Below are 218,252 nucleotides of genomic sequence, written 5' to 3' on the forward strand. Positions count from 1 at the left end.
CTACGAAGACAAAGGGAGCTTGAAGGGAGCAGCCTGTCTATCACACACAAACATGGAAGCGCTGGATACGTCAGCCAATGAGATAAGAGCGTAGGCGGTGCCCCGATAATCAGCCAATGAGAGTGTGAAGCGTCAGAAGGCGTCACCAAGTGGTACTCCGTCTCTCTGTCGCTTGCATGGCCTTTGTTATATGAAATTCCTTTTATAATATGATGCAGACACTTTACATAAATTATTTACGTTCGGTGGAATTTACGTAAAAGAATGTTTACGTTATGCGAGGTACTACTGTACACAGTTTGCCGGAACTTCCTTTCTCGGCGCATTGATTTCACATAGCAGTAATGAGCTCTCTTTGATCTGTTTTTATATCTTTCGAACGAACAGAAAAGAGAGACATAACACTTCAGCTTTGTTTTTTAAAATGTTCCTTTTTGCTGTACTTTTCTTATTTTTGCTTGGGGCTTTTGCGTTTAATTTTATTTCTGCAACGTGCAGCGGGCCAGTAATGAAGGAGTCACGTTGTCAAGTTGTTTTATGGATCGCCGTTTGAAAGCTATTGAGAACCTCCGCGGTACACCTCAGCAAACGTGCGGAGCGGCGGCACCTGTGCTGGCGGAAGCACCAGCCACGCCGGCTCCTGAGCCAGAGAAGGAGAACGTGTTGGCCCCAGTCTCCGGCATAGAGCACAGTCTTGAAAAAAGGTTCGGAGGCCCCCGAGAACCCCAAAAGCAACAGCGCAGCGCAAAGGTGGAATAATGGACACTCGTTCGAAAAGAGATCAGCGGAGAAATATTGGAATAATTGGCACCGCAGCTGAGAACAACATCCCAGTCATTAGAACTAAACTGGTGAGTGTTTTTGCCACTCGGTTCTCTCCGGAGCTTGATGCTGACACCCTGTCTTCCTATCTGGCTGAGAAACTGGGGAAGCAGGTGACCTGTCAGAAAATTTATTCCACACTCAACAGATTCAGTTCATTCCAGGTCACGGTCGTGAAACGAAGTGTCAGAAATATACGATCCACAACTTTGGCCAGCGGGGACGTATGTCCGCCGCTATTTTGAGGCTCGCAGACCCAAAGCTAACACTGGCGACAACTCAGAAGAATAAAAAAGGGACCAAGCAAGAGTTTCATCTTTACAGTAGCCAGTCTGATATTTTACTGAGTAAAATTTAATTGCCAAAAAGTACAGTAACGTGTCGTGATATGATTTGTAAGAATGTGCAACATGGCCTAGAGTTGTGCTCCCTGTATGAGAAAACTAGAATCCCTGATTATCTCAAGCAAGTCTCTCAATGGAACAAAAAAGTATAAAGCCAAGCCAGGCTGGAATGAATATGCAGAAGAGCTTCATGCTGAGGCCAGAGGAGCTTTTAAACTGTGGGTCTGTGTAGGCTCTCAGTCGTACAGGAGTTGTCCATCGAGGGAAAGGCTTCTTGAGACGTCATCTGTACTTCTGTGAAGAAGGTGTCGGACGTTTCGCTCCTCGAAGAGCTTCGTCAGCGAACTAACAAGTGCTGGTAGCCTAGGCCTTAAATACAGTAAGAGTGGGCGGAATTGGTGTGCCAACACCCTCCTCCTATTGGTTCCTTACACTAAGCCTGGGCGGAGTAGTGGTATAATCCTCTCCTGCCATTAGCACCTCCGAACAAAGGGAAGAGTAGCTCCCTGAATTGGGTATGAACGACTCTGATACTGGCTCGTTAGCATCTATTGTTCTGGCTCGGCCCTGGCTTCACCTCATTTGCAAGACTAAGAGCTGTCGGTTTTGGTCTCAGTAACCTGCTGAACACAGGGTCCAAATTAAACCTCAAACCACCATTCCGATTCAATGATGGGTTCTGTTGTTTGACAAAAATAGCTTCCTTTACTCCTCTTTCAAACCATCTGTTTTCTTTGGCCAAAATCTTTACCTCGCTGTCCTGAAAAGAGTGATTGGTTGCTTTCAGGTGTAGATGTACTGCTGATTGAGGTCCACTAGAATTGTCCCTGCGATGTTGATAAAGCCTTTTTTGGAGCATTTGCTTAGTTTCCCCAATGTAGTGCTCTTTGCATTCCTCATCTTTACAGTGGATGGAATAGACCACATTGCTCTGTTTTAGGTTTGGAGCCTTGTCTTTAGGATGCACTCGTTTTTTACTGGTTTAAAATAGGTAGGAATTTTGTGTTGCCATAAGATCCTCTGGAGTTTTTCGGAGACCCCCGCTACATAAGGGACTACCACTCCTCTCCTTTTTGCTTCTGTGGGCTTTTGGGTTTCTTTCCCTACTCTCTTCTTTTGACATTTGTTAAAAGCCCACCGTGGGTACCCACAGGTTGAGAGCGCTCTCTGGACATGTTGTATCTCCTTTTTCCTTCCCTCAGCACTAGTTGGTATTTGTTCCGCTCTATGTTGGAGGGTCCTAATAACCCCTAGTTTATGTTGTAGTGGATGGTTTGATTCAAAAAGCAGGTATTGGTCAGTGTGTGTGGCCTTTCTAAAGACCTCTGGAAATAGCTGTCTGTCCTCTCCTATAATTACCTTGCAGTCTAAGAAGGCTAGTTGGTTCTCTTTAGCGTCCTCGCGAGTAAATTTGATATTGGTGTCCACCGCATTGATATGATCTGTGAAAGACTGAATTTCCTGTTTTTTGATTATGACAAAGGTGTCATCCACGTATCTAAACCAGTGCCTTGGTTTTGTCCGCTGGTTAGTTCGCTGACGAAGCTCTTCGGATGAGGAGCGAAACGTCCGACACCTTCTTCACAGAAGTACAGATGACGTCTCAAGAAGCCTTTCCCTCGTTTTAAACTGTGGGTTGAGGCAAGAAAACCTAAACATGGTCCCTTATTTGACTATAAGAAACAGGCAAATGCAAATTTCAAATATATCCTACGACTTATTAACAGGAATGAAAATACATTGAGGTCAGACTCACATGCAAAAAATACAAAAAAAATTGGTTTATTGAATTTTGGAAAGAAAGCAAAAGATTGAACACTTTTAAAACGTCTTTGCCAACAAATACAGATGGGGCAAACGGATCAGATGAAATGACTCAGTTATGGCAGAAACATTACTATGTGCTGTTTAATTGTGTCAAAAGTAGTTCCTTTGTGGTGGACAATGTAGACAAAGATGAAGATGTGACTATTTCTGTACGAGAAGTCAATGAGATTGTGATGAAGCAATAATAAGGCCTGTGGTGCAGACAAGATATCCACTGAGCATTTAAAATTCGCCAGCAGAAAACTTTATCCTCTGTTAGCAATATGTTTTATTGGGTTTTTAATTCATGGTACCTTACCAAAGTCTATACTGTCTGCTATCTTAGTGCCCTTTGTGAAAAATAAAGCTGGAAAAATAAATAGTACAGACAATTATCGTCCTATAGCTCTGGCAAGTAGCTGATCAAAGGTCCTGGAAAGGGCCATGTTGAATAGGATGGGGAAGTTTATCATCAGCTTGGCTTCAAATCCAAGCTTGGCACAGACATGTGCATTTTTGCCTTAAAGGAGATGATGGATCTGTACAACAGGCACAATACTACCATGTTTGTTTGCTTTATTGACGCCTCAAAGGCTTTTGACCATATAGATCATGAAAGGTTATTTCACAAATTGTATAATAGAGGTGTCCCAAAATATTGAATAAGAATGTTCGTGTTTTGGTCTGCTCAGTGGGGAAACTTTGTATCATGTCCCTTTCATGTTGGTAACGGCGTGCGGCAAGGCAGCGTTTTGTCTCCCTGTCTTTTTAACACGTGTATGGATGATGTATCTAAGCTGCTGAATGAATGCAGGACTGGCTGCCGGGTTGGTGATACTACCATAACCCACCTGATGTATGCTGACCATCTGGTGATCTTCTGTCCATACAGTGCTGGTCTACAGCAGCGGTTAAGGGTTTGTTCACAGTACGGCCTAGACTTTGATATGAAATCTAATTCAGAAAAGAGCAACATCATGACTGTCAGGAGTAAAGAGGACATGAAACTAACTTTCCCTGACTTCTCACTGGCAGACAACATCCTCAAAGTCTAAGATGAGGTGAAATATTTGGGCCATTACATATCCGCTGACCTGACAGATGATAGAGACGTTTACAGACAATGTTGTATGCAATATGCACAAGCTAATGTGCTGGTTCGTACCTTTTCTATGTGCTCAGTATCCGTTAAAACTGCACTTTTAAAAGCATATTGTACTCCTGTGTATACTGCCCACTTGTGGCAGCATTATAAAAAGTATACGGTATACATAAACTTCAGCTGGCATACAACGATGGCATGAGGATGCTGCTTAAGGTGCCCCCCTGGACTAGTGCCAGTCACATGTTTGTTCAGGCTGCTGTGTTTCGGATGTACGTGTAGGCTAACATGCTATGGAAACAGCATCTTATGTGTGCTGACCAACCTGTACAAACAGATAGCCATCTTTTATTGTGGGTTTTTTTGTTTGTTTGCTTTTTATAATGTTCTATGGACCATGTATGTGTCTGAAATAAAGTTGATGATGATGATGATGATTCTTCACTACTTGTTTTGGTCAGTAGAGGGCACTTGTTTACACTGTTTACGCGGCTTGATTGTTTGGGGGCGTTACCGGAAGAAAGCAACAGCGGGTCATGTCAGTTTGCTGGATTCTATGGATTTTCACAAGTTTGAGCACTAAAATTGTAATCTATGACATTTTAATAGATTGTCAATAAAGCTGTAAGTGTGATTTTAACTCAAGTATGCGTCTGGAGGTCTGTGATTGGCGTTACCGCTTACCAATAAGCAGTGACGTGCGGTGATGTTCATCATGGCTGGTGAGTCACTGACTACTTCAGAGACCACCTCAAAAAACAACCCAATTTGACAGGTTTTTACTGAATAAGGCACTTAGAATGTACATGAATAAAGGAGGTGGCATTTACAGTATAAACGATGAACTATAAAACATTTAATGAGGATGTGAACGTCCCTCGTTTACTTCCACAACAACCTTCTGGATATGTTTTGCAATCAAGCAAAAATGTGACACGGCAATACATGAACGCAAAGAGCAGAAAACACCCAAATGTCGGATTCTGCAGAGCTTCCTTAGTAAGCTTGCTTCCGTGTTTCCTCCAAATACGCTCCCTGCCTCCTCTGTAAACAGACCCCACCCACTCTGCTTCGTATTATTGCCCCGTCTTCCTGGAGCTGCCGTGACATGGTCTCTATGATTACCGTAATGACAGGTATATCACTAAAAAGCACACACTCTTCCTTCAGAAACTGCTGGAATAATTTTGATAGTTCAAGATTTACAGTAATTTGAAACTAGCATTGCATATCCCATCGCCGGCTGCAGCTTCCATGTTAAAGGTTTCCAAAAATATATTTGGAAAGGCTTACAGGGCCGTAGTTTGCCCAGATCTGCTGTGGGCTACGTGGTGGAAACACATTCCTTTGACAGACTTAAGACTTTTTGGTCTTTTTTTTGTTTGTTTTCCTCAATTTTGACTAGCTAGTTACTCCATATGGAATGATTTACTGAGAATGTGTTATTTCCTACAAAGAATCTTAAAGTTATTTTATATATATACATATGTATATATATATATATATATATTATGTAACATTTATAATATGCAAAATAACTAATTTTATGTGGGTTTAAAAAAATAAAAACAGCAATATCGTCGAACAAAATGGCCATTTAAATGGTTAAAAAATTAATTATGTATTTGTTATTTTTGATTCGGACTAAAATTTACTGAGATTTGAGGAAAAAAAGTTGAAAAACATGGACGTGTTTGAGGGTGATGTTGCAGGAGGCATGGTGGTAGAGAGATCTGGTGTGGGGACTTTAATGCACATCATAGTTGATGGGGAAGTAAGCAAACGGATCACAATGGAGCAGTAGTAGAAGAACTCATGGATATCAGACAGTTAGTCTGCTTCAACAAGGGAAATGGAACAAGAATAGATATACGCTCAAATAGAATGTCATGCATTGACTTAACTCTGCTCTCACATAGCTTGGCAAGTTCCTGTGAATGGTACGGAAATGAAAGCACAAGTTTAGGAAGTCATCATTTCCCCAGAAGTTGTACAATAAACGCAGAAGTAGATATCCAAGAAAGACCCAGACATAAAAAGTGGTGCTTTTCAAAAGCGCATTGGGGAAAATTCAGGGAGGAATGTAGCAAAGCATTGGTGATATGGAGGAATGCACAGTTAAGATGACAAATAAGATCTTAGATGCAGCAATGAAAAGTATACCGTGGAAGTCAGTTGGAGGGAAAGGAAAATGGTTCCATGGTGGAATGAAAAGTGCACAACAGCGGGAAAAGAAAGAAATAGCGCACTAAGAAGGTTAAGGAAGAACCTCAGCCAGGTGAGAGGAAAAAAGCTATAGCCCCAAGAGGAATTAAAAACAGTAAACAAACGCATGGAGGGATTATTGCTCTGCCATTGGAAGGGAAATCAAGATAGGAGATGTATGGTCAATGCTGAAGATGAGTGGGAAAAGGTGTTTGTTCAAATACCTGCATTAGAAGATAATGGAACAATGGCTGGGACTGATAAAGAAAAAGCAAATGTGCGGGGGGAAAAGTTTGCGGGGGTGCGTAGTGGAGACCATCTGGATGCTAATCATAGACGAGGGAAGGAGAGGATGTTAAAACCAAATAGGGATGTGTTTCTACAACAGGATGGTGAGGAGAGTGTGATGGATGTTGAAATGAATATCAATGAATTGCTAATAGGATGAAATAAAAGTAAAGATACTGCAACAGGAGAAGACCAGTTGAGTTATATTATGTTCCACTGTGTACAGACTGTGTGCATACATCTACTGATGCCTAGTCTGGACACATCTTCAGTGATGTTCCTGGGATCTTAAGACGTTTCAGGTCTTTCAACATCATACGCCCTCCTCCAGGTGACCCAGCCGGGGCTGATCAGACCCCAGCTTGTGTCCAGACGGCTAGCTAGCTTCCATGACTCCATGGCTCCCCTCTTTTGAGCCAAAGCCATCTTGAGGCTCTCTCTGCCGCATCGGTGGAACTGCGGATGGCTCTCCTCTTTCTCTCTCCCTCGATGCCTAAACTACTGAAGGCTCTGGCCAAGGATCAGGCTGCTAAACCCCTACATCCAACCTCCACAGGGAGACACCTTGTTCTCCAGCCGGCCTGCTGGCAGTCGCTGACCAGTCCTGCGTACTTGGAGAGCTTCCTCTCAAAGGCTTCATCCAGTCGATCTTCCCACGGGACTGTCAGCTCCAGCAGCACTATTTGCCTGGTGAACGCTGACACGAGGACAATATCTGGTCACAGGGTGGTGACGGCAATGTGGCTGGGGAACTTCAGCTGATGTTCAAGATCCACCAACAACTGCCAGTCTTTTGCAGACATCAGTATGCCTGCAGATGTTGTTCTTCTGACAGGAGTTGGCTTGTCCCCAGCTCTGGTTTTGTTAAAGGGTTTTTCTTGGAGGGATGGAACTGCTTTGCCCACTCCAGTCCTGAGCTGATGGCCTCAGCGATGGTTTTAAGGACTTGGTCGTGCCTCCACCTTTACCGTCCATCTCCAGGGTTCCTCGCTTTGAACACAGCGGGCATGCTGGTGACTCTACTATGCCCCATGTGTGCAGGTTTGACGGGCTTGGAAGCACATCATACACTGCCTGGATGAGGAATTTGATGCGGTGAAGCTCAGATTTCCAAAGCTCTGCCCAAGTGACTTTCCTCTCGACCGCATTCTCCCATCTCATCTAAGCTCCCTGATGTTTCATTCCCACTGCCTTGCAGGTTCTGGTCTCCTCCACTGCTGCTCGCACCTCCTCCTGAAAAAGGCGTCGCCTTTCCTTCCCCCTGGTGTTCATTTGGGGACACAGAAAGGAACCTAGCCCTGCTCGGCTTTGTGTGACCACTCCCACCAGGCTCCTGTGGTGCAGCCTAGCATCTGCCTCTTGAAGTGCTTCCTCTGCCCTCCATTTCCTGCCCGTCCTTACATGGATCCCTGCTTTAGTCACCTTTGGATCACATGAGTCCCTGTACTGAACCACTTCCCTGGCTCTGGTTACCTTGTATCCCTCCTCCAGGGATTTGAGAGGCAGTTGCAATTTGTTGGTGTTTCCATAAAGTGCAATGCTACTCATGCTCCTTGGCAATCCAAGCCATCTCCGGAGGTGGTTGCTGACCCTCCTCTCCATGGTTTCAACTGTCGAGATGGGGACTGCGTAAACAAGGAGGGGCCACAGGATCCTGGGAAGAATGCCATGTTGGTAGACCCAGGCTTTAAACTTCCCAGGCAGGCGTGACTTGTCCACAGATTTCATCCAGCCATCCAACTCAGTGCAGGTCGACTGTATAGATGTTGTGTCTCTCAGAGAGCAGTCAAAAACCTTTCCCAGGCTCTTGACTGGTTTCTCTGAGATAGTTGGGATGGCTGTGCCTGTGATGTTAAACCGGAACTTGTCTTCTACCTTTCCTTTCCTCAGCACCATTGATCTGGATTTGTCAGGTTTGAAACGCATCCAGGCCCACCCCACCAGCTTCTCAAGCCCCTTCAGAATCCACCGACAGCCTGGGACTGACTCTGTCATGACTGTGAGGTCATCCATGAATGCCCGGATGGGTGGTTGCCGTTGTCCAGATTTCGTGCGGGGCCCTCTGCACTCTGGTTCAGCAGACTTGGTGAGCATGTTCATGGCTAGGGAGAACAACGTCACAGAGATAGTGCACCCTGTGATGATACCGATGTCCACCTTGTGCCAGCTGGATGTTATTGCTCCTGAAGAGACCCTCATCCTGAAATTGTTGTAATAATCAGCGATTAGGTCTCTGCACCTGCTGGGTACGTGATGTTTTGTCAGAGTGAGCCTCCTTTCTGGACTGATGTATCGATGTAGGTGTTCTTTGCCAGGTAGATACACAGCCGTTTGGAAACAGTGCTGAAGAAAACCTTTGCCTCAATGCACAACAGGGAGATGATGCGGAACTGGTCAAGCTGGGTGGAATTTTCCTCCTTTGGGATCCAAACCCCTTCAGCAACTCTCCATTGGTCAGAGATCCTCCCTCTTCTCCAGAAAACTCGCAGGATTTTGCACAGACGCAGGAGTTTGGGACAGTTCTTATACACTTTGTATGAAGTGCCACTTGGTCCTGGAGCAGAGCTTGCCCTTGCTTTGCGGACAACCTCCCTGATTTCCGTTAGCTGCAGCTCTGACATGTCGAACTGCACTTCTGGTTCAGGGGTTCTATAAGGTTGTTACACTCGCCCAACTCCTGCTCTCTTGCGGGGTCGCCGTACGTCTCCCTCAGATGTAGGTCTATATCTTCCTGCGAGGAGACCAGTTTTCCAGAACTTACCGGAAAATATGTTGGGAAAAATATTTTATTTATTTAACAAGATATGGGAAGAAGGGAAAATACAGAAGCAATGGAAAAGTGCTTTAATTTGACCATTTAATAAACCCGGTAAGGATCCAAAACACCCTGTGAATTATCGACCTATTGCTCTAACATCACATCTGTGCAAATGGATGGAGAAAGTTCTAGTCAGAAGACTTGATTATTTCCTTGAAAGTCGAGAGTTACTTGCAAACTATAAGTGTGGTTTAGAAAAGGACGATCAACAATGGACGCTGTAGTGAGAGTAAGTCATGAAATAGAGAAAACCTTTCAAATGAAAGACTTGATGAATATTGTATTCTTTGATATTGAAAAGGCTTATGATTCCATGTGGCGGGAAGGATTACTGGTTAAGATGAATAGGATGGGAATTAGAGGTAGGTTCTATAACTGGGTCCTTGATTTCATCCATCCATCCATCCATCCATCCATCCATCCATTTTCTATACCGCTTCTTCCTCATTAGGGTCGCGGGGGCATGCTGGAGCCTATCCCAGCTGACTTTGGGCGACAGGCGGGGTACACCGGGGTCCGATTTCATATCGGACAGAAAATTCAAAGTTAAAATAGGATCAGAAGAATACAGTATAGCAAATGGTATTCCACAGGGGAGTGTAATTAGCCCAGTTTTGTTTAACGTAATGATAAATGATATATTCATGAATCTGGATAGAAGGATTGGGTCGGCCCTACATGCAGATGATGGAGTGATTTGGACAAGGGGACGAGATTCTATAAATGTGACAAGTAAAATGGAGGAAGCAATAAAGAAGATAGAACAATGGTCATATGACTGGGGATTTAAGCTATCACCCAATAAAACATGTTACATGATGATTACCAGGAAAAAAGGCATGAAAAATCAGAACCTGATGCTGTATGGACAAAACATTGCAAAAGTAGACAATTTGAAATACCTTGGTATGTGGCTCGATCAGAAAGGCACATGGAAGACCCATGTGGAAAAGGTAGAAGAGAAATGTAAGAGGATAATAAACTTAATGAGAGCTGTCACAGGTAAGGAGTGGGGGGCAGATAAACAATCACTGATGTGTAAATATAGAGCTTTGATGAGAGCAACTATAGAATATGGAAGTTTTGTTTATGGAGCTGCAGCTAAAACACATTTAATGAAAATAGAAAGAAATCTTCCCAAAGCATTTAGGATAAGTACAGGTGCAATCACATCAACACCAATGAAAGCAATGCAGGTGGAGTTAGGAGAAGTAGCGTATGACCTGAGAAGAGATCAACTTATGTTGACATACTGGAGTAGACTTAAAGGATGTAGGCATGGACATCTGGCCAAGGATGTGATGGAGGAACGTTGGGAGGATAATACAACTAAAAGTAACAGCTTTGGGTGGGTAATTAAAGATAGAACATAAAAAATATACATATTAATAATTCTACACCCATAAGCAATATTCCTATCTGGCCATTTCCTAAACCTGAAGTAGATATATACATAACATTGTAAAAAAATAAATGGAAAGATAGTGAAAAAGGGCATAAGGCAAGTCAATATATTAAAAACAAATATTATGGTTACTTAGATATGTATACAGATGGATGAAAAAGCGAAGAAGGGAAGGTGGGGATTGGAATCTATGTACCAACAATGAATTATAGCATCATTAAAAGATTACCTGACCAGCTCTCGGTTTATACAGCAGAAATGATGGTAATTATTATAGGCTTGCAATGGATAGAGGAAATAAAAGCAGATAGAGGGGTATGATGTGTGGACTCTCTGGCAGCATTATATAGTATTAAAAATATGGAATCAGGTGGAGAGGATTTACTATTAGAAATACATCAAAGCCTGTTCCAACTACACATGTTAAAAATAGAAATAAGATTCTGCTGGGTGCCTGCACGTGTAGGGGTGGAGGGGAATGAGGTGGCAGATAAAATGGCTAAAATGGGAATTAGAAGGAATGAAATTATAGATATACCTGCTGGTAAAGGCGAAGTAAAGGCAATAATCAAAAAACAAATGATGGAGAAATGGCAAAATAGGTGGGACGAGGGTAGTAGCAGGAGAAAGTATTATAAAGTACAAAAATCTATCAGTGCACAAGGGGTGAAGAGAAAAAACAGAAAAGAGGAAATAGTGTTAACTAGGATGAGGTTCAATCCCACCGGGTTCAATGACAAGATGTTTTTGATAGGGAAATGTAAATCCAAAGTATGTATGGAATGCAAAAGTATAGAGAACGTAGAACACATATTACTACACTGCAAGAGATATAGGGAAGAACGTGTAACGTTAAGGAAAAGAATTAAGAAGATAGGAAGGGAATGGAGCATTGAGGGTATCTTAGGAACAGGTGGGGAGGGGGTTAGAAATATATACAGAGGGCAGTGATAGAATATTTGAAGGACACAGGATTATGTAATAGAATATAGATAATTATTAGAATATTTTATTATAGTATTATAAAGATCATTATTAGTAGTAGTATAAGTAGTTTCCTCATTATCTAAGTTAGCATAAAGTAAGATACTGTATATGGCCCATGTTACATACTCTGGTACAGTAGGTGGCGGTATGCACCTTTTCAAGTCATGGTTGCAACCCGCCATTAAACTAAAAGAAGACGAAGAAGAAGGGTGACGTTGCGGAGGTGGTGTTACCGCAGTGCATTGTGGGCTTGGAGGGAAAACAAAACGTTTGTCGACGCCGACTACATGTTCGCCTTTGCCCTTGTGTTTTTGTTGTAACAAGTGGAAAACATGGTGCAAACGTGTTGTGTTATCAACTGCCACAATCTTTCACGCGATCGCTTCGGGAATAAAAAGGATGGGGGGAGATTTTTCTCATTTCCGACGTGGAAGCAAAGCCAAGGAGCTGTGATCTGTGAGCTAACAAAGAGACGCCGAATGGCCTGGATAGCAGCCGTGAGACGACCAAACATCACTTTCAACGCCATCACCCGACACATGTTGGTGTGTTCACGGCATTTTCACACTGGTAAGTTTGAATCAAAGCATGTGTTTTGCTCTTTCACACCTAGCATTTAGTAGGCCGCTAGCGTTAGCCAAGCTAGCTGAGGGCACCGAACAAAGTACCGTGTTTTGGGAATAAAACACGTTGTCTGTTGACTTTGAGTGATTTGTAAGCTCAAGAATGAACGAAAGAACCGTGATCAATGTACACAGTTTTAAAAGTAATAAGGGGAGTGTGTGTTTTTCAGGGAGACCTGCTAATGAAATGGATGAAAGCCATCCAGACTGGGCACCCTCATTACATCTCGGACACACGGAGGTGAAAGCTGCAGATAACGAGAGACTACAGATAACATTGCACGAGGAGGAACTTTCTCCAACAAGAGAGGAGAACGAGCGACTACGACAACAACTGGAAGATGTTTGCAAGACTCAAGTTGTGCTGCACGTTGAAGGTATGTTTCATGTTCACTAACCGTCTTGGGCTTCAATCACACAATGTGCACTGGCGCCCTCTGCTGTACAAGAAGGGGTTCTGACTAATTAAACCTGGTTTTATAAACGCACAGATTGAGAGATTGTAGTGCAGTTGTTGGATCTACTAGCTTTTTCAGTACATCTTAAAAGAAGTTATAAGATGTGGCATATTTTTATTTAGTCTCAAGGAAATCTACACACAAAATATATTTCATAATAAAATAAGACTTTAAAGACCCAGGACACGTTGTAGAGACTGTTTCCCAACTGGCCTGGGAACGCCTCGGGATCCGCCGGGAGGAGCTGGACGAAGTGGCCGGGGAGAGGAAAATCTGGGCCTCCCTGCTTAGGCTATTGCCCCCGCGACCCGATCTCGGATAAGCGGTAGAAGATGGATGAATGGATGGAATAAGACTTTAATACAATGTAAACCCCTGTGTAATTTAATTAGAAAACTTAAAGCATTTTCATATTTTAAAAAACTGGTTACAATTTTTTTTCCCTATGTAACAAAAAAGAAACAACCTTTACAGTAAAATATTAAAACAACCGTCAATCTTTATTCCATGTATTTTTAAGGTAGAATTCTGGTGACTTAGCTTTTATTATTGAGAAAATTATGGTGTTTTTTACAGTGCACAATAACTGCTGTTTGTGTCCTGCAGACATCCAGCAGTTGGAGCAGGGGGAGCCACAGCCCCCTGACATTAAAGAGGAAGAAGAGGAGCCAGAGGCCGGCTACATTAAAGCGGAAGAGGAGGAGCAACAGCCCCCCTATGTTAAAGAGGAAGAACTCTTGATCACTCAGAAGGGAGAGGATCCTTTGGCCAGGTTGCTACTGACTGGTGTCTCTGTGAAGACCGAAGCCCATGAAGACAAACCACTGGAGTCGTCACAGCTTCATCATAGTCCAAGTGAGGAGAAGAGAGAGGCGGAGCCTTCAAGCAGCAGCTCAACACAACACATGACAACAGAAGCTGATGGAGACCACTGTGGAGGATCACAAGCAGACAACCTCTTAGCTCCACTGTCAGATAGTGACGACATAACGTCACACTCTGCTGAAGAAGACAGCGACGACAGCCGAGAACCTTTGAGCAACAAGCAGTCAGAATGTTCTAAAAAGAAGACGGCTCAACGTTTTAACTGCTCAGTATGTGATAAAAGGTTTTCTTTTAAGAGTAATTTGACTCGGCACATGAGAACACACACAGGAGAAAGACCTTTTCATTGCTCCGACTGTGGGAAAAGCTTCAATGAAAAGGTAGCTCTGGTTATACACATGAGAACGCACACCGGAGAAAAACCGTTTACTTGCTCAGACTGCGGTAAAAGCTTCACTCGAAAGAAGGTCATGGAAAGACACATGACAGTACACACAGGAGAAAGACCTTTTAGTTGCTCAGACTGTGGTAAAAGCTTCGGTGAAAGGATAGCTATGGTTATACATATGAGAACGCACACAGGAGAAAGACCTTTCAGTTGCTCATACTGTGGTAAACGCTTTACTCAAAAGTCTGACATGCAATCCCACGTGAGAATACACACAGGAGAAAAACCCTTTACATGCTCGGCCTGTTTTAAAAGGTTCAGTCGAAAGGTAAACTTGGTATCGCACACGAGAACACACACAGGAGAAAAGCCTTTTAGTTGCTCAAACTGTGGTGACACATTTTGTTGGAAGTCCTCTTTGAAAAGACACATGCAGAAACACTGATGGTCTTGTGTTTGACTCGCCTGACGTCCATGCAGTCACTGTGTTGCCCGAAAAGTATTCTCTGTTCAATAAATACAGTGCACTTTGTTTTTATTTATGTGCAAAAGAAAGACATGGTGACTGATGTGCTTTCCTCTTTTATCAAATATCGGATATTGGATATCAAAGATGGCGCCCTCCGTGGCAGACGTCTCTGTGTCACTCCCGTTTTTTTTCTATTTTTTGCTATTTTTTTCATTTTGGACATTCAACACACTCACGCAGTACATTACAACAGGGAGACACTTTTGAACATCGGCAGGGTTCACCATGAACTTTCATTTAGCCTCTCAGACTTTGCCTTTCTTCTGCGCCGGGAGAACGCAGCAGCTTGCGGGCCTGGTGAGCTGAATACCAGGCAAGCAAAGCATCCGAGGCGTAAACGAGGCAAGCGAGCCGGCCTGCATGCTAGGCTAAAAGCTAGAGCGACTAGGCCACCGCTACCAAGCCTGCTGCTAGCCAACGTCCGCTCCCTCGAAAACAAGATGGACGAACTACGAGCAAGGATTACAGCTCAACGTGAGATCAGGGAATGCTGTGTGCTCACCTTCACAGAAACCTGGCTGACGGAGGATATACCGGACTCGGCGATCCAGTTGGAATCATTTGCTGCTTAACGGGGAGATCGGACTTTAGCGTCTGGTAAACACAGAGGTGGCGGCGTCTGTGTTTACGTAAACAAACGGTGGTGCACAGACGTACAGACGATGGAAAAGCACTGCTCGCAGGACATTGAGCTGCTGATGGTGAAATGCAGACCTTTTTATTTGCCTCGTGAGTTTAGCGCTGTGTATTTAACTGCTGTTTACATCCCACCACGAGCTAACACTGCTAATGCACAAGGCCTCCTGCATGACATCATTGATAAACACGAGACCAAACACCCAGACGCTGTATTCATTATATCTGGCGATTTCAACCACTGTAACCTCAGGACTGTCCTCCCCAAATATTACCAGCATGTGAGCTTTCCCACAAGGGAAAATAACATCCTGGACCAAGTCTACTGCAACATGAAAGGTGCTTTGAAGGCTGTTCCAAGACCCCACTTTGGTAAGGCTGACCACATCTCTATATTCCTTTATCCAACATACAGACAACTTCTTAAAAAAGCTCCCCCTGTAAGTACAGCAGTTAAAGTGTGGAATGAAGAAACTGATCAAGTACTTCAGGACTGCTTTGGCTGCACAAACTGGGATGTGTTTAAAACTGCAGCGGGGAGGGAAGATTGTACTGTTGATTTGGATGAATATGCTTCTGCTGTTACTGGCTACATTAGCACATGCATAGAGACTGTTACCACCACCAAGTATTACAGAAAATACCCTAACCAAAAACCATGGATGAACTGTGATGTAAGGGCATAGCTACGTGCTCGTTTGACTGCATTTGTCATGGGCACCGCTGAGGACTACAAAAAGGCCAGATATGACCTGAGGAGGTCCATACGGGAGGCCAAAAGACAGTACAGACAGAAGCTGGAGGGCTACTATTCCACCTCAGACCCTCGGCGCATGTGGGCGGGGCTCCAGCACATCACAGACTATCGACAGCGGAGTAGCGTAGCCACGTCCAGCCAAACCACACTTCCAGACGAGCTGAACGAGTTCTATGCCCGCTTTGACACCCAAACTCCTGATGAGCAGAGAGGGTGGCTGAACCTGGGGAGCACACAGGACTCACCTCTCATGGTGACATCAGCTGATGTGCGCAGGGTTCTGAACAAAACAAACCCACGAAAAGCAGCAGGCCCAGACAACATCTCAGGACGTGCACTTCGGGTTTGCTCATCAGAGCTAGCTGATGTGCTTGCTGACATATTTAACCTGTCGCTTGCACAAGCATCTGTACCGACCTGCTTTAAGTCCACCACCATAGTGCCCGTACCCAAGAAGAGCAACGTGACCTGCTTGAATGACTATCGCCCTACAGCACTCACTCCTATTGTTATGAAGTGCTTTGAAAGAATAGTCATGACCCACATCAAAAAGAGCATCCCGGCAACTGTGGACCCTCTACAGTTTGCATATCGCCAGAATCGGTCCACGGATGATGCAGTCAACACTGCCATCCACACAGCCCTTTCTCACCTACAGGGCCAGGACACCTACGTCAGAATGCTATTTATAGACTATAGCTCTGCTTTTAATACAGTCTGCCCCCACAAACTCACAGATAAGCTCCTCACACTTGGCCTGTCACCCTCCCTCTGTAACTGGGTGTTTAACTTTCTAACAGGCAGGCCCCAGTCAGTCAGAGTCCACAATCGCACATCCAGCTCAAGAATTGTGAGCACTGGGACCCCACAGGGGTGTGTGCTGAGTCCACTCCTCTACACGCTCTTCACCTACGATTGCGTGGCCTCCCAGAACAACACCAGCATCATTAAATTTGCGGATGACACTACAGTCATCGGCCTGATCACTGGTGGTGTTGAAACATCATACAGAAGAGAGGTGGAGGACCTCATAGCTTGGTGTCGTGATAACAATCTCCTTCTCAATACAGATAAGACTGAAGAGATGATCATCGACCCAAGAACAAGGGAAAAGGAGCCGCATAGACCCCTGTTTATTGATGAGACTGAGGTGGAGAGGGTGAAAACCTTCAAGTTCCTTGGCACACACATCAGCGAGGACCTCACCTGGTCTCACAACACCCAACAAATGATGAAGAAGTCCCAAAGGACACTGTACTTCCTGAGAAGACTGAGGAAATTTGGCATGTCCACCACAATCCTCAGTTGCTTCTACAGATGCACTATGGAAAGTGTCCTTACTGCCTCCATCACTGTTTGGTACGGTAACTGTACAACACGTGATAGGAAGGCACTCCAGCGGGTGATCAAGACCTCACAGAACATTGTTGGGGCAGCCCTCCCCTCACTGCAAGACATTTATAAAACTAGAGTCCTACGAAGAACACACAACCTCATCAAGGACAGCACACATCCACAACACTCATTATTCACACTCCTACCGTCAGGCAGACGCTACAGGAGTTTGAAGTCCAGGACCACAAGGCTGGCAAACAGCTTTTACCCACAGGCCATCAGGCTTCTCAACGAAGCACTCACACACGCCGCACGCAACACACGCACACACTCATAGCACTTTATTTATTTACTTATTTATTTATTTGTATTATTTATCTGTATTAATATCTCTTCTGTTGTTGTTGCTTAATTTATTGGTATATATGTTTCTTATGTTCTTATTCTTTTTGTTGTGTTTTCTTTCTTTTCTTGGGAGAATGAACAGAATAAGACTTTCATTGCATAGTAGAACTGCTGTTTTACTGTGCACATGACAATAAAACTCTTGAATTTTGAATCTTTTAGTCAAAGGTATTTTATTTGACTGTAAAAAATATGCATGCTAGGTTCATTGGAGACTTTAAATTGACCATAAGAATGTGAATGTGAGTGCGAATGGTTGTTTGATTGGCTGGCAACCCGTCCTGGATGTACCCCGCCTCTCGCCTGAAGACAGCTGGGGTAGGCCCCAGCATACCCGTGACCCTCATGAGGACAAACAGTACAGAAAATGGATGGTTGGATGCTGTAATCACTAAATGCTGTAACTGATGAAGTTGCTTCCTGTTGGATTACTTCCAGATTTGGTCTGGAAGGTAGTGATTTCATTCCTTCTGCTGACTTGAGTTGTTATGCTTCACTCGTTGAAGTGAGTTGGGTACGGAGCACATGCGCAGAAACTCGCGCGTGTGAATTTCAGGAGGGCTTTGAAGGATTCAAGAACAAAAGTTTTTGCTGGGTTTTTTTTTTCTTACTTTCCACTGCTGATTGGATTTTGCTCAAATTGCATGTGATAAAAGGGAACAATTATATTATTCTCTTGATATTCTATTACATATTGACAAAATGTTCACAAATAAGTGTGTTGATGCGCATAATTTTGGTTTGCCTGAACTTTTTGTCAGGTGTTTTATTCATATTATATTATCATGATCAACAAATTAATGAGAAAATGATTCGATTTTATTGAAAAAATCTTTTAAAAAGTATCGGTATCTATATCAGAAATACTGCCTCTGTATTAACTTGGAATCGAATGGATACCGATAGTATCGCCTGGCCCAAGCTATCTCTCTGGCTGTCGGCTCCAAATTAAAGATAAAGCCCCCTAATATATTTTGTCCGATGCTGTATTTTGTTGTGGACATTGAACGCAACATCTAATAGTTCTTGATGTGTCTGTCAAGATCTGTTAGAGAAATTTAGAGAAACTAAATGACAAAATGTGATGACGTCATATAAATTTAATCATTAAAAATAATCGTCAGAAACTAACTGTCAAAATATGATTGATGACTTGACACATCAGATGACATCATTTTTTTAAACTGTGAGTAGAGAGGTCTTAGAGGGCTGCGGAAGGGGAGGGGGTGTGGGTGAGATTCTTGGGGGCTGATGTGTGTGTGTGTGTGTGTGTGTGTGTGTGACTCTTGAGTGTGTGGGTGTGTGCGGTATATATTATGAATAAGGTGGGCCTTGACTTCCCACGGGAGAAGACAATGTGCTTGTGGTTTTAAAAAACATATCTGATGGGGGTGTTTTTTTATGAAACTATAATCAATAGCGGGGGCCTCATGGTTCACATGAGATCGTTTTAATAGTCGCGCCATTTTTGTAGTAGATGGGGATTGGGGCCCGTGGTTCACATGAGATCGTTTTAATAGTCGCGCCATTTTTGTAGTAGATGGGGATTTCCTGGGCGTGATCTGTGGGGGTCTCTCAAGCAAAAAGAAAGAATGGTGGGGTGCTGTCTCGGGTGTGTGAAATATATAATATCAATAGGGTGTCTCGTTTTCCCACGGGAGAAGACAATGTGGTTGTAGTTTTAAAAAACATATCTGATGGGGGTGTTTTTTATGAAACTATAATCAATAGCGGGGGCCTCATGGTTCCCGTGTCAATAGCAGGGGCCCATGGTTCACATGAGATCGTTTTAATAGTCGCGCCATTTTTGTGGGAGACACCTCTCACTGGCTGTGGAGGGAGGAGGATGGGGTATGTGGGGGCATTCTGGGTTTAGTGTATGGAGTCTCTCAAGCAGAAAGAATGGTGGGGGTCTCATGTTTCCTGGGGAACAGGATCTGCTTGGGGCGATGAAGAAACATATCTGAAGGGGGGGTGTTTTTTAGCTAACTATGATCATTAGGTTGGGCCCCGTGGTTCACATGAGATCATTTTAATACTCGCGCCATTTTTGTAGTAGATGGGGATTTCCTGGGCGTGATCTGTGGGGGTCTCTCAAGCAAAAAGAAAGAATGGTGGGGTGCTGTCTCGGGTGTGTGAAATATATAATATCAATAGGGTGTCTCGTTTTCCCACGGGAGAAGACAATGTGCTTGTAGTTTTAAAAAACATATCTGATGGGGGTGTTTTTTAGGTAACTATAATCAATAGCGGGGGCCTCATGGCTCCCGTTTCAATAGCGGGGGCCCATGGTTCACATGAGATCATTTTAATACCATTTTTATAGTAGATGGGGGTTTCTTTGGACTGATCCGTGACGGGGTCTTTTTTAGCTAGCTCTAATCAATACTAGGGGCCTCATGGTTTGTATAAAAAAGACAATGTGATTGAGGCTTTAAAAAACCATATCTGGCACTTAAACATTCCTCCCCTATTGTATAAAATGGTATAAAAGGCAAGTGTCGACGGTAGGTTTCCAGATCACTCGCAAAAATCAGCGAACAACGTCAAGACAGAGAGTTTGAACACAGAGCTTGGAGACGACTACAAGACATCGGACATTGACATGGGCTGTTGCATGTACGTAAGTTTCATATTGTATATAATTTATCTAGGGTGTTTAGCCTGAAAGGTAATTTTTTTTTTCTACTTACAGGAGAGCTGCATCTTCACCAATTGAAGGTACGTTTTCAAATCATGTAGCTGAAAGAAATTTCTTTTAGAGGTTTATGTTTCTCAGGGTGCGTGTGTGTGCGTGCCTGTGTGCGTGCGTGCCTGTGTGCGTGCGTGCCTGTCTGCGTGTGTGTGTGTGTGTGTGTGTGTGTGTGTGTGTGTGTGCGCATGTCTCTCTACCTCTGAGAGAGAGAGAGAGAGAGAGAGAGAGCAAGGATGTTGATTATATAATATATATTGGGGAAAATAAAATAAATTGAGTATGTTTGATTTCCAGTGATCGATCTGACTTCACCGCCACCAGTGGCCCTAGTGTCACCGGTCCAAAACCCAATGCAGGGATTTAATGTGGACTTTATAACGCCTCAAAACCAGGCACAAGGTAAACAATCGTGTGTAGGTTTAGTTTAATACAGGATGATGTCGGGAATTAGCTCTTTATGTTTTGTGTAAATGCTGATGACTAACAAGATCCTCTCTGACACAGGATTTGCAGAGGGCGATCGCTCTACGATAGACGGGGGAGTTTGGGGACAGACTTCGGGATTCGTGGAAAACACTTTAACACCGCCGGTCCAAAACCCACTGCATTTTATTGTGGGGTTTACAAGTCCAAACTCAAGTCACGGTAAGTTAAACAAATGTGTGTCGGTTTTAATGAATTCATATTTATGTCAACAATTATCTCTGTATGTACTGTGTAAATGTTGATGAATAACAGAGTCTGCTCTGTTATAGGGATTGCGCCACTGACCCCCTCAACGCTGGATGTGACAGAGGGAGAAAACGACACAGAATTCGAGGAAAACACAGCAGAGTCCGATGTGGGACAAGAAACGGGACAGGAGGAGACATCTGACGCTGGAGTCTACAACCAGGAAAGATTTCATTATTTTCCAGATAGTGAAAGTGAATATGTTGACATGCAAGCTCTAAATCAGAGGGATATAGCCTCAGACAGTGATGGAATTGGAACAGTGGATTTCAACACCTCTGTGCTAATTGTCGAACAAGTGTTCAGAAGATACATGTATGATATAGCATGTTTAAATCGCCGCATGATTGAGAATATATATAATCAACTTAGACAGAACGTTAGACGCAGGCATTCTGTCAATTCATATTCAGCTAACGCTAGACGTGCCACTCGTGAACAAAGAACACTGCCACAAAGAGTCCATCGCAGGTTGCAATTTGAAGACTAATTTTTGATCGGGTGATAAAGACAAATGGCTGAACCAGATCACAACAATTCCCCTGAAATTAGAGAGCATCTCCTCCACTTGATCTCTGAGATAAACCGAGAAAGATCCGAAGGCGGGGCTAATCAGGGTTCTCCCCGAAACAGTCCAATTCTGCCTCAGCATGATTCACCTGAAAGAGGGGGAGAAGTTTTTCTTCCATCCCCTGATGAGCTAATTTCCTTACTCCAAATGTACAGATACCCCTCCCCCGTTCCGCATAGCAGTGCGGAATCAGATCACAACAATTCGCCTGAAATTAGAGAGCATCTTCTCCAGTTGATCTCAGAGATCAACTGGAGAAGATCTGAAGGCCGGGCTAATCAGCCTTCTCCCCAAAATAGCCCAATTCAGGATCGGCATGATTCACCTGAAAGAGGGGGAGAAGTTTTTCTTCCATCCCCTGATGAGCTAATTTCCTTACTCCAAATGTACAGATACCCCTCCCCCGTTCCTTCGCCCGTATCGCAAAGCAATGTTGACTCAGGACCTTGGTCTCCATCAGACAGTCAGTGTTGTGATGCACTCAACAGTCAAATAGATGACCCGTGGTCTCCATCAGACAGTCAGTGTTGTGATGCACTCAACATTCTGGAAAGAGGTCATCAGGTGGGGGGTGGGGGCGAGGGTGAACAGACAGAGAGCGTCATCAATCAGAGTAATGAGGGTCAATCCACATCTATGGGGATAAACAACACAAATAGTGCGGCTGTTAATGTTCCAGCACCTTGCACTAGTGATGACATGCATGTCACAAACCGTGAAAGATTTAATAATGTTGAGATTCGCTCTTTCCTTCGCTTTCCACCACCATCTGCAATTCCCAATTTTCGTGAATTTTATTTGAATGTCACAAATGGTTTTCGCGATAGGATTTCAAGCATGATTCACAGAGCTGATGTCCAACCAAATGACGTTATCCAAGTTAATCTGCGTGCTGATCGTTTGCAAGACGATGTCTCAATGAGCGTGCGTTATGGAGAGGGGACAGTGTCACAATTACAGGAACTTTTAGACAGATTAGTCCAGAGTAATATGTCTGTTTTCACCGATGGATCGCTTGAGCTAATTGTCAATTTTGTGAAGGCTCCGCGGAGAGGGGGTAAGAGACGAATTGAATCATGTCTTGCGAGCGAAATTGTGAAAAAAAAAGCACGACATTTATTTGTACTCCCCAATCCCCATCAAACATGTTTTGCTGTAAATCTGGCATTACTGACAAATCCCAAGTTGACGATGATGGAAGCCATAAAGGCAGGCTGGGACATCCATACCAGAGCAGGTCTGACTGCTGATACAATGGTCACATTCAATGATGTTGTCAAATTTGAGGAGCTGTTAGCGTGTAAAATTGTTATCTTTTACCAAACGTCTGACAGAGAAAAAAACAACAACCTGGTTACATTTCAAACAGGAACACCCGAACGAGACACAATACGCTATCTGCTTTTACACAATAATCATTTTTATGGGATAAATAATATTAAGGGATTTCTAGGTGTGAAGTTTTTCTGTAAACATTGTCACACAGGGTATCAGTGTCAATATAAGCATTTCTGTGAAAAAAGCTGCAACATCTGTTGCACAGATTGTAAACAGGGTCCAATTCAAAAAACCTACTGTGCTGATTGCAATCGATTCTGTACAAATAGACAATGCTACGAACGACATCGCGAGAAAAAATGGCATCCGAAAATCAAAAAGATGGCCAGCATGTGTCAGACCAATAAAACATGTCCTAGATGTAAATCATTGTACTACACATCTATCAGAGATCCTAAAGAGCATACTTGTGCTATCAAGATGTGCACAATTTGTAAACAACCTAAAACAACATTGTCGTCTCGTAACAATGAGTTAGAGCAGACATCAGCTAATAACTCTATGATTGAAAGCGGCGAAGATAAACATGTCTGTTACATGCGTACAAAACCAATCAAATCTGAAAAAGAAATACATGAAAAAAAGATTGTATTTTTTGATTTTGAGACTTCTCAAACCACTGGAACCCATCTTCCGGTGCTTGTGGTGGCTCAGTCACTTAATGGTGAGCGCCGTGTCTGGAAGGGGCATTCATGCGCTTTAAAATTTCTTCTCCATTTCCGACAGAAAAAACATAAACAGACAACTTTCATTTCCCATTTTGGCAAAGGTTTTGATCATCATATCATCTTGAATGCTTATGTAACTCAAGGTTTGTCACCGTCTGTGATAGCACAAGGGAGTAAAATAATCCTGATCCTGGATAATGACTTTCAACTTAAATTTATTGACTCGTTCTCATTTATTCCTATCCCACTCAGAGACTTTTCCAAGGCGTTGGGATGTAAGACACAGCTTAAAAAAGGCTACTTCCCACACAGATTTACCGATCTTTCAAAAAATGGCTATAGAGGAAGCTATCCACCGGCCGAGATGTACTCACCTGACGAAATGAGTCCAAAACAAAGAGAGGATTTCCTTAACTGGTATCAGACTGTCAAAGATCAAGAGTTTGACTATGATGCAGAGTTAGTATCTTACTGTGAAAACGATGTTGAAATCTTAGCCGAGGGTGCAAGCAATTTCCGTAATGAATTCATAAAAACAACCGACTGTGATCCTTTTGACAGTGTGACCATTGCTTCAGCAGCTTTGAATGTCTTTCAAACAAAATTTTTAAAACCCAATACAATCGCGATTCCCTGTCCTAACAATTACAAAACAAACAGCAAGGCTTTCTCACATGCGTCTATACAGTGGCTTGAGTATGAGGCCTTCTCACGGGGGATTTCAATAAGACATGCTTTGAACGGAGGTGAAGTTAAATTTGGGCGTTATTCAGTTGATGGATATGGAGAGTTAAATGGAGGGAAAGTTGTCTTTGAATTTCTAGGCTGTTATTTTCATGGCTGTCCAAAGTGTTATATGGGAAGTGATGTTTCTCCATTGTCAAAGACTTGTTTTAGTGAGGTGTACTCTGAGACTTTGAAAAGGCTGGATCGATTACAAAACGATTACAAGGTGCAAACTGTGGTGATCAAGTGGGAACACGAATGGAGTGTACAGAAAAAAACAGACCCGAATGTTAAATCTTTCTTAGAGAGGTTTCAAGAACCAATTCCGTTAGATCCCAGAGCAGCCTTATATGGAGGCCGTACGGCTGCTATCCGTCTCCGCCATGTTGTCAGCCCAGGTGAGCGTGTAAATTACGTTGATTTCACATCGTTGTATCCGTTTGTAAATGCACATTTTCACTACCCATTAGGGCATCCGAAAATAATTCGAAAGGATTTTGACAGCATTGAAAATTACTTTGGATTAATACATGCTAAAGTTTACCCTCCACGTCAACTGTTTTTCCCTGTACTGCCTATAAGAAACGACAAAGGGAAATTAATTTTCACACTGTGTCGATTATGTGCACTCGTGAACAATCAAACTACTCACTGTACACACAATGATGAAGAACGGGCCCTCCAAGGGGTGTGGGTAACGATAGAAGTAATCGAGGCAGTGCGAAAGGGGTATTTTCTGGCTGAAATTTACGAAATATGGAACTTCGAAGAGAAATCAGATGTGCTGTTTAAAGACTATATCTACACTTTCCTTAAACAGAAGCAAGAGGCGTCGGGCTACCCTAGCGGAGTTGAAACTCTTCAGACTAAACAGGGTTACATCCGTGACTATAAAGAGAAGCAAGGTATCGATCTCGATCCGGAGAAAATTGTCTACAACCCCGCAAAAAGACAGATTGCCAAACTACTGCTAAATTCTCTCTGGGGAAAACTAGCACAAAGATCAAACCAGCTCTCAACCAGTCTGGTGAGCACACCGCAACGCTTTTTTGAATTTCTCTTTTCTAGCAAGTACGACATTTCACAGTTTCACTTCATAAATGACGATATTGCACTTGTTCAATGGCGCCATAATTCTAGGTGTGTCTTACCCCCAGGCGACGCAAATATTTTTCTAGCGGCGTTCACAACTTCTTATGCACGACTTGAACTTTACAAGCAATTAGATTTGCTCCAAGATCGTGTTCTGTACTGTGACACTGATTCTATCGTTTACACAAGCAGCCCCTCTGATCAATATAACCCTCCACTCGGTAATTATCTCGGAGATTTGACATCAGAATTAGATCATGGAGACTACATATGCAATTGGAGCGCTGCGGGTCCCAAATCGTATGCCTATCTCACACAACAGGGTAAGGTGACTTTACGTGCTAAAGGGATTACACAAAATTATGAAAACTGTAAAAAAATTAACTTTGACAGCCTCACAGATCTGGTAGAGGGATATCTCAGAGAGCCGGACAATCGGCGTGAAATCTCTACACATTACAATAAAATTACTCGCAATATGAAAGCCTTTGAACTCACTAATAAACAACGCATAATCAACTTCGCAGTTGTCTATGATAAAAGACGACTCCTTGCAGATGGAAAAACATTACCATTTGGTTATTAGTTCCAGGATGAAACGGCAGCAATTTCTGAAAAGGACTGTGTAGATTTATGACGGTTTGACCTGATGACTTTTCTACCCAGACCTTTTTAGAATTATATCATTGTTTTGTAATTCTATTCTGTTTTTTATATTTTTTATCATGTATTCTGTGTTTTTCTTGAAGATATATTCTGTATTTTTAGTCATGATGTAATCTGTAGTAAATCATATATGCACATATGCTATATCAATAAACCCTTCTTCATTTGTTTGTGTTTACATCTTGATGTCTGTGAATAAAATCAGTGTTCTGGTTATTTAGGTTGCCAGTTTACAGAAACAGTAGATGCGTAACATGGAAGAAGTATATTTTGATCCTCGTTTCAAACTTCCATTCACCGCTCTCCTTGTAGGGGCAAGTGGAAGTGGGAAGTCGTTCTTTGTGAAACATGTACTCCAAAATATGAAGGATACTTTTTCCAGAGTTCCCGATCGAATCATCTGGAGCTATTCATCCTACCAACCCATGTATGATGAATTGGCTAGAGATGTAAAGATTAAATTTATTGAAGGAATCCCTGACTCTTTGACGGATGAAAATATTTTTCCATCAAATCAGCACAGTCTTTTAGTTGTCGATGATTGCATGGACGTTGGGGCGAATCATGATGAATTAATGAAGGCATTTACAATGTATAGACATCATCGAAAATTATCTGTAATCTTTCTAGTTCAAAACTTGTTTCATCAAGGAAAACATAGCAGAACTATTAGTCTAAACACTAATTATATGGTCCTTTTCAAATCGCCTCGTGATAAACTGCAGATTAGAATTCTGGCTCAGCAAATGTTCCCCGGACGAAGAGAATATTTTCTTCAGAGTTTTAATGACGCGACTAAAGACCCCTACTCATATTTAATCGTGGACTTAAGACCCGACTGTCCAGAACATTTCCGACTGAGAAGCGGCATACTTCCACACGAGTGGCCTGTAGTGTATCAGTATAAAAAGTGATTTAAACCATGTCAAAGCGGATTAAAAGAAACCTCCCCATTTTAAAAGCCCTGCTCAGTCTAAAACCAAAAGAGAGACAGGGTCTTCTAATCCATGCATCGAAAGATCTCGTCCTGGCAGTCTGTGAGATAGCTTTGAATGTTTTGAAGGGGAACATCCCACTATCCTCCGAGCAGTACAGTAGGTTAAAAAAGCAGAAAAAAATCATCAAACTCTTTGCTAACCGTAAAACTGCCATAAAACATAAGCGTAAGGTGTTGACACAGTCCGGTGGTTTCCTTGGGGCGTTATTAGGAGCAGCAATCCCACTCCTAACCAGTTTGTTTACCGGTGGGAGATAGACACAGACCATCGTCATGGCGTCATTTAGTAAAATGTACATGATTTCCCCCCATCAACTAGAGACTTTAACCCAGAAGAAGACGCATGCAGAAAACATCAGCGAGAAAGCTCAGTATGTTTTGGAAGAGAAAATGGAACGTCTGTTAAAACAACCTGGACCGGCATACAGCAAGTCACTACATTATAACGATCTACTTGAAAAATATCTGGCCTTACTCAGAAAGGAGGAGAGTCGCAGTCGTGAAATACTTTTGAAACTACCTACTACACCCACAGAGAAAGGAGGTGAAGATGTAGGTGACTATGTCAAGGTTGAAGAGGAAGAACGTCCTGACAACATTGAAAAAGAGATTTTAGACAACATAGGATCACGCAATCGGAAAAATGCGGCATATATTCTACAGAAGCTTCGTAATTCAGACCTTCTAAGATGGAACCGTTCAGGCGAGATAATTGTGCAGGACAACCTCATTAAGGGGTCTCATATTTTCGATTTAATGAAAACTCTGACAAACCGTCGATTCCACGGACGGACCGTACCTCGCGGATGGGATACATTTTTAAAAACAATTTCTGAATTAAACATTCCAATCACAACTGTTATGAACACTCACGCACGCGAGCAATTACGACTTAAACCCTCCAATACCACGAGTGAACCTCGCCCTCAGATACGACGGAGTAAGAGAAAACGCGGGGGGAAAAAATCTGGGGCGGCATCACCGTTAGACAGAGATTATGACAGCCCGAATCTCGTTCATCAACTGTATACACCTACAGCGTCTGAATGGCGATTGTCTACACCGATCCCCTCCAACTGGTTAGATTTCACTCGATACAAATGAATTCATGCAGACTGTATGTTTTTTTTTACCAATAAAAATTTATTGGGAATTATACATCGGAGTAAGAGCATTTATTCAGAACAGATATAACACTCATTAAATAGTTTTAAAGAGCATGCTTTCTGATTACAGGTTTTAGCGGTCTTCACATGTGAAATACATTTAACATTTTTCTTGACAAACTTGGTGACAAGAGCATCATTCTTTTTTAAATTATCAGAATACAGCCTCATTACTTCTTGAAAAGAGAGTCCTTTAAAGCGTTGACAGAGGAAAAAAATAACATGGGCGCCACAAGTCGAAGAGTTGTCATCTTGTACTTGGAGTTTGTTGTAGCGTATTTCATGAGAATTTCTAGTGAGGAAAGTTATAAAACTTTCAGGATAAAATATAAAATCCGGTTCGTGGCCATAGCTGTCGAAGAAGCATGATTTGTCTTGTTCAGCTTCAATAATCATCCCCACCCAGTGTTCACCCTCACGGGTTTGGTCATGGGTGTTAACGACGAGATAGCACGGTCGTTTATCAATCTTAGTTGGCAGTAAATCACTAGGCCAAACCCCTCCAAACGTCTCGCCCAAGATCGGTCTCAGGATAGAATCTATTTGATGGTTGTTCATTTCTCCAGTTTTAGTAGTCGATCAGAACCTGACGCTTCGAGTTTATCTCTATGACACTGTCGTAACAAGCGTACACAATCAATGTCATAGTTCTCGGTAACGCCATTCTGAATCTTAAATCCAAACGGCATGTTCCATGTAGCGCAGGAGAGAGAGCTTCAGCGTCCATTTCATCGTCTCTTGACAGATTGAACAGAAACAGTGAGTAACCATTTTCAAAGTTTTCGCGGTCAATACTCAGGGGAGCGTCTCTGAGGTGTCTGTTTGTTCCCAGATAGAGATTGTAAAATTCGCGAACACTCTGATGTGTATTAAAGTTGGGTTGGTAAGGTTTCGCCGGGATAAAGCGTGAATTTACACTGAGAGAGAGGTATTCAAGATTTGCATGTTGGAACTTAAATGGGTTCAGCTCCCTTGCTCCGACAAATGCTCTGTGGTCGACAATTCCGACGACTATATATTTTGGAAGTCTACCCAGATACAAGTTGTCCTGTGAACATACACGTGACTGTGCTGGAATGCTAAAATTTTTAACAACAACACGACTTATCGGGTAAATTGCGTTGGATTTCATTAAAGCGTCTGAATGTCCTAGCATGACATCCGGCGAGACTTGCACCTTTTTCACAAAAATGCTAGCACTCAGAATGTTTAAATTGAACTCGTCAGCTGCAGCGGACATCAGTGTAAAAGCACTTTTAGCCTTTACAAGTTTCAATCGCACATCCACATTGTTTAGCAGGAGTCTTTCGGAAAAAAAAATGTCACTGTGCAGGGGACCAATTAACTCGAATGGTCGCGAACCACGAGTGAAGCTTGTACGCTTGATAAGGCCTTTGTTGGGGCCCCCAGGTGTCGTGTCAATTGAATCTAAATCATCGCCATCGTCTTTGTACCACAGACCTGCTGAAAACTGACTCTCCAATGTTTGTCGTGAAAAGTTGAGGAGGGTTTCAATAATAGATCTGTAAGGATGAGTTGCGGATGAAGAGCTAATGAGAACATCGTTCAGACTGACATCTACCTGTGAAAATATAGTATTTAGAGGGTACTGTATTATTCCACAGTTATCAGCATTTCCGAGATTAGTCCCATCGGCGTTTGTAATCTTGAGGCGTAAATAGAGTAGTGTTGAGTTTAGATCTAGATAGAAACTCCCGTTTCCAGGTATCAGGAAATCTAACACTTCTTGATCAGCAATAGAGTTCAAAGGATGGATCTCTACATAATTGGTCTGATCTATAGATAGCTGTGTCATCGGAGGAGCAAAGAGGTCGAGCTCTGATTTGGTGCACTCTGACGAGAGGTGATGTGTAAGAGACATGGTTAAAATATATCCCCTCCGCCTCGTTGACTTTTAACTTTCCGGTGTATTTTCGATGAGGTTTTACGTTTCTTTTTTGGTATAGCGTGTGATAATGCTGCTAGAGCTCTTTTTCCTCTTCCACGTGCTATTCGTAGTAGTCCCGATCCGTCCTGAGTTTCGTCACGTCGACGATTGGCAATATGGCTGGTTACAGCTCCAACAACATCAGATGCTATCCCTCTCACAGCAGATTTCAAATGTGGCCTGGCAATATTAGCTCCACGTTTAAGAAGAGGCAAGACGAATCTGAATGCCCTACTCAGCATAGAACCAAATCCCCTGCCGTAAAGAACCGGGGCACCAACAAATCCGTTGAGTGATCCGCCTCCAGCCTGATTCACATAATAATCCACAAATCTTTGCGAATTCATTCTGCGTTATTCTGTTGAATTCAGATCAAGATCTTTGATACCGGTCTAAAGTGTAGTTTGCAGATGGTCTTCCCGTATGTGAATCGAATCGGGGTATTTAAATCAGTTTTTAATTCAATCTGGATATCCTGTATGCGCTGTTTATTGACAGGAACGTAGTGTAAGCGGTTGTAGGAGAAAGTGATCAGATCACCGTAAGATCCTTCCTTTTTAACAATTCTTAGAAGGGGAACAACATAGTCTCCGATATGTTGTGCTTCCACAATATTGGTATAGACGAAAAAATTATATTGACCGCCGTTAATATCGCAGGGATATTTACTCACGGGATTTCCTTCTGTTTTAATCCATTGACCGGGTTCAAAACCCAGCATGTAGGACAGCGGCGCTTCGAACTTGATAGAATATTTAGCACTCCCTAATATATAAATTCTTCTGTTTATAGAATTGTAATGAAAAATTAGATCAATGTTTACTGACTTAAATAAAGCATTTATCTCCCTCAGTATTAGATCAATACTGTCATAATGTCCCCTAGGAATTTTCATATACATTGGAGGGTTCGCTGGCTTCGAATGATCCAATAATTCATAACCATTCTCACCCCCACGTATATTATTCCATGTATGACAATACATAATTTCAGCTAAAGCGACCTCGTAAGCTCCATCCAGCTCTATAGGTTGTGACAATGTTGTCATATAGTTCGAGCTGGTATTGCTCGGGAAAATGTCATTACAGGCATTCGACGGTAGTGTCACGTAGAAAGACTCTCGTCCTGTCATTGTGCTGTTTCCTGGTTTTTCTTGTTTCTCTTCTTCCTGAGCTCAACGACCTCGTTAGCAGCTAGCCAAGAGTCGAACTGACGAGGCCATCCTTGCCACCGGACTAAAACCATCTTCTGACCATTTTTAATTTTCCGGTCTAAAATTTCTTCTATACGGAAAAGAGTGTCAGAACCAATTATCACTTTCTGCAGTTCTGGTTCATAGAATGTTCCATTCAGAATTTCACCTCTTATATCCCTTAATTTATAAACAGGGGGGACTCTGGGGATACGTTCGTTCACTATAAAATATTCATCGCTGAATGACTGTTCATACATTTTATCAAATACTCCACGGTATTTTGAAATCCGTACAATGTCTCCTTCTTTGAATTTAAATACGGATGGTTTTGCGCTCAGAGATAGTGTCCCATATAAATTTTCAAACACTTGCGAGGTCTTGCTAGGGGTTACCTCCGCAGGTTTCATTTTTATTCCACTATGATAACTGTTGTTATAGCTATCGAGTAAATCTTGAATTACGTCTATATACCTACGAGTGTTTTTTGCAGTGAAGTACCGCCACATTTTTCCCTTCAACGTACGGTGAAATCTTTCCACCACTGATGCTTTCAGTTCACTTCCTGTTGCAAAGTGTTGAATGTTGTACTTCTTCATTAGTTTTTCAAAGAGTCGATTAAAAAATTCTTTCCCTGAATCCGTTTGAATTTTAGCCGGAATACCAGCCTTTGCAACTTCAAAGGCTGTCTTGTTTTTCAGTGGTCGTGCATAAGCTTTCTTGGAAAATACATCTATTACTGTAAGCAGGAATTTAAACCGATCATTGTCTTTAGACAGAGCACTCATATCACAAAGATCGGCTTGAAATTGATACAAAGGACGAGGAACAAAAACACGATTTCTAGCATAAGTTTTTCGTGCCGTTTTGTGTAAGGTATATGCATCCTGAGCTGACAACCAGTCTCGCACTTCATCCCCGCTAACTTTTTTTCCCGTCTGCTCTTCGACAGCCTTTTGAAGTCTTTCAACCCCACCATAAGATCCAGCTCTTGCAGGATCATAATATATACTCTTCAGCATGCGTTCTGTCTTCTTTGAAGCCATGTCTACTAGTGAACAGAAAAGATCATACGACAATGTTTTGACTTCGACTTTATTGATGACCACACATGATTAGTGATTACACAGTTAGTGATTACAATACATGTTTTATATTAAATTTTTTTTTTTTTCAAAATTGAAGCGTGTAAAGCATGTAATACATTTAGCAACTGATCAACATCAACTTTATCTCCATTCTTCAGTTTACACACCGCTACATCGACTACATAGGTATACAAGACGTGCATGAGACTAGAGTTGAGACTACACACAGAAATATTCCCGATAATGCCCCGTAATGTTGCTTCAAAACCATCGCTGTTTAAGTCTGACCCGAGATACACCAGATTCTCCCAGTGGTCTAAAGGACCCTTATCCCTTACAATGGCCATCACTCTTTCAAAACGCTCCAAGTCTTTTGTATCGACATCCCCGCTTGCCAGATATAACGATGCATCATTGATCCGATTAGCAATTGCATGTTTTAAAAGAAAACTGTCAACTGGTTTAGGGGGTGGTTTAAAATAATAATTTCCCATTTTGATGAATCAAGGATTCCAGAAACCGAGGAAACGCTGCAGCAGATCTTCCCTATCCGTGTCGTCTTCTATGTAGGCGCGCCTGATCTCTGCAACTTTCTCCAGAATGTTTTCTTCAGGCTTCAGATCGTAAAGAAAAGCCTCCGCTGCTCCTTCCACTCTAGCATCCAGTATGTCTAACCCAAGTAATTCCAGTGTATACTTGAGAGCTGGAAGAAATTCCCATGTCATCAGATTCTCTGTTAACAATTTAAAGTTAGTGTTGAAATATCCAGGTTCTGGAGGATAGAGACAGGGATGCTGACGTTGAGAAGGGTGATCGACTTCACAGCCGTAACAGTCTTTTTTTATCTGCTCCTGCACCACCACTTGCACGGCGCTAGCCACGCACGCCTTTACAGTGTCTAGAAATCCGCCACTCGCCGCTATCGGAGACTGAGGCGCGGGCGAGTCTGGAGGCGTCAGGACCGCTTTGTGTGCTCCTACGGTGTAGACTGGAGCAGGCGCTGCCTCTTCCCCGCTGTCATTATCCCCCCAGTATGGACAGTAGGATGGAGGTCCGCATGGTAGCTCGCCATGGCTCTGTCCATTGTCGAGGGATTGGGAAAAACAACCGACTGTATACATCGGTGAGCCTTCTGGCACCTCTCGCTCAGTCACCTTGGGTGGAGAACCGGAGCTGGCTATGGATCCTCCAGTGATCCGACCAGGGGTGAGCGCTATGTCCCCCTTCACCATGCACGCGTAGGGATCGGTCTGGTACTCTTGCGCTTCACACGTCGTGACAAGGGTCGAATCATTCTCATGATAGCGGTGGAAAAGTGGCCTATACATCTCAGCGTGTCCTGAAGATGTCTGAGAAATGTTTGACAGCCAGTTGAGAAGCTCTTCATCCCGGATTTCATAGCTGCTGCAGCTGGTGCTGCTGCTGCCGACGTTGTTTCCAGCAAGAGAGGTCAGAGGGTTCTGGTGGGAGGGGTCAGAGAAGCAGGACTGGGAGGTCTGTGTAGAAGGCGGAGACCCGCATGCCTGATTACGCGGAATCAGTCTCCAATTCAGAAACATAGCCTCTCCCGGCCAATCCATCAGCCTCCAGTTCTCTGTCAAAAACGGGGTTCAGATTTATCCGCCTTTTAACACTAGCCAGCCTCTGTCTTCCAACACTGCCTTCAGCTCGAGTGGTTAACCTCTTCTCCAGCAGGTCATGCCTCCGCTTCACACTATCTTGAGTGAAAAACAAACTCATTTCTTTCAAGAGATCACCCAGCTTTGGGAAGTCTTCCACCTTGAACGCCAGGTGAATTGGGAAATGCCGCTCTTTCTCCATAACAGTTCTTGGTCTGACACTATTAGCATCAGAGGAGCCATATCTCACCAGCAGCCAGATGTGTGATCTCGAACAATCGACGAAAAAAGATCCCTCCCCTTCACGCTGTAGCGAATCCGTTCTCACCGCTACACTTGGCGGCATTCTCGTAAGTCCTACTTCCCCTTCATCATGCACATGCTGCATGTAATCGATGAAATCTTGAATGGAGCTCTTCAGTTTTTCAAATTCAGTAGAATAAATTCTCAGCTGCGTAACCTCTGGTTCCATATATTCATAACTGTATAGATCCACAAAGGGAACTACTCCCATACCTCTAAACTCACTAACCACCAGACGTCCCCCGTCAAGATGCAGACTCTTTTTCCTGAACACCGCCATTTTTTTTTTTTTCTCCAGCAGTCACTCATAGTCTGACTGAAACACTCGTTATATAAGACATCTCATATATTTCCACACCCCCTCACCACCTTAACCACGCCCATCAACCCTCCTCTAGAATAATAGCCACATTCTAATGTAAATAACAAAGTCACGCCTCTTCCTTTTCCCCACACCCCCTCACCACGCCCCTCCCAAATGATGTCATCTGATGTGTCAAGTCATCAATCATATTTTGACAGTTAGTTTCTGACGATTATTTTTAATGATTAAATTTATATGACGTCATCACATTTTGTCATTTAGTTTCTCTAAATTTCTCTTCTGTTCAAGCCTAGATTTAGATGTATTCTACAGTATGAACGCATGTACAGGCCGAGCCTGGCCCTTTAAGAGGAATTGCATTGTGGGAAGTTGAGTGTCTCTCTCTTCCCTCTCTCATCTGTTTGCACCACCCATTGTTTTCTGCATCCTGATTGGTTTGTGAGGCACTGACTCCTTTGGAGACCGCCTCAAAAAACGAAATTGAATGTTACGGATTTTTACCAAATAAAACACCCACAAAGTATGAATTAATAATATACATGAAAAAGGGATGTGGAACTTAGAATATAAACGACCTATAAAACATTTAATGAGTATGTGAACGTCCCTCTTTTACTTCCCTGACAATCTCGTCGACGTGTTTTGCAATCAAGCAAAAATGGCTGGGATAGGAACATGAACGCAAAGGGCAGAAAACCCCCAAATGTTGGATTCTGCAGAACGTGGTAGAAAGCTTGCTTCCGTGTTTTCGTCAAATACGCTCACTGCTCTGTAAAGCTGCTGTGACGTGGTCTCTATGATTACCGTAATGACCGGTATATCACTAGAAAGCGCAGACTCTGCCAAAACTTTTGGAATTGAAATTACTCGGCTTAACGGCCCGGGTATGGTCCGTGGGCCGTAGTTTGCCGAGGTCTGCTGTAGGCTCTGTGGCGCAAACACATTCCTTTGTAACAGACAGTCCCCTAAGGGCACAATGGGGACTTTTTTGTCCTTTCATGTAAACATTTTAGCAAAATTCTTACCAAAATTTTGGTTGTGTTAGTCCATATGGATTTTTCCCAATAAGTTTTTTTTTTTGATGGAAAATCTTAAAATTCTAATTTGTTCACTGGTCGACAAAACCCTGGGGGAAAACGTACAACTCTTTCAGGGTGTTGGAGCAGTGGTTCCCAAACTTTTTACTGTGGCGTACCTCTTCAGACATTTGACCTGAAGCAATGTACCTCCTGCTCCTGCATACGAAATAACATAAACCTTTTTTTTTTATCTGAATTAACTTGAAAAAGTGAACCGAATTAATTTTAAAATTATTTTTGTAGTAATTCCGGCTCAAAAACGCGTATTTTGCATGGTCACATTTTGATCAAGTTTCACATGAGCACAGATAAATAGATAAGTAATCATCCTGCTCATCTTTTATTCCAGTCTTGGCATTCTTCCAGTTGAATGGGTTGAATTTGAGCTTCACCTTTTTTGTCCACTCATGATGGCTATGGTTTAAGTCTGCATATTCATTTGATACCAAGTTGAAGGGGAAAGTCTAACAGTCACGATAAAGCATTATCCAAAGTACAACAATACAAAAGCCTTATTTTCGGCGGAATCCCCACAAACAATGACAGGGATCGGAACACCGATATAAATGAAATCGCCAAGATTAAACGCTCTTAGAGCACAAAATAATCATCAAACTGACTTATTTGTTCATATAATGCACACAGAGCAATGAACAGCTTCATACATGTTCCTCTCGCACCATGTGGCGTTCAGGTACACTCGTACTTGTGAGAGTTCGGCGCTAATTGTTTTTCATTTTTACTCACCTAGCCCCATCACAATTGGGGTGCCCCTGGGCTACGCGTACCCCACTTTGAGAACGAAGGTATTAGAGGACACCAAAGTCAGATTTTATGACCCCAATGTACGTACAAAAGACTGTTTTAGCAGTGCCCCTACTCTTTGTTCCTTTAAGTTCCTTTCTCACTTGTTCAATGTTAGACGCAATTTGAGCCATGTTGTAATGTTGTGTGCCTTTTACATCCAGCCGCCGAGCTGGGCGCTAACTGCTGAGCTAAATTAGCCTCGTTAGCATTGCCACTGAACGTCTTGTCAGCTTTGTTTGTACCAAATATGCCACCTTATATTGTTAGCGTGCTCGTGCTGCTGATAGCTGAGATGTACTTGTGTTCATGTTGCTAACTCGTAGCTTTATAAGTATCGCAGTGGCCCACGCGCTTATGCTTTCGTTTCATTGTAGTCACTTTATTGGCTTTATAAGTGTTGTTTTTTCAATGTCTGTTCTTTTATAGCAAACACCTGCCGTGTGTCACGTGTTGCTACAAATAAATACAAGAAGTAAAGTGTAATCCGGATGTGGACATTTCCTCCTTTGGACTGCACTCGCCTGTACAGAATTGGTGTTTTGACCCGAGACCCTGGAGTTATTGTTGATCAGTATCAAGCCCAGTAACACCCAAAATTAGCAAAAGCAATTAAAAAGTGCAGTTGTAATGGGACTTTATTGTCCTCCTCTAAGGGTGATGAGTTGAGAATCGGACACTGCAAAAAAAATCCTCTGCCTTTTAACATTTATTATATACGGAGCCATTTAATGTGGGTTTTTGTAAAAGAAAAGTGACATAATTGAATCAAATGAGTATTTGAAAGTTTCCATTCTGGACGGCAAATATCGAGCTCACATTGTTTAAAAAAGTAATCCGTCGATTATCGATACTAGGAAATAAAGCATTAGATTTAAGCACAGCAGGCTTTTTTATGGATGTGTGTTTTTTTAAGCACTTTTAGTGATAAAGACGAAAAAGAAATTCAGTCTGTCTGTGACGTCATCGTCTTCCGGGTATGTGGTGGTCATGGGAGTTGTAGTGGTGGACCTGTGAAATACAGTTGATTGTCATTTTCTTCTTTCGGTCAGTTAATTCACTTCATTCCGCATTCCTATTTTAACTCATCTGCCTTTATTTGAAACTCCTTTTAAGTGACATTTATGGGGACAAACGAATCGTCACACCCTATTTAAAAGGTTAAATAATAAAATATTTGGGGGGGGAAAGGCTTCTTGAGACGTCATCTGTACTTCTGTGAAGAAGGTGTCGGACGTTTCGCTCCTCATCCGAAGAGCTTTGTCAGTGAACTATCAAGTGCTGGTAGCCTAGGCCTTAAATACAGTAAGAGTGGGAGGAATTGGTGTGCCAACACCCTCCTCCTATTGGTTCCTTACACTAAACCTGGGCGGAGTAGTCGTATAATCCTATCCTGCCATTAGCACCTCCGATCAAAGGGAAGTGTAGCTCCCTCTAGTTGGGTATGAACGACTCTGATACTGGCTCGTTAGCATCTATTGTTCTGGCTCGGCCCTGGCTCCACCTCATTTGCAAGACTAAGAGCTGTGGGTTTTGGTCTCAGTAACCTGCTGAACACAGGGTCCAAATTAAACCTCAAACCACCATTCCGATTCAATGATGGGTTCTGTTGTTTGACAAAAATAGCTTCCTTTACTCCTCTTTCAAACCATCTGTTTTCTTTGGCCAAAATCTTTACCTCGCTGTCCTCAAAAGAGTGATTGGTAGCTTTTAGGTGTAGATGTACTGCTGATTGAGGACCACTAGAATTGTCCCTGTGATGTTGATAAAGCCTTTTTTGGAGCATTTGGGGGGGGTTATTAGGAGTGAATTTGAAATACACCTTCTGGTGCTACTTGGACATGTCATAGGGTGTTTCGGGTCTTTAATCTTCATACACCCTCGCCCGGCCAGAGGCATAATAATCAGTCTCCGGCTTGTGTCCAAGTGGCGTGCATCTCTACGAATCCTCCCTACGGATCCACAGCCACCTTGAGGCCCTCTCTGCTGCCACTCGTGTGGTATTGAGGGCTCTCTTCAGTTGGCAGTCCCTTACTCTGAAGAGTTTGAGGGTTTCGATCTTCTTTGAACACGTGAAAGGGTCACGTGTCAAATTGAGACTTCCTCCTCCCAATAAGCCTGTCTCTCCCTCCCTTGCAACGCCCCTTTCAGTGATAGAGATTAAAAAAATGAGTTTTTAAAATGTATAGCCATCCATTTTCTATGCCGCTTCACCTCTTTAGGGTCACGGGGGTATGCTGGAGCCTATCCCAGCTGACTTCGGGCGACAGGCGGGGTACACCGTGGACTGGTGGCCAGCCAATGGCAGGGCACATATAGACAAACAACCATTCACACTCACATTCATACCTATGGACAATTTAGAGTCACCAATTAACCTAACATGCATGTTTTTGGAATGTGGGAGGAAGCCGGAGTACCCGGAGAAAACCCACACACACGGGGAGAACATGCAAACTCCACACAGAAATGCCCAAGGGAGAATCGAACCCAGGTCTTCCCCATCTCCAGACTGTTACTGTGTTGGCCAACATGCTAACCACTAGACCACCGTGCGGCCTAAAATGTATATATTTTATTCATTTAATTATCGTATTTATTCGTATTACTATACTTTATGTTGTGTTCTGTGTGCAGGGTGGGTGACATAGATGTTCATTTAGGTATGATTTAGGCGTTCATTTCTATTTGTTACGCAAGAATGCTGCCCTCTTGTGGTCTGGAGTCTAGCATACACAGCTAACTACAGTAGACGCCCCTACGACGTAAATAATCCGTTCCAAGAACCTTTATGTTATGACTGTATAAGTCAGCCAATGAGATGAGAGTGTAGGCGGTGCCCCGATAATTAGCCAATGAGATGAGAGCGGAGGCGGTGCCCCGAAAATCAGCCAATGAGAGCGTGTTGCGTCAGAAGGCGTCACCAAGTGTTAGTCTGAATTTGCACAGACTTGAGGCATTAATAAAGTTGATTGAAAAAAAAAGACTTGCACTGACTTGAAGCTTTGTTATATGGAATTTCTTCTGTAATATGAAGCAAAAACCTCACATAAATTCTTTATGTTCAGTGGACTTTATGTAAAAGGAGGTTCATGTTATGCGAGGTACTACTGTGCTGGTAAGCAATTTTGCAATTGTGACAGAAGAGAAAAGAGCTTATTCTCTGCAGCGTATTTTATTTAAGAAGACATTTCCAGTGTTAATTTCCCCACTTTTTTTGGCTCACAGCACTGTAGATTGTTTTCTACTGCCTTGGGGTGAAGTGTGAAAGTGTTAAGGTGCATACAGGAGAGCACGTTGGTTAAAATAAGAAACAGTTGGCTAGAAAAAGACACTTTGGTTCAAAATGAAATTGAAATGTGAAGGCATCACATTGGTTAGTTAAAAGTGTTGCAGTGCGCTTGCAGTTGTAACAATACTATGATTGGAGGTCTAGTACTGTGTAGTCAGTGTTTTTTGGGGAGTCCAAAGTAGACGTGGGTTAGCGGTGGCTTTGCTGCAGTGTGAGCAGCCCCGCCCTCTGCTGGTACTGCTTCTCCTTGGCCTCTGCGATGCGGGCCGTCAGATCGGCCGGCCTCTCCAGGAAGTTCACTAGTGTCTGCTCGGTCAGCAGCGAGGCCAGGATCTGAGCGAAACTGACGGTCCACTCGCCCTCCTCGGACTTTGCTCCGTGCCCCGTGGCTCGGCCGCGGTGGCTGGCCTCGCCAATCTGCAGCACCAGACTGGTGACGGTGGCGATGGCCTGGAAGAGCTCGTTCTCCTCCGGGTCACCGTGGAACATGCTGTAGAGCGTCTTGCAGAACTGGATGAACTCTCTCTGCGGAGGCAGGAGGAGGGACTTCAAACATACAAGGCAAAGGAGGTAAGGGCATGTGACGCACGACAACGATGGTGACACCCATCGTCAATTAAAAGCCCATAAAAACCAAGAGAATCTCTACTGACTGGTTTCATACCAGATATACCTTTATCATCTACACTTGAGGAGGTGGGAAAATGTGAATGAAGCTGCACAAAAAAAGAAGATTACATGTGGGTCTATAACAGGGGTGGCCAGTGCGGCCCGCGGCACAATCTGAAAAAACCCTTTAACAAGAAAACAAAAAAACAAAAAAGCGAAAATGGAAGAATCAGCTGTGATTTTATAAGAATAAAGTGAAAATTATAAGAGAAAAAGTTGTAATCTAACAAAAAAAGTTGTAATTTGACAAAAATAATACAAGATTATGAGGAAAAATAACATCATTTTAGTAGCATAATGTTGAAATGAAAGAAAAATGAGTTTTTTAAAAAGTCATAATATGAGAAACAGACAAAACATTTTTGGAAAACTAGGTTGCCAAAACTGTGTGACAAGAACAACGTCAAATATCATGGGAATAAAGTCATAATTACGAGAAGAAACTTCACAAGAACGATGTTGTAATAGCAGCAGAAATGGGAAAGTACAACAGCTGTAATTTGACCAGAATAAAGTCAAAGTCTTAACAGCAAAAGTCGCATTCTAATGAGAAAAAAAGTCACAATTTCACAACAATAAACTCGCAAAATTACTGTATGACGAAACATAATATCATTTCAGCGGCGTAGAGCTGAAATATTAAAGAAAAATATGTTAAGTGCTAATATTATGAGGAAAAAACCCCAAATAAAGTCAAAATATTATGGGAATAAAGTCATAATATTATGAAAAGAAAATTTGCAAGAGAAGAATTTACAGGAAGGAGCCACACAGTCAAGAGATCGGGAAGATCTGGGTTCGAATCTGTGATGGACATCTGTGTGGAGTTTGCGTGTCGTCCCCGTGTGTGTGTGGGTTTCCTCGCACATTCCGAAAACATGTACACCCCTGTACACCCCTGGTCTATAATGCACCTTTAATGCAAGACAATGCAGTAAAGGGGACCTATTATACTAATTTTCGGGCCTTTGTATTGAGTTCTTGGCTCCTATAGAACAGCTACACACGATAACCCGCACAGAAAGCCTTCTAGATCTTCCAGACTCTGCACCTCTTCCTGCAGTGTTTCCTGCCTCCCACCCAAACCGTTTAATTTACTCCACCCCCGGCCCTCCTCCAGAGCAGAGTGGGGGGAGGGCAGGCCTACAGCGTTTGCCTGGGCATGCCCATATAAAGAAGTCCGTGTTGCATTGACGTCAATGGAACTCTGTTTAAAAACAAAACAAAAAAACTCAGTGTAAAACACAGCATGCGGAGCCGTCTAAAACTGCTTTCATGTCTCACTTCGTTGTCGTTTCACGCAAGAATACAACATTTATAGGGGTCTGTGTAGGCTCTCAGTCGTACAGGAGTTGTCCATCGAGGGAAAGGCTTCTTGAGACGTCATCTGTACTTCTGTGAAGAAGGTGTCGGACGTTTCGCTCCTCATCCGAAGAGCTTCGTCAGCGAACTAATAAGTGCTGGTAGCCTAGAGCACTACATTGGGGAAACTAAGCAAATGCTCAGCAGTACATCTACACCTTAAAGCTACCAATCACTCTTTTCAGGACAGCGAGGTAAAGATTTTGGCCAAAGAAAACAGATGGTTTGAAAGGGGAGTAAAGGAAGCTATTTTTGTCAAACAACAGAACCCATCATTGAATCGGAATGGTGGTTTGAGGTTTAATTTGGACCCTGTGTTCAGCAGGTTACTGAGACCAAAACCCACAGCTCTTAGTCTTGCAAATGAGGTGGAGCCAGGGCCGAGCCAGAACAATAGATGCTAACGAGCCAGTATCAGAGTCGTTCATACCCAATTCAGGGAGCGACACTTCCCTTTTATCGGAGGTGCTAATGGCAGGAGAGGATTAGACCACTACTCCGCCCAGGCTTAGTGTAAGGAACCAATAGGAGGAGGGTGTTGGCACACCAATTACGCCCACTCTTACTGTATTTAAGGCCTAGGCTACCAGCACTTGTTAGTTCGCTGACGAAGCTCTTCGGATGAGGAGCGAAACGTCCGACACCTTCTTCACAGAAGTACAGATGACGTCTCAAGAAGCCTTTCCCTCGAACAACATTTATAGGTCAGAAAAGAGGAAAAGCATAATAGGTCCCCTTTAAACTCATCGGTCAGGTTTTTTGTTTAATTCTATTTGGAAAGCTTTTGTTTTCACATCATATAAACTCCCAAGTTCCATATTTCTGACTTCCCAGCCGCCTTAATTGCACCATTATTAATGTAAACACCCAGGATTTAATGTTCTCCGCCATGGGGAGAGCCAAGATTGAGGTAAGTAGATCATATACTGTATGCGGTTTTTGGCATTTCTTTTTCTCGGCTTTAAATTGTTGTTGACGTTGTACAGTATGCAGGTCTACCTGGTTCATGAGCGGCAGTGGCTTCTCTACGTCTTTCTCCTTGGCCACCACCAAATCCTGCAGCATCTGCTTCAGCTGCTCCTGGTAATCCTTCACCTCATCTCCAACAGTGCTTTCTTCAACAAAAACAACTCCATAAGCCCAAGAAAGATACTTTAAGAGTACCTGACACCCACCTGAAGCCATGGTGACGTATAGAGGTCTGCCGGTGGACACAGGAGGCATCTTTATCAGAGACGGATCGCCCTCGCTTTCAGTCAGGACTTGGAGACACAAACATACGTTAATAAAAGAGCCTAAGTTGGACTTCTCCGGATCTTCATCATGCACTCAGCGAGGCTGACCAACCAGGACGTAAGTGAAGGCGATAGAGCAGCTTTATCCTCTCGTTCAGCTCGCCACAGTACAACGTGTCTGAGTGCAAAAGAAAAAGAAATCATGCTGAAAGTTTTATGCAGAAGTGCTGAGAGACGTTCATAGTCATGCTAAATGCTTTTATTCTGCTTGCATGACTTCTGAGAGACAAAAAGTATCTTTCCTGCCGAGATACATATTTGACATAAGCTCATTGTGCGTTATTGAGTGCCAGAAACACCTCGTATGAAGATGGCAGTCATCAATATCGATAATTCACTGAAATAAATTAACTACAAATTGAGTGTGAATTGTCCCAAGAACATTTGGTCAAATGTCCATTCATAATTAGTATCATAAAAATTATGTTTGGACATTATCTGGGGATTGCGATGATGTGAAGATTTTAAATATTTTGATGCCATAATTGCATTTGATGGCGGCATCTCTCTGCATGCACACACTATCTTTTGAGGGTTCTGGAATTGTCAGATCGTAAATAAATTAGCATGTGACTTTAAAATAATGTGAAATAATAAATAATATAAATACATATATTTACATTTATAACATAAATACATATAAATCTAATTTAATAAATAGAAACCTTTGGAGATGCATGCGTTTGTCTATTCTACGTGTATTTTCAAGCGATCCATATTTGATATCGACGGGTTTTGCATTTACTGAACACCCCAAACAACCTGCATGAACATTATCATCAATAATACATTTAAATTATTATTTAAAAAAAATATATTCGAAGACAACTTGTGAATTTCCCCAATTAATCAAGGACAATTTGTCCGTGCAGAATTATAATATTTGAATGACATGTGAAGATTGCTATGATATGCTGTGATGATTCAGTTATATTGTTATCGTCAGCATACTGAGATATGCTGACATATGTTGTGATTATTTTAGGTTTGCTTTTTTAATGCCACTTCCCGGTTTGAATGTCACGGCTGCACTTTATCACATTTTGGTTTTTTTTACTATATGAATGAATAAATCATGCAGTTTTGTGGATGAATATGTCAAAAATATGCATATTTATGCAAATGTTACATATTTTTCTGCATTAATTAATTATTTTGGAGCATACAAAAGGTTATATGATACATATATACTGTATACCATTTAAAACAGGGGTGTCCAAGTGAGGGCCGCATCTGGTAAAACCAAAGAATACAGGGGCCACTTTGATATTTTGTAAACCAACTCATGTAGATATGTTTTGTTTAATATTTTAACTTTAATAACAATTTGGTTTTGTTCTCATAGTATTACGACTTTATGCTTGTCGAATTTTTTTTCTGTTAGTATTAGGACTTTATTGTAATATTTCGTAAAATTACTGCTCTTTCTTACACTTTTGTTATTGTTTTTGTAAGTTTTATGGTTTAATAGTATTTTTAAAATGTGTCGAGGGCCAATAAAAACACAAATGGGTCAAATGGCCCCCGGGCTGCACTTTGGACACCCCTGATTTAAAACATTCAGAAGACACTGTGATGATATGAGAGTAGTATTCTACACTGGTCACTACGTGTCAGCAATGTTACTGTAATGTTCCGTGAGACACACACGCATCAGACGTGATCGCCGCAACAACAGGCTTTGATTGCAAGTTTGAATGATCTCATAACAGGCACAATCATCCCTAATGGAAACACTGGCTACTGTTGGGGCCGCAACCCACAGCAAACTAAAACAAAAACTCAACCCTGAACTCCCAACGTCACTTCCTGGCCAACACCGGAACATATTTATAGCAACACGCACGAGTGAGTCTTTTTTTATGTCTTTTATGTCCCCTTTTCTGTTATGTTCCATATAATACAGATGTGAAGTTGGCTATAAAAGGTGTCATTTCATGTCTAGAGGGCTCTAATAATGTTAAAAAACGTATTTACAAGGCCATAGACAGGTTTTCTATGCTCTAACACAGAAATATTCAATTTACAAATCAGGAATCCTACTTTGCAGAATTTCACTTCCCACGGTTGGGTCTGGAACCAATTAACCGCAATCAACGAGGGATTAGTGCAACTGCGTTCGGTGGCAGCATTGACATGCAATGTCTTGAGAGTTCTGTCATTTTTTGCCGCGTAATGTCTACCTTCCTTCAGCATGTCCAGAAGTTCAACTTTTTGTGCAATTGTTAGCATTTTCCTCTGACTTTGGGTGCAGATCGTTTCGTCGACATTGTGGGGTTTGCCGGGGAGAAACCGTACAAACTACAGGAGTTCAGAGTCTCTGCAAGCTGTTTGCTCGTGATCAGACAACAGGAAACACGGCAGTTTGGCACGACTCAGATTGATTGACATTGGTCTACAGCCAATCAGGACGCAGAAGACAACAAGCGGGTTCCCCCTTAGCCACTAAGGATGCAGAACACAATGTGCGGGTTGTCCCTTAGCCACTAAGGATGTAGAACACAATGTGGGGGTTCTCACTTAGCTAATTAGGACGCAGAACACAGTGTGTGGATTCTCCCTTCGTCAATCAGGACACAGAACACGATGCATGTTCACTAAAATTGCACGAAAACCCTCCCCCGGCGAAGCAGCGAGTACACCGAGGGTGAACCACGGTGGAGCGAGGCAACGCTGTATAAACAAGTGGAAGGTCGCAGATTCATTGTGCGAATGAAGTGACATCATAAAGGCTAACAGAGACTAAGTCCACTTGACGCACCCAGCCAAGCAGCAAACTCCCTAAAGGTGACCAGGCTGTCACGGTTCTGGTCCAGCAGCGTGAAGGTGCGGTTGGCCAGCGTGTCGGCGTGCTGGTTCGATTCCCCGGCCCACGGCGCCAGCATCCCATACAGGCTCTTGAACTGGGGGCGGTCCAGTCGGTACTGGCGCTCCAAGTAGGAGACACCGTGACTCCACGAGGCCGCCTCTGCCGCCGCTGCCGCACTTATGTCACCCCAGTACAGACTGATGAAATGTTCCGTCTGGGTGTGGATGAGACAGTTGGTGACAAGCTCATAAAAAAAGAAGAAACGTGAAGAAGAGGTTACCTTAAAGAGGTCATAAATGTCAGCCAGGTTCTCTGCAGGGATGGAAACCTCCGGCATCACCACTCTTAACTAAAGAAACACACACCACACCAAAAGCTCTTTAAGCTTCCCTCTCGTAGCTTTTCCAATATTATTTCCTCACCGCATTCTCCTTGGTGGTGTCCTCATGGGCCTGCAGAACTTGAATTCTGTGTCGACAGCGAAGCCTCTCGATCTTCCTGACAGTCAAGTCTCCAAACCTCTGACAGGACACCACAAAAACATTCTATGACTTTGTTGGCACAAACAGCATCTTTAATACCAATCGCTAGTCAATTAACCAGAGTCGCCTATAGTTGCCAGGTGTGTGTCTACAAAAGCAAATAAACCCCGGGGTTAAAAAAACAAAACAAAAAAAAAAACACTGTCAGTAACAGCAGTGGCTTTAGTTTTTATGATGAACTACACAAGATGGCAGTAGCTGCATTTAAAGTAACATGAGTGCAGATATATCTAGCTCTGCATGCGCTTTAAAATGTTCATACTCAGCTCACAAGCGGTCAGCTCCCGCGACACACTGTCTGCCTCTCGTGGAGTCACCACCTCAGTGATCAGTGTGTGACGGGCTGTGAGCACGGGCTCTGAGCACTATTGCAGAGCTCTCGTGAATTACACGGTTTTATTTTACTGCACAGTACCTCGCTTCAGACTCAAACTCAAAACTCCCTCACCTTTTTTCTCTCCAGTGAGACATTGCATACACTGGCCTACCTCCCCTTCCTGTGCTCATCCAATCAGCAGTCAGAACACAGTCTAGATGCATTCACAAATTTGCGGCAAGTCAAGTATTACACATTCTTCTCGAAAATGCACATTTCCCCTACTTTGGTGTTAAAAAACAAGTAAGCTGCAGAGCCGTGGGTTGCCAACGCCTGATTTAGCCATTTTAAATGCATGAAAATGCTTAATTTACGCCAAAAATATGTAACATTTGGATAAATATGCGTATTTTTGGACTAAAAATAGGTTGTATTCAAACACAAAACAGTATGATTTATGAATGAATGTATTTTTGAAAAACAGTGAGTGGCGAAGGACAACTCTAGTCAACGAGCTGCTGAATTTGTTTTTTTGGGTTTGTTTGTTTTTTTTAGCGGTAAACTATAAAATGATGAACACATTCTTGAAGACATCCAAATTTATAGAGATGCGCCTGCACGTGTTCATAAATGACCGCACGCTCAAAGAGAAATCATTATTAAAAGTAAAAAATAAGTGGAGGAAAAGGCTTCTTGAGACGTCATCTGTACTTCTGTGAAGAAGGTGTCGGACGTTTTATCGGAGGTGTTAATAACAGGATAGGATTATACCACTACTCCGCCCAGGCTTAGTGTAAGGAACCAATAGGAGGAGGGTGTTGGCACACCAATTCCGCCCACTCTTACTGTATTTAAGGCCTAGGCTACCAGCACTTGTTAGTTCGCTGACGAAGCTCTTCGGATGAGGAGCAAAACGTCCGACACCTTCTTCACAGAAGTACAGATGAGGTCTCAAGAAGCCTTTTCCTCGATGGACAACTCCTGTATGACTGAGAGCCTACACAGACGTAAAAAATAAGTGTTTTCACATTTAGGAAGTAACAACCTCTCTCCAATTAACACCCTGTCGTCTTTGTGTTTTAGCTAAATAAATGCCCTTGCTTGAACTACAGCATTTACGCGAGGTACAACACCGCTTTCTTTCTATTTGGCTGACCATTAGCATTGTTAGCACAGCAGCTAGCGAGCATGTGGACCGACAGTGGACTCACTTCATAAGCATCATTGATGAGGTCAGTTACGTTAGCTTGGTCCACAGCAGCAACATCTGGCACGCTGCCGTTGCCGTCTGCATGAGGCGGCAGAGAGGACTGACAGCAGGATGAATCTTCACTTCCAACATGCTCCAGAAAACTGCAACACAAAGACGTAAAAGGTTTGGACCACCACTATCAATCATAGTGGTTGTTGTGTAAAGAGCTTGGAAAACAGAACCGTGTTTTTAACGACAACATACGCAGTGAGGACCATCAGAGCTTGTCCATCATCGATGCTGGTGCAGAGCCGCGCGGCGTTGGCCTCCAGCACGGCGAGGCCCAGCTGGAAGATGGCCTTGATGCCATGGAAAAAGAACCAGTCCACCACGCAGACGGCACTGCGGAAGGGCATCACGCTGACAAAGATGGTTAGGAACCACGACAGGGACACTGAGGAGAGTGTAGACAGGTCCGGGAAGTGCTCGGCCAGCTCTGGAAGACGTTCCCGGATCAGCTGTTCAAACACTGACTGATCCACTTGGGCTCCTGCATTAGAAGAAATCAGGATGGGAACTCTGAGGTTCATCGTTTTTTTTAATGCTATTCTCTCACCTATGACCCTGCGGTTGAAATAGTCCGGCAACATGCGCTCACAAACGGCCACCAGCAGCCAGAAGGCGTCTTCTTCTTTAGCGTAGAGCAGCAGCACCGACGCCAGAATGTTCATGGACTACCACGACCATCACACAAGGCAAATACAAGCATATTATGTTTGAAACGCTAATATACCGTGCAGTGGAACCTCCAAAGTGATCACAAGGTAAAGTGAATTCATCTGTTCTAGGGTCAAACTGTGGCCATTATTAACTGCCTAGGCAAATGATTTACAGTAAGTCCCATCTCAACACTGTTAACTGTCTTACATGTGTAAAATGAAGTACGGATGTCCCTCGTTTATCGTGGTTAAGTTGTTCCAGACCCGACCGTGATATCAAGTGTTTGTAAATGTTTTGGATAACAGTTCTCCTGTCAAGGTTGGAATGGTTAAAAGTAAAAATGCACCAGGGAGAAAAGAAGAGTCTGTCAGTAAAAGGGAGTCCATTTCCGAACGGAAATGGCGCGAGTCGACGCTCCAGGTTCGTTATGAGATTTACAAAGAAAAGTTTTGTGTTTTCAACCAGACCTTGCGTACAAGAATGGAGAGTTAGTTTTCTGAAATCATCACCAACTGTAGTAACAACTCTCATGTGCTGTTTGTTACAGTGAACAGTGGGGTGTCACAAGATCTCGCGAGATTAAAACGTGAGCCCTTTTGTCAGTCAAACAGTCGCTTTGTCTCGGTGGGTGGAGGCGGGGCCGCAAGCATACACACAGAGTGCAGAAGAGGATAGCCTCGTGAGGAGCAATGCAAGGTAACGCAGTAGAAATTTAAATAGTAGATTGCAATAATCATATATTTTTTAATGTACTTTACTTAACAGTAATATTAAAGTATTGTCTCCTCTCGTCCTTGTAGACCCAATCTCGTGCATCGTCTCGTCTCGTGACACCCCTAGTAAACAGATAACCAAACCCTCCCATTTCACTGCCCTCACAACATATTTCTACATCTAAGTGGCTTTTCAATACTGTCGTCCCTCGCCACGTCGCGCTTTGAATATCGCGGCTTCACTCTATCAGGGTTTTTCAAAATATATTAAGCAGTAAATCATCACTGTTTCGTTGACCACAGCCTATTAAAATATGCATATTTAAGCAAATTTGAGATATTTTTTGCCAAAATTAAGAATCTTCGAACATAAAAATGGCTAAATGAACTAAAATACAAATACAAGTTACTAAGTGAAAAACAGCTTTCATGCAAAATATAGATTACTGTACCAGCAGCTCTCATACAAGAATAATGCTTGCAGACGTCCGTATTTTATGAATAACCCAAAAAACTGGGCTGTCCTTACTCACAAATAATACAAATGAATAGACCACAAGAAATCAACATGCCTCTGCAACATTATTGAACAGCTCAGTAATGAAGTATGCTGTTGCGGTGACATAACAGCGCCTTTTCCGAGTTGGGTGGAAAATTAGTTATCACCTGCTCGATGGTTCGCTGGTCGGCAGCAACTTCAGCTGTCTGTCTTTCCTCCTCGCTCGTGTGGAAACATGCTACGTGGTTTCTCATATTTGTCGTTTCCCCCAAATATTTTAAGCTTGTATGACAACGCCTGCATATTGTCTGGCTCATGTCCAGCTAATTTTTACCTTCAACTATGTGAAAGCCAAAGTGCTTCCAGACGTTCACTTTAAATCCAGCGGTCGTGGGTCAGCATTTATGCTCAGCCATTCTGGTAGCGTCTTAGGTGCACCATCATAAACTGACCTCTTTTTGTTCCATCAGCATCTATTTTTTATGTTTATGAATCGATTAATAATCGTCAACGTCCGCATCGCGATGCATCCAAGAATCGACTATTTCCTCCATCCCTAGTAATAAGAGCGTGACTATGTCTAGACGGCTCTAATAATGTTAAAAATCATATTTAGAAAGTCGTAAAAGGTTTTCTATGCTCTCACTACAAAATTATTTGATTTTTAAATAAGGGATCCTACTTTGTGGAAATTCACTTATCACGGTGGTGTCTGGAACCAGTTAAACACAATAAACGAGAAATGATTATATATTTCTTCTGAACCACTGTACTTTGAAGGTTCCACTGCAATGAATCTTCCTAGTGATACCTGACAGTATCCGATCTTGGGGTTGCGGTGAGCGTAGGCGGTCAGAACGCGTCTAAGTGCCGCAATGCCGGTGGGGTTCTGGAAGGCGGGATGGTCTGGCAGGGAGCGGTGGAGGTCTCGCTCAATCTCCTCAGTGGCCAAGCTGCTCTGACCCATGGACGTGTGCACCAGGCTGGCGTAGTAACCCTGATGGGACTCCAGATCGGAGAATGCATCTGTCCGAGTGTCAAAGACTCAATTTTGATGGCGCCATGATATATTGAGTCATGATTTTTTATTTTTTTTAATTGTTGTTACCTGAGAGTGTCATCCACACCTCGCCCCGCAGTGACTCGGGTATCCCCATGGCAACCAGCCTCTGAACCTTCTCAGTGCGGAACATGTGGACCCCACGGCCAAACTCTGTGAAATGATCTTCCCACAGCCTCTCTTTCACCACCTCCATATTCTGAACAAATACATCAGACGTGTCTTCAGTGCCTTCTACACTGCCTGTAAAAGCTGCCGTTTTTCAACGCAATGCTGCTCTGTATAAAATGCACAAGCGCGGAAGTTGTCCCGGCAATTTTCTGGCTTCCGAGGTAGTATGAGAAGCCCCTTTCACACCCCCGTTTCCTGGGTCACTATTCTGTGTGAACAGCATCGACACGGAATGAAGGATCAAAGTCAGCTAGTGGATTCGCCGGCTTTGGCAATAGTATCAGACGCGGGACAGTGGCTGTGGAAACGGGAATAGCGAGAAGTTGGAACAGGGCACTCACTTCTCCATTCCTGTTGTGTTTAAAGCAATTGTCGCTTCAAGAAAGGTATTTTATATGTCACATAAATCACACTTTATGTGTCACTTTGTGTGTCTTTGTGTGATAGTGCCTGATTGTAGACAAGGCAAAGTTCTGCACCGGTTTTGCAGCATGTCTGTGTAAAAGAGTCTAGAGACAAAAAAAAGGAAGAGCAACACTTATGCATAAAGAACACTTCTCTTTCATTTCTTCTTTAACTTCTCTAACCCTGTTGTGTTGAAAACAATTGTCGCTGCCAGACTCGTATTTTATACGTCATACCTCACGTTGTCACACAGTGTAATGATTGCGGCATTGCTGTGTGAAGGCACACAGACATGAGTGTATGCTGCTTCCCGGCGTTCCACATGAGAACGAGTCTGATGCGGCAATTTTGCGGCGTCACTTTGTGAAGCAGTCTTGTTCTGTAACACCTGTGTGTGATGCCGGGACAGTGGTACATTCACTTCTCTTGCATTGTTGTGTTGAAAGTAGGGCTGTCAATCGATTTAAGTATTTAATTGCGTTTAATCACATTTTGTCCATAGTTAACTCATAATTAATCGCAACTAGAAAGAGGTTTTTCTCTATAGTAAGTAGGGATGTGAATCTTTTTGTGTTAAACGATTTGATACACGTCTAGATAAATGGGTTAAGATAAGATTCAAAAACGATATACAGTCAAACCTGTCTTAGCGGCCGCCTGTATAGAACGGCCACCTGCCTATAGCAGCCACTGAAAAATCCCCCCGCAAAAAATATACGTGTTATAGACCCTGTGTATAGCAGTCACCTGTCTAACGCGGCCAGCGGTCACCCATTTTGTACCCCCTGGTCAATATCTGACCGCATATAGCGGCCAAAATGTCGACTCAAGCAGAAGCTTCATGCACAAAAAAGTTTCGTTTTTTAAGCAATGAAGCCGTCGTGTGTAGACTTTAATTACTGAGTCGTAGCTCAGTCACAATCATTCACAAGATCCACACAAACTGTCAGTTGTTCTTTGGAGCTTGTTGCAGACAGTGACACCGTTTATTTCCTGGTGTGAGACTGGTCAATACCGTGATGCCGCTTGTTGTGGGGAAGGAGAGACTCACGTCGCCGATGCACTTTAATGGCTTTATTAACAGCGATTTATTAACCTAGTAGTTCTTTACAACTTTTATCAGCAGTCCCACAGTGCCCTCTACTGGTCAACATGTAACAGTATAATTATATGTATCTGCAAACACAACAAGCTTCTAATCACAGACACGTTAATATGTGTGCGCACAAATTCAAAATGGCCGCCAACCTGTTTATAACGGCCACCTGCCTATAGCGGCCACTTTTGCCGTTTACCTTTAGTGGCCGCTATAGACAGGTTTGACTGTATTTTAAAAACACGATTTGATACGATTCAACGGTTACATCTGTTGATAAAGACAATCTTATATATTATAAAATAAAGAAGCCAGTACTATAAAAGTGGCATTTTTACAGTATTTTCAAATGTGTAAAAGAGCACATCATATCCCCAAGCATGCTGTACGGCATGGGTTCCACACGTTCAGGCGCAATGATACAAAAAAAAAAAATGTTATTTGTAAATAACCGTCAAATTTTAGGTAAATTGATATCAATTTTGAGGTAACACTTTTACAATAAGGTACACAAAATTACATTAGTTAATGAAGAACAAACCTACCTAACCCTAACCACTACTCATTCGTTAATCATTAGTTCTTCATTAGTTCCTCAGTAACTACTGTAAATTTATGTGCCTTAGTTCCTCAGCAACTACTCTAGTCATTAGTTCCTCATTCGTTCTTCAATAGTTCTTCAGTAACTACTGTAAATGTATGTGCCTTAGTTCCTCAGCAACTACTCTAGTCATTAGTTCCTCATTCGTTCATTAGTTCGTCAGTAACTACTGTAAATGTATGTGCCTTACTGTAGTTCCTCAGCAACTACTCTAGTCATTAGTTCCTCATTCGTTCTTCATTAGTTCGTCAGTAACTACTGAAAATGTATGTGCCTTAGTTCCTCAGCAACTACTCTAGTCATTAGTTCCTCATTCGTTCTTCAGTAACTACAGTAAATGTATGTGCCTTAGTTCCTCAGCAACTACTCTAGTCATTTGTTCCTCATTTGTTCTTCAGTATCTAGTCTAAATGTATGTGCCTTAGTCATTAGTTCATTAGTTCCTCAGTAACTACTGTAAATTTATGTGCCTTAGGTCCTCAGCAACTGTCAAACTTGTCTATAGTGGCCACTAGAGGGAGTCTGCAAAAGTGGCCGCTATAGACAGGTGGCCTCTATAGACAGGTTGGTGTCCAGTTTGAATGTTGACCAGTAGAGGGAAAAAAAAGAAAAAAAGGGGGGGGGGGGGATAATAATAATAATGTTGACCAGTAGAGGGCACTGCGGACTACAGATAAAAGTTGTACAGCACTACTAGCCTTGTTATTATCATGGTTCATGGTTCATGGTTTTAATCCTGAACATCCATGAGTCAAACAGTAGCACATCACACAATACAATTCACAATTTTGCATGTCCAAAAAGGAGTAGGAAGAAGCAAAGCTTATTTAATCCTACCCCTCATCAGTTTCACATCAGTTGCAATACATTTATTCACCTCTTGTTCTTCCAAGTGTACTTTGTAGGTCTACATGACAATGTAGTGCAATCATAGCCAAGGTTTTTACTTACTAAAAGGAAGCTAGAGGCTTAATAATAACTGATAGAATATATCCACCACCCACAGAACAAAGCTGTGCTAGTAATGTCTTACGCTTGTTTTTAATATTTTACTTTTTATACGGCAGAGTGTCATTACAGCTTTAGTTCATCAGGAAGTGACGGGAAGTGACGGTGGGCGTCCCGAGCAGGAGAGCTAGGCTCAGTGCTAGCTGTGAGTTTGGAGAGAGTTGGGAAGTGTGTTTATGTTGGCGTGGATGTAAAGTCCTGCAGTGTTCTCCGCTGTTAATAAAGCCATTAAAGTGCATCGGCGACGTGAGTCTCTCCTTCCCCACAACAAGCGGCATTACAGTATTGACCAGTGCACACCAGGAAATAAACGGTGTCATTTCTTACAGGCATTGGCTGGACAGCTATGTAGTGGGGCTTGTTTAACCTTTGCCTTGTGGGCAAGCAGGAAGGAGAGACGATGCTGAGAGATGTGTGTGTGTTCTGAGCTGCTGTCTGGTGGCCGCGTTCAATAAATAAAGTTGGCAGAAGCAACAGGAGAAGTTTCCTTCTTTGCTTCGGAGCTGAATAACACTGACAAGTTAACAGACTAGTAGCCAACGGAAAAGAAGACGGCTTTTTTGTGTCGAATACAGAAGATGAGGACTTTGATGGATTTGTGGATGAGGATTGATGAAAAATAACGTGAGTACATTCTAAAATACTTCAATTAAGTACAACCAAACTCAGTTTTGCTCCCGCTGCCGCATGCATGCTAGCGTATGTTTTTTTTTATTGTAGCGTCGCTGGGAGCACGTCCTGTTCCCAGCCTACTTTGCGGTAATGTTTTGGTGCAAATGCTCTTAAAGTTACATGTTTGACCAGGAAATAGCAAGCTCAAAAGAAGACGGCTTTTTATGTGGAACAACTGACAGTTTGTGTGGATCTTGTGAATGATTGTGACTGAGCTCGGACTCAGTAATTAAAGTCTACACACGACGGCTTCATTGATTGAAAAACTAAACTTTTCCGTGCATAAAGCTTCTACTTGAGTTGGTAATTTGGCCGCTATATGCAGTCAGATATTGACCAAGGGAGACAAAATGGGTGGCCGCTGGCCGCGTTGGACAGGTGACTGCTATACACAGGGTCTATAACATGTAAATTTGCTGCGGGGGATTTTTCAGTGGCTGCTATAGGCAGGTGGCCGTTGTATAAAGGTGGCCGCTAAGACAGGTTTGACTGTACTCTACTCATTAGTTCCTCATTTGTTCTTCATGAGGATTAGGATTGTACTTTATTAATCCCACAGCGGGGAAATTCACTTGTTACAGCAGCAAGCAAGATACGCAAGTAAAGAGTGCAAAATAAGGTAAGATTAGTTCTTCAGTAACTAGTCTAAATGTATGTGCCTTAGTCATTAGTTCTTCATTAGTTCCTCAGTACCTATGACTGTTTTTTTGTGTACTTTATTGTAAAGTGTGACCAATTTTGGAAATATGGACTATTATTTTATTTTTAAAAAATGACAGTTTGAAATCCCACAGTTTTTGCATGTTTGATGAGAGCTGAGATTTGTCCCACTTTGTTCGACCGTACCATCCAACTTTCTCCCACGCTGCACAGATGGACTACTGTACTATATTTTCCCGCTTTTTCTTTCACCTCATATTTGGTCCCAAATGCTGGGAACGTATAAAGGTAAGATTTGATGACCTTATTGAGTGCTATGTGCACATTTGTTTGGTACACCTCTCTGAAAAAAAAACTCCTAGCTCATACTTGTGGATGGCAGCTCTGTATTCATTTCATGTAGTGATTTTAATTTGATGTTGTTCCCGTCATAGTTTTACACAATACATGAGATGAGTAATAAGATCATTTAGATAATAATGTATGTATACTATGCTGATGTGTTAAATCTTTCTCTGTGACTAGCTAGTGCATTGCTAATGTCAGCGCTACTAATGCCGTTTAGATCCATTCTCGTCTTCAGCCACGGTCATGTTGACACAAGCCCCCAAATAGCTGTCCTCATCTATGCCTGCCGGTAACTAGCAGCTCGTAACCCAAATTTTAGCTCGCAGTCGTATGCCAAAGTGCTGCTGTATAAATGACAATAAAAACACCAGCACTGGCATCTCTCTGGCAGTCAAAGTACTCAGTGACTACCCAACTTATAGCGACAGTAGCTACAAATAACTTCAGTCTTGTCGCGAGAGACATCTGTCAGGGCTTTGAAGCTAAACTTACCATTCAAAATACCCTTTTCTTTGTCCATTTCTGCTCAATATTTGTTCCCCTTGTGGCTCCGCATCCACCGCTGCGTTTCCTCAAAGTACGGTGTGGGCACGTTAATTGCGTGTCAAAAATAAAAAATTGCGCCGTTAAAGGAAATTTCTGTTTTGACAGCCTTAGTTGAAAGAAATTGTCCCTGCCTGACGAGTTACAGCAGGCATGCAGTTAATTATCTGGTGGCGTCGATGTGTTAAGGAATATCCTGCTTCGCTGGGTTCTGTCTAAAAGGCAGAGGTAGCTAAATTCTGAATCTCCTGTTCGGGCTCTGATGTGGCTATTTGGCAGCGAACCCCTACTAAGACGACCTTGGTGTTGTTGTTGGTTCCAGGTCGGTTGTGGTGGAAGGCCGTCATCAGAGCCTCGCTGTTGACTGTGTTGCGGAGAACCTGCTCCTCTATCTCCTCTTCATCCGAGCACCCGGTGTCATAGTAGAAGGTGTAGTAGGGAGATGGGCAGCTCTGCAGCAGATAACAAAACCAATAAGCAATCTAACAATCGTGGTCTGCCAGGTCCAGGATCACTTGATGGCACGTACCGAGGTTCTTCGGCTGTGTGTGCTCCTGCGAAAGGCCGACTGCTTCAGCTGCAGAGATCTGAGTCGACAGTTGAGGCTCTCCACCAGGTCATCTCTCTCCTGCAGCTCGATAAACTGGAAGGCTTTCTTGGAGCGAACGCTCACGATGACAGGATTGGGGAGGACCCCGGTGCTCTCTGCCTTTTCCACAGACAACACCTGAGAAGAGAGATCTTCCGTGAATCAGCAGTCTCAGTCTGTGGTGACAGATCATTTGAATCACCTCCGAGAGCGGAACGAGCAGGAGGCACTGCCCCTCCTCGCGGCTGCAGAAGCACAGGTAGCTGTCGGTGGTGTACAGGGTGCCCGCTGTGTGGCAACGGGCGTGGGGCGTCCACACTGCGCACGACGACACCTCGTGGAGCCTTTCGCCGCGAGGGAGGCGGAACAGGGCCAGCACGTATTCCCTCAGGGCCTGCTCCTCCAGGATCCTGCAGAGAGGATGGCAGTGGGCATGTGACCACTCTGGGGAAGACTGCAAGTGAGCAGTCAAAACTGTCGGGTACGAAAAAAACTAGCTAACTCTGGTCTGTAAAAAGAACTGTTTAGGATGTACACCTTGTATGAAAGTTAGACCAAATGAACCTCACTGGAATATGTTAGGAGATGCTCTATATACTGTAAATATTGATAATTAGATGATGTTGCAATTGAGACCATGAACTCATCCGGGAAATACATATTCCAAGGAAATTAAGAAGTTAGTTGCACCTGCTGGTCACTCCAAACACGACAGGTGTACAATCTTGTTAGCCCTAATAGCATATAAAATAAACAGCTACTACTACAAAGTGTTATTAAAGGATCAGCTCGTTACTGACCGCTTGCTAATGCGAGCCGGCTGCTGCAGGACTCGGTCTAGCTCCAGACCTTCGCTGTCCAGCAGCCGTCTGAGCGCGATGTCCGCCAGCTGGCCCACCACTCCGTAAGCCTCGTCCAAGTTCAGGAACATGGAAAAGTCCCTCTGCCTCCGTCGCGTGCTCACCCGGATCGCCTCCGTCATGAGGCCGCCTGAGACCCGCTCCAGACGCGTTACCTCCGCCCAGGGAATGACAAACTTGACTGTGACAGAGGTGAGAAGCAGCAGCAGAATCAGTACCGTTCAGTTCTTTGGTACTGTTATTCGACCGGGCATTATCTGGGATTATTTTTTATCATACGCACAAGTAGATGAAAGCACAATTAGAAGGCAACTGCACTACCTCATGGCAAAGTTGGTGACTTTAAATTTCATCTATGCTTTGATTAGTTATCAAAAAAACAAATGTGACACACAAAAGTACTATTCAGACTACAAATTCACTGTATCACGATGAGATAATAACTGAGCTAATAATAAAGAGCAGCAGTAGGGTACCTACAGAGGATGGCGTTAGGACCCCTTGACACTTGCATAATTTTTTTCCCCGTATTGGTACACAATTTTGAGTAAATTTGTCGTAAGCTGGTGTGAAGTATGTGCGAGGCTGCGTGCCAATGCGCCTGGAAAATTTTGAAACCTTCAAAATTTCTGGCACCCATAATCTAGCGTGAGCTAGTCGTGGACCTTGTGCAACCTATTTGCAAACAATGCTGGTGGTGCATGTCCAAGCATGACGTAGGCAGCAAACAGTAGGCGTAAATAAGTTGTGCGTCCGCGTGGCATTTCATGCCATCGTGCACCATTTTCAGTCGCAAATTGTGTGCCAAGTGCGTCAGTTATCCGTTAACAGAATGCAAACAGCGCGCAAACTAGCCTTCACAGGCGTACCATCTATATGACGCGCATTGCTACACCAAATTGTGGGACAATGCAAACAAACTTCGTGCAAGTGTCAATGTGGTAGGGGGCAGCATTAAATAAGCCGTGCTTCTTCCTACTCCTTTTTAGACATGCAAAACTGTGAATTGTAATATGTGATTTATTCCAATGTAACACATATGCATGTTCAAAACAAATTAAATTACTCCCATTACCAAGGTGGCGTTAGACACAGTGCAGCGTATTGATTGGTGGACAGAGAATGGCCACTTCCTGAAGGAAAAAGGACGTCCTCCATTGGCCATGGCCATGTGGTTGATGATGTGTGGCCTTCCACTCCATACCATCAGTGAATAGCTTTCCCATACTGTAGGAACTAGTGGTAGTGGTAGTAGTAGTAGTAGTAGTACTAGTATGTGTACAGACCCTCCTTCCCCAGCAGGAATGAGTAGAAGGCCATGTGGTTGATGCTGAGGTAGAGGAAGCCCTGTCGGGGCACTCGGCCCTTCCAGCAGCAGCATGAGTAGAAGGTCACAAGCTTCTCAGATGACGGGAGGCCAAAGTGAAGCTCGAATTTGAGCAGTGCCTCCCGGAACTTCTCCGGGTCGTCCTCCTGGGCTGCCTGGCGACCCCGGAACTCCTCAGCGATCAGACCCTGCAGCGGGAGGGAACAAGCCCTTGTGAGTGTGTCATTTAAAAGAGAATCGATGCTTTACTTTGAGTCCACTTGCTATTGTTCTCATCCCACCTTGACTTTTCCTTTGACGAAGCTGGCCACGTCCTCCTTGTTCTCAAACACAGAGAGCGAGTGAAGCAGGTGGTGGGCCAGCCAGTCCCAGTGCTTGTTCACTTCCTCTATGGCGGCTCCTGAACGGACACAGAGACAAAAGACAGCAGGGGAACTTCACACTGCTTCTGATAAATGCTGTACATTGAAAGCAAAAAAGGCACTTTGTATTGTTATCCCTCAATCAATCACGCTTCCTCTCACCGCTTGCTATGATCCAGCTTATTGCGGAGCCAGGAACCTGGAGGAGGATCCGGAAGGGCGTGACCCTGGCGTTGGAGTCCAGCACTGTGTCAAGCGCCCCCACCAGGAGGCCTGCAGAGAAGAAGGACAACACCTTGATCAAGAACTTAGCAAGCAGGTGCGGACATACAGTAAATATTGGAAACACTCCAATTAAATGTCTCCAACAGTTGCCGGGTGCGTGGTCTACACGGCACATAACCATCGGGGTGTCTAAATAGCGTCTTGTCAACTAAACATTGGCATTACCTGCTGGGGCTGTAGGCAACATCATGATGGCAGTCGGTGCACTTAAAGTATCATGAGTGGTCAGCACCCTTCAGCTTTATCTAGCTCTGTGTGCGCTTTAAAATGTGGGCTGTTAGTGTGACAGTCATGCATTTGACCATACTGTTTATAATCAACTAATCAGCGCTGTTAATGCTGACTGAGCTTTTTACGCCATGCCACCATTAAAACATTGTTTCTGTTGCTGCCATGTGGGCAAAGAGAGCTACGTGTTTCCTTCCCACTTTCTCATGCACTCCAAATCATTAATAAAGTTGAAAAAAGTAATAGTTACGTGTGTGCAGCAAAAGAATACATACACGCAGTCATACGTAGGCGGCGTAATACGTAGTCATGCGTCTGCACGCTGATGAAGGAAGTCACTTTACTTCTTTTTAGTTACCTTTTACCCCCTCATGATATCTCCCGAGTGTGAGGCAGACTCTTCTGATGGATGTGTGTCAAACAAAGGAAATTGAAAGCGAAAAGTGAAGTGAAATTAGACATCGTAAAATGCTCAGAAAGTAGAGAAAATCAACATTGGCTGCAAGACCCGGTCCAAACCTCGAGACCAACATGAAGGATAAAGATGCATCTTTCAACATATGAAAGAATATGCTCCTATGAAATGGTCAGTGATAACAAAGCAGTGTAGTGGTCTCCTACTCCCAAAAAGCTCTCTCCCTCCTTTGCAACACCCCTTCCAGCATGAAGCACAACCACATGGATAAAAGCAAGGAGTTGTTCTATTTTCTTGATACCATTTCATTTCATTCTTGTATTTCATCTTTTTTTCACCGTATTTTATTTGTCCTACTTGTGTTCCATGTACAGTGCAGCTGACTCGTGTGTTCATTTCCGTACAAGATCCGACTTACACTGAAACTCAATTTACATGGCAGTTAGTACGAATGGAACTCATTCATAGACTGAGGACCGCCTCTATACAGTAGATGCCTGCTGTTCGCGGGGGTTACGTTACGAGACCCCCAAAGAACATGCGAAAAACCTCAAGTAATGAAAAATGCTATTTTTTGACAGAGTTATTAAATTTGGAAAATGTATGTAACTCACCACTAACGAATGATAAAAGATAATCAATAGAACAGATGGACCAGGAGTCATGGTCTAGCTAGCTAGCTAGATAGCGCTACAACATACATTTTTGTAAACTTCCCTTGCCATCCATCTCTAAATGTTCTAAACTCTGAACACAGGATGGTCCAAAAGAGTGCGGTTATTCCTTTGGAAGAAGTCCTTTGTCAGGCGGGCATTGTGAACTACAGCGCTGTCCTGTTGAAGAAGCCAGTCATTACCACACAGACAAGGGCCTTCAGTCATGAGGGATGCCCCTGCAACATCTCCACATAGCCATCTACCGTTTGACACCCCTGCACGAACTGAAGCTCTATTGTTCCAGTGAAGGAAAAAGCACCCCAGATCATGACGGCGCCCCCTCAATTGTGCCGTGCGGACAACATCTCGGGTGGGATCTCCTGGTCATGACAGTACCGTTGGAAGCCGTTAGGACCATCAAGGTTACATTTTTTTTAATAAAAATTCCTTCCACCTTTTAATTCCCCATGTTTGGTGCTCTTGTGCAAATTTCAAATGGGCAATTATGTGATGCTGAAGAAGACGAGGCCTTTAAAGACCTTTTTTCTTTTTAAACCCCTTCCCTCGCAGATGGCGTCTGATGGGTTGGATTGGACTGCACTCGGCACCAGTTCATTTGGGTGGAGGATCGTCCCGTGTCTTGACGGACAACCAATGGGATCCTCCGGCTCAGGTCCAGGGGATTTTTTGGGGGTCTACCACTTGACATTTTTGTTCCATGACCCTCAGGATCTTTGAAGAAGTCTTACTGCATCCAGCCTCAGCAGCAATGGCACGCTGCGGGAGGCCTGGCTTCTTCAGCTCAACAATCCCACCACGTTCAGACAAAGCTTCTTTTTTTTACCTTTGCCATCAAGAGATCATGACAGTATAAGGAACTGACAGACTTTAGATCAGCTGATGAACAGCCTACTTCACTTTAATGCTTGTTTGCAATAAATTGCTTACTCGATTTTTTTCTACTTAGAACCTCCTTAAGATCCAACAGTGCAAGATGTAAATTCGTGAAACTATTTCAACTTGTCTTAAAATGTTGATGAGGAGTGTATTTAGTTGTATATGACTATCCACTTAAGAGTACACAAAAACGTCATGGCGTGGTCTTGGCTGTTGACGTTTTATTGTCTCTCTTCAGTGAAAATGTTGTCAAGCAGGTTTTTCTTCTCACATCTTGATAACTATGTTATTTTGTTATTTATTTCGGTTGGGGAGTGTCAGGTTCAGCTTCCAGATCTCTCAGCTCAGAATGAGACACATTTTAGCATCCAAGTCCACCAGCTTGAAGCCGTGAAGCCGCAGCCTAGCAACAAGGCCTCCTAGCTGGAGAACATTCCAGAGAGTCCAGAAGGTTGCCGAAACTTTCAAGTCTTTGTATGAACCTTTTTTTTATTCAGTGCTTGTGACAAACTCCCTGTTCTGCAGGATTTGAAGGAGTTGACGTCAAACCAAACATTGTCAGGGCTCGGCCCTTCACCTCTATTGCTATGTGGACAGCAGCAAGACAAAGTGAAGGCGAGCAGGAAGTTTCTACTATTCTGTTTTATGAGCGCTCAGATAGAAAATAGGAAGTGAGACGCTGGTGAATGAACACAGCTGTGAGAAGATCAATAAACGCGACCTTTAAACTGTACAGTGAAATGCCGGCGTTCCCTTATTACTGCACAAAGCCAAACACATCCACTCTGTGAGTGGACTTCATTTGGGGACAAAACTGGTCAAGGAGTCTGTGAAATCTCGTGACGCATTATGACATTACTGCTTGCAGAACAACAAAACTTTTGTTAAGGCTGGGGGGGGGGAAAAAAGAAGCACATTGCCGCCTCAGGACTTCTACACAACCTCAACTTAGCAGTGAAATCGACCCTAAACTGATAAGGAGCTTTTTGGCTGTGCAAAAAAAATAAATAAAAATACCAAGGAATCTCTAAAGTCAAAATAAATAAACATTGACTCTTGTTGTTACTGTTAACAGTGCTTAACTTCTTTTTACACTTGTGCAACAGTCAAGAACGCTAAAATGTGACCTTAAACATTGCCTGTACACTTAGTATGACAGATACAGTTTGACCCTATAACACATTAATTCTATCTACATCATTATCAACCGTGGTGAACTTCTTTTTACACTTGTGTGACAGTTCAGAGCGAGGAAAATGTGATTTAAAACATTGCCCGTACATGTAATAATGTTCTATGATAACAGTTTGACGCTGGAACAGATTAATTTCATTTACAGTATTTTCTGTGGAGAAAAACTTTCACAAGAAGAAAGGTGCAAAGCATCAAATATCAAAAGGTTCAAAGGATCAAAGGTGAACAAATGGTATCAAAACAGAGCAGCGAGTGTCACCGTGGCAACACCAAAACTAGCTTGCACCTGCAGCGCTTCTGGAAAGTTCCCCAAACTTCTTAATGAACCTCTTTAGTGCGGGAGTGTCCAAACATTTTACAGCAAGGGCCCCCCATACTGAAAAATCAAAGGACTCAGAGGTCCTTTTGATGTTTGTGTATACATAAGTTTGTAAAATGGTTAAAACAAAGCTTTGCATAATTTCTAGTTACTAGTGTCAATATTTCAGCCATTTCTCTTTACATTGTGCCTTTTTGCTCCATTTTTGACATTTTTGGATTAAGAAGGTTTGAGCCACTCCGTTATTTCACAGCATTTTGACCGACAGGTTTCATATGGAAGGAATCACATACTGTGTCTTTAGTAGTCAACACTGTGATTGCTCAGTTATATTATTATTTAGAGATGATTGTTCCGTGTTATTGGTGACATGTGAGCTGATGGTAAACCAAGAAAGTGTCATATATCTCAACAGTTTTACAACGAATTGTAAATTGTTGGCTTAAAATGAAAATAAATCCCCAGTGAGGCAATAATTAACAAAGTCAAGTGAAGTGTGACTAATGTTTCACTCACTTTCAATCAAGTTTAAATGTAGATATTTGGATCAAGTGTTATAATTAAGTTATTTTCTCTTGTTTTTCGAAATGAAAAGTCAAGCTCCATGAGAGCATACCTGTGTTTGTTTTTATTCAACACTTCAGGTGTGTGCCCACCGAGGGTACTTACCGCTGATCCTCCCGGTGGGCTCCCCGCGGCCTCTCCTCCTCTGCAGCAGGAAGAAGTCGTTGCTCCTCTCGGTAATCCACAGCTTCAGCGCGTTTTTCAGCAGCACTTCCTCTGGGTTCAGCCACATTTCTCTGCAGGGAGGGGGCCGCCGTGGCCGGGGCTGCCTGGGAAGTCCACCCGCCCAACCCAGTCGGTCCCCCCGGTCTGACTCTTCCGTGCTAAAGTGGCGAATGGACGGGTAATTCCATAGTTTGCATGTGGGTTTCGAACCTTAACGTCTGCTCTCTCAGGCCAGACAGCTGGACACACCGACCGAAGATTGTCTACTATTCACTCGGCAAGATGTTTCACTCTGTCATGCGATACATTTCCCGAGGCATTTGAACATACAGTAGTGTCAATGATATAATGAAACTTTTGACTACAATTAGTTTATTCATTCCCACCTTTATCTGACACGTTTCCCCTCAATGTCTATTTATTTCAATTTATTTTCCTCAAGCGTGCATTACATAATCATCACAGGGAAAGCTAATAATATTAAGTATTCAATACTAAGCTATTGATTGACTCAGGGTAGCGTCATTTTATTAAGAAAACCTCAAAAATCCTAGTCCTAGTTTTAAAATAGTTTCCACGACATTATTAACCACAGTGCGGGATATGATTACAGATTATAATGTCTTTTGTGAAAAAAAGATTCGGGTGAGCGGTCTTGCTTTAACTTTCTCTTCTTCCGCATTCTGTCCGCTCTCACTTCCGCAAAGAGCCACTAGCCATCCTCTGATTGGTTGTTCAGGTGACATCACGTGTTCAGGTGCTCGCTGTGATTATTAACGACACAAAAGTTGACGATAGTGATAGTGCAGTACAGAGTTAACACGTTTCCACTATTTATATACAAAACTAGTGTTTTTTGTGTTATATTTTTTGTAGTAAAGTTTTTACCTTTTCTAGCAAAGCCCAACTTCAGTGTTGTTACAGTTGTTAAAGTGCGTAAATGACATATATAGGATAGTGCGTGTGCGTGCGTGCGAGTGTGGGGGTGTGGGGGACACCTGTTGACTGCAGCTCTCAGTGGCCACAAATGGAATCCTGTGCTGCCATTCCTTATATGGATATTTTTGAGCTTCAAGCGGAAGTCTGTGTCACTTTTATTGTTGTCCCCTGTTAATTTCCATTGTGTCTTTAAAGCACTGTGGCGCATGTTGGACATAATTCACCCATCGGAACTTTATGTGAGTTGCAGTTTCACCTGGGCCCTTATGGTTGAGGGACCCTTGTTTTCCAGTCGAGAGACATGTGCATTTTGCTCTGTCAGGTTGTAAGCTCGAGAAGAGCAGGGAAATAAATGTTCCCCGTTGCTGTTCCAAAAACTCCGCCTGCGACTCATTCTTCCTGGCACCACAGCACTTTATTTTACGTTTATGTTAAGTGAAGTGTATCGTTTTATATATTAAAGGAAAGATTCACATGACTTTAAAATACAACCTAGCGAGAACGTTGTGTGAATAGGACATATCTGAGGCGTTCTTTGTTTCTAGTCGGACTTTTTGTATATGGGCTCTTTTTGCTTCCTGTGTCGTTGAGCGGAGTGGTGTGATTCTCTGTGGATACTTCTCTGTGACAAAATGCAGGTTAGAAAAGACTAAATTTACTTTGTTAGTCACTTGAAATTAATCATGCCCAAAGAGCTGTTGAGGTTTTCTTTCTTAGCTTAGCGTGTAGCATCAGCAGTGTTAGCTATAAACGTTTTCCTCTCACACAAGTCGAAGACGGGAAAACAAAATAATCAAAATGAAACATTTGACAGCTGACTGTCGTGTTAAAAGTTGTGTTTCTCCTCCAGGATCCCAACGAGGACACGGAGTGGAACGACATCCTGAGGAAGAAAGGGATTCTTCCACCAAAAGAGGTTCCTAAAGAAGATGAAGAGGAGGAACAGTTGGCTCTCCAGCAGACGTCTGTCGGTACGACTTTAATTCATTCATCAGCGCCCAGATGACAAAAAACTATAAATTCACACAGAGAATAAGTTCACTGAGGCAATGCCTTAGAGCTGTATTATTTCTAGTGGCCGGCAGGGGGCGATATACTTACTAGCAGCTTGTTCAAGCCTTAAAAAAAAACAACTTCAATTTTGTTTATAAATTTTGCTGTTTTTATTGAACTTTGCGCTGAGGAAGATGCTTTTAATACTTTTTACCTTTTCAACTTATTTTCCCTACAATTTTTGTAATATTGTGAGCTTTTTAGAGTATTTTCCCAAAACATGGGCCTTGTTGGAGGGCTGCACTCTCCTCATTGTTGTACTAGTGATCTCTGTCAATGTTATGTGCACCGTAGTTTAGTCCAGTGGATCTTCAAGACAGCAAGAATATTCTTCAAAAGTACAAATACCTGGGCATAGATGACCACCATGTATCCCACCAGACATCCTCCATTTGTTTTGCCATCTTCTTCTGCTTATCCGAGGTCGGGTGGCGGGGGCAGCAGCCTAAGCAGGGATGCCCAGACTTCCTTCTCCCCAGCTACTTCATCCAGCTCCTCCCGGTGGATCCCGAGGCATTCCCAGGCCAGTTGAGAAACATAGTCCCTCCAACGTGTCCTGTGTCTTCCCCGAGGCCTCCTACCGGTCGGTTGTGCCCTGAACACCTCCCTAGGGAGGCGTCTGGGAGGCACCCTGACCAGATGACCGAGCCACCTCATCTGGCTCATCTCAATGTAGAGGAGCAGCTGTTCTACTCCGAATTCCTCCCAGATGACAGTGCTTCTCACCTTATCTTAAAGGGAGATCCCCTGTGAACAAGACACCAAGGTACTTGAACTCCCCCGCCTGGGGCAGGATCTGTTGTTTGAGCAGTTGAGAATACCCGCCCTATTTTAAGTCCTTAGAGGAAGTACTGGAGAGTGCTCCCTGGAGGGATTCCCTTGTTCTGCTGGGGGACTTCAATGCTCATGCTGGCAGCGACAGTGAGGCCTGGAGTCGGATAAGTTGGACTCCGCCAGGGCTGCCCTTTGTCACAACATATCTCCATCCGTCCATAGAAATTCCAATATTGTTCTGTGTCGGCGTCTCAAGCACTGTTACTAGCACGCAAAATATGAACGTGATGTGTTTTAAGGATTTTATTTAACCTTTGAACGATTTTGATGAATCCAAGATTCAAGACAACAGGCTACAGAGGGCAACGAGACTGTGGAGTGTTTTATGACCCCCGTGATTTATGTGAACAGTGAAAACGTACGAGAACATGACGCTAGAAGAGCTGGAGGAGAACGAGGATGAGTTTGAAGAAGATGACGAGGCCGCCATTGAGATGTACAGGTGAGCGCAGAGGTCATTGTCACTCCGGCCTGCTTATTTCTCACCAAAAATGTAAGATATATTCATATATAGTGTGTGTGTGTGTGTGTGTGTGTGTGTGTGTGTGTGTGTGTGTGTATGTGTGCGTGCAGACAGAAGCGTCTGGCCGAGTGGAAGGCCAATCAGGTGAAGAACGTCTTCGGAGAGGTGACGGAGATCTCAGGTCAGGATTACGTCAACGAGGTCAACAAGGCCGGCGAGGGCATCTGGGTGGTGCTGCATCTCTACAAGCAGGGGTAGGAAGGACACTCCTCCAAAAACCAGTCAACACTTTGCCATCTTGTCTCCATCGATGCTGTCATCTCTCATTAGCATCCCACTGTGCGCCCTCATCAACCAGCACCTCAGCGCGCTGGCCCGCAAGTTCCCTCAGGCCAAGTTCCTCAAGTCCATCTCCACCACCTGCATCGCCAACTACCCTGACCGCAACCTGCCCACCATCTTCGTCTACTTCGAGGGCGAGATAAAGGCGCAGTTCATCGGGCCGCTCGTCTTCGGCGGCATGAACCTCACATTGGAAGGTGAGCGCGAGGCAGTTTGGAGGTATTTTTCAAAAAGTATATTTAAAATATTACTTTAGAGTATATTTTAAACATATTTTGTAAAATGTTTTCCTTCAAGAAACTAACTAATTTATTTAATTAATTACATTACATTTTCCCGTGTAATTAACACATGTGCGGGCCGCACGGTGGTCTAGTGGTTAACATCTTGGCCACACAGTCACAGTCTGGAGATCGGGAAAACCTGGGTCGATTCTCCCTTGGGCATTTCTGTGTAGAGTTTGCATGTTCTCTGCGTGCGTGGGTTTTTTCCGGGTAGTCCGGTTTCCTCCCACATCCAAAAACATGCATGTTAGCTTCATTGGAGACTCTAAATTGTCCACGTGCATGGCTCAGATCAAGGGTACCCAAGTGTTACATTTTGGGTAAAATTTCAAACTCGTGAATAGACCTTGGTAATGTTAACAACACAAACTTGAAACATTTTGAAACACACACCCAACATACCACAGCTCGAGACATCTTCCATTTCCCATATCAACCCTCCGAAGTTCACTCTTTCTTAAATGTAAAGTACATAACTCGGTGTACACTTTATGCTGTTATCTCTGCATAGATTTGACTTTTGTTAGAAAAGTAACTTATATTTGAGAGAGTATCATAAAGTAAATAAAAACAAGTGACAAATCAATATCTTGAGTTAAAGCTCTGAAAATATGGCAAAAATCAAATGCGGACACCGAGTTATGTACATTACATCTTCCATAGTGGCACACAAACATTCTTGCCATTCTGTAATCTGTGAACACATTACCCCACTCCTGTTTTATGTTACAGAGAACAATACAACACAAATGCAGAAAGTAGTTTTTTCAACTTCAACAACCCAACTTCTATATATTTGCATGAAATGCCACTCATCACAAACTGTAATGTACATAACTCGGTGTCCACTTTATGCCTTACATCACTCTAGAGATTCATCTTTTGTAGGTAAATTGTATAGCAAAATTAAGGTAAATGTAACAAATATGCAACCACAAACTTATATATAGTGCAAATACTATAAACATATTGTGAAAAAACAAATGCAGACACCGGATTATGTACATTACATGGAAAGATTTACCATTCTCAACCACCATACTTTTCTCCACACATCTTTTCTCTGGGACTTTGGTAACTTTGAACAGATAACACTTACAATTTTCATGCATATTTCTACAGGTTTGAAAAAATATAAAGCAAAGAAAATAAACTTAAACCTATATATCCACATCTAACCCTGCTGTTATTGTAATTAGTCATTTGTGTTTACGCCGACCTAAGAGATCTCAAAACAACGGCTGTCAAAACGAGTTACACTGCTCGATAAACACAAAATTTGTAACTCACCCGACAAAAAAAATCATTTCAAAGTGCATAAAGATCTCCAATATATATAAAAATAAAAAAAATCTTACCTTAGACTTGACAATGGTTGTTAAACCGCTGATTGCTCGTCGAATTCAATGATACTGCTTCTCCGAGGTCATGACTGAACGTACATAACGCTGACACAAAATGGCGGACACGACAACACATTCCCCTGCTGAATGCGTATTTGGCGACTAACCGGCGGAAGGATACAAGTTTTGTTTTGCCCAAGAAGGCACTTTTTATTTTCTAATTCAATATTTACTAGCAATACGCAATTTACGCTGTGAGCTCGAAGTGTACGTACATTACTGGCTGGACACGAAATTTGGTTGTGTTAGACGTTTGTTCAAATGATCTTATTTTACTCTTTTATACACAAAAAATCATTTTAGTTGCAGAGTTGAGTAATTATTCCATGAATATATACCATTGTAATCATCTTGGGGTTTGTTTTTCCATGGAATTATGTTCTTCAAAATTTCCATCGGCAGGCGGACACGGAGGTTATGTACTTTTCACTAATGATTACACGACAGTTTTTTTTTTTTTTACACTGAGAATATTTGAATAAAACACATTAGAAACCAATTTCAGATGTCATTCTTTAATTCTAAGTAGAAATCATGACAAAATGATCAGAGAAAATATTTTTAATTTCACAACAAAAGTAGACATGCTTTACATGAAACATTTCAATATCCAAATATAGACACTTTTTTACAACATAGCCGTGCTAGCGCAAAATAAAAACATGAGCAGGCTTCATTTATGGTTTGGTAAGCTTCCTCCCTCTATAAACGTCAGAGTGATAGGGATAGTACACATTGTTAGAACAACAATTTCACATACTACTCAAGTGAAGTTGAAGACAGCAAAGGGTACCCTTCATCTGAGCCATGCACCCATAGGTATGAATGTGAGTGTGTTTGTCTATATGTGCACTGCCATTGGCTGGCGACAAGTCCAGGGTGTACCCCGCCTCTCGCCCTAAGTCAGCTGGGATAGGCTCCAGCATGCCCCCGCGACCCTAAAGAGAAGCGATATAGAAAATGGATGGATGGATAACGCATGCGCACCAGAGCAAGCCGCCACTCTGTTATGACGGCAGAGGAAGTTCTGCATGTGCTTCCCCACACAGTCACACGGAGGCTGACGCTGTTTTCTAACTTCATTCTGACCTGAACACATCAACAGCAGTACAATTCCACCACCACATACTGTATGACAGTTCCTCATTGTCATTACAAGACCGCAAGCATTCAGGGAAGCTCCGAACATCCCAAAAACGGCTTTATTATGTGTGTGTGTGTGTGTGTAAGTAAACAAACAGGACGATAGAGAAAAGCGTGAAGTGGATATTCTTACCACTCACTTTGAAACTCTTACTTTGGATGTACAATTTGCTACATTTAAATATGCTGGACACACTGAAAACATGTCAATGTACCTTTTAATTACGTGATGTCTTTGAACTCAACCGCTCATTGCCCATAATAACACGTTTAAAGTGCGATTCAAATGTTGTGCTACTACTTGTATTAAAGAGACTAGTGTTAGACAGATAGATTTTTAGGCTGGTGTGGTATCTTTTGGCTTGGCTGACATATTCAGTTTATTCGGAGCTGTTAATACATACAAATATATATCATCCTGTCCTGTCTTTTAACTTTCTGTTCATTAAATACAGTAAAAATGGGCATATTTCAGACAGTTGCTAATGATGATTAATCATGATTAATTCATTTAAAAACTGTAAATTGACTGCCTTAACTTTTTTCAATTTTTTTTTCATATTTTTTCAAATATTATTTTCAAGTATTCCATCCATCCATCCATTTTCTATACCGCTTCATCCTCACTAGGGTCGCGGGGGCATGCTGGAGCCTATCCCAGCCGACTTCGGGCGACAGGCGGGGTACACCCTGGACCGGTCGCCAGCCAATCGCAGGGCACATACAGACAAACAACCATTCACACTCACATTCATACCTATGGACAATTTAGAGTCGCCAATTAACCTCACCTGCATGTTTTTTTTTGGGAATGTGGGAGGAAGCCGGAGTGCCCGGAGAAAACCCACGCGCACACGGGGAGAACATGCAAACTCCACACAGAAATGCCCAGGGGAGAATCGAACCCAGGTCTTCCCGATCTCCAGGCTGTTCCTGTATTGGCCAAGGTGCTAACCACTAGACCACCGTGCGGCCATTTTCAAGTATTTTTAAAATAATTTTTCGCATAATGTTGATATATTAAGTATATTTTAAATATCTTTCAAATATATTTAAAATAGTTTGCAGGTATATTTTAAGTATTTTTCTTTATGATTTAAAGAAAAAAGAAAAGAATTGAAGAGAAGAATTGGGGGAAAAATCCAATCTGCACTCAATCTACTCCCTGTTCTTTCTGAAAACACGTTTGCTGGCTGTCCAGGGCATGCCGAAGCAACAAGCGTCGCTGTAAAGCCCTGTCACACCTTGACGATTTAGCCAGCTTGCGCCAACGTATGAAAAATTTGGCCAATACGCTGGCGTACGTCGAATAAGTAACGGGTAAGTTTTGTATAAGTTAAGAGCACGCTGAAGCACGCCAGCATACGTCGTAGTCGTAGTACCAAAGACGCTTGTTCAACCTATGATTAACGTGCTTTGAACCTATATGTAACTTATATCAAACGTACCTCTAAGGCACTTGACATATTTAGACGTATTTGACGCGTCCCGAACAACCCCAGAACTTAATTGAACGTGCTGCTAACGTTGACCTACCGTATGATGGCATGTTGGCAGCGTTTAGGGGAATTGGAGTACAAAAATGGGGTTCGCAGGAGGAACCCATCAGAACTCCTCAAGAATCCATGGTGAGCAGATGTGCATGTTGTTGTGTTGTTTATAGTCCATGTTTATACTGCTACATGTTGACCAGTCTCGGGCACTGTGACACTGGGAATGGAACTAACTTTTTTTTTTTTTTTTTGCTCTTTGGCAGAGAGAAACAATGCACGTTTTAATCAAGCATTATTGATCACGTCAACATAGTAAAGCGCATAGGAGTATTTACATTCAAAAAGAATGGAGAGATACAGCATGTTACTGTCCAAGTTAGCGTTTGCTGGAAAAAATAGAACTACAGTCAAACCTGTCTATAGCGGCCACTAAAGGGAAATGGAAAAAGTGGCCGCTACAGGCAGGTGGCCGTTATAGACAGGTTGGTGGCCATTTTGAATTTGTGCGCGCACATATTAACATGTCTGTGATTAGAAGCTTGTTGTGTTTGCAGATACATATAATTATACTGTTACATGTTGACCAGTAGAGGGCACTGTGGGACTGCGGATAAAAGTTGTAAAGAGCTACTAGGTTAATAAACCGCTGTTAATAAAGCCATTAAAGTGCATCGGCGACGTGAGTCTCTCCTTCCCCACAACAAGCGGCATTACAGTATTGACCAGTGCACATTGTCTCACACCAGGAAATAAATGGTGTCACTGTCTGCAACAATCTCCAAAGAAGTAAGTGGCCGCTATAGGCAGGTGGCCGTTCTATAAAGGTGGCCGCTAAGACAGGTTTGACTGTACTGTATATACAAATGAGTATAGAAGACAGCCGTGAAAAACATGATCCATCATAATGACACCACACCCCAGCAATGAACAATGATAAACGTTTTCCTTCAAGTGTTATTGCACAGTGCAACACTTTAATAATACTCAAACAACTTTGGGGAATGGAACTAACAGGAGGGGAAGATGGGTTACAACCTGCATCATCTCCATCAGAGTGGGAGTGGGAGGGGGAGGCTGTGGGTGGTGATGGATCCCTCTGCCCTGATACTTCTTGGCAGCGGTCTTGGAAATTGTCTTCGGCATGATGGTGATGTTGACACTGCGATGTCTAGTGAGGTGAGTCATCAGATGGCAGCCACTGATCTAAAAAAAAGACTGGATCGAGCAACCTATTGTTTTCACGTGCCAAAATTTGAAGCCAGATTTTTTCGATCGCCGCCATCTTGGTGAGACCACCTTACGCGCCACAGCTTTGTGATTGTGCTGGTATACGAACGCAGAATTAGTGAAAAATCATCAAAAACATCAGGAGTGCCAGTGAAGGAAGCGAGGATGAGGAAACACAACTTAAAAAGCACTTCCCAAGAACCTTCCACTCGTAAGTACTTTTACTTGGCACCTTTTTTTGACCTGATATATGTGCCACTACTTGAACGGCTTTGCTTTGAAAAGTTCTCGAAATGTAACCAAAAGTTAAAGTATGAACTTTGATGGGTGTACGTTCCGTACGTAATTCCGTACGTAAACAATGTTTGCAGGCTGCCACACAGCCAATTTTTCGTCCGTCTCGAAGCTAAAATACATCTTACTAGCTTGATAAATGACACAAAAGCGTATAAATCTGAGTAGTTATAACCTTTAGCAGTTGATTTTGGTGGCTATACGATCAATCGAAGTTTTACCAGTGCGTTGCCATACTGTTGTCTCACAGCAAAGTGGTCTCACCAAGATGGCCGCCGCAAATTTCCATTGGCTTCAAAAATAAAACAATAGAAACTCGATCCAGTCTTTTTTTAGATCAGTGGTGGCAGCCTTTTTATAGGCTACAGCACGTGATCGTTGGCCATACGCTGCCGTGCGGTTTGTGTATGTTAGATTGGTGTTGTGCATCAGTTGTGAACGCCGGCAACACGCTACGCATTCGTTGGTATAAGTTGTCTATAAGTTATAGAAACGTTCTATATGTTACTAATACGTCATGTATACGTCAAACTCGTTATGAATATGCTATGTATACGACCACAATTGAAAAAACATCCACAGTTCAACATATGCCATCAAAATGATCATGTTGGGCATGCGCTGGTTAAATCGTCAAGGTGTGACAGGGCCCTAACCCCTAACTGTAAGACCATTTTAGCCAATCAGAAGCCTGAAGAAAGCCATTTAGTGGAAAAAGACCAATACTGAAGTGGACGTAGATGTCATTATTACATTCAAACTGAAAATTAACTAAACAAAAAAAGTCACTTCTTTTGATCTGATCTTAATCTAATTAAACTTTCCAAAAATGTGTTTATTTAATTTTTATTTTAGTGACCTGACATCGCTTTGTAATTTTGGCAGTCGCTATTTATTTATAGTTGCGTTTAAAATTGTAGAGCATTGACTAATTAATTTTAACTCTTCATTGATTCATAAGAGCCATTCTTCCAAATGGTCAGCAGGGGGCGTTGTTACCAGCCGTCCAGTCATTCATGCCTAATTATTTATTCAACATATAGAGCCAGCACCAAGTGTTTGGATCTTGTAAAACCAATTATCCCCTCCAACCCCAAATATGACGTGACCTCCGCTTCCAGTCCGTCATCCCACCCCACCCGTCACGTCACGTCACGTCCTGTCCTGTCCTGTCGCCACCAGAACTGGAATGGAGGTTATCAGAGACTGGAGCCGTGAAGACCGACCTGGAGGAGAACCCCAGGAAGCAAATTGAGGACAAGCTTATGTCATCCATCAGGTCCTCGCTCCCCACTTGCAAGGACAGTGACTCTGAGGACGAGGACTGATGGGGGAGCGCCGGACGAGCTTCGCCGCCACCTTCTGAAATCACACGCATTTCATACGTTCTTGTCGCCACGGGAGACCTCCTTATTGGACTGCCAAGCCTCCGCCCGGGAAACAAGTAAAAATACATTAAACTTCTTATTTGTATCATAGCTTCACCGACTGATCGTATTATTCCTATCTAACAAAGTAACCCACAAAACTGTTCAATTCATTCTAAAAGTCAGCCTCATCACGCTTGTACAGGCAGAATTTGTGATATCACTATTGATTTTGTGGCAGGAAGTGTGCGTTTGAATACCCTTTCAGTGTGACCGCTGTTGGTGGTGAGCCGTAAAAAAGCCAACAAAAGGGTGATTGTGCGAGTTTTTAATGTGTGTTGAAGGTCCAGCAGCGCCACACTAACAACACTTTGAGTCACGTTCACAAGCATCGAGTGCGGCGCAGATCTGCCCGGAACGTGACGTCAATTTTTAATGTCTCGGGAGACTAGCGGTAAGGCAGCTGACCTTTTGCTGCCGTTCACCCAGGACTTCTTTTTTTTTTTTTTGGTCGTTGAGTCACTCTGTGGTCCTGCTTAGATTGTCTGCAATGATAGAAAGTTTTGTTAGCAGTCTTCAGCAATATTACACAACAATCATCCAACATTCAATGTTTGTGATTTATGCAAGTTTATGGACAGCTTTTTGGGGGCTTTAAAATGTTTAAAATTTGTGTTACAACCAAAACAACAATGGCAGACATTGACTGTGACCAGCAGAGACAAACTAAATCCCAAAACAAGCCAAGTGGATTATAAAAAAGATGATTTGGGTTAAGAGGTGAGGACTAGTAGTGTTTCTTCACAAAGTAACTTTGCCCTCTGGTGGTCTGGCATGGAAATTACAGTTACTTCTTTTTGCGGCATTAAAAAAACACGCAAAGGAAAACATGTTGATGCTTTTACTATACTGTTCTCGTCTAAAGCCACCCTTCGAAAAGGGTCACGTACAGCCGAAAACAGTCACGAAGTCTGTGTAATATGCGTGGCAGGCCGCTAGTGGGCGATGTCACTTCGTGAAGGCCTCTCTTTTGGAGGGTCTGACATGAAAGCTAGTGCTGCTGGGGGCCCCTCCCCCGTCAAAAAACACAAGCAGCTCCGTTTGTTTAGCGATTGGAGAAAAGCTCATTTGTGTTGTGGTTTTGAACTCTTAACTGTTTTGCAAATGCGTTATGGCCAATTGTGCAAATTTGATGATTGTCACCCCCCTCACCCACCCACCACTGCCACATATAAATTGTAGGCCTGTGGGAACACTGGTACATATACTGCTGCATCATTTAAAGTGTGATGCACTGTCGTGTAATTAAGTCATACAGGAAGTAGTAAACCGTGACAATCCATTAATGTCGTGTGTGAAAACTTGCGTCAACAAACGGCTTAAATTTCAAAGGTGGCGTATTTATTAGTTTACCCTCACCAGCAGCACCAACGTCTTCTTCCTCCTTTGGGACAGTTTGGGTGAGAGTCGCAGCAGAGGGTGAACAGAGTTGGACTGGGAGTACGAAAAAAACCCAAAACAAAAACAGATCAAATTACTCATTAATTACCTTTGCAGATTGTTTTTGTGCACAGAACACAAGTTGCATCTTGGTTTGGATCATTGTCATATTTTGCAGCCAAAAATGGTGTCTCCATCTTTGACATTGACAAAGTTGTGCCATTTTTTTGGAGGGGGGGGGGGGTCACAGAGCCACACAAAATGACCGATCAGTAGATGGCGGTAATGAGCATCAAGTTACATTCATTTGTGAGGATGAAAGCCAAACTCGGAACATTAGAATATAGACCAGGGGTGTCCCATATGCAGCCCGGGGGTCGTTTTCGGCTCCCAGCTTGCTTTCCATCATTCAAAAAATACAATTAAGATATTATTAGATATCAGATGACTTAGCTTTGTCACCCGTGACACAAAGGTAAGATGGTAGCTTAGCATATATGAAGCTAATCTTTTAATGTAAAAAAAAAAAAGACACCCTTACTCTAAACCAGTGGTTCACAAACTTTTCAGCCACGTACCCCTTCAGACATCTGACTGGAAGTCATGTACCCCCTACTCATGCACACGTAAACAATGAAACATCTTTGATATCCTGTGAAATATATTGTATATTAGGACATTATATAAAAACATGATGCGTCTTTAACTTCAAACAAGAGCGGGTTTCGGGGGGGGTAAGGTATCTCCGGCCAGGTTTGTCTCCTGTTCGGTGAATTTATTTATATTGTTAATTTTTTATTATAAATTATATTAAGTGGTTATAAGATGTGAACTGTGATCTCGATGCTCTTTTGCTGTGCTCTGGTCTGCAACAACATGGAAATAATTTGTACAATGCAACTAATGTTACACGTAAACGTAATTAGAAGTAATTATGCAAACAAAGGCACATGATGTACAGAAATCAATACGAGGCTTATTACTGGGCCTAATGGACATATGAGCACACGTAGCATGAGATGATGCATCTGTCTGTGCGCATTGGTTCTGTCGAGGAATGAAGGGAGCGAGTGGGCCCTCATCTCACTCAGCATCTTTGTGGAGGCGAGGCTACTCGTGAGTGGAGTACAGAGGGTATAGCAGTTAGCTTCGTGAGGCAGCATACGCTAAACATGATGGAGGAGCAGAAGCGATGGTTTCTAAGGCGAATACCACAGCCACAGTGTGGGAACATTTTGTTTTTAAACCAAATGAACACCAACGACCAACAAGGACAGTTTTCTCGACTGGGGGGGGGACTACCGATGGAGGTATCCTTCGTCCCGACAGTCAAAGCTTACTGAGCCGTTTGGTTTGCAAATATAAACAAAACAGTGCAAAATGGTGCGTGCTCACAAACGGTGTCGCTAGCTACATTGCAACTTTTGTGTCAGGCTGATGTCTCACACGGGTACACCGTTCACTATACTTGAGTACCATCTAGTGGTTCAAATGTGCAGTACACCTCTCATGACAAATATTAAAATATGGTCTAAAAAATGTTGTCGATAAAATCGATTATCGCCGATACTTTTTAGCAGTTATTGACCAGCAAAATGTGTTATTGTGACAGGCCTAGGCATGGGTATTGCGCTAGATACTTGTTTATATGCCCACATGGTGCAGCAGGTAGGTTACTTGCGTCGTGTGTGTTGATGTGTTGTGTTGTTTGGATGGCTTTTTTGTACCAGCTACAGATTGCATCTGACTATTTTTGCTACTCAAGCATGGCACAATAGCACTGCAAGCCATGTTGCCAGCTACACTTTTCATGTTAAAGGTTTAAAAAAAGAATTTGGAAATGCCCGGTGGGCTGGATTGCAGTTTGCCCACCCCTGCCCTAGGGGTAAGTGTACCCCACTTTGGGAACCCGGGCTCTAAACATTTAGGATGTCTGTTGGGATACATTGTGGACATCTACAGTTATAGTGTTGCATGTACAGTATTTCATTGTGGTTTAAAGCAGTGGTTCTCGTTTATTTTGAATTTTGGTTTTAAATACTATTGAATTGAGAAGCTGTAATATTTATTTATCTGTACAAACCGCTGCATGAGTTTCTGGCACCGTTCAAGCATGACTACAGACACAAACACACTTGCCAACATTGCCGCCATTTGTGAATGTCTTGGGTAACCCCACAGACTCACCACACTATTTAATAAGCACTGCTTTCAAATAATTGATTTGTTAGACAACAATATATTATACGTATATTTCGGCAATCATAGGATCTGATCTGGGATCTGTCTTTTACCCTTCTATCTAATGATAGACATGACTAGTCGAGCGCGGCTCACCGTGTTCTTCTCCGGGCCAGCAGAGGTCTTCGCTTTGGAGTAATGAAAGAGGAACTGTAAAGAAAAGAAGAAACACTGCCTTTGTCTCAAGTGGAATACTGCACTTCCATGTACACTACAACAAGTATAATGTGTGTACACTGTGTATCTTTAGCTCCTGCGTGTATGAATTTTGGCAGTGTACTGCTGTCCCAAATTCATCACTGTCATTGCGCACTTACCGTAAATAACGATCACAACACTTAAGTTCTTGCTCTTCTCTCCTTTTAAATTGCAGTCACTCAAGATAGACAACCTCTCCATCCTCTCCGCTACGTCGCCAAGATGCTGACTATGTCCATCATGGCGCGCGCGCGCACTCATTTCACTGTAACATCCGAGTACCGACGGTGCACGGCATTTGCCCAACTTCCCAGTGTGAACGTTGTGGAGCGACAAAAGGGATGGTGACAAATAAAACCTAATCCCGATCAATTATTGCGAGACACTGTGCTGAGAACGTTTTTAAGACCTTTGTTTACTACCGGTATAGTGTCAGCTGCTGAGAGGACTCTGAAGTTGGCTTCTGATTCGCCAGTTTCCGATTGGCGCTTAAAGGAACATTTAAGGTGGAATTCACTTAATGTGCAGTGTGGCGGTTTGTCGTGATTGTTTGTTTGTTTGTGACGCGTCTTATTATTAAAACATTTTAGGCAGGACGTTATCTTTGCTTGACACCCACTACTGTATTTGTGAAGCTTTTATTTTATTTGTGAAAATGCAATTAAGGAACATTCCACCTTAAATTTCCCCTTACGGGCCAAATCGGAAGCGAATTTAAGACTCGTTGCAGCAACTGAGTGGGAATTACCTAGGAATTACAGTGACTGAATAAAGGCTTGCAAAGATTCTCGGGATTTGTTTGTTTTTTTTCTTCTTCTTTTGCCCTCATCATGTCCACTTAGTGGATCCGTATAACGTACTTATGCACTCAAAAGACTAAAGCGTAAGTACGCAGATGTGCAAAAGAAGGCCCAACCGCAAGTTTAACTACTTCTTTTTTAGTAAATAGGCAGACCTCGACCACGGCCTAACAATCGAACGAAAGTGGTGTCCGTGTTGATCTCGCTGTCAAGGGTAACCTAGCTTAAATGTTCATTTATCCCTTTCATTCGTCGTTTGTATGAATTTAGAATTGTTTTATGCATGTACAACTACAAAAACATGTTTTGTGTTAACCTTTTGGATACGTATGGCGTAACAGTGTTAAGTTAGCAAAGAACCGGCATCAGCCGCTGATGACATCACAGACGACGGAGCTGACTTCCGGTTCCTGTTTCCATGTCTTAGCAAGCTAATAGGCTCTAAAAAGGATGTTTTGTTGGACCCGGGTAGTGTACGAATAAGACGGCAAGACGCGCGCCGTGCCTTTTTGTCTGTAGCATTTTGAATCCTTGTTAAAACGTTGCTGCAGTCCTTTGAACCGAAGATTCATTTACAAGCTAGCAAGCTAGCGATGACACAGGAGACACGCAGGGCGGCACAAAGGAGATTGATTGACAATGGTCTACAGCCAATCAGAACGCAGAAAACAATGGGCGGTGCAGACAGCGAGGGAAGCGAGACACTCAACTTCCCACATTGCAAGTCTTCTTAAAGGGCCAGGCTCGGCCTGTAACAGCGTTCATACGCTGTAATAAAAAAAATAAATAAAGCACAAAAAAAATTTAGTGAAACAGAAAATCCGCGAAAGGCGGACCACAACTGAGCGAGGGAACACTGTACTGTATTTCTGCATGTAAAACTATAATTATTCTCAATAAAATGTATTTTTGTTAATATTTTTGCCTGTCTGCAACACAGTCATAGGATATATATTCATATAATGTATTTTTTTGACATATATTATTTATTTTGTACATTTGTTCCAGTGTACATCAACAAAGCGGCTAACCTGGCAACACTGATTCTTATCGTATTCTCTGACAGACCAAGCAGTGTTACGATGTTGTTGTAACGACAAGCTCCACTCAAGGACAGCCCCGTTATAATGTGTTTTTTAGCAAGGGCAAATCTATTAATAATAACATGATAATAAATGAATGTATGGGAAACAATGTATTGACATGTAAGTCTGCTGACAAACAATCTATGATAACGTCATGTCCTTGGTGGAGGAAGGAAGCTGCAGGTCAGCAAGTGTAAGAAACATGAGGACAACTTACTCTTTTGAAAAGATTCTGGACTTGCTGCTGTAAAGAAACACGAACGATATTAAAATACAACAGTAGGCTTCATTGCTTCAGTCAAGCTTATATTTGTGTTTTTACTTCCCAGACGTTTAACCAACCTCGTCACGTCTCCATGATGATAGGCTGTCGTCTTCACTGGGGACTCCTCTGAGCTGCAAGCAGACAGAAGTGGGGAGGACCTCGGTGAAGGAAAACCTATCTACTGTAGCAAGTACACTTCTACGCTTGTGGTTTGTTGTTAAACAGGTGAAGCCATACCTTTCTGAACAGAATGTCATCTTCCCATCCGTTGTAAGGGCGAGCATCTGCATAAAGAGCACAACTTGATCACAACCACGTTACGTTAGGGACCCAGCCTCATGCAGCATCCCAACAAAGGTACCAGTGATCACTGTGTGTCTCTGTAAAGGCTGAATGTAATGCTGTCTGTCTCTATACCTAATATTGTGGTTGGTGAGTGTGTGTGTGTGTGTGTGTGTGTGTGGACGCAATGAAGATGCTGAGGGTCAAATATCAAATGAAAACATGCTGATGTCATTTTTTTGTCCTGCTTGAGCCGACTTATAGATGCATTCTAAAAGTAAAAGGTAGATTAATAATCATTTTAACACTAGCATAAATATTAATATTGATTGTATGAGTATAGTGAGACTGATTTTAATATAAATCTATGTTACTTTAATATGAGTATACTCATATTAAGCAATATTATCAGTGTAATACAAATAATATAACTATTACTGTTTAATTTACTATTAATACAATAATACAATTGATTTTTTTAATATTTGCTTTTAATTTTTTTTATTTAAATTTTTTATTTTAATTGCTTACTTATGTTGATATTAACATTTTCTTGTATGGATTTTTAATATGATTTATATTCTCGTAGTTAGTGCTATTTAATTATTATTATTATTATTATTATTATTATGTCCACCATTTCCACACATACTTTATATTTAAATATTAATTTCTACATCCTTATTGAATTATTCATGTGTGTTTAACTAACAAAGTTCTATTGCGTGGCACATGTTGATACAGTAATAATTAACATCAAGCTTTCCTTTTTTTCTGAAGAAGATGGATTTTTTTTTTTTAATCAACCTTTACAAGCTAAATTTGATCACATCTGGATAAAAATTGCATTTTTGTTTCACTCAGATAATCTTCCAACACTGACCTCATTTTGTAGCCTTTTATTGTGGAATACCTTTACTTGGCACTATCGAAATAAATCACATAACAAACAGACGCCTGGTTTGATAGTTTTAGTGCAAAATAGCAGCAAGCTTTAACCGGACAGAAGTCAAATGTGTTGTTTCTGGAGTGTTGAGAAGAGAAAACCTCAAATAAAAAGCAGTAATGTAACAAAGACTCACCTGTGGAGCTCCAGTATCCAAAGCAGAACAAACAAAAAAGAGCCAAGTGTTGCACGTGGGGCACATTCATGTCTGTAAGATCTCTTTCTTGTGTAATTTTTTAAAGAAAAAAAAAACCCACAAGTTTTCCAGGTGGATGCTGCTCGTCGATCGATCCTCTTCGGCTTAGTTCGGCTGAGTTCGGCTTGCTCGGTGCCGTCCGGGTGCAGCTGTGAGGCGGGTCCCTAATGAGGCGTGCGCTTTTGATGGCTGACATGCCTGCGCGTGTCCGCGACGGACATCAATTATTGGTGCGCGTGCTTGAGAAACCCCCACGCCCACCCCGCGCGATTCCCACCATGATGACACAGGCACACGCATGTTGGCGGACAGCGACGTGCACGCCCCTTTCTGGGAAATGATACTGATGGATTGACGCAGATGATGACAAGGCCGCTCCTAGGCTGTGGGGGCACGTGGGCCAGCTGCGAAGGCTTTCGTTTCATTGTGTGATGCCTAAAAACCAAAACCGCAATGCATCCTACTGTTGGTGCGGGTGTGTTGTGCTGTGCTTCTAATTACAAACCTGTGCCATAGGAAATCAAGTCATTCTTAACTCTCATGCAAGTGTAAAAAGAAGTTAAATCACTCTATAATACAAATAAAATCAATCAATATTTGTAGGATGAATTTAATCAGCTCCAGGGTCACATTGCGGCCGTTACGAAGAGCACAGGGCATTGTTTAAGTCGCATTTTAACATTCTTAACTGTCAAGCAAGTGTAAAAAGAAGTGAACCTCTGTATAATAAAACGAAAGTCATTCTCAACCAGTGGTCCCCAACCCCTGGGCCGGGACGCACAGAAAGAAAAGATCATTTCCATTATTTAATTGTTTTATCTTTTATTTTGAAGTGGCCGGATTCTCTCTGTTACTTCCAGATAGACTACTACTGTATTTTTACCATTTTTCTTTCACCTCATGTTTGGTGTCAAATGCTGATACTATGTGGGAATGCATGAAGGTAAGTTTGATGACTTATTGAGTGCTAATGTGCACATTTGTCTCAAGGTAATTCATGCTAGCGCTGCCTTTTAGCACACACGTCAAACAGCCATGTCATCATCTCTCTGGAAACACTTGGCTGGAACTAATTTTAATTTGATGTTATTCATGTCTTAGTTTGACACAATACATCATAAATAAGATAAATCAGCTATTTGTGGGAACACAAGCCGGTCCATGGGTCAAAAAAGGTTGGGGACCGCTGAACTAAACTATCCTTGTAAAATGGATTTCAAACTGTGGTCATCATTGAGTGCACATGCAATGATCGTAAGTAACGCCGGGACATGCTTAACTGTCACACAAGTGTAAAAAGAAGTTAAACCCTGTACAATAAAATGTAAATACATCAAGAGGAGATTTGTAAAGGTAATTTAATCTGTTCCAGGGTCAAACTGTGGCCATTATTGAGTGTACAGGCAGTGATGTAAGTAAGTTTACTGTCACACAAGTGTAAAAAGATCACAGTATGATAAAAGTAAAGTAAAACTACTCAGACAGGTAATGGGCGAGTATAATATTCATACTCAAAGCCGTACAGTAGAAGCAGTAAATAGCAGGGACGTCATGGTTATGTAGCGTTAGCTTCATGCTACAGGTGTTGTGTATCTTCATTAGCCCAGCGTCAGGTGACGGAAAAAGAAAAGTTTTGCGTGGGGGATGAAATACGAGTCGACGTCAGCGGAGATAAAGATGGACGCTCACATTAAAACGTTTAATTGCGTTTGCGCCGACAAGGAGAAGTGACTCCAGACCAGCATGTGACCTTTAAAGGTGGATGTCGTTTGTGGAGATAAGTCAAGGTCGACCGTAAGTTTATGTGACCTTTAAGGATGTCAGATCTGGGTCAAAATGGTGGTGGTAGGCCCTCAGTTGTTAACAAAGCCTCCTCGTCTGTTCTAGCGTGGCTTGGCGAGGGTGTCTCGTCCACCGTGAATCACATGTTCTCACTGCCGTGTCAAATACCTTCATTCCAGGTTCCTGTTGATGATTGTGCTCGCATGTCGTCATCGGACAGTGTTGCAGTAACGCTGACCTCTGTCTTGTATTTACGATGTTTGTCAAGCTGTGACGGTAACGAGGGAGTCGCCGCCGCTTTGTCGTAGCGACACATCGATGTCCTCGTCCTTATTAAGACCATAAGTCAGCTCTGGACCGACCCTCCTTGACGTCCTTCTCGTGGCTCAAAAGGGCGCTTGGGGAGCACTAAAACAACCGCTGGAAAAGAACCTCGCTTAATGTTTTTTGGTTTTCTTACAGCTTTGGTGTGGTCAAATTACTAACGGTAATTTGAATCTGTCTATTATCCATGTAGAAAAGTACAGCTTTTACAGCTGCACATTTCAGCAAACATGTCCTCATGGGACAGTAAAATAGAAAGTGAAGTTGTATATACTTTCAACTTTAAAGTAAACTATAGTAGTAATAGTCACTGTACAGTGATTACTTTCAAGTTTAAAGTAATCACTGTACAGTGACTATTACTACTACATCAGTATAGATTGACTATCTACTGAAAGGGAGGCAATTATTGTCTAAATAGCTGGCATACAAGTTGGTAATAAGATAATTGTCTCTTGCCTACAGTCAAGCATGGCGGTGGTAGTGTGCACGAGTGCTGCAGGGACCTGGGAGCTGTGGTTCAACACAAGTAAGTATCTAGGTAATTGTCTCTCGCCTACAGTCAAGCACGATGGTGGTAACGTGCACAAGTGCTGCCGTCCACTGACAGATGAATTCCAACCCAAGTGAGTAGCAAAACAATTGTCTTTTTCCTACAGATGAAGCATGGCGGTGGTAGCGTGCACGAGTGCTGTAGTGGAGTTCATGACGCCAAGCAAAGCCAGTAAACAATACACTTTTTTTCTATGTAGCTAGCTAGAGCCGCTACAAGTGAACAGATAACTTTAGTATAGATATAGACATCTTAGAGCAGAGTTAGTTCATCCATGATCACAATCATAAAGATGAAAGTTGCATCTTCCTGTGTAGCTTGAAACGCTGCAGGGGAGCGAGCACGAATCAGGAGGGGAGCTTAATGTCAGCTGACTGATGTCATATGACCCAAACTACCATGGCAATCTACCGGTAGCTCGCCATCGGCGTAATGGCCACCTGTGATTTACACAATAACGGCGTGTGTTGTGTTGATAGTAAAACAATACTGCTACACAAGCTGTACACTGACTACTCTGAAGTATAGCCAACTTTCTGTAGTCTTGCACCTTGACAAGATATACTGGAGGGATGCTGAAATGTGAGGGATGTACTCACTTTTGGGAGATAGCGTGGGTAATTATGGATTGATTTGTTTGCGTCTAAAAAGAAACGTCCCTGCTTTCAGAGTCAAGCGGCTGCTTGGACATTTATTGCACACACAGTGCATGCGTGTCTTTGCTTCAGCCGCAGGGTGATTTGCACGGTCCAATAAGCTTCCTTCATTGAAAATCTGTAAAAAGTTAACGACACCGACACACAAAACATGGCGCTGATGTGATGGAGCACCGCTCTCTGCTTTTATAATCACATTCCTGACACACAAACTGTCTTTTTTTGCAGCGGTCACCATCTAGAGTTCATAAAAATGTTCCTATTAGATTATTTATACCAAGCATCAGAGCGTCCTCGCAAGTTTTGGATTTAATGTCAAAGACTGCATTAAGATGAAATATAGGATTTACATTCTCAAATAACTTCTTATACAACACAACAAAATAGTTTTGTGGAGTTTATTTCAACTAATGACGGTACGCCTTCAGTCCTTTTTTCATTGTCTTATGAGATCCAAGTCAACAATTCAGCATTTGCAACCATAACCAATAAATAAAGATAGAAGTACATAAACATTTGAACAAAAACAAAGATAATAATGCTGACTTTAAAAGTCAGACAGGTATTGATTTATTATTATTCTAGCAATATGACTGAAATATTACAAACATATCTCAGTATGATGCAGTGCAGCCCAATATTCAAGATGTCTTCTAAAAACAATATCCTAACTCATGACAAAAAATTGCCAACTTGCAAAATGTATTTAAAATTTGGGGGATTTGCCACCCTTTAAAGGCCAATATGTTAACATTACATAGTTCCACTGTTTTATCTGTAAAAAAGCAAGCTAAAACACACACACACACACACACAGACACACATTATCAATTCAATAGCAATGAACCCTGGAAGGGTTGTGAAGGGTTGTGAAATTGTGCTGCCTGCATTGAATGGGGAAAAAGTAGCGCCTCCTGGTGGACAAAAATATTGAGAACCTGTAGTCCACATTGAAACGTTAACATAAAAGATTGCATTATTTGAAGTTATAGTAAATGTGATCTTAAAAAAGGTGTTGTTGGCGGTGGTTTTCAACAGGACATTTTTGGTCACGAGGGACAAATGTGTCACTTTTTGCTAAGTGGTGTCATATTTTAAATCCAAATTTAAGGATCAGAGAGTTTGTTCAACAAAGTGGTGGATACAAAATGCCCCTAGGACCTCATAAGGCAGGGGTGTTTAAACTTTTCCCATCGAGGGCCACATGCAGAAACACCGGAGGACGCAAGGCGGCCACTTTGATACATTTTGTTTATTAAAGATGCGAAAAGCAGGTCAGTAGCTTTGTGCTGTAGGTGAGAAGTGGTTCAAAGCTGCTTTTGCAGAGAAAAAGAAGTCATCGGAAAAGATAATGTTACAACCAGATAACAAATGTGTGTTGTTAGCTCACCATGCTGACATTTCTTCTATTTTTTTTACACTGCCGAGGTAACCCTGCTGTAAAGGTCGTGAGAGACAGACCGGCTAATTAAAGTCGTTCAGGTGAGTGGCTAGTGACGGCACCTGTAGCACCAGCCATGTGAAATGACAGGCGGGCGGTGAAGACTGGGGTGACACGTGGGAGCGTGACATGCTGAGTTACGACTCAAAGGTCAGCAACAGGATTCCGACGAGCGTTCGCACTCGGCCGAGCTGGTGTTGATTGCTCACTCGGGCCCTTGTCTGATTTAGCCGTCCTCTGGGGGAAACGGTGCCTTCCTTGGCTTTCAAGAGCAGAGGTCCTACCGAGGAATGTGCTGTGCTCCCTTTTACATTAGCATTATTCAAAACACAGCACCCCATAACGTCAACATGAAAATGTTTTGAAATCATTGAGGGTGCAAGGAAGTTTGCCCAACCCGTCTACATGTGTTTTGTGGACTTGGAGAAGGCATTTGACCGTGTTCCTCGAGGAATCCTGTGGGGAGTACTCTGGGAATATGGGGTACCGGACCACCTAATTCAGGCCGTTTGCTCCCTGTATGACCGGTGTCAGTTTTGTCCGTATTGGCGGCAATAAGTCGGACTTGTTTCCAGTGAGGGTTGGACTCCGCCAGGGCTGCCCTTTGTCACCAATTCTGTTCATTATTTTTATGGACAGAATATCTAGGCGCAGCCATGGCGTTAAGGGGTTCCGGTTTGGTGGCTGCAGGATTGGATCTCTGCTTTTTGCAGGTGATGTGGTCCTGCTGGCTTCATCGGGCCGTGATCTTCAGCTCTCGCTGGATTGGTTCCCAGCCCAGTGTGAAGCGGCCAGGATGAGAGTTAGCACCTCCAAGTCCGAGTCCATGGTTCTCGCCCGGAAAAGGGTGGAATGCAACCTCCAGGTCGGGGATGAGATCCTGCCCCAGGTTGAGGAGTTCCGACTATCGTGGGATCACACTCCTCAGCCCCCCTGGTAAGGTCTATTCAGGGGTTCTGGAGAGGAGGATCCGCTGGACAGTTGAATCTCGGATTCAGGAGGAGCAGTGTGGTTTCTGTCCTGGTCGTGGAACTGTGGACCAGCTCTACACTCTCAGCAGGGTCCTTGAGGGTGCATGAGAGTTTGCCCAACCAGTCTACATTTGTTTTGTGGACTTAGAGAAGGCAGTCGACCGTGTTTCTCAAGGAATCCTGTGGAGACTACTCTGGAAAAATGGGGTATCAGACCATCTAATTCAGGCAGTTCGCTCCCAGGGCTGCCCTTTGTCACCGATTCTGTTCATTACTTTTATGAACAGAATTTCTAGGCGCACCTAATGTGTTGAGGGGATCCGGTTTGGTGACTGCAGGATTGGGTCTCTGCTTCTTGTGGATGATGTGGTCCTTCTAGCTTCATCGGGCCGTGATCTTAACACGAATTAACACTTCCAAGTCCAAGTCCATGGTTCTTGCCCGGAAAGGGGTGGAGTGCAATTCCAGGCTGGGGATGAGAATCTGCCCCAGGTGGAGGCGTTCAAGTACCTCGGGTGTTGTTCACGAGTGAGGGAAGGATGGAATGCAAGCTCGACAGGTGGATTGGTGTGGCGTCTGCAGTGATGCGGACTCTGCATCGGTCCGTTTGCGGTGAAGAGGGAACTGGATCGAAAGGCAAAGCTATTAATTTACCGGTCCATTTAAATTCCTGCCCTCACCTACGGTCATGAGCTTTGGGTAGTCACCGAAAGGACAAGATTGCGGGTACAAGCGGCCGAAATGAGTTTTCTCCGTAGGGTGGCTGGGCTCTTTAGAGAAAAGGTGAGAAGCACTGTCATCCAGGAGAGACTCCAAGTAGAACCGCTGCTCCTCCACATTGAGAGGAGCCAAATGAGGATGCCTCCCGGACACCTCCCTGGGGAGATATTTAGGGCATGTCCGGCCGGTAGGACGCCCTGGGAAGACCAAGGACACGGCCAGAGGTTGACAGGTATGATTCAAACCATTGCAATGCTAACACTTCAACATTCAGGCTAGCTATTTGCCACATTCCAAAAATGTTAGGTTTTTTTGCAATTCCACAATTTCCAGCGCAAAACTTCCCATTAAAATTAATGTCAGTATCCCCACATTTTGCAACCCAACTAAACCGGTGCTGCATCAGAATGCTTTTCTTGTAGTTCCACATTTCCCGTACAGTATTTCAGCTGCAGCATTAACATGCACTTTCTACACAAACTGCCTTCTAAGGTTGTTCTTGCATTGATCATGCAAAGTCATGCAATGACTCAGGACAAAGTCTCTGTTCTATGGCGGGTCAGCCAGTCAGATAACCGTAGGTCTTCATGACGATTGACACGTGACATTTTTGTGTGCTGTGAATGTGAATCAACATTAAAATATCACATACACTTATTTTATCATTTCAAAAAATCTATTCTCAAAGCACGTTGGAGCCGCCAAACATGCTTCAACGCTGTTCGACTGCCACCTTGTGGCGACGTGAGCTGTCAGTTTTGTCGGCACGATGACGTTAACCCCTAAGAGATTTTCAAGACGTTTTCAACATTGCCTTTCAGTGGTTGTTTTAAAAACTTTCATTCCATTTGGCTGTGTTTAAATGAAAATTTAGGTGGAATTGAGTAGAACAGGGGTGTCCAAAGTGCGGCCCGCAGCTATTTTTTTTTATTGTCCCATTGTAAAAATACAATGACACAATAAAAATAATTAAAAAAAACACTTACAAAATGAATCCTTTAGACCATGGCTGGGTAAAGTGTGACCCGGGGGCCATTTGCAGCCTGCAACTTTTATTTTTTTGATTGGCTGTGATGGGAAAATGCATAATTTACAGATGAAACTGTAATATCACATGTTATCTCAGAAGTTATAAAAATGTTTTTGGGTTGTTTGTGTACCGCAGTGGTGTTCAAGGTGTGGCCCGGAGGCCATTCGGGGCTCGTGGTTGATTGTAAAAGTACAATTAGACAGGAAAACGACAAAAAGAACAAGAAAAATTAAAAAAGAGCAGTAATTTTATGGGGGAAAAATTCAAAATATTAGAATAATATCATAATATTAATGGAAACAAAATAATATTACGGCAAAAAAATGTACGGGAATAACGTAATACAAAAAGTCATTTTGACAATAATTTCTGCAATACTTGGAAAATTAGGTCGGGGAAAAGTTGTGATAATAAAAAAAAACACAACAGGAAAAATGGAAAGTGGAGAAAAGGTAATAACACACTTTGTCAGCTATAAAACAAAGCTGAGATACAGGCTGTATAAAAATATATAATTTCTTAGCATATCTACATGGGTTGGTTTGCAAAATGCAAAATATCAAAGTGGCCCCCGTGTTCTTTGATTTGGCCATATGCAGCCCTGGCTGGGGAAAGTTTGGACACCCCTGGTATGCCTGCCGCCTGTGCTCTCTGATTGTTCCATTTCATTCCACTGTGTGTCTCTCCATGTCAACTTAATTACAATTGTCCCTTGTTGTTTTGTGGTTGACTATGACTTATGAGTCCAAAAAATAATTAAAACATTAAAATGTTACATATTCTTGGCCTAAATTAAAGCATTTTCAAGCATAAAAATGTTGTAAATGAACTAAAACACAAATACACTTTAAGGCAATACAAGACTTTAATGAACTGTAGTCTACACTGGCCACTAGGTGTCACGAGTAACACGTGCCAGACTTGATCGTCAACGACAGGTGTTTTTTTTATTTTATACTTATTTATATCACAACAGGCACAATAATGACATGATAATAATAATAATAGTCATCATCATCATAATTACACGGGCTACTGTTGTGGCCGGACTCCAGCTATGTCACTGCCTGTCCACACGCCCGGAAGACATTTATTGAAACACTCACGAGCACAATGGCTTATACATGTCTTAAATGGCTTATTTTCTCTGACTATATCTACTATCTGGGGTCATATGGGTGCAAAGGTGACTGTAGGGGTGTTATTTCATGCCTAGAGATCTCTAATAATGGTAAAAATGGTATTTAGAAAGTCATAAACAGTTTTTTTTATTATCTAACTATGAAAATAATCAGTTTATTAATATGGAATCCTACTTCACTTATCGTGGTCGGGCCTGGAACCAATTAACTGCGATGAACGAGGGATTACTGTACGTCAAAGCCATAGCAATTGGCTGTTTTGGCTCGACCCTGTAAAAATGTCTTCAGATGTCTTGTTGTTTCCTGACCAAAATACATGTAAAATGAATTTCTAGTGTGAAAATATGATGATATCAAATGTTTCTCGCTTATACGGCTTCATTTATATTTATTTATTCGGCAAAAAGGTCCAATCTGATTTGTACATTTTCCAACTATTTACAGTGAAACTACACGTCAACAAAACATTCCTCAAACCAAATATAAACCGACTCTTGGGTTATTTTTTTGGTATGCGGAAAACGTTAGGGCACCCCCATTTAGATGCTGACTGAGCTGAAGTCCGATGAACATTTTCATGAACATTTTGGTGGAACACCGAATCGTACAGTTTTGCATAGAAAATGCCGGTTTGCTACACGTTATTGAATGAAAGCATATAGACAAACAAAGTTGTTTGTTTTTTTAACAGACAGCACGTACCAACAGGCTGTTTCACCCACAGCATGATCTCGGCATGAGATGATGGGTGATCACTGTGAAACTGAATATGTGTGTGCATTATGCATTGTGTGTGTGTGTGTGTGGGGGGGGGGGGGGGGGGGGTCCACGTGTCGAGTGCTCTCATTACTGCTTGCCGAAGCAGCCAATCTTACACCCTGGAAATAGAGGACAGGTGTGTGTGTGTTTGTGTGTGTGTGTGTGTGTGTGTGTGTTTGTGTGTGTGTGTGTGTGTGTGTGTGTGCGCGCGCGCGCGTGCGTGTCCACTGAATGGATTTGGAAACACGTGCTGGTGTACAAAATAGGAGGAGGAGGAGGAGGAAGAGGATGTTTGAGTTATACAACATTGCTGCTGCTGCTGTGATGCGATATTAAGGAAGGAACATTCTGCTCTCAAATAACAGAAGAGCGGCGTGTGCAGGAAAGCAAAAAGTATGAAATCACAATGTAGTTGTTTAAATCAGGGGTGTCCAAAACGCGGCCAGCGGCTCTATTTTTATTGGCCCACGGAACATTTTAAACATTTAATTTAAAGAAATTTAAGAAAATAATAATAATAAAAAACAACAGCAAAAATGGGAAAAATCAACAGTAACCCTACAAGTCAAAATGTTAAGAGGAAAAAGTACAAATCTAACTTGTCACTTATACACAGGTACAAGCGACATTGGCGGCGTCAAGTTGAAATATTACATTTTAAAGTCGTAACAAGAAAAACAAACAAAGCAGTGAATCATTTTTGGAAAATTAGGTTGCGGGAAAAAAATATTTGACAAGAAAAAAGTCAAAATATTATGAGAATAACGTCACAATTACAAAAAGAAAGTTTACAAGAAGAAAGTTGAAATAGTTTGGTGGGGGGGGGGGGAACAACAGCAAAAATGAAAAAAAAGCTGTAATTTTACGAGAATAAAGTCAAAATATTAAGAGAAAAAAGTCGTATGCCAACGAGGAAGTCGCAATTTTAGGAGAATAAACTGAGGAAAAATAATGTCATTTTATGGACGTAGAGGTGAACTATTCAAGAAAAAATCCACTATCTTTTCAAAAGCTGTAATATGAGAAATGAATAAAACTTTTGGGAAAATTAGGCTGGGGAAAAGTTATAATATTATGGGAATAAAGTCAAAATATTATGTGAATAAAGTCATATTACGAAAAGAAAATTTGCAAAGATTATTTAAGAAAACAGTATTTGGGAAAATATTTGGAAAATGTAAAAAAAAAAAAAAACAGCAAAAATTAGGAAAAAAAGGGCAAAGTTGTACTAATAATACGCTTTTTTACCTGTATCACAAGGTTGCGATGCAGTTTTGTCTTGAAATATATATACCTTAACTTCTTAGGGTCCATACATCCATCTTCAATCCTCATCAGGGTCGCGGGGGTATGCTGGAGCCTATCCCAGCTGCCTTTGGGCGAGAGGTGGGGTACACCCTGGACTGGTCGCTACTTCTGAGCATATCTTTACAAAATATCAAAGTGGCCCATGCATCCTTTCATTTTTCACTATGTGGCCCTCGATGGAAAAAGTTTGGACACTTGCGGTTTAAATGAATGATAAGATAGACATATAGGACTACCATATATCACAACATACCACCACATTACCCAGACAGGCCTGTGCAACTATACACGCAACAGTTTCTCAAATTGATTGATTGATTGGGTGCGCTGCACATTTAGTTTTAGGCCTGACTTTAGAGTCAAAACAATGCTGTCGTGCAGTGTAAAAACATGTTCATGCATTTCTATTTATTGTTCAGATAACATTTTTGTTACACAAGGTCTATGCAGGTGTCGTTATTCAAGCATTTTTTTTCTTAAATAAATATTAGATTGCCTGCCTGCAGGTTATATACATCCCTTGGAGCCGAGTGGATCTGTAGACATCCCTTGTCTCTGAATTGGGTCACAAACTAAGTCTTTTGAGCAAACAGAACGTCCACAGCAGCTCCTCCTTGCAAGTGTGAGCCATATGCAACATGCTCCAGAAAGCAGCATTTTGTAAGGCTGCTTATGTAAAGCATTACATAAAACAATGAAGCTAGCCATGCAACCAGGCCTACTTGTGTGATTTGAATGGTTATAGTTATAGCTACAATAATGTCTCAGTGGTGTTCCAGTTGTGTGGTGTTAAAAATCCTGCATGCAAAATGGTAGAGTTATGCGTCTGTTGTGTTGGCAGTGTCAGGCTGCCATTCACTGTAAGAGGTTATACAACAACACTATTGCGTTATATAAGTGGGCCGAGCGGCGGGCCAATGGGAGCGCTCTTCGCCTGTCACGTGACGGCCCTCAGCAGTCTTTGGGCGAAGTGGACACGAAAGACAGCAAGGAGCGTTAGCCTCCTGGGCTACCGACGGGGTTAACAACACGGCGACAACTTGGCTGTTCTGGGTGGTTGGTCGACGACGTTCTTATAGGTCGGGACTTGACTCGGAGTAGCTTCGTGTGTGGAGGGCCACAAAGCGGCTCGCTCGACATTAGCTTCGGTTTAGGTAGCTAGCCTAGCGTCTTTCATAAAACAGCTCGCTCCGTTTCAAACATGATAGATATAACGCCAACTTTAATGCACAATTGTTTTAAAATGTGAGCGATTTTTATTCGTTTAACCGAGAGCTTGAGTTAGCGCTGCGGTGGACAAGTTTAAGCTTCTTATTTGCTAAACCCGGAGGATTTCACCTCCCAGCTTTAATGGCTGTGTATTGATCCAAAGTGTGCGCTATAAAATAAAATATAGTTTATAGTCAAATTGCCGGTCCTAAAATTGTGTTTAAACAGTAGAAAGTAGAACAACACGGAAATAGAAGCGATAGGGAGTTCCGCTGGGTGGGAGGAGGAGCGACGGCAACCAACTACATTACAAAGTATCTGCCGTGTTGATCCAGAATGAATCCGAATCTGCTCCCAATGGGCAGTAGTGGACCGCATTCCGGTGTTCGCTTTGGCGACAGGGAGCTTCATTTCGGAATATGATTCTCGTCTTTTCTAGAGTCTCTTCGAATTTATTAGTCGAGTAGAAACCTGTAAGGGGGGCATGGAGGTCAGGTACCAGCAGGGTGAGCTCCTCGTCCACCCTCTCTCCAACCCGGCAGCCCCCGGGATCTGCCCAGAGATGCTGGAGGTAGCAGAGGAAGCCACCCGGGCAGGGGACTTCAGTCTGGCGGCCGAGATTTACAGCTCGCAACTGTCCGACCTCCAGCAGCCGGACAGGGGCTTGTGTCTGAGGAAGGCAGACACTCTGGTGCGCGCCGGGAGGATTTCGGAGGCGCTGGACTCTTACTGTGCGGCGGCCAACCTGGGCAAGTTGCATCCGGAGGAGCTGCCGCTGCTGGTGGAGAACATCGCCCGCAGCCTCCGCGACAAAGAGCCGGGCCTCCGAAGCAGCAGCAGCGGGGACAGTGGGGAAGACTGCGACGGGGAATGCACCGAGGACGAGACTCTGGACTTGTTCTCCTGCGGCGTGTGCAGATGTCTTCTCCATGAGCCCTCCACCGTGGAGTGCGGGCACACGTTCTGCAAACGCTGCCTGGAGAGGGACTCTGTCACGGACTGTGTGCACTGCAAACAGGCCATCATGAGGAAAGAGGGGTTGCCCAACGGACGGAGACTCGACGTGGTCCTCAGCGGCCTGTTGGACAAGCTATTCGCCACCGAAAGCAGGGCCCGGAAGCTGTGGATCGAAGGGGAGGTTCTGTGGCACAACCACAACCTGACCGAGGCCCTGCAGAAGTACGACGAGGCCGTGGATTTGGGTAAGACACTTGGTGTGAAAAAAGATATGATTTGTGTAACATTTCTGTACGATATTCTGTAGCGTTTCGAGCACATGACCTACTTTTCTCCGCTGTACTTCCCGGTATCTCCGGTAGATGGCGCCATTTCTTGTGTCGGCTCCACAGGTCAGCTGTTATGTGACTGCATGACGCACTGTCCTTGATTACCTAACGGACAGACATAGCTCCACTTTCCTCTCACGCGCTTATATTTATCTCATATTCCTGCTAACTAAATAAGAGCAGAGGAGTCCTAATTTAATAAAATTGGAACCCATTGGTCTCAAACACTACCCATGTTCAGTTTCATAAGTTGCCAAAGTGTTGGGTAACAATCAGGTCAAAGTTCTGGGCATGATATGTAACTGCTGGAGCTCCGGTGCATGAGTCAGATACCCGCTCTGAACACGCCTCAGTTACCAAACAGGCAGAATGTTCTGTTCTAGTACGTTGCCTCCTAACCAGCCTAGTCCATTTATTTACTTGCAACATTTTTTACAGGAACAAAAAAGGATGTCCCATTCAGTCAGATTTTGAATGGGCTAATGCAAATGAGCACAGTGTCAAGATATTCACACTGCAGGATCAACAGTGATTCACACATTCTGTCCACAGAAGTGTTCCTTTGCAGCTCCCCCGCCTGTCGGCAGCGTTTCCCCAGCATACGGCCGGTCGGTCTGACGCCTGCGATGCACAAGAGAGCGCGTCGAGGCAGTCTGCCACATCATGTTTGATGACATCGTGCGTGTCGTGTTTGCTACGACCACGTCGCCGTTCATTGAAGGAAGTGCAGAACGAACGTTCCATTTTGGCTCTGCATGACAACGCCCGTTTTAATGATCACAATAGACCTTTGATGGAAAGATAATAAGGAAGAGAAGTCCATGAATATATTTACAAGGGTTTTTGTAGCTTTTGATACTGAAATATTCAGTTCTTATCAGCACATACAGAGTTGTAGTCCTATGCTCCCGAAGTTGAAGTTGGACTGTTCTGAATTTCCCCAAGATGTCCAGGAAAAATGGCTTTTAGAGTCGTTGTGCATAACCTCGCTCTGGATGATCACTTTTGGGAGCGTAAACTTAAAAAAATATATATATATTTTTTAATTTTTAAGTAAAGTACTGATTTTTCCAAAATTACAGATGTGATGAGACTCCATTTACATCACAAGTTTGGCATTAAAGTTACGACTCCATGATTTATTGTTGGGTAACGTCTTTGTGCACCTGTATGACAGTTAAGAATGTTAAAATGTACGAGGAAAATAGTTGGCACGAGCAGCTACCGTGTCTTTTTCCATCTGACGCTTGAAGCTGCTTCCCTCAAGCGTGTTTAAATGTCTTCACATTTGGTGCTCCGTGACGCGGTTTGCCTAAAATGTGATCCATCGCCCCCGCAGAAAAGCCTCTGGTCAGATACAGTCGTGTGGCCTTACCTGGGCGTTTGTGTAAGCAAACGCGCTGAGCACGTGACTCCGTGCGCCATGTCACGTTACATTGCTGGCCTACTTCTGTTCGACCTGACCTGACTGTACTCTGTCTCTGTGTGTGCACGCAGCGCCCTCTTTAGGCAGGCTGCTGTGCCAGCGGGCTGAGCTGCACCAGGAGATGGAGAGCTCCAGCCAGGCTCTGCAGGACGCCAGCAGCCTCTGCAGGATGAAGCCTCTCTGGCCAAAGGTGAGAGGAGTATTTACTTCAGCGGTCAGGTAGACACAAGAATGAACGTGAATTTGTCTTGGAGATCAGTAAAGTGTCTAAGATTTATCATCCAGTTGTACAACATCCAGTGGTACGAACAAAAACACATTTATTGGCTAATTTTCATAGATACCATATTAAGATTTGGAAAGCCAGCTTACAAATGGTGACGAAAATGGTACCTTTGCACAAAACCGTGACTAATGGATGCACGGAAGAAGGTCCTAAAAATGCCGCCTTATTATATTCTAAATTAAAAAAAATAGGTTTAAATTGTATTTAATTATTTATAGGAAATAAAAAAAACATTTAAAACTAGTCCTAAATTAAAATGTTAATGTTTACATTCTTTAAAATATTAAAAAAATACATTTCCTTTGATTTAATTATGTAAATAATTCATTGATCAAGTTTTTGTTCAAGCATTTTTCTGCAGGAAAATGTTTAGCGACTTGACTTGAGACTTGCGCACGCTGTAGGATTCATAACTGCAATAATTATTTTTTCCTTTCTGTTGAAGTTAATATAAAAAAAAGCAGCAAAAGGATAATCACATCCCATCTGGATACATTGAATACAACACAAAGTTTGCACTTTTATATTTAACAATGCATATAATGCAGTTTCACATACAAAATATGAATGTTTTTACACACAAATGTTATATTTTTCAATTTAGCCAGATTTCAATTAACCCCACCCTTACTACATGTGTGTTGAAGTGCATAACAACCCAGGAGATGCCAGGTGCAATATGTTGTTGTCTGCAAAGGTACACATGCTTTGTAAAACAAGGAATGGTGACTGGAGAGATGATTCATTTTGTGCCTTTACTTCAGGCTCACTACCTGAAAGCCACAACGCTGAGCCAAGCGGGTCGCAATGATGAGGCCTTGCAGGAGTATTTGTTGTGTGTGGCTCTCAAGCCTAATTGGACCAAAGTGAAACTGGAAGCTCAGAAGGTAAGACCAGCTCCATCTTGTCCATCCTGTGGCGGCTGCTCCTGGCAGCACCAGCGGCATCTGCTGGCTTTGTTCTTATGCCGCCGCTGTGGCTTTTATTGCGCAGGTCCTCAGCGAGCTCTTCTCCTCCGTGTTCGAGAACCAAGACCTGCCGACGCCGCTGCACCCTCTGCAAGGCGGCATAGCCTCGCGCCTCATCAAGCCACCCGCACTGCTGAGGTCGCTCAGGCCGCTCACACAGAAACCTGCTTCATCCTTGCAGGTCAGCCAACTTGACTACATGCAATAAATTACTCACTTTTTTGGTAGTCTGGTCTGGATTTGAGTCAATAAAAAGGCCTTAAAACAAGCTATTGTGATAAAATAGATCTTCTTAAATCAATATTTCTTTGTCCAGGACTCTGATTTGTGTATGACTAAAAGCGCCTCCCCGGACGAGTCGTCTTCCAGGCTCTCTGCCGTCTCTCCTTGGAAATCGGACTCTTGTGCAGTTGGAGAGAGCAGCAAGAGCCTGGCTACTGCACTGGCCACAGTACCAGCACCCCCTACTGGTGTGAAGAGGAAGCAAAGTGATGACGCATCCCTGGCAGCCTTCTACCCACCCTCTAAACTGCTCAAACCTGGTAGGAAACCTGTTTTCATTGCATAGCATTTGTAAAAGTAAAAAGTGAGCAGAGAAGCCACTAGATGGCAGAAGAGAATGCTGCATGGCTTGGACAAGTCACAAATGCATGTTTGACTGACCCACAGGCGAGCCCAGCAGCATTACGACCGCAGCAGGAAGGAGGAGCGTTCCAATGGACCTATTGGACAGTGGTGACATGGAGTGTTCTCTCTGCATGAGGTGATTGACTGGCAGGTCAACACGATGACTATTGCTGCTCAATAGACGTTTCTCCCTAATGTCTGTTGTTGTGGTCCTCCAGGTTGTTTTACGAGCCAGTGGCCACGCCCTGCGGACACACCTTCTGCCTCAAGTGTTTGGAACGCTGCCTTGACCACAACCCCAACTGCCCTCTGTGCAAGGAGAATCTATCAGAGGTGGTTGTTTTGCCAAGTATATCATGCAAGCAAACTGTTTATGAACTTGGCGCTCACTGCATCGTCTCGGTGTCCGCGTTAGTATTTGGCCACCAGAGGCTACAACAAGACACTGCTGATGGAGGAAGTGCTGCAGCGGTACCTCAGCAATGAGCTGGCGGAAAGGAAGAAAATCCACGAAGAGGAGATGAAGGAGCTCTCAAAGTCAGTTTCATACACGTGCAGACACATACTTCACCTTACACTTTAATTTAAGCTACTATATTATCGAGGAAAAGGCTTCTTGAGACGTCATCTGTACTTCTGTGTAGAAGGTGTCGGACGTTTCGCTCCTCATCCGAAGAGCTTCGTCAGCAAACTAATAAGTGCTGGTAGCTTAGGCCTTAAATACAGTAAGAGTGGGCGGAATTGGTGTGCCAACACCCTCCTCCTATTGGTTCGTTACACTAAGCCTGCATTCCTCATCTTTACAGTGGTATAATCCTATCCTGTTATTCACACCTACGATAAAAGGGAAGTGTCGCTCCCTGAATTGTGTATGTAACGAACCAATAGGAGGAGGGTGTTGGCACACCAATTCCGCCCACTCTTACTGTATTTAAGGCCTAAGCTACCAGCACTTATTAGTTTGCTGACGAAGCTCTTCGGATGAGGAGCGAAACGTCCGACACCTTCTACACAGAAGTACAGATGACGTCTCAAGAAGCCTTTTCCTCGATGGACAACTCCTGTACGACTGAGAGCCTACACAGACGCTACTATATTATGTTGTTCTATCAAATGAATGTTGGACATTTACTCTATAACCCTTAACTGTAAGACCATTGATCCTCAGTATTACATTTTGATACATATCAATTCAATAAGACAATGGAGCACACTGTGACGTTATGCAAAGGAGAAAAGACAAAAATTTCCAAATCACATTTTAAATAAATAATAAGAAACTGCATTTAACAGTTTCAATGTGCTGTATATCAGTGGTCCCCAAACCTCGGGCCGCGGGTCATTTGGTACTGGGCCGTACAGAAAGAAAAAACATTTCATTTCATATTTTTTTAAATGTTTTATTTTGAAGAGTGGCCGGATTCTCTCTGTTACATCCGTCTCACTTGACGCATGTCCATTGTGGGTGTGCTAACTTTATCTCATGCCGCACAGATTTTTACCATTTTTCTTTCACCTCATGTGTGGTGTCAAATGCTGATACTATGTGGGAAGGCATAAAGGTAAGTTTGGATGACTTATTGAGTGCTAATGTGCACATGTGTCTCAAGTTAATTCATGCTAGCACTGCCTTTTAGCACACACGTCAAACGGCGATGTAATCATCTCTCTGGAAAAACTTGGAACTTGAACTGGTGGATGGGGGGGGTCGTCATTCATTTTGTGCTTTTAATTTGATGTTATTCATGTCTTAGTTTTACACAATACGTCATAAATAAGATAAATTACATTGCCATAATGTACCTATTTTAACCATGTCTCTTGCAGCCTGAACCAGGAAGTGCCCATCTTTGTGTGCACCATGGCCTTCCCCACCATACCGTGTCCGCTGCACGTGTTCGAGCCTCGCTACCGCCTCATGATCCGCCGCTCCATGGAGACGGGCACCAAGCAGTTTGGCATGTGCATAGCGGATGAGCTCAAAGGCTTCGCCGACTATGGCTGCATGCTGCAGGTGAGCGTGCCTTCCTGAATCTGAACCATTCGTCACCTCACTGTCACAAACTGAAAGAGCGGCTGGTTTGCTTTTGCAGGTGCAAGATGTTAAATTCTTCCCTGACGGCCGCTCCGTGGTGGAGACGGTCGGGGTGTCTCGCTTCAAAGTCTTAAGTCATGGCCAAAGAGATGGCTACCATACTGCCAAAATAGAGTACCTGGAGGACAAAAAGGTGGGGAAAGAAGTCTGCATCTGTAGCCGTGTGCTGATGTCGTGAATCACACGCGCACCCTAATCAGAGTGTCTGTCATCAGGTGGAAGGGGAGGAGCTTGCTGAGCTGCTGAAGCTTCATGACGCCGTGTACGAGCAGGCCGACAACTGGTTCACTTCGCTCAAAGACAACATGAAGAGTCAGATCCTCAGCCACTTTGGACACCTGCCCAGCAAAGACCCAGACCCTCAGGTAATCCAATTCAATCCTTACAACTCAAAATGTCCTTGTCTGGCATGGACGCAGGAAAGGAAAATGCTTCATTCAATTCATACATACTATATACTGTAGACCCCGCCCATACAATATTTATTTTTAGATACATTTTGAAGGGCAGGGAGAAAAAAAAAAAAAAAAAGGGTTGTCCTCAGTCTTTTATTTCAAAGAAAAAATATACAGGGTGTCCCAAAAAATGTATACACCTGCTGCAACAGTCTGTCATGCCAAGTATTAGAGAAGACTTTGAAGATGAGGACTTTTATTTTCAGCAAGATGGGGCACGCCCACACTACCATCACAATCCTTCCTTGATGAGAACTTTGCCAAACAGTTGCATTGGAAGGGTTGAATACTCTCTGCGTTCACCAGATCTCACACCGCTAGACTTTTTTTTTTTTTTTTTTACGGGGATACCTAAAAGACAAAGTCTTCACTATGAGACATGCAACAGTCGCTGAATTGAGAGCAGCCACTGAACGAATGCACGCTAATACCAAGGAAATAGTTTGGTGATGTCAGCAGTGTCTGGACCAGAACGGATGTCAGTTTGACAATAGGCAGTGACAAAACAATAAAATATTTGTAAATTCTATGAGACTTTGAAAATTGAACAAATTATAATAAAGACCTAGTTTACAATTATTTAAAGTGTGTATACATTTTTTATGGGACACCCTGTATTCTACCAGTTTAGAAATGTATCCGGTTCAGAGCTAAGAGTCTTCACTTCACATTCAAGTGTAACACCAAGTAATGATTCATGTGAAGAAATACTCATATGTCCAATGTGGCAGTTCCATCAAGCTACCAAAGTCCTTTTCCTGACTGGCTAACTTTACCACCCTGGGGATCCTCATTCCTTTCACTTTTTAGCAAAGCAGTTGTAGCCATGTAGTAAACTGCGGTTGTACAATGATTGATAACAAAAGAAATTGCACATTGATTTGCAGTGCTTTTACCTGGTTAGTGATCAATGTCTTCTTCTTGCAGGCAAGTCCCAGCGGGCCGGCCTGGTGCTGGTGGCTGCTTGCTGTCCTTCCGCTGGAGAACCGGGCCCAGCTCACCATCCTGGCCATGACCACCCTCAAGAGCCGCCTCATCGCCATTCGCAAGGTCCTCATCTTTGTCACGCGGAAGAGGCCGCGATGATGAGGCACCAGCGGGGAACACCCCCCCACCCTCACCCCCAAAAACACCGCCGGGCGGTTGTGCACATCCATGCAGTCACTTTTTTTTTGTATTTACGTGTGTTTTGGACTCCTGCTTCCTGCATTTGTCTCTTCATTGGACGCTGCTTCTCTTCTCTCTGTTGATTGACTGAGCTTGGTCACATGACTAAAAGCAGCGGCAGCAGCAGCGTCATCCTCTACTGTACAGATCCACAGACCTTTACAAACGGGAAGCAAAAAACGAATGTACTGACAGGGCGAACGTTTCGGCGAGGCGCTCGCATCGCCTTGGGCGACATCAAATCTTCCTGCTGTCTCAGCTGACTGATAACGTGTGCCGCCTCTTCTTGTAGCATATCCTAGTATCCAATGTACGCTTTTTTTTTTGTTACGCCGCCAAACTCTATATAAGATTTTCACAGCGCACTTTTATCTGCTGTCTTTTCCCTGACAAAAAATGTTTTGATTGGAAAGTGGCGCCCCCTGGTGTTAACACGAAGCAACTTTTTTTTATGCTTGAATGTGACGTCAGTTTTGGAGCTTCATTGTGTATATTCATGTAACATGGAGGCCTTGTTTGTGTTCACTTTCACAGTGCATTTACAAACACACGCCTGGAGGCCCGGTGCTTCCTTCATTGTAGACTTCTTGAATGTTTCCCCACTCGTGAAGCATCTGTAGCAGCTTCTTGTGGAGTCTTGGACAAATATAAGAATCACGCTTGGCACCAATTGTTAGATGGCAGTGCTGATGATGAAAATAATGCAAATTTGAAGGGCCCATCTGCGAGTGCATCAGAACCAGGGCAGAATGCCAATGGGGCGCAAACTGGCCTATAATGCACGTGAGGCGTGGAACTTCTCACTTCATTTCCCCCAAAGTCGGGCCATGGGTTGCTAAGGAGTGTCATGTAAATTTACCGCACACTCTTCTGTCCTTCCAAATGTTTGTCACCATCCTCCCTGTCGTTTTGGGTGGGCGTTCACAACATGCTGTATTTACCTGAGATATTTGTAAAGGGAGGTCTTGTATCTATTTTTTATTGCCAATAGAGACAACCAAATCATGTCGTCCTTGCAGTTTTTTCCCCCCCAGAGTTGTCTCAGCAAAGGAAAAAAAACAGTAAGCCTCTTCTCAGCCTTGTGGAAGTTAACTGAATCCTGATAGGGTCTTGGGTGACAGCTTGTGGCGTCACGCTCCATTCATCTCACAGAGCGTATAGAAGCACCTGCGGAAAAGAAAAAAGTATAGGAGCACCTGAGCTATGTGGCCACAGGGGGGCAGTGTTATCAAAGTCAAGCACAAGCCTCGGGCAAGGGTTGGGCGATAGTGTGAATTTTGTTATCAATCCGATACTAAAATGGATACTTGTTTTTTGTTGTTTTTTTTAAAAGTACTTGTACTGAGCGGTTTAATTGGGTGTAATACCGGTCAGCAATCACTCCAGGGTGTCGGGTCAAGACAATTCTGTACAGGTGAGTGCAGTCCAAAGGCGGGAATGGCCACAGCCTGATTTGTGCCATTTTTATTTGTAGCCACGCGACACACCGCTGGTAGGTGGGTGGGTGTATGTGTGCATATGGCCTACTGCAATACTTAGAAACCTACTAGTCACAGTCATGACACCGTCTCTAGACCAAACAACATCGCTGGTCTCACCACAGTTTTGTACACCTTTCCTTTCATTTTAGCTGAAACTCTTCTATCACACATCACACCTGACACTTTTCTCCACCCATACCATCCTGCCTGTACATGCTTCTTCACCTCTTTTCCACACTCTCCATTGCTTTGGACTGTTGACCCTAAATACTTCAAATCCTCCACCTTTATCTCTTCTCCCTGTAAGCTCACTCTTCCACTTGGGTCCTCTCATTCACACACATGTACTCTGTCTTACTGTGGCTAACCTTCATTCCTCTCCTTTCCAGGGCAAACCTCCACCTCTCTAGCTTCTCCTCCACCTGTTCCCTGCTCTCACTGCAGATCACAATGTCATCTGCAAACATCATAGTCCATGGAGATTCCTGTCTAACCTCGTTTGTCAGTGCTGGTGCCCATTTTTAAGAACAAGGGAGATGTGCAGAGCTGTGGCAACTACAGAGGAATAAAGCTGATGAGCCATACAATGAAGTTATTGGAAAGAGTACTTGAAGCTAGACTAAGGGCATTAATGTTTATTTATGAACAATGTAACAATATATAAATACAACAGTATTAGGCAATGTGACAATAACAACAAAATTAGTACAATTATTCCGGCAATCGCGCAAAAAAAAGTACTCTTGGCTCGTCAAATTCTTTGGCTTTTTGCCCCAAACAAGACATTTCTTCTTGAGTTTTAAACAATTAGCACAATATCGACAATAAAACACACCGATGTTTGTGAAAATAAACACACAAGAGAACGAAAAATATCAATCTCAGCACGCTAATATCATCAGACACGCTTGGTATTGACACTTAATCGATCCGCCCACCCCTCCTTGTGTACATTTGGTTCATCCAAAGGCGGGAAAGATATACAAACTGAAGGTTTCTCATGACTATTTGGCGTATTTAAGGCTACATTTACCCTCCTAGGTGGAGCCAGAGGGTCCGGGCTGGTTCCAAAAACACATTAACAAAAAAAATAAATAAATAAATAAATAAAGGACACATAACAGTTTATCGCTAAAAATGGCCTACTGGCTCATCTCCTTTTAGCGATCTACTGAGCTAGCGCGTAATCGTGCGTGTAATACCCCTGCATTCCACAAAATGGCGCTGTAAGTGACATTAACAATAAATAAATCGACATGCTAAAACAAATCTAAAGCTAGCTAATTACATATACACTCCCCCCGCTGCAATTAAACATAAAGTCTTTATTTAAGTCATAACGGTCTTTATTTCGGTTGGTTATGTGCGTTTGTGAGAACTTGAGGGAGGCGGGGCGATCAAGAGGTTGAAGGCGGGGAGAGAGACGACGTCAGCCGGCCGATCTCAGCCCTGAGCGGAGTCAGTCGGTATGTAGCAGCGGAGGAGGGACTACTCTGGTTTTCTAGAGAGGAAAGGGTCGCGGTGATCGAAAAGGATTTGACGTTAGAAGCTTAATTTGTTTATGATGATTCGTTCGCTGTCGGCGTGAAGGAGATTCATATCGCGTTGCTGATTTATCATCGTTTTTCCTTTTAAAAATGGCGAACGACTCCCCGGCGAAGAGCCTGGTGGACATCGACCTGGCATCCCTGAGGGTGAGTATGAACCTCTCTGCAGTGTTTAAAAATGTACAATAGCCCGAAAATGAACGAGACGATGGTTGTTGACGAGACTGGCTGCTCCTCTTTGTCTTATCCCCGCCGCTGTGTGAGGCCAAGGCCGGCGGGCTCTGCCGGCTCTCGCATCAAACACACCCTCGCCAATTACCACCTTATTAATGAGAATAATGGGACGCTTGTTTCTTTACACAGGACCCTGCTGGCATTTTTGAGCTGGTGGAAGTGGTGGGAAATGGCACATATGGACAAGTTTATAAGGTTAGTGTATATATATTTATATGTACCTGTGTATCTGTGTGTGTGAGCGGAAACTGGAGCACAAACATGTATTTAAGCATTTCCTCCAGCCTATGGATGCTGAGCTGGATTACAGTACATCCATGACATCATTTTGGCCTGCATCTCACATCCATTATTTATTTTTTCCTGCCAATTTTGGCTCCAAGAGGAAGAAGTGATGCTCCTTTCTTCTCCTCATCCCCCTGACATCTACGCCCCAGTTAGCTATGGCGTGCACACTGCGGGGGTCTCCATTGCACTGATTTAACAGATTCCATCCCCTTGACAGGCTTCAGCGCCATTGGATGGGCGGTGTTTGCGCATTTGTGCACTCCACTGCCCACTGTGGCCTTTTTTCGGTTGCTGGAATGGTTGTCATTGCTGCATCAGTGGGAATAGGCCCGGTCCATCACCATCTGACACACGCACACACACTATCACATACACTGTGCATAAGACAATCCATGCTAGTTCGCATATTCACCTTCCCTGCCTCCATTCTGTGCTAAAAATCAATCAAGAAGAAAAATGTTGATGGTAGAAAAACTGTTGTCATTATAGCTTTAGGGGTAGTACCCTGATGGGTTTGGCTTTTGTACTTGTTTGACCCTTAAGTTTGTACAAATTGGGAGCATTCCTGTCTCGTTTTGTCTCAATGCTAAGCCCTACGGCAGGGGTTTGCACGGTTGCACCCACCGCCCTGGTGGTGGTTGGACCAAGACTTTGCTTTTTGGAGTCCACGTGTGAGCCTTACTAAAGTTATATGGCATCATTTTGTGTGATGGTAGCCTTTTTTTTTTAACATGTCATGTAAATGCATTATGGATGTGTGAGTGGAAAGGGAATTTAGCCCAAGCCGGACCATTACAAGCAGTTTTTCCAACAGGACTGCAATCTATTAGTGGCTGCGGTGGGGTGGGGGTGTGATGACGTGGCCATTGAAAATTGCGTAATTGGCTACGACACATTATGGGCTTAGAACGACCAAATCACTTTCTTCTGTTGCGTCTTTTTGTCGTTTTGTCATTTCTACATTTGGTGTGAGCGCCTTTTTTTGAAAGAGTATTTAGAGTACATGTGCCAAACTCAGGCCCGGGGGCCTAATCCGTCCTGCGCTGCAATTTCATCCGGCGCGAGGAACTATTGGGAAAATAGATTTGAGTTCACCCGCCTCACGAACCTTATCATACAAAGTGCTTACAGCAATCTGAGTAAGTAAGCGATGCCTCTGGTATAAACTGTTTCATTTTACAAGTGGAAACAATATTGTATATAGCACGAAATTCACAACCATTCTTCATAAGGGTGCCAGATTCAGACCAAAAGTCCAAATAATGTAACCGTACATGACTAAAAGCGGCAGCACTTTAACCATTACGCCCCATCTGTACAAAAGAACATCTTTTAAAAAGACAGTCAAAAGTGATCATTTTAACTATAGCAAAGCATGCTTGGAAATGCGTGACTCTTCCGGGTTACACATCTCACGGATTGTGACGTTTTTGTGGCGATATAAAATACTGTCGCTTTTTCCCGGACATTGAGAGAATGAAGAAGTGTTTGATCAATAATCACTTTATTGAAGCTAACAACTACGCCAAAACAACCGTAGTCTTATGTCTGCATAGTTGAATATCGGAAAGTAGAAATTTGAAGCGGGAACGAATGGACATGAAAAATGGGGGGTAATGTCCTCAAGTAGGCTTTGAGTTTTGGCCCTAAAGGGTTGAACAATGTCACTACATTGGCAACACGGAGCCCTCCTGCTACATCTTCTTATTCTCTGGCAGACCGGGTGCGTTATAACGCGTTTATGAATGAGGGCGAACAGGTAGTGCCATATGTATTTGTGGCGGGCATTACCATTTTAAAGACTCCTTAAAGATGGTACATCCTGTCAACGAAAGCAAGGCACGATTGGTCCCCCACGGTCCAATCTTAGGCAAACAATAAGTCACTACACTCATTGTTCTTACTTTTAGTCCTCAATTTTCGCAACAGGATTGCAGTTGTTGACAGTTGTGTGGCGTACCGAGGCCGACGGTTCTGGAGGTTTCCACAAGGAGCGCCACAAGAAGACACGTGTCGGCGGGGAATACTGGGCTGCAGACGGAACACAGATCCAACTCGACATTTTGAGTTTAGTTCCTCAGGATTTGATGAATCACAACCTTTTTTTTTCTCTTCCTGTCTTCCTCTGGCCTTCTCGCACTCAGCTGACCCAGAAACGTGTTTTCATGTGGCGCCGCACACGTGCACTCGCTCCAAAACACTTAGTCATGGGGGGGGGGGGGGGTGCTCCGACCGGGACGGAAAAGTAAATGTGTGGGGAAGCTAAGTGGAAATTACAGAAGGAGCGAGTGTTCGGCCCATCTTCCTAACACCAGCCTTAACGTACTGAGCAAAAGAGGTCTCACTCTGTTTATTTCCATAAAACTGAGGGGAAAATTCAAGTCCTGAGCTGAAGAAAGCAGGAAGTGTTGAATGTTTTTGTGGTGAGACCGCACTCAGCATGTGGTCTGGGAATCCCCCCCCTCCCACTCCAAGGAACTCGTTTAACCCATTTATGAGTTTTTAACGCATCCCACTCCAACTGTATGCTTCTGTTAAATGTTGGATGCTTGCAAGGAAGTTAGTGAAATTGAGGAAGTTGTCTGCTCACAGAGGAGAAGTTTGTCCTGCTTTAATGACTGCGTCATCATTTAGTGACACATTACGCATGACATTTTGTTAATTCAGCAGAAGCAGACACTGGGGTGTCCAAAGTGCGGCCCGGGGGCCATTTGCAACCCACTGCTGTTTTTTTTCGGCTGCGCATTCTAATAATGTAAGTTAACAAGAAAAAACACAGAAAAAAAGGAAATAATCAGTAGCCATTTTGCAAGAGTAAAGTCAAAATGTGAAGAGAAAAGACAAAATGTCACAATTTTTACGAGAATAACGTCGTAATTATGTTCTGTGGCTATATAAACTTTTCTTTCATCAGGAAAAAAAAAGTTTGTTTCTACTTTTTTCCGTTCTTTAGTAATCAGCAGTAGAACATGGGTAAGTTTCAGGAAAATATCAGTTCCCGACTAAAAAAAAAAAAGGGAGGAAAACCTGCTTTTTGTGAAAAGATACATTTCAGGCATAGCTTTCACTTTGACACAAATATTTTTTGCTTTTGTGACAGCTCAAATATCTAAACAACTATACCAACATAAACAACATAAGTATCGGCATATGTCGATACTGTGCTTTTTCATGGAAGTCAGCCGATACTGATTGGTGGCCCATCGATCGGAACACCCCTAGTTGAAATGTAATGTTAATGTTGTATGTGACGTACGGCATCTATTACGTTAGATGTCGCAAGTGCCCCATGAACTGCCATATCCAAAATTCTTTCTTCTTAATCGCCTCCGCCGAATCATTTGGTTAAGAAAATATTGACTCCCGTTGCACAAAATCCTTGAAATTGCCACAAACGGGTTAAGGAGAGCACACGATGCAGCAATCTTTACTTTCCTAAACACATGGAAATACATGTGACGTCGTGCTTTTGCGCATGCACGCCACTTCCCCAACGCTTTGCGTTCACATTAACAGGTCACATTTTTTGGTAACGTGAATGCCCGCATAAAAAAGTCGGATTTTCACAAAAAATTTGAATTGGGCATCATACCCTGCAGTGTGAACGTAGCCTGAAAGTACTTTTAAACTCAACTAAACTCCTGCATCACGGCTAACACGTTTACGCTACACTATTGTGGTAGTATTGTGTTTAAAATTGGTGATAAACACTATAAAATGTCACCTTTTTACCCAGTCTGAAGATCAAGCCAATGTATATGCATTTCATAGTATACATTCTTATTTGTATTGTAAAAACTACAAAGCAGCGTGACTGCATGGACTCACGCCAGGCCAGATTGCGACCTTCCTGCTATTCAATCCTTACTGTCGACGACTGGCGACCACTGTGACCTTTTGCTGCACAGGAAGTTGAGTGCGACCACAGACGACGACAAGAAGTAAGCTGCTGGGACCTTTTTAGTCTAAAGCATTTGTATCTGCCGTGACCTTTCTACAGCGTAGCATCAACAGGAGGTGGATGAGTGCTGCCTTGGATGCAGGAGAAGTCGCTTTTGGTTTCACGCTGATGTGGTATGGGCAAACATTAGCTTAGCCTTTAGCCTTTAGCCTTTAGCCTTAAGTGTCATTGCCCTCGCAGGTTAAAGACACTGGAGAGGACCAGACTTACGAAAGTCAGAGGCAGGTCTGTCATTCCACAAACGTTCCTTCGAGTGATGCTAAATCCTAGTTGTCAATTTGTACACTTTGGATGCATTTTTGCATTGCTTTGTTTCTATTTGGCACCTATCTTCAGTGACAGGGTACCTAAAGGGGTGGAGCTAGCCAAGGGGTGGAGCTAGACACCCCTTTTGTTTACATTGTTGGCTTTCTTGTAGGGTGCACGATATGAGGATATATCCTACCAAAAAAAATATCTCAGCTAACTGATAAAAATAATCATAATAATAAGAAGAAGAAGAATAAAAAGCTCCAATGATGCGAGATTACCCGTACTGTATAGTCAGTGTGTTAGCATGAGCAAATGAAGCGCTCCTTTTCAGTGTGTGTCATTTCCTCCACTTGTAAACAAACATGGCGTGTGGGGTTTCTCGCTGTTTCTGAGGAAGACGTTTCGCCAAACGCGCTGCAAACATTCCACCATGAGGGGACGAGGGAACACGGCGCTTCAACACATCAACTGAAAAGCCAGCATTGCGGCGACACCCGGGGCTTGTTCCCATCGCTGCGCCTTGTGAAAAGTGCAAAGAAGTTTGCCAGAGAGCACCCGGGGGCTAAAGCCACCTGTAATTTCATCATTCATGTGATGGCGGCCGCCAATCTCCATTGAGCATCTCTGTGTGGAGTTTGCATTTGTACTTCTGAGCTTCCACTATTTTTTTTTTAAGTTTTGTTTATAGTAGTGATGTCATGGTATTTGGTTGGGACTAATCTACAGGTACAGTTTCTCATATCCAACTTTGTTTCAGTAGTTTTTACCTGGAGGTGCACACAGTTAAATCTAAATGAAAATGAAAATGTAATGACAAAGTTATTGGTTATCAGTATCGGTCTTAAAAAGCAGGAAATTATCTATCGGATTGAAAAATCGATATTGTGCATCCCTACTTTACTTTCTTGTTTTGACGCCTTCTGATGCTGTGATGTTGTGCTATGTACGTGCCGCCATCCTGGGTTAGGATTTACCTGTCTTGACGGAACATTATTGGACTGCATAAAAGTCAAACTAAGACAAAAACGATGAGTATGGGGTGTGACGAGATCTCGCGAGATTAAAACGCGAAAACATTTCTCGTTCAGTCTCGTGGGCACTAGGCCTGGAACGATAATAAATAATAGAATCACACAATAAATGAAAATGAACTGGATAATGTTGCCGGCCTGCGTGTCTGTTTTCCACGTCTCCCACCTCTAAAGACGCAGGAAGAGGTTTCACTCTGTGCATTGGTTTCAGAACCTTGGCGTATTTGTTCCATAGAACAACGGCATGAACGGAGTGAGCCCTTTTGTCAGTCATACACTCTCTTTGGCGGAGGCTAGCGGAGGCGGGGCCGCTAGCATACACACATAGCGCAGAAATTTGTCAGATTTTTTCCTTGTACTTTTCTTAACAGTAAAGTTAAAATCTCATCCCATCTCGTTCTCGTAGACCGGTGGTGTCCAAAGTGCGGCCCGGGGGCCATTTACGGCCCTCGACTGCTTTTTATTGGCCCTCGGCACATTCTAAATATACGATTTAAACAATAAAATTTAAGAAACAACAACAAACATGGGGAAAAAATAGTAATTAAAAAAAAAGCTGTAATATAAGAAAAAAAAACAAAGAATTAATTAGAAATTTTTGGAAAATTAGGTTGGGTAAATGCTATAATGCAGGGGTGCTCACACTTTTTTAGGCTGCGAGCTACTTTTAAAATGACCAAGTCCTAAAGATCTACCTACTACTATAAATATAGAAAGTATATACAGACCCTTTCCAAAAAAAATAGAATGTCATGGAAAAGTTGTTTAATTTCCATAATTCCATTCAAAAAGTTAAACTTTCATAGATTATAGATTCAGGGCCCAAAATTTAAACGATTTCAAGTATTTATTTGTTTATTTTTACGTAATTTGGGCTTCCAGCTCATAAAACCCACGAAAACAGGAATTCAAAAAATGAGAATACTGTGAAGAAATCACCATTTACTTCTCAGTTTTTGCAGGGAAAAAAAGAAAGAAATTAGGATCACATCAAATCAATCAAAATATGGTACTTTGAAAACGATATGTCAATCTTCAATACTTGGTTGGGAATGCCTTTGCCTTAATCACTGCCTCGATGCCACGTGGCATTGAAGCAATCAGCCTGTGGCATTGCCTGGGAGTTATGGAAGCCCAGATTTCCTTGATGCTTGCTGTCAGCTCTTCTTTGTTGTTGGGTCTGGTGCCCCTCATGTTCCTCTTGAGAATACCCCATAGATTCTCAATGGGGTTTAGGTCCGCTGAGTTGGCTGGCCAGTCAAGCACTGTGATAGCATGGGCATCAAACCAGGTTTTGGTGCTTCTGGCGGTATGGGCAGGGGCCAGGTCCTGCTGGAAGATGAAATCTGCATCTCCATACAGATCCTCAGCAGAAGGAATCATGAAGTCCTCTAAAACATTCTGGTAGACTGTTGCGGTGACCTTGGATTTAAGAAAGCAAAGTTTACCAACACCTGCACCGGACATTGCACCCCAAATCATGACGGACTGTGGATATTTCACACTGGACCTCAGGCAGCTTGGGTTCTGTTCCTCACCCGCCTTCCTCCAAACCCTTGGACCTTGATTCCCAAATGAAAGGCACACTTTACTTTCATGGGAAAAGAGGACCTTGGACCACTGGCCAACAGTCCAGTCCTTCTTCTCCTTGGCCCAGTGGAGACGCTTCCTACGTTGGCTCAGGTTCAGAAGTGGCCCGCCTCATTCCACTCTTTGTGGATCTCTGCCAGATTCTTGAATCTTCCCTGTTTGATAATCCGCTGAAGCCCACGGTCATCTCTTTTGCTGGTGCATCTTCTCCTGCCACATTTTGCCCTTCCTCTAGACTTTCCATTGATATGCTTGGACACAGCACTCTGTGAACAACCAGCCTCCTTAGCTATGAACCTTTGTGGCTTACCCATCCTACGGAGGGTATCAATGATGGTCTTCTGGCCAGTTGGCATGTCTGTAGTCTTCCCCATATTGAACCCAACTGAAGCAATTTAATGACACCTGGGGAAGCCTGTGCAGGTGATTTGAGTTTAGTAGATGATTAGTGTGCGACACTCAGTTTAAAACATTCATGCCCTGCAAAATTTGGGCTGATTTCTTCACAGTATTCTAATTTTTTTAATTCCTGTTTTCGTGGGTTTAATGAGCTGGAAGCCCAAACTATGTAAAAATAAACAAATAAATACTTGAAATCGTTTAAATTGTGTGCCCTGAATCTATAATCTATGGAGGTTTAACTTTTTGAATGGAATTATGGAAATTAAACAACTTTTCCATGACATTCTAATTTTTTGGAAAGGGTCTGTATATTTACTATCCATCCATCTTCTACCGCTTATCTGAGATCGGGTCGCAGGGGCAACAGCCTAAGCAGGGAGGCCCAGATTTTCCTCTCCCCGGCCACTTTGTCCAGCACCTCCCGGCGGATCCCGAGGCGTTCCCAGGCCAGTTGGGAAACATAGTCTCTCCAACGTGTTCTGGGTCTTCCCCGAAGCCTTCTACCGGTCGGACTTGCCCTGAACACCTCCCCAGGGAGGCGTCTGGGAGGCATCCTGACCAGATGCCCTAGCTACCTCATCTGGCTCCTCTCAATGCGGAGGAGTAGCGGTTCTACTCATTCTCTCCTGGATGACAGTGCTTCTCACCTTATTTCTAAGGGAGAGCCCAGCCACCCTATGGCGAAAACTCATTTCGGCCGCTCGTACCCGCGATCTTGTCCTCTCGGTCACTACCCAAAGCTCATGACCATAGGTGAGGGTAGGAACGTAGATCGACTGGTAAATTGAGAGCTTTTCCTTTCGGCTCAGCTCTCTCTTCACCACAACAGACCGATTTAGAGTCCGCATCACTGCAGACGCCGCAACAATTTGCTTGTCGATCTCGCGTTCCATCCTTCCCTCACTCGTGAATAAGACCCCAAGGTACCTGAACTCCTCCACTTGGGGCAGGATCTCATCCCTGACCTGGGGATGGCATTCCTCCCTTTTCAGGGTGAGAACCATGGACTCAGACTTGGAGGTGCTGATTCTCATCCCGGCCGCTTCATACTCGGCTGCGAACCGATCCAGTGAAAGTTGAAGTTCACGGCTCGATGAAGTTAGATGGACCACATCGCCTGCAAAAAGCAGAGACTAAGTCCTGCAGCCACCAAACCGGAACCCCTCAACACCCTGGCTGCACCTAGAAATTCTGTCCATAAAAATAATGAACAGAACCGATGACAAAGGGGGCAGCCCTGACGGAGTCCAACCCTCACTGGAAACGGGTCCGACTTATTGCCGGCAATGCGAACCAAACTCTGACACCGGTCCTCCAGGGAACGAACAGCCTGAATTAGCTGGTCCGATACCCCATACTCCCGGAGTACTTCCCACAGAATTCCTCGAGGAACACGGTCAAATGCCTTCTCCAAGTCCACAAAACACATGTAGACTGGTTGGGCAAACTCCCATGCAGTGTAGAGCTGGTCCACAGTTCCACAACCAGGACGAAAACCACACTGCTCCTCCCGAATCCGAGATTCAACTATCAGGCGGATCCTCCTCTCCAGAACCCCTGAATAGACCTTACCAGGGAGGCTGAGGAGTGTGATTCCACGATAGTTGGAACACACCCTCCGGTCCCCCTTCTTAAAAAGGGGGACCACCACCCCGGTCTGCCAACCCAGAGGTACTGCCCCCGATGTCCATGCAATGCTGTAGAGTCGTGTCAACCAAGACATGCCTACAGCATCCATGGCCTTAAGGAACTCCGGGCGCATCTCATCCACCCCCGGGGCCCTGCCACCGAGGAGCTTTTTGACAACCTCGGCAACCTCAGCCCCAGAGATAGAAGAGCCCACCGTGGAGTCCCCAGGCTCTACTTCCTCATAGGAAGACGTGTCGGTGGGATTGAGGAGGTCTTCAAAGTATTCTTTCCACCGATCCACAACATCCCGAGTCGAGGTCAGCAGCACACCATCCCCACCATACACGGTGACTGTGCACTGCTTCCCCCTCCTGAGACGCCGAATGGTGGTCCAGAATCTCTTCGAAGCCGTCCGGAAGTCGTTCTCCATGGCTTCTCTGAACTCCTCCATGTCAGAGTTTTTTCCTTAGCGACTGCCAGAGCCGCAGACCGCTCGGCCTGCTGATACCTGTCAGCTGCTTCCGGAGTCCCATGAGCCAAAAAGGCCTGATAGGACTCCTTCTTCATCTTGACGGCATCCCTCACCACTGGTTATATTTTCTATATTTATTTTAATAAAATATGAGTACGTATTTATGTACATGTACTGTATATCAGGAGTGCATGCACTTTCTCAGCATGCCAGTACAAGTCAAAATGATCTACGTCTTTCTATAAAACATAAAACATTTACAAAATGTAACCAGTAAACTCTGATATTCTATTGTAAATATTCATGATTAGTATTTCACATTCATTTTCAAAGTTTACAGGTCATCAAAGTAGTTGCTATCATAATTCACTTCAATATGGAAATAAAGATCATTCCACATAACTCCTAAATAGTTGTTTACTAGTGAGTGAGTACTGGTAATATGTCAGTCACATTAGCTACGTAACGTTCATTAGGGCACACAGTTCATGTATTACATCCAGTTAGCATTTGCTATCAAACATTAGCCATATACAAGAAAAAAGAAAACACTGATTTCTGTAGTAGAGTTCATGACGCCAAGCAAAGCCAGTAAACAATACACTTTTTTCTACGTAGCTAGCTAGAGCCGCTACAAGTGAACAGATGACTTTAGTGTAGATAAAGACATCTTACCACTGAGTTAGTTCATCCATGATCACAATCATAAAGATGAAAGTTGCATCTTCGTGTGTAGCTTGAAACGCTGCGGGGGAGCAATCGCGAATCAGGAGGGGAGCTTAATGTCAGCTGACTGATGTTTACACCATCTACCCAAAGTACCATGGCGATCTACTGGTAGCTTGCGATCGACCTAATGGCCACCCCTGCTATAATGTTATGATAATAAGGTCAAATATTATGCCAGTAAGTCATATTAGTAGTCTGGCATAGTATGAGGAAAAAATGTACAAGTAAAACTTCAGTATTTGTAAAAAAACAGCCAAAAAGTAATGTAAGGAGAAACAGTCCATAATAATAATAACAATATGCTTTGTCATTGATAAAATGAATGAATATATTTTATATGTGTAAATATACAGTACATTGAATATTTTGTTTGGGTTGGTTAAAAAAAAAGAAAAAAAGTAAACGCGACCCCTGCATCTTTTGATTTTTTTCGTATGCAGCCTTTAGTGGAAATAGTTTAGACACCCCTGTCGTAGACCCTCGTGTCTTGTCTCGTCTCGTGACGCCCTCTAGTTATGAAGAATCACTTTTATCTTCCGTTGTGTTCCTAAGAGGCCGCATCCTCCAAGTACTCCACGAGCCAAACGAACAATCCAGATGCAAACTTGGCCCAGTCTGAAAGGAGCCGTCGGTAACCTGAGTGGAATGTGCCCTCTGGCTTTTGTACATTTAGCAAATAACAGGAAGTTGTATTTCTACGGCCGTGCTTTTCCAAAAAAAAGACCTTTTTGTTATCTCGGACCCCTCCCACTTCATCAAAGACACCCAGTGCCTCAGTTTGAGTCATCCAAACGTGATTGTCAAATCTAGATCAGTCATTATGCGTCTTGTTGTGTGCGACATCAAGCCTTTATTGAGCAAGAAACTTGGTGGAATAATCCCGTTATCCATGTTTGTCTCACGGGATTGGCTTTTTTTCTCCTTGGCCAGTAAAGGGTTTATAAATCCTGCAACAGAAAAGCTGAAATGTAGCGCACCCATGTTGCCATCTAGGCTGTAAAGACATTAAGACATGCTTAGAATTTGGCATGTTGTCCTTAACGAGAACATTTTGGGTATATATAACACGGCTATGCTATTCCGGAATGTCGTGGCAACGAGGTGTCAAGGACCCGGTCCCAGACTGAGCTGTCCTCCTTCCTGTCCACTGCCTTCAGAAGTTGTAAACCTGGACGCTAACGCTCCGAGCAATCCAGAAAGAAATAAACACATATTCCGCAAAATTGCCCGTAACAGAAGACCTGGCATTTATCTGCCTGGGCTTTTTACACAGAACCAACAAATGTTTTTTTTTGTCATAGTAGTTTTTATGTGTAATTTGTCAAATTCTGTCTTTAAGAGTTTATGGTTGTGTCTCAAATGGCACACTTGCGAACTTACACTCAGTCACTTTAAAGAAACGACGCTGGGACGTGTTGCCGACTGAGCTGCAAGTGGGAATGATGAGAAGTGGACTAACCGGCACAATCCAACCACCTCCCCCCTCCATGGCTTATTCCAGCCCCCACCCCACCATCCCCGGCCTCATGCAGCGTCTAGTCCTGCTCCTTAATGACAGTTGTTGGTCTGTCTGAGCTTGTGTGCTTTACACTGGAGGACATTTCAAAGTGTGTGTGTGTGTGTGTGTGTGTGTGTGTGTGTGTGTGTAAGGGGGGTCTTACAGTACGGGTGGCCATCTGGAGCAGAGAAAAGCAAGCTGCCACTGGGTCAGGGGTCTGTTTGTCCTGGAGACAGACTCAGAAGAAGTCCTGCAGAGAAGATTGAGAGACATACTGTATAGTTTGCCCTTCTGTGTCATACACGAGCTAAATTCATCTTCATGTTATTTACATTTAGCAAAGACATAGCAGGAGTGTTTTAGGGCTGCACGATTCTGGGGACGCTCAAACACTCCACAGTACAGTCATGCACAAGTTAAAAAAATAAAGTCAATCAATTAATGCAATCGCTCCTCCTGCGAGGGGATGAACGATTGCCAGCGAGCCTCGGTGGCGGTGTTGGCTGTCAGTGGGTAGAACCAGGGTTACGGAGCCAACTCGCCCTGGATGCTAACATGCTAATAACATGACTGTTGTGGTTGTGATGCAGCTCGTTAAGTCAAATCAAAAACACATTGATCATTCACATCGCGTGGGCGCATGGTTTGATTTGTTCTTTTAAAAACACTTTTATTTAATCTTTTTAGTTACCAAGGTGGATGTGTTTTGGTTAAAGTGGGCCACATCTGGTCTAATGAATGGACACATCATGCTTCCTTTACTGTGATGCCACTGCACGCATTTCACAAATAAACGGCGCGAAGTAAGACAAATACTGCAGCATGGAATGTAAGTTATACAAAGAGGGCTATATTTATTTTAAACATTTTGCCTCAACACAAAATTTCTCCTACTATCAATAAGTGAGACAGGTTAGCCTTTGCAAATAAGAATTCAATGAAATAGTACTGGCAACCATACAATATGGAAAGCTGCACATTTCTTTCTATGTGGCACAAATATCCGTATAAAAACTATAAAAATATCGACACCGATAACTTCCTGCTTCTCAAGACCGGTATTGATACTGATAACTTTTTATATCGATTATTGTTTAAAATTTAGATCTAAGTGTAGTTTGTGCATGAGAACAACTCAAGAAACTGTAGATTTGTCCTTAACCAAATACAGTGGTACCTTGGTTAACGTCCGCCACGGTTTGTAAGTTTTTTTTACGTTTTAGGACGTTTGTATCATCAGAGTTTTAGAGAGACACACCACATAGCAAATGCATGGACCGCACGAAAGAGACACACACACACACACACACACACACACACACACACACAACATGCCGCGTGTCTATCAACCCGACGCTCTGTGTTTCATTTTACACCCACAACACTCGTTTCTGCTTCCAACAACAAATCATAAGCATTCACACATGTTCACGGCATCCACAGTCAAACACAGCACACGTCACCAGACATCCTCGCACTTCCGCGACGTCACTGGCGCCAGCGTTTAAGAAAAAAAACACAAAAAATCTATGTCTGTATAACACAGCAAGGTACATGTTTATTGGTTCGAGAAAATTGTCATTTACTTTGATAAAAATTTTTTTACATTTTTGCAAATTGTGGTTGCAGCAGAATAATGTGTTTATTCTGTTAATTGATGGTTTTGGGAGGAGTTTTCGAGGCTCACTAACTTGCTAGATAGCGGCCTTCTGAAGCTCCCGCAGCATAAGAGTTGCGCTATGTGTTGTAAACAATGAATAATAGGAGTGCAAAGGTGACTATAAGCGTGTTATGTCATGTCTGCAGGGCTCTCATAATGTTACAAAAACATATTTAGAAAGACATAAGCAGGTTTTCTATGCTGTAACTACAAAAATATTCCATTTATTAACGGTGAATACTATATCGCGGAAATTCATTTATCGCGGTCGGGTCTATAAACTATAAAAGAGGGACGACTCTACAACGAAAGTTGGTTGGGTGGCTCCACCTCCATTACTAAATATCGTGACATCGCTATAATTAACAAAAGATTTTAAAAAATAGCGACGACTCAAAAGTACAAACTGTGGCTTGGAGCGATCTGGAGCCAGTGTCTTCGGAGTTTGCGGCTGGCAATAGGGAAGCTTCTTTGGCGGAGCGGGTGTCTTCCTGGGCTTTCAGGGCGCCGTCGTGGCAATGCCGGTGTTTTTGGTGGATTATGGGGTTTGGTGTGTTGGGGGTTCATGTTTTTTTTTCTCTCTCTCGCCATGGAGTGTTAGCTAGCTAGCACGAGAGGTGTCTGAGGCAGTGGGGAGGTCCCACACACTCAACGCCATGTGTGCTTACAATACGTGTTTACAGTACGTCACACGTAGGAGAAAAGGAGCGCTTGATTTTGCGCAGTACAGATAATCTTGCTCATGGGAGTATTTTTTTAAATGATCAGTTATGGGAGCTATTTTTGAATGTTTCTCGGTATGACAACATAATTTCTCATATCAGCTCCATAAAATTATAAACTGGGCTTGTTCAGCAGGTCTCCTGTCGCTTCTTATTTTGCCGCAGGTATTCTAGCTGCATGTGATGCTTCTTGAGGTGTGATAGTATGAAAGGCGGTGCTTTACAGCCATTGCAAATTGCATATTTACAATACGAAGGCGAAAAAAACACTGACATGATCCAGCCAGCTTGTTGCTGTGTGAAGGACAGCGTCATCACTCGCGCACCGATATCATCCCGCATGGAAATGTGAGGAGAGTTGAGATGCTGTCGTGATGCTTTAGTTTTAACAGACTTGCTGCTAATAATAGTCCACTTATTGTTGAAAAGAGGCCACAAATCTGTCAAATATTCAGTAAGAAATAAACTTCTAGAGACCTTTTATAACCTCCACACACACAAATGCACCTTCCGACTGGTTGCCATAGCAACAAACAGTCCCGTATAGAGCAGTGTAACTGCTCTCTTCCTGCTTGCACTCTGCAGGCTCAGCCAACTCGCGTCCTCATTATTATTAGCTTTTGTTTTCATCCGCTTTAGGGGAAAAAAAAAGGAAAAAGTGTGACCCAGGCTTGGCGGTCACGTGACCAGCCATCCTCTCACCTGATTGGCCTGCAGCGATGAGCCTGCAGCAGCTGACCAGAACGCAGGCTTCCCATTGGGGCAGCACTTCTTAGAGCACTTCCTCTTGTAGCCGGGCAGACTTGCGCACACTCCCCATGAGGAGGACTGTTGTCATAGCTGGAAACAGTCAAGACAGGACGGTTTCACGTGGGAGTCGTTCACGCGTCTCTCCTCTGGCGAGGATCTGAGACGTTGAGACTGCGATGTTGTCGTGACTCTTGACTGTTTCCAGGCAGACTGAGTCAATCATACACGACTCGACAACGCAATTGTGTTATTAGCTACATGTATTGTCAACATTTCAGGCTTTTCTCTTTACATTGTGCCTTTTTGCTGTATTTATTCTATTTTTGTTTCATTTTATTTCTACAACATTCCGCAGGCAAAAAAGTAACTAAACAGATGAGGGGCTACAAATGTCCCCTGGGCCACACTTTGGACACCGCTGCTATACAGCATACAGGAAGCCGTCACCACTTAGCACTTGAAATTTCATGGTTTTTCAAAAATATATTCATTTATAAATCATTGCTGTTTTGTGGTTTAAGATTCAAGATTCAAGAGAGTTTTATTGTCATGTGCACAGTAAAACAGCAGTTCTACTATGCAATGAAAATCTTATTCTGTTCATTCTCCCAAGAAAAGAAAGAAAACACAAGAAAGAATAAGAACATAACAAACATAAATACCAATAAATTAAGCAACAACAACAGAAGAGACATTAATACAGATAAATAATACAAATAAATAAATAAATAAATAAATAAATAAAGTGCTATGAGTGTGTGCGTGTGTTGCGTGCGGCGTGTGCGAGTGCTTCGTTGAGAAGCCTGATGGCCTGTGGGTAAAAGCTGTTTGCCAGCCTTGTGGTCCTGGACTTCAAACTCCTGTAGCGTCTGCCTGACGGTAGGAGTGTGAATAATGAGTGTTGTGGATGTGTGCTGTCCTTGATGAGGTTGTGTGTTCTTCGTAGGACTCTAGTTTTATAAATGTCTTGCAGTGAGGGGAGGGCTGCCCCAACAATGTTCTGTGAGGTCTTGATCACCCGCTGGAGTGCCTTCCTATCACGTGTTGTACAGTCACCGTACCAAACCGTACCGTACTCTGAGTTACCGTACCAAAAAATACGGCCTATTGTCTTATTAATGTCTTATTTTCTCTAATATGTACTCTGTGGGGGAAGTAGGCATGTAAAGGTGACTTTAGGGGTGTTACAGTCGCCCCTCGTTACATCGCGGTTCAAACATCGCACCCTGACTAAGGCAGTATTCAAAAATTAATCGATCAAGAAATGATTGCGGATTTGTGGTTGAATACTGCCTTTTTTAGTTAAAAAAAAAAAGCATATGTAAGCAAATTGTACTTATTCTTGGCCTAAATGAATCATTTTCAAGCATAAAAAGGGCTCAAAGAGCTAACTAAATGAACTAAAATACAAAGAGGCAGAAGAAGTGTTCTAGGAGCCTCTGTTCTGTGAGACAAGGACCAGATGTGATGGCCAGAAAAAGCAATTATTGCAAGTTGACACAATCTCACAACAGGCACAATAATAACATAATCATCTTAATGACAACACGGGCTACTGTTGGGGCCATAGCCCACAGCAAGCTGAAACGCAAGTCTTAACCTCCCACGTCACTTCCTGTCCTCCCCACATGTGTCGGCCCGCCACTAAGGTCTGCTAGGGAACACATTTACTGTGACACAGACGAGCAGGAGTTTTATTTACATTTTAAATGATTTGTTTACTCTTATTATCCACTACATTGGGTAATACGAGTGTAAAGCCATTTAAAGCCGAGGTTACATTACGCTGATGAGACAACAGCCACTGCAGGATATAAAATACGCTGTCCAGAAAAAAAACGGAACTGGAACTGTTAAGGTGTGAGCCTATGCTATCTTATTCATGTCGAATGTGTCTTATTGTCTGTTTTTTCTACAGTCTAGGTAATACAAGTATAAAGGTGACTGTACTGTATGGGTGTTGTTTCATGTCTACAGGCCTCCTAATAATGTTAAAAACCATATTGAGAAGATTGTAAACACATCTTCTATACCATAAATATTAATATATTACATTTATTAATACTGAATCCTACCTCGCAGAAATGGACTTATCGCGGTCGAGTCTGGAACAAATTAAACGGGGGATCTATCCTCTGTTTATTGCTGTGTGTGTGTGTATACAGTATATATATATATATATATATATATATATATATATATATAGCACGACTTATAGTTGAAATGTATCGTTCCACAAAAAGCTGTTTTTTTTCCCTTTTTTTAGTTGGGAGCTGATATTTTCCTGAAACGTACCTATGTTCTACTGCTGATTTGCTAAAGAACAGAAAAAGGTAGAAACAAACTTTTCTGTCTTTCCTGATGAAAGACAGCAGTCTAATGTTTCTTTTGGTAGGTTCCATGTTTATATAGCCATAGAACACAATATTCTGTGTGCCTTGAAAGATCAGTCTAAAATGGCCGCTACTGAAGGGGTTGTCTTTTGAAAAATGGCTGGGATTGAATGAGTTAATTATTAAGAACGACTACAAGAATTAAAACTATATTCACAATTTACACATGGCGCCGTGTCCGATCGTTCATCCCTTCAACAGACAAACGACAAATGACTGAAGTATCGAAAGTAAATCGATATTTTAATTTGAGAATAGATTTCGGAACATGAAGCGCTGGTATCGTAAGTACCGATATTTCCGTGTCAGTTGCGTTGTAGTGATGTGTGTCATAATGGAGAACTTTCACTGATGCACAAGCCACAGCGGGAGGAAGTTGGGAAACGTGTGACATCATTGTGATTTCTTAAAAAGAAAAAAGGACACGGGGTGAGGGTGAGGTGTCGTCTTTGTGAGGGTTTAGAAGGTCTCTGAGCCGCTTGGAAACACGTGATCCGTGACTAACTGGTCTTTCAACCTGACTGACACTGCTGAGAACCTCCAGGACATGTCTGGACTTGTCTGCACCTGCTTCAGTGTTTACGTGATGAAACCTTTTGACCAAAGTAATGCAAGGCGATTCAAGTGTTCTGGCTTATTTAGCCTATGAAATTTGTATTTTTGGTCATCCTTTTGGACAAGTAAAGATTTTCTACAAATCACTGTTTGGATGTCATTTTATTTTATAAAATGATCCTTTTTTTTGTTTGCCATTATGACCTGAGATTTTAGCCTCGTTCACACAAAAATCGCACAAAACGTTAGATCAGGCATTTATTGTTAGCCAGTGCCTTTCACACAGAACTCTTCTAAGGCATCCCGCAATCAGGTCATTGGATGCATGATGACGTTTCACACAGCAACCCTCTGTCTCTGTTGTGACTCTTGTGAAGTACTTGAGTAGATAACATCAAAGGAATATCCTTAAGTTAATTTGTTTTCTGGAAAAATGGGAATTTTGGGGGGGAAAAAAAAAAATATGTGAGAAACAGATATCCTTAATTGTGCTGAATGATTTGACGTTGGAATTGGTTGAAAAATGTTGAAGTAGTGGAGTAATTAAGATCAAAGGAAAATACTGTAATTAAGATCAAAGGAAAAGTGGGAATGTCGTGAAAAGTGGGAATTTAGGAATGTTAGTTTGAAGCCCTGGATGTGTGGATTGTTTTCATGGTGGAATGGTTTGAATCGGTTCAGAAATTTGCAAATGTTGGAAGTTTGAAAAATAGCCTGTTCATTACCAATGGGAAAAATTCTGTGGAATTTTTGAATTTGTGGAAAATCTGTGATTTCAAAAAAACAACTGAAATGGTCGCATAGGATTCCCGAACGAGCTGAATAATTTGATGCTTGGATGGTGTGGGAAAAAAACAACAAACAAACAAACAAAAAAATATATATACCTGTGTGTGTATATATATTGAAAGACAAGTCATATGTAGTATTCTGGTCAGTAATGTTACATTTCTGACACGGCATGGAGTCAGCCATGTACATTTTGCTTGAAAGCCCTGGCAGATGGCTCCAGCAACAAGACCTTTTTAATATCATGTATACAGAGTTGCATTGGATGGATTTTTTTTTCTCAGCTGATTTTTGGCTTGGAGCTGAGAACAGCTATGCCTGGGCTTCTGTCATGTGTGCTGAAGAGCTAGCAGCGCTAGCGTTAGCAGTGAACTAGCTAGTCATCAACACGTCAGTAAAACATACGTACATTATAGCGATCTAATTGATCTTAGTTATTACGTATTGTGAACAACATCAAATGCAAAGCAGGAAATGAATACAGAGCCACCATCCTCCAGTACCAGCCTGGACCTGTTTTCAATAAAGTATTTATCAGTGCAGCATGTGAGAAGGTGCGTTCAAAGACCGTCAAACAAAGTGGGATAAATCGCCGCTCGCATTCAAAAACTGGGAGATTTTTAACAGTATATTTTAGAATAGTAGTGGCGTATCAAAGAGATTTACATCCCTACTTACAGTATGACTTATATCAGCCTGAGGATTATTATTAAGTGTTGAAGGTGTGATTGCTGGAGTGTCAATCAACAGGCTGCTTGGAATCAGCGTCCCTGCTAATCACTTCCTGCTAAATGCTTGTATCTGTGCCAGTAGCATGCTAGCATGCTGTCCTCTGCTTTTTCCTTCCTAGTCGTGTCCAGCACTGTCAGAAAACATCACGTGCGCTGAGAACGGCAGCTTGTATGCTTCTTCTCCCTGCAATGGCTTTTAGCCCCACCCCCTTCCTCGCTCGCTGTAGGTTAACTGTCTATTTTTAGCGTGCGGCGGCGCAGCTGAATTGTGGGTCAGTATGTTTCAGCAGGGGAGGGGCGGCTTCTGGTGCTGCACAATGCATAAGCCGTCGACGCCTGAGGAGGGGTTGGAGTTGGAGTGGGGGGTGAATTTGCTTCTTTAGATAACACAGGATGTGTTTGTTTAATTTATATGTGCATGGCTCAGATGAAGGGTACCCTTTGCTGTCTTCAACTTCACTTGAGTAGTATTTGAAGTAGTTGTTCTAACAATGTGTACTATCCCTATCACTCTGACGTTTATAGAGGGAGGAAGCTTACCAAACCATAAATGAAGCCTGTTCATGTTTTTATTTTGCGCTAGCATGGCTATGTTGTAAAAAAGTGTCTATATTTGGATATTGAAATGTTTCATGTAAAGCATGTCTACTTTTGTTGTGAAATTAACAATATTTTCTCTGTTAATTTTGTCATGATTTGTACTTAGAATTAAAGAATGATGTCTGAAATTGGTTTCTAATGTGTTTTATTCAAATATTCTCAGTGTAAAAACTGTTGTGTAATCATTAGTGAAAATTACATAACCTTCGTGTCCGCCTGCCGATGGAAATGTTGAAGAACATAATTCCATGGAAAAACAAACCCCATGATGATTACAATGGTATATATTCATGGAATAATTACTCAACTCTGCAACTAAAGTGATTTTTTGTGTATAAAAGAGTAAAATAAGATTATTTGAACAAAAGTCTAACACAGAGTGGACACCGAGTTATGTACTTTACATTTAAGAAAGAGTGAACTTGGGAGGGTTGCTATGGGAAATGGAAGATGTCTCGATCTCTGGTATGTTGGGTGTGTGTTTTGCAATGTTGATTGTTTGTGTTGATAACATTACCAAGGTCTATCCACCAGTTTAACATTTTAAATGTAACACTTGGGTACCCTTGATCTGAGCCATGCACATGTGGAGTGATTCAAACCACCGTTTAATGTTGACAGAGCTGAATCCTGCATGGAGCAGAGGCTGGTACTAGCTTTTAACCCTCTTTTATGTCTTTAAAAAGGAAATATGTTGAAGTTAACAGCATTTTAAAATACCACTACAATACTGTACCACTCAGTTTTGCACGCTTTTTTGTTTTTACCTGAAAAACAAAAACAACATGTCAACAAAAATGTCAAAAAATGTGAATGGTGTGGTGCATGAAAACATAGAATAGTTGAAAGCAAGACGATCAAAAAGCAGTGAAAGCTTATCTCGGCATCAGACATAATGAAAACAAGATTTGTAACATGTTAATTTGCCTTCTTACACCCAGTCAGTGGACATGAATACATTCTTGTATATCAACTTCATCATTTCGTTGCACTGTTTGAGCTCCATAGCCAATTTTTAGCCCGATTTTACGCACCATTTCCGGCTGCTAGCAAGGTAGAAAGCTAAATAGATGTCTGTCTGTGAACTGCTGCCTGTTTTCTGTGTCACTAAATAAATTAAATAAAGTTACTGCTGTCGCACCGTGTAAAGTTGAGCGTTTTAGCCTTTTTCTTGGTGGAAAAAGTGGCAAATGAGATCTTTTCATTTCTAATAAAAACACAGGCTATCGTTGCGGCCGTAACCCACGACAAGCTAAAACTCAACTATCAGCCCCCGACGTCGCTTCCTGTCCGGCACACATCTGGAACACATTTACTGTGACACACAAAGCATGAGTTTTATGTGCAGTATGTATGTCTTAAATATCTTATTTTCTCTGATTATGTCTGCCACATTGGGTGATAGAATAGAATAGAATAGAACTTTATTATTACAGAAATTTGTCTTCCAACACGGCTTATAAAAATTCACTCACAATATGGAGTGTAATAGTGTCTATAGCGGTATTACTTAAACGTCCAGTGGGCTGTAATCTTGTTAAAAAATGTTTTGATAAGATTTTAAACAGGTTTTTTTATTCTGTAACTACAAAAATATTCCATCTATAAATAAGGAATCCTACTTGGCGGAAATTCACTTATCACCATCGGGTCTGGACCCAATTAACCGTAATAAATGGTATAATAAAGATTTTCCACAAATCAGTGTTTGGATGACATTTTCGTTTATGAAATGATCCTTTTTTTGTTTGCCATTATGACCTGAGATTTTAGCCTCGTTCACACAAAAATCGCACAAAACTTTAGATCCGGCATTTATTGTTAGCCAGTGCCTTTCACACAGAACTTTTCTAAGGCATCCCGCAATCAGGTCATTGGATGCATGATGACGTCGGCGGCGATGTCTCACATACTTGTCGGACAGGGACAGTTGTGGGATACCCTTTCACACAGCAACCTTCCGTCTCTGTTGTGACTCTTTTGAAGTACTTGAGTAATTAAGATCAAAGGAATATCCTTAAGTTAATGTTTTCTGGAAAAATGGGAATTTGGGGAAAAATGTGAAATTTTTAATGTGAAAAACAGATATATTTAATTGTGCTGAATGATTTGATGTTGGAATTGGTTGAAAAATGTTGAAGTAGCGGAGTAATTAAGATCAAAGGAAACTATAGTAATTAAGATCAAAGGAGACGTGGGAATGTCAGGAAACGTGAGAATTTTTGGAATGATAGTTTGAAGCCCTGGATGTGTGTCTGTTTTCATGGTGGAATGGTTTGAATCGGTTGAGAAATGTGCGAATGGTGGAAGTTTGAAAAATAGCCTATTCATTTTCAATGGGAAAATTCTGTGGAATTTTTTAATTTGTGGAAAATCTGGGATTAAATTTTTTTTTTTTTAATGAAATTGTCGCAGAGGATTCCCGAACGAGCTGAACGATTTGATGCTTGAATGGTGTGTATCGGTTGAAAAATGAAGGCGGAGTTAGCAAACAAAAGCACGTCGGAATAAGTAAAAAAAAATTGTGGGGAAACTTATACAATTTATTTAAAAAAATACTAATAATATTGAAGGACAAGTCCATTTTCCATTGGACAGCGTCAGCATGTATATCAGCCAACACCAAAAATCGAACATTTCAAAGTGAATGGGTGGACCGACATACAGTACTGTATGTTCATTCTTCCAGAATCCAAACCGCTCCGTCTTATATGAAACTGTAGCGCTGGAATGTGACGCTCCATTACGTGACAAAACACACATCATTCTGACGTGAATATCTTTTTATATATTAATAAGGGAAAATAATAAGGGAAAAGATTCAAGATTCAAGATTCAAGAGTTTTATTGTCATGTGCATGGTAAAACAGCAGTTATACCATGCAATGAAAATCTTATTCTGTTCATTCTCCCAAGAAAAGAAAGGAAACACAAGAAAGAATAAGAACATAAGAAACATAAACACATAAACATAAATACCAATAAATTAAGCAACAACAACAGAAGAGACATTAATACAAGCAAATAATACAAATAAATAAATAAATAAATAAAGTGCTATGAGTGTGTGCGTGTGTTGCGTGCGGCGTGTGCGAGTGCTTCGTTGAGAAGCCTGATGGCCTGTGGGTAAAAGCTGTTTGCCAGCCTTGTGGTCCTGGACTTCAAACTCCTGTAGCGTCTGCCTGACGGTAGGAGTGTGAATAATGAGTGTTGTGGATGTGTGCTGTCCTTGATGAGGTTGTGTGTTCTTCGTAGGACTCTAGTTTTATAAATGTCTTGCAGTGAGGGGAGGGCTGCCCCAACAATGTTCTGTGAGGTCTTGATCACCCGCTGGAGTGCCTTCCTATCACGTGTTGTACAGTTACCGTACCAAACAGTGATGGAGGCGGTAAGGACACTTTCCATAGTGCATCTGTAGAAGCAACTCAGGATTGTGGTGGACATGCCAAATTTCCTCAGTCTTCTCAGGAAGTACAGTCTCCTTTGGGACTTCTTCATAATTTGTTGGGTGTTGTGAGACCAGGTGAGGTCCTCGCTGATGTGTGTGCCAAGGAACTTGAAGGTTTTCACCCTCTCCACCTCAGTCTCATCAATAAACAGGGGTCTATGCGGCTCCTTTTCCCTTGTTCTTGGGTCAATGATCATCTCTTTGGTCTTATCTGTATTGAGAAGGAGATTGTTATCACGACACCAAGCTATGAGGTCCGCCACCTCTCTTCTGTATGATGTTTCAACACCACCAGTGATCAGGCCGATGACTGTAGTGTCATCCGCAAATTTAATGATGCTGGTGTTGTTCTGGGAGGCCACGCAATCGTAGGTGAAGAGCGTGTAGAGGAGCGGACTCAGCACACACCCCTGTGGGGTCCCAGTGCTCACAATTCTTGAGCTGGATGTGCGATTGTGGACTCTGACTGACTGGGGCCTGCCTGTGAGAAAGTTAAACACCCAGTTACAGAGGGAGGGAGACAGGCCAAGTGTGAGGAGCTTATTTGTGAGTTTGTGGGGGCAGACTGTATTAAAAGCAGAGCTATAGTCTATAAATAGCATTCTGACGTATGTGTCCTGGCCCTGTAGGTGAGAAAGGGCTGTGTGGATGGCAGTGTTGACTGCATCATCCGTGGACCGGTTCTGGCGATATGCAAACTGTAGAGGGTCCACAGTTGCCACCGGGATGCTCTTTTTGATGTGGGTCATGACTATTCTTTCAAAGCACTTCATAACAATAGGAGTGAGTGCTATAGGGCGATAGTCATTCAAGCAGGTCACGTTGCTCTTCTTGGGTACGGGCACTATGGTGGTGGACTTAAAGCAGGTCGGTACAGATGCTTGTGTAAGCGACAGGTTAAATATGTCGGCAAGCACATCAGCTAGCTCTGATGAGCAAACCCGAAGTGCACGTCCTGAGATGTTGTCTGGCCCTGCTGCTTTTCGTGGGTTTGTTTTGTTCAGAACCCTGCGCACATCAGCTGATGTCACCATGAGAGGTGAGTCCTGTGTGCTCCCCAAGTCCAGCCACCCTCTCTGCTCATCAGGAGTTTGGGTGTCAAAGCGGGCATAGAACTTGTTCAGCTCGTCTGGAAGTGTGGTTTGGCTGGACGTGGCTACGCTACTCTGCTGTCGATAGTCTGTGATGTGCTGGAGCCCCGCCCACATGCGCCGAGGGTCTGAGGTGGAATAGTAGCCCTCCAGCTTCTGTCTGTACTGTCTTTTGGCCTCTCGTATGGACCTCCTCAGGTCATATCTGGCCTTTTTGTATATCTGGCCTTTTTGTAGTCATCAGCGGTGCCCATGACAAATGCAGTCGAATGAGCACGTAGCTTAGCCCTTACATCACAGTTCATCCACTGTTTTTGGTTAGGGTATTTTCTGTAATACTTGGTGGTGCTAACAGTCTCTATGCATGTGCTAATGTAGCCAGTAACAGCAGAAGCATATTCATCCAAATCAACAGTACAATCTTCCCTCCCCGCTGCAGTTTTAAACACATCCCAGTTTGTGCAGCCAAAGCAGTCCTGAAGTACTTGATCAGTTTCTTCATTCCACACTTTAACTGCTGTACTTACAGGGGGAGCTTTTTTAAGAAGTTGTCTGTATGTTGGATAAAGGAATATAGAGATGTGGTCAGCCTTACCAAAGTGGGGTCTTGGAACAGCCTTCAAAGCACCTTTCATGTTGCTGTAGACTTGGTCCAGGATGTTATTTTCCCTTGTGGGAAAGCTCACATGCTGGTAATATTTGAGGAGGACAGTCTTGAGGTTACAGTGGTTGAAATCGCCAGATATAATGAATACAGCGTCTGGGTGTTTGGTCTCGTGTTTATCAATGATGTCATGCAGGAGGCCTAGTGTGTTAGCAGTGTTAGCTCGTGGTGGGATGTAAACAGCAGTTAAATACACAGCGCTAAACTCACGAGGCAAATAAAAAGGTCTGCATTTCACCATCAGCAGCTCAATGTCCTGCGAGCAGTGCTTTTCCATCGTCTGTACGTCTGTGCACCACCGTTTGTTTACGTAAACACAGACGCCGCCACCTCTGTGTTTACCAGACGCTAAAGTCCGATCTCCCCGGTAAGCAGCAAATGATTCCAACTGGATCGCCGAGTCCGGTATATCCTCCGTCAGCCAGGTTTCTGTGAAGGTGAGGACACAGCATTCCCTGATCTCACGTTGAGCTGTAATCCTTGCTCGTAGTTCGTCCATCTTGTTTTCAAGAGAGTGGACGTTGGCTAGCAGCAGGCTTGGTAGCGGTGGCCTCGTCGCTCTAGCTTTTAGCCTAGCATGCAGGCCGGCTCGCTTGCCTCGTTTACGCCTCGGATGCTTTGCTCGCCGGGTATTCAGCTCACCAGGCCCGCAGGCTGCTGCGTCCTCTCGGCGCAGAAGAAAGGCAAAGAAAACGAAAATGTCGTGTTGTAGCTAGCAAGGTAGCGCTAGCCCAACGTTCGATGTTAACTGACCGAACATTTTCACATCGTTTTGTCAGTCAGCAGCGAGAAATCAGCTTCCACCCAACTTTACATGTTGTTTTGTATCGAAAGTTGGAAGGCACTAACGATCAATCATTTTTGTTGTTTTGAAGCAGTTGTCCAGCTGTCTTATGATGCATGCTTGGATGCATTTCGTTGTCAACAAAACTTTTGCATTTGTTCGTTCACGGTTGGAAAGTAGCGGTAGAAACGTGCCTGAGTAGCAGTAGGAACGTTATGCCAACAGGGCGTGAGCCAACATTTTTGTTGACGTATAGGCTTTGACTGAATTATTCCTCAGTGCAAGTAATCCCTGGGTTTTTTTCGCGTGGCTGCTCCGTGTTTTGCCTGGGAGAATTTCCTCTGAATTGTTTACACTGCGGCTTTGCACGCATGCGGTTTTTTAAATCCCCGAAAAATAAAAGTAGGCCTGTTGGGGATGATGTGGCCGTGTTTTGAAATGCCGTCAGTGTTGACAGATATTTTACAGACCCTGGAGACGTGAAAACGTCTCGTCGCAAATACTTGTGACATTGCGTCTGACTTTTTGAAAATTTGCTGATGTGCAGCAGGGTTTGGGTCCTTGATGATGAAGCATCTAAGCCTGGTGTATCCAAAGTGCGGCATGGGGTCCATTTGTGTCTTGCGGCTGTTTTTTGTTGTTTTTTTTATTGGCCTGTGGCATATTTTTAAAATATAATAAAAAAAAAGAACACAAAAAATGGAAAAGTCAGCAGTGATTTTCAAAGAATAAAGTTAAAATATTAAAATAAATCTAATGAAAAAGTGTTGCAATTTTACGAAAATAATGTCATAATATTGAGGAACTGTAAAGACATTTTTGTTGTATAAAATTGAAATATTAAAGACAAATCTGTTGTTTAAACAACAACAAACAAAATCAATAAAATTGTAATTTTTGGAAAATTAGAGTGCGGAAAAAGTTATAATGTTACAAGAATAAAGTGAAAATATTATGGTAATAAAGGCATTATTACAAGAAAATTTACAAGAAGAATAGTAGGAAAAGTAAAAAAACCCCAGCAGAAATGGGATAAAAACAGCTGTAATCTTACGAGAATAAAGTTGATTATGACAAAAAATTCTAATGAAATTTTTTAAAATACGTATTATGAGGAAGAACAATGCAATTTTTGCAGCATAGAGTTGAAATATTAAACAAAAAACATATTCAGGGATGCTTAGATCGATCGGCCACCCGTCAGTATCGGCCGATTTCCGTAAAAAACCCGCGATATTGGCCTTTCAAAGCAGACCCCAGAAAACGATCGTCATGTGCCGGCACATCGTACATGTCTGCCGTGTCACGTAGGCTTGCCAGCAAAATGACGCGTCCCGTACTGGGCTTGACACAGGCTACGCCAATCGATGCCAGCGTGATGGATCACTCCCTTACCAAACCTATTGGTGTTGGACTATTCTTGCATCTTTGTTCACGCACTTTGCCCGGCTGTCACTGGCTGTGCTTTATTTACATTGGTGGCAGCTAGCTAGAGTTATCCGCCTAGCTTCTGGTCTTCAGACTCCAAATGTGACTTTTTACCACGGTGACATTTTGTTTTTAAAACAAACGAGCAATGCAGTTAGTTCGGAGCTCGTTTTTGTCCCACGGGCAAGCCACAAGTGGATATTAGATTCATGGGGTGCGTACTAACTTTCTCAAGTGTCACCGAACAACTTTACTATCTTGTTATCATTATACTAATTATATCTTGTCCGCAAAACACTATTTGAGTGTTGTGAGGTGATTTTGAAACTGAAGCAAAGAACATTTGCTTCAACTCTCAGTAGTTTTTTATTAGAATTGTTGAATTCAGACTTCATGCCTTTTTATATAATGAACATGAGCAAAACATAGCACACTGTTTGCATGGAGATCTGCTTGGTAAATAAATACTAGTAGTGCACAACTGAAATGTTGCCAGTCATCAAGAAAACACAAATAGTTTAACAGTCATGAAAGGTGGATACCTCTGCAACCTGGACACCCAATTTATTCTGTTTTAAGTTGCGCAGGACAGATTTCTATTTAGTAAAGATATTCATTTGTATTATTTTATTCTCTTCATTTTGTTATCTTGAGCTAAAAAAAGAATTGTTGAACAATGTATTTCCTATGTATTCGTATTACTCCAAAACAAGCATCAAATGAAATTCAGGTTTGTGTCAAATAATCAAATAATTGTGTACAAAAATTGTACACACAAGTAATGGCAAAAAAAGACAGTTTATTTTTTCGTAAATGAATTGAACATTCTACAGTTAATCCATTTGATCGGTATCGGCCCCGATCTCATTCGTGGATGATCGGTATCGGAATCAGCAGCATAAAACCCCGATTGGAGCATCTCTAAAATATGTCCCTTTTTAAAAAGTCGTAATATTATGAGAAACAAAACTAAATAAAGTACATTTTTGGGGAAAATTGAGAAAATTTCTAATATTGAAAACGTCAAAATACGGGAGTAAAGTCATATTACGAAAAGTTTACAAATATTATTCCAGAAGAAAGTTAAAATGTTTGGGAAAACGGCAAACGTGGGGAAAAGTTGATGCAAATAGGCTTTTTCAGCTACAGTATATCATCTCACCCATGAGATGCAGTTTTTTTCTTGAAATATATCTAACTATCAAAGTGGCCCTTGCATCCTTTCATTTTTCACTACGTGGCCCTCGCTGGAAAAAGTTTGGACACCCCAATCTAAGTTCACAATGCTTACAGTAGGGGACATGGGAATACCACACACAAGTGGGCGTAGGCGCTCTTATCTGTATTTAGCGTCACCAAAAAGAGCTAAAAGGGAACAAGAGAAGATCTTTCACCCAGCAGAGGCCCTCCGTTATCCAACCCTGCTTCTTAAATTCCCCCCAAACCACCACACTGCTGCTCCCTCTTTTCAGCAGCGCTTCAAACATCTCTGTGCTAATTAAGAGTGCCTCACCCTTCCCTTGCTGTGAAAAGAGAGCCGCTGTCTTTTATTGCAGCAGAACGTGAAAGTCAAAGCTCGCCATCACATGACCCTATATTTACCAGAACAGCTCCCGCCCCCGCATTACCCTCGTGGGGCTTTTGAAGGGCTGATGGAAGTGCTCGTGTAGAACGTTCCAGTGGCCTAGACGTGGCCCCGCCCTGCTTTTTGAATACGCGGGATGTATTTAGAGGAGTCAATGTCAGGATGGTCCTGGACCACTGACTTCCTGTGTGTCGCTGCATCTGTCTGCCAGCTGCTTCCTGGCCAAAAGGACGAGATGAGGCTGATACGCCATCATCCATGACAGGCCAGTTACTTCGTAAAGCGGAACCCTCTTGAATAAACCCTGTTTGCCGACACGCGCCGTCTAAATCACAGGTGTCAAACTCAAGGCCCGCGGGCCAAATGATTCCCGCCACCTCATTTTATGTGGCCCGCGAGAGCAATTAAATAGGTCAAAAGCGTGCTTTGATCAAAAACAAAATTTTCCACAATGCCTATTGACTACAATACGAAGTGACGGCTTCCCGCCACTAAACGGCAGTGTCTCCACATCAATGCCAACGAGTTGAATTGACAAATAAATAATGATCCCAAAATGTCCAGGGAGAGAAAAGTTGATGGAAGACCGTTTCAAGAAAGATGGGAAGGCGGGTACTTGTTTGTGCTTCAAGGAGAAAGACCGGTATGTCTTTTGTGTTACGAAGTGATGTCGGTTTTTAAAGAGTTCAATTGCCCAGCAGAGTGTGGTCACGAAATCCACAGCCAAAAACAATGCGGCAGTGGAAGCTAGCTTTATTGTCCCTGAAGAAATTGCCCACGCTTCCAAGTGTTTTTCAGACAAGTGTTTTTTTTTAAGCATTGCATGCTGAAGGTCTGTGAGCAGGTGTGTCCCGACCAATTAGACTTTAAAAATATCAGTTTTTAGCTTAGTTACTAGCCTAAAAACTTGACCAATATAGTTGTAAACTGAGTCAACTTTTATTTTGTAATTTGTAGTTGATTACATATTATTTATGTGTAGCTGCTGTTGCAATTATTTAGCACAGTCAAACCTGTCTTAGCGGCCACCTTTATAGAACGGCCACCTGCCTATAGCAGCCACTGAAAAATCCCCCGCAGCAAATGTACATGTTATAGACCCTGTGTATAGCAGTCACCTGTCCAACGCAGCCAGCGGCCACCCATTTTGTCTCCCTTGGTCAATATCTGACCGCATATAGCGGCCAAATTACCAACTCAAGTAGAAGCTTCATGCACGAAAAAGTTTCGTTTTTCAATCAATGAAGCCGTCGTGTGTAGACTTTAATTACTGAGTCCTAGCTCAGTCACAATCATTCACAAGATCCACACAAACTGTCAGTTGTTCCACATTAAAAAGGCCTCTTCTTTTGAGCTTGCTATTTCCTGGTCAAACATGGAACTTTAGAGCATTTGCACCAAAACATTACCACAAAGTATGCTGGGAACAGGACGTGCTCCCAGCGACGCTACAATAAAAAAAAACATACGCTAGCATGCATGCGGCAGCGGGAGCAAAACTGAGTTTGGTTGTACTTAATTGAAGTATTTTAGAATGTACTCACGTTATTTTTCATCAATCCTCATCCACAAATCCATCAAAGTCCTCATCTTCTGTATTCGACACAAAAAAGCCGTCTTCTTTTCCGTTGGCTACTAGTCTGTTAACTTGTCAGTGTTATTCAGCTCCGAAGCAAAGAAGGAAACTTCTCCTGTTGCTTCTGCCAACTTTATTTCTTGAACGCGGCCACCAGACAGCAGCTCAGAACACACACACATCTCTCAGCATCGTCTCTCCTTCCTGCTTGCCCACAAGGCAAAGGTTAAACAAGCCCCACTACATAGCTGTCCAGCCAATGCCTGTAAGAAATGACACCGTTTATTTCCTGGTGTGCACTGGTCAATACTGTAATGCCGCTTGTTGTGGGGAAGGAGAGACTCACGTCGCCGATGCACTTTAATGGCTTTATTAACAGCGGAGAACACTGCAGGACTTTACATCCACGCCAACATAAACACACTTCCCAACTCTCTCCAAACTCACAGCTAGCACTGAGCCTAGCTCTCCTGCTCGGGACGCCCGCCGTCACTTCCCGTCACTTCCTGATGAACTAAAGCTGTAATGACACTCTGCCGTATAAAAAATAAAATATTAAAAACAAGCGTAAGACATTACTAGCACAGCTTTGTTCTGTGGGTGGTGGATATATTCTATCAGTTATTATTAAGCCTCTAGCTTCCTTTTAGTAAGTAAAAACCTTGGCTATGATTGCACTACATTGTCATGTAGACCTACAAAGTACACTTGGAAGAACAAGAGGTGAATAAATGTATTGCAACTGATGTGAAACTGATGAGGGGTAGGATTAAATAAGCTTTGCTTCTTCCTACTCCTTTTTGGACATGCAAAATTGTGAATTGTACTATGTGATGTGCTACTGTTTGACTCATATGCATGTTCAGGATTAAAACCATGAACCATGATAATAACAAGCCTAGTAGTGCTGTACAACTTTTATCCGCAGTCCGCAGTGCCCTCTACTGGTCAACATTATTATTATTATTATTATTTTCCCCCCTTTTTTTCTTTTTTTCCCTCTACTGGTCAACATTCAAACTGGACGCCAACCTGTCTATAGAGGCCACCTGTCTATAGCGGCCACTTTTGCAGACTCCCTCTAGTGGCCGCTATAGACAAGTTTGACTGTATTTGCAGGTTTTATGTTTGCATGCAGACAAATGATTGTAGTCAAACCATCAGTTGGATGCAAGACTGTGCAGCCTTTTTTTGTGTAAAATGCTACATCTGTCATACATGCTGTTAGCAGCTCACAATTGTTGATTCTACAGTAATTAGGCTTATTTTAACTTTGACAAAAACGTTTGGAACAAAGTTAATGTCATCACTTGTGTTTTAGGTTATTTTTCTTAATTCACTTGGATAGTTTGATCCTTGATTGATGGAGTAGTGTGGGTTTCATAAGCTGACAAATTCAAATGATTTATGTTAGAACAGAGCAACAAGTAAAGATATTTTTTTTCTATGCAACTGTAATGTTTGTCACTTGAATAAGTCATAAATGTAGAGTTATTGAACATTAAGGAGTTGTTACGTTTATTTTACATTACATTTAGTTTTATTTGTAAGTTACATCTGGCCCTTTGAGGACAGCTATTATGTCGATGTGGCCCTAAGTGAAAATGAGTTTGACACCCCTGGTCTAAATCGACCAAATTGTCAAGTTCCTTACGTTCCACCTACGTGTTTTGTAAAAACTCTAGTCATCAGCGAACCTAACCTACTGTAAGTGTTTTATGTAAAAGCTGGAGTTGTTAGTGAACCTAACCTATGTGTTTTTGTAAAATTTTGTAAACGCTAGTTGTGAGTGAACCTAACCTACATGGTTCTCGTAAAAACTATTCAGTCTTCGTGAACCTAACCTGCGTGTTTTTCGTAAAAACTAGAACCATCAGTGAACCTAACCGTGTTTTTCGCACAAACAATTTAGCCGTCTATTACTTAAACTACATGTTTTTTGTAAAAGCTATTTAGAATCATCAATAAACGTAACTTATGTGTTTTTTTTTGTAAAACTATTTAGTTGTTAGTGAACATAACCGACATGTTTTTCGTAAAAACTACTTAGTTGTCAGTGAACCTAATCTCACTGTTTTTCCTAAGAAGTTGTCTGTGGACCCACTTGTTTTCGTGGACATCGACAACCAGCTAGCACGCAATGAAAGTAAATATTTTGTTAATTCAAGAGTGTTCAATGAAGCTAACATACTTGTTTTTGTTAGCATTGTAGACATTCAGGTTGTCATTGAACCTAATCTACGTGCTTCCGTAAACTTGTCGCCATTACCCTAGAAAAATAGCAAACAAGTAAAAAGACAGACGCTAAATCCACACAAAAGCGTGACACAAAATGGAGCTTCATAAGCTGCTCGTACCAGAAGTTCAACGCAACTCTGTCCCGCTTTCCTTACCGAGCTTCCTCCTGTGCCCGACAGAACTTAGTGAAGTAGTGAAGGTAGTTGAATGTCGGCCATAAATATCCACCAGCTTTGTGGTCAAGCTGAGAGTTGTGGCTGCAGGAACGCTTTCCTTTCACTCCGGGCAACATTTGGCGTTGAATAGCAAGGACACACACAAAAAGGGTGTCACTGGCCTTTTGCTTAGACTGGAAATTGATGAGGCTGACGTCGTGACAATGGAACCATGATGACATCATTGGTGAGTTGTTGTATCCAAGCAAGATTGTCACTTTCAATCTTCCACTGAAATGATTGATCAGTCATCAGCGCTAAACTGGCTTTGCTCAATCAGAAACGGCGCTCACTGTCAAACATTTTATTGGGTGATATTTCAGTATTCAGTTCACGTATGAAAAAGCCTTAATTCTGCATCATAATTGTAATAAACAGAGCCCACCCAGTGTGCACAGAGCAGACGGTTGGGCGCTATGCCACGGCAAGGCCTGCATGGTGACGTGGGCGGGGCCGTCTCGCATCAGTGGCCACCAAAAACTAGGCCACCGGCCTCTTTGACGCGGCACAGACGCACTGGACCAAGCGGCCGCGCCGCGCCGATCTCCACTGCGCACACGTGCCGTCCAAATGAGCCACATCTGACATGGAGCGTGCACATACGCGGCTAACGCCTGACGTGACCTGTTAGCTTTGTTGTTATAACCTGCTGTCGTATTGCATACAAATCTCACTCATTTCATTTGGATTTTGCATGTGATTTGCTTTAAATTTGCAATTTGTAAGCATTTTATCCAGGCGGGCCATGTGCTTTCAGGCTCCCTCTGCTGTTATAAAACGCTTTTTTTGTGGAATTAAAACATACTGTTTAATTTGAATATATTGATAGAAATATTGGAATTACATGAGCTGTAAGGTGCTAGGAAATCTTAAAATATGATCTTGGAAGTGTGTGAAAGTCCGAAAATCATCCCTGGTTGTTGTCTTGGTCATGCATTTTAACACTACTGACATTCAGAACAGTGCTTTTCACATTTTGTCAGACATGCAGATGAAAAAAAACAAACTTGTCAACACGTAACGCAAAATAACAACAACAAAAAAGCTTACCATTTACTCCAACATAAAATTGCAAATAAAAGCTAAATCAAACCAAATTTACAATTAATTGTACTGAAAACTGTATTGCCATCTCAGAGCTGTTTTTTTTAAATTAAAATTTCATGTTATTTCTGTCATATTTTCTCCTCACTGTACGCATTCAAGTGCCAAGGTGTCCCACGTGTGATTTATTTTTACTTGTATTTATTTTTATAATGAGTAGTAACACAGACTACTTGATTTTTCTGGCGGATTACACTTTGCAGCACTGATCACTGCATCATGTGATGTTGAAGTGTAGCACCAAGCGGCAACGTAGCCCTGGTGGCACACCTCACAGTCGCTAACGAGCTAATTGAGTTAGCCACGTACACTGGCGCCCTCCACTCTAATTGGCACGGGACTCTCCACGTTGCCTCTAAGCAGCTTCTGGTCTCCCTGGATTAGTCGCCTGCGCTTCAGCAGCGACCTCCTCGCTCAGATTTCATTTGCAGCATGCGGAGTGTATTTTTTATTTTTTTTAAGAATTAGGTCAAGGGGGGGTCGCAAAGGGACGGGAGAGGATTTAAAATCCCCAAACTACACTTAAAGAAATTAGCTGATGATGCCCGCACAACAAACAAATCCTTTATTATCAGCCATTCGCTATGCGTCTCTTGCCAAAGTCACAAGCACATGTGCACTCAGTGACTAGTCCCGGTTATGTCGACAACTGCTGATGCTGGCATGAGTCAGCCAATCCAAGGGGTGTCGACATAAACTGCTTTCGCAAGCTTTTGTCAAAGCGTTGAAGGATAGATAGAGCGACTGAAATGGTGCTTTGCTTTGAAAAATGCAGCACACCAGGCATTTACCGTTTAAAATGTTTATCACAGTAATCCCTCGTTGAGCGCACTTAATTGGTTCCAGTGAATTTCCGCGAAGTAGGATTCCTTATTCACAAATATCACATTATTTAACATTATTTAATATTAACACGCGCCGCAGCTGTTCGATGGGGGGAAAAAAAGAACATCCACACGTCAATCGCTGACGCTGGGAGCACCAAGGTATGTCGGATTGCAAGGTTTAAAGTGTGTGTAAAGCACGTAATGTGTGCTTCCAATTACGCCTAGCACACTGCCACTTCCATATTACCTTTCTTATCATTCATAGTAGCGATGCCGTAGTTCAGTCTAATTGGCTTCTGGCTGGTCTGTTCTCACGAGACAGCTTTTCTCCCAACGAGAAACCATCACGTCGTAATCTAACACCCCTGGGGACCAGTGTAGAATACTGCATATCAGCGTCTTTGAATGCGTCTTTGAATGCCTTATATTTGTATTTCAGTTGATTTAGCCATTTTTATGCCTGAAACTGTTTCATTTATAAATAAAATGTGCATTTTTTGGGGGGACTGATTATAGGCCGCATTCAGCCACCAACTGCACTGCCTCATACTGAGAATTGTTTGTAACATTTTGTCCCTATGCGTGTAGCCAAATACGGCCACCGAAATATTAGAAATTCCTCAGGCTGACCATCAAGCAGTAGCAGTTGAAAGGTTTGGAGACACTTTGCCGTTGAATACAATCACCCCTCGTTTATCGCGGTTAAGTGGTTCCAGAACCAACTGCCAAGTGAATTTTCGCGAAATAGGATTCAATATTAACCCTTAGATGCATAAGTGGGTCAAAAATGACCCGGTGAGGTTGTTTTCTTGAAATATCTTCGGACTGAAAATTTGTTATCATTTCATATTCCAGGTATTCCTCAAAAAACATGTTTTTTATATAATGTCATTCACAATTTTAACTTACCTTTTATACATTTTAAGAAATTTCAGTTTTTGTATTACTACCCCAAGCTTCCATAAGTGGGTCAAAAATGACCCGCGTGCATTTTCTATGGAATCCCATGAGAACCAATGATTCTAATCAACTTTGGCTGTCAGCAATAAATTAACTGTGGACCACGCAGACTATATCAGAAGTGTCACCCCTCAGGAAGATTATTTTACACAGTAAGAGCTGATACTGGTAGGTGCAAGTTTCTACAGTACATGCCAAGCAAGCCTGCCAAGTACGGCCTAAAGATCTTCTGGGTTTGTGATGCACGCATCCCCTATGCAATAGATGGTATAGTTTACACGGGGAGACAACCAGGGGAAGAAGTTCAGAAGAATCTGGGAGAAAACATTGTCCAGCAGTTGTGTAGTAGATTTAGAAACACAGGTCGCAACATCACCATGGATAACTTTTTCACCAGCGTGCCACTCGCGCAGCATCTCCTGGAGAAGGATCTCACTATTGTGGGGACTCTACGTCTGAACAAGCCAGACATCCCTCCTCTGATGAAGCCTTCCAAGTCCAGGGAGGTTTACAGCACAGAGTTTGGATTCAACGACAGCCTTACCATGGTCAGCTATGTCAGAAAGAAAGGAAAAGCTGTTGTGCTCCTGAGCACGATGCACCACGACGAAGCAGTGGATGAACATAGCAGAAAGAAAAAAACAAGTGATCACATTTTACAACGAGACAAAAGGAGGTGTAGACACCATTGACCAGATGGTTGGCAACTACACGTGCAAGCGCCAAACAGAGGTGGCCCATGGTGCTGTGGTACAACATAATTGACATCGGCACCCTGAATGCCTACACCTTTTTCATGGCTCGGCACCCAGATTTCAAGAGTGGCATCACCAATGCATGACGGCTGTTCCTCAAAGAGCTGTCAAAGGAGCTTGTCACACCACACATGAGGAGTCAACTGGAAAGCTGCCCCCAACTGCAAACCTCGATTATTGAAGCAATGGAAAGGTACGGGGTGACAAAAGCCACAACCCAGACACAGGAAAGAAATACACAGGGCCAACCAAAGAGAAAAAGGTGTCAGATCTGCCCAAGTAACAAAGTCAACAATAGGTGTGGGAAATGCAATGTACCTGTGTGCAATGATCACTGCCAGAAACAGGTAGTTTGTCAGAATTGCATACAGTGATGAGACAAGAAGGCAAAACAGGGAAAAGAGAGAGGAACTGTCAATCAATGACTGGATAGTTCTACACATACACACACACACACACACACACACACACAGACACACACACAGACACACACACAATGGATGCTCACATTTTTCTATTGCTGTTCTGGGTAATTTTCTTTTTCAAAAATGTTAAAAAGTGAAAAATAAAGATATTTCAAACATGAAATCATTCTTGTATGGTACTAAATATAATACTAAATATTATACAAGTGATTATTCTTAACCAAAATGACAAAAATTTCATAAAAACGCATTGATTGTATTATGGGTCATTTTTGACCCACTTATGGAAGAGTGTAGGGTCCAGTTACTCGTGCATCTAAGGGTTAATAGATTGAATAGTTCCGTAGTTAGAGAGTAGAAAACGTGTTTATGACCTTCTAAATACAGCTTTTGACATTATTAGAGCTTTGTAAATATGAAATAACACCCCTATAGTCACCTTTACACTCCTATCATTCTTTGTTTACCCCACATTGTGCAACTCTTACGCACGAGCTACGGCATCTGTGAAGGGATCTCACAAGAGACGGCCGCCGCTAGCTACCGAGCTAACTAGTTAGCCTCCCATTTATTTCTTCTAAACTTAAGAAAAGGTTTGAAACGTGAGTGGGGATGAAGGACAAAGAAGCCCAAAACGTACCACTTCCACAGGGAATGGGAGGACTACTTTTTTCCTCAATGATATGTCGGGCTATGCATGCAAGTTAATGTAATGTAATGTGTCATTAATGTAACATTATTGATGCAAAGTGACCAGAATCCTACATATGACTTGTCTTTCAATATTTTTTGACTAATGATACGCCACAAAACAGCTATCATTTATTAATTCATCAATAATTAAATAACTGCCAGACAGTGAGGGACGACTGCAATATGAGGAAGTGTCTCCAAATGATTGGCTGGTACTGTTTGTCTGCACACAAGCACACTTTCCTCAACTTGTTTGTGACATCCTCGCGGTCTTATTAGCATATTCCTGCAGGTGAAACCAGTGCTCAGACAAGCTTGGGTGTCTCTTATCGGAACGCCAAACCAGAGACGTTGTGATTAACATCTTCATTTACTCTTTTGTGTCACATTTAATTACCTCACAAGCATTAGCTTCCCCAAACATGACATGCAGCTTTGTCTTGGGCCTCTAACAGGATTTGTATAATAGCGTACAATCCCTGATTCATATCTCTACAACCCCCAGTCAGGCGCGATCAGCATTAATGAGCCTCAGCCACACGAATAACGAGCTTTCGGTGGACACTGACTCTGGATGAGGGAGGACAAAGTGCTCGGGCGGAGAGAAACTCAGCGTCTTGGTAAAAAAGTCAAATAAGTGCATCCGATGCCGAGATAATTGTCGTTTACTGGGGTGTGTGTGTGTGTGTGTGTGTGTGTGTGTGTGTGTGTGTGTGCGTGTGTGTGTGTGTGTGTGTGTGTGTGTGTGTGTGCGTGTGTGGCAGGGTCAAACCTGTGGAGAAAGGTGTGGAAACCTCCATAACAAAGCCTCCTTCTGACAGTTCTTACATAAAACCCAGTTTCCACGAAACAATCCAGTTCAGTTCGGTACATTACAGGACACATTTGGTGGCATTCCCATCGCAAAAGTTCACGGCCACTATGACATTTTTTTGTAAAGCAATATGCTAAGAAGTTATATACTGTGTATTTCAGGAAAAAACTGCATCTCACTTCTCATAATATAGAAGAAAAGGGACTATTATTAGTATGACCTTTGCTCTTTTTTCCCCCATTTTTGCTGTTTTTTTTTTTATATTTTCCAAATATTTGAACTTTCTTCTTAAATAATCTTTCAAAATTTTCTTCTCATAGAATGACTTTATTCCCATAGAATTATATTTTTTACCCCCAACCTAATTATTTACATTTTTTTTTATCTCATAATGATGCGACTTTTAAGAAATAACCTATTTTTTCTTTAATATTTCAACTCTATGATTCTAAAATAGCATAATTTTTCCTCATAATAGTACAAGTTTATACTCATAAAAATTGCAGCTTTTTTCTCATTGGAATACAAATTTTTTTCTCTCTAAATATTTTGACGTTATTCTTGTACAATTACTGTTTGTTTTTGTAATTTTCCAACTATTTCAACTTTCGTCTTGTAAGTTTTCTTCTTTTAGTGCCATAATATTTAGACTTTATTCTCATACTATTTTCCCCAACCTAATTTTCCAAAAATGACAACATTATTTGTTGTTTAGTTTATTTATCATATTATGAATAAAAAAAGGTCTGATCTTTAATGTTTCAGCCTTGTGCTACTAAAATGACGTTATTTTTCATCATAATATTATGTTGTTCTTGTAAAATCAAGACTTTTTCTCATTAGATTGCAACTTTTTTCTCTCTCAATATTTTCACTTTATTCTTGATTATTTTTTAAATGTATTTACATTTTTGCTGTTTTTTTAAATTCAAATAAAAAATAAAATAAAAAAATTATCATTTTAGAATGTGCCACGGGCCGCAAATGGCCCCTTACAGTGACAGTGTTTGTTTTTGTTGTGTGCGCACTAGGCTGTGTGAGGAAGTTCAACTCAGTCCAACTTACGGGGCTCATTAACAGCGCCACCGTGTGGTGTATTTGTCTGAAAAATAATAGCACATGCAACACAGCGGGTTTGCACGCCTTCACAAATTTTCGCCCTTATGTGTGCAGCTGTTGGCTCGTTTTTTCCCACGACGTGTCGCATTTATCCCCTATGTTAAATTCATTGGTGCTACTGTGCGTTGGCATGCTGTGATGTTACGTTATTGACGTAGCTTATGCAAACGGCCAGTGACTGATGGGGCCGCGCCCCTGCAAAGATGTTTTGCTTGATGGCAGCTGTATTTTTCGACAGATTTTTGCTCCAATGTGACACACGTGTGCTTATCAGTGCCTGAAATGTGTGTGTGAGTGAGGCAGGATTGCTAACCACTTAATCACTGTGCTGCATGTGAACCATCTTACTGGCATTTGATACTTTTTATAGCCATTCTGCCTCTCATTGACAACATTGTGGGACACGCAGAGGTCGTCTACGCAGAGGTCGTCTCTCGGCCCAGATTTAAACAAATCCCTGTCTGACTCTTTGCGGCCAATCCTGTGGTTGTGTCCTTAAACGCTCGGCGAGCAGCATTCATATCATCTCTGAAGTGCTTTAGGTAGGTACTTTATTCATCTCCAAGAGTAATTCACATTTCCAGCAGCTGTGCAAGAATGTCGTCATAAAATTAATTTGCCTTTGAGAGCGTTGCCAAGAAAGGAAAGGAAAAGGAGCGTCCTGACTTGGACTTGCGGTCTTTTCTGCCTTCACCTCCACGCGTCCCCGGTGGGGGTGTCGGTGTTGTTCCTGATAATCCTCCCAGCTCAGAGGGCTGAGGGAGGAATGTCACGATGAAAGGAGAGGCGAGAAGGTCAGGTCGCCTTGCGTCTCGAGGTCCTTCTGCTGTTCAGAGAATGTGTCGTCAAGTTCACCGGGCGGTGCCAAACCGAACGCTGTTTCACTCTGCTGGAATTCTCATCATATCCTACGCGTCTCTCTTTATGATAGAAGAGAACAAGAATCCAGATGGTTGTTGTCCGCGTTCCTTCAGCTGCCGCTAGCAGCTTTGGGAAAAGCCCCCCGATGCTTCCGAGCGCTATCCGTTACGCGGGCACTTGATGCTGCTTGTGTTTCTAAAAGTGGCCGTGATGGCGCGTTACGTTATGGAAAGTTGCACCCGTGGCCAGAATGTCACCGCCGTACTACGACCAGGTCTAATTACAGCTACGTTTTCCACTCTTCACCTGGTGCTTTCACTTCGTTGTCATTACCTCTGCCAGGGAAGCTCACTTTTAACGGACTTCATTGTTTGTATTTGCTGGTGGGACTTTATTCACGAGTGATGGATATTCTATCATCTTGTATTGTCGTATCTTCCGATTTACTGTGCATTTTGGGAAGCTGTGTCTAAGCAGGTTTAATCCGGATCTGATCCAGATTGTACAGTAGAAAGCAATGTAAATGCAACACAAAAAATTGCATTTTGAACTCTTCAGATCAGGTTGTAATTGTCCTTATAATGCCATGTCCTTACTTGTATATAAAGGATTCCATCGAAATCAGCAGCTCAGTCAAATCAGGTTTAATCTGGATCTGATCCACAGTGCACAATTGGAAGCAATGTAAATACAACACGAAACATGACATTTGATTTCTTCAGATCAGGTTGTAATTGCGTTTCAAATGTTGGCTCCTCACATCGAAATCAGAAGCTCAGTCAAAGCAGGTTTAATCCGGATCTGATCCAGATTGTACAGTTGAAAGCAATGAAAATCCAACACGAAAAATAGACCTTGAACTCTTCAGATCAGGTTGTAATTGTCTTTAAAATGTCGTGTCCTTACTTGCATATGAAGGATTCCATCTAAATCAGCAGCTCAGACAAATCTGGTTTAATCCGGATGTGATCCACATTGCACAATTGGAAGCGACGTAAATGCAGCACCAAACATGGCACTTGAACTCTTCAGATCAAGTTGTAATAGCGTTTAAAATGCCGTGTCCTTACTTGCATTTGAAATCAGAAGCTCAGTCAAATCAGGTTTAATCCGGATCTGATCCAGATGGCACATTTGGAAGCAATGTAAATGCAACATCAACATCTAATTTAACATGTAGAGATGTTTGAATTGCGGTCTAATCTGTTCATGTCAGGTTGTAATTTGTTCTTCTTATTGATGTTTAAGCCTTGGCAGAGGTCTGTTCTCACTTCGTGTTCTTGTTTGTATTTTTATTAGAGTAGAGGAGCTATGAGGACACATTGGTAGAGCGCCATTACGTCATCCCAGCACCTTGTCGGTCGCTGTGAGTCACGTTTGCTGCGAGCCAACAACAGTTTATTCGGGTCACGCACAACTGGAGGCAGCCAGCGCTTGTAAAGCTTTCACTGCGGGTCAAACCAAAATATGTGCGACAGCTGAAGTGCGTCCGGTAGACAATGTGGACATGATGGCATAAATACACGACAGCATACATGCTTTTTGTTGCACAGGAATTGTTTTGATGATTTGTAACGTGAGAGTAGGAGTTTAGCCAACTGGCAGGCAATGACGCGAGCGCCTATACCTGACGCAGCTTCTTGATTGTACGGCGGTCGACGGGGGCAAACGCGGCGCAACGCTCAAACGCACAGAAATGATCCAAAACTGAAACCACACAAACCCCATAAAAGACATGCAACAGGAGAAACACTGCAGTTGAAAACGCTGCAATCACATAAATGCTGCGGGATCAAACACAAATGTAAAGAAAACGCGCTAAATGTCAAATCAACCGCATGAGAGATATGCTGCAAGTTGGCGTCCCAAAACAGAAGTTAGCCAGGCTACCAGGAACTCGCCATTCCGCCAACTTCCTGGTAGCTTGGCTAACTTCCGCTCTGTTCCGTTTAGCTTTCAATTGTGGGGGCCGTTTTTACATTAGGGGGAAGAGTGTTCCACAGCTTTGGGCCAACTACGGAAAAGGCCCGGTCTCCCCTGGTCGTAAAGGCCCTGTCACACCTTGACGATTTAGCCAGCTTACGCCAGCGTATGAAAAATTTGGCCAATACGCTGGCGTACGTCCAATAAGTAATGGGTAAGTTTTGTATAAGTTAAGAGCACGCTGAAGCACGCCGGCATACGTCGTAGTACATCCAAGTCGTCCAAAAATTTTGTGCATGCACAAAACATTTCGACGTATGTCAATGTATGATTCATCCGCGGGCAATAAGTTATGCGATCGTTGACGCCAGTTCACACACGTTATTTGTAAGTTACGTACAAGTCGTAATACGTCAACATACCTTGAGACAGAACTGTCTTCTTGGCGGGTGAAGATGAAGGCTGTTGTTATTGTTATTGTATTTGCAGGTAAGTTTGCAGCTTGACCAGTAGAGGGCACTGTGACACTGGGAATGGAACCAACTTATTTTGATTTTTTTTTATCCATTTTATTAATGCCTTAGCGAGTCACAAATCTATGAGTGGTAGCGTATGCAGCCTACACCAGGGGTCTCAGACTTGCGGCCCCCGGGAGGATAGTTTGCGGCCCCCGTCTTAATATGAAAAATTAATATTCGTGTGGCCCGCAAGTTTGATATGAATGACACTTGTTGTGTGCGGAGCTGAACGAACCAATCACGGTGAGGTATATGGTCTCGAGGGCGGGACCTCGGCCGAACGAATCAATCACGGTGAGGTATATGATCTCGAGGGCGGGACCTCGGCCGGGCAGCGCGTCCAACGTCTCACCGACTTAACTCGTTCGCTTGGATGTACTATGACGTATGCCGGCGTCGGGAGGCTAAAATTGGGGTAATATGCTCTCTCTTTTTGGTTCCTGTTAAAAGCTGTGCTTCAGAGTTCTGGACTAACTGGAAGCGAGGGAGTCATTTTTGGTTTTGAATCATTTCTGTGTTTGGACATTTGCCCCCGTCGACCACCGTATCATATCATGGTATCGGATGAAATTCCATTTTTAAGGATGGAACCTCCTCAAAGACACACAAATATGAATCAAATGAATGATGTTTATCCACATTTGCCTTTTGTACTGAAATAAACACTCATGGTTTTAAACTGTTGAGGTGTGGTACAGAACGACCCATTGGAATCTCAATTAGGATGATGCTAACATCATTATTGGCCATCAGACACCCTTCACTGTTGATGTCCTGAACAAACAAGATGTGTGTTTGCGTGTTTGTCATGGCATCTGTGTGTGTGCGTGTGTGTGTTTGCTTGCTTGCACCTGGCCTCTTGTCCATGTTCAAAAGCCCAGAGGGGTGCAATAAAGAATGCCTTGTTCCAAAACTCACACACACACACAGACACACACACAGTGGTCAACTAGGTCAGCTGTGTGTCCATAGCTACATTATGTGTGATTCTGGAGCTGGGAATATAAGAATAAGATGTCTTTTTGTGTATTTTTAAATGACACCACTTCCCTGGCATTTCCTTTACGGGGGTGGGCAGGCATTCCCGGTTCCCTGCCTCCTTAGTCCTATCTGTTTTAAATCTTGTGTCCTGTGTTTATGTTTACATTTAAGTGTGGCACGATGCTCATGTTAATGTACAACAACACCACTTGAACCAACTTGGGCTTTGTTTCGCTAACTTTTCAATGACTTCATGCTGATTCAAATTGGCTAATGTCATCGACCATATTTGGACAAAACGCTGACACTGTAGAGCAGTCTGGTTGGGTCCTTACTGTCCCGTCAATTGTCCGATGGCCACGCCTCTACTCTTGTTTACTCTTCAAGGCTGTGATGCTCCTAAATAACATGCTGTGTGGAAGAGGGACGAGCCGGTGCCGTAAACTACCATATATTCTTATTTCCCATTGTTTTACACCAGAAAAAGGTGTGCTTCTACCCTGGCAGAATAAAACAAGGCTGTGTTCTTTATTTGCTAGCGGTTGTGTCGCTGCAAACTGCAACAAAATAAAACAAATCCTCATTTTTTTAAAACAAGCCGCTTATTACAGGCCAGCATAACGATCAAATGATGCAAGCACGGCTATGCAGATCGCTAGTCGCAGATCACTATTCTCTAAATTCTATGTCCTACTTTCAACATCTGGCAGTTGTTTTGCATTACTTCTTGCTCAAAGGGTCATACCAGCGTATAATGACAGAGCCACTCAAAACACGGAATGGGATTTTACAGGTTTTTACTGAATAAAGACACCCAGAATGCACATGAATGAAGGGTTTGGGATTTACAATATGAACTATGAACACTGAACATGAAAGAGCATGTGAACGTCCCTCCTTGTCTACTTCTCAGATGACCTCCTTGACATTTTGATGTTTTGCAATCAAGCCAAACACCCAAATGTCCAATGAAAATACCACTTTTCTACAGAACTTTGGATCAAAGTTGTGCTGTGACATAGTCCCTTTTGAGTACCGTAAGGACCCGTATATCACCAGGAAATCTCTGGTTTCAGAAACTGTTGGAATTTAGACTTTTAAGGTACACATTTAAACTTTTTTGGGAAACTTTAGTGGGTGGAAAAAAAAAAAAATCCTACAGTTGTAGTCTGCCCGTGTCTGTCAGGATCCTGTAAAGCAGGGGTGTCCAAAGTGAGGCCCGGGGGCCCACGTTTTTTAATTGGCCCTCTGCATTTCTAAAAAAATGTGATTATGCAAGAAAATAAAAAAAAATAAAAATGCTGAAAAAAGCAGTGATTTTAGAAGAATAAACACAAAATAGTAGCAGAATAAAGTCATAATATTAAGACAAAAATAGCATAAAGTTTAAATATTAAAGACTAAAATGTGTAGTATTTTAAAAAGTTTATTAGAAACAAACAAAACAAAGAATACAGTTGCAATTTTAGGGGAAAAAAAAGTAATAGTAGCCCCCGCATTTTATTTTTTAGTATGCGGCCGTGGGTGGAAAAAGTTTGGACACCCATGTTGTAAAGCCACTATGTTTCCAAATTTTGGGTCAAAATCAATCATCAGTCAATCAATTGAAAAAAATAATTTGTTAGCTAGCCGAGATTACAACCAACTTTATGCTATGTCTTACGTGCCAGAACGAAAACACACGGCCACTTGTAAGCCTGGGCCTGGTCCAGCCAATAGTGACATGATGTGGAAATGTGATCGCCCCCTGCTGGCTCTTGGAAAAAAACACGCGAGTGACTGTTGTTTTCATTAGGAAAGCAAAGCACCATCTATTTCCTTCCTGCTCTTCAACAATCAGATATTTGACGGTATTTCTAGCGGTTGGCGTGTTGGCAAACGTCGGCCGCCACAGTGACCGTTGCAGAGGGGTGGGGGTGGCAGCAGTGGCGGCGGCAGTGAGTGTGTGAAGTGAAGCACTGTGAGTAAATCAATTCATCAGCAGCTGCCCATGTGACCCTTTCAAGCTCTGCTGCTGACTGAGCGTTTTTTGTTTGCCACTTGGCTACGACTTTTAGCACGTCTAACTCCACTCAATCTCTCTTCTTTGTGCGCATCAGGAAACCTCTTTTATTAATGTCGCCGTGTTATTTAGTAGTTTTGAAGCGTCAATGGGCTTTTGTCATCCAGTTGTTTTTTTTTTTTTGTGTGTGTGTGTGATTACGCAAACTGCTTAACCCAGGGGTGTCCAAAGTGTGGCCTGAGGGTCATTTACAGCCCATGGCTGTTTCTATATTGGCCCGCGGCACGTTCTAAACATAATTTTAGCAAACATTGAAAAATCAGCATTCATTTTGCAAGAATAAAGTCAAAATATTAGGCGGAAAAAGGTTGTAATCTAAAAAGAAAGAATAATGTAAACAGAAAAATAACGTCATTTTAGTTTTTTTAATGTCGTAATATTATAGAAACTAAACAGTAGTTTTTGGAAAATTAGGTTGTGCACAAAGTTATAATATTCCGAGAATAAAGTCAAAATATTACCAAAATAAAGACAAGTACAAGAAGAAAATTGGCAAGAAGAAATTTTAAATGGTTGGGGGAAAAAACATCAGAAATAGAAAAAATGCAGTAATTTTACAAGAATAAAGTCAAAATATTAGGAGGAAAAAAGTTGTAATCTAACAAGAAAAAGTGGTAATTTTACGAGAATAACGTGAATGGAAAAATAACGACATTTTAGTAGGATAAAAACTGTTTTTTAAAGTCATAATATGAGAAACAAAACAATGACTAAAATTGTAATTTTTGGAAAATTAGGTTGTGCAAAAGGTTATGTTACGAGAACAAAGTCAAAATATTACAGGAGTAGAGTCATTACAACAAGAACATTTACAAAATGGTTGGACAATAAAAGAAACCCATGAAAAATAGCTGTAATTTTATAAGAATAAAGTCCAAATATTAAGAGGAAAAAAGTTGTATTCTAACAAGAAGAATAATCACAATTTTACAAGAGTAAACTCGTAATATTATTAGAAACAATAACGTCATTTTAGCAGCGTAGGGTTGAAATACTAAAGAAAATATGCAATTTTTAAAATCACAACATGAGAAACAAAATAAAATAAAGTTGTACACTTTTAGAAAATTTGAGCAGGGAAAAAGTTATCACATTATGTGAATAAAGTCATAAGACTAAAAGAAGAAAATGTACAAAGATGACTATAGACGAAAGTTGAAAAATATGGAAAAGGGAAAGACTGAAGTTCAATAATAGGCGCTTTCAGGTACGTCACTAAGCTGAGATGCAGTCTTTACTTGAAATACAGTATACAAGTATACAGTATAACTTCTTAGCATGTCTACAAAATATGAAAGTGGCCCTTGCATCCTTCCGTTTGTTCACTCTGTGGCCCTCGCTGGAAGAAGTTTGGACACCCCTGACTGATGCTACATAACTTTTTTTGACGGGTGTGCCAGGGAACTCCATTTGCTCGTTTTTGAGGATAAAAGTAAAAACGTTAAAGGTCCCACATTATAGTATACCTGTATAGTAGTACAGTTTTAAATAAGGTACCTCAATAGAGTACTGGACGTGTGTTAGCCTTTGATGCTGGAATTTACACGCTTTGAAAGCGCGTTTAGTAAGCCCTCCCGTGTGTCTGTGCCTTTAATGCTAATGAGTTGTGTTTCCACACCTGTCACAGACAGTGTGTGTGCGCGTGTGTCCAAAAAGCGCTATTGTGTACTTTATACACATTTTTACTGGCGGTCATCCCTCGTGAAGCAGGATTCTTCAATATCCATAAATGGAATATTTTAGTAGGACGGCGTACTTCCAGCGTACTTCATCATTTATTTGCATTTTCAATTGTTTTCTGCATGTAAAACTACAAAAACTGTGTTTTGAATTAACTGTTTTGGCTTTCTGGAACAGATTAATTGTATTTCTTATGGGAAATATTGATTTGGTTAACGTCCCTTTTGGTTAGAGTGGGGACCTTCTGGAACGAATTCATGACGCTAACTGAGGCTCCACTGTGTGTCAATTAAATAGACAATTCCACTTAAACACCTGCTGTGTAAAGCATAACTTCCTGTACATACAGACAAACACCGTCTAAGGTTCAACAGGAAACAGGACTGACACATTCAACATCTTATGGCAGAAGACTACTGAACTACTACTACTAAACTACTACGGGTCTGCGAACTCATGTTTGCTGGAATAACGCTAATAATTAAAAGTAAACATTGCAAGTAGTTATTTTTGTTGTTGAATTAATGGCAAGTCAACATGCATGTGCATCGATACCACAAAACACAAAGATAAAAAAGAAAGAAAGATGATCGCTAAAACTTTGAAATGACACCTCCCACCTTCTGCGCCTCCAGGCTTTTTCCATGAGGATGGAAGTTGTGGTCCTGCGTGGAAACTTGAGTGTGGACGGCTTGTGAGGGAGGGGGTGGTGGGGTCATGTTGGAGTCGGGTGACGAGGGGGGTTCTGTTGGAACGTGGAACCAGCTGGGGCGGGGGGGTGGGAGGTGGGGTGTAACCACGTTAGCATGCATGGTCAAATATCACTTGTTGAACCAGTTCTTCCAAAAAGAAGCTCAGTGTTTCTCATACATTCATTTTTTATTATTATTATTATTATTATTATTATTATTATTATTATATTTGGTGTTACCTGCTCACTCATAAACCCATTTTAATGGGACCGTCTGTGAATGTAGCTTGTCGTTCCAACTCTGTGCAGCAGGTGGTGGTATGCATGGTAGCTTTGCTTCTTAACACACCTCACACGCACCTGATCTGCCAGAGAATAAGAAGATGTAGCAAGAAAACAACATGACATGGGGGTCTCTCCAGGCTCAAGCTGTGGACATCCAAAAACCTGAATTGTCTGTATGTGCAATGTTTGGACTAATATTTCAGCATTTAAACAGTCATAGTGACAGTTTTACCAAATTGGACCATTTTGGGTACATTGGAATTGTATTCATTGTACAGTCGTCTCTCGTTTATCCTGGTTAGTTGGTTCCGACCCAACCGCGTTTTCCAGGAAGTAGCATTCAATATTAATAAATTGAATATTTTTGTAGTTAGAGCATAGAAAACCTGTTTATGACTTTTTTAATCTGTTTTTTTAACCATTATTACAGCCCTGTAGACATGAAATAACACCCACATAGTCACCTTTATACTCCTCTTATTCTTTGTTTACGCCACATTGCTAATGCACTGCAGGGACACGAGACTCCCACGGCTTTAAGGATAGCATGCTAACTAACTGGTTAGCCTTCAATTTATTTATTCTAAACTTAAGAAAGGGTTTCAAACGGAATGGGGAAGGACAAAGTAAAAAGCCAAAAACTTACCACTTCCGCACTGAATGGGAGGAGAATTTTTTTCACTCAATCATGTTGGACATGTTGTGGCTGACTCCATGCAGTGTTAGGGAAATGTCATGTGTCATTGCTGACGCCTAGTGACCAGAATACACATATATATATATATATATATATATATATATATATATACTCACCGTCAGGAAAAAAAGGGGGAAAAAAATAATAATATGTGATGTGCTACTGTTTGACTCAAATGCATGTTCAGGATTAAAACCATGAACCATGAACCATGATAATAACAAGCCTAGTAGTGCTGTACAACTTTTATCCGCTGTCCGCAGTGCCATCTACTGGTCAACATTATTATTTTTTTTTTTTTTTTCCCCTTTTTTCTCCTTTTTTCCCTCTACTGGTCAACATTCAAACTGGACGCCAACCTGTCTATAGAGGCCACCTGTCTATAGCGGCCACTTTTGCAGACTCCCTCTCGTGGCCGCTATAGACAAGTTTGACTGTATAGATATATATTTTATAAAACATATGATGTTCAATGTAGCAAAGGACGACTGTAAGACTATAATTACGACTTTATTTATGTAAAAGTCAAGGACAAGGACTCTTGGAAATCAATGGACACAGCACAAGTAAAATGAAAAACTGACAAAAACAAGCATGCATTTATGGGAAAGCAGTCTGAGTCGCTTGTGCTCTTCTGAGAGGCTCTCAAGTCCACGGCCGTCTTTCTTTTGGTGTCCATATTTTGTCCAAGCCTTTGCTTTCCAGAACAATTAAGCCAGAGTCGATGATGTCATCTTTCGCTGGTTGTGCGACCGTCTGAGTGTTTTATAATTGTTACAGCCTGTGAGGTCACCGCACTCACGTGTCAGACGACCATACACACCGAAAACCCTGAAGCAAAGACGGGATTAAACATCTAACTGTGCTAATGTTGTCATCGTGAGGCTGAACGTGTAGCGACTTGGCTGCCTCTAGAAAAAAAGACGAATTGAATGTGATGAGCGTCTATGATCTTTACAACCTCAGCACTGGCGTAAGCTTATTGACATGTGGCTGCTAATTGTTTACAGGCTGTTAAAGGTACCAAAACAAAGCTGAACTCCGGTTGGCACACTTGACCTTGTTTACACTGTTTCAGTTTCACTTAGTGGTGGCGGCCCAAGACGTATGGCTTGATGGCGACCGTGTTTTTCAACCATTTTCCTCAAATTTCACACACATAGATGTGCTTGTCAGTCCCTTAAAGATGTTTACCAAATTTCCTGGTGATTCAACCAAACACGCTAACGCAGTGATGTCCAAAGTGCAGCCCGCAGCTGGGTTTTCATCGGCCCGTGGCACATTTTAAAAATATAATTAACAAGAAAACTAAAAAAAACAACAACAAAAACTGTCAAAATGTACAAGAATAAAGGCAAAATATTAAGAGGAAAAACAAAAAGTTGGAATTTTTACAAGAATAACATAACATTAGGATGAAACATATTTTTAGTTGCATAAAGTTGGAAATATGATGTAAAAAAGATTTTTTACTCGTTGTAATATTATGACAAACAAAACAACAAATTAGGAATTTGGGGGAAATTAGGTTGGGCAAAAATAAAATAATACGAGAATAAAGTCAAAATATTAAAATCACAATTGAACAGAGTTGAGCTGCATTTATTTTGGCTAGTGCGTGTCGAGCCTTTGCTTCAGCCTGCACGGGCTGTGTGTGCGTGTGTGCGTGTGCGTGTGCGTGAAAGTGATGACTCAGCAGAGCGACACTGTGATGGATGCTAAATGGAAGTTGTTGCAGGCCAGTGAGTTGTTGCTTGGCTGCTGTGGCTGGAACATGTATTGGCACACTGTACCACACATGTGGTGGTTTCCTGCTCAGAGGCGCGTCAAAATGATGATTATATCTATTGTGACAAAAGTTTGCTATCAGTGAAAGCAAACACACTGGCTCCTTTTAGCGCTGTTATTTTCTGCTGTTTGTCTTTCCATTTCCTCACTTCTTTGCATTGAAAGGGCCGCTAGTCTCTGAACACTGCTTGACTTATTGTAGTTTGCAGTTGCTCGTCTTTTTGTAAAAGACATTGTTCCTGGTTTTCTGAGCAATGTTAGCAATGTTCTTCTGAAGCAACTCGCCTGAGAAGTTTTATGTTGTGGTTCTGCTGAATCGTCTTGCGATTCCCAGGAAGCCGCTGCGCTCCAAAAGAACTCCACGTCTTGCGATCCCGACCAAACAACAATCCAGATGAGGCCTTCTTTCGGTTACGTCATCACTGATGTGTAACTTCCCTGTCGCCCCGACGGCCAAAGTATTTTTGGACAACACACCTCAGTAGACCTCCTTGCAGTTAGCCTGCATTCTACTTCCTGTTTTGCTCCACTACCGGCAGATTCTGATCTTCAGTGTATTTGAGTTCCATCACTTTGTAAGCTGTAAAATGTTGGAAAAACCTCAATACAGAGGAACCCGTTTAAACCTGACTGCCATCAACATAAGCCAGGGGTGTCCAGGTGTTTTCCAGCAAGGGCCACAGACTGAAAAATGAAAGGATGCAAGGGCCACTTTGATATTGTACACATGTAGATTGCTAAAAAGTAGTATTTATTTCAAGAAAAAACTGCATCTAAGCTTTGTGATGTATGTGAAAAGTCTGTCATTAGTATCAACTTCAGTCTTTGCTCTTTTTTTGCCAGTTTCGATTTAGATTTTGTAAAAAAATATTCCATATTTTTCAACTTTCTCCTTGAATAATCTTTGCAAATTTTCTTCTCGTAATATTATGGCATTTTTCCCATAATATTTTGACTTTATTCCCCGGATATTATGACTTATTTTCTAAAAATGTGCAACTTAAGTTTGTTTAGTTTATTTCTCATAGTATGACTTTAGAAAAATAACATTTTTTCTTTAATATTTCAACTCTATGCTGGTAAAATGTTATTTTTGGATGTAATTTTTTGCAAAATTGTGACATTTCTTCTTTTTAGAATACGTCTTCTGTCTCTTAATATTTACACTTTATTCTTGGAAAATTTCCGATGTTTTAAATGTTTTTAATTTTGTAACATTCACATTTCTGCTTGTAAATGTTCTTGTAACCGTGACTTTATTCCCATCATATTTTGACTTTATTCTCGTAACATAACTTTTTGAACAATCTAATTTTCCAAAAATTTATTTTTTTGGTTGTTGTTTTGTTTGTTTCTCATAATATTATGATTTATTATGACTGTTTTTAGCTACTAAAAGTATTAAGTTTTTCACATTTTCTTGTTGGATTACAATTTGTTTTCTCTTAATATTTAGATTTTATTCTTGTAAAATAACCTTTTGCTGCTGCTGTTGTTTTTTTTTAGTTGTCTAGTAAAAGTACCTGTATATATTTAGAATGTGCTGCGGGCCGCCACTTTGGACACCCCTGACATAAGCGGTTGTCATCATAACCGAATCCAAAACTAGCCATTGCTTGCACTAGGCCTGTCACGATAATACAGTAGATCGAACGATTAAAAAAAACAGGTCGCTAATTATGAGCCCTCGATAAATTGATATGTGCATATGCGCAATGGTTCTATAGCGGAATGAACGGAGAGAGTGAACTCTCCTCTCATTCAGCCTCTTTGTGGAGGCGGGGCTACTAGTGAGTGGACCCAGGTTGCTGGCAACAAACTAGCCTTGTGAGAACGCATATGCTAACATGAATGAATGCACAGAAGCGATGGTTTCTAAGGCAAACGCAACAGTCCCAGTGTGGGAACGTTTCGGTTTGAAACAGAATGAAGGTGAGCGCATTTGTTGGAAAGGAAAACGGGGAACATGACCAACTTATACAGAGAGACGCAGCGGCGGAAACAATCTTTGTAGTCCCGCGGAACATTATGTGGGACCTGCACCACCTGGGGAGAAAGTGCCAGCCAGGCTTTGAGCTTCACAAGTCTGCCACCCCTGCGTCTGCGGCTGCTCCCACAGCAGGATCTCTGGCACGTCAGCCAGGAAAGAGTCCTTCAAACAAATGATAAAACGAAGATACAGCCTATCACAGCGTATATTATGTCGTATAATTAATGAAAATATGATCAAAAATGCTGATAAAATCGATTATTGACGATAATTTGTAGCACAATAGAGAGGTATAGAATTGACTTTGTGTCTTGATTGATTTATGACCCCCCTGTCATAAAAGTTTATGACATGCCCCTCCCCCCACCCCCACTCCCCAACATCTAAGCGTTTTCACACTTATGTGACGAAGATCAAAGCGTTTTCACACCTACGTGACATGTTTATGACATGGCAATAAAACAATAAAAGTTTATGACGGGCCAATAAAACAATAAAACATCAAAGCGTTTTCACACCTATGTGTCAGGAAGCAATAAAAGTTTATGGCATACCAATAAAGCAATAAAACAATAAAACATCAAAGCATCAGGAAGCGGACATGCGGAAGTCATAAACGGACATCTGGAAGCCATAAACCATGAAAGAAGTTTCACACCTATGTGTCAGGGATCAAAGCATCAAGAAGCGGACATGCGGAAATCATAAAACAAACAAACAATCATCAAATCATTCCCACGTGACTGTGTTTTCTTCCGGCTGCGTGTGGGGGAAGCCCCCATTCCCATACCCCTCCTTTCCTAACGACCCCCCTCCACCCCCACCACCCCCAAGACATCCTCCGGCCTTATCTGGGTGTGTCTCAGCATGTGTGACTGGGGCCCCCAATACCGCCCCCTCCGGCCTGTCTGTGTGTCTCAAACATGTAGTTTTCTCATTGAAACAATATAAACACCATAATAATAATACTGCTAAAACAGTCAACACATTGCATCCTTAGCTCACACGTCCCCATTCAAACCATTTAAATCAGACAATTGCAAAGACAGTCAAAACACTGATCAAAACAACAGTCAAAACACTGAAAACACTTTTTTACCATAGTCCCATTGAAACAATAGAAATAATACTGCTAAAACATTCAACACATTGCATCCTTAGCTCACACGTCCCCATTCAAACCATTTAAATCAACCAATTGCAAAGACAGTCAAAACACTGAAAACACTTTTTTACCACATTCCCAATGAAACAATAGAAATAATACTACTAAAACAGTCAAAACATTACAACCTTAGATACCAGTCTTTCTACTATAGCTATTTTGTTAAAAATTTTATGGCATACCAATAAAGCAATAAAACAATAAAATAATAAAACATCAAAGCATCAGCAAGTGGACATGCGGAAGTCATAAAACAAACAAACAATCATAAAATCATTCCCACGTGACTGTGTTTTCTTCCGGCTGCGTGTGGGGGAAGCCCCCATTCCCATACCCCTCCTTTCCTAACGACCCCCCTCCACCCCCACCACCCCCAAGACATCCTCCGGCCTTATCTGGGTGTGTCTCAGCATGTGTGACTGGGGCCCCCAATACCGCCCCCTCCGGCCTGTCTGTGTGTCTCAAACATGTAGTTTTCTCATTGAAACAATATAAATAATACTGCTAGAACAGTCAACACATTGCATCCTTAACCTCACACGTCCCCATTCAAACCATTTAAATCAGACAATTGCAAAGACAGTCAAAAGCATTGCAAACCCTTTTTTACCACATTCCCATTGAAACAATATAAATAATACTGCTAAAACATTCAACACATTGCATTGCATCCTTAGCTCACAAGTCCCCATTCAAACCATTTAAATCAGCCAATTACAAAGACAGTCAAAACACTGAAAACTCGTTTTTACCATAGTCCCATTGAAACAATAGAAATAATACTACCAAAACAGTCAAAACATTACAACCTTAGATACTAGTCTTTCTACTACAGCTATTTTGTTAAAAATTATATTTTCTTAAAAAATATCATGATTACCTGTCAGCCATCCATCCACCAGCCTTGTTTCTTCAATAGCAAAGTACAAATGACACATCTAGGCCACTCCCTCCTGCATCTAGACCACTCCCCCCAACCAGCTGATACAATTAAAAAACAGAACAGACTTTATACATGCATTTGGTCTGCTTTCTTATGTTAAAATGTTTTGCATTGTGACATCATCCTCTGAGCATGATGTATTGCACTCCTAGAGCTTTCCTAACATAGCTATGCTATCCCGGCAGTGTCTTATCTTTTAATCAGCACTCTAGTGTTATGAATGACTAAAGGAAGGTAGACTTAGAACTTGCAACTATTTGGGCTCTTTTAATAAAAATAAAAAGTCTAGAACAGTTACCAGTCTTTCTACTACAGCTATTTTGTTAAAAATTATATTTTTTAAGAAAATATCATGATTACCTGTCAGCCGTCCATCCACCAGCCTTGTTTCTTCAAGAGCAACGTACAAATGACACATCTAGGCCACTCCCTCCTGCATCTAGACCACTCCCCCCAACCAGCTGATAGAATTACTGTTGAAAAATCACAGCTATCAGCTTGACCCCTTGGCGTTAAAACAGACTTTATACATGAAAGCAAATAAAGGTGATATACCACAGAGTCAAGAAGCTGTAAAAAAACATGAAACCTTGGGACAACTATCTTATCACCCCCCATGACTTATCAACTGTGGATCATTACAATCATCTCCAAGTACCCAAATACAAGAATGTACTATATTCTATTTATTTATTTATTTCAAACGCAGTACCAGTATACTGCAAGTACCCAAATACAAGAATGTACTATATTCTATTTATTTATTTATTTCAAACGCAGTACCAGTATACTGCAAGTACCAAAATACAAGAATGTACTATATTCTATTTATTTACTTTGAAACGCATCAGTCTTTGCCCCCCTTACCTAGTCTTTGTGAAGCTTTGATCAACAGGGCTCCTCTTGGAACTTCTTCTCCTGGCTTGTTTGTCATGAATGAACACCCTGACTCGGGTCCATTTGGTGTGACTTCTCTCGGGAGTCCATCCTGGCCGCATCTCCATTTGGTCTGCTTTCTTATGTTAAAATGTTTTGCATCTCAGCATGATGTATTGGACTTGTAGAGCTTTCCTCACACAGCCATGCTATCCCTGCAGCGTCTTATCTTTTAATCAGCACTCTAGTGTGATGAAGGACTAAAGGAAGGTAGACTTACAACCATTTGGGCTCTGTTAATAAAAATAAAAAGTCTAGAACATACTGTATAAAGATGATCTAAAACGATAGATAGTGACTTTGTTAGGTATGTGTCCTTCTGAAAGCCTTTCCTACAAAGGAATGTCTTGATTGAAAAGTGTGAATGTTGGTCATTAGCAAACCTGATTGTCCTGATGCGTACATTTGACATTACAGGGCCAATTCCTCCCCCTAAAGTGGATGCAAATACTGTACATACTGTATGTTGGCTAACAGAAAGACACACATATACTGTTTACAGATTATATTTATTATCATTATGTATATATCGGCACTAAATGCACCCGGAAAGATTGGTTAGAGGTTGTTATTATTGTTATTCATTGTCTAGTTGTCCAGATATGATGTTTTGTTTGAGTTCTATTTAATTATTTTCATTGTGTCCTTTTTAATCACAGATAATTAGTACATATGTGTACTATTCATTTTGACCTCTCTTTTACTTCTTTCTTCATTTTTTCTTTTTATTACAGTTAGAACATGGTGTTCAAGGGGTTGGTAGTGACACAATATGCATGCTACCCGTGCATTCTGTATGAAATCCTACAGAAGTACTAACATGATGCAGTATGGGGTGCTACTTCAGCTACACATTTGACAAATACATCACTAGCAGCAATTTTAAAGGTTCTTTCAGTTAGATATGTGTATGTGCCTGATAGGACAGGATGCTCCATTTGTTGTATAATGTATAATCATGCCATTCTCTCAGCAGGTGTCGTAAGCACAATACGCTTTTTAAAAACATTTATTTAATTTCCAAACACATCGCTGGTATACTGTAAGCATTCAAAAACTAAAGCAGAGACATTATTTGATTTAAAAAAAACAAACCAACAAACATGCCCTGACTTGTCTCCAGGACATGGGGGGCCTCAGGAGGCAGGCTATGCTTCCTCAATCTCCACCCCCTTCCCACAGATACCCGAAAAACCATCCGCTGTACTCACTACATTCTACTGTCATCTGGAACTTGATTGAGAGAAGGAGACTCTTTTTCCCCCAACCCCTATTTAATTCAACATGGCGCAGCAGAAGCCTTCAGGTAATATTCACCCTTTACTGATTACCACAAAGCCATCATCCATCATTGGAGAACATTCCTATCATAAGAAAGTCCTATGTAAAACACTATTGTCTAAACATTGACTAATATTTGTTTTTAAAGAGTGCTCATTAGATATAGAATATCATGTGTAGATATATATGAACTGTATGATATAGAGTTCCTTTTCATCTCTGACATTATCGTAAAATATGCTTGATACTACTGTGTTGCCGGGCAAATTCGTAAGACTACTGGTAAACAACAGATGCATCACCCATAGCAAAACATACTTTCTCATCAATACAGTTAATCTTGTTGTTTTATTTCTAATCTCATTATTTTCTTTATAATCATACAGGAATCATCAAGGATCCACACAATAAGACGGCTGAATGCACCAACCTCGACAATGTCCCTACAACTTGGGGTTATGCCGACAATGAATCGACCTATGTGCCCGTTTATCGACACGACGACGTAACCTCAGCTGAAGACGTTGGAAGGGCGACAAGATTCACTGCAAACATCATCACCCTCTTCCAAACCTTACTGAAAAAATGTTTGAATCAGGTAGCGTGGGAAATAGCACGATCTGAATGCAACGGCTGCATCATAGAACATCCAAGCCAGTTGCAGCATTCATGTCTAAACAAACGAGGAAGTGTCTTTTACATCAACCACTACAGCAGGGTAGTTGACAGCGTTTTCCGTCCTACCCTGACAACCGCACTTCAGCAGCTGTCATGTGTAGAACCAGGATACGTTGTTATAAGTACAGAGAGACTTCTTGGTGCTGCCGAAGCAATAATACACGACCTGATGGAGAAAGCATGCTTTGGTCGCATTCAGGACGACGATGAGGAGCAAGGAAACGAGCCCTCACATAGAAAAATATCCATGGCTTTCTTGACATGGTTACACTAAAAACCATGTGTCTTCTTTTGTTTTTATTAACTTTTATATCTCTTTTATACAAAAATGGACATTTTTATATGTAGGATTACCTCACTTATGTACTTCAAATGACAAATTTATTCCTTTGTTTTATCCTGTCACGGTTAGGTACTGCAATGGGGGGCGCTACTGCTCCAACGGCCTATTTCCCGCCCCCACTTCCTGCTCAGCCACGGCTGCTAATTGTCCATAGTTTTTCCGAGACTGCGTACACGTGTGCGTTCCTGTGCTTTCCCCGTGGTTTCCTGGCTCAAACAACAATTGTTAAGAATATAGATTTTTTTCTGCGTGCTTGCGTGTGTACAGTTTTTGCTGCTTGGTGTTCTTATATTTTTGGGTGAAAAAGCGTCATTTACAGCCAAGGATGGATACCACCTTTAACCGTCAATAAAAGAGTTCTTTAAAAACTATGCCTCTATTTCCTCATTCGCTTTTCAATAAGCACAATCTTCCAACAACACGTCTTCATTGCATTATGAACACGAAAATTTGTAGAGTGACGACGAGCGTCGGACAGTACAGTGACATAAAAGGCTTTGCAGAAGTATGAAAGAACGTGTGAGACTAACGTTTGCCTTCCTTACTGTGTTACCAATGCTAACCAGGCTACATAGAAAATCAATACAAATAAATAAATACATTTATCAATCAAAAACTATCACATGCAACTGCAGAATGAACTTGAACTCACACTTTCTTTCATACTGACATGAAAACTTTTGTACATTTGCAAATCTTCTTTTTTAAGTGGGTAACAATTAAAAAAAATAGATAGTGCAGGATAGCTGTGAGAAGAGTGTGTGAGTTTGTATTGGCCAAGATGGCCGTGTGATCTTGCATCCTGTTTCTGCCATCAACAAGCCTTCAACGTGTCTCGTTCAAAGCAGAGGGAAAATATTCCATTCCAAACAGTCGCGACGTCTTTCTCGGACTTTGGCGATGGGTGCTGCCGAGGGGTGGGAATCTCTGGCCACCTCAGGATTCGATGCGATTCCGCTTCAGAGGCCTGCGATGCGACGATAAAACGATTATCAAGCATCATTTTTTTCTAATTTCTTTTTACTCACTGTGTGCTACTAAAAGAAAGCATATTTGTAATGATCCGCAATTAAAATGAACATGAAACAGATGAATTTCCCGGCGCTATTTGTCATTTCTAAAAAAAGAATATAGCGATATAAAGAAAAAGGGAACTCGTTGGCGCCAGACTAAACATTTCGGGCATGTTTACATGAAGTTTATCTTCAATACTAGCAAGATCCGGTACTAGAGTATCCGGTAGAAGAGTATTCGATCAACGCCAGCCGCGTTTCCTCCTCTGAACTATTGACACCCCCGAATTCCCTCCACATCTGACAGCCAATCAAAACCGTGGGAGACAGTTCAGTACAGTTCGCTGTGGATGTGAACGTGTCGCTCAGTGGTGTAGCTGGTCACAGCCGCTCGTCACCACCCGTGTGCCGGGTTTGCTATGCGTTGGTGAAGAGTTTTCAGCAGGCGCGGTTGTTTGTCACCTCCCGTGTGTGGTGCCCATTACGCTTAGGTGCACCGCTATTAACTGTCCAGGCGGCACTTCCGCTTTCCATCTTTTTGTTCTGTTTTTTTGGTTCCGTCTGAATCGATTATTGACATTTATGAATCAGTTAATAATCGTCAGTGTCAATGAATCGATGATTTCCCACGGCCGGCGTTGTTCCCGCTTCTTCGTTAGCTCACGCTGTTGCTGTGATCACGTGGACTCTGCATGATGGATCAGGCGCTGCTGGATAGACGTGCTGAAGCGGAGTCTGGAATGGGCTACTTGTGTCCGAGTGCTGATACCAGAGATTTTTGCTGCTGCTATTGGACCGATATCGGATTTCAATATCAAGTCGGTACTGCAACACATGTGGATATAAACTGACCCATTTTCCATAGAAATGACCCCTTTTATGTGGACAAAAGCAGTCGACCACGGATGTCGTCTTCGACTTAAAGGGACCCTTTCCAAATTACATTTTTTTCTCAACCTAAAAATATAACAACACCCCCACTGGCAACATTTGACTTGGGAAAGGTGTAAAAAATTCCCAGTCTCACTCCACATCTGGCAGCTAACACCGATGACTCGCGCTCACAACGAAGCCTGGAGAATGCAGACACTTGAATGGTGGCACTCCACCAGCTTGGCTGTGTTTACGTTCCTTCCTCGTGTGCAACTTTGTCATGTTCCACTGAAGTCTGCATTGTCGCTGACTTTGCGCTGACTTCCAGTAAAGTCCTGCGGGTGGGCGGAGCTTATGCAATAGAATTGCGCGATTAAGGTTAGTGTGCACTTGACCCTCTTGTGATTGATGGACGTTGAAAAGAAGGCTGTCTTCCTTTATTGACATTCATTGGATAAAAGCCAACTTTTAGAAGGGCTTTTAACCTTGGCCGAGACGTCGTCTTGTCACCAAGGATGAAAGATGAGTGATTTGCACACCGTGGCCATATTTGGTCCAGTAATACATTGTGCTGACCTCTTATGCTCGTCAAAGTTAGTCATTTCCTCTCGTCTTCTTAATGATGCTGCAACTTTATGGCATTAGCCCCAGCTAGTGCTAAAGCTACTGTAGCACAGTGGTACCTCAGTTTAGCTCGTTAGCTCGTTCCAAAAAGTTTGCCGAAAACTGAAACGTAGGAAAACCTAGGACATTTTTTCCATAGGAAATAATGTAAATGCAATTCATCGGTTCCAGACACCCAAAAATGCAAACAAAAAATGCATTTTATAGAAAGTAATTATAGTTTGACATGTAGAAAACAATGTGAAATACAATCATCTCTTGCTACATTAAAAAAAATTCGCCGTTTCGTGGTTGACTATGGCCTTTTTAGTCAAAATACTACTCAAAAAATAAAATGAACACTAAAATAACACATCTGAATGAATGAAATATTAAATACTGTGTTCCTTACATAGTTGAATGTGCTGACAACAAAATCATACAAAAATTATCAGTGGAGATCAAATTTATTATTATTATTGTTGTCAATCTGTGTTGCTTCTTAATTTCACAGAAGTGTGATTGATCAGTATTCCCTTTTATTTTTTGAGCAGTTTTATGTTGAAAGAAAAGTCTTATGTAGTATTGTAATGTTACTTTGAGGAGACCTTACCGTACGTTGCATTACCTTAACTTGCAATATGGAGTTAGCCATGGATGCAGAGTCTGAAATGAGAGGAAATAAAAAAGGTTGTCCTCCCATTCTGTGTGGAAGTGGTATGTTTTGGGCTTCATACTTTGTCCTTCTTCCTCACTCAGTTTCAAACCCTTTTAAGTTTAGAATAAATACGTTCATGGCTAGTTAGCTCGGTAGCTTGCCATGCTTAAAGCGGCGACGGTCTATGTCCCTGCAGAGATCCCGTGGCCTGCGTGTAAGAGTTGTGTAATGTGGTTTAAACAGTCAGCAGGAGTGCAGCAGTGTCATTTACTGTATATATGTATGCTACATGCATGTCAGACTGGCTGCCCTGTATCACACGTCACAGTGAGGCTGGATGATAGACTGACGTCAATCTTTTTTTTTTTAATGCCTTGCGATCGACCCACATTATGTTCGAGATACCACTATAACAACAAGGAACTTTGCCAATGCTAACGTATGAATTATGTCTACTAACACGAGTATAAAGGTGACTATAGGGGTGTTACTTCATGTCTAGAGGGCTCTAATAATTTTAAAAACTTTTTTAGAAGGTCTAACTACGAAAATATTTTATTTATTAATATTGACTCCAACTTTGCGGAAATTCACTTAGCGCAACGACTGTACTTATAAATGAGGAATGGATGAAACTTATTGTTGATGTGGATTTCCCGTACATCCTGGTGAGATCGAATTTAACATTGTTCCTCACCTTTATCAAATCACTTGCAACTTTTTTTGGCCCCACGGCGTGTTATTTCTCAGTGCACGGACAGTGAGTCTGCAACCTGTAAGGTGCTTTGTTTGGGCACTCTGTTTCGCAGCACGATACAGAACAGGGCAAACGGGCTAGTTCGTTACGTGCAGTACGGTATTGTAGGAAAACCGAGGCAAAATCAGCGCAACGTCTGCAGTAATGCGGTCGCTCTACCGGACCGTCGTGGTGAAGAGAGAGGTGACGCAGAAGGCAGAGCTCTCAATTTACTGGTTGATCTACTGTATGTTCCCACCCTCACCTACGGTCATGAGTTTTGGGTCGTGACCAAAAGAATGAGATCGCGGATACAAGCGGCATAAATGAGTTTCCTCCGTCGGGTGCCTGGACTCACCCTAAGAGGTAGGGTGAGGAGCTCGGCCATCCGGGAGGGTCTCAGAGTAGAGCCGCATCTTGTCCGGATGCCTCCCTGGTGAGGTGTTCTGGGCGTGCCCAGCCGGGAGAAGGCCCTGGGGCAGACTGAGGACACGCTGGAGGGATTATGTCTCACAGCTGGCCTGGGAGCGCCTTGGTGTCCTCTGGTGGAACTGGAAGAGGTGGCTGGAGGCCGGGAAGTCCAGACTTCCCTACTGAGACTGCTGCCCCCGCATAAGAAAATGGATGGATGAGAAAAAAAAAAAGTATGTTGTGGTTGTGGTTCCACGTCCAGTGTCCTCCACGCTACGTTAACAGCAAATGTTTTATGTTTGCATGACCCCAACCAAGTCACCCCGGTGTGTTTGCTCAGCCTACAACACGACCTTCTGCCAACAAAGCACGCAGACACGCTTGCGTCTGGGCTGGAAAAGCAAAACAAAACCATAAAAATGTCTGCATGTTTACGTTTTGCTCTTTTGTTGATCATTTTGCTCTTTCTGTCCACAGGGTCGACATGTCAAGACGGGACAATTGGCGGCCATCAAGGTCATGGATGTCACAGAGGTCAGCTTCTTTTATTTGTACACCTACTGTAGTCGTCGCTTCTTTACATTCAAATAGATTAACGAAAGCATTGCCTTTGACATATGGAACTAGTGCAGGAAGTTTCCGCTTTATAGTATAGCTCTGGTAAAGCTTTATTGCGTTATCATTTGAAATAATCACAAAACGTTCCAGTTTTGAGGTTTCAATGAAGGCCATAAGTCCTTCTTGTCATCCAAAAAAGATATTTTTTAAAAGTGTCAGTGAAGTGGCTCATGTCACCAAACACTCTTGGCCCTTGACATGACTCTTTCGCTCCTCGAAACTGACGGCGCAGCAAGTTTTTCACGAACTGCCACAGCCAAACGTCTTGCCCGCTTCCTTCTTAATCATTTGGAATCATTTGGTCAAGGAAACGTGGACTCCCATTGCACCAAATCTTTTTGCCAGAAACACACCAAGGAGAGCGTAAACGGGGCCGCGTGATGTCACGTTTGGCACATTTGACTCTTTCCGGACGCATCACGTTCACATTTACAAGTCGTATTTTCTTGACAATGTGAACGGGCACATAAAAAAATCTGATTTGGGCATCATACCCAGCAGTGTGAATGTAGCCTTAGAGCCTGTTGCCTCATTAGGTGCTGCTGTTTTGAGTTGCAACTTAGTTCAAATGCTCTTTAATATCTGTGTGTGAACAATAACTTGTATGTTTTTTTGCATGTTTGAGATGGTGTCTATTAACGTCTTTTCCACTTTCATAATAACTAACTCAGCTAAAATGTTACATGACTTGTAAACTAATGAAAGGTTTTATGATGGTTGTATGATGAATGCATTCTACAGACTTTTTTTCTTAAAGTAATTGAAAATACTAACAAATGGAAGTTGGAGAAGCCTCCTGGAAAGTATCATGGCGTTCCACTTTGGAGACGCCACTGTATTTGTTTTGCAGCGAGTTCACATCACATGCGCTCTGACCCACATTCCATTTCTTCTTCCATACAGGGAAGGGGGAAATGCTGAGACACACACACACACACACACACACACACACACACAGACACACACATGGACACCCACTCACATGTGAATATAGTTAATATGAATAAAAGTCCAAATAAAATACAGCGATGGTGCTGTGCAGTTTCCATGCGTAGCGTGTTTGCTTAAGCTGCCATGAGACATAAAAACCACCATAAAGAAATTAGCACATTTCTTATCTTCTGAACGTTTTTTTCCCTCCTCATCCTCCCTGCATTTTCTTGGAAAAGTTCATCAGAAGTGCACTTGAATCATGGCAGGCATGACTGCTGTCTGCCTGCTTCTTTCTGCTCCCAAATGTTTTGCGTTCACTACTGAGATGATTGTAAAATGATCTGAAAAATCTCATATTATCTTATTTTAACTCCAAGAACCACTCATTTGTACTTTATCCACTTCTTGCAGATGCAATCCCTCGCTGCCATGTCTGCAGCTGACTGACCAATAGCAGGCAGAGCTCCAGGTGTAGCTTTTAAGAGGTGTAGGGAAGCCCTTTATTTTAACAACTTTTAAACAACTTCAAAGTGAGCGTTTTGGTGCCTCTCACTCGCCCCTTGATTTTGAGTAGCTAATTCAATTCAGCAATTCACACATTATATCTCTATTTAATGACAAATGACCAAAATAGCGTAAAGATGTGCTTTGTAAATAAAATACAATTTCAATGTTGCCAGTTGTAACAATAAAAGGCAAATACAGCCACTTTGTGGCTGTATTTGAGGACAAGAAGGCATAACAAACAAAGCAGGAATGACGAAGACAGGGGAGGACTCCGACACCATCTTGCTGTTGTTCTTACTGTAAATAGCCACCGGGATGATTGCAGCTCCTCCCACCACCGGAACCGTGGCAAAAACTGAAGTCAGAAACCATACAACAAAATAAAAGGCCAAAACACTTGGGAAGATTTGCATTTTAAAAATATCCATGCTTGTGTCGACATGCCCTTGGTAATCCTTTTGGACCATTCGGCACCCCCACCCCACCCCCACCCCCAACATGTCTACTAAATATGAAAAGTCTGACAAGTCATGCTATAAAGTTTAACAAGTTGCTTTTTCAGCTTGAATAATGATTTGGAGTGCATGAGAAATTTGAAAGGAAGGCACAGCCACATGCGTCGATATGGAAAAGTACAGAACCAATGCTGACCACTCATGATACCTCAAATGCAGCTCCTGTCATCTTGTAGAGGTAATAAAAATTGCATCAGGAGGTTGCCTACAGCCACAACGCTAATTGGAGACCCCGGCAGTTATTTGTTGCTGCAGACCACACAACCAGTAACCACAGGAGACTGGAGCCATTACGCAGAGATGGCAGACTACCTGCCTTCATCGGCATGTAAAAAACGTACATAGCCAACTAGAGGCCTGGCATGCACGCTTCAGTCTTCTCATAAGTCTGTCATTTATTTAAAACCGGGAACTTTTCTATCCTCAAGGAAAAATGTGTCCATTTTTAGCGAGGATGTTGTCATGTAAACTTGTAAAGTGCATGTTTTGGTCTGCGGGAAGAAGCCGTGGCGTTCCCCGAGATGACATTCCGGTTATGGGGTTCAATCCCATAATCTTGCTGATGGGAGGCCTCATCACGGAGCAGTTTGGAAGTTTAGTCTTGACGGTGGCACGGCTTGGACTCCTCATGAGTCCATCATCGACCACCAAACCCCTCCCCACCCCGCCACCTTCGCCCGGCTTCCGTTTTCCATGAAGCCTTCATTTTGTGGTCGCCGCCGCCGTCGTGTTCGTCTCCATTGTATGTTTCAGTGCAGCAAGATGGTCGCCTCCATGTCTCCCCACCACGTCTTGCCCAGGAATGATAATGAGCAGCTTGTGAGAGGGAATGACTGGTTGGGATGGGGTGGGGGCACTGAGGGATGGGACAGAGAGGCGAGGTGAAGCACTATAATGAAGCTGTGTCTCAACATGTGACTAAGCTCGATATAAGTTAATGCAAAGTGATGTCCAAGGACAGGGGTGGGGGACGGTGGGGGGGTCAGACATGAGACATACGGAAGCCATGCGAGAGACAATGATGTCATCAAGTGTGTTTGTCTATCATGATTCACGCACTTTTATCTTTTCATTGTCCCTCTCCAGTCAGTCCACTTTTTACTGACAGGAGTGGGAGCTCTGACCCAATGAAACTCAAACCAAAATGCCATCTGGTGGGATGAAAACATAGGTTATTTTTATATTCCGCTATTTTACCAGGTTAGATTTCACCAAAAGCTTCTAATATACACTTTTAAAGCACTTTAGTGACATTACGTGACACATCTCAAATGTTCCAAACCAAAATGCCGTCTACTGGGTTCAGTAGGTGACTTATTTGTATACCGTGCTGTGATTGCAAGATTCCATTTTACAAAAAGCCTTTTAAATATTCGTTTAAAGTGTTTTTGTGGCATATTACGTGATGTAACTCAAATATTCCAAACCGAAATGGTGTGTGCTGGGCACATTTGCTACAATTCCTAGCTTAGATTTCACAAAAAGCCTCTTAAATATACTTTTAAAATGCTTTTATGGCATATTACGTGACGTAAATCAAATATGAAATTCCGTCTGCTGGGTTGAAATACCGTCTTAGGTGATTCTCCACAAAGCAGGAAGTGGCGCGCTAACATGCAGATGGATAAACAAAAACACAAAAAGCATCGCTAGATAAAGAATCAACTGATAAATGAGCTGTCTCGTCGTCCCGGTATGTCTTGACGCGTCTCTGTCTGTCTTGCCAGGATGAAGAGGAGGAAATCAAGCTGGAGATCAACATGCTGAAGAAGTACTCCCACCACAGGAACATCGCCACCTACTACGGCGCCTTCATCAAAAAAAGTCCACCGGGGCACGACGACCAGCTTTGGGTGGGTTTTCTCATCAATATAGTTTGTTATGAAATATCAAACATGATGTCGGCCAGCTACAGTATGTGGAAGCATCCAGGTATTTGTAGCAGCTCATTTTGTTGGAAGGGAATTGACATTGTTTTATAACCCCGCTGCTCACAGAGAGGTGTCACCCGCAGTCTCAGAAACACAGCTGCCGCCATGACCTGTTTACGACCCACACGCTGTCTGCATGTCTTACACTTTGGACACTGTTGTCTGACAGCACGCACGACCAGAGAGTGCACGCTTCACTGCACTGTGCACGTCCTAAAAACGCCTTGTGAATTCGTTAACATTGACTCGGAGTTTCGTCTTTGTAGAGTGATGGGGACAATATATGGACAAAAGTATTGGGACACATCTTGCCTCAAAAGACTACAATTTTGCCATTAAAATGGTGTTTTAGGTCAGAAAAATACTAGTATGCCATGAAAACACAATTTGGTCTCAAAAAGGCTACATTAGGCTATAAAAATGTTACGTTTTGCTGTTAAAATGCTGTGCTGGGTCAGGGAAATACTAGTTTGTTCACATAAGTGTGACATTTTGCCATCAAAAAGTTACATTAGGGTATAAAAATGTTATGTTTTGCCTCAAAAAACTAATGTTTTGCCATTAAAATGCTGTACTACATCAGCAAAATTCTAATTTGTTGACATAAGTGTGACATTTTGCCATGAAAAAAACAAGGCTACGAAAATGTTATGCTTTGTTTCAAAAAAGCTAATGTTTTGCCATTAAAATGCTGTACTAGCTCAGCGCAATACTAGTTTGTACACATAAGTGTGACATTTTACCATTAAAGCAATAAATTGGTCACAAAAAGGCTACATTAGGCTAAAGTCTTATGTTCTGCCTCAAAACATTAATATTTTGCCATTAAAAATATCTAACTCAGGGGTGGCCATTACGTAGATCGCAAGCTACCAGTAGATCGCCAAGGTAGTTTGAGTCGATGGCGTAAACGTCACTTTGTAGTCGTCATATGACATCAGTCAGCTGACATGAAGCTCCCCTCCTGATTCGCGCTCGCTCCCCCGCAGCGTTTCAAGCTATACACTAAGATGCAACTTTCATCTTTATTATTGTGATCATGGATGAACTAACTCTGCGGTAAGATGCTTATATCTATCTATAACTAACTTATCTGTTCACTTGTAGCTGCTAGTTACGTAGAAAAAAAAGTGTATTGTTTACTGGCTTTGCTTGGCGTCATGAACTCTACTACAGAAATCAGTGTTTTCTACACGTTGGCTTCTTAAACTATTATTTCATGATGACATTAAAAATGTGCCCATTGGTGAAACCTTTTCAATATGTTGCCTTGACTTGGGCTGCATTGTCTTTTGCATCATCATTTTCCATTCTTGTATATGGCTAATGTTTAAAAATGTTATGTTTTGCCTCAAAAAACAAATGTTTTGCCATTAAAATGCTGTACTATGTCAGTTACTAGTTTGTTCACATATGTGACGTTTTGTCATGAAAACACAAAAATTGCTCACATAACGCTACATTAGGCTATGAAAATGTTGTGTTTTGCCCTCAAAAGACTAATATTTTGCCATTAAAAATATGTAATTGGTAACTGAAATGTTAGCATATTCACATAAATATGCCATTTCGCCATGAAAACACCAGATTTGGTCATGAAAAGGCTTACATGAGCCTATGAAACTTTGTTTGCCATTAAAGTGCTGTATTAGGTCAATGAAATGCTTGTAGATTCAAATAAATGTCTGTTTTCCAATTTACACTATAACTGGTGGCAAAAAGGCCTTGCTAGACAACAGAAATTGTATATTTTAGTCAAAGTCAGCATCAGTGACCTCACTCTCCAACATCGTGTAGAAAGTCTTCGCAGAAGACTGGAAGCACGCGTCCCAATATATTTGCCAATACACTAGGTCCGGAACTTACGAACACCTGACTCGCGAACATTCGCGGATACGAACACAAGCCGACTGGTCTATATTTTATTTTACTTTGCCTTGTAGTCGCTCAATCAGTATTTCTACTGCTACTGTACATGCTTGACCAGTAGAGGGCACTGTGACACTGCTAATGGGACCAACAGAGGAAGCGTTAGAAGCTGGGGAGATACAGTGTAAAGCTAAATGGAAAGCTAAATTGTACAACCCGGACAGAGCGTGTGATTAAAGTTTATGAAGAGTTAATAGGCCTGCTTAATTCTACACCACCCACAGAACACTACCTCTTTTAGAAGAGTCTAACCACCACCATTTGTTCTTTTTCAATAACTCCTCCTCCTCCACAACGACGTATGCTCGACCACTCCTCTTCAAAGGTAAATAACATTTATCATTACGTATTATTATATCACTTTTATTATTGTTTTTTTTTTTTGTTAATTATCCTGGTTTAATATTACTACTGCATCCAAACTCATATTTACATCCATACACATATACTGTATATGTATACACGTACATGTAGTACCTATATCATTGGTAATATTACCTTTTCCCCTACTTAAGAACAATTCAACATAAGAACGGTCGTCTGGAACCAATTGTGTTGGTTAGTTGGGGACCTAGTGTATTGTGTTTTTAGCTTTCCATGTAAGAGCTTTTGAGGGTGACCTGAACACAGGAAGTGACTATTTTGGTCCTTTTTCAGGCTTTTCTAAATATAACATATAATGACACTACATTAGCCTAAATACAAATAATATCCAATAACATTAAATGAAATAAATGTTTTTAAATCATGTATACGCAATAATAATCTAAAATGCCGAAGAGGAGCTGTCCATACATTGCTGCACATACAACACATGTCGCTCCAGTTGTTGCGCTACAACAGAAACAGGAACCAGTTGATGGGTGCAAACAGGTGGTGTTTTGTTTTTATACCCACTCCAAATGCATGCTTTTAGTTTTCAACCATATTGGCTCCAAGACTGTCCCTGTTTTGCGCAAAGCTAAATATTTCCTAACCCTAAAACTGTCTCGTTTTCCACCAAGTGGACAACAAAGTGTTGACAATGGCCTCCACCATCTTCTCACTATTCCCTCTTGTCTCTTCCAGCTGGTGATGGAGTTCTGCGGCGCCGGTTCCATCACAGACCTGGTGAAGAACACTAAAGGCAACTCGCTGAAGGAGGACTGGATCGCCTACATCTCCAGGGAGATCCTCAGGGTCAGGGCCCGCGTCCTTCTAACCACTTCCTGTTTGAAAACATCCTCTGATGTCTCCTCTGTGTTGTCACGTGGTGAGTGATTTGTGGCGCCGTCTTCTCCTGCAGGGCCTAGCTCATCTTCACGCCCATCACGTCATCCATCGGGACATCAAAGGTCAAAACGTGCTGCTGACGGAGAACGCTGAGGTCAAACTAGGTACGTTTCTGACACATTTACACCAACAAGAGGAAAGATGTAGTGGCAAACGCTTCCCTCCTCAGTGGACTTTGGCGTGAGCGCTCAGCTGGACCGAACAGTGGGCCGGAGGAACACCTTCATCGGGACGCCATATTGGATGGCTCCTGAAGTCATTGCTTGTGATGAAAACCCGGATGCCACCTACGACTACCGGGTCAGAACCTTGTTGTTGAACAATTAGGCTGCTTAAAAATAACACGGTGGCTTTTTTTTTTTGTTTACATTCAGGCCGTGATGGTCTTCTTCCTGTTTTTCAGAGTGACCTGTGGTCCTGCGGAATCACAGCCATCGAGATGGCAGAAGGAGCTCCTCGTAAGTTTACGCCACACTGAATCCTGTCAGATAGTGGATCTTTGACAAGTATTTTTGTAGCATGTCCCAAAAGCAGCAGAGCTCTCTTCTTTTTTAGAGGATATATACACTCCTGTCGTATAGAGGATATTTTATTAGTGTTTTAGCAGTAGATCCCTAAAAAACAGTGGAGCATTCCTGTTACTGTAAAGAAAATCTTTGTCTGGTATTTTTGTAGTATCCTATCATATGTTTTCGTACTATGTTTTTAAAAAGGGCAGAGCACTGTTGTCATATGGAGGGATCATTGACTTTCATTTTTGTTGTAGGTTCTCAAAAACAGCGCTTTTGTTATATAGAGGATCTTTGACTAGTTTTGCAGCACATCCTTAAAAACAGCAGACAGCTCCTGTCATGTAGACAATCTTTGACTATCATTTAGCTGTAGGTCATTAAAAGCAGCATAGTGCTCCTGTTACAGAGAGGATCTTTTACTTGTGTATTTGCAGTAGGTTCTTAAAAACAGCAGAGCACCCCTGTCATCTAGAGCATCTTTTACTAGTGTCATGCACTCTTGTCATGTAGAGCGACCATTGACTTTTATTTTCATTGTAGGTTCTCAAAAACAGCCTACTTTTGTTATACAGAGGATCTTTGACTGTTTTTTGCAGCACATCCTTAAAAACAGCAGACCGCTCATGTCATATAGACAATCTTTGACTAACGTTTAGCTGTAGGTTCTTAAAAACAGCAGAGCATTCCTGTATAGAAAATCGTTGCCTGGTATTTTTATTAGCATCCTGTCATACGGAGGATCCTTGGCTAGTGTTATTGCTGTAGGTCTTTAAAAACAGAACAGTGTTCCTGTTATAGAGAGGATATTTTCATAGTGTATTTGCAGTAGCTTCTTTAAAAACTGCAAAGCACTGTTGTCATAAAGAGGATCATTGACTTTGATTTTTGTTGTAGGTTCCCAAAAACAAGAGGATCTCTGACTGTACTGTTTTTGCAGTACATCCTTAAAAACAGCAGACCACTCCCGTGATATTTTTGACTGGTGTAAACACATGACATATTTTTGACCATGTATCTATGACTCCATTAGCCGTTTGGGTAAAGAAGCAACAGAAGTGATGGTGGTGAAACGAGGACGCCATAAGTGTTCACTACACGGCCCTTTCCAACTTTCCAGTGATGACAGCGTAGCAAAAAGCAAATGAAGTTGAATAAAGCTAACGTAAGAAAAATCAGCTGTGTAACATCCAGTCGTGCTTTTGTCTTGTCGTCCTCCTGCAGCGCTGTGTGACATGCACCCCATGAGAGCCCTCTTCCTCATTCCCAGAAACCCTCCTCCTCGACTCAAGTCCAAAAAATGGTGCGTTGGCTTTGAACTCTCCAAAGCAAACCAGCAATACCTACACCTCCAATGAGCAGCACATCTCACGTGGCGGTGGAGGGGTGCTGATGACTGTGATGCTTGCAGGTCCAAGAAGTTCTTCAGCTTCATCGAGGGCTGCCTGGTGAAGAACTACACTCAGCGGCCCCCCACAGAGCAGCTCCTCAAGCACCCCTTCATCCGCGACCAGCCCAACGAGAGACAGGTGCGCATCCAGCTCAAAGACCACATCGACCGCACCAAGAAGAAGAGAGGCGAGAAGGGTGAGAAGCTCACACAGAACAAGATGGCTTGTGCTCTTTTTTGTTTTTTTTAACCATCACGTCCTCCACAGATGAGACAGAGTATGAATACAGTGGAAGTGAAGAAGAGGAGGAGGAAGCATCCGAGCAAGAAGGCGAGCCAAGGTAAACAAAAGTAGCGATTAGGATGCTTCTTATGCGGCTTGACTTGTTACAAAGGTCACACACTATTAAGGTCCTTCCTTAATAGTGGTGGGGTTCCTTTAATTATTAACTTCATCAATAAAAAGGGAAATAACATTTTATAAAGTATTAAACGTGAACACCTCTCGATGGGTGCCATGAAATAAATCACATGGCCATGCAATCAATAAATTGGTCATCAAATTAATAAATCTGTTACATTACAATTATTTCAGATTATATTTTGTATTTGTTTTAATTGGGGGATATTTTTTTAATTAAATTACATGTAATTATTTTGCTTTGCATTTATTTTTAGACATTTTGGGGGGGGTTATTATTATTGTTACATTTTATTACGCATGACCAAATAACAATTGAACTTTAAGCTATCAGAAGAAGAAAAATCACGTAATTGTCCCTTAAAGGGACATTTTCATTTACTACTCAGGAACACTAATAGTATGTAGTATGACTATTATGGATTTTAAGCATTTTTAATGGAAGATTTGGGTTTTTTTTAAGTTAAAATTCATAACTTCAACACTTGAACAAGATTGTTCAAAGATAGCGTTTCTTTCTGTCACCGTGTCGCAGCTCCATCGTCAACGTGCCGGGTGAGTCCACGCTTCGCCGCGACTTCATTCGTCTGCAGCAGGAGAACAAGGAGCGCTCGGAGGCGCTGCGCCGCCAGCAGCTCCTGCAGGAGCAGCAGCTCCGTGAGCAGGAGGAGTACAAGCGCCAACTATTGGCCGAGCGGCAGAAGCGCATCGAGCAGCAGAAGGAGCAGAGGCGGCGGCTGGAGGAGGTGTGTAAGAAACAAAAAAAACGATAATCTTATATTTATTAATGTTGTTGTTTTGCAGCAACAACGGCGTGAGCGTGAGATGAGGAGACAGCAGGAGCGTGAGCAGCGGCGTCGGGAGCAGGAGGAGAAGCGGCGCGTGGAGGAGTTGGAACGCCGCCGCAAGGAGGAGGAGGAGCGTCGACGAGCCGAAGAAGAGAAGAGGAGGGCTGACAGGGAGCAGGTAGTGTAGCTCTACACTAGCTTTCTATCCAGCCATGCTTTTTAAAATCCTTTTTCTACTAATGCTACAACTTTCCCGGGTCGTTGTGATCGTCAGGAGTACATCCGACGCCAGCTGGAGGAGGAGCAGAGACACCTGGAGATTTTGCAGCAGCAGCTGCTGCACGAACAAGCCATGCTGCTGGTGAGTGTCCTCCACTTAGACATGCTGCAGCATCACTGTGCCATAGAAAAGCATATACCTGTACAGTGTAAACCCGTTCATACCGACACCCCTCAGATCGGCTCACTCATGTCAACATACGGAGTTGTCAGTATAACTGAAACCAAAACAAGCCTTTGTTTTCACTTTTACTTGTGACTTTTGAGGTCTGAAAACTTGCTAAATATTGAAAGTTGCGATGAGGAAATTGCAACGCCGACCCCTCCTCCCCTCCTAGGTAGACCAGGTTAAAGAGCAGACGCCATCTACTGTACAGGGTTGGCGCAACAAGCTACGTTCACAGTCCCGTTATAATGTGTTTATTTATTTGTGACGGCCCAAATTTGTATGTCAAACACTGCTAGGCTAAGTAAGCGGACATACAATTGGCTATTATGTAAACATCTTGTTCTATCATGCTGTTTATTTCCCGAGTTATTCACAGTTTTCCAGGTTGTTTTTCCTCATTTTATGGCCTTTGTTCAAGACCAGACGTCCTGGGACTTGTTGACGGTTGGAGGGCAAAGCAGTAAACGAGAATTCCCAGGCTTTTTTTTTTTTTTTTTTCCTCCGGGATGTTGACTGGGTCCCTGGTGATGATGTCACCAGGAAGCCAGTCATCCAGCAGGAAGACAGGGTTTCCCATGTTTTCTTTCCAGATGTTGCTGAGGTTTAGTAGGATGACTGAGGAGGCTAGTCATGTGATGCAGCGTGACCTAGGACGCTGAAATAATGGAAGGATGTGTGCGCTGGCTTCCGGCCTTGCTTCCACGTGGACGAGCTTCCCGGTCACATTTGCATTTTACACAGCTGATTTTTCTGCAGAAGGCATGGGCCCCCATGATAATTATTGACTGTTAATTTCAAACAACAGAAACTACGAGAACAAAAGTTATTTTTCTTCAAAATTTGATTAAATTAGTCGTGCACCATAATTATCGGGATGATATCATTGAATTATGACATCTATCCATTTTCTATGCCGCCTATCCTAATTAGGGTCGCAGGGGTATGCTGGTGCCAATCCCAGCTGACTTCGGGCAAGAGGCGGGGTACACCCTGGACTGGTCACCAGCCAATGGCAATGACTTCATACTGATAAATCCCATAAATAGCTCCAATAACCGATCATTTAAAAAAAGCCTACAATTAGGCGAGATGACCTGTGCGGGTGAGAAAATCAAGCGCTCCTTTTTTCCTCCTGCCTGTGAGGTTAACGGCCTGTTGTAACTTAACCCCTGCGCTCTCGTGTGGGGAAAAAAAGTCACTTTAAGAGGAAGGGCGTTGTACCAAATGCTGCACCATGAGAGGGGGAAAAAAACCCATCGAGCTCTCAAAAAACCTTGTCAGCCTCCTGAAACGTCAGCGCTGCAGCGTTTGAGAAGTGCAAAAGGTTTGCCAGAGACCTCCGTGGCATCACACCGGCTGCTCGGAGGGTGTGCCCAAATACAGTGCACCTTGCTGGGCCAAGCCTGGTGGCTCCTCCCGCTCTGTACTCTGGTTCTCCTGACCTCCGTAGTAGTTTTTAGTGTAAACCTAAAATTTTGGCAAGCAACAAAGATAAAGGTAGTCACATAGCTATAATAATAATTACTCACGCTCAAAACCTCGAGAACGCTGAGTAGAACATAATTGATCACCCAGAAGGACAAGTCTTGGCCTTTCAAAGCCACAATGCACTCTTTGCGTCATTTGGCCACTTGATGGCACTGTTGGCTCTCCTGTCCGATTGACAAGCTTTTCTCCATCAACAAGAAGGTGCTGTCATGTTTCATTGCCTGTTTGCTTTGCTTTTGAAGCGGCTGCCTTCCTGTGCCACCAGCACATACAAATGAGAAATAACGTGACACAATGGCAAAACTATTGTGAACGTCATTGATCACAAATCTGGTTCTACTTGACCAATTTTGACCATTTAAAGACTTGAATGCAGTTTGAAGTCTGCACTTATGAAATGAGTTGATCGGGAGCATGGGTGAGGTGGCGTCGCCGTGCTGCGTTAGCTGTTACGCTGCGTCCTGAGATGTTCCAAGCTAAATGTCTTCATATGCTAACTTAATCAAGTGAAATCTTGCCGACTGATTCTTGTTTAGATACACTAGCATGTCAACACGTGGTATCACAATGCAAAACCATTTACGCACCAGCCTCTGGAACCTTACTCCATCAACATTACACAACTCTGTCTTGAAAAGTATTGGAATATTTGGAACAAGTCTTTTTTGTAGCCCCAAATGGTCCCACACCACACTTCTTCCTGTTTGATTACTGCAGCAACCTATTTAGGCAGCAAACTAGTTGGGCCTGATTTGGTTGCTGTCAGGTAGACATAGTGACTGCACAACACAATCTCACTGATACCACCATATAATATCTCTAATGGAGGCTGCCTCTGCACTTTCAAAGCTCCAAGCTGGTAAATATTGAAGTTCCGTAATGTTCAGGTCGCCCTGTTGTGGAAAGGTTCTTGTCAGTGTCTGGATACAGTTCATCTTGGTCCTCCGTGCACTCAGGAGTACAAATGGCGGGAGCTGGAGGAGCAGCGCCAAGCCCAAAAGCTCCAGAGGCAGCTTCAGCAGGAGCAGGCCTATCTGCTGTCCCTCCAGCAGAACCAGAACCTGGACAGTAGCAAACAGATCATCAAACCTCCCCAGTGCCTAAATGCCAGCAGTGTCAAGCAACAGCAAAACCTTGCAGATGTTTCTGAGAAAAAAGCTGATGTTCCTGCCTGTGACCTCCAAAGCTCTGAATCTGAGGCGGTCGCTGAGGTGAACGCTCGTAGCGCTTTGCCGCTAAACTGCCTTCTGGATGAGGTTTCCTTTGCTTGGAGTGTGCTGCTGGTGTTGGAGCTAACGCTTGTAGAGCAGCCGAGTGACAACTCAACCAATTAACCAGTCTAATCTGTGTGGAATCATCTAATCTAACTGAGCTAGAAAGTCCTTCTTGCATGTAAACCCATGAAACCAAACACATGTAAATGTCGACCATCTTTACATGCAGCCACTCATAAGCCCTCATTTCTGACTCACAGGCCAAAGTTGTCAAAGCATCTCATTTAGTTCTTTGTTTTTGCTTGTCTGCACACATCTCTCCCCGTAAGACAATGGTTTTTTTGGTGGGTGGGATAATTTGTGATATCGCCACTGCGTCACTCCTTACGTTCCCTTTTCTCGACATTGTTTTTCGGCATTGTGATATTTTTTTTCTGAAAACGCTTCTGATTGGCTACAGTAGCTTTAAGGTGCGGACACAATGGGGAAATTAAAAAAAAAGACTAACATACAAAAGCAAAAACCTATTATTATCATCATCATCATTATTACCATTGTTATTATTTGATACAAATGACCAGACTGTTCAAATGTTAGACTATTCATTTATTTTAAAATGAATCTTAAAAAATTATTTTTGCTTTAAAAATATATATAACATGTCTTTATAAAAGTAATCATAGCCTATATAGTATTCCAATTAGCTCAGTTTTGAATGTCTCTGCTGTACGTACGTATGTATGTATGTATGTATGAAAAGAATAAATAATTTCAAATATATTAAATTTAAATGAGATTAAATGAATTATATATATCAATATTATATATAGAGTCTACCCAATTGTATAAAATTTGCTTATCAAAACATTTTTAAATGTCTGTTTTGATTTGATGTTAATGTTATTATTATTTGATTATCACCGTTAAAAATGACCACAGTCAAATGTTAGACTAAATCAAGTAATTATTGGTTCACATTATTATTTATTGTGTTATTATTTTTAATTATTTATTTGAAATGTAATTTAAAAAAATGTGTTTTACATTAAGAAATATTTAAAATGTCTTTTATAACATTAATATGTTTTTATTATCTCTAAAAAGAATCCATATCAAAAAGTACCATAGTATGCAAAGGTTTAATAATTCAAAATATATTAAATAGAAATAAAGCGCTTCACGATGAAGTGAACCCATTATTACTTCACTCCTCAGTCACACACTGGTGGTGGTTATCTACATCTGTATCCACAGCTGCCCTGGGGTAGTCTAACGGAACCTGGCTGCCAATTTGCGCCAATTTTACACCAGTGTGAGCAGCACTGGAGGCGAGGTGGGTCAAGTGTCTTGCCCGGGGTCACAACGACAGCGACTTGGTGGAGGAAGCGAGGATGGACCCGACAACCATGACCTGCTCTACCACCTGAGCTACTGCCGCCCACATCTCATTAAATGAGATGAAATGATTGGGTGTGAATGTATATTTGACAAAGTCTGACTCTTCAAAATATGAAATTTGCGTGTCAAAAAAGTATCCTGTCTATATAAAGCTAATCATAAATGATCAGTCATGTTTTCATTGTCAGTGTTAAAAATATCCATGTTAAAAATGGCCATATTATTACTGAGTACATCAACAATTCTGGTCATTATCATTTAAATTAACACTTGAATAAAAATCAAGGAAACACTTTAGTTCAATGACGACTGGCTTCTAGACAAGCCGGAAACAGATTTAATTTACTTCCGTTATTGCTTCTCTTGTGTTTTAATCGAGAACAAAATAGTCTCTTCTGATAGGCTGTCATTCTTCTACGAGCCCGTCGTGTGGACCTTCAGAGCATCTTTCCTCGCGCCCTTTATTGGTCACGGTTGCTTTCCTACTTCCTGGGTTGTTGGGCGCATGTCAGCAAGAACCATCTTTCAAAAATCACTTTTCTGGTGTTCTGGAATAAACCATCTCTGCCCTGGTCCCGGACCAACCAACCAACCAATCATCCATCCTTTGCATTCTCCTGCGCAATGCTGACACTTCCTGCGTGTGTGTGTTCCTGCTAGGCTGATGAGCGGTACCGCAAGAACATCCAGGGTTCTCCTCAGTCGGCACAAAGCAAACCGCCCCAGCCTCCGGTGCCACCGCGCTCCGAGTCCTCCTACCCCAACGGGAACGCAGAAGCCATGCACCGGCCTGGGGAGGCACAGGTAAAAACACAGTAGCCACAAACCGTGTTACAACGTACAGTACAGCACAGTGGAACCTTGGTTAACGTCATTCATTTGTTCCTGTAGGTCCGACTCTAATCGGGAAAGGACGTTAACCGTATCAATTGTTCCCATACGTAATCACGTAAACCCAATTAGTCTGTTCCAGAAAACCAAAAATGTTAACACATTTTATAGTTTTAAAGTTATAGTTTTACATGCAGAAAACAATTCCAAATGTATATAAATGATGAATGACAGGGATAAATCAACATCTAAGGTCCAACGTAAGCTTAAATGTTCATTTATCCCTTTCATTCGTCATTTTTGTGTATTTACAAGTGTTTTACGCATGTAAAACTTGAAAAACTTGTTTTGTGTTAACATTTTTCAGTCAACCGCTGATGACAGCATTGACGGCCTACGTAGTTATCGGCTAGAAGCTAGCTTCTTTGTTAAAAGCTAAGGATGTTTTGTGATTCAAAAAAAAAAGTACATCAAAGGAAAACTGCACTTCCTGTGGAATTTTGCCCATCATTGACAATTCTTATGTGAAACATTAGCACACGTCTTTCCCTTTTCTGTGTGTTCTAAAGAGAGAAAAACAGCTAGCATGAGGGAGCTAACAATGCACGTAATGGGACACACCTATTTCACCTACAAAGCACTCTTAAAAAAAAACCCAAAAACCACTCTAAAAAACGCCAATCGTGTTCTATTAAATGACTGACCTGCATATTAACCAAGCCACAATGACATTGTTATTGTTGGCACTAACGCCGAATAACTATTTTTTTTGGTGTAGTGACACAGCGCCTCACGCCACTACTGAGAGGTAATGACCCACTCCAAAATAATGCAGTAGGACACCAATCTGTACGGACTGGGAAACAAGAACAAGCATATGAACAACTAGGAATAGACAACCAAATGATATGTGAAGTATGAGCCCACATTCCATGTTTTGCTTATACACGGCTAGATGGGCGGTGTTGCGATATCATGTGCTACGTGCTCCATGTATCGCTATCAATATCATGGTGACTTACTTGGTACACAGTTGACAGTCTGGTCCAGCTGGTGCGGGGGCGTCTTTTCCAGTTGATTTTGGATGGGTGGAAAAAAGTTTCTACCACCGCGGCGTTCGTTAGCGCTAACAATTCTTCCTTCATTGTGATGCAATCTCTTGGCGCAGTGTCCTCCTCGCCATACACACGAAGCCTTTCCATCCATGGTAACACTGTATGGCGCAGCAGAAACACTCTGTTTCTGTCGGCGAGCTCCACATTTACACCACCAAGTCATGCCGGTCCTGACTCTCTGCTCCGACTATTCACTCCCTCTTTTGCCCGCTCAGCTTCTAAAACCTGTAGCTCATCCTCCGTGTATTCATGCTCAAAAATATAAGGTTCCGGATCCTCTGTCTGTGGCGACTCTCACAAAGTCTGCCATGATTAGGAAACAGACATGTGCGCTTCCTGTGCTGCTGTTGTTGACGGAATTGCTACGGGCTCTACGAAAACAATGCGCCTAGGAAAGACGTTCCGGTAATTCTTCAAATAACCAAAACACAACAAAATACTGTACGTTTTACATGTTCTCAAGAATGTACCTGTTACTGCAATGTCACAAATGTCACAGCATGGAAAGAAAACCATAAAACCTTGTTGGAGGTTTTTTTTTTTTTAAGAGGGCTTTATAGTCCAAGGAGGTGTGTCCCATTACCTGCCTTGTCAGCTCTCTTGCTGGAACGCACAGAAAAGGGAAAGACATGTGCTCATGTTTCACATAAGTATTGTGGATGATGGGCAAAATTCCCCCAAAAAAGGTGCAATTTTCCTTTTAAGAACACAGTTGGACTCACACAGCATATTAATAACACGACAAGATACGCGCCGTATAATAAACGGACGTTAACCGAGGCAAAATTGTGGTGTGCATTTTTTTTTTTACATTAGCCGGAAGGCCCGCTCACCCAGGGCATACACTAATCTAGATTCCACTGCAGTAATAGTGTTGGGTGTTGTAATACTGGACTGGACTAACTGTACTCACAATATTGTCTATATTCTATGGAGATGTCTCCTTCTCTCTTGCAGCTAATTCTTGTGTGCAACGCTGTCATTCTGAAGTCTGGTTTTTGTTGGTGATTCTGCTCCCTCACTTCTGACTTGTCTGAGAACATTCCCCTCCCCCCCCTTCTTCTTCTGTCAGCTGACATGTTCTTTTCCCACCATGATCAGAGGAGCGAATGAACCCGGAACGAATGTTCTTCCTTCGTGATTAACACTTTGATTGACAGGATGTCTGTCCCGCTGCCGCACCTCCTGTTGTTTAAACACGCACATCTGCAGACATGGTGCTTGCAGACACTCCTCACCAGCCTGACAGAGGATGTCGTAGCTGGCGAGGGGCTTGCGTTATCAAGTGTAGAACCACATTAAATCGCAGTTCATTAACTCCATTTGGTGACGGAGGCCTCTTCATTCTTTTTGTTACGGCTCACGTCTCATGTCCGTCTTGTCTTTTGTTTTGCGTAATTTGCCTGAAAGTCGCGTTGTGATGCTGCTTGTCACCCAGTCTTTTATTTTCAATTGATTTCGTAAGTCTTTCCATTGTGCTTTAAAAAAAAATCCCAGCTTCTTTAGAGGCTTTGCTGAAATTTGGCACAAAACGTCGTGTAAATCCAATAACATAAATCCAATCCACGGTTAAATGAGTCAAATAGTCAGTCAATCTTATTACAGTGGAACCTGTTTAAGTCGACGCCTCTCAGACTGGCTGGCTGATGCAGACATAAGCGGTCGTTGATGTAAGCGAAACTGAAACTGGGCATTGCTCGCACCTTTACTTGTGACTTTGTCCAGACGCATAAGGAGAACGGGTGGTTTTTCTCCGCTTATGCATGTTTTTCTTTAGATTCCCGTCTTTTCACGTGATATTTTACATGCAGAGTTGCTGCGGTAATTTGGTTGCGCGTCTTTCGTCAGCTGCTGTTAGAATCCAGGTTAATACGGCATGCTTTTGAAGCTTACTTGGCAGTTATGTTGCTGTTTCATGCCGCTGATGACGTTAACAACACTACAACACATGTCAACACAAACGGGCCCATAAGTCGACTTAAGCGGGCGCTCTTTCGCAACAAGAAGACTATGCTGGACCAGGACCTGATGAGTTAGTCCACACTGACGGCTTGTCAACATAAGCGGGTTCCAGGGATGTCCAAAGTGCAGCTGGGGGGGTTATCTGGGGCCTGTCGCTGTTTGTTTATTGGCCCGCAACACATTCTAAAAGTATAATTCAAAAAGAAAATGAAAAAAAACAGCAAAAATGTAAAAATCAGGAGTAATTTTTTCAAGAATAAAGTCAAAATATTAAAGTTCATGCTGAAAGACTAGCTGGGACACACACCATTCAGATGTCCCACTTCTCAGCAATAAGAATAATATGCTGGACAAGGACTTGATGAGTTTGTGGACGAGGTGTGCTCGGACGAGAGGCGAAGGTCTTCTAAGACGACCTGGACAGTCCAGTCGCCATCGATGGAACGCCCCGGGAGTACAATGACCTGGATGAATGAGAATATTCACAGGCAAAGTTGGAATATCATGAGAAAAGGTGGTAGTCTTCACGGGAATAACAGTGTAATATTAGGAGGAAAATTAATTTTAGTTTGATTTTCACTTTAGCAGCCGAAAGTAGAAAAAAAAGTTTTTTTTAGGTCAGAGAATTATGAAAAACAAACAAAACAACAAAGTTGTACATTTTGGGAAATGAGGTTGCAAACAAGCTTATAATGTTACAAGGCTACAGTAAAAATAATATATATTACAAAGTCATTAATGTGAGAAGGTATTTACAAGAAGAAAGTTGCAGAAATGGAAAAAACAGGTGTAATTTCACAAGAATGAAGTCAAAATGTTACACTCTTGCGAAGAGAAAAAAGTTGCTGTTTTACAAGAATAAACGTGCATCTTATGGGGAAAAATAATATCATTTTAGTAGCACAGAGTTGAAATATTGAAGCAAAAAAAAACTTTTTTTTTTTAAGTTGTCATACTTTGACAAGCAAATAAAACAAGAGCAAAAATAGGAAACAAAGAGCTAAGTCTGAAGTTACTACTAATATTATTTTTCACCTGTATCACAAAGCTGAATGCTACGTGGCCCTTGCTGGAAAAAGTTTGGACACCCCTGCGCTGTCTTTTTCAAAACGCATCGAAGAGTTTAGGATCCAAAGAAAAGCACGTAGGATAGTTGAAATGAAATCATCTCTCCTGGAGTCGTGTTATTGCGAGCTTCTAGCGTATTCTCAAGCATAAACACAACAGTGAGAAGGCTGTTTTTTTAGTTTATTGTTTAAAAATGTATTAAAAGCAGAGTCTTAACTGTGTCAGTTAGCGCTGTGAGAAAAAAATTCTGCTCCCTTGGGGGTGCATGACCGAAAATAATGGGGTACCACTGAGTTAATGATTAAAAATAGCCACAAGGATGGAAAACATGATTTCAAAGTTTGCTTGATTTCAATTGGGGGTATGCTAACCCTGAGAACATACAGGAGGACTTCTTTGCTCTTCGCTCCAGCAAAGCTCTCAAGATCAGCTGCATTGTGTCAGGCATGCTCAGCCTTCCCCTCCCAATGTCTTTGTGTTTGTTTTCCGTCTGTAAAGGTCCGTGTCCTAAAAAGCGGCGGCACAGCCACGTCGTCATCTTCCTCCGCTGCCGCCCCCCCGCCCGCTGTGTGTCGCTCGCGCTCCTTCACCGAGCAGCTCACTCCCGTCTTTGACAACCTCCATCTTCGCCACAGCCAAGAACATCACCATCACCCCGCATCTTCATCACCATCCTCCACTTCATCATCAGCATCAAATCCTGCACGCACTGACCCCCACCCCCACCCCCAGACTAGACCCTCGCCCCATGAACCTTCTCCAGAGTTGCCACCCACGGTAAGGACAGGATAGACCGTGTAGACTACTGATTAGTATATCAACACAGTGGAACCCCCCAGGTCAAACCCAGTCACCTTGAAATCAGGATCTATTTTTATCAGGAAGGGCATCCGACGTTAAACTTTTGCCAAATCAAACATGCGAATCAAACTTATGACTTCCATACCGTATCGGTCGAGGCCCGGGTTAACAACGACCGCCATCGGTGCTGTTGACCTACAGGGTGCCGGTGGAAATTGGACTACTGTTGGTGGAAGAAGGAGAGGAGGAAAGTGTGTCCGTAGGAAGAGAGAGAAGAGGAACACCAAGAGTAAAGGACTGAGAGTCGGGACGTTGAATGTTGGAACTATGACAGGAAAAGGTAGTAGTAGGTTGACATGATGCAGAGAAGGAAGCTAGACATACTGTGTGTCCAGGAGACACGGTGGAAAGGTAGCAAGGCTAGAAGTTTAGGAGCAGGGTTCAAGTTGTTCTATCATGGTGTAGACAGGAAGAGAAAGGGAGTAGGAGTTATCTTGAAGGAGGAGTTTGTTAGGAACGTCCTGGAGGTAAAAAGAGTGTCAGATAGAGTGATGAGTCTGAAGCTAGAAATGGAAGGTGTGATGGTCGATGTTGTTAGTGGGTGTGCTCCACAGGTAGGATGTGAGCTGGAGGAGAAGGAGAAATGCTGGTTGGACTTGGATGAAGTGATGCAGAGCATACCTAGAAGAGAGAGAGCTGTCATTGGTGCAGACTTCAATGGACATGTTGGTGCAGGAAACAGAGGGGATGAGGAGGCCATGGGCAGGTTTGGTGTCCAGGAGAGGAATGCAGAAGGACAGATGGTGGTTGACTTTGCAAAAAGGATGGAAATGGCTATAGTGAATACTTGCTTCCAGAAGAGGCAGGAACATAGGGTGACCTATAAGAGTGGAGGTAGGAGCACACAGCTAGACTACATCTTGTGTAGACGCTGTCATCTGAAGGAGATCAGTGACTGTAAAGTAGTGGTAGGCCATAGTGTAGCCAAACAGCATAGGATGGTGGTGGGGAGGATGACTCTGGTGGGGAGGAAGATGAAGAGGACAAAGACAGAGCAGAGGACCAAATGGTGGAAGCTGAAAAAGGAAGAGTGTTGCATGACTTTTAGGAAGGCGTTAAGACAGGCTCTGAGTGGTCAGGAGGTGCTTCCAGATGACTGGACAACTACAGCTAATGTGATCAGGGAGACAGGCAGGAGAGTACTTGGTGTGGCATCTGGAAGGAAAGTAGACAAGGAGACTTAGTGGCGGAATGAGGAGGTACAGGAGTGTATACAGAGAAAGAGGTTAGCTAAGAAGAAGCGGGACACTGAGAGGACTGAGGAGAGTAGACAGGAGTACAGGGAGATGCAGCGTAAGGTGAAAGTAGAGGTAGCAAAGGCCAAACAAGGCGCTTATGATGACTTGTATGCTAGGTTGGATAGTAAGGAGGGAGAGACTGATCTATACAGGTTGGCAAGACAGAGACACAGAGATGGGAAGGACGTGCAGCAGGTGAGGGTGATTAAGGACAGGGATGGAAGTCTATTGACAAGTGCCAGTAGTGTGATGGGAAGATGGAAAGAGTACTTTGAAGAGCTGATGAACGTGGAAAATGAGAGAGAACAAAGACTAGAAGAGGTGACTTTTGTGGACCAGGAAGTAGCAAAGATTAGTCAGTCAAGTGAGGAGGGCACTGAAGAGGATGAAGAGTGGAAAGGCCGTCGGTCCTGATGACATACCTGTAGAGGTTTGGAAGTATCTAGGAGAGGTGGCAGTAGAGTTTCTGACTGGGTTGTTCAACAGGATCTTAGATGATGAAAAGATGCCTGAGGAATGGAGGAGAAGTGTGCTGGTGCCCATTTTGAAGAACAAGGGAGATGTGCAGAGCTGTGGCAACTCCAGAGGAATAAAGTTGATGAGCCATACAATGAAGTTATGGGAAAGAGTAGTTCAAGCTAGACACAAGTGAGCATTTGTGAGCAGCAGTTTGGTTTCATGCCAAAAAAGAGTACTACAGATGCAGTATTTGCTGTGAGGATGTTGATAGAGAAGTACAGAGAAGGCCAGACGGAGCTGCATTGTGTTTTTGTAGATGTGGAGAAAGCTTATGACAGGGTGCCCAGAGAGGAACTGTGCTATTGTATGAGGAAGTCTGGAGTGGCAGAGAAGTCTGTTAGAGCGGTGCAGGACATGTTTGAGGAATGGAAGACAGTGGTGAGGTGTGCTGTAGGTGTGACAGAGGAGTTCAAGGTGGAGGTGGGACTGCATCAGGGATCAGCTCTGAGCCCCTTCTTGTTTGCTATGCCAGTGTAAATTTAAAGTCCGAGGAAGGATACAGTTTAGCTCCAATTATTATGTCCCCCCCCCCCATACCTTTGAAACATGTCCTCATTGACAGCGGCTGCACTAACTGGGCTGAGTCTTCTTGTGCACGTTTTTCGTTGTGTTGCTTTAAGTGCCACACATGATGGTGATGACGTTAGCCACTTTTAAAGAGGGCCCAAGTGATGTTTTATGTGCATGTGTGTGTTGTCATGTGTGTATGAATGGGTCGATGCTTTTATCGTAAAAGGTCCCGGTCAGGACGACATCCAGGTCGCCGGTGTTGCCGAGGCGGGACTCGCCTCATCGCCATGGCAACACGCCACACAGTGGCCACGCTATGAACCGCAGCGCTGGCAGGTAATTGACACTCAGCCTCCATGTTCTTCTTGGTGCCCATTCTTTGTTTTGTTGTGTCCACTCGACACTACTGGTGACACTACCTTTCCCTCCATCAGTCCTCAAGCACACAGAACGAAACGCTTTAATTAAGCACTCTGTTCCATGACAGCAGGGGTGTCCAAACATTTTACACTGAGAGCCCCATGGCGAATAATGAAAGGATGCAAGGGCTGCTTTGATATTTTGTAAAGCATATGCTAAGTTATATGCTGTCATTATCCTATCAACACCCCTTCCTCCCCGCTTTAGCTAAATAAATGCCCCAGCTAGAATTAGAGCATTTACGGTTGTGTAATTGTAGCCTTGTTGGTTTGGACAGCTTCTTTATTTATGGTTGACCCTAAATCCACTCTGCACTGTCTTTGGACAGTCCTGCCGAGCCTCGGCTGCTGTGGGAGCGAGTGGAGAAGATGGTTCCCAGATCGGCAGGCAGCAGCGGCAGCGGAGGCTCCAGTTCCTCCAGCAGCTCCTCCAGCAACTCCAGCTCTCAGGCTGGTTCTCACTGCGGCTCTGGAGAGCGGTTCAGGGCCCGCAGTGAGTGCTAACACAACACACGTGTCGGGGCAGCGGGTCAAAATGGGTGAAAGCTGACTTTGTCCACACCTCGTTCCTCCAACCAGCCTCCTCCAAGTCAGAGGGCTCGGCCCTCCAGAGGGCGGACAATGCTGGGAAAAAGCCGGAGGAGAGGAGGGAGGCGGTCAGGCCGAGCAGACCAGCGGTGAGAGTTTGAGCAGGTGTAGCGTGCTAGCTCCGACAGAGCTAGATCAGATAGATCAGCTCTAGCTCGTGTGTGGGATCAAGTTGTCTTCTTTTCCTTGCACTAATGTCACTCTTTGGACTATCATGTGATGACTTTCTGCAGCCGGCCAGCAGCCAACTTGACTAATGCCTTCTCTAACCTGGAAAAATGCATTTATTTCTAGATTTGTGTCATTTGTCGTCTTCCTGCCACTAACGTTTTCTCATTGTTCGCAATAACGCACTAACTTTGCCTCCAGCAGCTGGACCGCCATCACTTTATCTTTTGGCTTGACTGCTCTCATGCTAGCTTCTCATTGGCTGGCCTAAATGAATAACCACGCCTCTTGTTGACAGCTTCCTGTTTGCGCAGCAACTGACCTTTCAATCCGTGTTCACCCAGCAGGACCTGACGGCTCTGGCCAAGGAGCTGCGGGCGGCGGATGACGTTCGCCCCCCGAACAAGGTGACGGACTACTCGTCCTCTAGCGAGGATTCGGACACCACGGACGAAGATGACGACGAGGAGGTGGACCAGGAGGGAGGTGAGGAGTCCACCTCAGGCCCGGAGGACTCCAGAGCAGTGTATGTGTACTTCTTATTATATGCCACCAGGGGGAGCCAGGCAATACGCGGGAGTTATAGGTTGGCCGTGCAGTAGGGATCAGCTTCAAATTCTAGTACTTGAGAGCAAAAAATGACATCTCCATCGTCAGTTTTGAAGAACTTATGACGTTTTTTGTTGAACAGTTTCCACACTGCACATAAAGTCCGGTACACAATGGTGCTGGTCTACGACCTTGTGTTATATTTGGAATTAGTTCCTCTTCTTCTCTGCAGGTCCTCACGGCTGAGCAACGGCGAGACCGAGTCGGTGAAAACAATGATTGTTCACGACGAGGGCGAGAGCGACATAGGCTCCACGCCATGCAAAGACAGCACCCTGGTGGTCCGACAGGTACCGGCGTCGATGGGATGATGCTTGAGTGTTTTTGCATGAGTGACGTTGCACCTCCTCCCCACACACACCTGTCTGGTGTTTGTGCATTCAGACCACCCGTGTTGCCCCAACTTTTTGTTTGCATGCTGTGTTGATTTTCTGTCCTCGAGTACTGATGATGCTAACGCTACTCGGAGAAGCTAACACCATACGCTGCCCACCATTACGTAAACATCAGAACAAACGCAAGAATTCAAATGCTGTACAACTGGCAACACCACCATAATACTGAATTGAACCCTCGAGAACCAGACATGCCCGATGGTCGGGTCTGGAACCAATAAACGAGGGATGACTGTATGAGGCATGTAGGTAGTGCTCTACAGGGACACACAAGCACCAGACTTGATCGCAACAGCAGGCTTTGTTGCAGCCATAACCCACACCAAGCTAAAACTCAACTCTGAACCGCCGACATCACTTCCTGTCCTCCCCCCGCTCAGCTCTCCTAGCACCGGAACACATTTACAGCAACACACATGAACAGGAGTCTTACTTATGTCTTAAATGTCTTATTTGCTTACGTCTACTTTCTTGGGTGTAAAGGTGAGCGTAGGGGTGTTATTTCATGTCTAGAGGGCTCTAATAATGATAAAAAGCATATTTAGAAGGTGTTAAACAGGTCTTTTATGCTCTAACTACGAAAATAGTCCATTTATGAATAAGTATACAACGTGGTGGAAATGAACTAATCAAGTCTGGAACCAATTAAGCGCAAACAGTGAGGTATTGTACTGTATGAACAGTTTGATTTGAATGACCTCATAATCGTGATCACTATCACAAACAATTGGTGCAAGACATTGTGGTTGTCTGCAAGGCTGCATGCAGAGTTTGGATGATTAAAAAACGATGAAAAAAAGAAACTGAGGTGTGGTAAATACTAACTTTGTGTTAGAGCAAAATGCTGTTTTGTTTGAAGGAACTAACAAGGTTCTGTTTCCGCCTGTAGACTAGCCACTGTAGCTTGCCCTCGGCTCTAGCTAACACCTTCCCTTCACCCGAGCTCACCAGGAACACGTGTAGACCCAAAGCCGTCTACCCCTCTTTCTACTTCCAGAGTGCAGGTGATAACAAAAAGAGGCCGGGCCCCGGCATTGGCCACGCCCCTCAGACCTCCGCCCTGCTGACGGGCTTCAGCCCTGGTCCAGGCTCGGTGTCGAGCCCGGGTCTCGGCCAGCACGTGCCCAGCCCCCACCACCACCATCATCATCCTCACCACCATCATCCACATCACCCCACACAGCAGTCAGACAGGAACGGCTTTGCGGGCCGCATCCACCACCTCCCAGATCTGATCCAGCAGAGCCATCATTCCTCCCCCTCCTCTGCATCCACCTCACCCTCCTCCTCCTGCCTCGCCAGCCCCTCCATGTCCCCCCAGAGTCCCCTGGACAAGCTGGGCATCCTCATGGAGGTATGTCAACCTCATGGTTTCTCACCTGGGGGCAAAAACTCCATTTAGATGAAGTTGACTATTTACATTTAAAGGAGAGCACAGACCTCCACCAAGGCCAAACAATCACACCTCCTGCATAACGTTGATGATTTCCATTTAGATTCCTGCATTGTTGTTTTATTGAAGGAAAATCTTGCTTACGTTACATACAAAATATGAATAAAGCAATAATGAATATAAATAGAACATGGGCACCTTGCACTGCAGCACACTTAAGGCTTGGAAAACGAGGGCTTTTATCTTACTTCCTTCCTGTTGCGATCTTTGAGTTTTATTTTAAGTATGACTATATTCTGGTATGCTTTTATTCTTGCAACACAACCTTTTTTTGTAAAATTCAGTCAAATTCCAACTATATTCTGGTAATGTTACGCCTTTATTGTCTTAAAACTACGACTTTTCTCACAAAGTTATGATTTTATCTTCATTCTCATCACGTTCTGACTTTTTTTGTAAAATTGTTACTTCCTTCTCCTCACGACTTAATTCTCATAAAATTCTGACTTAAGTTACGTCAAATTCCAACTCCTGTATGTTCTGGTAATGTTCCACCTTTAATATGGTGAAAATACAGCATGTTCTTGCAAAATGACATCTTTACTCTCGTAACGCCGCGCCCCTTCTTCTTACAGCATTTTTCGTAAAGCTGTTGCTTCCTTCTCTCAGGATTACAACTTCATTATTGTAAAAGTAGGACTTGCATCAAATTCCGACGACATTCCGGTTATGGTACGCGTTCACTGACATAAAACTTTTCTCACAAATTAAGCCTTTTTTCCCTCGTAATCTTCCCCCCTTTTCTTCTCGTAACCTTTTTCATAAAATAATTTACTTCTTTTTAATTCTCACCAAATGTCATGTTAAAGGAAAACTGCACTTTTTTTGGAATTTTGCCCGTCATCCACAATCCTTACGTGGAACATGAACACATATTTCTTTTCCTTTTCTGTGCGTTCTAACGAGAGAAAGCGAGTTAGCATGAGCCAGCTAACAATGCACGTCATGAGGGTATTGCTATTTCCACGATGAAGCCCTCTAAAAAAGCCCTCAAACGATGTTTTATGGTTCTATATCCACGCTGTGATCATGCATTAGCAGGTACATTCATGATAACGTGTAATACTTACAGTACCTTGCCGTATTTGAATGATTTAAAACACTACCGATACTTCTTCCCAAGGCGCATTGATTTGACAAAGCCCATAAAGCTAACGCTACTTCCGTCAACAACAGCAACAGTGTCCGCTCTCATTGGGGTGGCTGCGTCTTCCAGAACAAGACTTGCGCTCCAGTCCTCAGGTAAAAATGCTGACAGCAAAGGAGCATCTTGTTGAGTCTTCGCAGCGAAATTGGGAGCCAGTAGTATCCACTCTTCCGTCTGTCCCGTTAGCGGCGTGTTACTCTGCTAGATAAATGTAGTTTTTCATGTGAGCTGCTACAATAACAATATCGCTGTAGCTTGGTTAACATACAGCTCAGTGATGTAAATGGAACACGGTTGGCATTTTTTTGTTAGGGCTTTAGCATCAAAATAGGTACCTCCCATGACGTGCATTGTTAGCTGGCTCATACTAACTCGTTTTCTATCGTTAGAACGCATGGAAATATGTGTTGAAGTTTCACATAAGGATTGTGGATGATGAGCAAAATTCCAAAAAAAGTGCAGTTTTAAATTGAAATCTGATGATATTCTGTTCCACCTTTTCACAAAATGACATTTTCTTGCAAAATTTGATTGACTTAGTCAGTGACTTAACATTATTTTTTCAGAAATTGTGACTTCTCCCAACATTATGCATTAATGCTCATAAAATTTTGAAAATGTTGAGCTTTTATGAATAAAACTCCAACATTTTCTTGTAAAGTGACAACGTTATTCTCTGGTTTATGACTGGAATGATTGTCGTAGTTTGATGGCATTATAATCAAACGACCATCAAACTCAAACGAGTTTTCTCGGAAAATGACAAGTTTATTCTGCGCTTTTTTGTCGGAAGACGATGAAATTATTTTGTAAGAATATGACTTTACTTCCATCAAATTTTGATGAAATTCTGGTAATGTTACACACTTGTCATAAAATGACATTTTCTCACAAAATTCTGACTTTTATCTCCTCACGCTTCCCGTTTGTTCTCTTTTTTCCCCATAAAATTGTGACTTCTCCCAACGTTATGCCTTCATTCTCATTAAATTATGAAAATGTCTAAAAGTTCTACGCCATTATCTCGGAAAATGACGACGTTAGGTATGACTTTACTTGCATCAAATGATGACAACGTTCTGGTCGTGTTACGCCTTTTTTGTCACGAAACTACGTCTTTATTCTCATAACGTCACCACCCCCTCATTTGCATAATATGAGTAAAACTTTTGTTGGGTAAAATGATGCCGGCCACCTCCCATTATTACAACAAAATTCACGTAAAATGATGTCATTCAAATTCCGACTGCATCTTGGTTATGTCACGCCTTTGTTGTCGTAAAACAAGGAAATATTCTTGTGAAATGAGAATAATATTCTCACAATGATGCCCCCCCCCCTTGTTCCCAGAGCGTCATGACTTGTCATTGTAAAATTGCGACTCTAATTTTCAGCATCGGCTCGTAACATGATGACTTGATTCTCACTTTTTTTTTTTCATAAACAAACTTTACTCGCATCATGACAATATTCTGGTAGTGTTTCGACTTTATTCTTATAAAACCTCAAGTTTTTCTCGTAAAAGTACCTCTTCATCTCGCGGTGTCGCGTCTACAATGACGACTGTTCGACAGTAAATCAATTCTGCTTACTTCACGCAATGTAGCAGCTTTATTGTTCCAATAATTAGCTTTGATTCACGTCATTCTATGACTTTATTCAGGTGATATTAACTGTGTGTATTGTTAATTGTGTGCAAGATGAGCGCATGAGGCAGGTTCGTGGTGTCTCTCGACATACAAGTCCTCCATGGTTTGCAAGCCTAAACATGTCAACATTTTGTATCTTATTGTCCAAATATTGTCACATTCCACAGAGACAACAGGATGTGTCCAATGGTGATGTTTTTATTCCAGTTTTTCAGCCTCCATTTTTGTTTTTGTTTTTGACCTTTTGTTCTCAGTGATGCACTTCCTGGAATGAATCCATTGTATTGTTTATGCATGCATGTGACCGCTGCATCCTCATCTTTATCATTTAGACCAGGGGTCTCAAACTCAAATTCACTGGGGACCAGTGGAGGTGGAGTCTGGGTGAGGCTGGGCCGCATCAAGTATTGGGAGTAGGGCTGGGAATCTCACGATACGATACCATTCCCAATACATCCATGTGATAACACCACTGTTAGTTCAGTGTTGGTGTTTACTTGCCCCTGGAAGTATGGAAGTAACACTGAGCTTGCCCGGATGTTGCGGGCTGCAGTTACACTACTCTTTGATGTCCAGTCACGATTTGGTGGGCCGCAAATGGCCCGTGGGCCGCGAGTTTGAGCCCCCTGATTTAGACCATCTTTCTTGTTTTTATTTGCCGTGGTGCATGTTTGTAATGGCTGCCTTGTTTTATGATGCAGAGTCAGTCCAGTAACAACATGCAGAAACACAAGTCCTCCTCCTCCTTCACGCCTTTCATTGACCCCCGCCTCCTGCAAGTGTCTCCATCCACCGGCAGCGCCCTCAACAACGTCGGTAAGTCCAACTGGCTCGCTCTTCGGCTTGGCTGCTATTAGACTTGCATCTGAGTTGAGTGTGTGCTTTTTAGGCTACGGCAACGATGCCCGGCTGGCGGAGGCGCTGAGGGCCGACCCGTCCCGGAAAGGTTCCGTGGTCAATGTCAACCCGGTCAACACCCGTCCGCAGAGCGACACCCCCGAAATCCGCAAGTACAAGAAGAGGTTCAACTCGGAGATCCTTTGCGCTGCACTTTGGGGTAAAAATGAAAGCCAACTGCTAGCATCTTATTGATTTGTTTTTAGCCAAGTGAATTCTATTTTTAGACAGTGATTTATTGTTCAGGGAATAAGTGATTTAGCTAGAGCGCAAAGAGGACAGGGAAAGAGGCTGTTAATGGAAATGATACATACCACGTTCTTGTTTTTATTTGAACAAGGACTTGGAGGGCATGAGAAAAGGAATACATGATCATTTATGAACACGCACATTGCACTACGCACCGGCAACAGAACCAATTTTGTAATGGTGGTCCGGAGCAAACTGCTCAGTCAGCCTTAATAGTGCTGACGAGTTATAAACAACAGTACAACCAGTGTAACACGCATGACTTTCACACTGACAGCTGAGGTGCAATATTTTAAAGCGCATGCAGAGCTACAGATACTTCAAATGCGGCAACTGCCATCTTGTGTCGTAATAATAATAATTAAAAATGTAAAAAACATCAGGAAGTATTGTACAGCAGAAGTAACAGAACCAATGTTCTAATCGCGGTCAGGACTAAACTGCTTAGCCAGAATTGATAGCGCTGTTGAGTTGATGACAACATTTTAAAGCGCATGCGGCTACTGCCATCTTGCGGCATAATAATAATCATTAAAAAAAATGTTTTAAAAAAAATCAGGAAGACAGCAACAGAACCAATGTTGTAATCGCTCTGCCAGATTTGATAGCACTGTTGAATTGATTGTAAACAACAGTTTGGCAAGTATAACACGCATGACTTTCACACCGACAGCCGAGGTGTATCATTGTGTATCATGCATGCAGAGCTAGATAAAGCCACCGGATGCTGACCACCTGTGATACTTGATACCGGCTACTGCCATCTTGTGGCATAATAATAATCATTAAAATGACAAAGAAGCATCAGGAAGTAGCGTCCAGCAGCAGCAACAGAACCAATGTTGGACTTGTGAACAGGAGTAAACTGCTCAGCCAGAACTGATAACGCTATTGAGTTGACTGTAAAGACCAATCAGGCAAGCGCAACACGCATAACTTTCACACTGAGGTGTGTCATTTGAAAGCGCATGCAGAGCTAGATAAAGCCACTGGATGCTGACCACCCGTGATACTTCATACCAGCTACTGCCATCTAGTGGGGTTCATCAGGAGGTTGCCTGCAGCCACGGCTGCTAATGCCAATGTTTTTTGACCCGCTGGTGTTTACAGACCCCGGCGGTTATTTGCCTTTTTAGACGACACACCCGACGAGCTGCAGTTCATTGGTGGTGTTGTTGTGTGCGCTTAGGCGTGAACCTGCTGGTGGGAACAGAAAGCGGTCTGATGCTGTTGGACCGCAGCGGTCAGGGCAAAGTTTACCCGCTCATCAATCGACGACGCTTCCAGCAGATGGACGTCCTGGAGGGACTCAACGTCCTGGTCACGATATCAGGTAGCACGCCACAAACACACACCGGTGTGTTGATTTTTTTTTTTAATTGATACATGAAGTACAATACAAATAGAAGGCATTCAGAAGACTCATTCAAAGATGTTTGATTATCTGTGGTATTCTACACTGGTCACTAGGTGTCAGTAATTTTACTTTGATGAGAAAATGGCCACTGCAGGAAGTACTGCCCAGAACAGGAAGTAGAAAAAGAACAAAGAACTCTCACAGTGCTCTAAATATTGTCTTGTTTCTGTCTAATATGTCTTATTTGTACTTATGTCCGCTATATTGGGTAATAGGAGTGTGAAGGTGATTACAGGGGTGTTATTCCATGTCTAGAGGGCTCCAATTATATTAAAAACTATATTTAGAAGGTTGTAAACAGGTTTGCTATGCTCTAACTACTACTCTATTTGATTTATAAAGAAGGAGGCCTACTTTGCAGACTTAATCACGGTCAGGTTTGGAACTGATTAAGTGTCATTCTAATGTTACAAAACAACAATAAATATTCCGTGTCATCGATTAGAAAACTTCACACCTGCACTGAAACATCAGTTGGACATCTTCACGTGGCCACTTGCTGCTAGGCAGAATGAGTGGAACCCAATGTATTTATTTCTTTATTTTGAAAGCACAGTGGGGGCAAGTCGACAGGAAGTCAATAACACACACAACATAAATCACTGTAGTCCAACAAATACACAATCATTTCATTCATCAGGGTGGCCAAAGAACGGCGAGGGTCACATCGTGAAATGAAAGGATGCAACTTTGCCACGTTGATATTTTGTAAAGCAACACATGTGATATGCTAGGAAGTTATATATATATATATATATATATATACAGTATATATTTAAAAAAACTTTGTCATGCAGGTGAAAGAGTGTCAGTACTATGAGCTTCACTCTTTGCTCTTTTTTTCCCATTTATGATTCATTTTCCAAATATTTCAAATTTCTTCTTAAATAATCTTCATACATTTCCTTTTGGTAATATTCTGACTTTATTCTCATAATATTTAGACTTGTTTCTTCTTTTCATAATATTATACGACTTCATAATATTATGACTTAAAAATAACCAATATTTTCTTTCATATTTTAACTCCGTGCTACTAAAAAGTCATTATTTTTCATCATAATATTATCTTATCTTGTAAAATTGCGACTTTTTTCCTCGTTAAAACTTGACTTTTTTCTCTTATTTGCTTTCTTTATCATAAAGTGCCTTTGCGTGTTTAGAGACACACTTCTAAATGAAATATTAACATTTTAATTTGATTCCCAAAAAATGACAGCTGTTTAAGTTTTTGCTGATGTTGCTTGTATTATTTTCTAAATTTCCATTGGTGTGAACTTTCTTCTTGTAATTTTTTTTGTACTATTATGACTTTATTCCCATAATATTTGGACTTTATTCTCATCATATTAGAGCTTTTCCGAAGCCTAATTTTCCTAAAATTATTTTTTCCCCTTGTTTTGTTTCTCATGTTATGACTTCAAAGTCTTTTTTCTTATTTCTTATTATGCTACTAAAACATCATTATTTTGTCCTTATTCTTGTAAAAGTATGACTTTTTCTTGTTAAATTACAATATTTTGTCTTTGTTCTTATAAAATGGTTTTTTGTTGTTGTTGTGTTGTTAAATTCTATTTTAAAAATGTGCTGTGCACAAAAAAAACAGCTGTAGTCTGCACATGGCCCCCGGGCCACACTTTGGACACCCCTGACTTACATGAATGCAAATGTTTACTTATGACATGTCCAACGCACACACAAATAGCGTGCGTCCACATTCACATCCGTTTTCTCAAGTCCACACACACACACGCACGCACACGCACACACAGAGGATGTTGAGTAAATGGCCGCTGGTTGCGTGCGTGTCACGCTAGTGCACAACATGTAACTCTTTCCAAGATGGAAGGAAGAGGCGCCGAGAGACGCAAGCGACTGGTTTTGTGGTGGCAAGGCGTGCAGCGAGGAAGGTTTCGTCAGCGTAGCGTGTACGGGCCAACAGGTTGTCGCAATGTGGCTTTTGTGTTGAAGGCACCAGGGCCTTGTTGTCATGTGATACATGGACACTTCATTAGGTACGCCATCCAGTGAGACACAGATAATAATGCTGGCTTTTGATAGACGCTCACGTAACAATTTGTGTATTCTATAACGACCATCCTAATCATAACAATATTCATGTATGGACGGCAGGTAAGAAGAACAAGCTACGCGTTTACTACCTGTCCTGGCTGCGGAACAAGATCCTTCACAACGATCCTGAGGTGGAGAAGAAGCAAGGTTGGACCACCGTAGGAGACCTGGAGGGCTGCGTCCACTACAAAGTCGGTGAGTAAGGACACTACCAAGCAGCTGTCAAGGGTCCCTCCACCGTTGCACCATGTCGGCATAAAGACTGAATAAAGTGGCTTTTAAACGCCTTTAAACCCACAGTCAAATACGAGAGGATCAAGTTCTTGGTCTTGGCCTTGAAGAACTCCGTGGAGGTCTACGCCTGGGCGCCCAAACCTTACCACAAGTTCATGGCCTTCAAGGTAAGAGTCTGCGAGCCAGTTGGGATGCTCAGAGGAATGTGATAGATTGGTTGCCTTAGGGCTGCTCACACTTTTATCAAAGCAGCTGATGTCATAATTCACTTCAATATGGAAATAAAAGTAATTACACACTCACATAGTTGTTTACTAGTGAGTGAGTACTGGTAATATGTCAGTCACATTAGCTACGTAACGTTCATTAGGGCACACAGTTCATGTATTACATCCAGTTAGCATTTGCTAGCAAACATTAGCCATATACAAAAATGGAAAATGATGATGCAAAAGACAATGCAGCCCAAGACAAGGCAACATATTGAAAAGGTTTCACCAATGGCACATTTTTAATTTCATCATGAAATAATAGTTTAAGAAGCCAACGTGTAGAAAACACTGATTTCTGTAGTAGAGTTCATGACGCCAAGCAAAGCCAGTAAACAATACACTTTTTTCTACGTAGCTAGCTAGAGCCGCTACAAGTGAACAGATGACTTTAGTATAGATAAAGACATCTTACCACTGAGTTAGTTCATCCATCATCACAATCATAAAGATGAAAGTTGCATCTTAGTGTGTAGCTTGAAACGCTGCGGGGGAGCGAGCGCGAATCAGGAGGGGAGCTTAATGTCAGCTGACTGATGTTGTTTCCCCCTTCGGAGATCGACGTAATGGGCACTCCTTTGTTAGCTCATCACTTAAATCTGATACACACGTACTTGGCGAGCATAGACCTCCACCAAGGCTTAACACGTTGTATTTTGGTCGGTGGACTAGATTATGTTGTATTTCTATAACATTTGGTGCCTTTGGATCAGCCGCGGATAAAGGAGCACATTCTTGTTTTTCACACTAATGCTCCAATACTTGACATCCCTGCAATCACTCTCAGAGAGCATCCAGGAATAGTGAAAAAAACACAAGTAATTGAGGCATCCATAAAAATGCGGCCCGCAGCACACTCTAAAAATAGAATTCAACAAGAGAGCTGAAAAAAATCCCAGAAGAAATGGAAACATCAGCAGTAATTTATAGTATTAAGAGGAAAAAAGTTGTAATCTAACGAGAAAGTTGTAATTTTAGGAGAAAAAAGAAAATTTTCAAAATGTTGTAGTTGGAAGTGTAATTATGAGAAACAAACAAAACAGCGAATGAAGTTGTTTTCATTTTTGGAATTTGATTGTGGAAAACTTATAAAGTTAGTACAATGAAAATGAAATATTATGGGAAGTCATAATTATGACAAGAAGATTTAGAAGAAGAAACGTGAAATAGAAAAACAGCAGAAATGGGGGGGAAAAGCTAATTTTATGATAATAAAATTAAAATATTGAGAGGAAGTGTCTATCAAGAAAAAAGTCATGTGGAAATATAACGGCATTTTAGTAGCAGAGTTGAAATATGAAATAAAAAATGTTGTTTTTTTTTACAGTTGTAATGTTATGAGAAATAAACAGAACAAAGTCAAGTTAGAATTTTTGGAAAAAGTTATGCTATTGTGGAAATAAAGTCAAAATATTATGGGAGTGAAGTCCTAATTCCGAAAAGAAAATTTAAAAAAAAACAGCATGGGGGCGGCGGACGCTGCCATTTTTTTTTGTGTGGGGCGGGAATAAAGTCATAATATTATGAGAAGAAAGATTATTTAACTCATTCAATCCCAGCCATTTCTCAAAAGACAACCCTTCAGTAGCGGCCAGTTGTGACTGATCTTTCAAGGCACACACATTATTGTGTTCTATGGTTATATAAACATGGAACCTAAAAGGGAGTTGACCCTTGACACAAATATTTAGTTTTTTGGACGGCTCAGATATCTAAACAACTCTACCAACATAAACAAGGCATGAAAATAAGCATTTATTTACAAATATAACACCATCAACTACAGTATTTACAGTTTTCACATTTGGAGCTCAACTGTGTGTGCACGTGCGTGCGTATGCGTTCAAATTTCCTTCTTCATGCTACGCTCCTCCACGCTCTCTCTATAATTACGTTGTTGGGATGGGGCGTTCAGGTGCATAAAAAGGTATAACATCTTTGGAATTGAATGAGTTAAGAAGAAAGTTGAAATATTTAGAAAAAAAAAGAACAAAGAGTGAAGTTGATAGTAATGATAGGCTAATAATATGCAGTTTAGTTTTTTTTTAATAGATATAACTTCTTAGCATGTCTGCATCTCTTGCTTTGAAACATATCAGAGTTGCATCCTTTTATTTTTCACGATGCGGCCTGCGCTGGAAAAAGCGTGGACTCCCTCCCTGCTTCGTACAACACTGTGCAAAAGACACTAGGAAACAAGTGTGTAGTTACTTCCTGGTTCAGGACGATGACAAATACTGTGAGTCTGTGAGGTAGACTGTTCCTGTATCCTTCATGTACTTTATATACCCATGAGCCACCCCTCCTAACTACTGTAGAATACAGTATATATACATACACTATGTGTACTGTACAGTACAGTAAAGATACATACACATAGTGTATTGTTACTATATATATATATATATATATATACATACACTATGTATACTATACAGTATGTTCTGTGTGGTCTTCAGTCCTTTGGTGACCTGGTGCACAAGCCTCTGCTGGTGGACTTGACTGTGGAGGAAGGCCAGAGGTTAAAGGTCATCTACGGCTCCTGCTCGGGCTTCCACGCCGTGGACGTGGACTCCGGGGCGGTCTACGACATCTACCTGCCCACGCACGTGAGCGCCGACACGCACGCACGTACGTTGAGGGATGTAGATGAAGCCCAGCTGATCCGGACGCTTCTCCGCAGATCCAAACCCACATCCAGTCGCACGCCATCATCATCCTGCCCAACACGGACGGCATCGAGCTGCTGGTGTGCTACGAGGACGAGGGCGTCTACGTCAACACGTACGGGCGCATCACCAAGGACGTGGTGCTGCAGTGGGGCGAGATGCCCACCTCAGTGGGTGAGTACTACTTTCATTAAAGGATCTCTTTGGATATACTTGTACATCCTTATGTACAGCATACGCATGAACGTGTATATTGCTGCTTATTCATATGACTTGTATACAGGACATACTTCTTCCTTTTGATCATGTGATGGTAGAACCTTTGTTGGATGTCCTCATAGGACATCAACACCCTCCATCAATGTTATTCAACATCAGACCAGCCCGCCAGCTCGGTTCAAAACTTGGGAGCGAGCAACATTTTTCCAACAGATTCCTAAAAATAGCAGAGCACTGTCACATGCTGTAGACCAGGGGTGTCAAACCGGTGCCATGGAGGGCCGAGACACTGCAGGTGTTCTTTCCAGCCAGTCACTAAAGCAGGTGATTTTAATGATCAACACCTTCAGTTGGAGGGAAGGAGCTCATCAATTAAATCACCTGCTGAAGAAACTGGTTGGAGAGAAAACCTGCAGCACCAGTGTGACACATGTGCTGTAGAGGATCTTTGACTCATGTTTTTGCACTAGCTTCTTCCAAGCAGCAAAGCGCTCCTGTCATATATCTGGTTTCTGAAGCCTGTGGCTGGTAGGAGGTCCTTGAAAACCACAAAACCACAGCACATTCCTGTCAAATAGAGGATCTTTGACAAGCACTCCTGTTATGTACAGGATCTTTTACTATTATTTTTGTAGAATGTCCTTACAAACAGCAAAGCGTGACTGTCATGTGGAGGATTTTTGACTACGGTTTTTGGTAGGAGGTCTGCAAAAACAGCAGAGTTCTTGTCATATAAAGGATCTTTGAATACTGTTTTTGCAGTATGTCCTTAAAAGCTGCACACTCCTCCTGTCATATAGAGGGTCTTTGACTCCTCTTTTTAGTAGGAGTTTTTTTTTAAAAAACAGCAGAGCACTGTTATGTAGCTGATCTCTGACCAGCAATTTTACAGTAGGTTCCTAAAAACTGCAAATCGCTCCTGTCAAATAGGAGGATCTTTGACAAGTGTTTTGGGTAGGAGGTCCTTAAACATAGCAGAGCACTGTTATATAAAGGATCTTTGACCATCACGAAGATGTTTGACTGGTCTTTTTGTTCATTGCGTTTGCAGCATACATCCGCTCCAACCAGATCATGGGCTGGGGTGAGAAGGCTATCGAGATCCGCTCGGTGGAGACGGGCCACCTGGACGGCGTCTTCATGCACAAGCGAGCCCAGAGACTCAAGTTCTTGTGCGAGAGGAACGACAAGGTGAGATGTTCCGCTCTGATGGGGAAAAATGTCCAACTTTCCCGGATGTCCTCATAAAGTTGCATGAAAAAGCAGAATGTGGCGTCACGGTGATGCATGTTCCTCAGGTGTTCTTCGCCTCGGTGCGGTCCGGAGGGTCCAGTCAGGTGTACTTCATGACTCTGGGCCGCAGCAACCTGCTCAGCTGGTAGACCCTCTTCCTCCTCTTCCTCTTCCTCCCTGTCCTCCTCCCTGCCCTCTTCAACACTGGATCTCAGAACCCACCGTCCACGTCTCGGACCGCCAGGACCGGACTCCACCTTGTGTGGGCAGCGTGACAAAGACCACGGTCACGTGGGCGCCGCACATCCTGACGTCAGCCGCACAGGAAGCTGACAGGGGGAATGAGGAAGTTATGGGTTCACAGAGGAGGACATGGACGTCTTCTCCCGGTGCTCCTGGACTTCTTCTAACCGCCAGAACCGCATAGTCGCGCTTTCAACCGCTAGAACCTTTTTCCCCCTCCTCCTCCACCCCTCCCTCATCCCCTCAGCTGCGGGTAAATGTTTTGTGTTGGGATGACGAGCATCGTTGATGGTGACAAGAAAGCGGGCGGGGACTCTCCGGACCTCCTGCCAGTGTGGGATGAGGTCGGACGGGGAACGGCGAGAGGACGTGAGACAGCGATGGATTCCAGAGTAGAATTTTTCAATTCTTATTCCTCCCACACGAGCGTGAATTTGTGCAGTTGTTAAATTTGTCTTTGACCTTTTTTTATTCTGATGAATATTATTCGTATGAATATTGCTTTCATGCACATCCACCCTCGTGTCCACCGCCTGCTTGCTGCCACCCACAGAGGGCGACGTGTCTGTCTGCACAGAGTGTGTGCGTACCAAAAAAAGTCAATAAAGTTGTGTATGTAAAAAATATATATAATAATTCTAATAAGAATAATAATAATGATGATGATGATGTCATCTTGCAAAGACAGGTGGTGAAACATGACCGTGTCTCAGCTGTGAATAGAAAATGAGACAACCATGATGATGTCCTGGTGATGGACAGCTGGGTCACATGTACATATATTCTTGGATGGGAGGAGGGGTTTATCAGGTGTGTGCATGTGTGTGTGCGTGTGCGTGTGTGTGTGCGTGCGTGTGTTCGCATCAAGGCTGTGACGGTGACTGAAAATCAGTAGCAGTGTCTGCTGTCCTCGAGGTGTCAGTGTGGGATCTTGCACGTCCGGGCCGCCCACGTGGACGACCGCCGCCATGGTAACGTACCTTACCGCCACTTTGCGTCATTCTAGCGCCGCCCCGCTCTGTCTCTGTCCGATCAAAAGCCAGACTGGTATCGTGAGACACATCCTTCACTTTGCCAGCATGCTGTTTGCATTTTCCGGTGTATGCAAGAACCCTGATGATTTTGAGTATCACCAGAAGGTTGTCCGTTCATCCTAAGGTCAAAGAGGAACAGGTTCACTCCATCCTAACGTCTCCACTGCGTTTAGCTAATAAAGGCATGTTTTGTTATATTTAGGTTTGATTGTCCCCCCTTATTTTCTTACGAGGATCAAAAGTCCAAGGGAGAACCCGGCAGTTGTGTTCTGCGTCCTGATTGGCTGTAGACCTTGTCAATCAATCCCCCTACCGTTTCCTGCTGTGGTCAATATTCGCTAGGAAACTAGCTAACTCTGTGAGCTGCTAACCAGCTAAGTGAATCGTGGGTGCAAGCAGGACGACGATGGCAGGGAGCAACGTGTTTTAACAAGGATGCAAAAACGCCACAGCCGAAAGGCGGCAGGACGAGGCACGGTCAGAGTGACTTAATTTCTTGTGTCCAACCCAGTAGATTGATCACTAAAATGAAAAAAGTGAGAAAATGTTAAAGCCTGTCTGGAAGAAGGAAGGCGAGGTTTTAAAGCCTTAAAACATGTCCGTATAATCATTGTAAACAAAGTTGGCTACTTGGCGTTTTTCACTCATTTTGGGAACCTATCACCCGTGATAAACGAGGGAATACAGTAGTAGCAAATGTGACATGTTTGTTGCCCAAATTGAACATTTTCAAGCATAAAAATGGCTAAATAAACTAAAATACAGTGGAACCTTGGTTAGTCATTAATTTGTTCCAGAACCGAAATGGACATCAACACAAGGAGGACGTTTGACGGGGACCGAAAAAAATTTTCTCTTAGAAAATAATGTAAATCCAATTAATCCAGAAAGCCAAAAATGATAACACAAAAGACGATTTTATAGTTTTGCATGTAGTAAACAATTCCACATGCATATAATTGCACCTAAAAGATGAATGAAAGCGATAAATGAGCATTAATTAATATTACTGACAATCACACGGAGTATTGTACAGTACCCGCAAAATGTACATGACCCGAGGCAACATTTTGTCGTGAATTTTCGATGTTAACCGAAAAACACGCTAACCGAGGTTCCACTGTACAAAACATAAGGCATTCAGGATTCAAAGACGTGATGTGGAGTGTTCCGCACTGGTCACTAGGTGTCAGTAATGGTACATTGATCAGGCAGTAGCCGCAGGCAGTACGCTGTCCAGAACAGGAAGTTTAAAAAAAACAATAAGGAAATCTCCCACTGCTAACAAATGAGTCTAATTTCTGCCTAATATGTCTTATTTTCAGTTATGTCTGCTATACTGGGTAATACAAGCGTGAAGGTGATTAACGGGGTGTCAGTTTATGTCTAGAGGGCTCTAAAAAGGCTAAAACCATATTTAGGTTGTAAACAGGTTGTCTATGCTTTGTGAAAATATTCCATTTCTAAATGAGGAATCCTACTTGTCGCCAGTTAATAGTGATAAACGAGGGATTAGTGTACATACCTAAGCAAGAACACTGTTGATTTTAAACAGCATGCAATGTTGGTCAACTTAAATGGGTACAGGAACGTCTTTTAGTCAATAGAAGCATCATTTCTCAATATTTAGGCATGAACTCTACTGATTCACTTTTTTTTTGTGTTTTTGTGCGCGTCAAAATTGTTACCAAAAATCGTTATACGTAGTCAGCATCCACTGAAGGTGGTAGACTTATCCAGGGCTCGAAAAAACTTCTGCAAACTGTTTTTAGTTGAAGGGTTGATGAAAGTGTAACGTGCCAACATCACCCCTAGGCTGCGCACCTGCACCCTTCAATGTGCTTCCTTCCACGTGCATCGTATGGAGGAGAACAGGGTGCGTTGTGGTCGTCTACCAGCCATCAAAACATCCAAGCGCTTCGTCATCGATGTGGGCGGCCCCAATCCCGACTGGCTTTGACGAGCACTGCTCTGGAGAGTCGCCTGAAGCGTTGTGGTGCGCTAGAAGCAACCTGATGCTAGCGCCAGGTGGTTTTGTAAGTGTTGACGTAAATACGCAACCGTGGTGGTCGAATCTTCTATGACATGTTTACAGCGTTTTGTTCCTCACACCATTTATGTTGAATGGCCGCTATTCATCGTAATGCACACTCACTTCCTGTCAGGTTTCCCACTCGTCGGTAACCTCGTTAACCCGCGTCGAGAAGGCACGTGTTGTTCGTTCAGGTATTCTCGTCGCCATAGAAACGCCGTTCTGCGCTAACGTATGTCCTCTGTGTGTACGACGGGAAGTCTTGTACTTGATTTTTCTTTCAATAAACAAAACAAAAAAAATCATGATTTTGTGTGAAAGTCTTCTTCAACCAACATTTGATTTAAATGCTAACATAGCTTTGCTGTTTTGCTTTCAGCAATTGAAAACCATATCGGTTTCTGTATCGTTGGACAATATCAGCACATCAGTTATCGCCAAAAAAGCCAATATCGGACCTCCCTACTAACTATGTTAAATTCTGCAGCGTAATTAACCATCATGGCAAGCCAAGCCTCTCTCTCAGGACGACGGAGGCGAATGTAACGTCCCCCCCAGAGTCACACTGACTCTCACGCTCTTTTATTGTGACCTGAACACATCAACAGCAGTGCAATTCCAACATCGTACATGTACGGTACACCGTACCTCCGACTCACAAACGCCACTCTCGTCCACTCGTCATTGCAACGACACTTCCTCACCGTCACTGGACACACCGCCAGATGCATCCAACGACACGCCGAACATCACAAGGTCTTTATTATGTGGGTATGTGTGGTCTAAATGACGAGCGAGTATTCGGGCCACATTGAAAAATAATAATAATCTGAGATTTCGAGAATGAAGTCGTACATTTATGAGAAAAATGTCATAATATTCCGAGAATAAAGTTGTAAATTTACAACAAAAAAGTCGTAATATTCCAAGAATAAAGTCATAAATTTACGAGAATAAAGTTGTAAATTCATAAGAAAAAAGTTGTAAATTTATGACAATAAAGTAGTAAATTTACAAGATTAAAGTTCATTCATGACAAAAAAAAGTAGCAAATTTACGAGAAAAAAGTCATAATATTCGGAGAAAAAAAGCTGTAAATTCCCGAGAAAACAAGTTGTACATTTACGAGAAAAAACTTTGTAAATTCATAAGAAAAAAGTTGTAAATTTATGACAATAAAGTAGTAAATTTACAAGAAAAAAAATTGTACATTTATGACCAAAAAGTAGCAAATTTACGAGAAAAAAGTCGTACATTTACGAGAAAAAAATGTTGAAAATTTATGAGAAAAAAAGTCATATTTTATGAGATAGTCGTAAATTTACAAGAAAAAAAAGTCGTAGTATTCCGAGAATAAAGTTGTAAATTTACAACAAAAAAGTCGTAACATTCCGAGAATAAAGTCATAAATTTATGAGAATAAAGTTGTAAATTCATAAGAAAAAAGTTGTAAATTTATGAGAATAAAGTAGTACATTTACAAGAAAAAAGTTGTACATTTATGACCAAAAAGTAGCAAATTTATGAGAAAAAAGTTGTACATTTACGAGAAAAAAACGTTGAAAATTTATGAGAAAAAAAGTCATATTTTATGAGATAAAGTCGTAAATTTACGAGAAAAAAAGTCGTAGTATTCCGAGAATAAAGTTGTACATTTAAGAGAAAAAAGTCATAAATTTACTAGATTAAAGTTGTAAATTTACAAGAAAAAAGTTGTAAATTTATGACAAAAAAAAGTAGCAAATTTACGAGAAAAAAGTCATAATATTCGGAGAAAAAAAGCTGTAAATTCCCGAGAAAACAAGTTGTACATTTACGAGAAAAAACTTTGTAAATTCATGAGAAAAAAAGTTGTAATATTCCAAGAATAAAGTTGTACATTTACAAGAAAAAAAATGTAAATTTACGAGGAAAAAAAAGTTGTACGTTTATGACAAAAAAGTCATAATATTCCAAGAAAAAAAGTTTTTAAATTTCAGAAAAAAAATTGTAAATTTCTGACAAAAAAAGTATCAAATTTATGAAAAAAAAGTCCTAATATTCGGAGAAAAAAAGTTGTAAATTTCCGAGAAAACAAGTTGTACATTTATGAGAAAAAACTTTGTAAGTTTCCGAGAAAAAAGTTGTAATATTCCAAGAATAAAGTTGTACATTTACAAGAAAAAAAAGTTGTACGTTTACAAGACAAAAAAGTTGTAAATTTATGACAAAAAGTCATAATATTACAAGAAAAAACGTTTTTAAATTTCAGAGAAAAAAAGTTGTAAATTTAAGAGAAAAAAATAGAGCAAAAATAAAGAGCAAATTTAAGCTGAGATGACTTGTTAGCATATCAACGTGTTGCTTAAAGTGGCAAAGTTCCTTCTTTTCATTTGTGACTATGTGGCCCGCCCTGGACACCCATTCCATTCCATTTTCTGCCGCTTATCCAGGTCCGGGCCCCGGGGCAGCAGTCTCAGTAGGGAAGCCCAGACTTCCCGGTCCCCAACCACCTCCTCCAGCTCCACCGGGAGGACACCGAAACACCTCACCAGGGAGGCGTCCGGGAGGCATCCGGACTAGATGCCCGAGCCACCTCAGCTGGCTCCTCTCGATGTGAAGGAGCAGCGGCTCTACTCTGAGCTCCTCCCGGATAACCGAGCTCCTCACCCTGTCTCTTAGGGTGAGTCCTGCTACCCTACGAAGAAAACTCATTTCAGCCGCTTGTATCCGCGATCTCGTTCTTTCGGTCATGACCCAAAGCTCATGACCGTAGGTGAGGGTGGGAACATAGATCGAACGGTAAATTGAGAGCTTTGCCTTCCGGCTCAGCTCTCTCTTCACCACGACGGTCCGGTACAGCCACCGCATTACTGCAGACGCTGCACCGATCCGCCTATCGACCTCACGCTCCAACCTTCCCTCACTCGTGAACAAGACCCCGAGATACTTGAACTCCTCCACCTGGGGCAGGACCTCATTCCCAACCCGGAGGGAGCAATCCACCCTTTTCCAACTGAGAACCATGGCCTCGGATTTGGAGGTGCTGAGTCTCATCCCAGAAGCTTCACACTCAGATGCAAACCGTCCCAGTAAACGCTGCAGGTCACAGCCCGATGAGGCCATCAGGACCACATCGTCTGCAAATAGCAGAGCGAGATCCTAGTGCCCCCGAACTGGACTCCCTCGACACCTTGGCTGCGCCTAGAAATTCTGTCCATGAAAATTATAAACAGAATCGGTGACAAAGGGCAGCCTTGGCGGAGGCCAACGTTCACCGGAAACAGGCTTGACTTACTACTGGCAATGCGGACCAGGCTCCTGCTCCGGTTGTACAAGGACTGAATGGCATGTAGTAGCGCGCTACCAATCCCATACTCTCGGAGCACCCCCCACAGGACACCGCGAGGGACACGGTCGAATGCCTTTTCCAGGTCCACAAAGCACATGTAGACCGGTTGGGCAAACTCCCAAGTACCCTCCAGGACCCTTGCAAGGGTGTAGAGCTGGTCCAGTGTTTCGCGACCAGGACGAAAACCACATTGCACCCCCTGTAGCCGAGGTTCCATTAACGGTCGTACCCTTCTCTCCAGCACTCTGGAATAGACTTTCCCAGGGAGGCTGAGGAGTGTGATCCCCCTATAGTTGGAACACACCCTCCGGTCACCCTTCTTAAAAAGGGGGACCACCACCCCAGTCTGCCAATCCAAAGGTACTGTTCCCGACTTCCACGCAATATTGAAGAGACGTGTCAGCCAAGACAGTCCCTCAACATCCAGAGCCTTAAAGAATTCAGGGCGAAGCTTTGCCACTGGGGAGCATTTTGACTACCCCAGATACCTCAGCCACGGTGATGGAACTGTCCGCGTTCGTATCCTCAGTCTCTGCTTCCTCTATGGAAGGTATGTCAGTGGGATTGAGAAGGGCCTCAAAGTACTCCTTCCACCGCCCAACTATATCCTCAGTCGAGGTCAGCAGGCCCCCGTCCCCACTGTAAACAGTGTGGACCGGGCACTGCTTCCCCTTTCTGAGGCGCCTGACGGTTTGCCAGAACCTCTTTGAGGCCGACCGAAAGTCGTGTTCCGTGGCCTCACCGAACTCCTCCCACACCCAAGTTTTTGCCTCGACCACCGCCGAAGCCGCGTGCCGCTTGGCCTGCCGGTACCCGTCAGCTGCTTCAGGAGTCCCACAAGCCATCCATGCTCGATAGGACTCCTTCTTCAGCTTGACGGCAGCCCTGACCTCTGGTGTCCACCATCGACTGGCACCGACCACCTTGCGGCCGCAGCTCCGATCGGCTGCCTCAGCAATGGAGGCACGGAATAGAGCCCATTCGGGCTCGATATCCTCGTCCCCCACCGGGATGCAGGAGAAGCTCTACCGGAGGTGAGAGCTGAAGACTTGACAAACAGGAGACTCGGCCAAACGTTCCCAGCACACCCTCACTACACGTTTGGGTCTCCCGGGTCTGTCTGGCATCCTCCCCCGCCATCTAATCCAAATCATCACCAGGTGGTGATCAGTTGACAGCTCAGCCCCTCTCTTTACCCGTGTGTCCAAAACACGCGGACGCAGGTCTGATGATACAACTACAAAGTCGATCATAGACCTGCGGCCTAGGGTGTCCTGGTGCCATGTGCACTTATGGACATCCTTATGTTGGAACATGGTGTTTGTGATGGACAAACTGTGGTTCGCACAGAAGTCCAACAACATCACACCGCACGGGTTCAGATCGGGAGGCCGTTCCTTCCAATCACGCCCCTCCAGGTCACACTGTCATTGCCCACATGGGCGTTGAAGTCTCCCAGTAAAACGACAGAGTCACCAGTTGGGGTGCTCTCCAGCACCCCTCTGATGGACTCCAGGAAGGCTGGGTACTCTGAACTGCCGTTTGGCGCGTACGCACAAACAACAGTCAGGACCCTTTCCCCAACACGAAGGCGTAGGGAAATGACCCTCTCGTTCACCGGGGATGACTCCAACACAGAGGCACCGAGCCGGGGGGCTATTAATAAGCCCACACCAGCTCGCCGCCTCTCCCCTGTAGCAACTCCAGAGTAGAACAAGGTCCAGCCCCTCTCGAGGAGTTTGGATCCAGAACCCAAACCGTGGGTCGAGGTGAGTCCGACTATATCTAGTCGGAATGTCTCAACCTCTCCCACAAGTTCGGGCTCCTTCCTCGCCAGAGAAGTGACGTTCCATGTCCCAAGAACCAGATTTGGCCACCGAAGACCAGGTCGCCTAGGTGCCCGCCCTCGACCGCCACCCAAAACGCAATGCACCGGACCCTTATGCTTGCCCCCGCAGGTGGTGGGTCTACGGGGGGGAGATCCCGTGTGGCTTCTTCGGGCTGAGCCCGGCCGGGTCCCACGGGTGAAAGCCCGACCACCAGACGCTCGCCTGCGAGCCCCTCCCCCAGGCCTGGCTCCAGGGTGAGGCCCCGGTATCCCACTTCCAGGCGAGGTGCAGTCCCTCCTCGTGCGTTTGTTCATACGGGTCTTCTGAATCACTCTTGGTCTGGCCCGTCACCCAGGACCTGTTTGCCTTGGGAGACCCTACCAGGGGCATATAGCCCCAGACAACATAGCTCCTAGGATCACTCGGGCAGACAAACCCCTCCACCACGGTAAGGTGGTGATTCACGGAGGGGATATTTTATTACGTTTAGAATATTGGGCTAATTACTTAGCAACTTGGTCTTGTTATTTTTCCTAAATAGCACTAAGTGCTGAGAGTGTTTCAAAGGACTTTACAAAAGTGATGATTAACAAGGAAAAAGCACAAGGCAACGTAAACAAGTGTGTGTGTACTGTTGTGGAGTACAAAGTGTTACATTGAGAAACTTGAGAAATTTCCTGCTTGGAGGCGGGGGGGGCTTAACAACAAAACACTCACTGGAGTGTTGTCCTTGTGTGGACCAGCCACACAGAAAAAGTACTAGTAGTATCGCATCATACAGCATACATACTGTACATATACTGTAGTACTTTATATACTGTATTTTTTGGACTAAGTCGCTCCGGAATATAAGTTGCACCCGCCAAAAATGCACAATGAAGAAGAAAACAAACATATAAGTCGCACTGAGCTCTAAGTCACACTTTAGAGGGCGATGTGTTTAAAATGAGAGACCAAGACATCTCATCTTGAAAGCCAAGTTGTAGCTATGACAACGAAAGGGAGCAGAACAGGCTAAATCGGCGTCTCTTAATGGAAGCATATTAAGTGAGTCACAGGGGCAGAGCTAGCTTTTTTATAAGGGGGGGGGGGGGGGGTGCAGGCTGTAGCCTGAGTCGCTGGAAATGGAGCGGGGGGTCTGGGGGCCCTCCCCCAGAAGATTTTTTAAAATTAGACCTGCATTTCCTGCAGTCTGGTGATATCTGAGGCCAATTTTATGTGCTTAATTTCAAGAGTTTGTTGTTATTTTTATCCTTGGAATATATGGTTTAAGCCAAAACATTCTATTTGTAAAATGACCCGTACTAGGAGAAACCCATTTTAGCTCAATTTCCTGAAATATTTTACAATTTGAAGCAGCTGTAAATTCCGAGGATTTGAGTATAATTTTGTGTCACT

The 218,252-nt window shown here is 42.6% G+C and overlaps 7 protein-coding genes and 1 pseudogene across 20 annotated transcripts; 5 read left to right on the top strand and 3 right to left on the bottom strand.

The window, feature by feature from the left end:
- Positions 1-6,947: 6,947 nt before the first annotated feature.
- LOC129187249 (uncharacterized) lies at positions 6,948-10,329 on the bottom strand (annotated as a pseudogene).
- Positions 10,330-12,027: 1,698 nt separating this feature from the next.
- On the top strand, positions 12,028-14,662 carry LOC129187231 (zinc finger protein 37-like). Its single transcript, XM_054786178.1, has 3 exons — positions 12,028-12,347; positions 12,571-12,777; positions 13,465-14,662. Exons 1-3 carry the CDS (start codon positions 12,110-12,112, stop codon positions 14,514-14,516), a joined length of 1,497 nt encoding a protein of 498 aa, XP_054642153.1. The 5' UTR covers positions 12,028-12,109; the 3' UTR covers positions 14,517-14,662.
- Positions 14,663-20,149: 5,487 nt separating this feature from the next.
- On the top strand, positions 20,150-26,324 carry LOC129188118 (uncharacterized). 4 transcript variants are annotated; one of them, XM_054788193.1, is made up of 5 exons: positions 20,150-20,352; positions 20,429-20,454; positions 20,723-20,827; positions 20,933-21,073; positions 21,184-26,323. In XM_054788193.1, exons 1-5 carry the CDS (start codon positions 20,339-20,341, stop codon positions 21,648-21,650), a joined length of 753 nt encoding a protein of 250 aa, XP_054644168.1. In that variant the 5' UTR covers positions 20,150-20,338; the 3' UTR covers positions 21,651-26,323. The 4 variants fall into 4 exon arrangements, with proteins under 4 accessions (XP_054644168.1, XP_054644166.1, XP_054644165.1 ...); XM_054788191.1 differs by having other exon boundaries at positions 20,182-20,356; positions 21,184-26,324; XM_054788190.1 differs by having other exon boundaries at positions 20,182-20,352; positions 21,184-26,324.
- A 13,574-nt stretch (positions 26,325-39,898) lies between these two features.
- LOC129187835 (TBC1 domain family member 8) lies at positions 39,899-64,880 on the bottom strand. The gene is made up of 20 exons (XM_054787572.1): positions 64,517-64,880; positions 60,016-60,126; positions 59,773-59,891; positions 59,451-59,679; positions 58,105-58,345; positions 57,507-57,714; positions 57,245-57,442; positions 57,015-57,167; positions 51,260-51,410; positions 50,963-51,177; positions 48,836-48,953; positions 48,484-48,769; positions 48,239-48,380; positions 46,592-46,690; positions 46,450-46,518; positions 46,122-46,383; positions 43,413-43,478; positions 43,241-43,327; positions 43,065-43,180; positions 39,899-40,559 (listed from the first exon to the last, which is right to left on the bottom strand). The coding sequence occupies exons 1-20, from the start codon at positions 64,641-64,643 to the stop codon at positions 40,224-40,226; spliced, it is 3,333 nt and encodes a 1,110-aa protein (XP_054643547.1). The 5' UTR covers positions 64,644-64,880; the 3' UTR covers positions 39,899-40,223.
- Positions 64,881-65,996: 1,116 nt separating this feature from the next.
- Positions 65,997-76,174, top strand: pdcl3 (phosducin-like 3). Its single transcript, XM_054787897.1, has 6 exons — positions 65,997-66,153; positions 66,366-66,486; positions 67,754-67,844; positions 67,976-68,119; positions 68,196-68,404; positions 75,234-76,174. The coding sequence occupies exons 1-6, from the start codon at positions 66,148-66,150 to the stop codon at positions 75,377-75,379; spliced, it is 717 nt and encodes a 238-aa protein (XP_054643872.1). The 5' UTR covers positions 65,997-66,147; the 3' UTR covers positions 75,380-76,174.
- nms (neuromedin S) lies at positions 70,467-83,000 on the bottom strand. Of its 3 annotated transcripts, none has more exons than XM_054787900.1 (7): positions 82,812-83,000; positions 81,685-81,731; positions 81,525-81,578; positions 81,400-81,426; positions 79,196-79,249; positions 76,838-76,912; positions 70,467-75,963 (listed from the first exon to the last, which is right to left on the bottom strand). In XM_054787900.1, exons 1-7 carry the CDS (start codon positions 82,879-82,881, stop codon positions 75,955-75,957), a joined length of 336 nt encoding a protein of 111 aa, XP_054643875.1. In that variant the 5' UTR covers positions 82,882-83,000; the 3' UTR covers positions 70,467-75,954. The 3 variants fall into 3 exon arrangements, 2 of the variants coding, with proteins under 2 accessions (XP_054643875.1, XP_054643874.1); XM_054787899.1 differs by having other exon boundaries at positions 76,832-76,912; XR_008572501.1 differs by lacking the exons at positions 81,400-81,426; positions 81,525-81,578; positions 81,685-81,731; positions 82,812-83,000 and adding an exon at positions 79,417-79,737 and having other exon boundaries at positions 75,945-75,963.
- An 11,489-nt stretch (positions 83,001-94,489) lies between these two features.
- lonrf2 (LON peptidase N-terminal domain and ring finger 2) lies at positions 94,490-104,084 on the top strand. The gene is made up of 12 exons (XM_054787953.1): positions 94,490-95,968; positions 97,550-97,668; positions 98,529-98,651; positions 98,758-98,913; positions 99,049-99,274; positions 99,402-99,495; positions 99,578-99,692; positions 99,775-99,896; positions 101,187-101,373; positions 101,453-101,587; positions 101,670-101,819; positions 102,837-104,084. The coding sequence occupies exons 1-12, from the start codon at positions 95,251-95,253 to the stop codon at positions 102,993-102,995; spliced, it is 2,304 nt and encodes a 767-aa protein (XP_054643928.1). The 5' UTR covers positions 94,490-95,250; the 3' UTR covers positions 102,996-104,084.
- Positions 104,085-105,962: 1,878 nt separating this feature from the next.
- On the top strand, positions 105,963-217,910 carry LOC129188012 (mitogen-activated protein kinase kinase kinase kinase 4-like). Of its 9 annotated transcripts, XM_054787964.1 has the most exons (32): positions 105,963-106,251; positions 106,468-106,533; positions 169,710-169,766; positions 173,533-173,658; positions 176,734-176,844; positions 176,951-177,041; positions 177,107-177,237; positions 177,341-177,395; positions 178,671-178,749; positions 178,858-179,033; positions 179,105-179,177; positions 179,793-180,003; positions 180,062-180,223; positions 180,320-180,406; positions 182,938-183,192; positions 185,254-185,397; positions 190,068-190,346; positions 192,924-193,033; positions 193,446-193,609; positions 193,696-193,793; positions 194,217-194,398; positions 194,654-194,771; positions 195,766-196,230; positions 199,827-199,941; positions 200,015-200,182; positions 201,461-201,604; positions 203,822-203,956; positions 204,062-204,162; positions 206,724-206,873; positions 206,948-207,107; positions 208,204-208,343; positions 208,451-217,910. In XM_054787964.1, the coding sequence occupies exons 1-32, from the start codon at positions 106,195-106,197 to the stop codon at positions 208,532-208,534; spliced, it is 4,494 nt and encodes a 1,497-aa protein (XP_054643939.1). In that variant the 5' UTR covers positions 105,963-106,194; the 3' UTR covers positions 208,535-217,910. The 9 variants fall into 9 exon arrangements, 8 of the variants coding, with proteins under 8 accessions (XP_054643939.1, XP_054643932.1, XP_054643933.1 ...); XM_054787957.1 differs by lacking the exon at positions 182,938-183,192 and having other exon boundaries at positions 105,964-106,251; positions 208,451-214,323; XM_054787958.1 differs by lacking the exon at positions 182,938-183,192 and having other exon boundaries at positions 105,965-106,251; positions 194,220-194,398; positions 195,874-196,230; positions 208,451-214,322.
- Positions 217,911-218,252: the final 342 nt, after the last annotated feature.

The sequence above is a fragment of the Dunckerocampus dactyliophorus genome, chromosome 9, assembly GCF_027744805.1.
Source record: "Dunckerocampus dactyliophorus isolate RoL2022-P2 chromosome 9, RoL_Ddac_1.1, whole genome shotgun sequence".
In the NCBI taxonomy this organism is placed as follows: Eukaryota; Metazoa; Chordata; class Actinopteri; order Syngnathiformes; family Syngnathidae; genus Dunckerocampus; species Dunckerocampus dactyliophorus.

What these genes read in the sequence shown, in the direction of transcription:
- LOC129187231 (XM_054786178.1), top strand. Translation starts at nt 12,110, where the DNA reads ATGGTGCAAACGTGTTGTGTTATCAACTGCCACAATCTTTCACGCGAT. An exon ending in TTCACGGCATTTTCACACTG is followed by an intron (nt 12,348 to 12,570) that starts GTAAGTTTGAAT and finishes TGTGTTTTTCAG; the next exon opens with GGAGACCTGCTAATGAAATG. An exon ending in AGTTGTGCTGCACGTTGAAG is followed by an intron (nt 12,778 to 13,464) that starts GTATGTTTCATG and finishes TGTGTCCTGCAG; the next exon opens with ACATCCAGCAGTTGGAGCAG.
- LOC129188118 (XM_054788191.1), top strand. Translation starts at nt 21,675, where the DNA reads ATGGCTGAACCAGATCACAACAATTCCCCTGAAATTAGAGAGCATCTC.
- LOC129187835 (XM_054787572.1), bottom strand. Translation starts at nt 64,643, where the DNA reads ATGTGGCTGAACCCAGAGGAAGTGCTGCTGAAAAACGCGCTGAAGCTG. An exon ending in TCATCAATGATGCTTATGAA is followed by an intron (nt 46,691 to 48,238) that starts GTGAGTCCACTG and finishes GTGTCCTGTCAG; the next exon opens with AGGTTTGGAGACTTGACTGT. An exon ending in TCGCCTTCACTTACGTCCTG is followed by an intron (nt 43,328 to 43,412) that starts GTTGGTCAGCCT and finishes TGTGTCTCCAAG; the next exon opens with TCCTGACTGAAAGCGAGGGC.
- LOC129188012 (XM_054787964.1), top strand. Translation starts at nt 106,195, where the DNA reads ATGGCGAACGACTCCCCGGCGAAGAGCCTGGTGGACATCGACCTGGCA. An exon ending in GGCACGACGACCAGCTTTGG is followed by an intron (nt 173,659 to 176,733) that starts GTGGGTTTTCTC and finishes TGTCTCTTCCAG; the next exon opens with CTGGTGATGGAGTTCTGCGG. An exon ending in ACAAGTTCATGGCCTTCAAG is followed by an intron (nt 204,163 to 206,723) that starts GTAAGAGTCTGC and finishes TGTGGTCTTCAG; the next exon opens with TCCTTTGGTGACCTGGTGCA.
- pdcl3 (XM_054787897.1), top strand. An exon ending in TCTCCAGCAGACGTCTGTCG is followed by an intron (nt 66,487 to 67,753) that starts GTACGACTTTAA and finishes TTATGTGAACAG; the next exon opens with TGAAAACGTACGAGAACATG. An exon ending in CTGCATCTCTACAAGCAGGG is followed by an intron (nt 68,120 to 68,195) that starts GTAGGAAGGACA and finishes ATCTCTCATTAG; the next exon opens with CATCCCACTGTGCGCCCTCA.
- lonrf2 (XM_054787953.1), top strand. Translation starts at nt 95,251, where the DNA reads ATGGAGGTCAGGTACCAGCAGGGTGAGCTCCTCGTCCACCCTCTCTCC. An exon ending in CGACGAGGCCGTGGATTTGG is followed by an intron (nt 95,969 to 97,549) that starts GTAAGACACTTG and finishes GTGTGCACGCAG; the next exon opens with CGCCCTCTTTAGGCAGGCTG. An exon ending in AACCTGCTTCATCCTTGCAG is followed by an intron (nt 98,914 to 99,048) that starts GTCAGCCAACTT and finishes TTCTTTGTCCAG; the next exon opens with GACTCTGATTTGTGTATGAC.
- nms (XM_054787899.1), bottom strand. Translation starts at nt 82,881, where the DNA reads ATGAATGTGCCCCACGTGCAACACTTGGCTCTTTTTTGTTTGTTCTGC. An exon ending in TGGATACTGGAGCTCCACAG is followed by an intron (nt 81,732 to 82,811) that starts GTGAGTCTTTGT and finishes CTCTTTATGCAG; the next exon opens with ATGCTCGCCCTTACAACGGA. An exon ending in CATCATGGAGACGTGACGAG is followed by an intron (nt 81,427 to 81,524) that starts GTTGGTTAAACG and finishes GTTTCTTTACAG; the next exon opens with CAGCAAGTCCAGAATCTTTT.